Below are 288358 nucleotides of genomic sequence, written 5' to 3'. Positions count from 1 at the left end.
TCTATACTACAGGGCTCTTTTTCTTTATTAAAAACGTAAAAAAAATTTAGGAGGCCTTTTGGGGGCACTGGAGGGGAGAGTGGAACAGATAAATGGCATATCCATTCATTTCAATGGGGAAAGTCGATTTGAGATGTAAGTAATTCGAGTTATGAGCATGCTCACAGAACGAATTAAATTTATAGGACAAGGCACAATACTTGTTTTAAAAAATATATAATAAGCCCAGAGTTATTTTTAATGTCACTGACAGTACAGACCCTTTCCAAAAAATTTGAATATCATGGAAAAAAAATTTATTTCCATAATTCCATTCAAAAAGTTCAACTTTCATAGATTATAGATTCAGGCCCCCCAATTTAAACAATTTCAAGTATTTATTTGTTTATTCTTATATAATTTGGGCTTCCAGCCCATAAAACTCACAAAATCAGGAATTCAAAAATTAGACGACTGTGAAGAAATTTACTTCTCAGTTTTTTTAGGAAAAAAAATAAAAAAATAAGAGTACGAAATTAGGGTCACATGAAATCAATCAAAATATGGTACTTTCAAAACGATGTTAATCTTCAATACTTTGTTCGGAATCCCTTTGCTTGAATCACTGCCTGGATGCGCCGTGACATTGAGGCAATCAGCCTGTGGCATTGCCTGGGAGTTATGGAAGGCCAGATTTCCTTGAAGCTTGCTGTCAGTTCTTCTTTGTTTTTGGGTCTGGTGCCCCTTGTTTTCCTCTTGATAATACCCCATCGATTCTCAATGGGGTTTACATCTGGCGAGTTGGGGGCCCAGTCAAGCACTGTGATGGCCTGGGCATCAAACCAGGTTTTGGTGCTGGAAGATGAAATCTTCATCTCCATACAGATCCTCAGCAGAATGAATCATGAAGTCCTCTAAAACATTCTGGTAGACTGTTGTGGTGACCTTGGATTTAAGAAAGCAGAGTTTACCAACACCTGCACTGGACATTGCACCCCAAATCATGACTGACTGTGGATATTTCACACTGGACCTCAAGCAGCTTGGGTTCTGTGTTTCACCAGTCTTCCTCCAAACCCTTGCACCTTGATTCCCCAATGAAAGGGAAACTTTACTTTCACCGGAAAAGAGGACCTTGAACCACTGGCGAACAGTCCTTCTCCTTGGCCCAATTGAGACGCTTCTTACGTTGGCTCAGGCTCAGAAGTGGCTTGACCCGAGGAACCCGACAGTTGTAGCCCATCTCCTGGATGCATCTGAATGTGGTGGTTTTTTTTAAGATGTGACTCCCACCTCATTCCACTCATTCTGTATCTCTGCTAGATTCTTGAATCTTCTGTTTGATAATCCGCTAAAGCCCACGGTCATCTCTTTTGCTGGTGCATCTTCTGCCACATTTTGTCCTTCCAGTACACTTTCCATTGATATGCTTGGATACAGCACCTTTGTGGCTTACCCATCCTATGGAGGGTATCAATGATTGTCTTCTGGCCAGTTGTCATGTCTGCAGTCTTACCCATATTGAACCCAACTGAGACAATTGAACCAAACTGAAGCAATTTAATGACACCTGGGGAAAACTGTGCAGGTGCTTTGAGTTAAGTGGATGATTAGTGTGTGACACTCATTTTAAAACATTTATGGCCTGCAAATTTCAGGCTGATTTCGTCACAGTATTCAAATTTTTAGAATTCCTGATTTCGTGGGATTTATGAGCTGGAAGCCCAAATTATGTAAAATAAACAAATAAATACTTGAAATTGTTGTAATTGTGGTCCCTGAATCTATAATTGATGTACGTTTAATTTTTTAATGGAATTATGGAACTAAATAAAGCTTTCCATCATATAAATTTTTTTTGGAAAGGGTCTGTATACTGAACCCTCCCAAACTCACAAATTCTGATCAATCTGTTTTAACCTGTGATGTGTTTCAGAATAATTTCTTTCTTTTTTGGGAAGATTCCAAATCTCCCTTTCGTCCCACAATCCATCCATTTTAGTCACCTACCCTGCTGTTTTTAATCAGTTTGAGCCAGTCTCAATAGCTGCTTTGAAAAATCTGCGGCATGAGACCCTCAGGCTCTCCATCAAATGTCATCCCTGCCGGACTCCTTAAAAGACATCTAGGATACCATCAACTCAAGCACGCGAGTCATAATTAATAGCAGCCTTGCAAGGGGGGTTGTCCCTACTTGACACAGTTGCCCATGATATCTTCCTCTTTCGCCTGGAAAATTATATGCGGAATTGGTGGTACAGCCTAGTATGGTCAGACTTAGCTGAATGTTTTTATGTGATGTTACTTATCTCTTGATGAATTTCATTCATCATTTGCTTGCCTTTTACATGGAGTGCCCAAAGGTTATATCTGGGGTCTATTTTTTTGGGTGCTGTTACTAGCATCGCATCTAATTTAATTTTATGCAGGTGACGCTCAAATTTACCTCCCTTGACTCCAGCGCTTGTGCTCAACGCTGACTTGACTGCCTAACCCCAGGATCTCAACATGATCATTTATGATATATGACTATTTGACATTTTGGTGCAGATTTGAACAAGAATCATGGAAGTTGACACACATGATTTGCCTTCGCAGGATACATAAAATCAAGTGGCGGGCTGGATATGGCCCGCGGGCCTTGAGTTTGACACCAGTGGTCTAGGGTCTCCGTTGTTATATTTTGCGCTTCATAATGCATCATACATTTTCACAGGGAGACAGGTCAGGTCAGGCAGGCTAGTCTAATACTCGCACTCTTTTACAAAGAAGTCATGCTGTTGTAACACATCCAGAATGTGGCTTGGCATTACCTTACTGAAATAAACAGTTGCGTCCATGAAAAAGAAGTTGCTTGGATGGCAGTATATGTTGCTCCAAAACCTGTATGAACCTTTCAGCATTCATGGTGAATTTACAGATGTGGAAGTTACCCTTGCCATAGGCACTAACACACCACCATACCATCAAAGATGCTGGCCTTTGAACTTTGATAACAATCCTGATGGTCCACAGCACACTTCCACTTTGCGTCAGTCCATCTCCGATGATCTCGGGCCCAGGGAAGCCAGGGGCATTTATGGGTGTTGTTAATATAAGCCTTTGGCTTTTCATGGTAATGTTTTAACTTGCATTTGCAGATATAGCGACAAACTGTGTAAACTAACAATGGTTTTCTGAAGTGTTCCTGAGTCCACATGATAATATCCTTGATGGCAATGATGCCAGTTTTTAATGCATTGCCACCTTTGGGATCGAAGGTCATGGGCATTCAATGTTGGTTTTTGGCTTTGCTGCTGATGTGCAGTGATTTCTCCAGATTCTCTGAATCTTTTGATGATATTATGGACCACATATGATAAAAACCCTAAATGCTTTGCAATTGTACGTTGAAAAACATTCTTAAACTGTTGGACTATTTGCTCACCCAGTTGTTCACAAAGTGGTGAACCTCGGCCCATCATAGCTTGTGAACAACTGAGCCTTTCGGGGAAGCTCCTTTTATACCCAATCATGACACTCACCTGTTTCCAATTAAACTTTTCACCTATGGAATGTTCCAAACAGGTCTTTTTTGAGCATTCAGCAGTCTGTTGTTGCCCCTATCCCAGCTGTTTTGGAATGTGTTACTGGCATCAAATTCAAAATAAGAGAATGTTTGCAAAAAAACAATGTTCATCAGTTTGAACATTAAATAGCTTGTCTTTTTCAGTGTATTCAATTGAATATAGGTCTATATCAATCAATGAAATGGTGTACGGACATCATGGAGCTCAGCATACACTGCAGCCCGCATTTAGATTCACTGTTTTTTAACTCTGAGCCATTCTACTCGCCGCGTGAGTTTGCATCTTTCACCTGTGTTGACATTCCGCCTCAAGCTAACATGAGCGCCGCAATGCTAATACTTGCTGAACAAGTAAACGAAATTGAAAAAAAAACTCTCAGACTCACCCCTCATTATTCTCGGGGACTTTAACAAAGCTAAACTCAACCATGAACTCCCTAAATACAAGCAGCACATCGACTGTCCCGCCAGGGAAAATAACATTTTAGACCACTGCTATACTACGCTAAATAACGCACATCGCTCCATACCTCGAGCAGCCCTTAGCTCGTCTGATCACTGCTTAATTCACTTAATACCAACATACAGGCAAGAACTTCAATGCGCGAAGCCTACGGTGAAAACAGTGAATGAAGCAAAGATAGAACTTCAAAGCTGTCTAGACTGCACAGACTGGAGTATTTGAAAATTCCGCTGGTAACCTGGATGAACATACAGACACTGTCACATCCTATATCAGTTTCTGTGGAGAGGTGTGTGTACCAACAAAGTCGTTTCGCACTTTCAATAACAACAAGCCGTGGTTCACTGCCAAACTTAAGCAAATTCACCAGGCTAAAGAGAACGCATATCGAAGTGGGGACAGGGCCCTGTCTAATCGCACTAGAAACCAGCTGACTAAAGAAATTAACATTGCAAAGAGAAACTATGCGGTAAAGTTAGAAAAACATTTCAGCGCTGACAACTCGAATTCAGTCTGGCACGCATTACAATCGCTAACCAATTACAAGCGACGATCCCCCCCAAGCTGTGAACAACAGTAGCCTTGCGGACGACTTGAACACCTTCTCCTGCAGATTTGAAAAGGACACTTTCACACCCCACACCCACACAGCCACACCACCGACCACAATCACACCTCTGACTTCTGCATTGACCATCCACGAACAGGATGTGAGACGCATCTTCAAAAAACTAAAGATTAACAAAGCAGCAGTCGTCCCCATCCTGCCTCAAAGTCTGCACAGACCAGCTTCACGCAGATATTCATTAGATCTCTGGAACTGTGCGAAGTACCATCCTGTTTCAAACGCTCCACCATCATCCTAGTCCCCATGAAACCTGCAATCTCGGGTCTTAATGACTACAGGCCTGTCGCCTTGACATCTGTGGTCATGAAGTCCTTTGAACGCCTCATGCTGGGCCACGTCAAGAGCGTCACAGGTCCCCTGCTGGACCCCCTGCAGTTTGCCGACCAAGCAAACAGGTCTGCGGATGATGCAGTCAACATGGGACTGCCCTTCATCCTAGAGGACCTCAACGGTGCGGGGACCTACGTGAGGATCCTGTTCGTGGACTTCAGCTCTGTGTTCAACACTATCATGCCAGAACTCCTCTCCTCCAAGCTACTCCAGCTCAGCGTTTCGCCTGCCATCTGCCAGTGGATTTACAGCTTCCTGACTGGCAGGACACAGCAGGTGAGGCTGGGGGAGGCCACCTAAACTACACGCACCATGAGCACCAGGGAGCCCCAAGGTTGTGTCCTGTCTCCGCTGCTCTTCTCCCTCTACACGAACGACTGCACCTCAACGCACCCGGCTGTCAAACTCTTGAAGTTTGCAGACGACACCACAGTCATCTGCCTCATCAAAGACGGTGACGAGTCTGCGTATCAACAGGAAGTGGAGTGGCCAGAGCTGTGGTGTGGCCGACACAACCTGGAGCTGAACTCGCTCAAGACTGTGGAGATGATTGTGGACTTCAGTAGGCATCCTTCGCCACAGCTGCCCCTCACGCCGTCCAAATGCCTTGTGTCAACCGTCGAGACCTTCAAGTTCCTGGAAATTACAGTCTCTCAGGACCTGAAGTGACATCTGTCCTCAAAAAGGCCCAGCACAGGATGTATTTCCTGCGGCTTCTGAGGAAGCACGGTCTGTCACAGGAGCTGTTGAGGCAGTTCTACACAGCAGTCATCGAATCAGTCCCGTGTTCTTCCATCACAGTCTGGTTTGGGGCTGCGACAAAAAAGGACAAACTCTGACGGCAACGAAAAATAAAAACTGCTGAAAAGCTAATCGGTACCCCCGTACCCATCCTTGAGGACTTGCACGCTGCCAGAACTAAGACAAGAGCATGCTAAATGCTCTTGGACCCTCCACATCCTGGTCACCACCTTTTCCAGCTCCTTCTCTCAGGTAGGCGCTACCGAACAATCCAAACTAAGACTAGCAGACATTCCAACAGCTTCTTCCCTCTTGCCATTAACTTCTTAAACAGTTAACTTACAATTCCATTGCAACATTCTGCCAATTTTTTGTCTTGAGTTTGTTGTCACATTTCTGTGGGCCAATTATACATTACTCGTGCAGTCACTGTAGTAGTCTCGCCATGCTGCACTATTTGCATATCTGTTGTTGACCAATACTGGTGACTCATGTGCCTGAGTAGCATCTTCACCATTTGCGCAATCGACTGAGAAGTATCTGCAACATTTGCACAATCGACATTGTCCCAGATTACTACTAGTCACTTTAAACTGCATACACTCCTTGAAGTCTCGGTGCCCTTTGCACAATGGTCGTTGCACCGGACTATTGCTCTATTAGTCATTCAAACTGCTCTAACTGCTAGAGGACTCTGCACCTTTTTGCACAATTGTCAAAAAAAACAAAAAAATTGTACCGGCATTACCAGATTACGAGCAACCTTTTATTGCTCAATGACTGTTTTTCTCAATGTCTGTATGTCTCAAAAGTATTCTGTCAATTGACTGTCTGTCGTCGTACTAGAGCGGCTCCAACTACTGGAGACAAATATCTTGTGTGTTTTTGAGATGCTTGGCAAAATAAAGATTATTCTGATTCTGAAAAGGATTTGCAAATCAGTGTTTTCTGTTTTTCTTTGTTTTATACAACGTCCTGACTTCATTGGAATTGGGGTTTGTACATACTCTCGGCGTTAAAGAAGAAAGCTATTTTTGTGAGTGGCATGCACTAATGGACCTTCTAAGTCTAATAATGTACGACAGCGGCATGTTGGGTAGTGTTCAATAACTGTACACTATAACTGTTCAATAACACTTAAAAAAATAAGTGGTGTGATGAAGATCTGTAAATAAAATTAAATAAATAAAACACACGGTGGATCAACAAGATTGTCATTTTCAAACTGTCTGTTCCTCTAACATCCAGATATTGCAGGCATAAAAATCTCCTTGTCAGCTTTTTGGCTAATTAGATCCGATGATTACAATGCGTGTGAATGTGTTATCCCAGTTGCCATGGCAATAGCCTCCCTCCTGTCCCCCACTAACACAATGCTAACAACTTGTCACCTTTCATACACCCACAGCATGCTGGCAAAGGTGTGACTTACTCTCACCATCGCTATCTTAAATGTAAATGACAAAATACAGAGGGATCCTTGGGGGATTGTAGATGCAGTATATATTACATACACTGAAAAAAAGTATAACTCAGCTGTCATTTTATTTTTTTAAATTAAAATGGTTGTAGAATCGGCACGGTGTTCGTCAGGTTAGAGCGTCTGCCTCACAGTTCTGAGGACCCGGGTTCAAATCCGGCCTTGCCTGTGTGGCGTTTGCATGTTCTCCCCATGCCTGCCTGGGTTTTCTGCGGGCACTCCGGTTTCCTCCCACATCCCCAAAACATGCATGGTAGGTTAATTGACAAGTCTAAATTGCCCGTAGGTGTGAATGTGAGTGGGAATGGTTGTTTGTTTGTATGTGCCCTGCGATTGGCTGGCAACCAGTTCAGGGTGTACCCCGCCTCTCGCCCGAAGATAGGTGGGATAGGCTCTAGCACGCCCGTGACCCTAGTGAGGAGAAGTGGTACAGAAAATGGATGGATGAAATATATTTTGACCAAAGGATTTTCATTGATTGTATGTACTTTGTACATGAATTGCGGACTTGGATGGAAGGAACGACATTGACATTGTTAAGAAAAAGGAATACATTTTGCATGTTGGTAACGTTACGGTTAGTTTAAAGTCATTTATGTTTTAAAAAATGTACAGTATCTGTCCTTTACTGGAGGTAATAATCAGCACTTGAATCTGACACACTACTGTCCCAGCTTTTTTGGAACGTGTTGCAGCCATAAAATTCTAAGTTGCTGATTATTTGCTAAAAACAATAAAGTTTATCAGTTTGAACATTAAATATCTTGACTTTGTAGTGTATTCCATTAAATATAGGTTGAACATGATTTGCAAATCATTGTATTCTGTTTTTATTTATGTTTAACACAGCGTCCCAACTTCATTGGAATTGGTTTTGTAGTAAGATGCCATAAAATGTAAATAACAATGGTAAAACGCTCTGCCTTGAGTTAAGCTTGGATGCGTGTGTGCATGTGTATGAGCACAGAAACTTGCTGCCATGTTTCTTAACTAAACTAAGTAAGCGCTAATGTGTTGGCTAACACTCGTAGTGTTTGTTCCAACATTCGAACATGGTTTACATGAAATACAAACTTTCAGGTTAAACTTTCAGGATACTCGAAACAAATATTTTTTTTATTGAAACAAATCTAAAATATTAAATAAGATGGATTACTACATTATTTTTGTAAGTTATACAGTGTTTTAGTTTTTTCTGTGTCGTTGTCCAACTTTTAAACCAGATATAAGGTCTCAACTTCAATTTGGGGTCAAATTCTGGAGACGTGTTCTATTGTCTCACTTTGCTACTATTTTAGTGGTAAAAACTGGCAGTGCTATGTATCTTGGGAAGTAACACAGACTTGGCGGGAGGGGTGTCACCAGGAAGGTTTAAGAAACTGTCAGTCAATGTCACTCTCTGCTATTTGGATTCCAATTACACCTGTCAGCTCTGAGTCTTCATGTGTCTCTGTCTGTCTGCATCTACAAAAGCTCTCTCTCCCTCACACACACACGCACGCACGCACTCACACACACACACACACACACACACAAGAGTTTTCAGCAATACTATGCAGTCATTCTTTTCTTTTCATTATATGCAGACCTCTCCACGTCAATCAGTATTAGGGCTTGTCAATTCTCGACTTTTCTTACTCTTAATATTCACTAATGCTTTAAACCTGTTCCTTATATATTAACTGACATTCTGATGACAGAGACATTACATTTTGAATTATGAAAAAAAGAGAAGGCGTGGTTTCTGGTGGCTACTACACTGACTCAAGTGGTGCAAATTTCTGATCGTTGGTGCAGAGTATTTGGCTAATATCACTAGATTGCAGAACAAGTAGTAAGTGTCATGGTATTTATTTATTTAATCTTAGACTTCAGTTGAAACACAATTTAACAAAGAACATAAATCCGAGCCAAGATGCACAGAGCACTGTTTAAGGCAGTGTGTGAGAAACATAAAGTGACTGCAGTACAAATCATAATTCCAATGAAGTTGTGTAAAATGTAAATCAAAACAATAAAATCCATTCCATCCATTTACTGAGCCGCTTCTCCTCACTAGGGTCGCGGCGTGCTGGAGCCTATCCCAGCTGTCATCGGGCAGGAGGCGGGGTACACCCTGAACTGGTTGCCAGCCAATCGCAGGGCACATACAAACAAACAACCATTCATACTCACATTCACACTTACGGGAAATTTAGAGTCTCCAATTAATACATGTTTTTGGGATGTGGGAGGAAACCGCAGTGCCCGGAGAAAACCCACGCAGGCACGGGGAGAACATGCAAACTCCACACAGGCGGGGCCAGGGATTGAACCCGGGTCCTCAGAACTGTGAGGCTGACGCTCTAACCAGTCGGCCACCGTGCCGCCCAAAACAATAAAATGATTTGCAAATTCAAATGTATCCACTATACAAAGAAAATGAATTTAATGATTTAACTACAAAACTTTATTGTGTTTTTGCAAATATTTTCTCATTTTGAATTGGAGGCCTGCAACATGTTCCAACAAAGTCTGGACAGGGGGAATGTTTACCACGTTACATCACATTTCCTTTTAACAACACTCAATATGCATTTGGGAACTGAGGACACTAATTGTTGAAGCTTTGTGGGTGGAATGCTTTCCCATCCTGCTTAATTTACAACTTCAGTAACTCAACAGCCCAGGGTCTCCATTGTCGTATTTTGCGCCACACATTTTGAATGGGAGGTCTGGACTGCTGGCAGGCCAGTCTAGTACTCACACTCTTTTACTACGAAGCCACGCTGTTGTAACACGTGTAGAATGTGGTTTGGCATTGTCTTGCCTTCCCTGAAATAGCCGTTACTTGGATGGCAGCATGTGTTGCTCCAAAACCTGTATGTACCTTTCAGCTGTAATGGTGTGATGACAGATGTGCAAGTTACCCATGTCATGGGCATGAACACAACCCCATACCATCACAGATGCTGGCTTTTGAACTTTGCGCTGATAACAATCCGGATAGTCCTTTTTCTCTTTGACCCGGAGGACATTACATCCATGATTTCTACAAACAATTTTGAAATGAGGACGCAGCACAATTTATCACTTTGTGTCAGTCCATCTCAGATGATCTCTGTATTTATAGATGTAATGACTAACTGTTCACTCACAATAGTTTTCTGAAGTGTTGCTGAGCACACGTGACAATATCCTTTCAACAATGATGCCGGCAGCGCCCCTTGAGAGATCGAAGGTAACGGGCATTCAATGTTGGATTTTGGCCTTGCCGCTTAGGTGCAGAGATTTATCCAGATTCTCTGACTCTTTTGATGATTGTATGGCCCATTGATGATGAAATCCCTAAATTCCTTGCAATTGTACATTGAGAAACGTTCTTAAACTGTTGGACAATTTGCTCACGAAGTTGTTCACAGTGTGATGAACCTCAACTCGTCCTTGCATTTGAATAGCTGAGCGTTTTGGGGATGCTCCTTTTTTACTCAATTATGACACTCACCTGTTTCCAATTATCCTGTGGAATGTTCCAAACAGGTGTCAGGTATTTTGTTGCCCCTGTCTCAACATTTTTGGAACGTGTTGCAGGCATCAAATTCAAAATGACAGAATATTTGCAAAAAACAATCATGCTCACGGCATGATGGACGACTAGTTAGGACATCTGCCTCACAGTTCTGAGGACCTGGGTTCAAATCCGACCTCGCCTGTGTGGAGTTTGCATGTTCTCCCCGTCCCTGCGTGGGTTTTCCACGGGTACTCCGGTTTCCTCACACTTCCCAAAAACATACATGGTAGGTTAACTGAAGACTCTAAATTGCCAGTAGGTGTGAATGTGAGTGCGAATATAGCTGGGATAGGCTCCAGCACGCCTGCGACCCGAGTGAGGATAAGCGGTATGGAAAATGAATAGATGAATAATGCTCATCAGTTTGAACATTAAATATTTTGTCTTTGTAGTGTATACAATTGAATATACAGTGCAACCATAAAGTATTCACATCCCTTCACGTTTTCCACATTTTGCTATGTTACAGACCTATTCTAAAGCTGATTTGAGTCTTGTTTTTAAAAAAAAAAAAAAAATCTACGTAAAATATCCCTTAATGACAAAGTAAAAACATATTTTCAGACATTTGTGTAAATTTATAAAAAATGTAAACATTCAAACATATTGGGTACATAAATGTTCACACCCTTTGCTATGACACTCAAACTTAAGCTAAGGTGCATCTGATTTCCACTGATCATCCTTGAGATGCTTCTACAACTTGAATGGAGTCCACCTGTGGTAAATTCAGTTGATTGAACATCATTTGGACTGGCACACACCTGTCTATATAAGGTCTCATAGTGCATATCAGAGCAGAAACCAAGCAATGAAGTCTAAGGAATTGTCTGCAGACCTCTGAGACTGGATTGTGTCAAGGCAGAAATCTGGGGAATGATACAAAATAATTTCACCAGCACTGAAGTTCCAGAAAGACGCTGTGGTCTCAATTATTCGGAAATGGGAGAAGTTTGGCATCACCAGGACCCTTCCTAGATTTGGCTGTCCGACCAAGCTGCGTAACCGGGGAAGAAGGAGAAGAACCCTACAGGCACTAAGGTGGTATTCCAAAGTTCCCTTGCAGGGATAGGAGAACTATCCAGAAGGTCAAACATTGCTAACAAACTCCACCAATCAGGCCTTTATGGTAGTCACCAGACGGAAGCCACTTCTCACTAAAAGGCATACGGCAGCCCACTTGTAGGTTGCCAAACGGCACCTTAAGGATTCGCAGACCTGCATAAATTCTCTGGTCTGGTGAAACCAAAATATAACTTTTTGGCCTGAATTGCAAGCGTCCTATCTGGAGAAGAAGAGGCACTGCTCATCACCTGGCTAACACCATCCCTACTGTGGAGCATTGTGGTGGCAGCATCATGTTGCGGGGCTGTTTTTTCAGCTGCAGGAACTGGGGGACTAGTCTACATAGAGGGTAAGATGACAGCTGCCAAATATAGAGAAATTCTTTAAGAGAACTTTTTCCAGAGTGCTCTGGAACTCAAAATAGGGCGTCGATTCACCTTCCAACACGACAATGATCCAAAGCACACAGCCAAGATAAAAAAGGAGTGGCTTCATGGGCAGCCTGTCCAGTCCTTGAGTAGCCCAGCCAGAGCCCAGACTTAAATGCATCCAATATCTCTGGAAAGACCTAAAAATGGCAGTCCACCGACGCTGCCCAACCAACCTTACTGACCTTGAGAGGAATGAAAATATATTGCAAATGTTCACATTTGAATGTCATTTACAATTTTTGCCATTTAAAATAGCATCTTCGAGACCATGTTACTGCTGTAAATGGTGTTACTTCCACTAGGATTGAGCAGGGAGGCAGAGAGGTGATGCATGCTGTGAAAACTCCCAAAACTGGGAGTTTTCTGGCTGCAAGAAAAATATGTTGTTTTTTTTCTTGCTGCCCCGGAGTGAGGAAAAAAAAAAGTATGCCAGTAATGTGTTTGGAATATGGGAGGAAGCCGGATCACCCTCAGAAAACCCAAGCAAGCATGGTGAAAATGCAACACAGGAAAGTTGTATCCCAGATTAAAACCCCCCAACCTCAGAACTTTGAGGTGCATGTGCTAGCCACTCGTTCACTGTGTCAACAATTTGCATAGCCTGCAATTAGATAGCGACCAGTCCAGGGTGTATCAGCACACCCGTGACCCTAATAAGCGGTGTAGAAAATGAATGGTTGAAATTCGGCGCTCTTCTCAACTCTCAAAGACGCTTTACAAAGGCACAAAACAAGAAAAAATGTGTGCAGGACAGATAATAACAGTTAGAGGGAAAAAGTAACTGTGTAGAAGAAAGTGCTTCGTGGAAGGAGACATCACACAGAGCAGTACCACAACCAAGGCCAAGAAGGAGCCATTGGCAGAGGTGGATGGTGGATGTGCCAGACAAAGGGGCAGAAGGTGGAGCAGGATTCACCACCACCATGGCAGTTGGGTAGACGTGTGGCGAGCAACTGTTATTTGTGTTAATACATGAAAAAGAGCTCACTGGTGAGGGCGTTAAAGAGGCTATAACACTGCATGTGAAAAGGCTAAGACGTTGCACATTGATTTTCCAGCAAACACACAGGGCTTTATTTTCGTAGATGGCACATCTGCGGGGGACACAAATGCTGGTGAATCCTGACTTTGTGCAAGCGCAAAGCTCGCTGCGGCTTTGCCAATTTGGCCGAGCCGTCTGCGCCAAGCTGGGTGTGTTGGCGCACCGAGGGTGTGCCCTTGATGTTCTTGGCAGAGTGAGATTTTGGTGCCAGAAAACCTACTGGGACCACGTCTAACGTTTGGCGCAGGTGAGCTAACGAGATTTTGGTAAGTTTGATCGCAGCACATGCAGGCAGACAGACACGTGAGCTTCTTGGACACGTGTGGTGGATGACAGACGTATTTCAATGGTGGGCATCCAACCCTCTTAATCATTAAATAAATCAATTAATTGAACACATTATTATTATTATCATCATTATTATATTTTAAAAATAATCCCACGTACTGGCGGGCACCCAGCTATGGGAGTCGAGGGCGATTAAATAAATAATTATTGGAGGTCAATGAGGTCAGAAGACATATTTAAGCCGTCAGTGGTCTATGCCAGCTCATTCTGTGTTTAATAAAGTTACCCACGAATGTTCAATCCTCCAGTCATGCACGGATCGCTGTGAGGGTCTCGGAACTCGGATGTTTGTGAACCAAAGTTTCTCCACATTTCCTCAGGCGCTCCTCTTTGCATGTGATCTGAAGCCAAATCACGCCAAGACACATTGTTAAACCGTCATTTGATTATTTTTTTACAATAATTTTTATAGTTTATTTTGCGTTTTATGAAACGTATATTCTCTATTCACTTATTTCAATTTTTCAATTGCTATGTCTGTGCAACGAGACTGTTTAAACATGTTTTCCCTCCTTCAATTAAATAATCGTCTGTACTGTATTATCGCTGTGTATCTGTACCACTGTATATTTGCTCTGTCATTATCTTGAGCAAAATACCTCAATATCAAATCATTATGGAGATTATTTTCATAAACCTAATTTTTATTAACAAATTATCTACCTTAAGGCTAACGTCTGCTTATGACCTTACTGCCCTGAATGTTGGAGTTAAGCTTCAACAAACATTATTTTAGGGTTTATTTGTGTAGGGAGTGAAAATCTATCAATATACTCGGTATTGGTCGGTAAATTCATGATACATGACACAGTCCTCATGTTTCATTCACAATCACTGAAATGTCCCAAGGCTGTGCTGCACTCCACTGTACTCCAAATCTGAGGAGTCAGGGACAGATATTTGAGTTGTAGGCTGGTTGGCGAAAAGAGTCATAGCTTGACAGGAAAAGAAGATAGAGTGTAGGAAGATTCTGCGGTAGCTGCAGATACATGGATAGAAATGGAAGGGACAAAATTAGGTGACAAATAAAAGGATGAGTATAAATGAATTTTGTTGGATGTCTTGCTGGATAAATAGATGGGACGGGTGAATGCACATGGAGAGGCCTGTCAGTTAGTCCAAAGGGTCAAAACACATTAATCAGGTCTGGTGACAGTTGGTGAGAGGCTATATTGTGACTTAACCTGTGGGCCCAAGTGAGGAAATAGCCTGAAAGCGGCTGTCTTGAAATTGGTCTCGTGCAGCCTTTCCCAAACCATGTTTGCAACCAAAAACGCTGTAAGCTATTTGACTGCTCTTCTGGCAGGCACAGTTTCTTCACATAGAGCCTTTTGATGATCTGCTCTACCATTAGTTTTTTTTTACATTATACATTATAGCATTATGCCAGTTTGAGTCGCAGTGAGTAATGAAATTAAATGAAAGTTTTTGTGTGAGGATTTGCTTTTTATAGAATGAAGAATAGCTAGAGTTTAAATGAGCAAGTTTTTGTTCCTTGTTTTATTTCCAAATAACACAAAAAATATATATATATATTTTCAACCTTTAAAATGTAAATTATTGACTAGGGGAAATTATGCATTTTATCCCCTGTTTATTTATTTTATATTTTTTTTGCCCAGTTACAAATTAATAAAAGAGCCTTACTTTATTGTCACTGGACGTTTTAACAGAAAGAAACAGATAATAAAAAATTATTTTGCAATTTGTATTTCTTTGAGAAAAACAAGTATTTGATCCCAAAGCAATACGTGACATCCTCCTTGTCATCAAGCACAAAAGCAAAAAGCATAAAAATGTCTTGCAGTTGTCATCAGGTTTGCACATGCACTTTATCTCAGGAAGGATGTTGGTCCATTCCTTAATGTTTTCAGACTAATTTGGGTAATTGGATTTTTTTTTCTTTTTTATTTATTTTTGTTTTTAACATATTTTCTATTAAAGTTCGGAGACTAGCAAGTTAACTCTGAAACTATACTTCTTCGCTTTAAGTTTTAGGTCATTGTCATGCTGAAACACCCTTTAACAACCCCTCCTCAGTGTTCTGACAGAGAGAAGGAGGTTCTCCAAACATGTACAGTAAACATGATGGTGGGGACATTTCTCTGGCTGCGAATACAGTTGAGTTTATGCCAGAGAACTCATCTGACTACACACCTTCTCTGAATTGCTGTTCGTATGTAAGCTTTAAGCAGGTCTCTACACATGTTTTTTGTTTTTAATCTGTGTTGTTCTAGGTGACTGTTGTACTAACTGCCTTGGGTTTATTACCAAGCTCCTGCTGTGTAGTTCTGGACCAATCCCTTCCCTTCCTCATAAACACCTTTACCCTACTTGACAAGATCATGCAAGAAGTTTCAGACAAAGGGCGATCAATGGTGATTTTTTTATTATTCCACTGTAAAACAGTCTTACCAAAAGTGAGTTTATCCGCATTAAACTTCTTAATGATTGCCTTGTAGTCCTTCCCAGTCTTGTGCACTGAATCTATGACTGGATGTGGACAGGTTTAGTTTTATACATAACCAGTAAATAATTGACAGGATTCCTGTTGATTTGTTGGGTATCAAATATTAATTTGTCACAGTCAAATCAAATTAATTTAGAACCTTTATATATTTTAGTCTTTTTTTGGGTTGATATCTCTGTTAAAATCATGTGTGTGGGAGAGGCGGGAGTATGGATGGCCTTTCTGAACCCACCACTCTTGCTAGTATTGTAGAACTGCATGGCATAAAACACCTAGCAGAGGATATCACAGAAACGGCAAGGTCAGCACAGGGCGACGTGCTATTTGAAGTCTCATAAAACATCTAACTTCATCACATAAAAACTGTGCTGCAAGCAGGGATGAAAGAGGGTGTCGCGGTCCTGATGTGAGTGTGAACACTGTTAAGCACAAACATTGCTCCATCTGTGGCTAATAATGTTTAACACATTGGAGGCCTCTCTGCTGCTGCTTCTGCTACTCCATAAATCATGTACATCTGGTTCACTGATCACCCGCTGATGGACACCGGTGGTAGAGAAACACATGCGCAGTGACAGATTCAAAAGGCATAGACAATATGAACACTCAGAAGTCAAACATGTACTCATTTATCATGTTGGCATGTTTTTCTCTTTACACGTGTGCAACTCACTCCTGGCTATAGATGCCCGTTTCCAAGGATTCCGAGGAGTGACGTAAGCTGTAATCGCTATCTCTACTGCCCAAGCGATGTCCAAACTCTATGCTGTAAACACTCTCCACTCTTGAGTAGCCTATACAAACTACACAATCTTTATCCAAACTCTGAGCTGACCGCAACTCGATAAAAAAACACATTTTGAATGGAGCCTGCATGAGGGGTTTATGTTGCTGTCAAATCTCTGGGCAAACTCTAAAGCGCTTCCCGAATCAGTCACGTGGTACAGCCAGGTAGCAAAGCTTCAGACGTCATCACTCCTCCCCTAAATGAAGCAGGCCTCGATACGCGCTTTGCGGACACGCCCCCTTCATTACTTGACACGCGCCTCAAACACTCGACACAACCCCTTAACATCACTAGTGAAAGGTGTAAACAAGCAGATAAGTTCATCAGGGGCAACCAATTTTAGACTGGCCAAATCAAAGTCACACTCAAACCCTATAGAGCATGCATTTTACTTGCTGAAGCGGAGGAATTGAAAAGGAGTGTGTGTGTGTGTGTGTGTGTGTGTGTGTGTGTGTGTGTGTATGTGTATACACATCCATCCGTTTTCTACACCACTTATCCTCACTAGGGTCACAGGTATGCTGGAGCCTATCCCAGGTAACTGCGGGCTAGAGGTGGGGCACACCCTGAAGCAGTCACCAGCTAATAGCAGGGCACAGATAAAACAAACATCCATTCACATCTAAAGGCAATTTAGAGTCTTCAATTAACCTACCATGCATGGTTTTGGGATGTGGCAGGAATCAGGATGGGATGTGGGAGGCGGATGTCCTAACCAGTCGATTAATTCTGTCTCTGAGCTCTTCAGAGTATATATATATATATATATATATATATATATATATATATATATATATATATATATATATATATATATATATATATATATATATATATAGTGGGTACGGAAAGTATTCAGACACCCTTAAATTTTTCTCTCTTTGTTATAGTGCAGCAATTTGCTAAAATCATTTAAGTAATGTACACACAGTATTCAGACCCTTTGCTCAGTATTTAGTATAAGCACCCTTTTCACTAATACAGCCAAGTTTTTTAGACCTGGATTTGGGGATCCTCTCCAGTTCTGTCAGGTTGGATGCTGAACGTTGGTGGACAGCCATTTTCAGGTCTCTCCAGAGATGCTCAATTGGGTTTAAGTCAGGGCTCTGGGTGGGCCATTCAAGAACAGTCACGGACAGGTTCTGAAGCCACTCCTTCATTATCTGTGTGCTTAGGGTCATTGTCTTGTTGGAAGGTGAACCTTTGGCCCAGTCTGAGGTCCAGAGCACTCCGGAGAAGGTTTTCAGAATCAGAATCAGAATCAGAATCATCTTTATTTGCCAAGTATGTCCAAAACACACAAGGAATTTGTCTCCGGTAGTTGGAGCCGCTCTAGTACAACAAACAGTCAATTTACAGAACACTTTGGGGACATAAAGACATTGACAAAAAACAATTGTGCAAAAAGATGCAGAGTCCTCTAGCACTTAGAGCAGTTCGAACGACTAATATTGCAATAGTCCGGTGCAATGACCATTGTGCAAAGGGCGCTGAGACTTCAAGGAGTGTATGCGGTTTAAAGTGACGAGTAGTGCGATCATCTGGGACAATGTCGGTTGTGCAAATGTTACAGATACTCCTCAATCAGTGTGCAAATGGAGCAAATGCTACTCTGGCATGAGTGGCCAGTATATGCAAATAGTGCAGCATGGCGAGACAACTACAGTGAGTGCACAAGTAATACATAATTGGCCCCACAGAAATGTGACAACGAACTCAAGTCAAAAAATTGCCAGCTTGTTGTAATGGAATTATAGGTTAGGTGTTTAAGAAGTTGATCGCAAGAGGGAAGAAGCTGTTGGAATGTCTACTAGTTCTAGTTTGCGTTGATCGGTAGCGCCTACCTGAGGGAAGGAGCTGGAAGAGCTGGTGACCGGGGTGCAGACGGTCCGAGAGGATTTTGCACGCCCTTGTCTTAGTTCTGGCAGCGTGCAAGTCCTCAATGGTGGGTAGGGGGGTACCGACAATCCTTTCAGCAGTTTTGATTGTCCGTTGCAGTCGGAGTTTGTCCTTTTTTGTAGCAGCACCAAACCAGACTGTGATGGAAGAACACAGGACCGATTCGATGACCGCTGTGTAGAACTGTCTCAGCAGCTCCGGTGGCAGGCCGTGCTTTCTCAGAAGCCGCAGGAAGTACATCCTCTGCTGGGCCTTTTTGAGGACGGAGTTGATGTTGTTCGCCCACTTCAGGTCCTGAGAGATTGTAATTCCCAGGAACTTGAAGGTCTCGACGGTTGACACAAGGCAGCTGGACAACGTGAGGGGCAGCTGTGGCGAAGGATGCCTCCTGAAGTCCACGATCATCTCTACCGTCTTGAGCGTGTTCAGCTCCAGGTTGTGTCGCCCGCACCACAGCTCCAGCCGCTCCGCTTCCTGTCGATATGCAGACTCGTCACCGTCCTTGATGAGGCCGATGACAGTGGTGTCATCTGCAAACTTCAGGAGCTTGACAGTCGGGTTCGCTGAGGTGCAGTCGTTCGTGTAGAGAGAGAAGAGCAGCGGAGAGAGGACACAACCTTGGGGCGCCCCAGTGCTGATGCTGCGTGTGGATGAGGTGGCCTCCCCCAGCCTGACCTGCTGTGTCCTGCCCGTCAGAAAGCTGTAAATCCACTGGCAGATGGCAGGTGAGACGCTGAGCTGGAGAAGCTTGGTTGAAAGGAGTTCAGGGATGATGGTGTTGAACGCTGAGCTGAAGTCCACGAACAGGATCCTCGCGTAGGTCCCTGCACTGTCGAGGTGTTCTAGGATGAAGTGCAGTCCCATGTTGACTGCATCATCCGCAGACCTGTTCGCTTGGTAGGCAAACTGCAGGGGGTCCAGCAGGGGACCTGTGACACTCTTGAGGTGGTCCAGCACGAGACGTTCAAAGGACTTCATGACCACAGATGTCAAAGCGACAGGCCTGTAGTCATTCAGACTAGATATTGCAGGTTTCTTGGGGACTGCAATGATGGTGGAGCGTTTGAAGCAGGATGGAACTTCGCACATTTCCAAAGATCTGTTAAAGATCTGAGTGAAGACTGGAGCGAGCTGGTCCGCGCAGACTTTGAGGCAGGATGGGGACACATGGTCCGGTCCTGTTGCTTTGTTAATCTTCTGTTGTTTGAAGATGCGTCTCACATCCTGTTCATGGATGGTTAACGCAGAAGTCAGAGGTGTGGTTGTGGTCGCGGGTGCGGCCGGGTGGGTGTGTGGAGTGAAACTGTCCTTTTCAAATCTGCAATAGAAGGTATTCAAGTCGTTGGCTAGTGTGCTATTGTTCTCAGCTTGGGGGGATCGTCGCTTGTAATTAGTCAGCGATTGGAATGCACGCCAGACTGATTTCGAGTCGTTCGCGCTAAACTGTTTTTCCAACTTTGCTGCATAGATCCCCTTTGCAATGTTAATTTCTTTAGTAAGCTGGTTTCTAGCTCGATTATACAGGGCCCTGTCCCCGCTCTGATATGCATCTTCCTTAGCTTGGCGAAGCTGCTTAAGTTTAGCAGTGAACCACGGCTTGTTGTTGTTGAATGTCCGAAATGATTTTGTTGGTACACAAACCTCTTCACAGAAACTGATATAGGATGTGACAGTGTCCGTATATTCATCCAGGCTGCCAGCTGAATTTTCAAAGACACTCCAGTCTGTGCAGTCTAAACAGCTTTGAAGTTCCATCTTTGCTTCATTGGTCCACTTTTTGACTGTTTTCACTGTAGGCTTCGCACATTTAAGTTCTTGCTTGTACGTCGGTATTAAGTGAATTAAGCAGTGATCAGACGAGCCCAGGGCTGCACGAGGTATAGCACGGTATGCGTTTTTTACCGTAGTGTAGCAGTGGTCTAAAGTATTATTTTCCCTGGTAGGACAGTCGATGTGCTGCTTGTATTTAGGGAGTTCGTGGTTGAGTTTAGCTTTGTTAAAGTCCCCGAGAATAATGAGGGGTGAGTCAGGGTGTTTTTTTTCGATTTCGTTGACTTGTTCGGCGAGCGTTAGCAATGCGGCGCTCGTGTTAGCTTGCGGTGTGATATAGACTCCAGCCAGTATAAACGATGCAAACTCACGTGGCGAGTAAAATGGTTTACAGTTCAGAAACAGCGACTCCAAATGCAGGCTGCAGTGTGTGCTGAGCACCGTGACGTCCGTACACCATTTTTCGTTTATATGGAGGCATATCCCGCCGCCCTTTGTTTTTCCCGATGATTCCATGTCGCGGTCCGCTCGATGAATGTTGAAGCCGGGAAGCGTGACGGCGCCATCGGGTACAGCGTCGCAAAGCCAGGTCTCCGTGAAGCACATGGCCGCGGAACGTCCGAAGTCTTTACTGGTCTTTAACAGAAGATGAAGCTCGTCCATTTTGTTGGGTAGGGAGCGTACATTCGCGAGGTGGATCGACGGGAACGCCAATCTGTGTCCTCTCTTGCGGAGTTTCACCTGAATGCCGGCTCGTTTTCCTCTGTGGCGCCGCTTCCGCATCCATGCGCCGAAAACCGCGGACGCCGCTCCGGTGAGTAACTCGGGGAAAAAACTGAGCGGATTTTCGAAAGTTGGTGACAGAAAGTCCGGAGTAGCCTCCTTGATGGTTAGCAGGTCTCCCCTTGTGTAAGTGAGTCGTGTAAGGTCTCCAAAGACGGACGAAAAACACAAAAACAAAGACAATACTAGAGAGCGCGTTACCGAGGCGGCCACACTGGTAGGCGCCATCTTGGTTGGTTTTCGTCCAGGATATCCCTGGACTTGGCCGCATTCATCTTTCCTTCGATTGCAACCAGTCGTCCTGTCCCTGCAACTGAAAAATACCCCCACAACTTGATGCTGCCACCACCATGCTTCACTGTTGGGACTGTATTGGACAGGTGATAAGCAGTGCTTGGTTTTCTCCACACATACCGCTTAGATTTAAGGCCCAAAAGTTCTATCGTGGTCTCATCAGACCAGAGAATCTTATTTCTCACCATCTTGGAGTCCTTCAGGTGTTTTTTTACCAAACTCCATGCGGGCTTTCAAGTGTCTTGCACTGAGGAGAGGCTTCCATCGGGCCACTCTGCCATAAAGCCCCCACTGGTGAAGGGCTGCAGTGATGGTTGACTTTCTCAAACCTTCTCCCATCTCCCGACTGCATCTCTGGAGCTCGGCCACAGTGATCTTTGGGTTCTTCTTTACCTCTCTCACCAAGGCTCTTCTCCCCCAATTGCTCGCTTTGGCCGGACGGACAGCTCTAGGAAGGTTTATGGTCGTGGCAAACGTCATCCATTTAAGGATTATGGAGGCCACTGTGCTCTTAGGAACGTAAAGTGCAGCAGAATTATTTTTGTAACCTTGGCCAGATCTGCTCCTTGTCACAATTCTGTCTCTGAGCTCTTCAGGCAGTTCCTTTGACCTCATGATTCTCATTTGCGTTGGCATGCATTGTGAGCTGTAAGGTCTTATATAGACAGGTGTGTGGCTTTCCTAATCAAGTCCAATCATTATAATGAAACACAGTTGGACTCCAATGAAGGTGTAGAACCATCTCAAGGATGATCAGAAGAAATGGACACCACCTGAGTTAAATATATGTGTGTCACAGCAAAGGGTCTGAATGCTCATGACTGTGTGATATATCAGTTTTTCTTTTTTAATTAATCTGCAAACATTTCAACAATGCATTTTTTTCTGTCAATATGCGGTGCTCTGTGTACATTAATGAGGACAAAAATGAACTTAAATGATTTTAGCAAATGGCTGCACTATAACAAAGAGTGAAAAATTTAAGGTGGTCTAAATACTTTCCGTACCTGTATATATATATATATATATATATATATATATATATACCCTGAACTGGTTGCCAGCCAATCGCTGGGCACATGTGAACAAACAACCATTCGCGCACACATTCACACCTCAGGGCAATATAGAGTCTTCAGTTAACCTACGACGCATGTTTTTGGGATGTGGGAGGAAACCGGAGTGCCCGGAGAAAACCCACACAAGCACGGGGGAGAACATGCAAACTCCACACAGACGGGGCCAGGGATTGAACCCCGGTCCTCAGAACTGTGAGGGCGATGCGCTAAACAGTCATCCACCGTCTCTCTCTCTCTCTCTCTCTCACTCTCTACCTCTGTGTGTGTGTGTGTATATATATATATATATATATATATATATATATATATAAAGAGATGCTTATATATATATATAAAAAGAAATGCTTTCATAACAGGAAAAATTTGGCATGAATGCACTTTGCTCACGACAAACAATACCTCCTACTCACCAGGTGCTACATTTGCAGATTTTTTTCCCCCCATATTTTTACACTTATTTATTTATTATACAAAGGGGTACATATCCTGTTGTCCTCCTTGCATAATATTTTTTTTTCTATTCCCTGTGTCCAGTATTGCTGCTGAAATTATGCATATTTCCCAGGTGTGGGAGTAATATAGGTTACCCATAGTTCATCTTAATAACAGTATATGTGTTCCAAATGATTACGCATGTTGGTTTTTTTCGTTTACACAAATCGTTCCACCAGCTCACAGTCTGGACTCCAGACAAAGTTTAAAGTGCTCACTTTTCATTGTAAATATTAATTACATTGTAAAAAAAAAAATGTAAGTCCTTCAGTGAGTCAGTCCTTACCCTCTATGACCTCGATGGATTTATGACCGTGCACTTCGATATGATTAACCCACCATGCATTGCACGTTTAACACGGCAGTTAAACTGTATTCTTAATGTGTAAATAAAAAATCAAATACACATTTTACGAAGGAAATGACAAAAATAGAGTGACGACATTGAAATCGTGCATTTCTTTGCACTTCTGTGGTCCTGCATCGTTACTGTGGATTGTGTAATAAACAATCACTTTCCAATCGCTTTCTCCCATTTGCTGTCAATACGATCGGGGTCTTGGTTAAATGCTTCTGCACAGATGAACTGCTCTTTTTGCAAATCCCCAGCTACAAAGTAATGCTTTGTGAGAGACATTGAATGATGCCACAGTAACTATTGTTGGTGTGAAGAAGTAACTGTAGTCTAATTACTTTCCTGAGGAAAGTAACGCGTTACTTTGGTCGTTACTCAAAATGGCTTTTTTTTTTTTTTTTTTGGGATTAACGTCTTTCCGACATCACTCTGTGTGTGTGTGTGTAAATAACCCGTTTGACTTAATATTTATTATTGTTTCAGCTTTAAGTTAAATATAACATTGCTAAAAGAGTTATTTGCGACTGTTTTATCACGTCAAGTTTTAAGTTTTAACTTGACTTCCTGTTTTAAGCATGTATTATTTTGAAGGGTACGCACCAGAACTCAGCATTTTGGCACGAAAAATAACTTCACACGACACCACAAGAAAAAGAGACAAAAAAAGTAAAGTGTTAATGCCTTTACCTACCCACCGATGAGACACAAGGTTACTGTTTGTGACACTGTGAGACAACGTTTTTGTGAATTTTGTCCCAATTCATTGTGATGTAAGGTTGCAAGTTTGACCTTTGGTGAAGTTTTAGCTCAACGTTAAGTTTGCAATGCGACTCTTTCTACTTTCTTTCCAGTATGGTAAAATAATGTATGTTTTATTTTTGTGTCTGTCATCAGCTCCTACATTGGTTCGAAGACTAAAATAAACGCTAAAAAACATCAGTGCAAGAGTGTAACTCACCGTTTAACTTGCTTAAATGTTGGCATAGACATTGACTGTACTTTTGAATTTTATTTTTTTTTAATTTATTTTAATTCGTAATCCAAATGAAAACCCAAAAATAGCCCCTTTAAAATCTTGTTTTGGGATGACTTGAATTGATAGCAGCTCTGTTTCGTCTACGGAGACAAAAGACACATTATGTGAAGGGCCTTGTCATAACTACGACCCCCACTTGTGATGAACACCATAATCACCACCATGTGATGACCAAGTGAGTCATTCCTGACCCCCTGACAGCTTCCTAACTGCCTTGATTGATGATATTGTTTTTAAAAAGTGAAAATAGTTTAAGGCTTCTACTAGGCACTTTGTGAGGTCCTCTCTCCAAAAGAAGTTGCATTCCTGTGGGAATAAAGGACGGTATTATGGAGCCTAATCCACTTAAGTAAAAGAACTGCAGTTCTTTATAAAGTTTCAGGTATTAGGTCGGCACATTTCCATAGAACTCTATGTGAGGGTAACCAAATGTCTCGTCATAACTAAACATTCAACATAGTGACTACCTAAAGTCTTGGCATTTTTTTCTTGCACCATCATTCAGTGCACACATATTGTCTTTTTTAGAAAGTCCACCCATACTTTAGAAATTGCTAAATTTGTTTGCTGTAAAATCCAGATTACACTGAACAACAGGAGTGTCACGTGCTTGAAACACCACCAGTGAGTTTCCATACTAAGTCGCCATATTGGCACAAGTAACAGCGGTAAAAATGAAACACCAGCCTATTAAATACTCACGTTGCAATCACAGATAATGAGATCTCCACTGTGACACAGTAAAACTGTTCCGGCATAAAGGGGATACACATTATCCATATACACATTAGGGGATACACATTATCCATTCTGCTTGACCTAACAGCCAAACAGGACAAAAAAACAAACAAGCAAACAAACAAATAAAAACAGATAATGAGATCCAAATTGATGGCAAACCATTCTGAAATTTAATTACTGAAACATCATACACAGCCAAACTTGTTCCACAAAATGTAGAATACTTTCATATTTATAGTCAATCAAATCAACAAATCTATTCAACAATTAATGACATTTGACATCCTTCTCATTTGATACCAGAGAGTCTACAATGGAACATTTATTTTTTTCAGTCAGGTTGTATTATCCATTAAAAGTTAAAACTGAGTGGTGTATTATTTTAACATTGTACCAATTAAAGCATAGTTAGGGCTCAAGTCTGCAGTATACACTAGGCCCGTTTGTACCACTGGATTATAATTATGGAGATAATTATATTTATACGTGATAGTATTTGCACATGGGAGTGTAAACAAACTGACAAAAAAATGCACCATTTTCCCTGGTATCATAGCTAACTAACCTGAAATTCAAAATTGCATACCTTTTGAACAGCAGTTCTGACCAGGTTATTGTGATACTCATAAAAAGTAGTAATAAATACAAATCAAATAAAAGGTGATTGTATGTGAACATTTATGACACCATAAATGCTTGGAGTTTCACTACAGTCTCACTGTTCCCTCAATCTGATAAAAAAGATGATGATTCGGCCGCTAATTTTGGCTGTTCAATACTATGCTAGTTTGAAGCTTGCTGATGTGTAAGAATATGAAATATTTCTATTTTTTACAATTAAAATTACGGCATTACAGGCCACATCAGTGCTGGTTTCCAGTGGTGGTCCGGGGCCCATGCCCCTCCCTGGGTCCTGGGGGGTCGATGGCGTCCCCCTGGTTGAGTCCCCTGCAGGACAGGTTTAAAAAATTTGTTTTAAAAAATAAAATAAAAAATTAGCTGGGTAGAGGGACGTGGAATGTCACCTCACTGGCAGGGAAGGAACCCAAGCTGGTGTGTGAGGTAGAGAAGTTCCGACTAGATATAGTTGGACTCGCCTCAACACACAGCTTCGGCTCTGGTACCAGTCCTCTCGAGAGGGGGACATCCCTGAACCCGTTGGTGGACACCAACGGTGAGGGATGCCGTCAAGCTGAAGAAGGAGTCCTATCGGACCTTTTTGGCCTGTGGGACTCCTGAAGCAGCTGATGGGTACCCGCTGGCCAAGTGGAATGCAGCTGTGGTGGTCGCTGAAGCAAAAACTCCGGTATGGGAGGAGTTCGGTGAGGCCATGGACAAAGTCTTCCGGACGGCTTCGAAGAAATTTTGGTCCACCATCTGGCATTTCAGGAAGGGGAAGCAGTGCACCATAAACACTGTGTATAGTGGGGTTGGGGCGCTGCTGACCTCGACTCAGGACTTTGTGAGCCGGTGGGGAAATACTTCAAAGACCTCCTCAATTCCTTCCCACGAGGAAGCAGAGTCTGGGTTCTCTGAGGCGGGCTCTCCTATCTCTGGGATTGAGGTGGTTAAAAAGCTCCTCGGTGGAATGTGGCCATTCGCCCAGAGTTCCTCAAGGCTGTGGATGTTGTGGGGCTGTCCTGGTTGACACGCCTCTGCAACATCGCATGGACATCGGGGACAGAGCCTCTGGATTCTGGAGCAGTTCGCAGCTGAGTGGGAAGCAGCTGGGATGAGAATCAGCACCTCCAAATCTGAGACCATGATCCTCAGTCGGAGAAGGGCGGCGTGCCCTCTCCAGGTCGGGGATGAGATCCTGCCCCAAGTGAAGGAGTTCAAGTATCTTGGGGTGTTGTTCACGAGTGAGGGAAGAATGGAACGGGAGATCGACAGGCGAATTGGTGCGGCGTCTACAGTGATGTGGACTTTGTATCGATCCGTTGTGGTAAAGATGGAGCTAAGCTGAAAGGCGAAGCTCTCGATTTACCGGTCGATCTACGTTCCTACCCTCACCTATGGTCACGAGCTGTGGATCGTGACCAAAAGAACAAGATCCCGGATACAAGTGGCCGAAATGAGTTTCCTCCTCAGGGTGTCCGGGCTCTCCCTTAGAGATAGGGTGAGAAGCTCGGTCATCTAGGCGGATCTCAGAGTAGAGCCGCTGCTCCTCCACATCGAGAGGAGCCAGATAAGGTGGCTAGGGCATCTGATTTGTATGCCTCCTGGACGCCTCCCTGGTGAGGTGTTGCAGGCACGTCCCCAGTACACGACCCAGGACACGCTGGAGAGACTACGTCCTTCGGCTGGCCTGGGAACGCCTTGGGATCCCCTCGGAGGAGCTGGATGGATTGGCTGGGGAGAGGAAAGTCTGGGCGTCCCTGCTGGAGCTACTGCCCCCGCGACCCGACCTCGGTTAAGCGGTTGAAAATGGATGGATGGATGGATGAAAAAGAAAATTACCGCATTGTACAACATGCAGCACAAAGTGAAAAAGTAAACTTTTTATTGCTTTTAGTGGCTTTATCGTCACAGTAATGTAATACTCATTCATACTGCAATTTATGCTTGTTCCAGTATTATTAGTGAAAGAATAAATACACCATGCATTTCAGCATTCATAGATTTTTGCGCAGTCACATACTGAGACATAAAAAATTTTTTTCAATGTCTGTATGTTGCAGCCAAAGCTTCTGTTCACTGACATAAGATCATGTCATAAGACGAAACATTAGGTACTGACAGAAAGCTACGAGTGCAAGGTGAGGGGTGACTAAACGCCACCTAAAGATTAAAAAAGAAACATCTCAGCCATCTCAAGACACGTTTCTGAGCCTATATGATGTAACCAAGAAATGCTAAATAGGTACGGAAGTCTGTTCTATGTCAGGTTGCTTCATGTCTAGACTCCGTCTTCCCACTGGGGAGGGACAAGCAGGCTATAATTTCTGGCAACCCCACTGATAGATGAGACATGTGCATGCATACTGCGGCACACACTTCCTCCCTTTCATCTGATCACTCATGGATTCCCTTTTTCCTGCTTTTACACTAATTCCTCTCAGGCTTCCTCTCCTTCAATTTAATCTCTCATTACATGTCCCTGCATCTTTCTCCATCCCTTCCCATTTTTATTCCCTCCCTCATTGCATCTCCTTTTTTCTTTCATTCATTTTGCTTCTCTTTCACAGTAATGCATCTCCTACTAATTTCTTTCCCATTCACCATCCCGCCCTCCCTCCCCCCCACACATAGATTTTACTTATTCTCTGTGCCTCTGTCCTTATCAGAGTACAGGATGAATGGTGGAAGGCAAGGACGTGAGGCTGAGACGCAAACCTAATGCCTCGTGTGTGGGAACCTCATTGTTGCTGGCCACTCAAAGCGAGTATGGGGGGAGAGTGAATGTATCACTCTCTCATATGTTCGATAGAGCAGAACCTCTCATCTTTCTGTCTTATGAGTGCATTGCTACCAACCACTCTGAGGGGGACAGGGTCGTAGCAGGATGTGATGGATTACCTGACAAAAGGAAAATAGAAAGGATATACACCATCTGATATTGGAAGAAACAGAGTGGATGGTTGGCATGAGACACGGTATGTACATAATGAGTTAAAAATGGTCAAGTTTATCAATCATTAATCATTGATCACATGTATCTGGAAAGTAGCTGTTGTCGCTGTTAATAACTTGGATATGGCATTATCAATACAGCATTCCATTTTCCTACCGCTTATCTATTTCAGAACCACAGGTGACAGCTGCTGACTTTGGGCGAGAGGCGGCGCACACTCAGGATGTTGCCAGTCTTTACAATTTGGATTCTTCAATCAACAATTGCCTATTATTATCCATCCATCCATTTACTGAGCCGCTTATCCTCACAAGGGGGGCGGGAGTGCTGGAGCCTATCCTAGCTATCATCGGGCAGGAGGCGGGGTACACCCTGAACTGGTTGCCAGCCAATCGCAGGGCACATAAAATCAAGCAACCATTCGCACCTACGGGCTATTTAGAGTCTTCAATTAACCTACCACGCATGTTTTGGGGATGTGGGAGGAAACCGGAGTGCCCGGAGAAAACCCACCCAGGTACGGGGAGAACATGCAAACTCCACACAGGCGGGGCCGGGGATTGAACCCAGGTCTTCAGAGCTGTGAGGCAGACCTCTCTAACCAGGCGTCCACCGTGCCGCCGCCTATTATTAATATTATTATTAGGATTATTATTCGTAGTAGTGTTTAATACCTATTTCACAATGTGATTCAAAAGATTAAAATACTATAAATCCTCCTGACAACGGTGAGTTTAGACACTATACTGTATGTAAAGAATTATTTCAAGTAATATTAATCGAGAATATTATCCATCCATCCATCCATTTTCTGAGCCGCTTCTCCTCAGTAGGGTCGCGGGCGTGCTGGAGCCTATCCCAGCTGTCATCGGGCAGGAAGCGGGGTACACCCTGAACTGGTTGCCAGCCAATCGCAGGGGACATACAAACAAACAACCATTCACACTCACATTCACACCCACGGGCAATTTAGAGTCTCCAATTTATGCATGTTTTTGGGATGTGGGAGGAAACCGGAGTGCCCGGAGAAAACCCACGCAGGCACGGGGAGAACATGCAAACTCCACACAGGCGGGGACGGGGATTGAACCCGGGTCCTCAGAACTGTGAGGCTGACGCTCTAACCAGTCTCCACCGTGCCGCACGGGAATATTATTCGTGGTAAAATTATTTTATGTAAACAAATGTAATATGAATATGTAGTAGAATGTTTATGATGTTTATATGATATTTAAGATGAACTATATATGATATTAAAGTTTAGCGATACATACAGTATTAGTCAGGATTATGGTTGGTTAATTTAAAAGGACTTCCACCTGGTTGCAAAGCAAAGTAAAGCAAATTCATTTACATAGTGCATTTCATACACAAGGTAAGTCAATGTCCCTTGTAGGTTGCAGACATCAACATAATTTCAGTTGTCTGAGCAAGGCTGTTTATTATTTCAGATCTCTTTTGAACTCCTTGTATTGAGTGGGGAGACATACAGGCAGGCGAGTAAGCAACAGCAGGGGTTTTCCATTTGCAGTCACCTGTTTTTTCCTATTAGGTCCTTCCTGGCGTATTTGGTCAAGCAGTGGTGACTGTATAATATAACTGTATATATAACTGTATATGACTGCAGTACAAAACCTTCATTCCCTCCCAACATCATAGATCAGTTCAGCCACATTTCCATCAAGCAGTACAGTTGCTCTAAACTATGTTTCCAGTGGTGTGTAAAAGGTTGGGCAATAGCTGCATCTCTGATCTACACACAGTAAATACTGTAGTTCGGGTTGGCATCGAGAACCGAGAACCGACTGGAACCGGGACTAACATTTTGGTTCTCCCCGAATTGTTAAAATTTAAAAAATTCGGTGCTAAAATTCGACGTGTCCCGTGTGGAGGAAGCCACCGAACACACGAAAATGTAGCAGTAGGACGCGTGTGCACGCAGCATGTGGCGTTGAGCAACAATGGACATACGACACCGATCCAGAGTGTGGCTGAAGTTCGTAAAAAAAAAAAACTGACAAGTCAGCTCAGCGCAACACATGCAATGCCATAATATCGTGCAGAGGGTGCACGTCGAATATGAGAAAGCTCCACAACGTGGACTAGATCTAACTCAGCGTCAGGTCTTTGACTGCTACAACGACCGTCCTCCACCACTGCTCCTTCCTCCGACCCTCAGCCTGATGGCGGAACCTGGAAAGTATCCATCCATCCATTTTCTGAACCGCTTCTCCTCATTAGGGTCGTGAGCGTGCTGGAGCCTATCACACCTATCATGGGGCAGGAGACGGGGTACACCCTGAACTGGTTGCCAGCCAATCGCAGACCTGGTAAGTAATCTGGCAAAATACTTCTTACGTCAGCATTGAGGCAGCGCAGTTAAATTAGACCTAAAACAGTGCTTCAATTCAAATGCACAGTTAACATTTAGCATAGCCTACAGCATACATGTATATTTTCATAGACTGCTAAGATTAGCTATACATTTTCCTTGCATCCCCCTCCAGTGTTGCTTTTCTATTTGTTATATTGTTTTCTTTCTATAGACCAAGTAACATAAAATTAACACTGGTCAGGCAACTGCCCAGACTTCGTAAAGTGCCACTACTCCTTTCATGATACAGTAGCAGCTAAGGAAAAGATGCAAGATGCAGCAAGTCGAAGAGTGTCATCGAGAGGTGACCGCATATATTGTGAAACATTTACATCAATTTTCAGATGTGGAATCATCAATATTTAGGTCAGTAAAGCAATAATGAGCGAGCGAAGCAGATTAATAGTTGACCCTGAGTTATAGGGAAGGTGACAAAGCTTGCTTATGTTTGCAGGGAATTGGTGAAAACCCTCAAACCCAAATACACACCACCTACCAGGGACGACTTGGCAAATAAATTGATACCATTCTGGTATAAGATAGAGAAGTCCAATTTAATTCCAGAACTCACTGACATCGGCTGTGTTGCACTCACATGTGAGGGCTGGTGTAGCGTCACACAGGACCATTACCTGAGTGTCGCAGCACACTATATAGTGGAGGGCAAAATCCAGCAAAATGTGCTGAAAACAAAAGCGGTGTATAAAGCTCAAATGGGTTGTGTTGTCGCAGAATAAATTAGTGACGTTTGTCAGAGTTTTGCATTTCTGACAAAATTGTCACTATCACTGTTGATAATGCTGCCAATATGGATGTGGCCATTAAGCACCTGCAGTTTGTAAAAATGTGCTGTTTGGCCCATACACCACCAAGTCTATATTCAATTAGTGCAGTGACTCAGTGGGTGGCCAAGATCCGAACTACTGTTGTGTGGGTGAAGAGATGTTTAATGGCAAAAGTGGTTCTCCAAGAGAAGCAAGAACTACTCAGTAAGAAACATGAAATTCACTTTATTTAACTATTGTGCATTTTAAAATACATTAACTAATGACTTTGTCTTTGTGATCATATTATGATTTGGGTTCTGGAGAGAGAGAGAAAAAAGTAGCCTCCAACAGTATTTCACTACTTATTTGAAACACTGTTATTTTTTGTCTCATTTCATGAATATCATCTGCTAAATTATGTTATGGCAAAATGACAAAATATAGTCTATACACTCTTTTATTGCATTATCCAGTAGTTTATTTACTTCAATAGTCATTTGTGCAGTAGTCCTTTGCTCTTGTGTGGCCTTTCCAAATGTACTTAGTAGCTTAATTGTTTAATGTAACGTGGTAACTAGGACAGCATGCGACAGCAATACAATGACGTAAATCAGCTGAGTTGTGTTGGAAAACTAATTTTCATTTTCACTTAGGAGTGCACTTCCCTTCTCTCATCCTGTCTTCAACCTCCCTCTTCTCTCAAGGACTTCCTTTCTTCTTACATCATCTCCCTTCCATTTTTTCTTTGGTTTAATAAGCCATTGTTCTTCCATATGTGTCTCCGAGACGCTTTGTCTTTCCATATTTGTCTCAGAGACGCGGCCACCTGTAACCGTTCTTGACTCGCTCTCTCTTTGCAAAGATATTATTAAAACCGATACTTGCTCATTCTGGATGTGAGAACGCGATGGCATTCTCTTTACCTAATGCTGGACAGATTCACAGAGCAGTACCTTGCAATCCAAACAGCCAGCTTGGATCAGCAGCTGAGAAAAAATATGGAAAGGGACTGGTAGAGATGTATAGATGAGATGGATAAGATATATATGGTGTATGCATAATAAAATTCCAGAGAGGACTGCCATTATGGTAGACTGTAGTAAATGTAGGGAATTCTTGTTTTGTTAAGGATTCTCTACACTTCTCTAGGATTCTCTACACATCCACTCTGTGTGTGACTTCAGAAAAGAGCCCCACATGTGAACAGATACTACCCATTTCTCCAGAAGCTCGAGTTACATCTAACTTTGAGAGAGAACGCACAGTGTTTGTAAGAAAAAATATCCCAGCACTACTGAGGCTGGAACCTTGAAAGAAATTGATGAAGAACAGAAATATTTGTATTCCTGTGGCTTGATCAAACATTTTAAGAATGTGTTTTGCAGAATGATGAGATAAGGAACTTTCTCCAAGTGTCCACTGGGTCGGATTCGCGTTTTAAAAAGAAAATAGATGACAGCGTGTGTGACCAAATCTAGAAAAAGCTGATAGGTCATGTGAATTGTCATTCATGCACAATTGCCCTTTTCAGCGATTAGAATATGAGATCTAAATGCTAGTTATGTTCTTTCTAGTCAGAGGAAGACTGTGGAGATGGTGGGGTAATCATGAGGAAAAGCCTGAGAATAAGGAAGTGGAAAATGATGATGAGAGTGGAAGTGTATTAGCTGAAACTACATGGGTTCTTAATCTTACTAATGATCATGCATTTAAAGGATATTTTCCTTTTTTCATGAAAATAATAATGAACCTCTCAACCAACTCCCTGTAAACGGCCTAAAAAGACTCCATTGGAAGAGCTTTTCGCTGAGGAAGAGGCACAAAACATGTCACAGCAGAGATCCAAATTGTCCCTAAAGAAACAGGTGGAGAGAGAGCTGCATTTATACCAGGAAATTCCACTGGCCACAATATCAGAGGACCCTGCTGCATGGTGATGGAACCAACAGACGACATATCCTTTGCTGTCACATCTCGCTTTGTCATATTTATGTGTTCAAGCTTCATCAATACCAAGTGAGCATGTGTTCTGTCCAGCACGTTCAAGCATACTGCCTGAAAAGACATATATGATCATTTTTCTAAACAAAATTTGTTGTTGAGTTCATACTATACCTGCTGTTAATCTGGACTGAGTTGCACAAGCCCTGCAGTGCGAGTTCAGTAGCATGCTTTAAGTACTTACCGCATTATTGTACTGTATTTTCCCCCCCAAAAATAAAGCTCCTTTGTGAAAGATTCAAGTTCATAGGTTTGATATTATATGATGGTTAAAATGTGTAAGAAATTCATAGTGAAGTTTAAAAACAGTAAAAAGTTCATACAATTAAAATGCATAGAGAAGTTCAGACGATTTGATCCAAAAACCAACTATAGTTCGGTCCCTCATTTAAACCTTGTACACCTTTTTGACCCTGTCCCCTAAAAGAATCGGAATCGAGAATCGTTTGGAACCAGAATCGAAAGGAAGAACTGGAATCGGAAGCTGAATCGTCCAAATTCAGACGATACCCAACCCTAACTGTAGTGTGACATTATAAGAGTGGGACTGTCATGAGTTGATCCGGACGGGAGCAAGCGGAGGCTGAGAGGCTGTGATGAAAAGTTTTTATTGAACAAAGGGGTATGGATATGGTCCTTGAGATATACTGGCGGGCTGTTGAGGCATGGAACGTGTGGCAGGCGGTGGCGAGGACAGGTGGCTGGCTTGACATCATGGATGCAAGGAACACGGAGGGAACACTAAGGACAAGGAGAGACACAGAGGTCAGAGAGGACACGAGGAATTGAGTAAGCTTACGTGGAGGCTGAGGAGCCGTGGTACCACAAGAGACCGTTAATACTCAGGTGATGATGAGGGCTGATAGATGACAGGTGCGCGGCCGAGATGGTGCTGATTACTGTGAAGAGAGAGAGGGGCGCAAAGCGCCACCAGGCTCCAACAAAAAGGACTGCAGGGCACCGCTCATGACACGCACCTGCAAATGAACAGCAATAAAATATGGAAATATAAAAAAGATTTCAGTAGTTCCATTCAAAAAGTGAAATACATTAATTTTATTTGGTAGATTCATTAAAGCAAAGCAAAACAAAGCAAATTTATTTATATAGCGCATTTCATACACAAGGTAAGTCAATGTGCTTTACAAGATTAAAAGCATTTAAAAATAAAGAAAAAAAACAGCTTACAAACATTTAAAACAAAGAGAAAAAAAATAATAAATACAATTAAAACAGCGTACAGTGCAAGAAAAATAATTTAAAAGTGGAAATGCTCTAAAAAGCATGGGAAAAAAGAAAAGTTTTAATTCTTCATCTTTTTCTTCTTCTTCTTCAAGCATTCCATTCATGTATTCAGGACCTAAATCATTTAGTGATTTATAGACAAGGAGCAAAACTTTAAAATCTATTCTAAAGCTGCGTAAAAACTTTAGAATTGAAGTAATATGCGCTGATCTCTTTGTTCTGGTCAGAACCCGAGCTCCAGCATTCTGAATGAGCTGCAGCTGTTTAATGCTCTTTATAGGGAGTCCAGTCAGAAGACCATTACAATAGTTAAGTCTACTGAAGATAAAAGTATGGATGAGCTTCTCGTGGTCTGCTTGACATATGCAAGCCTTCACTATGGACATGTTCTTCAGATGGTAAAAGGCAGTTTTAGTAATTGATTTGATATGACTGTTGAAAGGCAGGTCGGAATCTACTACAACACCAAGGTTTCGGACTTGGTCTTTGGTTTTTAAAGCGAGTGACTCCAGGTATTTACTAACAGCAATCCTCTTTTCTTTATTGCCAAAAACAATTCTCAGTTTTGTTGTGGTTTAATTGAAGACAATTTTGGCTCATCCAGATATTTATCTGTTTTAGACAGTGACACAACACCTCAATTAAACTATAGTCATCTGGAGACACTGCTTGATATACCGTATTTTCACGACCATAAGGCCTACTTAAAAGTCTTAAATTTTCTCCAAAATGGACGGGGTGCCTTATAATGCGGCGCGCCTTATGTGTGCACCGAGTTCCAAAATCTGTAAATGTTGTTTGACTTCGATGAGCGCTCCGCTTGACCGACTGGGAGCATTTCCTGCCTACAGGCTGCTTATATAGAGGGAAAGCGGACGTGACTGAGGACAGCATGTGGACGTAAAGGAGGAAGGGTGCGCGTGACAGAGGACGCTAAAGTCACGCCCCCAGTACGTATATAGCGCCGGTATGTGCATTGTGCAATACAACATCGGTTTGGCTAAGGAACTCTGAAAATGGCTCCTACGAAGAGACACGCTTACGAAGCACAGTTTAAGCTGCAAGCTATCAGTTACACGGAGGAACATGGTAATCGAGCAGCCAGGAGACAATTCAAGATCAATGAATCCATGGTTCGCAAGTGGAGGAAGCAGGAAAACGAGCTTCGCCAAGTCAAGAAGATGAAGCTGAGTTTCCGCGGTAACAAGGCAAGGTGGCCCAAGTTGGAATACCAACTCGAGCAATGGATTAATGATCAAAGAACAGCCGGGAGAAGCGTCTCTACAGTCACGATTCAACTGGGTGCAATAACTCGGAGCTTGCCATCATTCCGGGAGGCTTGACGAAGGAACTCTGACCACTGGACATCGGTGTAAACAGGGCGTTCAAAGTGAAGTTGCGAGCGGTGTGGGAGCGATGGATGACAGATGGCGAACACAGCTTTACTAAGACAAGGAGACAATGTCGGGCAAGTTACGCCGCAATTTATGAATGGATCTATAGCAGAGAGTTCTTTAGATTTGTTTCCATGTTTTTGTCAACGTGAATGTTAAAGTCTCCCAGTTATGACCAAATAGTTGTAGTCAGGACAAATAACTGACAGCAATTCTGAAAAGCTCTCCATGAATTTTCTTTTGTATCTTGGAGTTTGTATATGCCCTGCGATTGGCTGGCAACCAGTTCAGGGTGTATCCCGCCTCCTGCCCGATGATAGCTGGGATAGGCTCCAGCACTTGTGAGGATAAGTGGCTCAGAAAATGGATGGATGGAAGAAAAACAAGCTTATCAGCAAGAACAAATTAAGAAAAAATGCAAACAGAAGCGAAGCAAGCAGAGGGAGCAAAAAAGCGTCCGCACTGTACGAGAGCGAGAGAGAAACACTCTTAATTGTAATGATTATGGCTTATGACTGATTAAAAGCCATTTTCAATAGCTCCTATAATTACATTGTTGTGATATATTATGAATGATTGTTGCAACCTAATCATGAAATTATTTAAAACTCCAGCAAAGGCTTCCTGAGTCTTTAAATTGTCTTTATCAATAGGGTTAAGCCATTGACAGTCACCCAGGGGTGTCATACACATTTTTGTTGCAGGCCACATAGTAGTTTTGGTTTCCCTCACAGGGCTGTTATGACTGTGAAACCACATAAATGTATAATTATATTTTTACAAATGCACAACTAATTGATGGATAACTAGTTTTGAAATCAGAAGCTAATAAAAACTGTTGAACTATTATCCATTGTATTTGAAAAGGGGGACTGGTAACAAAAAAGGCTTGCATCTGTCAATGTTATTAATGTTTAAGACAATTTGCAATTGTTATTTTAGTAAGAAACATGAAGTTGACGCACATGATTTGCTTTTGCAGGCCTTGAGTTTTATATCTGTGCTCTATAAGGAAGTCAAAATACAAATTTTCTTTGCTAAAGAAGCTGGCTGCTCTCAGAGTTCTGTATCCAAGAATAAAAAGATGAGTGTAGGGGAAAAGTGTGGTACAAAAAGATGCATCAGCAACACGTATAAGAGCAACCTTGAGACGACTGTAAAGCAAAACCCATTCAAGAATTTGAGAGAATTTCACAAGGAGTAGACTGAGGTTGAGGTCATTTTTGCTATAATAGTCCAAGTTAAACATCCATCCATCCATCCATTTTCTGAGCTGCTTCTCCTCACTAGGGTCGCGGGCGTGCTGGAGCCTATCCCAGCTGTCATCGGGCAGGAGGCGGGGTACACCCTGAACTGGTTGCCGGCCAATCGCAGGGCACATACAAACAAACATTCGCACTCACATTCACACCTACGGGCAATTTAGAGTCCCCAATTAATGCATGTTTTTGGGATGTGGGAGGAAACCGGAGTGCCCGGAGAAAACGCACACAGGCACGGGGAGAACATACAAACTCCACACAGGCGGGACCGGGGATTGAACCCCGCTCCTCAGAACTGTGAGGCTGACGCGCTAACCAGTCGGCCACCGTGCCGCCCAAGTTAAACATATAAAACAAAAATCTTTAATTATTTCACTGTGTGTAGTGAATCGATATGTTTCACTTTTCACAATATTCTAATTTACAGCAATTTGAGCTGCACCTTTATGGACTACATGTATAAAACAGCACAAAAGGTAAGAAAATTTGAATTTGGAAAGTTTTTATTCGGCCATAAGTCTAAAATGATGCCACATATCTAAGAACATGAATGTGTATGAATGTGTATGTGAATGGGTGAATGTGAGGCTTTGTAAAGAACTGTGAGGGTGTAGGTAAAGCGCTATATAAGTGGACTCCACCCAGAAGGGTAGGTCCTGGGTGGACAACCTCACCTTCTGACCGAGATAATAGATGGGAGCCTCAGTGCAGTGGCAGATGGCAGTTGTTGCATACCGTTTAGTAGAGCAAAGAAGGGTGGTGCAGTGTTAGGCCCAGGTCTGACGGAAGCAACAGGCGAAGGCCTGGGTGGACAGGCAGAAGACCTTCTTTAGATTGGGGAACAGAGGAGGCTGGAACATGTAGGCACAATGGAAAAGTGTTATCCCATTGTCGGAGCTAGTCAGCAAGTCGTATTCAACCCCTAGAAGCTGTCAGGATCAGGACAAGGGGTTCTTGGAGACCAGGCAGCGTAGAGCCATCTCCATCTTCTGGTTCTTCCTCTCGGTCTGGCCATTAGATTGGGGCTGGAACCCGGATGAGAGACTGACTGTGGCCCGAATTAGACCACAGAACCCCCTCTGGAATTAGGGACATGAACTGGTGTTCCCGGTCACAGACTGCCTCAGAGGGAAGACCATGAAGGCGAAAGACAAATTCAGGTGTCAATTTTGCAGAGGGAAGCTTAGGCAGTGGCACTTAGTGAGCCATCTTGATGGATGGGTCAACAATGTTGACTATTGTTGTGTTGCCATGGCAATATAACTGTAACAAAGTCCAAAGAGCTGTGAGACCAAGGACGTGTGAAACAGATAGAGGCTGCAGGAAATCAGCAAGGGCCTGGTGCAATGCATTGTGTTGGTTATAATTCCCGGGTGGCCTCTCCAAGGGTGGCCTGGATCCTTCGGTTACACATGAGCTTAGAGGCATGACCCCACTGTAGCACATCCAACCTTAGAGCAAGAAGGACGAATCAGGCGATCAGGGGGCAGGCACTGGGTTCAGTCTGACCCTCCTCTTTCAGGCAGGATGGGATTGGGCTTGGGACAAAGACTTCCTCCCCATGGAACCGGCGAGACAAGACATCATGTTTGACGTAGCAGGACCAAAGACATTCGGAAAGGGAGAAAACACGGTACAAGGACAATGGTTGTCAGTCGGGGACCTCGTAACCATGTGCCGCTTCTCCATTACAAGTTCCAGAACGGTCTGGACCCGCTCTGCCCAGGCTTCGCTTGGCCTGGTCTGGCCTCCGTTGTTTTTACATTACAACAGGCACCAATCAAAAGTGGGAGGGATTGGAGGTGGATCAAGAAGAAGGTGACGCTGTCGTTTCTTGCTGCATCTTCTATCTCGCTGTATTTCATCTTCTGCTAATATGGACAAAAATACACGCACCTCCTCAGTCCACCACATAACAAAAGCTACTTGAAGCCTGCCAAACACTGCGCAATGTGGTCGAACCCGACTGGACCGGACCATCGTGTAAAGTTGCCAACGCACCCCCGCACATGAGCGATTCACAAGTGGATGCCCAGCGAGCCTGTTTAGGCGTTAGATGCTGTGTATTCAGTATCTTTTACTTTATCACATTCCTTAAACCATAAAAAGATTGATTAATCGTTAAGGAGCAGGTTTCTGAAGAGAGAGGGTGTTGGTGAGAATAAAAGCGAATGTGTGGATATTTGAATGGAGGCTCGCTGGCTCCATTCATTTGAACGTACGCTGCGTTTACGTTTGCGTACATTCTGGTCACAAGTTTTGCTTTTTCATCCACAGGTACATTACACATTATGAATATACTGTAGTTACTGTAAGTATTGAAGTAAAACACAATATTTGAAGCTATATATACTATCTATATGGCTTGATATGGCGCCGCGGCGCAGCTCGCTAAACCCGTAAAATGTGTTTTCCCTGTGAGGGAACGCTTATCTGCGGCGACTGTAAGATGGCGATTAAAAATTTTAATCGCGGCAAAACCAGTGGCATGCTGATCGGCCACTCATTAAAACAGTCGCCAAATCACGCACACTATGCGATAGTTCAGTGGGGTTCGGCGTGTCTCTCGGTGTGCGGCAGCCTTTACAGACGCCATGTGAAAATGACAAGTCACCACGCTGAAAGACGACATCTGTCGCCCATTCACATGACAGTTAAGTCACGGCCCTTCTTGGCCAGTGTTTTGGAAGCAGGTTGGAGGAGGTTCTAAAAAGCGGTGCCGATGTCACTGCTCGGCCTTGAATAAGTGTAATGGAGAAGCAAGCAGACGGGGCGGAGAGAGGCTGGTTGGGCTAGAACTGGTACAATTGAAAAGGGGCTGCAATTGCAGTTTCTGTATTTTTTTACAGGAGCAGGTGATTGTTCTACTGCCCATCCCAAGTAGCAGGTATTCCTAGGCAGTCTCCCATGCAAGTACAAACCAGGACCAACCCTGCTCAGTTTCTGAGATTGGATGAGATCTGGCAGCATGTGGGGATTGGGCCGTCACCTGTACCAAAAGCTTATAGTTACCAACCAGATGATAATTTGTTGGAGTAAGCAGTGTCCACAATAATCAGCTACAAAAACTCTCTGAGCCACAGTGATTTTTGTTTTTGTTTGCCTTGTCACACTCTCACTTGCGCAAACACATGTACACACAGATACACACATTAACATTCACTCATGGGACCAATTAGTCAAGTTAAAACATCTTCATTTTTCATGTGAGTGTTCAGTGATCAGCATAATTGGAATTATTAAGACAATTTGACTTGGCAATGTTCTCCTCAGTTGATTCGAGGAGGAAACCACAAAACAAGGGAATCATTAACTGTGTCAATTACAGTTGAAACATGAGAAAAATTATTTGATGTATTGTAGTGTGTTTTGCCATCTTCTCATTCTCAAAGACCACAGAGCTAAACTGAAACAAAAACATTCTAATGGTGTTTTACAGTGCCGTAATCTGCATATGTTCTGTCACATTGCTCAAAGGAATGTGAATAACCTGAATGACATCCTGAATATCCATTTTTCCTTTAGTGGTGTGGTGATACTGTGCAGCCATGAGGCTTCCAAATATGTACACTCAATTAAACTCTTTCCCAACCACAACTGAAGGCTGTTTAACCAGACAAGTCTGTAATGAACCCACTGGACACAAAATGCGTAGTACAACCCCAAATCCAATAAAGTTGGGACGTTGTGTTAAACATAAATAAAAACAGAATACAATGATGTGTGGCCCCTGAGACATCTATTCCCAAGTCTTAACCTCTGGAATAGATGTCTCAGGGGCCGACCCCCTAGGACAGATTATTATTAATTGGGTACGACCGACAAATTTGCTGATTTACTAGTATCAGAAAATGCGGATCCGGTGGTTTTTAGAACCGCTAAAGCGACGGGATATGACCTAAACAATGACTTGGTCCAGGGGGTGCTACAGGGGGCTAAGGGACGAGCGGCAGGAATAAATACAGGTAATTTTGGCTGAAATAAATTACTAGGTACGCAGTCAAAGTCTATCAAAAGGACTGTCTTGTCTGTGCTACTATGAATAATCTCAATTGGATTGTTAACGCTGTGATCCAGGAAAGTTTTACGGGTGCTACTAAATTCGAGTCCACCTTTGCCTACCAGCTGATGACTAATGGTAATCTGGAGGGTGAGTGCCAGCGCTGGGACCACGCGTATTCTCTGACTAAGGTAAAAGGCGCTCCCCTCTATGATGTTGAAATGGTCCCGTCCCTACCTTGCATCTCCCAAAATAAGGTTTTAGGCCCCAATACCAAACTTTCCCGATCTATTGGCCACCTGGATCCACAGTTTTGTAATTTCACACTTTTTATTGACGATTATGATGCGGGCCAATTGAGGAAGATGAGGTCTGATTTGTGGTGGATGTGTGGTGATGGACTGTTTTGGGACTTCCTGCCCAGTGGATGGACAGGCACTTTGCATTGGTTTCTATGATAACCCCCACAGTGATCAAGCCTCTCTCTGAGCAGGAAATCAATCCATAGCCCATTCCATAGCCTGCTGAAGAGGATGTTTGGTAAATGGAAATGGAAAGGTCTCATGCTGACTTTGGTAACTACCATCGTGGTTGTCATTGCTGTGCTTGCTTTGTGTGGATGTATTATTCCTTGTCTCAGGAGTCTAGTCCTCAGGATTGTTCTCAATGCCTTTCAGGGGAAGGACCCCCATGGCCAATATCAGCTGCTGCCCCTGAAAGAGGACGCGGAGACCATGGGCACGCTCGCTTCGTTGAACGACTTTTTATGTATTTAGTTTAGGCTTTATTGAGTGTTATAGTGAACTAGGCTGCATATTTAGGGGGTGTTGATCTCTGAATACCAGAGATCAATAGGGGGATTAATGAGGTATAGGGTTTTATTGCGTAACTGGTCTGGGTGTGAACATGGGTGTTTATTGCAGGGAGGATAAAATGTAAATCAGATAAGGGTGTGGGGGTGTGATGCAGGAAAGGTACCAGCAGGGTGCATGTTGATCCTGTGGGGAATTTTTTTTGGAGACAACAATGGCTGCGGGGAGTTGCTGTAAACATGAGAAGCAAGAATGTGGAGACGATTTCTGGAGCCAGTGGCAAATGACCATCATTCTGCAGAGCAATGATGACGTCAATAGGCGCTGGACCAATCAGACGACAACGATGCCATACTTCCTCTTTGAAACATTGTATATGTCTGGGGCAGGAATAGATAGTTTTTGTTTGGACTACGCTATCTGCTAAGGTTAAGATAGGGGTAGCTGCGGACCCAGAGCTCTAAAGTATGTATAGACTCCTCTGTCAGGAATAAATTGGTTGGTTTTTAACACGTCGTTATAATCGGAGTTCTTTAACGAAAACGAACACATTTACTGCTTCCTAATGGGCAGGACACAGCAGGTGAGGCTGGGGGACACCACCTCACCTACATGCACCACCAGCCCCAAGGTTGTGTCCTCTCTCCGCTGCTCTTCTCTCTCTACACGAACTACTGCACCTCAACACACCTGGCTATCAAACTCCTGAAGTTTGCAGACGACACCACAGTCATCGGCCTCATCAAAGACAATGACGAGCCTGCGTATCGACAGGAAGTGGAGCGGCTGGAGCTGTGGTGCGGCTGACACAACTTGGAGCTGAACACGTTCAAGACTGTAGAGATGATTGTGGACTTCAGGAGGCATCCTTCACCACAGCTGCCCCTCACGCTGTCCAACTGCCGTGTGTAAACCGTCAAGACCTTCAAGTTCCTGGGAATTACAGTTCCGGGCACGTCTTACAGTGAGGAGGCCCCAGGGACAAGTCGGGATATGCTTGAGGGACTGTCTCCCCGCTGGCCTGGGAACACCTCAGGACCCTGGTGGGGGAGCTGGACGAAGTGGTTGGGGGAGAGAAAAGTCTCGACTTTCCTGCTTAAGTTGCTTAAGATGCTGAATCCGCAGCCCGACTCTGGATAAGGGGAAAGAAATGGATAATTGGTTAGATTATTATTTTCAATAAACAGCCATATCTTCCATCTATCCGTTTTCTATAGCACTTGTCCTCAAGTGAGAGCTGCAGCACACCCTGGACTGTTTGCAAGCCAATTTCAGAGCCCATTACGTCACTTGCCCAAAAAAAACTTAGTGCAGGCACGAGCTAGACTGGCAGGGCAACAAGAAATTGTAGGTCGGAAACTACACTTGTTGAAATGAGTAGAGCTATCTGTGTTAGAAAAAAATGTCTTTGCACTCAGAATACCACCTTTTATTTCATGGTATTTACATCTAGATGTGTTAAACAACTCAAGACAGACCACCTTTTGTTTGAAGCCACCCACTTTTCAAGTGCGCAAAAGTATTGGACCATGTGACTGATGGGTGTTTCTAGTTGCTCAGGTTTTGCGTTTTAGATTGATTGCTTAAACATTAGACCGTGTTTGTGTTCGGCTTTGGGTTTCACCACTGAAAACTCCACTTGCTACTAAGCAAACATGAAGACCATGGGAGAAAAGCAAACCATTTTAAAGCTGAGAGAAGAGGGAAAATCGATCAGAGCTAATGCAATAAACATTGGGCATAGACAATTCAACCATTTGGAATGTCCTGAAAAAGAAAGAATGTACTGGTGTACTGAGCAACAGACATCGAACAGGTTGGCCAAGGGTATCAACAGCAGTTGATGACAGAAACATTGTGAGAGCTGTGAAACACCCAAAGACAACAGTCAGTGACATCACTGCCAACCTCCACAGAGTGAACATATCACAATCCACTGTTCGAAGAAGACTTTGAGAGAAGAAATATGCAGGCCATACCACAAGATGCGAATCAGTCATCAGCAAAAAATAATCGGAAAGCCAGATTGGATTTTACAAAGAAGTCGAGGAATGAGCAACAAAAGTTTTGGAACAAAATTTTATGAATTGATGAGACTAAGATTAACCTCTACCAAAGTGATGGAAAGGCCAAAGTATAGAGATAGATGGGATCTGCTTATGATCCAAAACACACAAGCTCAACTGTGAAGCATAGTGGAGGTAATGTCACGGCTTGGTCTTTTATACCTGCTCCTGGAACGGGCTCACTAGTCTTTATTGATGATGCAACTCATGGTAGCAGCAGAATGAGTTCTGTAGTCTACAAAACCATTTTGTCTGGCAATTTACAGAAAAATGCATGATGCAACCAACTTCAACACTATTACTTAGCTAGCCAAATACAGTACCTCATTAAATGGTTACATCAAAATGTTGAACAACAACCTTGGGAACAAGTCTCAAACTCCACAATTGTATTAAGAATTCAATTATTGCTGCCACTTTATCATCTTGGTTGAAAAGTCTAGAAACCACACAGTCTCAGTTACCACCAAATCATTCCTCCCCAATCTGGCACAATCTCGTTTTTGAGATTAATAAAATACCCCTTTAATGCAGCACATGGGGCGGCACGGTGGGCGACTGGTTAGAGCGTCAGCCCCACAGTTCTGAGGACCGGGGTTCAATCCCCAGCCCCGCCCCTGTGGAGTTTGCATGTTCTCCCCGTGCCTGCGTGTTTTTTTCCGGGCACTCCGGTTTCCTCCCACATCCCAAAAACATGCATTAATTGGAGACTCTAAATTCTCCGTAGGTGTGACTGTGAGTGCGAATGGTTGTTTGTTTGTATGTGCCCTGCGATTGGCTTGCAACCAGTTCAGGGTTTACCCCGCCTCCTGCCCGATGATAGCTGGGATAGGCTCCAGCACGCCCGCGACCCTAGTGAGGAGAAGCGGCTCAGAAAATGGATAGATGCAGCACCCGGGAACAAAGTGGAATTGCCCACCTACATCATTTAGAACTAGAACGTACTTTAGAACTACCCGTTTTTGTTCAGAAAATAGTAGAATTACTCTCACAAAACAAAAAAACTCCTTCCAAAAGTATACAAATTAATCTCAAGTACAAATTCAATTCACTTACCAATCACAAAATGTGAAAAAAACCTCTCAGTGTCTACTGACAGATTAATGGGCACAAATCTGTAGAAACATATTCTCAATGACAAAAAAAAACAAAAAAAAACAGTAATTTACAGCTCATCCAGTCCAAAGTTCTTCATAGATCACACCTTACGCAATATAGTATGCATAAAATGGGCTATTTAAAATCAAACCACTCATTGTACTGAAAATGCTCCAGACATTTATTTGCATGCTCTTTGTCATTGTAGAACGTACAGCGCTTTTGGTCACTAGTTACACAGAAACTTTCCTCAGTTTTGAACTGTAGGATTCCGATTTCTCCTAATCATTGTCTGCTGGGTGATTTAAAAGGTATAGATCTTGCAAATAAATACGCTCAACCAATATTGGAAAAAAATTAAATAAATAAAAACAATGCTGTTAAACTGGAAAAATAAACAAGCAATCAACATAACAAATGGCAAAATCTTGTCATAGAGTGTATAACATTAGAAAATATCTCTGTCAAACATAATAAGTAAATGGATAACTTTAAGAAAAGTTGGTCATTAAAATGGTGAACGTTGAAGCTTGATTCTGTTTGCCTGGGAAAGAATGTCATCCAGAAATGTAATGTACTGTAACGTGTAATGTAAATGCAATGTAATGTGACCAAATCATATCTTCTCATTTTAGACCCCTGTCCACGTCATAGGGTCACTTGCATGCACTTTGAAACCCTATCCTTCAGAATCTGCGAGGTGGGCCTCTGGGGATGCTGGGCCTGTTTCCCCCTCCTCCACTTGGGTCTGGTTGTGTCTGTGTTGCCCTCCTGGGGGTTGCCGGTCCCAGAGCTACTCTCCATCCCTGTTGCCGGGGAGGTGCCCATTGGCCCCTCTCTGGGGTCTCAACCGTGGTGGGGGCTTGGGGGCCGTGCTGCTGCGTCTCAGTCCTGTGTCCTCCTCTTCCCTCTACCCGGGGTGCTCCGTCGTGGTCGTCACCCCTCTCTCCCTCGGGCTGTGTGGGGCCCCTGGCTGACTTTGGTCTCATGGTATGTCACCGCCTCCTGCCTCTGTGGGGCCCGCCTTCTGTGCCCTGTTCTGGTCACTGGGCTATGGTCGGTTTTGGGAGGGGGACCGTAATTAGCTGTAGGGTGAGGAGTGGCTTCCCCCCTTTTCTCGGTGGTCTGCCAGCCGGTCAGACCCACAGGTGTCTTAACTCTTACTTCACACACACTGCACATTTTTAGTTCTCAGACTGTACATATGCCGCACATTGGGCACACTGACATCTTATTCAGGGGCCCCTGGGGGACTGGCACTAGGCATGGTGGGGTGGGCGCCGGCCCGGGTTCTGGCACATTTGTGCTGGTTCCAGCACAAAGGCATACAGATCCACCATTCTACAAGGCCATGCAGCTAAATAGGACAGGTTTAAAAAAAAAAAAAGAAAAAGAAAAATGCCCCCAAAAAAAGATTGATCATGCAACAAGACAATGACCCACAACACACTGCCAACACAACAAAGGACTGCATCAGGGGGGAAAAGTGGAAGGTCTTATACTGACCAAGTCAATCACCGGACCAGAATCCAATAGAGAATGCATTTTACCTCCTGAAGTCTTAAGGGGGAAACCCCAGAAATAAAACAAGAACTGAAACAGGCTGCAGTAAAGGCCTGAAAAAGCATTTCAGATGAAAAATGCAAGTCTGATGAAGTCAATGGGTCACAGGCTTGATGCAGTTATTGCAAGTAAGGGTTATGCCACAAAATATTAAATGTTATTCACTTTAAGTTAATTGAATAATGTATGTTCCAATACTTTTGCTCACTTGAAAAGTGGGTGGCTTCAAACAAAATGTGCTCTGTCCTGAGTTTTTTAACACATCTAGATGTAAATGCAATGAAACAAAAGCTGGAATTCTGAACGTTTGACTCACATTCATCTTTTGATTTGAAACCGAAACGTCTTCAGTATACAACAAAAAACAAAACAAAGGAATTGACCTTGCCGTTCCAAGACTTTTGGAGGGGACCTACGACAACACAAAACTATAATAGGCAGGCAGGCAGGCACTTCCTTGCAGCTGCAAACCTGGTTGTATTCGAACTGTCTCTTGCGTGGATTTTTTTTTTTTTTATTGTTAAATTGTATCTCACATTACTCTCAAAGTGCTTGTCCTGTCTTGTCTATTAAGGTTCACAGGAAAAATTTCTGTGACACTGTGTCTTCAGTTTTTAATGGGATACTGACCAGGACAACATTATCATCGTGACAACCTGTACACAAAAAAAAAAAATACAATAATCTGTGTCGTTGAAAACATTTTGTCCAAAATATTTATTTGGAGTGATTCAAGTTATGTATATCGAGAATAATTATGTATGATAATTGCTATTGGTTATTTGAGAGGCTGCTGAGCTTTCTGAGCAATCAAACAATCAACTGTGCACTACAAAAAAAATTAGGCGTCTGCCTTCATAATTGTTCTAATGTTATGCTTTGACAATAAAATCAGCTTTTAAATCAAAGCCAGGGGATGCAACTGAAGAAGCACATGGCAATGTATATTTTAAGAAAGAAATGCTCTTTTAAACTGATTTTATTAACACACACACACAAACACACACGCACACATGCGCATACTGACATACACAAACACACACATGAAGATGCCAGGAACATGTCGGATGTGCGAAAGAGCAGCATCTCTTTAGCTCAGACAACATGCAGAGAACACAGTGGAGGAAAACATGATGTTGATCATATTGAGCCAGCCACACTATGGGATGCAATGATGATGATGATGATGATGATGATGAATGATTACTACCTGACTGAGTACCTGGGCGAAAACACAACCTTCCTCTTCGCTTCTCAATATTGCTTCACAGGTTTTAGGATCAGAGGTTTACAGGTGCTGAGCTCCAAGCCAATTTCAATTTCAAGATCAATTTGAAAGTTTTTTTTTTTTTTTGTACATTTTAACACAATTTAATTCCCACATGCCACATATCGTGATTTCAGATAGGTACATACATCGTGTCACTGGAAGGCAGCATATTGTTTTGTACAGGTAGAGCGCTTAGAGCCAAGTCAGTGAGAGCTGGGAGGGATTTGGTGGAACAAACCATCCATTCATCCATCCGTCCATCCATTTTCTTTACCGCTTCTCCTTACTAGGGGCACGGGCTGCTGGAGCCTATCCCAGTTTCCTTCGGGCGGGAGGCGGGGTACACCCTGAACAGGTCATCATCCAATTGCAAGGCAATTAGAAACAAACACCCAGTCACGCTCACAGTCACATCTACGGGAAATTTAGAGTCTTCAATCAACCTACCACGCATGTTTTTGGGAAACCGGAGTTCCCGGAGAAAACCCATCTAGGCGCGGGGTGAACACGCAAACTCCACACAGGCGGGGCTGGGATTTGAACCCCAGTCCCCAGAACTGCGAGGCGTATGTGCTAACCAGTCGATCACCGTGCCGGCTGGAACAAACCATTATTGAGGTAATGGGAGTTGCATTTTACACTTTTATAGGTTATTTAGAAAAGACATACAGTTTGAAAATGTTGTTTTGATCTCACAAATTTTAGGGGTTGGTGGGATTCACTTTACGGGTGCTTGAGCAACCCCAAACTGGGTTAGAAAAGCATACGCTGCTTCACTCTTTCTGTCAGGCACAATTCACTGTGTCCCTCCTGTGCTCCCTCTGGTTAATGTTCAGTCACCATCTCCGAATGATGGGCAATGTTGTACTGTCTCCAAGGAATGTAATCCCGTAATCCCTCAATGGCAATTTAGATTTACATATGTAAAGATGATCAGGACGGGAAACACGTGTTGCCTGTTGCTTGAGGCACTGCTGCTACACAACAAGAAGGTGGCATAAACTGAGCCGGGATCTTTCTGAGTGGAGCTTGGAGCTTCTGTGTGTGTGTGCATGCCTGCGTATCTGTGTGTGTGTGCGTGCATGCATGTGCATGCGTTCTTTCATGGTACTTGGGTGTGAATGATTGTCTACTAAGTGACCTTGTTCTTATCTCAGGCAAATATGATTAGTTGATCAAATATGCTCTTAAAGCTCTTCTAGTGTTGTTGAGACAGTAGTAAGTGACCAGATCAGATTTGTTGCACCCATACATCAGTGCTCTGTACTGACATGTCTTCATGGGATCTATAAGGACATGGGTATCTGTACATATCCTGTCAATGCCATATACAAAAACAAAAGCATGTGTAGTGAAAACAAAAATATGACATCCACCAATGACAAAAGAGCTTTAAAGGGGACATATTGTGTGTTGACCTTTTAAGTGTTTGTATACAAATTGTTGGGTCTCTGAAGTGCCTGTCCACCCATCAAGTGTGAAATTCATCCGTCCATCCATTTTTTTTACCGCTTCTCCTCACAAGGGTCGCGGGCTCCTGGAGCCTATCCCAGCTATCTTCGGGCAGAAGGCGGGGTACACCACCCTGAAGCGGTCGCCAGCCAGTCGCAGGGCACACAGAAACAAACAACCATTCGCACTCACATTCACACCTACGGACAATTTAGAGTCCTCAATTAACCAACCAAGCACGTTTTTGAGGACGCGGGAGGAAACCGGAGTGCCCAGAGAAAACCTACCCAGGCATGGGGAGAACATGCAAACTCCACGCGGGGGGGGGGATTTGAACCCTGCTCCCCAGAACTGTGAGGCGGATGTGATAACCAGTCGACCATCGTACCAAGTGTGAAATTAAAAAGCCAAATACATTTATTTTCTACCATTTACAATGTGATTGTGTGTCGTGAGCAAGCCGTTCTGCACCGCATACACAGGTCTGCACAATAATTGAGTTTTATTTAGTTTTTGGTGTGAGTAATATGGTTTTGTGTTTGTAAACAATTTCTTTGTCGTAAAAATGCTTCTTGGAAAGTGTTTTTATTTTTTCCTTGTAAAAGTGCCCCATTGTGAGGAACATGTGTTTGTGATACGAGCAGCAGAGCACTTTGCAAAAATCCCTGGCCAGAGAATCTGGAATAGACTGCATGCAGCCAATCTCAGGAGTCATGGTAGCTTGACAGCCCTTCACCATCCGGGCTGTTTGCGCAGATGTCAGCAATTTGGCACTGGAACCAGAACACGTGAACAAGTTATGTTCAGTCCAGATTCTACCAAGGACGTCTTTTGTGGTTTTGCTCGCCCGGTTGACAGGGAGTTGGCTTCGCTGGGGCTCCGTGCGGTGTGGCTGGGGGTGCGTCGGGCGCTGCACGTTTTGGGGGCCTCCTATGCGCGGTATGGTTTGGTCATTGATTTTGGCAGAGTTGGGGCGCGGTCCGGTGCCCGTGCCCCTTCCCTTGGGATTGGTTGTCTCCCTGGTTGGGTCCCCTACTGGACGGGCTCGGTGACTCAAAAGATTGTGCATCATCGAGAGTGAGTACTGTGTCTAATAAGTTCGATAGAAACACTATAGACTTTAATGACTAGTGCTGGAATCACTTATAACAGCACAGGTTATACTAACATATCAACTCACAGGTTCTTACAAATGCACTTTTTACTAAAGAAAATAACAAAAATAGTGTGGCGATAGTGAAATCGTGCATTTCTTTGCACTTTTATGGTACTGTACTGTGCATCATAGAATCAACAATCACCTCCCAATGGCTTTCTTCTGTTTTTTGTTTTTGTTTTTTTAAAAGTAGTGGTCTGTGTGAACGGTTAAATGTTGAATGGTTGGACTGCATTTTGTTTGAATCACCAGCCACAAATTAATACTTGGTGACTCAAGGCTGCATCATACAGTGTGAATATTGCAAAACAAGCTCTTCCCATGCAATTCAGAGACAGAAACACATCCTGGGACTTGATGAAAGTTGACTATAGGAACCTATTTAAATGTTTTTATTATTCTCTTGAAAACCACACATGCCTCACGACCAACAGAATAGGATAAATAAACTACTTTTGCTTGGTGTCATATATCTCTTAGGTGTCTGGACTAAGGTTTTTGTGCAGAATGAAGTTGGATGTGTCATAAGTAGAATCAAAACTCATGGCTTTGTCTCACTTTGCTCAATATTGCATCATCGGTAGATTCTTTCACTTTAGGACTGTTTAGGCAAAGATGTCAAAAGTATTGCTATCCGGTATTTAAGTAAATGTACTGATACTTGTGCAAAAAACAACTGGTAAAAGTACTGAAGCCACGTACTTACTTAAGTAAAAGTACAAAAGTATACACTTAGAAATGTACTTAAGTTAAAAAGTAAAAAGTAACTTTACGTTTTTCAACCGAATTAGATACATATAGTGAGATTCCTGTATCTCTCCAGATGACTGGCATGCTTTCTCTGGAGGCAGCAATGGACAACACAAAAATAAAAACAGCTAGGCTTACATGAAAAGACGAGCATTTCTTTGTAACATAAATAGTTAAAAATCAAAAAGCTAGATTTGTGTCAATTTACCAACACATTTATCTGGCCACTAGCCAAACGGGAGGGGTGAGCGTTGGGTTAACTGATACTAGTGAAAAAAAAATGGGCAAATTATGGCTGTTTGCTTTTTTTTTTTTTTTTTTTTTTTTTTTTTGCGGTTTTGTTTTGTCTGTGGGCAAATGAATGTCTAGGAAATATTATGTTTATGCTCAAACGTGACATAATTTACTGCCAGCGAGCCAGACTTCAGCAAGCTAGCTTTCGAAAAAACTAACACAGTTTATTCAATGGAGGTACTGAAAAAAGAGCCCAAAAATATTCTTACGTATGCAAGGTTATTCCCCAATTCGGAATTCCCTTGTTGTGATTGTTCGACGTGTGTGCAGCACAATGTGCAGGGATCCTCGTTATTTTTGGTTTCCGACCGTGTCGTCCGTCCACAAACATGGAATACGCCGATACTTTGCCTCCATTAGCTTAGTCGCCATAGGCACAGGGCTCAAAGTGGAGAGTCGTACTGTATCTACGATGTCCATGATCAATGCGCTTGACTCGCTTACTTCTGGCTTTTCAGCGTTCTGCTTTTAACGTCACATTGTCGCTAACTTTAGAACATATATGTCAAACTCAGGCCCGGGGGCCAAATTTGGCCCACGATGTCATTATATTTGGCCTGCAAGACCATATTAAATGTGTATTAGAGCTGGCCCGCCGGTAAAGAGCACATGCGCCACTAATATTACAAATCCCAGAATGCTTTGCTAGTGTGTTGACCCATCAGTCTAGACTGCCGAGCGCCCCTTCCCTTTCTGTTGCAGTCGTTAGCAACTATGCTATCAGTCTCCTCGGGCAAATTTACACTTCCCCTTCTCAAAAATGGCTAAACGAACGATGGAAAACATCGATGGATGCCTTTTTAAAGGCCAACAGTTGTTGGCCTTTAAAAAAAAGAAGAAAAGAAAAGGTAGTTGGAGATAGATAAAGTGAAGCTAGGGAGACAGAAGAATTCATGTTACCGATTTAAATACAAAACAACAAACAAATGCCACTGATGTCTTTTATCGCAAATTTGATTTATCGTGTTTATAATATTAAAGTTTGTTTATTCCAGATTCAGTGTTTAAGCAAAATTTAAGTTTGTGGTCATATGATAAACTTTAACACTACAGTTTCTGCAGAAAAGGGAAACATGCACATCGCCGTGATTTTAATTAAATATTGACGCACGCGACGTCCCAATTTTTTTTTTTTTGGCCCACCGTGAATTTGAGTTTGACACCACTGCTTTAGAAGTTTTTAAAAGTAACAAGCCATTTTTTAAAAGTAAAGCGTATAAAGATATCCATCCATCCATCCATCCATTTTCAACACCACTTATCCTGGTTAGGGTCGCAGGGCGCTGGAGCCTATCCCAGCTGACTACGGGCGAAAGGCGGACTACACCCTGAACTGGTCGCCAGTCAGTCGCAGGGCACATATAGACACAGACAACCATTCACACTCACGTTCACATCGTCACTGAGTGGGAACTGAACCCACACTGCCCGCACCAAAGTCAGGCGACTGTCCCACTACACCATCAGTGAAGTAAAGCTATGTACTTGTGTTTAATAAGTAAGGCGTAAAAGTTAAAAGTCACCAGAAAAATAAATACTCAAATACAGATACCTAAAAAATCTACTTAAGTGCAGTACAACCTCTGTGCAGATCTTACTGTTATGTAATGATTCATTATCCCCCTAGAGAATAGCCTGGTTATTAGCAGTGAATATAAAAATAAAAACAGTCTCCCAGAAACACAACAATAAGTGAGGGTCACAGTAATTGCTGTTATTTGTTATTTTGCAGGTGGCACGGTGCGCGACTGGTTAGAGCGTCTGCCTCACAGTTCTGAGGACCGTGGTTCAATCACCGGCCCCGCCTGTGTGGAGTTTGCCTGTTCTCCCCGTGCCTGCGTGGGTTTTCTCCAGGCACTCCGGTTTCCTCCCACATCCCAAAAACATGCATGCGAGGTTAATTGAAGACTCTAAATTGCCCGTAGGTGTGAATGTGAGTGCGAATGGTTGCTTGTTTCTATGTGCCCTGCGATTGGCTGGCAACCGGTTCAGGGTGTACCCCGCCTCCTGCCCGATGATAGCTGGGATAGGCTCCAGCACTCCCGCGACCCTTGTGAGGATAAGCGGCTCAGAAAATGGATGGATGGATGGTTGCTATTTTGCAGTTTGAAGCAGACACAGCGGGCATTCTGTACTTGACTGCTTCTCCATTGGAGTTTACACTGATGTATGTGATCTTGTTCACATGGATGGACAAATGAACTTCAACCAGACCTGTCATAATGTCTGATCTGTGGAAGTACAGATCGTGAACTATGACAATGAACTCCAAATATGATTGCACACTGGCCATAAATATAGATGACAGGATTAATAAAAGATGAACTCCTAATCAAATTCTTCATTGCAAATGCAAATAGGTTTGAATGAGGAATAAGGGTAAAGTGTGGTGTAATTGTTATCAGGTTGCTCACGTGAGCTCATGAATATTAAATCACTTCTGTGACTCAGTCCCACACGTGGAGTTGATGAACCTTAGATATGAATGGGTTTGATGAGTTTTCATTCATGTGTAAAGCCTTTGGAAAAGAAAAGTACGTGCTGCTAAAAGGACATTTTGAAAGGACTGACACACTGAACATCTAGTGTCCTAAGAAGATATATTGTGGAAGGTTGACTTTTTAATTGTTTGTATGGTGTGTCTGGAGTGGCAGCCATCACATCAAGTGTGAAATTACAGACCCAATAAATCATGTTCGTTACCTATTTTCAAAAATGTGTCTTGAAACGAGTGTATTGGTTAAATAAAAATGTAATTAATTTAGGAGAAAAGAATAAGCTGGAAGTGACGCATGCGTTACTTCCAGTTTAGCATAATTTTAAGTTTAATCGTTAAAATCAAACTATTTTATCAAGTAACGGGGAACCATGTCACTTTTCACTTTTTTTGTATAAAATTAAGGGAAAGTGACGAGAAACCTTTTTATCAGTCTCGTAATGTGAAGGTTTCTACAATTTATGAAATTTTGAGTTCTAGATGACAGAGACTTACTTAAACTCAGAACACACAAAATATAACCACGAGTGGAATTTTATAGGATATTTCACACATTCAGTGCCACTGACTGCTTTAGTAGTCAAATATCCATGTTAACTGGGAGGGCTGGCATTGACTGAGTTAATGACATCTACAAGGGATCTAACGGGAAACACACAAATGGGGGTCTGACTAAAGAAAGAAAATAACATTAATAATGGTAAAAAGAAAATAGGTGTACGACAAGGGAAATAGAACATCGTGCGTTGGACTAAAATGGAAAACGCGAGCGTTTAACGCGTCCATTCCGGACAAGCGAGAGAGACAGAAGACAAAGTTGAGATTTTGTCTGTCAAATTCGTAGAATTCACGGTTGGCCGGGAGCCAAACAGCAACTGTTCGGGAGGCTTAGCAGTGGGGCTCCACGGAGGCTCGGGAGCCGGATCGCCATCTCCAAGCGGTTACCGAGCCATGTGCCCGAATAAAGAAAGGGCAAGGGGGGAGAGGTGGCCGAGGCCAGCCCGTGGCTGGCTTGATGCCACCAAGCCAAAGGAACAAAAAAAACCACAAGAGAGCAAAAACACACGAGCGCCAGGGTTAAGTACCCCAGGGGCGTGTCGAAGAGGGACGGAGAAGACCACACCCATCAGCTTGAAGCTTGTCTACAAATTTGATAAAATGGCTTTAAAACCATATATTAATATAAAATAACCTCAACTTGGTACTCTCTTTACTCAGAGGTCAAGCATATAAGACTGACTGTTTGTACTTTAGTTTTGGCAAATCAACTGCTTAAGGTTCAAATCACATTTCATGCGGATGGGAGCCAAATCAATTCTCAAAATCTCACAATTGCACTTGTAAAGTTGACACAGTGACACAGACATCAAGGCATACATTTGGAAAATTTCTGTAGAGTATGTGACATATCAAAACAGACATTTATCCTTGGTTAAACATCAAATGAGAGTCCCCCTGGTTTGACTTTGCAGTTCCTCTTGATATCAGTAAGTGTCGCCTTGTCCCAGCAATTGTTCCTATTCACAGACAGGTGGTCCGGTGGAAACATCTGGCCTTTGATGCTTTGGAATTTTGAGGGTAGATGTTAATTAGTTTAGGGCCCACGAGGAGTCTCCTTGGGGGCAGTCTCACAGCAGGGCGGCTTCGAAGGATGCAGTTTATCCAGGTGAGGGGAAGGTTCTGGCATCTGGGTCAGAGTCACTACAGAGCCTTTCTGAATTTTGCCAAATTGTGACCTCACAAGTAGGCTAATTTAAATAACTAGCAGACATTCCAACAGCTTCTTCCCTCTTGCAATCAACTTCTTAAACACCTAACCTACAATTCCATTGCAACATGCTGGCAATTTTTTTTGTCTTGAGTTGTGGTCATATTTCTGTCGGGCCAATTATACATTACTCGTGCACTCACTGTAGTAGTCTCGCCATGCTGCACTATTTGCATATCTGTTGTTGACCAATACTGGCCACTCATGCCAGAGTAGCATCTCCTCCATTTGCACACTGACTGAGGAGTATCTGCAACATTTTCACAATCAACATTGTCCCAGATTATGGTCACTACTAGTCACTTTAAACCGCATACACTCCTTGAAGTCTCGGTGCCCTTTGCACAATGGTCATTGCATCGGACTATTGCAATATTAGTCATTCGAACTGCTCTAAGTGCTATAGGACTCTGCATCTTTTTGCACAATTTTGCACAAAAAAACCCAAAACAAAACAAAAAAAAAATGTACAGATAACTAGATAAACATGTATAGATAACTAGCAACCCTTTATTGTTCAGTGACTTTTGAGACATAAAGACATTGACAAAAAAAACAGTGTTCTCTGTCAATTGACTGTCTGTTGTCGCACGAGAGCGGCTCCAATTACCGGAGACAAATTCCTTGTGTGTTTTTTGGACATACTTGGCAAATAAAGATGATTCTGATTCTGATTCTGATTCTGGTAATACCAACTCACAAACCACCCATGAACTGACAGCTGTGACCTGGTATTTTCCAGCAGGAGCCCCTGACAACACGGAAGCACTACCATGTCAAAGCCAAAAGGTAAGCAGTGCTGCAGTGCTAGCGCATATTAGTGTTAGCTAACAATATTACCAGCGTTAGCTTCTGTCTTAACGTTTTTTTTAAATGATTTCATCATTGTAACTTTTAAAACACAAGAAAAAAAACTCTCCTGTCTGCAAAAAAAAAAAAACAACACAAATAACACAGGGCTTTGAATGTGTGCCACTCAAGATAATGACCATGATAATGTCTTTCCTTTGTCATGAACTGTGTTATTATTTTTTTGTTTTTTTGTTTTAGGTTTGACTCTAGGACAGATTAATTATATTTTGTTAGGGATTGTTTTGGTCTCAGTTTAGTTTTGTTATCTGGAGTTTTGTGTTCCTGTGTCTCCTGTTTGTGCCTGTTTGCTCATCATGTTTTTTTCTTCAAGAATGGGAACTCGAATTTCTTTATTTCTTTATTTAACTTCCTACATTATCGCTACCCGCTCCTCTGTTTAGAGCGGCTAAAATAAGCATTTAACACGTCACTATTTTTCTCATTAAATATATTTCCAAAGGTGATATTGACATGAAAATTTCACCAGATGTTGTGAACAACCCAAGTAATCCATACATACAAACAAAGTAGAACAAATAGACTCAGAGATTAAGTCCTGCGTAATAATGTGAAATGACACAGGGAAAAAGTATTGACCAGACCAACTGGTATTTATTTAATATTGAGTACAAAAGCCTTTGTTTGCAATGATAGCTTCAATACGCCTTCTGTATGGGAAAAGTAGTCGCATGCATTGCACTGGTGTGATTTTGGCCCATTGCCCCACACAAGCAGTCTTCAAATCTTGAAGGTTCCATGGCCTTCTTTTTTGGACCTTGAGTTTCAGTTCTTCCCATTGATTTTCGATTGGATTCAAGTCAGGTGATTGGCCCGGGCCATTCTAGCAGCTTTATTTTTTTTCTTTGAAACCAATTGAGAGTTTTCTTGGCAGTATGTTTTGGATCATTATCCTGATGAAATGTTACCCCTTGTTTCATTTTCATCCTCCTCATAGACGGCAGCAGATTTTTGTCAAGAATGTCGGTACATTTGCACATTCATCCTTCTTCAATAATGTGAAGTTTACCAGTACCATTTGCACCTTTGGAAGTATACTTAGTGAGAATAATGGCTACTTGTTCAATGTTTATTTCAGCCGCTGTATATGTTAGAGCCTCCCACTGGATATCCCATCGAGGAGAGGAGGAGAATGACAGAGGAGCAATGCAGGAGGAAGGACAGAATTGTGTAGAAATGAGACAATCATTCCTCGATTACGTAATTTCATGGAGACAGCAACTAAAGATGATGTCACTTCATCGTGCGTCACAAAACAAATCAACTGTCTTCGTGGCTGAATTATTACTATGACCACATACAATATGTCCATTTTATGCTTTATGTTTCAAGTGGGATTAAATTAAAATCAGTTATGATCAACACTTTTACTCTTCACAACTTGCAAAAGCAGAGACGATCGTAAGTGGTCTTCCTCAGCACATCTCTTGCTCGCAGCAGATATTTGGAGTGCTTTGTAAATATTTATACAGTGTTGATATATTACTATAGTATAGTACTATGTTGAATCATAAAAAAACAGTGTAGAACCAACAAAAAATTTTTTTCTATGTGGCCAAATGCATTTGACAAAATGACAGCCTAATTATGGTACTATATACCTTAGTAATAGGTGGTTGGTTAGGCATAGTAACCATGAGCGAGTGTAATTAAGTCATTTTGGTTTCAAGTACAGCCCAACATAGAACAGACACTCACCAAATTATAGATATTCAAACAAATAATCAAGGAATGACAAAAATAGATGATTACCGTAATATTTCACAAATTCTGCCAGGGTATGTAAACTTATGAGCACAACTGTATATTTATGCAGTCATACGTACCCCTGTCATATTGGAATGAAAGTGTACACCTTTCTCATAACCTCTAGGTGGCGATGGCATATTGGAATGAAAGTGTACAGCTTTTCCATAACCTCTAGATGGCGGGATACATTTATAAAATGTGAAGTTTTTTTCCCATTTCCTCCTGTACCTATGTATAATGTGCACTATTGACTTTTGAAAATTTTTAAGGGAAACATTTTTTTACGATCTAGCTGTTACATGCTAAAAGACTGACGCGAAGGATACATCATTGATCTCTTGATTTTATCTAGCTTGTGGAGCCTTCTCCATGCACTTCAATGCGTATTTATGACAACTGTGATGCTCCTTAATATGGCGGCATGAAAACAACTTCCGGGTAACTGTCAAAGCATTGAGGAGCAAGGAGCTAGCAATGTAGCAATTACAAATACTTGTAAAATCTACGCATGGTCTTGTTAGTTTTGCTCCACTTGTAACAATCAATCAGTTCTCCAAAGCCACTCATCTTGTCTAGTTGTGCCTCGTTGTAACATCAGTCTGTTCATGCAGTATTTAGTTCCTGGTTTCCATTCATTCTGTCTCTGGCCATTGTCATATGTTGCGTGTAGGTTGTAGGTTCTGTCATTTGTGGTGGTGAGTCTGCCCCTCATTTCACATCTTCCGTAATTAAATGAAACAACTGAACACACTTTGACCACACAAAAAAAAATGTTGGTGTACTGTATAAAAATATAAGCAGAATTATGAATTAATCCTTTTTTTCTATTTATTTGAGACATGTATGTAAGGACCAGAAAAATATCAGCAATTTATTCACTTCGCCAGGCTTATAGCAAATGACATTTAATATGAAAATCATGATCTTGAAGGTGTTGATGACAACAGTTTTAAACATTACACCAATTAAAAAAAATTCACACCCCTCTATGAAAGACATTACTGTGCAGTGAAAGTTTGGACAGCTTTACTCAAATTCTTCGTGTCATCAACAGATTTTGGATGTGATAATGAGCATGAACACTGTAATCCCACCAATTAAGTGATTTAGATGGTCTGTGTGAGCTTGATAATTGGGCGTTTGATGGATTCTTACACCAAATTGTCAGCATGCTTGAGCTTGTGAGACATGCTCACACTTCAGTCACCCCAGGCCCCATTTTTTGCTGTTTTAATTTGCTTGTTTGTCTGTTTGTTTGTATTTTTGCAAGGGGACACAGAAATTGAAAATAAATCAACTATAATAATTTCAGGGTGCAGTAAGTACCTTGATATTGTTGGCTCTTTTAACCTATGGTTGACTGCTTTGCGCTCCTTAAGCCATTTCAATCGCCTCGCACACTGAGCAATGCAGCCTTTAATGCTACTGAAAGGGACAATCACGATCAAATTGCAGTCGGCGACTCACACACACAAACCTGCCGATTGAGCCTGGCACACATACAAGCACGCTGCAGCGGAAAGACTGTTACTCTGGTGTAATCAGAATCATCTTTATTTTTTATTTTTTTTTATTTTTAGTATTTCCCCAAAACACATGAGGAATTTGTCTCCGGTAGTTGGAGCCGCTCGAGTATGACAACAGACAGTCAATTGACAGAGAACACAAGAAAAACAGTCAATGAGCAATAAAGGGTTGCTAGTTATCTGGTAATGATTTCATTTTTGATCCCTGTAATTACAAGTGACAGAAGGTTGGTCAAAGAAATATGGCACAAAAAAATTAGAACTACAAACTTAATGAGGATAAAATGTGAATCTATCAAACCATTGTCTCCAGTTATCTCTGAGAGACTAGCCCTTTTCAATATCAGGTCACTGGGTAATAAATCAATGTTGATTAATGACATCATTACAACCTATGATATGGACTTTTTGTTACTAAATGAAACATGGTTAACAGAAAGTAGCTGTAATACCATTTTAAATGAGGCAACACCAGCAAATTTCTATTTTATGAACAAGTGTCAAAGAGGGGAAAAAGGCAGTGGCATTGCTGTTATTTTTAAGTCATTTTTTCAGTGTAAAGAAATTATACTCGGTGATTTTAGCAATTTTCTCAGTTTTTCAGTTCAAGGTGACCCAAAGGTTATTCTTTTATTAATTTATAGGCCTCGAAGAAAAAACTGAAAATTTATGGAGGACTTTTCAGAACTGCTGCTATTTTGTCTAACGCAAGACTTTAACATTCATGTTGACAATAACATGGAAAGAAAATCTAAAGAACTCTGCTGTACTAGACACATTTGACCTCTCTCAACATATTAAGAGTCCAACCCACACTCAAGGTCACATCTTAGACCTGGTCATCTCTAAGGATGTTGAAATTATATCAATTGACATAAAGGATATGGCTATTTCTGACCATTTTTGAATCAGATAGCTCCAGAACACCTAAAAGCAGCTAAATGCAATGAATTTGCTTGTTATTTTAGTGTAAAATACAATCCATCAGGTTAAATATTAGCACAAATCAGCAAAATGATAAAATGATACTACATCTGAAGCCACCCAGGAAAAATTCAATTACCATGTCAGAATTTGATACAGTTGACCAAAAAACTGTCGAGAAAATGGTTCAGCAGCTGAAACCATCAATGAGGTGTCTTGACTCAACACCGTCTGACTTTTTTAAAGCTATTGCGAAGTCTGTGCTATCTGATTTGCAGCAAATAATCAATTGCTCACTTCAGTCAGGCGATTTTCCTTAAGATCTTAAAGTAGCTGTCATTAAGCCTCTGCTAAAAAAATAGAACACTGGACACTTCCATGTTAGCAAGCTATAGACCCATCTCAAATCTCCCTTTCATAGCCAAGATTGTTGAGAAAGTTATTTTTAATCAACTCAACAATTTCTTGAACTTAAATGGACTTTTTGACAAATTTCAATCAGGTTTCCGAACTCATCACAGTACAGAACCTGCTCTTATCAAAGTGCTGAATGTTATAAGGTTGAATACTGACTCGGGAAAGGTGTCAATTCTGTTCTTGTTGGACATCAGTGCAGCCTTTGATACGGTAGATCATAATATACTGCTGAACAGGTTGGAAACGTTGGTAGGACTAAATGGAACAGTCCTTAAATGGTTCAGGTCCTACCTGTAGGAAAGGAGTTATTTTGTAACCATTGGAAGTGTTCAATCTAATTGAATGGCAATGACCTATGGGGTCCCTCAAGGGTCAGTTCTTGGACCCCTCCTGTTCAGCCTGTATATGCTACAATTGGGACAAATTCTTCAGAACTTTAATTTTGACTATTATAGCTATGCAGATGACAATCAGTTATATCTATCAGTGTCTCCAGATGACTACAGTTCAATTGAGGTGTTGTGTCACTGTCTAAAACAGATAAATATCTGGACAACATTCAATAAACATTTGGGACGTTTCTTCAATTAATCCACAACAAAACTGAGATAATTGTTTTGGGCAATAAAGAAAAGAGGATTGCTGTTAGTAAATACCTGGAGTCACTCGCTTTAAAAACCAAAGACCAAGTCCGAAACCTTGGTGTTCTGATGGATTCCGACCTGACTTTCAACAGTCATATCAAATCAATGACTAAAACTGCCTTCTATTATCTGAAGAACATATACAAAATAAAGGCTTGGATGTGTCAAGGAGACCAGGAGCAGCTCATCAAGAGCATTAAACAGCTGCAGCTTATTCAGAATGCTACAGCTCGGGTTCTGACCAGAACAAAGAGGTCAGCGCATATTACTCCAATTCTAAAGAATTTACACTGGCTTCCAGTCAGCTTTAGAATAGATTTGAAAGTTCTGCTACTGGTCTATAAATCATTAAACGCCCTGAATATATGAATGAAATGCTAATAGAACATAAATCCAGTAGGGTTCTGAGATCGACAGACTCAGGTCAAATAGTCCAAAGCAAACATGGTGAAGCAGCATTTAGCTATTATGCTGCACACAAATGGAATAAGTTGCCAACAGAAGTGACGTCAGCCCCAAGTGTAAATGTTTTAAAGTCCGGTTTAAAAACTCTTCTTTTTCCCATGCTTTTTAGAGCATTTCCACTTTTAAATGATATTTCTTGCACTGTACACTGTTATAATTGTATTTTTTTCTCTTTGTTTTAAATGTTTATAAGATATTTTTTTCTTTTTTTCTTTTGAAATGCGCTATATAAATAAAATTGCTTTGCTTTGCTTACTGTTCAAAGGTATTAGTCAGAAGAAGGGTATACAGAAAAAGAATGAAGAGAATAAGAAGGTGTCAGTGTCATATCAAAACACGGGTGGAATTGATGACACAGAGGGTAATTTTTACTTAGTTCATATTGATGAATGTAGTAAAAATGGATTGCATAAGTCAAAGTCAAAAGCGCACTTTTTTCATTCAGGGCAAAAGGGCAGGTACTTGAACACCACTTGGGGCCTATGAGTGCACTAACCTGCTTTTGGTATTACATGCCCCTGGATTGTTTTTTTTGGACACATCAGATGGATTCTGCTGTTGCTGTTTGACAGTGGAAATATTATGTTGCTGTTAATTGTTATAATGTTACAAAGCAGGGGTCCCCAACCTTTCTGAAGCTGAGAGCTACTTCTTGGGTCCTGATTAATGCGAAGTGCTACCAGTTTGATACAGACTGCTGAAATAACAAATGTGCTGAAATTTGGTCATGGTTATGAATATGCTATTAAATGTTATTATTACTGCAATTTTTAATAAATATCCATCCCATAGGAATAGCCACAGAATCAGTATATAAAACTCCCCTCTTGCACAGAAAAACTGTACTGACATCAAAGGTATACAGATTCTCCATTCTGTATGACCAAGCAGCCAAACAAGACATGCTAAAAAAAACCAAAAAAACAAAACAAATGTGGTTTGTCTGCCCCAGCTGCTCTTCATGTTCCTAGTGGCTGTATCTTTTGAATTAACTTTTTATTTTATTTTGCATTCATTCTTTTGTTTTTTCCCCTGTACTCCTGACTGCTTCTCTTCATTGACTCCTGCCTCATCCACCCTGTGATTTAACTGCAGTGCCATTGACACTTCCATTGGGCACCATTTAGATCTAAATCCAGACGAAATAGCAGAAAGAAGCGGTGACAATTATTCGGTAGGATATGGTAGAATGTAATCTGTGGTAGGAACTCTTTTTCTAAATATTGAAACAAATGTCTCTGCTCTTTAGTGGAGCTCAATTCATCCTAATTCATCCATCCATCCATTTTCTGTCCCGCTTATCCTCACTAGGGTCACGGGCGTGCTGGAGCCTTCCCAGCTATCGTTGGGCGAGAGGCAGGGTACGCCCTGAACTGGTCGCCAGCCAATCGCAGGGCACATATAAACAAACAACCATTTGTACTCACATTCACACCCACGAACAATTTAGAGTCTTCAATTAACCTACCATGCATGTTTTTGGGATCGGGAGGAAACTGGAGTGCCCGGAGAAATCCCACGTAGGCACGGGGAGAACATGCAAACTCCACACAAGCAGGGCCGGGAATTTGAACCCCGGTCTTCAGAACTCTAAAGCAGATGTGCTAACCAGTTCCCCACCGTGCCGCCTTGTCCTAAATCACTTAATCAAAATCCTTCAGTTTTCTGCTGATTGTTAGAAGGGATTCAATGAATTAGAGACTTTTTAAATAGAAAATGTGCCAGTTTACGAGAGATTTAGTACAAAATATTTTTTTTCCTGTTCTTGTTCTTTGTATACGAGACAATGCAAAATAATAATGTATCAGTATTGTTCACCACCAAAATCCTTTCAGACAGTCAATCATAATCCTGTATACCTTTGCAAAAGACAAAACAAAATATAATACCCATTATATTTCCATCACATGTATAGTGTATGCTAATCCCCACCTTTGCAGAGACTGGTTTGCGTGCTGGCAAGGAACCAAATACTCCCACACACACCCACGCAATCACACACACACACACACACACACACACACACACACACACACACACACACACCTCTTAATAAACTGTCTCTGCTCTCTCATCGGTTCTGTTACCTTGCATATATTCTAAGATAATTCAGGTGTCATAAGTGGAGAAAATCACCTCCTATTTTTATACCAATTATCACATCTGTCTTTTAGTTTTATGCAATAAAGTATTTAGGCTTAAATGTTAGTCTTCACAGACACTTTCAAACATAAGGCTCATCTCCAGTGCACTGTAATCTGGTGTGTTAATTGACAAGGATGCACTGCAGTCCAAGAGCCTATTTACACCGAGTGTTTTGAAATAACACTGCATAAATACAGGTCAAAAATTTGAATTTTCATAAAATGCCTGGCCGGCACGGTGGACGACTGGTTAGCACATCTACCTCACAGTTCTGGGGACTGGGGTTTGAATCCCAGCCCCACCTGTGTGGTGTTTGCATGTTCTCCCCGTGCCTGGGTGGGTTTTCTCCAGGCACTCCGGTTTCCTCCCACATCCCAAAAACAGGCGTGGTCCGTAGGTGTGAATGTGAGAGCGACTGGTTCTTTGTTTCTATGTGCCCTGCGATTGGCTGGCGACCGGTCCAGCGTGTACCCTGCCTCCCGCCCGAAGATAGGTGGGATAGGCTCCAGCAGCCCACAACCCTAGTGAGGATAAGCGGTTAAGAAAATGGATGGATGGATAAAATGCCTGTGTTGTCATTCCCGGAGGATGTCTGCATGCAAGTATATGATAGGACCATTGTTTAATGCAGCACAACATAACACGCTCGATAATGCTTCTCTACAGATGTGTACATTTACTGTGTCTAGCAAAGACACATTAATTCCATAGCTCAAATTCTTAATCTAAATACACAGTAGAACATAAGTAGAACATTGAGAAAAGCTTGCATGATATGGACAGGGTTGTTACGTTGGAGTTCGGTGCTGGGTAGTGCAGACAAAATGCAGATGGACCGAAGCACAGGAAAGCAGGCAAGGCAGTGCAGAATGGCAGGGGAATAAAAAAAAATATATTTTCAAAAAGGAAAACAACAGTACTGCACAGCAGGATAAAAAATAACACTTTAAAGTCCAAGTCCAAAAAACAGATACTATGCGCACGAAGAACAAGGGAGAGACACTCACCAACACAGACGATGTGACATATGACAAGCAACAACGACCAGAGACAGTGCACAGAATGCAAACAGACAAGACACCAGTGAATGGAAAGAACTGATTGGCTTATACAAGTGGAGTAAGCATTAGGAACTCGTCGAGGCCTTTCAGGAGGATGGCCAGAACACTGGGCTTCACAGAGCTGCCAAGGCCCTTCAGGGGGACGGCCAGTACACGGCGCCCAATGGAACTGCCAGAACCAGGAGGTCTTGGCCAATGAAAAGATATGGATGGTGGCCTCAAGAATTGCACCCTGGAGCAGGGTTGTATGGCAACCTCAGAACGTGCCGTGTGCAACCGCAGAGCTAGAACTGGGCCTGGGGCTGACGCAGAATTGGATCTGTGGCTGTATTAGCTTGATCAGCCATGGAGATTCAAGGTCACTAGAAACAACATACACTGGAAAAGCTTAGCTAATAGGAACGAGTGACCAGACTTGAGACAGGAAGGTGACTAGGGGACAGGCGTGAGATGAGGTGACGCAGAAACGATCGCGAAATGAAATGATGACGAGATGGAGTGGAGAGAGTGGAACAATGTGATGAAGAGACAGGTGCAGAACTACATGACAAAGAAACAGGTGAGGAACAACGTAATGACAGAGATTGGGTTAACAGAAGGACAATGACCTCGACGTGTACGCTTCCATTGGCCACCACGTGGTGGTCCCGTATAAATGGTCAAAAGAGTAGCCAGACAAACAGTCTGGTCTGGACAAACTAATATCACACAAACTATGTTTTCATGTTTTTACTGAACATGTACACAGCAAAGTGGAAAAATGTGAACCTTTGGATTTAAAAACGTGTTCATTGGCTGATACAAGAGGAGCAGCGCTAGCGAGACCAGATGGAGAAAAAGAAATGACAAGCAGATGGGAAGGTATGAACAGGAGACTCAGGAAAAGACCCCAAACGCCAAAACTAAGACCTGATCATCCATCCATCCATCCATTTTCCATACAGCTTTTCCTCACGAGGGTCGTGGGCGTGCTGGAAGCCTATCCCAGCTCACTCTGGGCAAGAGTCAGGGTAATCTCTGTACTGGTCGCCAGCCAATCACAGGGCACATACTGTATAAACAAACAACCATTAACACTCACATTCACACCTACAGGCAATTTATAGTTTTCTAAAAATAACTGACTTTGGCCAAGAGAAGGTAACCTGAACTGGTCACCAGCCAACCGCAGGGCAGACAAAGAAAGACAAACAACCATTTACATTCACGTTCACACATACGGACAATTTAGAGTTTTCAAAGAATCTACCATGCATTGTTTTTTGGAAGGTAGGAGGAAACGGAGTACCCAGAGAAAATCCACACAGGGAGGGGGGAAGTTGGAAACTCCACACAGGAAGGATCATCTGGTTTAAATACAAGTTTTGGGTGTCCTTAGATGCCACATGAGGGAGCATTTAGTCAGCTACAACTGATGAAATAAGTTAACTAAGACCTTAACATTTGGCATAGCAATCTTAATCGAAAATTCCTGTTGACTCTCTAAATTGTTAATCACAGTGGTAACAACTGAAATATTGACATTTCTTATCATTTTGAGGGATTATTTTCTATTCATTGGTTGACTGGCAATTATGGTCCCATTAAGGCAGATAGTCTACTCTCGTAAATAATTTTTAAAATAACTTGTAGATCAGTTCACTTCCATCCATCCGTTTTCTGTATCGCTTAGCCTCACTGGGGTCGCGGGCTGCTGGAGCTTATCCCAGCTATCTTCGGGTGGGAGGCGGGGCACATCCTGAACCGGTCGCCAGCCAATCGCACGGCACAAACAAAAACAAACAACCATTCGCACTCACATTCACACCTACGGGCAGTTTAGAGTCCTCAATCAACCTACCACACATGTCTTTGGGTTGTGGGAGGAAACCGGAGTGCCCGGAGAATACCCACCCAGCTACGGGGAGAACATGCAAACTCCACAGAGGCGGGGCCGGGTTTTAAACCCCTGTCCCCAGAATTGTGAGGCAGATGTGTTAACCAGTCGTTCACCGTGCCAGGTATCTGTTCACTTGTTTGTGTAAATAATTCAACTGAATTCTGAATTACTGAATTACAACCCCAATTCCAATGAAGTTGGGACATTGTGTTAAACATAAATTAAAAACAGAATACAATGATTAGCAAATCATGTTCAACCTATATTTGATTGAATACACTACAAAGACAAGATATTTAATGTTCAAACTGATAAACGTTATTGTGTTGAGCAAATAATCATTAACTTCGAATTTTATGGCTGCAACACGTTCCAAAAAAGCTGGGACAGGTGGCAAAAAAGACTGAGAAAGTTGAGGAATGCTCATCAAACACGTTTGGAACATCCCACAGGTGAACAGGCAAATTGGGAACAGGTGGGTGCTATGATTGGGCATAAAAGGCGCTTCCCTGAATTGCTCAGTCATTCACAAGCAAAGATTGGGCAAGATTCACCTCTTTGTGAACAAGTGAGTGAGAAGATAGTCGAACAGTTTAAGGACAATGTTCCTCAACGTACAATAGCAAGGAATTTAGGGATTTCATCATCAACGGTCCATAATATCAGCAAAAGGTTCAGACAATCTGGAGAAATCTAACCAGAAATGGTTAGATTTCAGTAAATGTCAATGTCAGTAAATACAGTTCGCCGCTACATCCGTAAGTGCAAAAGCCATTTATCAACAACACCCAGAAACACCGCCGGCTTCTCTGGGCCAGAGCTCATCTAAGAAGGACTGATGCCAAGTGGAAAAGTGTTCTGTCCACATTTCAAAATGTTTTTGGAAATTGTGGACATCGTGTCCTCCGGGCCAAAGAGGAAAAGAACCATCTGGACTATTATGGATGCAAAGTTCAAAAGCCATCATCTGTGTATGGGGCTGTGTTAGTGCCAATGGCATGGGTAACTTACACATCTGTGAAGGCACCATTAATGCTGAAAGGTACATACAGGTTTTGGAGAAACATATGCTGCCATCCAAGCAACGTCTTTTTCATGGATGCCCCTGCTTATTTCAGCAAGATAATGCCAAACCACATTCTCCATGTGTTACAAGAGCATGGCTTTGTAATAAATGAGTGCGGGTACTAGACCCTGCCTGCAGTCCAGACCTGGCTCCCATTGAAAATGTGTGGCGCATTATGAAGCGTAAAATACAACAACGGTGACCCCGGACTGTTGAACAGCTGAAGCTGTACATCAAGCAAGAATGGGAAAGAATTCCACCTACAAAGCTTTAACAATTAGTTTCCTCAGTTCCCAAACGTTTATTGAATGTTGTTAAAAGAAAAGGTGATGTAACACAGCGGTAAACATGACCCTGTCCCATCTTTTTTGGAACGTATTGCAGCCATAAAATTCTAAGATAATGATTATTTGCTAAAAACAATAGTTTATCAGTTTGAACATGAAATATATTGTCTTTGTATTCAATTAAATATAGGTTGAACATGATTTGCAAATCATTGTATTATGTTTTTATTTGTTTAACACAACGTCCCAACTTCATTGGAATTGGGGTTGTATTACTGAATTAAATTTTAAGGCCTTAAGTCACTTCAACTCAATGTTTGTCTTCCTTGAATGCTCAATAATCATAATTTAATTCAATACAGAAAATTAGTTTTTATAGCAACAGAAAAACAGATTAAGATGAAACAATTTAACAGCAATATCAATGAACACTGTGGCCAAAAGGAGAATGGCTGTGATTCAATTTTAAATAATGGCTAAAAACAATCCCTTTCAGTTGTCACAACAATGTGTTACATTAAGCATGTGGGGATTGCATATTTCTAGCTGTACACTGACAATTTCATATGCACATATGACCAAATTGTTTTTGTCGTGCAAAACCAACCAGCTCGTCAGAGTGCTGCTGTTGCCACTTGGGAATCATGAGCGAAAAAAAAATTCCTCAGCTCTTTTCTAACCAGATTATATCAGTTGTGGAGGAAATGAAACAACCGTGTGAATGCCAACTGTGGTGAGCTCTCAGTCGAGAAGGGGGAGAGTGGTTCGAGGGAAAGGGAAATGGTGCATGAGATGAGAAGACAGTAGGAATACCATGGGACAAGGGATGGAGAATAGGGCCTGAGGTCCCTGAGAGACTCGACAGTTTGTGGAGAAGTGGGATTCATCCAATGAGATCAGTAAGAACCATGATCAATGGACATTGCCAAGGCAGACGGTGGATGCAATTGACCCCAAGAAGGACAGATATGTTTTACCCCACTTGGGAACTTGGGTACACAGTGCCCTTGTCAAGGCAGTCTTGCCCATAACATCCTGTTCAGAGACCAAACGCTTGAGAGAAGGGTTGGTACAGATAGCTCATAATTGACGTGACCAATCGTGATATTTATGTAATATTCATTCAATATTGTTGTCAACAGTAACTAAAAGTATGACTGTAATTTGTACTGGCATCTTCAAATAATTAAAACACAAGGTTTTTTAAAATACTGTGTATGCAACTCATGCTGTTAGTGACTACGAAAATATTTCACTTACAATTGATAAGAGCTAAGTGTTGGTATCTGTCTGTCTGTCTGTCTATGTATTTATCTATTTGAATAAAACATGCTTGTTACAGGGAGCACCAACTAACAAGAAAAAACAAAATGTTACTCAAGACAGAACATGACACTTACAAGTGATCAGCGTAACAGTAACAGTTGCCTCTTCAGCAGGTCCACGCCACGCCACACTCTCCAGGCATTACCAAGCAACCCACGCTTAATTCAGTTGTTACATTACTGTAACAGTTGAATTAAGCATAAATCGATTAGTCATGCCTGGAGAGTGAGGCACAAAGACGACTTTTGTTGTGTTACCGTCTCTGATCCTACCTTAGTGTAGCAACAGTGAAGCCAACACTATACCCCACATATCAAAATAACGATATAGGCATCCATCCATTTTTTTTAACCGCCTATACACACTAGGGTTGCAGAAAAACAACGATATAAACTGTCATGGTCTGTGTTTTGGTTTGGGTTGTGTTTAGTTTTGTTCCATGTTTTCCTGTGTTCCATGTTTGTCGTGTGCTCATTAAGTTGTTGTGTCCACCTGTTCTCGTCTGCTTTGTGTCAACCAATCAGCTCTCTCCAGCCACTCATGTCTTGTCCAGGTGTTCCTCGTTGTCTCGTCTATCTGTTTGTATTTAGTTCCCTGGTTTCTTTCAGTTCTTGTCGGTTCATTGTCGTTGTCACATGTCTCTGCCATGTCATAGTCGTCAGTTGTCTTTATCATTGTGGTATGTTATTGTCAGGTGTCACTCTCCTTTTCTATTCCACGTCTTACTCACAAGTCATAGTTTGTTTCCAGTTTTAGATATTCGAGTGTTTCTTTGTTACTTTGATTTGATTGGTATCTGTTGTGGGACTTTGTTCAGTTTTCCCTTTTCTAAGATTAAATATTATTTTGAGACTCCCGCACTCCTGCCTTGCCTCCCTGCTTCCCTGCAATTGGGTCCACCATGTTCTTACCTTGTGTTACTCGCCCTCGCCCTAACCACGTACGTGACAGAATGAACCGACCAGAACAGGACCCAGCGGGAAGAAGATGGCGTCACCCTGGACACCACCAAACTGCCTCCCACCGTCCTCAGCCTGCCATCCATACCTACCCTCCTCCAGTAAGCCCAATCGTTCAGTCTTTTCTGTCCTTTTCATCGGGTCCCCCCACTTGTCCTAGTTATTCACCATGCCCTACTATTTTACATCCACATGTTTCTTTAGATTCTAATTTTTCTGATTGTGAAGATGGCCCCGATTTAGTTAACCTTCTGTCTGATTCTGACTCTGACACAGACTTAGATTTTTCTGGTTCCTTCCCTAGTTTATCCCGTCCTCGTCAGTTTTTGTCACGTCTCCCCATTTCCAACCCCAGTGAGTCCAAAACCTTTCCCTCGGACCTTTTCTTGGGCACCCGTTTGGCCATCTACCCGGGACCGCCGCGTGGTGGCCAACGGAGGCGCCCAAGTAAAGGTCAAATTTTGCCCCCTCGTTTTTTCCCTGTTCACAAGTCACTTAATTTTTCACCTGTTCCCACACGTTGTTCCACGGCTCCACTTAAGTCACGTCCAGTCAAACCTGCCCCCAAGCCACCATGTTCTGTACCAGCCATTTTTCCTAGTTCACCTTCCCGAGACCTTGTGCACTCTTCCACTCCCGTACCCTCTACTCCCAAACCTCAATGGCGGCAGGCTGAGGAAGCGACTGCAGGCCCCGTTCCTGCTCCTCGGCAGCTGCGGCAGGCTCCCGTTCCTGCTCCTCGGCAGCTGCGGCAGGCTCCCGTTCCTGCTCCTCGGCAGCTGCGGCAGGCTCCCGTTCCTGCTCCTCGGCAGCTGCGGCAGGCTCCCGTTCCTGCTCCTCGGCAGCTGCGGCAGGCTCCCGCTCCTGCTCCTCGGCAGCTGCGCCAGGTTCCCGCTCCGGCGGCGCTCGTCCAGCGGCCGCCACCCGTCCTTGCTCCGGCGGCGCTCGTCCAGCGGCCGCCACCCGTCCCCGCTCCGGCGGCGCTCGTCCAGTGGCCGCCACCCGTCCCCGCTCCGGCGGCGCTCGTCCAGCGGCCGCCACCCGACCCCGCTCCGGCGGCTCTCGTCCAGCGGCCGCCACCCGACCCCGCTCCGGCGGCTCTCGTCCAGCGGCCGCCACCCGACCCCGCTCCGGCGGCTCTCGTCCAGCGGCCGCCACCCGACCCCGCTACGGCGGCGCTCGTCCAGCGGCCGCCACCCGACCCCGCTACGGCGGCGCTCGTCCAGCGGCCGCCACCCGACCCCGCTACGGCGGCGCTCGTCCAGCGGCCGCCACCCGTCCTCGCTCCGGCGGCGCTCGTCCAGCGGCCGCCACCCGTCCTCGCTCCGGCGGCGCTCGTCCAGCGGCCGCCACCCGTCCTCGCTCCGGCGGCGCTCGTCCAGCGGCCGCCACCCGTCCTCGCTCCGGCGGCGCTCGTCCAGCGGCCGCCACCCGTCCTCGCTCCGGCGGCGCTCGTCCAGCGGCCGCCACCCGTCCTCGCTCCGGCGGCGCTCGCCCAGCGGCCGTCACCCGTCCTCGCTCTGGCGGCATTCGTCCAGCGGCCGCCACCCAACCCTATTGCCTGGCCCCTGCATTACCATTGGCTTCGGCACCGTGGCCGTCCACCTGAATGGCCCTGTAAAGACCCTGGTGCTTGGCGTCCTGGACTGACCTCCTGAACCGCTCAGCCAAGCACCTCACCCTGGGTGGCCTGGATGGCCACCAGACTGACCTGAGGGGTGGACTCTGTACCCTCCTCCAGGCCCCCTTCCGCCCACCCTGGGTTGGTGACTTTTTGGTTGTTTGGGGAACGTCTGGGATCCGTTCCTTTAGAGGGGGGGTACTGTCATGGTCTGTGTTTTGGTTTGGGTTGTGTTTAGTTTTGTTCCATGTTTTCCTGTGTTCCATGTTTGTCGTGTGCTCATTAAGTTGTTGTGTCCACCTGTTCTCGTCTGCTTTGTGTCAACCAATCAGCTCTCTCCAGCCACTCATGTCTTGTCCAGGTGTTCCTCGTTGTCTCGTCTATCTGTTTGTATTTAGTTCCCTGGTTTCTTTCAGTTCTTGTCGGTTCATTGTCGTTGTCACATGTCTCTGCCATGTCATAGTCGTCAGTTGTCTTTATCATTGTGGTATGTTATTGTCAGGTGTCACTCTCCTTTTCTATTCCACGTCTTACTCACAAGTCATAGTTTGTTTCCAGTTTTAGATATTCGAGTGTTTCTTTGTTACTTTGATTTGATTGGTATCTGTTGTGGGACTTTGTTCAGTTTTCCCTTTTCTAAGATTAAATATTATTTTGAGACTCCCGCACTCCTGCCTTGCCTCCCTGCTTCCCTGCAATTGGGTCCACCATGTTCTTACCTTGTGTTACTCGCCCTCGCCCTAACCACCTACGTGACAATAAACAGTACTTATATTGTATGGTATCCATCCATTTTCTACACCGCTAATCCAGAGTAGGGTCGCGGGCGTGCTGGAGCCTATCCCAGCTAACTCCGGGCAGGAGGCGGGGTAATCCCTGTACTGGTTGCCAGCCAATCGCAGGGCACATTTAAACAAACAACCATTCACACTCACATTCATACCGACGGACAATTTAGAGTCTTCAATTAACCTACCGGAGTGCCCAGAGAAAACCCACGCAGGCACGGGGAGAACATGCAAACTCCACACAGGCGAGGCCGGATTTGAACCTGGGTCCACAGAACGGTGAGGCGGATGCGCTAACCAATCGGTCACCGTGCCAGGGGGTCGCGGGCGCGCTGGAACCTATCCCAGCTATCATTGGGCAGGAGGCGGGGTACACCCTGAACTGGTTGCCAGCCAATCACAGTGCAATATATATATATATATATATATATATATACATATATATATATAAACAAATCCAGAAATACATAAAATCCAATGTCCCCAAATCTTTGAGCTGTGTATTTCTTTCTAAAACTAACTTTGTTTTTCCTGTTTTTGCCATATTACTCTCTTTTATTTATCATAAAGTGGCATCTCAACCATTTGATTGAGGATCCTATTTTGAAAATGTTAGATCTTTGTCATAACTGCACTAAGGCCAGGGATGTGCGGTTAGGGGAGGCAGGGGAGGCTCTGCCTTCCCTGCATGTGAAGAGTAAAACAAACAAACAGACTACATATAGTTATACAGTTAAACACAGCGTCTGTGTTTTGTAATGATTTAATTTTTAATCCAACAATGTCCTTGATTTCATCATTTAAATAGCTAAATTTGCATATTCTTCATTCATTTTTCATTTTTCTCTCTGGGCCTCAGGACCAATAACTAAAACTTCAGTTTTGTCCTGGATAAACTGTAGAAGGTTCTCTGTCATCCAGGATTTTATATCTTAAATGCTGTTGAAAAGAGCAGCTATTGTAATGGTGTCATCAGGAGACACAGAGATGTAAAGCTGTGTATCATCAAAATAACTATGAAAGGTCACTCTGTGCCTCCTGATAAACACCGCCCATAGGGAGCATATACAAATTAAAACAATAAAGGGGCTAAAACTGATCCCTGAGGCACACTACGCTACTTCATAGACTTTCAAGATGCATGTATCCATCCATCCATCCATTTTATACCACTTATCCGATGTCGGGTCGCGGGGGCAGTAGCTTTAGCAAGGACGCCCAGACTTCCCTCTCCTCAGCCACTTCTTCCAGCTCTTCCGAGGGGATCCCGAGGCGTTCCCAGGCCAGCCGAGATACATTGTCTCTCCAGCGTGTCCTGGGTCGTCCCCAGGGTCTCCTCCCAGTGGGACGTGCCCAGAATACCTCACCAGGGAGGCGTCCGAATAAGATGCTCCAGCATGTATCCAAACTTTCCATTAAAGTTATTTCAGTAAGGTAGGATAAAAACCATTTATGTACAGCGTAAGAGAGGCTGGCCAGATATTTAAATCTATTTAAAAGAATGGTGTGGTCTACAGTATCAAAAGCGGCACTGAGATCCAGCAAAACCAACACCGTTAGTTTCTGGTGGTCAAGGTTTCCTATAAAATCATTTAAAATCTTGACAGTCTCAGTGGTAGTCATTGCTTTTCTCTTGGCGTCATCTTAGTAGGCCAGCCACTCCTGAGAAGGTTCACCACTGTTCCATTTCTTCTCCACGAGAGGATAATGGCTCTCCCTATGATTCGCTGGAATCCTAAAGCTTTAGAAATGGTCTTTTGTAACCCCTCCCAGACTGTTAGACGTCAATTACTTTATTTCTCAACTGTTCTGTCATTTCTTTGGATCGTGTCATTTAGTTGCAGCTTTTTTTAGATCTTTTGTCTGACTTGATTTTGTCAGGACATATTTTTTGTTACTGATTTCCTGATTGAACAGGTCTGGCTTGTGTGTGATCAGTGAAAATTAACTAAAAATTGTGATTAGCTACAATTAATTCATGAGGTAACAAGGGGGGTAATTACTTTTTCTTACAGGGCTAGTTAACTTTTAATAGTTTTTTTCCTTAATAAATGAAATCTCCATTTAAAAAGACCATTTTAAGGTCACCTGGGTTATATTTGTCTGATATTTACATTACATTTCAGTTTGATGATCTTCAACAAAGTGGAGAAACTATGCAAAGGTTTAAGAATTTGAGAACATATACAGTGTGTGTGTATGTGTGTGCCTGCATATATATATATATATATATATATATATATATAAGACAGCACGGTGGATGACTGGTTAGCACATCTGCCTCACAGTTCTGAGGACCAGGGTTCGAATCCCAGCCCTGCCTGTGTGGAGTTTGCATGTTCTCCCCGTGCCTGTGTGGAGTTTCTCCGGGTACTCCAGTTTCCTGGAGTCAATCACTTCTTTTGCGCACCTGACAAGTTCAGCGCGTAACTTGCCCAGGAATGGTGGTTCAGTTTGCCAGATATGAAGCGGGACCATTGGCTGCTGGATTCATGTGATAACAGGTTCCAGTTCTCTCTCCGACGTGTAAACAAAGTTACTTCTGGTGAGAGTGATGGCTCCACATTCAGTTCTGTCAAAACCTGGTTCAGGAGCACCTAACCAATGTGGTGCCAGAACCCAGACCAAAGCTGTGGCCAGCCCAGTGAGAGCTGTACAGAAATGTAGGCTGCCGTGAGATGGCAGGTGTGTGATGCAGTGGTGTCAAATGACATGTTGACAACATGATCAGGGCAGCACCAGTCCTGCAGCGACTTGCATATCAACTGGGCAATGATCACTCCACATTCCTCATTGGTTTTCTTCTCATACACTGGGACACCAAGCGGTTTCAGCCACCCTGCATCTCCAACCACCACTGTAAGACGCTCCTCCAACTAGCACACATTGCTGAGCATCGGTGTTAACTTGCTATTCCAGTATAGGGTGCACAATGGAGGTGGTTTTCACTACTTGTGCTGTTCCTCACTGATTGCCTCCAGCACTTGGTGTATTGCTCGGTCAGCTTTTCCGTAGAATGCAGAGAGATCTGTACAATTACCGCCTGACTCTGCAATCAGGCCATGCGTGAAGGCGGCCTTTGCATTGGTGACATCAGTCAAAACAGTGACAACAGCCAGTGTAAAAAAAAATTTGCATTTTTTTAAATGGAAAATTAATAATAAAGGCATACTTTTGCATAAATGGTTGGTAAGAACAAAGAAAAAGGAAATATAATGGTTTAATTTCAAATTGCATTGCCTTTATTTTGCTAAAATGCTATCACTGTACTTTTGACTGTAACCACCATGATTAACCACTGTAAATAGCCACCTAATCAGTCCTACTATAAATGCTTCATCAGCAATAATTATTGCATCAGCAGCTTTTTTAGGAAAGACTGGCAAGTGTCATAGCACAATTGCCCTACAGTTTGCAGTTGCTGCGGATTGTTGTAAACATTCGAGCCTTGCTGGTGAAAATTCTCTTCAAATCATTATTTACTACCCAAAATTCAAATTTGTGAATACAGTTTTAAGTCAGTTGTGGCTAAGGCTGAAAAATAAATTTTGCCGACAAGGGAACACTGCAACAAGACATGCCATGGATATATGACTAATAGGGCAAGCAGTTGCAAGCTGCATTCCTGTGGAGAGGTTCTTCAGATACTCTTCTACATCATTCCCAAAGATGATTTCATTGTCAGACATTGTAACCTTGACTTTTGCGCCGTGGTGCGTATTATACATGGGTGCGCATTATACATGGACATGACGGTATGTAAAATCAGGCTTCAAAACTTGAATAATAAGGGCCACCTCTCAGCTCTCAGATGCTGTGGGCATGCCGAATGGATGCGCCAAAAGGAATCAAACATACTGAGGGGGTGATAGCGCATACGATGTAAAATCACATTAGGAGGCTCAATTCAATGGTTATTGTGGACTATAATCATAAAAATAAGCACACAAGTCAACTTACCCTCGTTGTTGGTGAGATAATGTCACAGCTGAACTACAGCACCTGATGACAGCGGGAAGATAGGAGGAAGCCCAGGTAGTTAGACAGTTGGCGCTGCCTGATTCACTACTATCAAGAAGCCATGTTGTTTCTGGTGAAAGTTTGCAAAACTATCAGTCGTAAAATGCACACTACAGAGTGGGTGATGATCAGCTCGCATCTGCGTGTCTTCAAAAGGTCCATCCATCACTTTTTAATTTCCTCATTTATGGGAGCTTATATAAGGTCACCGAGCTTTTCTGTAAATTGAGGCATCCAGCAAAGATGCATTTTGGGGAGTAGCCATCATTAGTTTGCTAACTGCACGCTGGAGTGGTATGGAAGCTAAGCACAGCTAACTCACAACTAAGCAGCATAGTGAGACGAAACGTCACTTTGTCCTTATATAGTTGGGGAGACAACTCACGCTAGAAAGTATAAGCCCCAGCCCCATGAAGTCACAGTGTTTTAGACCCGCCCACAAAATCAGGAAAATTCAAACGGTGAAAAAAAAGCTTAAGCTATATCTCAACAATTCATCACTATAGTCTTTGTATTTGTTTTCAGCGCATCGTCCAACATATTTATTGTATTTAGAAACAAAACACGGATTTCTGCTTGGTTCCTCTTTAATTACTCTTGTTTTTATTAACATATTTGGTATTGAAGTAATGCAAAATAAATTGAAAGTAATCAAGTTGAATTACTTTCATATTATGGTACTTGGAGTACTTTACGAACTACATTTTCAAAGAGGTAACTAGTAACCGTATCGGAATACATTTTTAAAATAACCCTCCTAACCTAACCTTGAATACAGTATAGTGGATGGATGGATGGATGGATGGATGGATAGATAGATAGTCGTAGTCGAAACATATGTCAAGCACAAAATAATTGATAAATAAAAGTAGCAAGCGGCAATTAGATAATATAACGGAGTAAAAGTATCATTTCTTCTTAACATAAATGCTCGAGTAAAATAAAAAGTACAAAAAATTAAAAGTAAGTACAATTTACCCAAAATGCTACTTGAGTAAATGCAACGGAGTAAATGTAGCGCTTTACTACCCACCTCTGATTTCAAATCTATTGAGAGTTGAAACACCTCTGTGGTTATAATGGTAAAAGGCCACCATATAATTAGTTGAGAGGAAGTAGCTGTTGTTTTTCTTTGTCTAAATGTAATAAAAAATTTTTTTTTTTTTTAAAAGTACAGCAATGCTGAAACAATTTAAATGAGGTGGCTTAATGAGGGATTTAGTATTTTTCTTTCCTCAACACACACACAGACAATCTACTCGGAAATGAGCTTAGCCTCACACCCTCATTTAGGCTGAGACAAGGTGATAATTAAAGTCACAGCCATGGCTCTGCTTGCATCTGTTGTGTGTGAGTGCGTGTCTGTATGTACTCATGCGTGTGTGCTTCTGCGTGCATGCAAGTGTGGTGCTTTGTGAGATAAATGTGTCATCCATCTGTTGTGTGTGGACAGAAAGCACCAGCACACTGTAAAAAAAAACCACATTAACAAATTATAGAAACACTGCAACATTTATAAACCCCATATTGATTAAACCTTGCATTATATGTCAGAATGTAACTCAATTGGCAGTCAACTTTTTAATTGAATAGTTTATTGGTCGGTGAATATGCACTCATACTGTTTCCAGCAGTGCGATGTGTATATGGATTTTAAAAACCTAAAATACACACAGAGTTGTGGCTGTTGATAATAAAATATCTTAGATAAAAGATATAAATAAAACAGTGCACAACATTGTACTTAAACAAACAAACATTTGGCAAAGAGGTCTAAACACTCATTAATGTCTTAACGGGCAATATAATACCAAGTTTCCAGTTGGTTAAGAAAAAGTGCCGAGGAGCAACAGAAATAAACAAGTAGATCAAAGCAACCTGTTTTGATTCAAGATTTCTACTTTTCATGTATTACCCTGTAGTACCATTATTCTGCAGTACCATTATTGGAGCCTGGAGGGCGCTTTTCGCCCTCTCGCTCTCTCTCTCCACTCTCCTCTCTCTTTCAGCACCAGTCTCCAATCAGCCCTCGTCACCACCTACATATCAAACCTGCCTGTTCCCGGAAATCCTCGCCAAAGTGTTGCAGTTACTTCCAGCGGTACCATGGCCCATTTACCTCACGTAAGCCACTCTATTCCTCGTTCCCTTTGTGACTCCTGTGTCTTTCCTTGTTCTCAGTGTTTTTCCCCTTGTTCCTGATCCACGTAATCCTGCCGCCAAGCCAGCCACCTGTCCACGCCACTGCCTGCCAACGCACCCAGGACCACCTCCATTACCTTCATAAATAAACTGTTCATCACAATCTATCTGCCTCCGTCTGCTCTTGGGTCCAGCTCCTCTCCATCCGTGACAGAATACCTTGGCCACAAATGGACCCAGCAACCTTGGAGGCGATTCAACATGCACTCACCCTCCAAGGCGCCTACATAGGGTAACAAGAAAAAACCCTTCACGAAATCATGGAATCTGTACACTCCCTCACGCAACAAGTCTCCCTTCTGTCTTCTAAAATGCAATCCGACCTTCCTCCCTTAAGTACCCCTCGGAGCCCGCAGCCTCCGAGCCACCGCGCTTCCCGTACAAAGAACCTAATGTCCCTCTGCCCGAGCCCTACTCTGGGGACCTAGGTGCATGTAGCCAGTTTATTCTTAATTGCTCACTTGTTTTCAACCTCCAACCGTACATTTATCCCACCGAACCATCAAAGGTTGCATCTGTCACTACACTTCTCCACGGCAAAGCAGCCAAATGGTCCATCACGCTATGGCACAAACCCTTCCCCGGTACTCCAGTCATTCAATTCATTTTCCGCTGAACTCCATAAATTCACACAGTTCAGGGCAAAGAAGTCACCCATCGCCTCCTCACGCTCACTCAGGGCGCTAAATCCGTGGCGGAATATTCATTGAGTTCCGGATAGTTGCAGGTGATTGCGGGTGCAGATGACGCTGCGCTTTGGGGGATTTCTTCAAACGGCCTATCTGAACAACTTAAGGATGAGCTCGCGGTCTGGGACGAGCCCTCCTGTCTCGAAGATGTCATCGCCCTTTACATCCGTCTAAACAACAGAGAACAAAATAAAGGCGGTCCGCTCGCGCTAAAACTCTCCCAATCCGAGGACCACGGCGTCAGCTTCTCACCCGCCTCCTGCACCTGTTGCACCCAATGAGCCCATGCAAATTGGTAAAACACGTTTAGATCCACATGAACGTCAGCGTTGTGTCGTCCAGCAGCTGTGGATTTACTGCATTCAATCCGGTCACTTTATTTCTTCGACCAAAAGACCAGGCTCACCGCGAACCAAGAGCGTCATGGTGAGCCAAACCTCCATTCCCTTTACCTCTCCCTCCCGTATGACCGTTCCTGTTTGCGTCATAGTTTCTACTCATTTTCTCCCGCTCCCCCGAAGAACATCGTCTCCATGTACGCCAAGTCCTTCAGCACCTCCTCGAGAACCGTCTATATGTAAAACCGGAAAAATGTGAATTCCACCTATCCTCAGTACATTTCCTCAGCTACATCATCGCAAAAAGATAACTACAACCGATAACAAAATCCAAGCCATCATCGAATGGCTCATCCCCGCGACCCGCAAAGAACTGCAACGTTTCCTTGGATTTGCCAATTTCTACCGCCGATACAGCCGTAATTAGAGCAAGGTCGCTATTCCCCTCAACAGTCTCACATCCACCAGCTCCCTCTTTCAGTGAATCCCGGCAGCCTCACAAGCATTCAATAAACTCAAATCCCTGTTCACCACTGATCTCATTCTGCGCCACCCTGGCCCTTCCCTCCAGTTTGTGGTGGAGGTTGACGCCTCGGATGCCGGAGCTGGAGCAGTCCTCTCGTAGCGAGACCTCATGACACATACATTACACCCCTGTGCTTTTTTCCCTCCGTCGCCTATCTCCAGCGGAAAGGCATTATGACGTTGGAAACTACGAGGTGCTGGCAATATTATGGGCCCTGGAAGAATGGAGGCACTGGCTGGAGGGGACCAAAACAACCATTTCTCATTTTGAGTGACCACAAAAACCTCGCTTACCTCGATACCGCTAAATGTCTCAACCCCCGACAAGCACGCTGGGCACTGTTCCTCAGCAGATTCAATTTCAGTCTCTGCTTCCATCCCGGTTCCCGTAACACCAAGGCAGATGCCCTCTCCCGTATTCACTCACCACCCTCCAGCACAGCAGAACCCGAATACATCCTTCTGGCCTCCTGTTTCGTTGGAGCAGCCACATGGGAGATCGAGCAGGTGGTCAAGGAGCCCCAAAAGAACCAACCCGATCCCAAGACCAGGCCTCCTGACCGCTTGTTCGTCCCGGATTAAGCACGTTTGGAAGTCTCACAATATATAAATTAACTTGTCACCCTGGCATCACCCGTACTACCCAGTTCATTCAACAGCACTTCTGGTGGCCCAGCCTAATCAAAGACACCAGAGAGTTCGTTCAAGCCTGCGACTGCGCTCGAGGGAAGTCTTCTCACCGACCTCCAGCTGGCCTGCTGCACTCTTTGCCAGTTCCCAGCCGTCCTTGGTGTGACATCGCCCTGGACTTGGTTACTGGCCTGCCCCACTCTGAAGGTAACACAGTTATTCTCACAATCATCGATCGTTTTTCCAAGTTTGTCCATTATGTGACCCTTCCCAAACTCCCATCCATCAACTATTTCATGCACGAGACGACGACTTCGACTTCTACATTGGGCGCTGTTCGCTCAAATCCAATTTAAGCGGGAGTGACGTTTAAGTCTAATTCACCAATCAAACGACACAAGAAAGTCACATGACCTCACACGACTTCTTCTATTGGGCTTCCCGAGCATAGGTATTAGCACTAGATAAACCAGCCCGTCTGATCGTCGTACTGTCGTGTCTTTTGTATTTTCACATTGAGGTGCTGTGGGTCGTGGTTCTGGTTGTGGTCCCAGCGGAACAGCAAAGCACACGTAACATCGGCGACAAGAGTTGATCCGCTAGTACATCCATCCATCCATTTTCTGAGCCGCTTCTCCTCACGAGGGTCGCGGGCGTGCTGGAGACTATCCCAGCTATCATCGGGCAGGAGGCGGGGTACCCCCTGAACAGGTTGCCAGCCAATCGCAGGGCACATAGGAACAAACAACCATTCGCACGCACATTCACACCTACGGGCAATTTAGAGACTTCAATTAATGCATGTTTTTGGGATGTGGGAGGAAACCGGAGTGCTCGGAGAAAACCCACACAAGCACGGGGAGAACATGCAAACTCCACACAGACGGGGCCGGGGATTGAACCCGGGTCCTCAGCGCTGTGAGGCTGACGCTCTAACCAGTCGGCCCACCGTGCCCCCTCCGCTAGTACATCTTGTATTAATTAGGAAACGCGCCTACAATTATCTCATTAGTTTACGGATGTTAATGCTAAATGTATTAAGTGACGGAGTAAGTAGTATGTTACAACACAGATCTCCCTCCCTCACAGTGTGAAGCAGTGCTTTGCTTGTCCACATATACGTACAGTAGATATCCAACTCCTATGTCATGTAATTGACGTCACATACTGTTTTTATGCTGTTATTCTGTTGTTTTTGCTATGTTCTCTCCCTCCCCCTCTCTCTTGCTTTGTCCTCTCAATAACAAAGAAGGGAGTATAACAAACAAAAATTTCTGAATTAAAAGGCTGATCCATCATACGAAGCAGCAAAGGGACACGTAAAAAAAGAGAAAGAATAATACTAACAATTACAGGAGTGTTTAAAAGTGTTTAATTGTTTCCTGCAGAGTACTACTGAATAATATTGACTGGTTGACATGATTACATTTCAACTGATAATGGTAAAATGTTGCAGTTAATAAAGGTTTTATTGTGGTGACAGTTCAAAATGTGAAACAAAATGATTCCAAAAATATGCAGTACTTGAAAATGTTTTCAAAACTGACAAAATCTTGGTTATACTACTGTCAGGGCACAGATTGTGGTCATACTTCCAGGTACTGATGTAATTTTTCACAGGAAAAGGAGAAATCAAGGGGAATGCTGTAAATTTAGGCAAGGCAATTTGCACACACTTCCGGCGTAAAATCACATTGCTCTTCTACAAACACAAATCACATCTCTTTTTTTCCCCAGATATATTGAGTTTTAAGTTATCGGATTCCTCTGTGCTTGCAGAATTGCATTGTAGAACTGGGGAAGTTCTCAACAGTAGGTCGCATGTCTCACCGCCAACCTTTAACTATAAAACTGTGTGCATATATTTCTCATAAGGCTCTGCAGTCCTATTTGTATTCCATCTTCTGCTTCAAGAAGCGAGTGTGCCCACCTTTCTGCAAAGCTTATCACATTTTAATGAGACTGATATTTCCTTCAATTTCAATCCAAGATCTCAAACTCATCCATCATATTGACTGAATCATTTGACATTTTATTTTGCATGGAGGCCAATAAAAGGGGACACACATGCTCACTCACATTCTCATTCTCATTCACTCGGTCTCACTCGCTCTTTCTCTCCCCCCTCTCTCAGCATCACTTAATTTGCACCAAAGTATGGGATGGGAATGTCTCTTCACCTCCAAATTTTATTCGATTACTATTCAGTGGGCTTACACTGTAACTGGAGTTGAGTAACAATTGATTATTAATGCATCTGAATTTTTTTTTTGTGTATTTACTACTTTTAAAACAGTATTTGTAATTACATATACAGGGAGTAATCAGTTTAATATATATATATATATTTGTCCTGTTCGGCTGTTCGGTCAAGCAGAATGGAGGATCTGTATCCCTTTTATGCCGGAACAGTTTTATTGTGTCACAGTGGAGTTTTTAACCTGCCGCTGTGGTTTCTCAGTACAACGCCACTTCCAATGAAGTTGTGACGTTGTGGTAAACATAAATAAAAACAGAATACAATGATTTGCAAATTATGTTCGACCTATATTTAATTGAATACACTACAAAGACAAGATATTCATGTTCAAACTGATCAACTTTATTGTTTTTAGCAAATAATCATAAACTTTGAATTTTATGGCTGCAACACATTCCAAAAAAGCTAGGACAGGGTCATGTTTACCACACCTTTTCTTTGAACAACATTCAATAAACGTTTGGGAACTGAGGACACTAATTGTTGAAGCTTTGTTGGGGGAATTCTTTCCCATTCTTGCTTGATGTACAACTTCAGCTGTTCAACAGTCCGGGGTCGCCGTTGTCGTATTTTATGCTTCATAATGCGCCACACATTTTCAATGGGAGACAGGTCTGGACTGCAGGCAGGCCAGTCTAGTACCCGCACTCTTTTACTACGAAGCCACGGTCCTAGCAACACATGCAGAATGTGGTTTGGCATTGTCTTGCTGAAATAAGCAGGGGCGTGCATGAAAAAGACGTTGCTTGGATGGCAGCATGTTTCTCCAAAACCTGTATGTACTTTTCAGCATTAATGGTGCCTTCGCAGATGTGTAAGTTACCCATGCCATTGGCACTAACACAGCCCCATACCATCACAGATGCTGGATTTTGAACTTTCCGTCCATAACAGTCCGGATGGCTCTTTCCCTCTTTGTCCACAATTTCCAAAAACAATTTGAAATGTGGACTCGTGGGATCACAGAACACCTTTCCACTTTGTATCAGTCCATCTTAGATGAGCTCGGCCCCAGGGAATACGGCAGCGTTTCTGGGCGTTGTTGATAAATGGCTTTTGCTTTGCATAGTAGAGTTTTAAGTTGCACTTACGGATGAAGCGCCAAACTGTATTTAGTGACATTGGTTTTCTGAAGTGTTCCTGAGCCCATGTGGTGATGTCCTTTACACATTGATGTCAGTTTCTGATGCAGTGCTGCCTGAGGGATCGAAGGTCACGGGCATTGTTGGTTTTCGGCCTTGCCGCTTCCGTGCAGTGATTTTTCCAGATTCTCTGAAACTTTTGATGATATTATAGACCGTAGATGAGGAAATCCCTAACTTCCTTGCAATTGTACGTTGAGGAAGCATTGTCCTTAAACTGTTCGAGTATTTTCTCACGCACTTGTTCACAAAGATGTGAACCTCGCCCCATCTTTGCTTGGGAATGATTGAGCAACTCAGGGAAGCTCCTTTTCTACCCAATCATGGCACCCACCTGTTCCCAATTAGCCTGTTCACCTGTGGGATGTTCCAAACAGGTGATTGATGAGCATTCCTCAACATTCTCAGTCTGTTTTGCCACCTGTCCCAGCTTTTTTGGAACATGTTGCAGCCATAAAATTCTAAGTTAATGATTATTTGCTAAAAACAATGAAGTTTATCAGTTTGAACATTAAATATCTTGACTTTGTAGTGTATTAAATTAAATATAGGTGGAACATGATTTGCAAATCATTGTATTCTGTTTTTATTTGTTCTTAACACGACGTCCCAACTTCATTGGAATTAGGGTTTTAAAATAATCTTATTTCTATAAATGTCATCCGATTTTTTTAAAAGATATTTTCCCCCTTGCAATTACACCACAGACCACTATGGGTCCACAGACCCCTGTTTGAGAAACACTGGATTAGAGTACCGATGAATAGATGAGAGTATAATTTGCCAACAACTGTTCCTCAGCATTGGAATAAGCAAAAAGTGCTAGTGTGTTTCAATTGTACATATTAAACTTATTGTCAAAAACAGTTAGTTGTGTTACGAATTAAGTTTACAATGGTAAATATGAGGCTCCATCTCAGTCATCACAGAGAAATCATCAGTCACATATATTACAAAGGTGCTCACATTGTAGAAATTTGACAGTTTTGTGATGTGACATCACTGACGTGAGGCTGTCACTTTCCTCAGACCCACAACCATAGACAGACCAAACTTGAGATAAATGTCATGTTTTCCAGTTTAGCTGCTTTGGGGTTTGCATCACTTGATACTGTTGACAGACCTACATTTTGTGGAGGAGGATCTGCAGGAACTCCTGGCTTCAACCTTTAATTATTTAGAGGCAAATTCTCCCGTGCATGTGTCTTATGTTTACAAGCCTGGCTTGAGCACATTCCAGCTACGCGGATTCTCCCATCCAGACTCTGGCAAGCCCCACGTGAATAACTGGGACATGTGTGTGGAGCCACCTAAGAGGCATGACTTATCGATGTCTGAGGCTGACTGTAAATCATGGATCATGGTGTTTTCCTGAGACTTGTTAATGCCATAGTTGTCAGGATTCAGGTTGCAAGTTGGACCCAGATGCAGAGAGGACAGGGAGGTGAGTTTGTGAATAAAGGTTTATTGCAGGTTGGAAGCGAACAAAGGAACTCCGAGAGAACTAAATCCGAGATTGGCAGGATTCCAACGAGGACCGGTCTGGCAGGGTAGGAGTCTGTGTTGTCGGTGGGCCGCAAGAGGTGAGCACTGGAGCAAGGGCAGATGGCAGACTGGGGAAAAAGAAAAAGAATTAGGTAGAGGTAACTCACTCGGTCTTCAGGAAGCAAAAAGATAGGCAAGGTGGCTAGGCTACGAACTTGACGTAGAGCGTTGATAGTCTGGTGAGGAGTTGGAGTCTTAAGAGCAGTCAGGTTTAATTAGGATGACAAGGTGCAGCTGCTTGACTCCAACACGTCAACCCTGCATGGCACTCATGACACACACACACACACACACACACAAACACAAACACACACACACACACACACACACACACACACACGGGCTGGACTCAGGGTGCTGAAACAGCAGCCCTGACAATAGTAATCCATTTGGAAAATATATCAGACTTTAAATATGAAAATAACTTCCGTAGCGGATGTGTCATTGCCACTGAAACGTGCACACTGCTCTGCCAAACACACCATACACTTTGAAGGAGAGTATGTGTTTTTTTATTTTTATTTTGTTTGAAATAAATTCATCCATCCATCCCTCGATCCATTCATTTTCTGAGCCACTTATCCTCACAAGGGTCGCGGGCGTGCCGGCCTATCCCAGCTATCATCGGGCAGGAGACGGGGTACACCCTGAACTGGGCTCCAGCCAATCGCAGGGCACACATAAACAAACATTCACACCTACGGGAAATTTAGAGACTTCAATTAACCTAGCATGCATGTTTTGGGCATGTGGGAGGAAACCGGAGTGCCCGGAGAAAACCCACGCAGGCACGGGGAGAACATGCAAACTCCACACAGGCGGGGCCAGGGATTGAACCCCGGTCCTCAGAACTGTGAGGCAGACGCTCTATCAAGTCGCTCACCGTGCCGCCCGAAATAAATTCAATAAAAGTAATTTAATTGTGAATATGACTGAACGCATGTTTGGAGGTCCATAAATAAAATAAGTAGAAAATAAGACCACTGGCTCTGATATTTATGGCCAACATATGAGACATAATAAGGCGACGTTTGACCATCGTCGTAATATGGTAGGGACACATTATGGCCGTTGGGCAGTCGGTGAGCATAGGTAAGTGTTATTGGCCAAGTTTGTTCCACAGCGTCAACACAAGTCAGCCAGCAGTTACCTGAATCAAAACGTTCAATACGATGTTTAACCTTCATGTGGAGCTATACTTATTAAAGCCTCTGGAGTGCGGAAGAGGAAAAGTGCTTAAGTCCACGGGAGAATGTGTGCATGCTGTGCGCAGTGCCAAATTTGATAAGAGAACACCAATATTTAGGGTTGCTTCACCATACCCGGCATTAGGGTCCGCAAATTACGTTTGAGTAGATGGGAGAGTGCTCAGCCAGAAAAGCACGAAGCCGCATGCCTTTTCTGACTTAAGCAAACATGCAACAGGAAATACGGCCCTAAGGGAGTACCAGTTGAGAGCAAGCTCTCTTTTCCAATGGCGCCCTGATTACGAACAAATCATTAAAACGACATATATGCAAGGTGTGAAGATAAAATATAGAACAATTACAATTCTAAAAAGTACAGTACAGAAGCTGTACATTCAGAATGCATGGAGTCCATCCATCCATCCCATTTCCATACCGCTTATCCTCACTAGGGTCGCAGGCGTGCTGGAGCCGATCCAAGCTGACTCTGGGCCAGAGGCTGGGTACACCCTTAACTGGTCGCCAGCCCATCGCAGGGCACATATAGACAATCATTCATACTCACATGCACACAGGCGATGCTGGATTTGAACCCGGGTCCACACAACTGTGAGGCAGATGTGCTAACCAGTCGTCTACCATGCCACCTATCCATCCATCCATCCATCCAACAATTCATTTTTAATACCACCGCTTGAGCCTATCCCAGCTTCTACCCTCGTGCAAAATGTAGACTACACCTTGGACCGGTTACCAGTCAATCACAGGGCATAAACAGACATGGACAACCTTTCACAGTCACATTCGCACGGGGACTGGGGAGGAACTGAACAAACGCTGCCTACACCAAAGTCAGGAGAATAAACCATTATCCCATCAGCAACTTGCATGGAATTGGGGATAAAATATTTTCAATGAAATAGGGAATTAAGGCATTCGGAGCTGTGACAAAGGACCATCCCATTTGAATGGTGCAAAATAAAAGCTTTTTTTTCCAACCTCAGTCATAGCATTTGGAATATTATTAGCCAATGGATTATAAGCATGCATAGAGTAAGTAAATAGCACTGTACATATTTGTTAAATAAGGAGGTAGAGTATGCACAAAGGCCTTATAAATAAACAGTAAACAATGTTGTTCTCTTCACAGAGCCAAGGAGTTCCAGCCAACATTCTGGTACAGTTGGCAGTGATGGGTCATAAACCCATCACCAGTAATAAATCCAATCGCAGCGTGATAAACCGTTTCAAGTAGTCTTAATGTAGAGGGGGAGGATGCATATAAATTACATAGTCAAAAGCTGATAAAAATGTAGCTTGTACTGTCTGTTTCCTACAGCACTGTGGAACACACGATTTATTTCTGTAAGACTGCCAATAAAAGTTTGGTTTGTTTAAAGGTTGGCATCAATTCAGACGCCCAGATTGGTATAAGAGGAATCCCTTTCCAAAGGAGTCCCATCAACAGTAGTTATTGTATTACTCTTATTGAAATCAACTTGAATCAAAAGATGCCTGCGTGCATGTATGTGTGTTTGATAAGCATATATTTTGATGTTTGTATTTAATATCAATTTAAGTTGAGCAAGTGTGCTTTATTCCCCAAATTTCACGAAATTTCAAAATAAAGCCCGAAATTGAAAATTGTTACTAATTTTGCGATAACCTCCTTATTTCTCAACAGATTTGCACCGTTTCAACTTCTACATGTTCAGCTCATTCCACTTCATTCAATATCATTCCACATTATTCAACATCATTCTACATCATTCAATAAGATTCAATAACATTCCACATTATTCAACATCATTCTACATCATTCAATAAGATTCAATAACATTCCACATTATTTCGACCAGCATTTCAGCATTCACACGCAATTTCTCCAGGAATTGCACTTTCTAGTTAATTAATTTAATTAATACATTTAACATGAACATCCGTAAACTAATGAGATAATTGTAGGCGCGTTTCCTAATTAATACAAGATGTACTAGCGGATCAACTCTTGTCGCCGATGTTATGTGTGCTTCGTGGTTCCACTGGGACCACAACCAGGCCCACGACCCGCAGCACCTCAACGCGAAAATACAAAAGACCAGTGCAACAAATTCGACACTGGCTGATCTGATGAGAAAAAATGTTGCTTAAACATAAGAGTAGCAAGAGAGGATGTCCGCTGCAGATGTATTGTTGCCAAATATTGTACTCAAGTAAGAGTAATGTTACTTGACAATAATGTGACTCAAGTAAAAGTAAAAAGTTGTCCTCCAAAAAAATACTTTGAAATTAATATTTCAGTACTGAGTAAATAGTGAGTAACTTCATATTTGTATTTATTTTTTTAGCACAGCATGAACATCATCCATCCAGCCATCCATTTTCTGTACAGCTTATCCTCACTAGAGTCGCGTGCTGCTGGAGCCTATCCCAGCTATCATCGGGAAGGAGGCGGGGTACACGCTGAACCGGTCGCCAGCCAATCGCAGGGCACATATCAACAAACAACCATTCACACTCACATTCACACCTATGGACAATTTAGAGTCTTCAATTAACCTACCATGCATTTTTGGGGGATGTAGGAGGAAACCGGAGTACCCGGAGAAAACCCACGCAGCCACGGGGAGAACACGCAAACTCCACACAGGCAGGGCCGGGATTTTTAACCGCGGTTCTCAGAACTGTGAGGCAGATGTGCTAACCAGTTGTCCACCGTGCCGCCTCATCCTAATTCACTTAATCATAATCCTTCAGTTTTCTGCTGATTCTTAGAAGGGATTGAATGGATTCGAGACTTTTTAAATAACAAGAAATGTGGCAGTTCACGAGAGAGATTTAGTGCAAAATGTTTTTTTTGTATGAGACAATGCAAAATGATAATGTATCAGAATTGTTCACCACCAAAATCCTTTCAGACAGTCAATCATAATCCTGTATGAAGGATTAAAGGGTGTAGCGTATATGGGTTCAATAAAAACGTAACTAATTTAGGAGAAAACAATAAGCCGGAAGTTTCAGCAATATAAATCAAGCTATTTTATCTCATAAAGGGGAACCATGTCACTTTTTAGATGTATAAATTCAGGACAAAGTGACGACAAACCTTTAATGAGTCTCGTAATTTGAAGGTCTATTGCCAAATCCAAACACACACAAATGATACATGTAGTGAATTTTTATTGAAAATTTAATGAGATCTAACATCAGAATCTAAAGGGAAACAATGCAGAAAAAACAAAACAAAGGACAGACGAACATTGGAAAAAGGAGACTGACTTGTGATGTGAGGTTAGGAATGAGCATGGGATGACAATGCATATAGCTGGGGGTTCCTGTTCTCGTTAGTTTAAACCCAAATATGCACCAATCTGTACTTTTAGTAGGCCACAAATTGGATTTACGTTGCGTGGAACAGAACTTAGGCAGGGTGGGCGATCTCCCGAATGTTTGGCCGGTCCGGTCCGCACAGGGTTAGAGGTGGTTTTGGTGGAAAAGGAGGAAAAAAAAAAAAAAAGAAGAAGAGCAGGAAAAACAAAACGTTCCCAGGCAGGGTGGCCGGAGCCCGTATGTCGCTGTTCGCAAGATGTTAGGAGCAGAAGTGTGCTGGCCGCTTCCTTCCCAACAGAGTTTGCCCAGGAACCCAAAAGAGTAACTGGGAGCGCTGACAGGATGCCCTGTGGCGGGAAAGGGTCCGATGTGTCCTCACCACCTCGTGGTGCGAGGTGGGGCGTCCTGGCTGAAACAGTCTTCGGCAAGTCAGCACACAAAGGGGGCTCCGGCCCCTTAAGGCGGCCAAAAAGGGGGTGGTTCCCCGCCTTTTCCCGCGCCCGGGGCCAACAGGGAAGATGGACCGCCTCTTAATGTTACCTTTCCATTATAGGATTATTTTGTGGTTTAAAGCAAGTGGGATAAAATATTAATTATTGAATTTAAGATAACGAGACCATTTTCCAGCCTTGCATTGTCATGCGAACATCCTGTTTAATCCCTGTAACGAATGTTTCAATTGTATGTGGTTGTTGAGAACACTCTAATATTTGTAATGTGGTATTTGTGTTGTGTGGCGTGAAACATCTCATCCGGTTCAGTTGACAAACAGATTTGACATCAGACGTTCAAATTTGCAGAAATACAATCATTAGTGGCACGATTGCGATGGTACCACTGGTGGCGTTCATGCAAAGTTCTTAAGATATTATATAACATTCAAATCCAGTGAAGATTGTGATTAGTTAATCTGGGGTTGCAGGAGTTTTACACTACCTGTGGGTGTCGCTAGTGCTCCATCTATTGTCCCAGACAGAAGGAACAAATGTCACTGAAAACAGCGGGAAAAAGGAGTCTTTGTTGGTGAGACTCTCCAGGCTAGCTGGGTGTAGAAGTTCATTAATTTAGCATCCGGGTGAGAAACAAGATGTGTCTGTCAGTTTTCATGAGCTACTTGGGACTGGCTGGTAATTCATTTAGCATCCGTGTGCGAAGTTTAAACCACCCGTGCTTCTTCTTTGATAAACAGACAAGGTTTTCCTTAGATGTCCTGTGTATGCAGACTGACTCAGCGGGCAGCCAAGGCAGGTATGCGGAACCAGCACGAAACTGGGGGTGCTGGGTGTCATTGTTACTGGCATGTCTGTTACAAGGGCAACACAATCACCCTCAAAAGGAAAGGAAGTGCCCCAAATTGAACAGCAAGTGGCCCAAAATTTCCATATAAAAGCTTTTTTCACAAATGTGGCTTTCCAACTCTCAATAGTCAGCAGGCCCATTCAAAATCTTTGTGGGATTGTGTGTTCTTCTTCTTCTTCTTCTGTGGTGGTGTGTTTCAGAGAAGTGTGAGGGAGAGTTGGAAGAAATACTTTGTATATTTATGTAAATACATGTTTTCTCACAGTGTGATTATTGTATCTTCACGGTGTAGGCTTTTGTGTATTAATAGAGGTTAGTCTTTTTTTCGTAAGATTTTGTCCGTGCCTCGTGGCGAGGATGGCCGTATCGTCAACATGGATCACTGTTTCGGGCGTCCCTCCTTTTATTTCGAACGAGGCGCTGGAACGGGAGCTGAAGCGTTTTGGTAAGTTTGTTAGCGGATTTCGTAATGTTGGGTTAAGATGTAAGGATGAAAAACTGAAGCATGTTCAGTCATTTAGACGACAGGTTTTCATGTTTTTAGACTCTCAGATGCAGACGTTGCATGTTTCTTTCAGTGTAAGGCATGAGGAAGGAATGTATATAGTGTATGCAAGCATCAAATGTTTTGAGTGTGGAGATGTTGGTCATAAACGGGTGTTGTGCCCGCATAACAATGCTACAGTGAGACCAGCTGCTGTTGATAGCCCCGAGGATCACGCCCAGGCAGGTCCGGTTGTGGATGGGGTCGTTGACGTTGAGAAGCGGACGGCTGAGCCTGACTCCGTTGGAGTGGGCCCTATGAGTGTGAATGCCGTCTCGACCGCGGAGGTACCCCTTGCTGAAAGCCGTGGATCGGTGGCGGCGAAGGTAGAGGGACAACGTGCTATTATTGAGAATGATGAAAGTAAGAATGACATCCAAATTATAGAGCAGAATAGTATTGTTGATCGGATGAAAATGGCATAGGCTAGTGATGTGAGACAGCAGCTGAAGGCTGATATAGTAGACCAGGTTCAGCATGGTGATGGTAGCCAGGCTATGAGGCTGGAGACTGATGGTGACTCTGATGGTGCTTCAATTTCTGACAGTGTTTCCCAGAGTAAGGATTTATACCCTTTGAAAGAATTAGATGAGTTTTTGGAGGATACATTCGGTAAAACGGTTGATGTACAAGAATATTTTCCAGATGTTAGAAAGTTTGTGAAGACTGTGAGTACCCTACAAAAGGTGGTAGGAACAGAATTGCTTGATGACAAGAAGAGATATCACCTGAGGAAGCATGTGACTGCTGCTAGGAACATTTTAAGTGGTAAAAGACAGAAAAAATTGAGAGTTGATTATTAAATTAGAAATGTAACTACAACACTGGGTGTTTTCTCTGCTGTTGTCTTTTGGCTGGTTATTTTTTTCTCTCTTTTTATTAATATGAATTCTTTACGGGTTGCATCCTTAAATATTAACGGGGGTAGAAATGCACAGAAGAGGGCGCTAGTGTTAGAAATCCTAAAACAAAAAAGAATAGATATCGCTATGTTGCAAGAAACACACAGTGATAATTTAAATGAAACGGACTGGGGGCTATGCTGGGGCAGTCAGTACGTTCTCAGTCATGCCTCTAATCTTAGTGCGGGGGTCGGTATATTATTTAGTCCCACTCTTAGTGTTAATGTTTTAGCGATCACAGAAATAGTTGCAGGGAGGATTGTAATGGTTAAAGCAGAAATCCAAAACATTATGTTTAAATTTGTGAATATATATGCACCAAATTGCGGGCGGGACGGTTTGAGTTTATTTCAATTACAAAAGAAAAATTTGGACAACTGTGATAAAGTAGAATTTGTTTCAGTTGGGGGGGACTGGAACTGTTGCACCGATCCCGCTTTAGATAGAATAGGACAGGAGCGCCATACTCAGTCATCCTGTTTCTTGTCAAAGATGACCAAAGGTTACTGCAGCCAAATTAGACAGATTTTATATGTCTGTGGCTTTTAACACCAGGGCAATTAATTGTCAAATTTCCCCAGTTGGGTTTACAGATCATCATTTGATATTATTGGAACTAATTTTGTCCCACATGGACAAGCCGAAATCATTCTGGCATTTTAATGTCAAATTTTTACATGATTTTGTTTTTTGTGAACATTTTAAATTGTTTTGGAGTAATTGGAGAGCCAAGAAAGAGTTTTTTCCCTCCTTAATTCAGTGGTGGGAGGTAGGAAAAAGTCAAGTGAAAGTGTTTTGCCAACAGTACGCATCCTTCTCAAGTATTAATACTAGGAAGGCTATAGAGAAACTAGAAGAGGACATTGAGGTTTTGGAGAGTGTGGCTGCTGAAAATACAGAGCAGTTAAATACAAAAAGACAGCAGTTGACTTGTTTTCTTCAAGAGAAGGCTAAAGGAGATCTGGTCCGGTCACGTTTTACCAAACTGAGGGACATCGATGCACCCACCTCCTTCTTTTTTAACCTGGAGAGATCTTTTGGACAGCGGAAACAAATGGTGTGCCTTCAGCGGCCTGATGGGACGCTGACTTCAGATTCTGCAGAAATGAGAAGGCTAGTGGTGTCTTTCTACTCCAACCTGTTTGAGGCAGAAAGGTGCGATGGAAAGGCTACAGAGACACTACTTCTGGGTGTCCCTCAGCTGGGATCTCATGTACAAGATGTCCTGGGTTCTGACATTAGTCTGAAGGAATTGACGACTACGGTGACCCAGTTGATGTCTGGTAAGGCTCCAGGTTTGGATGGAATACCAGCAGATTTCTATAAACACTTCTGGAATATAATTGGGATTGACTTGTTGGAGGTTTTCAAGGACTCCTTTGGGAGAGGGACTCTTCCAGCTTCCTGTTGGCGTGCAGTGATCTCTCTTCTGCCAAAAAAGGGGGATTGAACTTTGCTCAAGAATTGGAGACCTGTTGCCTTACTATGTACTGACTATAAAATTTTATCCAAGGTTTTGGCAAATAGACTAAAAGTTTATATGGACATTGTAATTGGTGAAGACCAGTCGTACTGCATCCCTGGCAGATCTTTGTTGGACAATTTATTTTTAATGAGAGATATTTTTGATGTGTGCAAGGCATACGGTGTTGATGTAGGCATTATTTCTATTGATCAGGAAAAAGCATTTGATCGGATGGATTTTTCTTTCTTATTTTCCACATTGCGCGCATTTGGAGTTGGGGAGGATTTTGTATCATGGGTGAGACTCCTGTATGAGAGTGCATGTTGTGCAGTTAAGGTTGGGGGAGGACTGAGCAGACCAGTCGTGGTCGGGAGAGGGATTAGACAAGGCTGTCCTATTTCGGGACTATTGTATAGTTTTGCTATTGAGCCTCTCCTATTGAGATTTAGGAAAACTTTGAAAGGTCTATGTCTGCCAGAGATGACTTATAGCCTTCCCATAGTCGTGTCAACCTATGCTGATGACATTACTGTAATGGTCCAGGGACATGGGGACATAGAGGCATTGAAAGAAAGTCTAACGCTGTATGAAAAGGCTTCCTCAGCTAAGGTAAATTGGGAAAAGAGTGAGGCATGCTGGGTTGGTAATCCAACACAGGCGACTGCGTATGGTCTCCCTGGTGGCCTTACATGGGGAAATAGTGGGTTGAGAATTCTGGGGATTTATTTGGGTGACGACAAGATGGTTGCTAAAAATTGGGAGGGAGTGCTGGGAAAAGTGCAAGCTAAGTTGTCTAGATGGAAATGGTTGCTACCTCAGCTGTCCTACAGGGGAAGAACTCTGATTGTAAACAATCTCGTCGCCTCTCTTTTGTGGCACAGACTTCAGGTGTTAGCACCCCCACCAGGACTGATTAAACAGCTACAGAAGATGTTGGTAGACCTTTTCTGGTCTGGTCATCACTGGATGAGAGCGTCAGTCCTATATCTCCCTGTGACGGAAGGGGGACAGGGCCTTATAGACATTGCCTCCAGGATGGCTGTTTTTCGTTTACAGACGGCACAGAGGCTGTTGTACAAAGACTCAATCTGCTGGCCAGCAGTCGCTCGTCTGCTGCTCCGGAGGGCCGGATGGCTAGGTTATGACAAACATCTGTTTCTGCTGTCCTCTAGCTACGGTTTGGATGGACTGTCACCTTTTTACAGCTCTGTCCTTGATGCTTGGCAGACTTTGGACTTTACTCGAGCCTCTGCAGAGCCTGGATTGTGGTTGTTTGAAGAGCCACTATTCAATAACAGTTTTCTACCTTTGAGTGCCTTTTTGTCTGACACAATGAGAAGCGCTTTCAGGGAGGCAGGGATTGTGAAAATGGGACACCTAATGAGGACATCCCCAGAGACACTGGCTGAGAAGACTGGTGTTCACTCCAACCGGGTTCTACAGGGTCCGGTGAAGGAGGTGTGGCAGTCCCTTTCAGAAAAACACCAGGACTTTATACGGAACAGTGATTTATCTCACCAGTGGAGTGAGGGGGCTGAGTACGTTTTTCCTCCTCTTGGCGTGATTCCTGCTGGTGGGGAATGGAGGGAGCAGTGTGGAATCGTACTGTCCCCAAAAACTCCAAAACTTGGGAACTTCAGCTCCTGTAGTGGAAAGCGGCTGTATGAGAGTTGTGTAAAGGTGCTGAACAATGGATCGCTCACTGGAGTCAGAGAGTCAAGGTGGACAGAGGTGTTTGGTTCGGAATTTTCCCCAAAAGGAAGCTGGTGGGTCTTGTATAAACCTCCTGTTGAAAAACGGATGGGTGACATCCAATGGAGAATTATACATGGAATAATAGCTACGAACAGATACACAGCTCACTTTGACCCTGGCACTGGGGAAGGTTGTCCATTTTGTTTACACCCAGAGACATTGGACCACTTCGTGCTTCTATGTCCCCGGTTGGCTGTTTTCTTTAAAATGTTAAAGGAGTGGGTGGAGGGGTTGGGAGAGGTTTTCTCTTTCCATCTTTTTATTTTTGGACCAACTTATTCCAGAAAAAGAAAGAAAACTGTGGTGTTAATGAATTTTATGTTTGCAAGTGCTAAATTGGCTATATGGAAAAGTAGGAAAAACAAGATTGTTGGAGCTAGTTGGATTGATCCGCTTTATTGTTTGAGAGGGTTGGTGGCAGCCCGTTTAAGGGTGGAGCACACCTTTTATATGGTTACCAATAATCTGGATGATTTTGTGGATGGGTGGGCTATTGGGAATGTTTTGTGTTCAGTAGATGAAAATGGATCATCATGTTTTTAAAGTAAATGCATATTGGGATCTTTTTTGTCAAAAGGTGTGCTAAATAGCATTTCTTGAAAAGTAAAAAAAAAGTCTTCTTCATCTTCTTCTCATTATTATTATTATTATTATTCAATATTCAATTATATATATTTGTAGGACCACCTTTTTGAAGAGTTATATAAGATGTTTCCCATAGGTTAGGTTAGTGTTAAAAGAGTCAAATTAAAAATATGCTGCAGGACATCAACAACAATTAGTGTAGCAAGGACTAAAAGCAGTGGGTTTAAATTGTCAGCAGGATCTAAATTACAGAAAGCATTGAACACCTCACCTGTAGTAAAGGGCCAAAAGGAAAGACAATGGTGTTCCATGTTTGTTGACATAAATGTAGAATTGCTGGTTAGTACATTCTTGGCCTTGGTTCTGAAAGGTATCATAATGTCACATAGTAGGGTGTCACTATTTTTTATGAATAGAGGGGATTTGTTTGAAGCTAGTATTTTTCCCAAAATTATTAGGCACTAATCTTATACATTTTGGCAATGAACGTTGTGTCCTACTCACAACCGTAGATCCGTGGGTCTTTGGGAATGGTCTGTCATCAGGCTTTCGTTGGGAGAATATGATCGTCTCGCTTCCTGCCTGTCCAGGGAACCGCTAGTAATTTCAGAGAGAATCACACTAGGCTGGAAGCGTATCTGGTACTTTTTAGCAGCAACTGCTCTGATCGCCTAGCGGTGACCCACGTAGGCTGGGAAGACAAGTCTCCATCCCAGGCTCGCGTTGGCCGTGCCGTGTGTTCGAACAAAGAAAACGGGAGGGGTGCCAACCGGGCCAGAGTCACTACATCTCCCCCCTTCGTCAGCTTGATCTAGCTTGATGGCGGATCTAGACGAAGTCTCTTTGGAAGATGACAGAGGTTGGCATGAACACACAACAATGCAGTTAACAAAGTACAACATTAGTGACTGAAATGTTTCATATTTCATATCCATATTGAGTTCCATATGATTCCTAGACTGCGTCATAAATGGCTTTATATCTAATTTAGTCCGCGTTTGGAAGGTGAGAGAGGTAAAGAAGAACCCAAAGAGGCTGTGGCTGAGCTCTCAAGATGCAGTCGGGAGATGGGCAAAAGTTCTAGAAAGTCAACCATCACTGCAGCCCTCCACCAGTCGGGGCTTTATGACAGACCGGCCAGACGGAAGCCTCTCCTCAGTGCAAGGAACATGAAAGCCCCGCATGGAGTTTGCTATAAAAAAAAAAAAAAAAAAAATTAATTAAAAAAAATTGGGAGGATCCCTCCCACACCCCCCACCCAATCAGAACCCGAGCGGTGTTATTATTGGACTGTGCTCATCACGGATTGTCTATAATGAACACAATGTTCAAGCATAAGGGTGTCCACACGTGCACTTGGCACCAGGACACCCAAGGCTGCAGTTCAATGATCGACTTTGTGGTCGTGTCATCGGACTTGCAGCTGCATGTCTTGGACACTCGGGTGAAGAGAGGGGTAGAGCTGTCAACTGATCACTACCCGGTGGCGTATTGGCTCCAATGATGGCTGATGAAACCGTTGATGGACACCAGCGGTGAAGGATGCCGTCAAGCTGAAGAAGTCCTATCGAGCCTTTTTGGCCTGTGGGACTCCTGAGGCAGCTGATGGGTACCGGATGGCCGAGCGGAATGCAGCTTTGGTGGTCGCTCACGCAAAAACTGAAATTCTGGTCCACCATCCACCGTCTCAGGAGGGGGAAGCAGTACACCATCAAGAGTGTTTATAGTGGGGATGGGGTGCTGCTGACCTCGACTCGAGATGTGAGTAGGTGGGGAGAATACTTCGAAGACCTGCTCAAGTCCACGGACACGCCTTCCCATGAGGAAGCAGAATCTAGTAACTCTGAAGCGGGATCTCCTGTCTCTGGTGTTGAGGTCACCTAGGTGGTTAAAAAGCTCCTCGGTGGTAAGGCCCCTGGGTGGTAAGGCCCTCCCCCCAGAGTTCCTTAGGCTCTAGATGTTGTGGGGGTCTCCTGGTTGACATGACTCTGCAACATTGCGTGGACATCGGGGAGAGTGCCTCTGGATTGGCAGACTGGGGTGGTGGTCCCCCTTTTTAAGAAGGGAGAGTGGAGGGTGTGTTCCAACTATAGTGGGATCACACTACTCAGCCTCCCTGGTAAGGGGTGCTGGAGAGGAGGGTCCATTGGGAAGTCGAATCTCAGATTCAGGAGTAGCAGTGTGGTTTTCATCCTGGCCGTAGAACAGTGGACCAGCTCTACACCCTCGGCAGGGTCCTTGAGGGAGCATGGGAGTTCGCTCAAGTCTATATGTTTTTGTGGACTTGGAGAAGGTGTTCAACCGTGTTCCTCAGGGAGTCCTGTGGGAGGTGCTTTGGGAGTATGGGATAGCAAACCCACTGATATGGTCTGTTCGATCCCTGTACGACCGGTGTCAGAGTTTGGTTTGCATTGCCGGCAATGCAAACCAAGTCGGATTAATTTCTGGTGAGGGTTGGACTCTGCCAAGGCTGCCCTTTGTCACCAATTCTGTTCATAACTTTTATGGACAGAATTTCTTGGTGCAGCCGAGGCATAGCGGGGGTCCAGTTTGGGGGCCTCAGTATTGCATCTCTGCTTTTTTTCAGACGATGTGGTTCTGTTGGCTTCATCAAACCGTGATGTCCAACTCTCACTGGAGCGGTTTGCAGCCGAGTGTGAAGCAGCTGGGATGAGAATCAGCACCTCCATATTTGAGACCATGGTCCTCAGTCGGAAAAGGGTGGCGTGGCTCTCTAGGTTGGGCATGAGATCCTGCCCCAAGTGGAGGAGTTCCAGTATCTTGGGGTCTTCTTCACAAGTGAGGGAAGAATGGAACAGGAGATCGACAGGCGGATCGGTGCAGCGTCTGCAGTGGAGATAGACTGGGGTAGGAAGGGGGTAGAGGGTAGGAAGATAGACTGGTCGGTCTATCTTCCTACCCTCACCTATGGTCACAAGCTGTGGGTCATGGCCGAAAGAACACCACCGGAAAGAAGTGGCCGAAATGAGTTTCCTCCGCAGGGGCTTTCCCTTAGAGATAGGGTGAGAAGCTCGGTCATCCGGGAGGGGCTCAAAGAAGAGCCGCTGCTCCTCCGCATTGAGAGGAGCCAGATGAGGTGGCTCGGTCATCTGATTAGGATGCATCCTGGGCGTTTCCCTGGTGAGGTGTTCCGGGCACGTCCCACAGGGAGAAGACCCCGGGGACAACCCAGGACACGCTGGAGAGACTATGTCTCCCAGCTGGCCTGGGAACGCCTCGGGATCCCCTCGGAAGAGCTGGATGATTCCATGCTAAAGCTACTGCCCCTGCGACCCGACCTTGGATAAGCGGAAAAAAATGGATGGATTGATGAAAATATTGGCAACCACCTCTCTGCACAGACGCATTAGCCTTGTGCCAAACAATACCCCTATACGAAGATTACAGCAATTTTAGGAGAAAACTAATTGTTTTTTCTGTACTTTACTCTTAATTTCTTAAAGGGTGCATGTTTATCAGCAAAGGAGTTAAAGGTTTCAATTCATATCTGCATTAGTATCTGGGGTAGCATTTATAGAATGGATATAACTCAGGGAGAAGTCGTGTGAAACGCCATGATGCACAAAATTCTTAAAAATCCTTATGGTAATAAAACGAGGCTTGCTTACTATTTGTGATACAAGCGATTGGACGGTGGTCGCTAAAAGCAAGGTGGAGAACTGATGATTTAAAGTGATGTGGCTTGTTGGTTAAAATCAGGTCCAATTAGGTGGCCATTTCAAGTATAGCTGGATCAAGCCTGGTTGGAACAGAAATAGTTTTATGTCCATACACAGGTCTTTGAGACCATCAGAGACATTGGTTAAGCCAATCAAGATTCAAATTGCTCAATAGTAGTATGTCAGAAATTTAATTTAAACTGCTGAAGAAGGAAAATATACTCCCACAACAAGCAGTTTTTCACAATTACCACTGTTACCGAATGAAAAACTTAATGCCATACATTTAAAATTCATTGGGATAGTCACAGAGCAAATAACATTCAAAGAGAACCTTTCTATAACAAAAATCTATCAGTCCCAAAAACATTGTATCCATTAAGAGCAATGTTATAATCACACACGTCATCTGTTAGCCACCTTTCAGAAAATACAAAAATGTCACCCTTCATTTGTAGAGCCCACATATTAACATAATACAAATTTTAAATCACGTCAAAATGGTTATACCAATCACACAAGACATAAATAAAATACAATCACATGCATTACATAAACACAAGCGTCGATTACATGATTACTCCATGCTATCACTAGATCCAATTGAACTTAATTCCTGTCTTTTATATTTGAGAGACACCGAAGGAATACAAGGGAGAACACAGCAGTACCATGACAAGAACAGCCAACATTTAGCTATGGATGCAGAACTTTTTGATCAATTGGCCGCAGTCCGTGAGCATGGGCTCCCACCATTCCTTCTCTCCGTTTCTCAGCACAGGAGCGCCACAAAGGCTGCGTCCTAATTCCCTTCCTGTATGTTTTTGCAGCCATTCTGACATTGTGTGGATGTTGTTGTATCCCATGCATTCGGGCTTTAATCAGTAGATTAATCACCACAGCAATTACCCCCATGGATAACCGTATGGAGCAGATGTATCCTTTGCTGGTTGTTGATAATGACGATGATGACGATGATGATGATGATGATGTTGCTTTACCTGATTTGTTTCCTGATTCAGGATGATTACGATGTTTAAACTACAACATTCATGTATGACAAGTTTACTCTGAGTGTAAATGTATTTGTTTCATAAAAAATATTCTACAGTTTATAATTGAAATGAAGTGACTGTAAGATGATATGTGAATTTGTGCAGATACATGATAAACAGGAGGGAAATGTTAAATAAATTGTAGAAGTTATGATTTATTTGCTTAGCTTGCATTAGTATTATGGACGATTTTGATGGTTGCTTGCTGACCGTGGTGGAAAGGAAGATGTCTCGCCTTCTGGAAGATGACTCAGCGGGAATCGTCAGAGAAGGGCGCCTTGACCAAGGACGTGGCCGGTGTTGGTCTCATGTCTTCACCTTGAAACCCTCCCCTTAGTATGTTATGTCTTGTAACTTACATACCTCCCTATTTCAAATAAATACAGGAGCAGTGGGGGAGATTGTTTAGAGCGTGATGGGAGACTGGATCTGCGCAATATCCCATACGTCCTCCTCATGAGCAAAAGAAACCAGCGTCTTCATTCCTTTTTGTGTCTATTTTTATAGGTGCTGGGCGAGATAGATCCAACAACTATACACACAACCGCAAACCCATCCACCACACCAATTTTGTCATGGAAATTGTGGTGTCATAACAGTAGTGGGCCTGCTCATTGAACATGACGACACATCTTACACGGATGATGATCAGAGGCTGACTGTCTGCAGGCGCACCGTATAATGTGCAACGCAATGGAGTCTTGAACAGCCCAAAAATTAAGGAAATTGTCATTCATTTCTGAAAGGTAAAAAAAAATACCCTCATAAATGCTTTCATAAACTCCAGACTCAACTACAGTGTGTGATTGGGGAGGTGGGAGTGTATAGTTTGTTCAAATTGATGAGTGCTCCACTTGCGGTGGTCAATCTGGAGCACCCCTAAGAAACTCAGAATTTACGAGAAACACACAATCTACCCTTTTTTCATTTGAATTTGTTTGGAAAAGACTATATGCGTACAACTGTTCTACAGTATATGCTTGTCATACAGATTGCAGTAAAATGAGCTTATACTAATGTAGTTGTATGGACAAGGAGAATATGCCTCGAGATGCTGGCATTCACAGTAGGAAAGGTCAGCTGCCAAAAAAGAAAAAACACTGAAGGACAAATGAGAAGACATTTTTTTTTTACCACCATCACAGATGTGTGCGTTGCGAGTAATAATCTCAACAAACGTTTCGCTGCAGGTCAGACCTTTGCAATGGTCAAGAGGGATTTAGGCTCATTCAGTTCTTGATTTACTACTGTCCTTCGAATCAATATCCGTTACATCACCCATCACCTGTTAAGCTTCAATTGGCAGACTGATCCTTTTAACTTCCCCTCCAAAATATCTCGATGAACTTGGGAATACATTTTTGATAGCAATGCATGCAGGCTTTGAGGCAGCAAGCAGTCCCACCTCCCCCACACTTCACAGTTGGGATGAGGTTTTGACATTGGTGTGCTGTGGCATTTTTCTTCCACATACAATGTGTGTTTCTTTCAAACAACTCAACTTTGGTTTTATTTGTCCACACAAGAGGGTACCAGTAGCGCTGTGAAACATGAAGGCACACTTACGCAAACGTCAAACCTGTAGTAATGTTTCATGGACAGCAGTGATTGATTAGACTTATTTTGAAAATGAAAAATAACAATAATAATCATTAAAAAAAAAACAACAATATAAAATGAAACACTTAACACCAGTTTTCCATATTCAAAAAGGAGTGCATGGAAGAAGTCTAGTTATGAAATCCCACCCCTACTCCATCCATCCATCCATCCATCCATTTTCTGTACCGCTTATCCTCACTAGGGTCACGGGCATCCTGGAGCCTATCCCAGCTATCTTCAGGCGAGAGGCGTGGTACACCCAGACCTGGTCGCCAGCCAATCGCAGGACACACAAACAAACAACCATTCGCACACACATTCACACCGACGGGCAATTTAGACCTACTCCATATTCTTTTAATTTATATATCTTTTCTGATTTCATGTGACTGCTGCTACTACTACTACTAATAATAAAAACAATAATATTAAAAACAATGAACAATAACAGAGTAATAGCATAAGATGTATACCGTAATTATAAATCCACATAGACAAGAGCAACAGTAATTAAAAAAACACAACATACTCAGACAAGTACCAAATATTCCATCGATTTTCTATACCGCTTATCCTCACTAGGGTCATGGGTATGCTGGAGTCTTTCCCAGCTAACTGCGGGCGAGAGGTGGGGTACACCCTTAACTGGTTGCCAACCAATCGCAGGGCACATATAAACAAACAACCATTCGCACTCACACCTATGGCCGATTTTGAGTTTTCAATTAACCTACCGTGCATATTTTTGGAATGTGGGAGGAAACCAGAGTACCCGGAGAAAAGCCACGCAGGCACGGGGAGAACATGCAAACGTCACACAGGCGAGGCAGGATTCGAACCCGGGTCCTCATAACTGTGAGGCAGATGTGCTAACCAGCCGTGCCACCACCAAATAATAGTAAACTTCCATCCATCCATCCATCCATCCATTTTCTGAACCGCTTCTCCTCACTAGGGTCGCGGGACTGCTGGATCCTATCCCAGCTATCATCGGGCAGGAGGCGAGGTACACCCTGAACTGGGTGCCAGCCAATCGCAGGGCACATACAAACAAACAACCATTCGCACTCACATTCACACCTACGGGAAATTTAGAGTCTTCAATTAACCTATCATGCATGTTTTTGGGATGAGGGAGGAAACCGGAGTACCCGGAGAAAATCTGTTTGTTGTTCCTTTATTACATTTCCTGACCAATTCATGCAGAAATCCTGGTCCCCCAAAAAGGTTAACATATCTACTTTTTCTTGCACTTGTATTTATGCTTTTGTGCGTGTGATGATTGCAAATAAGAAAAAAAAAAATCCTCCCTTCAACTCACAACATGTCGAGGAAATAATATTAGTACATAACATGCAGAGCAGCTGGGGCGAAACTCTTGATTCTACACCCCAGTTGACTCTTGTCATGGATGATATTATGAGGTTCAGGATTGGTTCAGTGTGGATATGCCATTGTCTCATTTCCAAATTTGTAAATTATAGGTTTTTGTATTACTTTTGTAACCACAATTCCCAAAATGTGTAAAAGTCTTTTCGATCATTTTGCAAAGGTCCATCCATCCATATACCACTTCCTGTAATTTGAGTCACTGGTGAGCTGGAGCATATCCCAGGTGACTTTGTTTGAGAGGCAGGGTACACACAGGGCAAGTAACATAATATTTGTATTAGCTTGTTATTGTCTGTGTTAATTAGGCTGACGGCGGCACGGTGGATGACTGGTTACCACATCTGCCTCACAGTTCTGAGGACAGGGGTTCAAATCCCGGCCCTGCCTGTGTGGAGTTTGCGTGTTCTCCCCGTGCCTGCGTAGGTTTTCTCCGGGCACTCCGGTTTCCTCCCACATCCCAAAAACATCCATGGTAGGTTAATTGAAGACTCTAAATTGCCCGTCGGTGTGAATGTGACTGCGAATGGTTGTTTGTTTCTATGTGCCCTGCGATTGGCTGGCACCCAGTTCAGGGTGTACCCCACCTCTCGCCCGAAGATAACTGGGATAGGCTCCAAAATGCCGCGACCCTAGTGAGGAGAAGCAGTACAGAAAATGGATGGATGAATTAGGCTGACAAGTTCAAGGGGAATAATGTATATGGCTAAATGATTCAGCACTTCTTTTTCTTAATGCTGATGTATAATGTACTTTGAGTAGAGTCAGTGCACCAAAACATTAGGTTAGCGCTGGATGGAAATTATTCGGATTATTATTTTTTTTAACTGCTCAATGGAGGTGTATTAAAAGGGCATTTGTGTGTGATAATTGAGCAACAATGATTCAGCTTGTCATCGAAGTATTGAAAAGCCAATGCTATTACCAATGCAAAATATAAGCATTCACCAGTGTAGTAAAAGCAAGGCTAGTTTGTATCAGGAACTGACAGAAAGGATTTGGTCTGTCCCAACAATAATGTCCTACAATTATAGGAGAGTTACGAGTGTCGTTTTCTAACTGCATCTGTGCAGTGTGTAAACAGCCGTTTATGTGTCAATGTGCCTGTCTCTCCTTATTTTAGTTGAGAAGCACATTTCTTTGATGTTAGCCACTGAGGGGACAATGTTGCTATAATTGTAAACATATGGATAGAATTCTTGAAAGAACAATCACACAGAAAGTTTAAAGTTGAGTAATGTGTTGTCAACGAGAAATGTTTTTTTTTTTTTCAGTTTTGTCCTCGCATTCCCACTGCTGTGACATCTGCCAGACCCATGTTGAGAGTGGGTACAGTTCGTAACTCATTCGCTGCCAGCCATTTTCAGAAAAGAAAACCCCATACTGCCACCTGTTTTAAAGCATTTTGTCTGACCTTTCAAGACCCACAGAATACGGTGTTCTAAGGCAATGTAAACAAAGAACTACCAAAAGAAAGAGTAGACCCTCTTCTTTCACCAGAAAGTGTTTCTACCTTTTTTCCATTTTTTAGTGACCCTTTTCTGTTCTTTAGTGATCTGCAGTAGTACATACTATAGGTTAGTTTCAGGAAAAACACCTGTTTCTGACCAACAAACGGAGAAACTGAGCTTTTTGTGAAAAGAAATATGTCAAGCCGAACAGTGACTTTAACGCGAATATATTTTTCTTGAGTGACACCTCAAACATGATCAGTGTTTTCTTCTATAAACAAGAACAACACTGAGAAAGGGCTTTTGATGGCAAAATAATAATTTATTTACAGATCTACAACTACAGTATGAAACGTGCCGTGGCCGATGCTGAGGCACCACATGGACTGGGTTGAACGACAGTGGGGTTTTGAATTGAAAATCTTTGAAAATCTCTGGCATGAGACCGATTTGATACATATCTAGATACATGGGTTGTGATTCGGTTAAAAAAAAAAAAAAACTTTATCTTGAACGCAGAACGGTTCAGTACGATTCGATTCGGTGAAGAAATATTGCGATAGTTAACATTTGTTGACATAGATGTTAATTATAAGAACCTTTACTTGACGTAACCCAATTTTAAAAAATTATATTCTTCAATTTTAAAAAATGTGAAAGACCACTTAACCTTGAGCATTGTTGCTTTATGGCACTGGAAAAAACAACAACAAAATATCATATTCTTCCAAATGTCAACTTAATTGTTTAAATACTTTAGACCAGTCGTCCCAAACCACCGGTCCGCGGAAAGAATGACCAATTTATATAATTTCTGTTGTATTGCAATTCGTGTGTCAATGTGTTTTATTTTGAAAATTGACCGGATCTCCTCCGCCGCACCACTTGCGCGTCTCAATTGACACGTCGAGCCTCGAACGCTTCTGTTACCGGTCCTGGCTAACAGCGGGAGAGCTCAAAGAACAAAATCATTTCATCAACTAATTCAGTTCATTACGTTTACTGAAAAGATTTGTTATTTTGAACGGAGCAGTTTATCATCCCCAATCCCAAGGTCTGGCAGAAGGGGCGAACAGAACAATAAAAGAGCAATTAGGCAAAGTAACGCAAGGGACATGACTTAAATGGGTTGATGCTTTGCCTATTGTTCTGTTTGGCATCCGGTCAGCTCCAAACTGGGTGCTCGGCCTCACACCTCATGAGGTGCTAACAGGCCGCAAAATGCCATGCCCGTTTGTGAATAGCCCAACAGGGGATGTTCTCACGTTAAAGGAGCAGCAAGAAGAAATTTCTGAATATGTTTGGTCTAAATTCAGCTGTACAGTTCTTGTCCCAATCTGTGCAGGAATTTCTTTTGCAGGATCCAGACAATACCACGCCCGAGGAGGTGGAGTTTGGTGAGTGGGTCCTGAAAAAACAACTTAAGAGAACTTGAGGTAAGAGAAGATACATCGGCCCATTTCAGGAAGTACAAAGTACCCAGTACAGCCTGGAGGTAAAATTACATAACAATCGAATCAGTAACTGGTGGCAGAAGTCCCAGTGCGTTAAAACAGCACCACCGACAGAACGGCGCGAAATTAGAGAACATATTGCGGGAATAAGAGTTGGCGAAGAGAGCAGAGAAGATCCAATCGCACCCTTCTTCTCGCTCCCATACAGATGTACAGGGTGTCAGACCTGGACATTTCCAAACAGTTGTCCATCACGCTGCCTACCTTCAAGAGGAGGAAAAGGACTGTGGACCCCATGGCTGGGAGTCCTGTATATATCGACGCCATAGGAGTCCCGCGAGGTGTCTCGGATGAGTATAATTTAGTTGACCAAATTGCAGCAGTCTATTTTCTTATGGATGACCCCCAACAAAAACATAGATTGCATAAACTACAAACATTATAATGTTCAAAGGTTAACAAATTTTACACGTGATGGCTTTGAGGCTATGCATGCCCAACTGGCTGCCACCTCGTTAGTGGCCTATCAGAACAGACGGGCACTCGACTCCATATTGGCAGAAAGAGGAGGCTTTTGCTCCATCTTTGGCGAAAGCTGCTGCACATTCATTCCCAATAATACAGTCCCAGACGGGAGCCTCACCAAAACACTTAACGGTCTGTGGGCCTTATCTAATGAACTTAAAGAACAATCAGGAAGAACTGATCCGTTTCATGATCTACTGGAAAGATGGTTTGGCAAATGGAAAGGGATAATTGGTAGTTTGATAATCTCAATTAGCACAATACTTTGGGTTTTTGTGTTTTGCGGTTGTTTTTGTATTCCTTTCATTAGGGCACTGATCATCAGACGCATCGACCGAGTGGTGGATCGTCGAGAGAAGTCCCACCCACCCCCTCATTCCAGATGGCGGCGAGGACGGCCCTCCTGGAGGATCCTGAGGATGTAAAACCTGAGCCCCAACTAGAGCTGGCGACGTTGAACTTGACGCACAAGGACCTGGAACTGGAACTGCATCAGGATACCATCTTTGGACCTGATGTCGTCATGGGACTTTAGTGCAGGGTATACATTACACAATGTCGCTAATGTTAACACATGGTACCGCTGCTGCAGGAAAAGGTTTAATTAGGCTGCTCATTGTATATATGGGGGTCAGAGGATCTCATGGACTTTTAGGGGGAGTTTCGTCCCCATCTTTCTGTTCAAAACACACTGTTAGATTTTACGAATGTCACACACACCAACTCACTGCTCAATGCCGGAGTTCATATAGGACACACATATAGTGCCATGCACACACACTGAGGGGGAACTAGTCTGACACATTCAATATAGCGGATGAACTGTCACATCCCTAGCAATAGGCAACACGTTCAGTAGTAAAGTTATAGAAAGTGGAACAAGCTCTGTCTCTGGGTGCTGCGGTCTCGGGGCGTGACGGAGAATCAGACTGAATTTCCGAATGGACCCCAAAAACTAGGCTGAAGCTATGATTGGTCGGCGACTGCATGACAGTCACGGGAAGCAGTTTTGGCCATAAAACAAGCGGACAAGAACTTTTGTGGCCCAGCGCTGAACCTTCACCAACCTTATTGTTTGACTTTGTATTTTCGAATAAATTGTTAAACTTTTCATCCGACGTAATCATTGAAGTTTTACCTCAACCAGAATAAAAGAACCAGGCAATAGAGGTTTGCACGGCCAGCAGGTTATAACCGGGCCGCGACTTTTCTTTGTTTTCCTTTCCTAACCTTAAACTGCTTAGTGCTGACTGACCTTTTGAACTTTAAGTTGTGATGACGAGCTTACTTCAACGGGCGATTGTTGTGTTAGGTTCAGGACATACCTAACTGTGTTCACGAGAGTACCGATACTGGAACATGTAAATGGACTGTGAGGACTTGAGAAGAAGCATTCATTTGCTGAGGTACAATATAGCCCATGGGAATTGCCGAGATGTACACACCTCTGCCATGATCTACATGTTTACACTCCGCGGCGCACTTTTTGCATGCCCCGTTGTCGACGGCAGGCTCAAGAAAAGGTACATAACGTGATGTTGCATTCAATGTTTACAACTGAAGGGGGAAATGTAGCATCTGTGAACGCTACTTTGCTATTGCTGTGACCACGAAAGTAGCTTAAGTACTGAAAAACTATTTTATGTTGAAATAGTGACGCAACAGAGAAGTGTCGTTAAAGCGCGAGAGCTCTCGCTCTTGCTTTAAGAGAGGAAAACAGAAAAACCTCAGACAACCGATTCCTAGCCTTGCAATAACCTATCCACAACTCTACAACCTATGTATCTAAGGATTCCGGGCGAATTTTGTATGGATTAAAGAGTCTGCTGCCAATGCAGTCGCATCTATTGCTTTTATGAATGGATATCTGGTCACATTGGTTTATCGTTCCCAACTCTATTTTTCGCGCGGCACAGTGGATTCTTTACATGACGCTCATAATCCTCATTATACACTCAATGAACTCTGTCATCTTTTGTCACGATCACGAAACTCCCACTTCCTACTAACTACTGCCACATACTCTGTTTACACCATACAAATGCATACTCTGTTCAAGTGTGAGGTGCCTAAACTTATCCGACTTGCAGGGTTTGGTCATTTTCTCCATGATAATTTTTCGACCTCTTCTCAAAATCTGTGCTGATCTCAAATCCAAACTGCTGCACTTCTCCCATCGACAGGGGTCTGTTTGCCAGAACAGAATTTTATTACTTTAATTATTGTAACTTTCAGGATAGAAGTGTTTCTGTGACTCACCATGACCACATCCAAAGTGAGTATGGCCTGGGCTCGCGCATGTAATGTGACGTCACCACGTAATCACCGTCCGGAGGTTGCACACTAGGTCACGTGGTAATTGCAAACTAATCCTAAAACAGCATATTTCGAACATAATAATTCATATTTTGTTGTAACCTGTTACACGCCCAGTTTCTTATAGCGGTATTTGGAAAATCACACTTTTTGTCTTTCTTTTTTTTTTGCCACCATATGCCACCATATACCACCATATTAGTGTACCTCCAAACTCGGGCCAATTGAAAATGACTGCACTGAAGGCCTGGCAGCGCATCTCCGGGGAGGAAATTTTGAATTTGTTTTTGTCCAAGGGCACCAGACTTCACTTCTCCTCTAGATACATATGAAAATGGTTTTGGTCGTCTGTATAACATGGCTAATTCTGAAATGTGAATTTCCATATTTTCCAAAAAGTCTCTTAATTAAATCAATAAATAAAACGTTTTGTTAAGTCTCCCTCACCAAGGACAGGTTTTATAAAAGTTGACAATTACAGACTTTAAAGGAGCTTGCCTTATTGATTTTCATTATCCGGTTTCATCGCTGTCAGATTTCATTAACACTAATAGCTTCAAAGCTCATTAGCATTGGCTCCAACACTCTGCAATGTGAAGCATATCACTGTGTGTGTGTGTGTGTGTGTGTGTGCGCGCGCGTGCGTGTATACGTCTGCGTGCATGCGGATTTGTGTGTGTGTTGCCCAAACCCCATATTATCTGTGATGCTCTAAACTATGTTAATCGTTGTTGTAATAACAATAAATTCCAGCAAACTGAAGTTTTAACTACGTTTCTTGGCTGCCATCTGAACTAGTACACTGTTTCATCACTGAGAGTTATTTTTTATGTAGGTATGAATGTAAGTTCAAGGCATTTATTATAATTATGATGAGGACTTTTTTTTCATCATTATTGCCATTTTATTGTTATTCTTGTGACCCGGTGTGTGACTGGGTCTTCTACGGAACACCTTATTAGGGAGGCATTCCAACAAGATGCCTGAGCCACCTCATCTGTCTCATTTTAATGCAGAGGAGGAGCCGCTCTACTCTAAGCCCCTCCTGGATGGACGGGTTTCTCACCCTATCTCAAAGGGAGAGCCCAGACACCCTGCCGAAAAAAATTATTTCAGCCACTTGTATGCATGATCTTGTTCTTTCGGTGATGACCCAAAGCTTGTGACCATATGTGAGGATGGGAATGTAGACTAGACTGGTAAATTGAGTGCTTCTTCAACACGACAGACCAATGTAGTTTGTAATGTAGTTTTCACGACTGCAAATACTGCACTGATCTGCCGCTCAATCTCTCTCTCCATTCCTCCATCACTTGTGAACAAGAACCCAAGATACTTAAACTCCATTTGGGGCAGAATCTCTTCCCAGAGTGGGCTGCCACGCTTTTTCTGACAGAGGACCATGGGCTCAAATTTGGAGGTGCTGAGTCTCATCCTAACTGCTTCACACTCAATGTCAATTTCTTTCGTCAGCTGTTTTCTTGTGCGATCAGACAGGACCCTGTCCCCACTTGCATATGCATCCTCTTTAGCCTTGCGAAGTTGCTTAAGCTTGGCAGTGAACCACGGTTTGTTGTTATTGAATGTGCAAAATGACTTTGTTGGTACACACCGTATATTCATCCAAAGACACTCCAGTCTGTGCAGTCTAAACAGTTGGAATTCATGGTTCCCTCAGTGAACTGTAGCTCCCCGGTCCTGGCAGCACTCATGCAGCCTTAGACCATTACACTCCCATGACCATGGTCGACTGTAGGCAAGACAAATTTGTCCTTCACCTTGTTGCCGACACAGACGCTTGACGCAATCTGAACCAAATATATTGATCTTGGTCCCATCAGACCACAGGACATGTTTCCAGTCATTCTTGTCCTTGTTCTACTTGTCTTCAGCAAACCCTTTGTAGGCTTTCTTGTGCATCATCTTGAGAAGAGACTTCTTTCCTGGGACAACAGAAACGCAGACCTATTTTATGCAGTGTGAGGGGTATGGTCTGAGCAATCCCTGCAGCAATGCTGGCAGCACACTTACAGGACATCTGTTTTTCCAAAGACAACTTCTGGATATGGTGCTGATCATGTGCACTCAATTTCTTTCATGGACCATGACGACATGACATTATTAATCTTCAGTGAAGAGGAAGACAGGGGATTCAAATGAAGTAAGAAGTATTTAGACTTCTTGTGACTTCTCAGCAAAATCCGTCAAAAAGAAAAAAGCTTAAATGTCAAGCAGAACACTTTGTCTCAGGAATGATCTTAAATATACAGTAACTATTCAAGTTGAGTGAAATTACAAATGCCTGCACATTCCAGTTCCTCTTTCAGATAAGCAAGAGAATCAGATGTGGGTGGGAGGCTCTGTAAGTGCAATCTTTGAAAGAAAGTGGTTTTGAAATAAATATGTGGAATAAAGTCATATTATTCTTTTGTGAGGTATTGGGAGTTTGACAAAGGTAAAACATAGTAGTACAAGGATGAAGGGACAGAGAGAGAAATATGTAGCGTATATTGGTTTTGGATTAAAAAAAATAATAATAATTAATTTGGGGGAAAAAATACGCCGGAAGCGAACGCCTGCATTTACTTCCGGTTTATTTTGTTTTACATTTAACGTTATAATCAAACTATCTTTGTCTCGTAAAGGAGCACCACGTCCCTTTTTATATCCACAAACTTTAGGAAAAGTGATGAAAACCTCTTATCAATCTCAGTAATTTAGAAGGCTGCTACATGAATGACATACGAGCTCTCGATTACAGCGGTTTTACTGTCAAACTCAAGCACACACAAAGCACGACAGGAAGTGTAATTTTATCGAAAATGTAATAAAATCTAAAGGGGGAAACTACGGGGTAACACTGTACCACAAAAAGAAAATTACAATAGTAACAATAATTTGCAACCAGTTTTATGGCATCAGATGATATAAACCAGCTTTCCTGTGTCTTGGCAAAACAATCTGGTTGGTTGAGGTTCTGGAGGCTGGAATGCAAGTTTATCAGTTCTTGGGGTTGCCATGACAACCGGGCCATAGTCACCATAGATACCAAGAAGAAGAATCACCTTTATTGTCATGAACACGCATCCATGCATGCAAATGAAATTTGTTTCCTGCATTTTACCCATCACAGTGAACACACACACTTGTTAGTGGAACACACTGGAGCAGGGGGGCAGTTGAAGCGCCCGGGGAGCAGTTCGGGATATTAGTGTCTCAAGGACACCACAGCCGTGAGTCCGGGTGATGTTGGCGGATGTGTCTTGAACTTAGGTCCCCCACGGTGGCAGGCGTTGATCCGATGCTGCCAACACGTACAACACACATATGGTGGATATTTTTGTATCACTTTACTGGTGTCATTTTAGTCAACATTTCGAGTTGCGAAACACAATTACAATCAGTTTTATGGCTGGATCATTGTGGGGCAAACGATCAAAATATCCAATCTGTATTTGGTTGTGTGTCAGCCTGTACCCTGCAATGGTCAGATAGTATTATCCCTTTTTTCGTGAAGGGCAAAGTCACACATTATAATAGACTTTACCAAACCAAAGCGCCCAAACCTTCTTAATATAGTAATTAGATTTTTCTCTGTTGCTCAGGTGTTTGTGGAGAGAGAACAACAATTCGGAGCTCAAATAGTCTTAGCACAGGCATAGAGGCCTCATACAGCAGGCTCGCATTTAGAGTGCATCTCAGCATGGAGGATGGACAGAACAGATTATACCTTGAATTTATCCCCTACTGAGAGGCGCCAGAGATGGATTCACTCACTCCGGTCTCTGTCTCAGGGTAGAAGGATAAGTTGACAATGGACATGACTGATCATACACAAACAATTAAATCCCATTTATCTCCATCCATCCATCCATCCATTTTCTGAGCCGCTTCTCCTCAGTAGGGTCGCGGGGGTGCTGGAGCCTATCCCAGCTACCATCGGGCAAGAGGCGGGGTACACCCTGAACTGGTTGCCAGCCAATCGCAGCCCATTTATCTCATCCCACAAAATCTATGCTTAACACTGGGAACGTGCAAATTGTTGCAGTGGAACATGCTCCCTCATCTTCGCCATTATATGTGGGAAGAAGTATACATAATTTAGCAAATCTTATGGTAAATTGTCAGTGTACCAATACTATTGGTTAATTCTAAAAATACCTGCAGACAGATTGAACTTTAGGGTTGGCGATTTTTTTTTTTTCTCTCAACAAAACTAGTAACCAGCATATTGACTTACAAGACCTCAAAGCAAAGCTTTTGGGTCACTGTGTAAGGGTCCCTAATTCAAACTAAACAGGTGGTAACATTTAAAATTCAGGAACTCCGTCTCAGGTTTACTTACAGGTAGGTAGCATTTTTATTGATGCTTTAAGTAATAACTTTTTAGTTTCTTTCTATATTTAAGCACAGTGTAATGTTAACTATGTTAGCGTTAACTGCGGATAATGTGACAGTGGCTTATAATATTATTTCTAATACTTTTTCGGAAAAAAGCCTTAGCCTTAATTTTTGATTAACACGTGGGCCTACCATGCTACTGTATTTTAATCTTGGTCACGATGGTGGTACTTGGAGAGCTATGTATTTTTTTAACGTGATACTTGGTGAAAGAATTTTGAGAACCACTGGTCTAGTGGTTAAGACCTCACAGTTCTGAGGTTATTATGAATTTGAATCCTTGGATCTGGCCCTCCAGTGGGCAGTTTACATGTTCTCCTCAAACATTTGTGTTTTTTTTTTTTTTTCTGAGTAATCAGCTTCCTCCCACACACAAAAGAAAATGTATGTTAGGTTAAATGAAGACGTTAAATTGTCCAGAAAGTGAATGCGTGGTTATTTGTTTACATGTGACCTGTGATTGACTGGCTCCCGAAATCAGATGGGATAAGCTCCAGCTCCCCTGCATTCCTGAGGAGGACTAATGCATTAGAAAATGGATGGACCATGTGCCATCTATTTCCTTACAAAATCGAGACAGAGAGGGTCTCGATTACTGGAACAATGTGAACACAATAAACACATTCAAGTGAGGAATCTCTGAATAAACAATCATAAATGGTGAATTTCCAGTTTTAAACTTTTCGTCCTTGTCTGTGATCTGTCATAAGACCAGCCACACTGTGACTAATTTCAGCTCAAATTACTTGTAATTTAAGGCTCAATGCAGAGTTTAGTTCATTAATTATCCCTTTGTGGCAGCTTTCAGTGGTCCAACTGTAAATGTGAGATAACTGATTTCTCTTGAATTCATCGTTAATGAAATAGTTACATGTTTATACTCTCAATCCTATAAGATGTAAATAATACCAAAAGAGGACATTCATAATACTTTTATTATTTTTTTCACTTTTCACATTTGGCTAACACTCAAGACTCTGGCCAATGAGTGAGAGGGAGAAAAGTGACAAATATAAGTGACAGGGCACCCGAGAAAATAGTATTTTCAATTCACTGCATTGAAGAGGTCGGCCACGAAGTGCTATTTTCCACGATCCCTGGCAGCGCCCCTGACTACGGTCCTTCATATATATATACAGTATACAGAATAGTGGCAAAATGTGTCACAAGGTAGGCAGGAAGATGGACTTTCTTGATCCCAGAGGAAGTTATTTGGAACATTCCAAGGACACCACTATGCACTTTCCATTACAATTCTCCAGTGATATCCTGACCAAGCATTCGCGACTGATCTCACTTACCTAGTAAATAGGAATGATATGAAAAGAAGAGGCGGCACGGTGAGCGAATGATTGGAGCGTCTGCCTCACAGTTCTGAGGATCGGGGTTCAAATCCCGGGCCCGCCCGTGTGGAATTTGCATGTTCTCCCCGTGCTAGCGTGAGTTTTCTCCGGACACTTTCGGTTTCCTCCCACATCCCAAAAACATGCATGCTAGGTTAATTGAGAACTCTAAATTGCCCTTAGGTGTGATTGTGAGTGCGAATGGCTGTTTCTTTGTATGTGCCCTGCGATTGGCTGGCAACCAGTTTAGGGTATGCCCCACCTCCTGCCCGAAGATAGCTGGGATAGGCTCCGGCACGCCCGCGACCCTCATGAGGAGAAGCGGCTCAGAAAATGGATGGATGGATGGATGACAAGAAGAGGAAAATCCCTGCAAAACACATTATGTTCAAGACAAACGGTGATGAAATATGACACATTTTATACACACTGGCAAAAGACTCTCGACATTTGACGACCTAAAAATGTGATTTATATTTGCATCTAATTGCACCCTTACAGTGATGAATATTACTATATTTGCTGTTGAGCTTTTGACTTGATATCAGCTGAGATGTTTGAAAATGCAACAAAACCAAACACACACACACACACACACATAAGCCCAGAGTTACGTGTGCATCAACAAGACATTTGGAGTCAAGGGCTATCTGGGGAACAACAGACTGACCAGACACTTGACCTTTTCCACCACTCGTGTAATGCTGAATGTTTGGATATGCACATTTGCTATTTAAGTGCATACATCAATCAATTTTGTTCTGCTTATCCGAGGTCAGGCCGCGGGCGCAGTAGCTTTAGCAGGGAAGTGCAGACTTCCCTCTCCCCAGCCAGTTCATCCAGCTCTTCCAGGGGGATCCCGAGGCGTTCCCAGGCCAGTTGGGAGACATAGTCTCTCGAGCGTGTCCTGGGTCGTCCCCGGGGTCTCCTCCCGGTGAGACGTGCCCGGAACACCTCATGAGGGAGGTGCCCAGGAGGCATCCGAATCAGATGCCCCAGCCACCTCATCTGGCTCCTCTCATGCGGAGGAGCAGCGGCTCAACTCTGATCCCCTCCTAGATGACCGGTAAATCGAGAGCTTCGCCTTTCAGCTTAGCTCCTTCTTTACCACAACAGACCGATACAAAGTCCGCATTACTGCAGACATTCCAATGATCCGCCTGTCGATCTCTCGTTCCATTCTTCCCTCCAGTCGTGAACAAGACCACAAGATACTTGAACTCCTCCACTTGGGGCTGGATCTCATACCCGACCTGGAGAGGGCACTCCACCCTTTTCTGAGTTAGGACCATGTTCTCAGATTTGGAAGTCTTGATTTTCATCCCAGCCACTTCACAATCGGCTGCGAATCGCTCCAGTGAGAGTTGGAGATCACGGTTTGATGAAGACAACAGAACCACGTCTTCCTCAAAAAGCAGAGATGCAATACTGAGGCCATCAAACCGGACCCCCCTGTACGTCTCGGCTGCGTCTAGAAATTCTGTCCTTAAAAGTTATGAACAGAATCGGTGACAAAGAGCAGCCTTGGCGGAGTCCAACCCTCACCGGAAACGAATCTGACTTACTGTCGGCAATGCAAACCAAACTCTGACACCGGTCGTACAGGGACCGAATACCCCGTAACAGTGGGTTCGGTAACCCATACTCCCGAAGCACCCCCCACAGGACTCCCCGAGGGACACGGTCAAACACCTTCTCCAAACCCACAAAACACATGCAGACTGTTGGGCGAACCCCCATACACCCTCGAGGACCCTGCCGAGGGTGTAGACCTTGTCCAACGTTACACGGCCAGGACAAAACCACACTGCTCCTCCTGAATCTGAGATTCAACTTCCCGACGGACCCTCGTCTCCAGCACCCCTGAATAGACCTTACCAGGGAGGCTGAGGAGTGTGATCCGCCTGTAGTTGAAACACACCCTCCGGACCCCCTTCTTAAAAAGGGAGACCACAACCCCAGTCTGCCAATCCAGGGGCACTGTCCCCGATGTCCACGCGATGTTGCAGAGGTGTTAACCAGGACAGCCCTAAAACATCCAGAGCCTTGAGGAACTCCGGGTGAACCTCATCCACCCCCGGGGCCTGGTGGAATTGAGGAGGTCTTCGAAGTATTCTCCCCACCAGCTCACAAAGTCCGAGTCGAGTTCAGCAGCGCCCCATCCCCACTATACACAGTGTTGATGATGCACTGCTTCCCCCTCCTGAGACGCCGGACGGTGGACCAGAATTTCCTCGAAGCCGTCCGGAAGTCTTTATCCATGGCCTCACCAAACTCCTCCCATGCCCGAGTATTTGCTTCAGCGAACACCAAAGCTGCATTCCGCTTGGCCAGCCGGTACCCATCAGCTGCTTCAGGGGTCCCACAGGCCAAAAAGGCCCGATAAGACTCCTTCTTCAGCTTGACGGCATCTCTCACCGTTGGTGTCCACCAACGGGTTCGGGGATTGCCGCCACGACAGGCACCAACCACCATACGGCCAGTGCTCCGGTCGGCCGCCTCAGCAATGGAGGCGCGGAACACGGTCCACTCGGAGTCGATGTCCCCCGCCTCCCCCGGAACATGAGCAAAGTTCTGTCGGAGGTGGGAGTTGAAACTCCTTCTGACAGGGGATTCCGCCAGACGTTCCCAGCAGACTCTCACAATACGTTTGGGCCTGCCACGTCGGACCGGCATCTTCCCCCACCATCGGAGCCAACTCACCACCAGGTGGTGATCATGTGACAGCTCCACCCCTCTCTTGACCCGAGTGTCCAAGACATGGGGCCGCATGTCCGATGACATGACCACAAAGTCGATCATCGAACTGCGACCTAGGGTGTCCTGGTGCCAAGAGCACGTGTGAACCCCAACGTACAGGCTCCGAGCCGGGGAGTAATAAGTATACCCACACCTGCTCGGCGCCTCTCACCGTGGGCAACTCCAGAGTGGAACAGAGTCCAACCCCTCTCGAGAGGACTGGTACCAGTGCTGTACTTGGAGGCGAGTCCGACTATATCTAGTCGTAACTTCTCGACCTCACACACCAGCTCGGGCTCCTTCCCTGCCAGAGAGGTGACATTCCACGTTCCTAGAGCCAGCTTCTGTCGCCGGGGATCAGGATCGCCAAGGTCCCCGCCTTCGGCCACCGCCCAGCTCGCACTGCACCCGACCCCTATGGCCCCTCCCACAGGTGGTGAGCCCATGGGAAGGGGGAGCCACGTGACCCTTTCGGGCTGTGCCCGGCCGGGCCCCATGGGTGCAGGCCTGGCCACCAGGTGCTCGCCTTCGAGCCCCACCTCCAGGCCTGGCTCCAGAGGGGGGCCCCGGTGACCCGCATCCGGCCAAGGGAAACCTGAGTCCATTTTTTTGTCGTCATCATAAGGGGTCTTTGAGCCGTGCTTTGTCTGGCACCTCACTTAGGACCTGTTTGCCATGCGTGACCCTGCCAGGGGCATAAAGCCCCAGACAACTTAGCTCCTAGGATCATTGGGACACACAACCCCCTCCACCACGATAAGGTGATGGCTCAAGGAGGGGAGTTTGGAATGTAAAATAAAAATTCAAGATATTTTTATGATAAATATGATGATGATATTTGGGATTTTGTGCATTAAGAACATATAAAATTGTTATGAAACCACACCTGTGTAGTCAATTAGGACACCAAGTCAGGTCTGAAGTGGCAAAAAATGCTGACTAATCGCTGAGTTAGTGTGGACCGCTCAAATAAAACACGTGGAAATACCCAATAAGCGGAACTTGTATTTTATATGAAAATAAATATGCAGTGTTGTCGCGTTAAAGTTATTTCTTCTCTCTGACTGTAACTGTGTGGAGTTTCAGATGTCAAGAGATACTAACCCTTTGGCTTGAACGTTATGGAGGCCTTCACCTGTCATGGGTCATTAATTTGATCTTCCACACCATAATAAGGTCAATGTCACCTCAGCCTTTCATAATTCTCTAATTACTCTGTGTCTCGGAGTGGACTCTCATTAGAATGAGCCAGAGAGGTGAGGCTGTGCTTCACAGGATGATGAATGTAGACACTAAGATCTCGGTGTATTTCTTTAACATGCTGGAACATTTAGAGGCTAGAGCCAATGCAGTCGAGCCACTTAAGGTCCACTCCAGTGATTTTCCATGTCGAAGTCAATTTAACTGTGACAGAACGAAGTAACAATTGTAGTATAATGTCTCCTTCTCCTAAAGTCCAAAACAGTTTGTTTTCTAGTTTGACTCAACACAATAGAGATGAAATACTAATGCCATCAGTGTCATCTCAATTTAAAGGATCATAGATAGATAGATAGATAGATAGACAGACAGACAGACAGACAGACAGATAGATAGATAGATAGATAGATAGATAGATAGATAGATAGATAGATAGATAGATAGATAGATAGATAGATAGATAGATAGATAGTATTTTATGCTGATCGGCTTTAATGTCATAATTCACCGATCCGATCAATGACTCCGCAAAAGAAATTTACTCCGCGTCGGCATCGTGTACCGTATATTTGAATCCAAAAGCTTGTTTATTTTTAGCCTTGTCGCTTGTCAGTTTGCCGTAGTAGTGTAAATATCTGACCGCCAATAAAGTTATTTAAAAAAACAAAACAAAACATCAGTGGTGAGGGACAGACAACATGTAATGCGTGGATCAGACTACAAGACAAATTTGGTCTTTCACGATTGCACAATGTCAGACTACTGCAATAAAATCTTGTATTCCGATACCACCGCATCACGATCACTGGGCTTTATCTTGACAACTCAAACGCGACCGGATACACTCGTTACCACTGCCATGACAACAACAATCGATCGCGTTGTGCGTATTATAAGAACTAAATGGGAAAAAACATGTTGGTGGTCACCGGTGCTCGGGGGAGGACTTTAATTCAAGAATTGCTTGAGGTATGTTCACGTACCTTTAATACGATACGCCTCGCAAGCAGGCAACTAAATGTTATGTAGCCTAGCAAGCTAATGCTAACACTAACGGTTGTACCAGAGTTCTGTCGAATTGTGCTCTAAAGTTCCGGTGTGAGTGAAGTAATGTAAATACCATCCACCCATCCATTTTCTGAGTCGCTTCTCCTCACTAGTGTCGCGGGCGTGCTGGAGCCTATCCCAGCTAACATCGGGCAGGAGGCGGGGTACACCCTGAACTGGTTGCCAGCCAATCGCAGGGCACATACAAACAAACAACCATTCGCACTCACATCCACACCTACGGGCAATTTAGAGTCTCCAATTAATGCATGTTTCTGGGATGTGGGAGGAAACTCTAGAAAACCCATGCAGGCGGGGGGCCGCGGATTGAACCCCAGTCCTCAGAACTGTGAGGCTGACGCTCTAACCAGTCGCCCACCGTGCCACCTAATGTAAATACAATAAAGTAATTTAACTAAAGTAAGTTAGCACCCATTATTTCTGTCGTGTTGTCATGTTGGTTTGACCTGACTGATTAGAATACATGACCTGACTAGAGCAATGATTTCCAACCTTTATGGAGCCAAGGCACATATTTTACAATAGAAAAATCTCACGGCACACCAACAAACAAAAATGTCAAAAAAGGTGGATACATTAATTACTGTATGTAGTTTCTGGCATCTAATAGAATAGCATTTATTTGTTCTGTCTGTCACTATGCCTCACTGGCATAAATAAATCAACAAAGATATATTTATTGAAAATATAATTTTTTGAGCAATTATGTAAATGAACAAGTCATTTAAATAGACACATTGCTCCATCTTGTGATCGGATCGGTGATCGTTTTTGTAAACTCGCTGATCGGTCCCAAAAATCCTGATCGTGTAAAGCCGGATGTATTGGATTGGATTGGATTGGATTGGATTGGATTGGATTGGATTGGATTGGATGGATGGATGGATGGGATGGATGGATGGGGAACAGTTTTTGAAAATGTCCAAACGGTTCAGTTTAACAGTTTTCGTTCGGTCCGCATGTGTCTCGTATGGTTAGGCATGAGCATTTTTTTTCTCATTTACTATTGAGGCAAAGTACACAAAGTATACAGTAGTGCCACAACTAATGCCACTAATGCTAGCCAAGATAACTCCCACTTGAGTAGTCAACTAGGCAGGACACATCGGGTGTGTTTGGAAACGTTTTGAGTTTCCGAACGGTCCCGAGTTTGGTACAGCAGCGCCGGGGTACATTTCTGCGGATGTACAACCCAATTCTGACAGGGGATTCCGCCAGATGTTCCCAGCAGACCCTCATAATACGTTTGGGCCTGTCAGGTCGGACCGGCACCAACTCAACACCAGGTGGAGATCAGTTGACAGCTACGTCCCACTCTACGAGTTTCCAAGACATGCGACCGGAAGTCCGATGACAACTACAAAGTCGATAATTGAATTGCGACTTAGGGTGTCCTGGTGCTGTGTGCATGTGTGGACACCCTGATGCTTGAACATGGTGCTGGTTATGGACAGTCCGCGATGAGCACAGAAGTCCAATAACAGAACATCGCTCAGGTTCTGGTCGGGGGGGCTGTGGCCGTATGGTGGTTGGTGCCTGTCGTGGAGGCAATCCCCGAACACCGTCAAGCTGAAGGAGACTTACCGGGCCTTTTTGGCCTGTGGGACTCCTGAGGCAGCTGATGGGTACCGGCTGGTCAACCGGAACGCAGCTTTGGTGGTCGCTGAGGCAAAACACGGCATGAGAGGAGTTTGGTGAGTCCATGGAAAACGACTTCCGGATGGCTTCGAGGAAATTCTGGTCCGCCATCCGGCGTCTCAGGAAGCAGTGCACCATCAATACTGTGTACAGTGGGTATGGGGTGCTGCTGACCTCGACTCGGGACGTTGTGAGTCATTGGGGAGAATACTTCGAAGACCTCCTCAATTCCACCGACATGCATTACCATGAGGAAGCAGAGTCTGTGGTGTCTGAGGCTGGAGCGCCCACCTATCTCTGTGGTTGAGGTCACTGAGGTGGTTAAAAAGCTCCTCGGTGGCAAGGCCCCAGGGGTGGATGAGATTCGCTCGGAGTTCCTAAAGTCTTTGGATGTTGTCGGGTTGTCCTGGTTGACATGCCTCTGCAACATCGCGTGGACATCGGGGACAGTGCCTCTGGATTGGCAGACTGGGGGTGGTGGTCCCCCTTTTTATAAGGGGGACTGGAGGGTGTGTTCCAACTACAGGGGGATCACACTACACAGCCTCCCTAATAAGGTCTATTCAGGGGTGCTGGAGAGGATGGTAAGTCGGGAAGTCGTTTCTCAGATTCAGGAGGAGAAGTGTGGATTTCGTCCTGGCCGTGTAACGTTGGACCAGCTCTACAACCTCGACAAGGTCCTCAAGGGTGCATGGGAGTCTACATGTGTTTTGTGAACTTGGAGAAGGCGTTCGACCCTGTCCCTCGGGGAGTCCTGTGGGGGGTGCTTCTGGAGTATGGGGTACCGAACCCTCTGATACGGGCTGTTCGGTATCTGTACAACTAGTGTCAGAGTTTGGTCTGCATTGCTGGCAGTAAGTCGGATTCATTTCCGGTGAGGGTTGGACTCCGCTAAGGCTGCCCGTTGTCACCGATTCTGCTCTAAAATTATTATATCAGTGGCATAAAAACATTAACAATACTATGGTTTGTCGTGATAGTTTTTGGGAAAATATGACGTCCTAAAAAAAATTGCTATCGTGACAGGCCTAAACACATATATATCGAGAGAGAGCAAGAGCAATGGATAACACAAAAATATTGTCCAAACAGTATAAAAAATAAAGTCACAACTGTAATAAAAATCTAGAGATACAACGGGACCGCGAAGCAAGATATCGCAGAGGATTACTGTATCTGTATTCCGTGATGATAAATTGCAGGGTCTCTTGTTCCTGGATTGGGACGCATTGTTTCCATCACATGTACATTCCGGGACTCACATCGTCTCAAGTGTACAATTATCTATGCATAATTACCTCTGCTTTTTTTGCAGGAGTGTTCAGCATTACAAATCTAATCTACAGTATCTACGTTTTGTGCAGTAACATGCAGAAAAATAAGGGCCACAGTAACTCTTCTACAACATAGTTTTTATTTTCCAAACTGTGAGTAACGAGCTGTGGAGTTGGGAAAAGAACAATAACACATAATTCCACTGATACAACAAAATCACAAATTCATTCATATATTATTTAAGACCACTCAAAATTATTGTTGCATGTCTACATTTATTTGCCTCAGTTTAAGTGTCAATAAAGATACAATATTTAATATGACATTTTTTATCAAACGCTATTTTGAAATACAGTTTCACTCCTGTTTACAATTTATTGTAATTGCAAATGACTATGGACTTCTATGATCTATAACACTTCCATGCATGAATAAAATACTACAACTCGTTAAAGTAGACACACAATCAACCTAAAAAGTTCCCAAAGTCCTCTGCAGTCAAGCAAACAATGAAAAATGGTTTCCATAAGACCAGGGCAAGAGCCACACTACAAACAGTGTGATTAATCTCTGAGAGAAAAGAACGCAGTGCAAGAGCTGTTTGGAATATATGTTCCTCTATTTCTAAATCGGATTTAGTTCGTTATTCAGAAAAGTTTCTTTCCACAGTGGCTGGAATGAGTTGTGATCTGTACCCTCTGGCCCGCACTCACACTACACTGCACTCGTCCATGCCTGCCCGTTTATGTTAGGGAACTACATTCCTGACCAATAAATTTGGAGATTAAATAATTTGTGTTGATGCCAAACTTCTGCTCCACACTTTAGCCCGGTTGTTGGCGATAGGAGCTGGTTTGCCAACCGGCATTAACGTCAAAAGAACAAGGCAATCGAATGCCAAAGAAGAATAAAGCAGGCCAATGTGCGTAAGAGCGGGGAGGTGAATCACCACTGTGATTTGGTAATGTATGAAAAGAGGTTATTTTGCAAATCTACAGGTTTCACATCACTCTTGTGAACAATGAACAATGGCGAAGAGAAATATCATGATCATAAGTCTGACTTGTTTTGGGAGAAAACGGTCGTGGCAAAAAAGCCCGGAAATTCTGTTTTCGCGATTCGTGGCTTTGCAAGTTCACCTGTATGAGACGAATTCAATGAACTGCAAATTCTGCTGTCGATACTCACAACATGCGAGGAACACAAAATTTGCCGATAATACCGGCACTGTCGGACTAACCATTAATTTTACATTTTAAATCGGGGTGGGATGGTTCAGTACCCTCTGCACGGTACAATACGCACGAATGGACCGAGGTTTTTCGGTTTTGGACTCAGGTAATTCACGGTGGGGTGTAACATGGCTTTTATGTTGTCCGGCTTACCACAATTTATTGAAAAATGATAAATTTTTTCTGTACCTCAGTAATATGTTTGTTTGCTACTTCTACTAACAAAGCACAAACCCTCTTGTAAATATGAGATACAAGATACGAAGACAACAGACCGTACTGCAGTCCTCCTCGCCCTTCCATCGCCATACAAATGGCTTGCTGCTTAAAGTCACCATAAAGGGAGGAAAGAAAACGAGATTATTGTGCTGACGTAGTTTCCGTTGCTTAGAGATGTTACTAAAATGTCAATGATTGGGAAGTCTTGTAAGTTTTGAGTTTTAGTTTAAGCATGAGTGGGGTCGAGTGAACGAATATTCATAGCTATGTATTAGACCAAGGGTGTCAAACATACGGCCTGCGGGCCAAACCCGGCCCATCAGGGGGGTCCAATCCGCTCCGTGGGGATGGAGAAGACATGCACTGCTATTTTTCAATAAAAGTAACTTTTGTTGCTAATTTTGTCCACTGGAGGGTGCACTGACACTTAAATGACATTGATCAAGGCCAAACGACGGCAAGTTTCAGGAGCACCCTCATATAAAATGGTGTGCCATGTTCACCCTACAATTTTGTGAAAATAAATACCTCCTGCAGAAATGTTTTAAGACATTGAATATTACAAAATTTCAGTCAAAAGCTTCACTTCGAAAGAGGTTGGTTTGTTGGAACCTTTTTGTTTTGTTTTTTCCATGCACTGCCACAACTTAAATTTGTGTGTATACTTTTACAAAGGATGCATAACTGAATGGTGCACGCTCACTGATTCATAATATCGTTGATATAATTTTTGGTTAACAATTTCAGACTACTTATATGATTTGGAACAAAATGTGGTTCCCGGCGCGACATTGACCAATGAGAGCACGAGTGGATTTATCCCATGAGCTGATTGGATGCGCATCATCGCAGCCTCACCCAGCATCTTCCCTTGTTGTGTCTCGCCAGTCTCGTCCACGCTGTTGACTGTCTCGCATACTGTATCTTAGTGTTGTGTTCGCGATACCTTTTTTTGATCTGTTAAGCGCTTACAATGCCGCCTAAGCTCTGTGCCACTGCGAAAGCTTCCTCCGGGGTGCCCAAGAGGATGAAGAACACGATGACCATCACCAAAAAAAGTGAAACTTTTAGATATGATCAACGAGGGCAGAAGTTATGCATCAGTGGCACGCCATTATGGCCTGAATGAATCTACAGTGCGGTACATCAAGAAAGAGGAAGCAAGCATGCGGAAAACTGCTTCAATAACCTTCAATAAGGAAGCAAAACGTGTGGCAACTCCGCGTAATAAGATAATAGTGAAAATGGAAGCTGCATTGGCCTTGCTGATTGCAGGGAAAAGACAGTGAGTTTGGACACTAATACAAGATGGCGCCTCCCAATGTGGTCGCCTCGGTTACGCGCTCTCTTGTATTGTTTTTGTGTTTTTTGTTCGTCTTTGGAGACATTACACGACTGTTTTTTGACAATGTCTTTCTGTCTCCAAAGTGTTCTCCATCAATTGACCGTCTGTTGTCGTACTCGAGCGGCTCCAACTACCGGAGACAAATTCCTTGCGTGCTTTTGGGACATACTTGGCAAATAAAGATGATTCTGATTCTGATTCTAATATGATCAGGACAAAGGCCAAACCTCTGCCACCAACGCAAGCCTCTTTGCCTCTCTCAGAAGGCAATGTTGATGAATGTTAATTACTGTATAATAAATGTTAATTACTGTGTAAGGTTTTATAATTAAAGATTTAAGTAAATACGTGTACTGCTGTAATCTTTGTCTCAAATATGTAAAGTATAAATACTGTTTACATAGTTTAAACATTCTGGTACTCACATACACGAAAATTCCTCAGGGGTGTAATCCTACTTTGCGTTTTTTCAGCTTTCATGGGGGGTTCTGGTCCTCATTAACCGCTAAAAACGAGGGTTCACTGTAATTGATAAATAAAAGTAACGAGCGACATTTAGATCATTGGAGGAGAAGCGGCTCAGAAAATGGATGGATGGATGGACAAAAGTTTGTAAGCTTGAAGGGACATGTTTTGAAATGAACAAGCAATTCCCCAAGGACATCAACAAAAATCTTGTACCTGTTGATGAAGAACAACCGTGAGAAAGGTCATCATCAGTAACCACTCACTGATGTCTCTCTACCTAAAAATTTAGTCAAATCGGGTACTTCCACCAACATGACGCTTTAACACGTCTTTATTGAAAGACCCAGACTTAGATTCATTTGTGAGGAAAGAATTGGATGACTTCTTGAAATTCAATGCCTCTGCAACCATATCCCCTTCTCTGCTTTGGGAAATTGGGAAATCTGTAATGAGAGGTTGAATCATATCGTAGTCTTCGTACAAGAAAAAACAAGAAATAAAATTAGAAAATTAAAGTGAGGGAAAAATTAGACATCTCACTGAAGAGTGTGCCATAAATCCGACAAATACACTCAAAAACCAACTCCTAAGGCCAAAACATATATTAGACAACATCATAACAAAAAGAACAGAATTTATACAACAATAGTTAAGATACACCAACTTTGAGTACAATAATAAATTGGGCAAATTGTTTGTGAACCAACGTCAACGCAATAAAAAAAAAAAAAAATCATTCATTACAGACATTCAAGATTCAAACGGCAACTGTACACAGTCACCGCTAGAAATACATATTTTTCAATTAGCATAGCATCTTATACAGTATGCATCTTCAAACACCCCAGACCAAAAAGGAATTAAATCTTTTATTAATGATCTTAACATTCCTCAATTAAACACAGACACTAAGGACAGTCTTGACGCCCCCATTAATCATCACACAATTACAATACAGTGCATTAAAAAATCCGCAGTCAGGAAGAGCGCCTGGCCCAGACGCCCATTTTGGTCGAATTCTTTTAACATTTCTGGTCAATACGAGCGTCTCTATTTTTCAGAACAGTCAAGGAGATAAAAGATAAAGGTCAAATTAGTAACCATATGAACACAGCGGCAATCAAACTACTTCTAAAACCGGGGAAAAACCCCACTGCCCCGTCGAATTATCGGCCCTTATCACTGATTAATGTAGATATTAAAATTATGTCGAGAGCCATTGCAGAAAGACTTGAAAGGGTACTCCCGTTTATAATCCACTCTGACGAGACAGGTTTCATTAAAGGTCGAAGTTCCACAAATAATGTCAGCCTTTCAAATTTAATAAGCATGTCACAGCGTAAAAACCTCAAAGCAATCATCATGTCACTTGAGGCAGAGAAAGCTTTGGATAAAGTTAACTTGTCATTCCTATTTGCAGTATTTTGTAAATTTGCCTTTGGAGCCTCAATTATACACTGGATAGCAGCATTATATAACTCGCCAAAAGCGACAGTTACCACGAACATGATAACTAACATCACAAAGTTTTATTCAACAAAGAGGAACCAGACAAGGGTGCCCACTTTCACAAATGCTATTTGCAATATTCATCGAACCACTATCAACAGCGATACGTCAAAGTACTAGTATTAAAGGTACCTGCTGGCCAATGACAGGATATAAAATCAATTTGTATGCGGATGACATTCTTCTTTATTTACATAACCCAAGTCATCTCTTTAAGCCGTCTTCAATTCATAAAGACATTTTCACAATCATCTGTTTCCTCTATCAATTGGACAAAATCGACAATACTCCCAATAACAGCCAATTCCTGGAATCCTCCAGATCAAAACCTAGATTAGCAGATTACCACATTCCGATAGGAAACATTAAGTATTTAGATATTAATATTTTGCCAAAACTCACAGAGCTAACCAGTCTAAATTACATACCAATTCTGGAAAAAGAAGAAAGAATAAGAAAAATAAAATTAGTTAATCAAGAAGGAGGCCTAAATGCTCCCAACTTTAAACACAATTATTTAGCGCACCAACTACAGTACATTATCAAACATATACGCCACAAAGGAGAGCTTCATTCTTTGCTAGAATTGGAACAGATAAACTGCAATGACATCAAAATCTCAAAACTCCCATTTATTTCTACAAGTCTTAAATTCCATAAATGTTTCAAGAACCCAATAATCGCATCCATCTTAACGTCTTGGTGGAAAAGTCTAGAAGCTACAGAATCTCAATTGGCTCCCAGTATGATCTCCCCAATCTGGTACAATCCAGATTTTGAAATTAACAACATATCCCTTTAATTTAGCCACATGGGAACAATATGGAATTGACCACCTACAACAACTATTTAACAATAATATTTGAATGACACATCATGAATTTTCCAAGAATTTCATCCAGCCATCCATCCATTTCCTGAGCCGCTCATCCTCACAAGGGTCGCGGGAGTGCTGGAGCCTATCCCAGCTATCATCGGGCAGGAGGCGGGGTACACCCTGAACTGGTCGCCAGCCAATCGCAGGGCACATATAGACAAACAACCATTCGCACCCACATTCACACTTACGGGCAATGTAGAGTCCTCAATTAACCTACCACGCATGTTTTTGGGATGTGGGAGTGCCTGCGTATCACTCCGTTGAGTGCCACGCAGGCACGGGGAGAACATGCAAACTCCACACAGGCGGGGCCGGGGATTGAGCACCGGTCCTCAGAACTGTGAGGCAGTCGTCCAGCGTGCCGCCCAAGAATTTCAAATAATCTAAAACATCTTTCAATACAATAAATTAAAAAACGATTTAAAAAAAACAATCCCAACACTTCAGAGCGCCCTTCAACTGCCGGAGTTTGTTAAGGAAATAGTGAAGCTTCTCCCACAAAGAAAAAAAAAAACCTCTCAAAAATTCATAAATTAATCTCTATGTCTGCTGACTGTAATTATTGGATGCAGATGGGTAATGTTGAGGATGACAAAAAATACAAATTAACAGCTTATACGTACAATATAAAGTACTTCATAGAACACACTTTACTCAAATACGCCATGCATAAAATGGGCTTCTCTTCATCTAACTTGCACATCTGTGAAGGCACCATTAATACTGAAAGGTACATACAGGTTTTGGAGAAACATGCTCTATGTTGCCATGCAAGCAACGTCTTTTTCAGGGACGCCGCTGTTTATTTCAGCAAGGCAATGCCAAGCCACATTCTGCATGTGTTACAACAGCATGGCTTCGTAGTAAAAGAGTGTGGGTACTAGACTGGCATGCAAGCAGTCCAGAGCTGTCTCCCATTGAAAATGTGTGGCGCATTATGAAGTGCAAAATATAACAACGGAGACCCTGGACTGCTGAGGAACTGAAGTTGTGCATCAAGCAAGAATGGGTAATAAATAAACCTACAAAGATTTAATAATTAGTTTCCTCAGTTCCCTGATCCAACTTTATTGGAATTATAGTTTGTAAGATTTTAAAACATGAAGACGCCGGTCTGATATATAGAATGGTAACTACTGTAGTTCTAGAGTCTCAGAGCAGCATCTAAGAAGGAGCCTATGAGCTTGTGGTGGGCCTTCTGGAGAACTAACAGCATTTGGTCTGCAGACCAGAGCGAATTAAATAGGTTTGGAATGTCTGTGATGTATGAGATGGCTTTGCCAGACCATGAAAAGATTCAAAAGCAAAGAGTATTCGAATGAACACTGGACTGAATAGAAGGTAAGCAAGCACAGAAGGAGAACATGCGCTTGTTTAAGTGTCCCATGAAGTCATTGGCAATACCCCACTCCCCTCCTCTTCATTAGATCACCCTCCTTTATGGATTAGTTTGCTCACTCGTCCTCTTTCTTTTGAGCAGGGTATCCTCTGGGAGGGAAGCCATGAGTTTAATTGCCGCCAGGTGACAAGGAGCAAGGAAAAACAGAATTAACCTTGTCAGCTCAGAGGTATCCCTTAGTTTGTTCCTTATCTCTTGCTTTATCCAATGCATCAATTAAAGTTAAGCCGGTGCAGCCTCTGGTTTGAGGAGGCTCAGGGGCAGGTACACAAAGAGGACAGACAAAGAAGTACAGTAGACTGAGCAATATGTTGGATTTAAGGAGAGAAAAAAGGAGAAACTGACAGTGAGGGCGGATGATGAGGAAGAGAATGAAACAAGACAATGATCCCAAGGAAGATCGACAGACATGCTTGGCAGGTACAATGGAGAGGGGATCAAATGGGATAGAGCCATTTCGGGATTAGAATGAGAGGATAACGTTTGAGGCAGATGCAACAATAGATTTGAAATAACCAGCAATATGGAATGCGAGAAGAGTTTGAAAACGAGACAAATATAATGAAAACAACTTTTAATATAATCATATTTTGGGAAGATACAGAGTACTGAGTAATTTGGAATATTAAAGGAGAAAGGAAGCACAGTTCATAAGGAAGATACAATAACATAAAGAGAATGACATAAACAGTTAGGAAGGAGGTTAGGCCGTTGTATGTTATCAAAACCTTTATTTAACCAGAAAATAAATCCCACACAAAGAGAGAGGTCTTTTTTTTTCAAACGTGATCTGGCCAAGAAGGTGGCGCACAGTTCACATAATAATTGCGTACTATGGCCCCAACCGTGCACACTGGAACATTCAGAAGTTTAGATATGCGCCTGTAACCAATGCCATTGTTATGTTTTGCAACAATTAGTTTGCAATGGGCGGCACGTGGCCGCCTGGTTAGCTCATTTGCCTCACAGTTCTGAGGACTGGGGTTCAAATCCCGGCCCCACCTTTGTGGAGTTTGTACGTTCTCCCCGTGCCTGCAGGGGTTTTCTCCGGGCACTCCGGTTTCCTCCCACATCTCAAAAACATGCATGGTAGGTTGATTGAAGACTCTAAATTGCCCGTAGGTGTGCATGTGAGTGCAAATGGTTGTTTGTTTATATGTGCCCTGCGATTGACTGGCGACCAGTTCAGGATGTGCCCCGCCTCTCGCCCGAAGATAGCTGGGATAGGTCCTTAACTTCGGCAAGCGAGGCCTCTAGTTCTCTAGATGTTGTCATTTGTTACCTTTTGAATGAGTTGTCGCTTTGTTTTTTGTTGTCTGGCCACTCCTGGGAACGTTGCCACTGTTCTGTTTCCTCCATTTGAGGATGATGGTTCTCACTGTGGTTCTGAAGCTTTAGAAATAAATGACTTTGTAACACTTTCCAAACTGATAGATGTCAGTTACTTTATTTCTCATTTGTTCTTGAATGCCTTTGGAGCGTGACGTTTTGCTGCAGCTTTTTAAGATATTTTGGCCTGTCAAGCAGATTGACAAACAGGTTCTATTTAACTGATTTCCTGATTGAACAGGTCGAGAGGTAATCAGCCTTGGGTGAGGTCAATGAAAATGAACAAAAAAATGTGACACAGTTGATTCTTGAGTTAACATTTACTTTTCACACACAGTGCCAGATAGCTTTGAATTGTTTCTTTTCCTTAATAGATAAAATCACAATTTAAAAACACCATTTTATGTTTATGTTACCGTTTTGTGAAGAATTTGAGAAGGGGGCCAATACTTTTTCACAGCACTGTATCTTTGTCTCAATTGTTTTTAAGCACAAAAACCTGGCATTAGAATTGGAGTCTGTAGACTTGTTATATCTAGAGTATATTTTAAGTGGCCCTCAAGGAACAGTTTAATATTTGGCGTAAGTATACTACAACATCTGAACTTTAGTTCAAGTTGATCAGAGGCAGTTCAAAAGAATAGAGGTGTATGCTTACTCGCATTTAACATGCGTTTGAATGTGGTTAATTCTGAACACAGCCATATACCCAGTTAGAAGAGGGTGTGCACACTTGTGCAACCACATTATCTCAGTTGTTGATTTATATTTCTCCTTTCGAAAAAATTCCATTTTGTGTCCAATTGCGTTGTACAGATTGTTGGACAAAATGGTGGAAAACATTTTGAAACTATTTATTTTGGTCTAATTTTGTTATAACACCAACACCTGGCATTTAAATGCCGATGTGTAGCCTTTTTATATCCAATGTACGTTATGAAAACAACTCTTACGAGCCCTTCAGACAGATGGTTAGAATGATTTGTGCATGAGGAGTGATTGTGCAGAGGACTTTTTTTGACTGTGAATAATTTACAGCAACTGCACTGTCAACCTCAATCAAAAAGCTTACAGTGACAAATCAAGTTTTTTTTCAGGCCATCGTATGAGCAGGTATACATTTAAAAAAAAAAAAAAAAAAAAAAGGCAAACTCTTAGTTACACTTGTACTGAGACCCAACAATCAGACAAATCTGTTCTGAAGAGATCCTTCACACTGCCTCTTCGAAATGTTGATTCATCAAACATGGTGATCAGATCTTCATTTTAATCATTAATCAGCTCAACCGTCATGATTCCACAACTTCTTGGACCAGTTGAACATTTTTAAGGACATCCATCCACCCATTTTCTATACTTTATTCTGTTCAGAGTTGCGGTAAACTGAAGCCTGAGTTCAGGAGGAAGGTGGACTCCACCCTGTACTTTTATAAAATGTGAAAAATTCATAACATCTCTCCTTTAAAGTTAAAAGCACCAAAAACTCATTAAGTGCTACAAGAGCTATAGCCCATTTTTTTGTATTAAAATTTTGCTATCATAAACTTGATGAGCAAGTGGCAGGTCCAAGATTCCAAGAAATTAATGACAAAGAAAAATGGGAAACTTTTCTCCCTTAGGTTTCAAAGGCATTTTGGTTTGAAAGATAAAACTTTGTTGTTGTTTTTTCTTGGCACGGCATGAGCATTATTGATGTAATGTAATAAATTGAAGCTGTTTTGCATTACCTAAATTACATTTTCGATGAGGAGCAGGGAACATGTCGAGCTGGAAACTCAATCAACATAAACAGAACCAGATAGGATGATTTGACTGGGGATCAGGGGCGGTTTCTGATATGAGCGATATGGGGGCGGCCCCCATTGACTATTGGCTGGGTCTTGCTCAACTTCGGAGCGTCGCACAGGGCGCATAGTTTTGGCGCAGTAATACACACACACACTGCCTCACATTTCTGAGGACAAATCCGGCCTCGCCCGTGGGGAGTTTGCATGTTCTCCCTGTGCCGTTTCCGGTCCCACATCCCAATAACATGCATGGTAGGTTAATTGAAAACTCTAAATTGTGAATGTGACTTCGAATGGTTGTTTGTTTATATGTGCCCTGCGACTGGCTGGTGACCAGTTCAGGGTGTAGCCCGCCTTTCGCCCAGAGTCAGCTGAGATCGGCTCAAGCTCGCCCGCCACCCTAGTGAGGATAAGCGGTATGGGAAATGGCTGGATGTATATACAGTACAGAACTACAATAATTGAACACCAAAATATTTCTACAGTACTACTACAGAGTAGTAGCGTTTTAGTAGTTTGAAATTAGCTCAGTTTCCCTTGTGTACTTGATTCTTTGTCGGCAGGGCCGGCCCAAGGCAGCGTGGCACCCTAAACCAGATTTTGTATGGCGCCTCCCACCATCAACGATTTACAGACACTTACAAAAAAAAAAACCGAACAGCAATAGTTTTTAACATTTCTTTTAATTTATAACATGCGACAAAATTTGAAAAGAACATTTTCTTCATTTCATTGCTGTATCGTTACTGGCAAACAAATCATGCGATGTAACTTGCTGTTGCAACACCTCATGGGACAAACCAAAAGTAGCAACAACTTGAACACTCTATCTTCTATTTTCCTTCTATTTCTTTTCTTCTCCTGTGTTCTGGACAATTTTCACATGTTCCCAAAGTTTTCTAGGGTCGCATCAATGAACTTGCCCTCAGCAGAGGAGGGAGTGTTTGCTCTTCTCATTTGTAATAAAATTAATTGGTTATTTTTTTTTAATTTGAATCTGTTTTCCATGTTAAAATTTAGTTGTCAAGTTATTGCAAATATGTGCAGCTTCCCCACTTGCAAGAGATTGATTCATCTAGATTTGACTCAATGACCAAGAAACATTTTCCTTTTGTCTCATTTTATTTTAGTTCATCAAGGAGTTTCATTCCTTACATTTGTCTCCAGCAACGAGGTGCTTTAAGTGCATTGGCATCATTCCTTATATTTAGGCTTTTGAGAAATATCTACAAAAATAACGAGAAAATATGTTGAATATTGTGAATAAGTGTAAGTAGTAAGAGAGAAACATAACATGCAAATTTGTATTTTGATAACATCAAGCTCCAGCCTAAGATTCATTTTTCAATCTTCTCCATAACAAATAAGGCTGTCACTGTTGTTTTAACCGTTTAGTTTAACATGAAATAATGAATGTTATTATTGTCCTTTAATAATATTGTCGCAAACTGTTATGTGTGTTTATTGTTGTGTGCTGCTTTTTTGGGCAAGAAGTTTTCTGTTGTGCTTAGCGCTGTTAATTCCCAGGGGCTTTGAGTGCATCGCTCTGCCCATTGTGGGGAAAACTGGAGAAAGAGTAAGAGCCTCGAGGTGAGTTGATTTCAAAGTAATGTTCATAGTTCACCTTGCTCCTCTTCTGTTCTTGTTTGAATTAATTTCATTCTCATTTCATTTTAATACAATTATATTGAAGGTGAATTTGCCTTTGTCCCTGTCCTGTCCTACACGGTCCTGTTCTTCCCCCACAGGGTGTAGCACGACTGCCCCGTACAATACTCGAGTCCAATATGACTTTGTATTATGCATTTAATGATTTGCTTCGGTTATCTTTCTTACAGCTTGTGTCCTGTCTTTTGTTGTTGTATTTTCACTGTCCTCTCCTTTTCTTTCTGTCACTCCCCTTTTAAACCTCATTCTGGCCAACTGAAATTTTCAATAAATATCCATCATAATACAAAAAAACAACAACAACACCAACAAACAAAACCCAGAGACAGTATAGCACAGTAAACGTGTTCCGGCATAAAAGGGATACAGATCCTACATTCTGCTTGACCGAACATCTGAACAGGACAGGTTTAAAATAAATAAATAAATCGCAGGTAAAAGGTGTTGCAACGTCAGAGATTACAGTAAACCAAAATGCACATAAGATTTCACTCACACTAAAAATACATATTTAAGGTTTAAAGTGAGCGAGACAGAACGGCCACCACACTGTCCCCGAGCCATACAAAGTATCAAATATTGAGTTTTACCTCAATACTTCAACTATATTTATAATTTACAATATACCATATAAAAACGTATGCAGACCGCCTCTTAAGAGCCTCTTAAAAAATAACCACAGTCTTGCTTTCCTTCTTGCACACGTCCTCTTTCTGCAGCAAGCCGCTTCTTCCTGAACTATGACTCTGTCATTCTGTAGTTGAATAAATGTTGATAACATTCAATATACTGTATGTGAAGCATCAAACTCCTATACAGGTTCGCCGTTTAGGGCGTCCATATAACCAATCACTCAATGTGCAGGGGTGAGTCGCAAACTGTACATTTTTTATTTTTTTTGCAATAGTCTGGCGCAATCTGTTTTGACCGCACCACGCAGTGTGGCGGGCCTGAGGTTAATTGAAAACTCTAAATTGCCCCTCAGTGTGAATGTGAGTGTGTCTCTCGCCTGAAGACAGCTTGGATAGTCACCATCTCACCCACGACCCCAATGAGAACAAGCTGTAAAGAAAATGGATAGATGGATATCTTCAAATTTAACACCCGTCTTCCTTATGAACCTTTTTTTTAATTATTATTATTGAATGTTTTAAACATTTTGTCTCATAGCACTTCTGGAAAAAAATGCTGTAAACTGTTTTTGATTCAATTATGGTATATTTTAAGATGCTTTGGCAGTATTGATTTTTTTTTCTATACTTAAGATAAGATAACTTTTATTCGTCCTAGACAGAGATAGAGAGGAAGAATGCACATGCAAAATCACAATGTCACCGTTATTCAAAATCCTGTGGCAAAATTTAGGGTGTGGCAGTTTAATCATATTAGATTAGTTTATACATTTGACTCAGCATGAATGAAGGGCTTTGTGGTGAGCAGTGGATTTGGGTAGGCAACCTAGTGGCGTCATTTAACAATTAACAGATGTTGTGTGTAGGACACTGTCTGATAGTATTTGCTTTATTGCAATTTAATGCCATTACTTCATTACTGATGCACAGACTAAGGCGTATTTGTTTATACAGTATCTCAGTTGAATGTGTTCTGTAAATAAATCTCTCACTGTGTAAATAGATCATGACTGAAAACTTATCCTAGTGACATCTTCCATATTTTAACGGTTTTCTTTTTCCAACCCTGATGGTTGCTTGTAGGTTTAGGTCATAATATAGGCCATATTATTTTACCTCATTTTTTTGGTCTGAAATAATGCTAGGCAACAAATCAGGGGGAAAAAATATACTTTGAATGCAGTGAATGTTGACGAAAAAAAAGTTTAAATCAAGCAATTGCCTGGATCACCTTTGCAGCAGAGTAAATGAAATCTCCCATAAGCTCCATGTCACTGGAAAATTTAGGTTTTTAATAAATATGCATTCTACAGTCAAGGAATCTCAAAAAGGACAACACTGGAATTTTTCTTTGGCCCCATTTGTGTTTCTAATTCATTTTATGGGTTGGTAATTTTTAACAAGTTACCGTTATCCACAGTCTTTTGACCATTTTAGCCCTTTTGGTGACATTTTGCTTGCCATTGTTTCAGTGTGAATTTTCTCTTGCAATTATGTACGTTTCGCTAAATAGTTTCAGCCGGGCACTTAAATAAACAAAATTGATGTTAATTTTACACCGACTGATTCCTATTCTTTTGAATAACTTTAATCATATACTTTAAGTATGAAATGTAACAATATTAAATACATCTTATTTTCTGCCTTCCAATTTTACAAACTATCTGGATAAAGCCATACTATGGTCAGCCTTGACTAAAAAAACATTTTAAAAAATAACATGGAGTGCGTATGACAACATTAATTGACTGTAACAGCTGCTCTCTAAATAAGCAAAATATAATACATTATGTCTATACGTCCATACATTCATTCTCATTGGTGAGCTGTCTACATTCATAGCAGATTTATGGGCTTTTAGGAAGGATACACCAAGGACTAGTCAACAGTCCTTCATAGTATTAACAAAGGATCAAATGAACACGGTCAATTGGGAAGCCTAACCTTTCTCACTATTGTTTTTGCAGAATCACAACATAATGTGAAAATAATGTTCATGATGGAGCAAGATCATCTCATTTAAATTTATTTTAGCTTGAGATTGAATCATCAAACCATCAGTGCAAGCTTAGGATAGCATGGATGTTGAAAAAGACAATTTTGATCTATGCATGAACTTTTCCAGTTCCATGAGGACTGAATGAAGATGAATGTGTTTTCGGAAAACAACGATTTAACTAAAGAGTTTAAATTGTCAGTAAATAGGCTAAAAAGAAAACGAACAATAAAACCAGTGCAAATACAAGGAGACAATCGGCCATGTACAGTACAAGTATGACAGTAAACCTCCATGATGACGAGATGGGGGCAGCTGATGACCACCTACGTAGCTCTCTTACTATGCTCTTTATTTTTTAATGAGATGAATTTAGAATATACTGTACAATATATATGTTTTCATTCCCCACATGAATTTATATTAAAGCTTTTACCTTTATCATTTGTGTGAAGACATTCTACTTCAATAAAACCGCGCCGTAGTAGCTTTTAAGTTTCTTTGCTTGAAACCCAGCACAAACACAGAGTAAATCAGTGGAACCCCTCAGCATTCTCAAATCTGTTTAGAATAGGTAGGTAATACCTCGAGCATGGGCGCATTGAATCCATTCTGCGCCACACCGAGAGCAGTGTTGTAATCCGGAGCGATAACAGCAAAGTAATTTAAAAGGGACACAGATGTGATTTAGAATCCCCTATCCTCATACATACAGTATGTAATGTTGTAAGATGGAAGAGATACAGCTAAATCAAAATATTAATGGCTCTGCTCACTGATTGTGCTCATCCTTAACTCAGCAAGTGTGGATGAGGATACATCAATAGCAATATCCACAGGAGGCAAAGAGAAGTATACAGTAATCCATACAGAGATATAAAGGAACCAGGAATTTAAAGAGGAATGGATGAATTTTGTTTCTATAAGAGCTTAAAGTGTGTACTCCACATATTATACATATTCTAATTTCATACTTACAACACCAGTATGGTTGATTATGATCAAATTAAATTAAATTAAATATAAATTCCATTTTACAAAACGCTATTCACAACACAGTATCACATTACAATTGATATTTTAGGGACTCTTGAAAGTTTATTTTGGAAACCCCAATTTGTTTGCGCCATCCATCCATCCATTTTCCGTATCGCTTATCCTCACGAGGGTCACGGGCGCATGCTAGAGCCAATACTAGCTGACTTTGGACGAGAGGCGGAGTAACACCTTGAACTGGTCGCTACCCAATCGCAGGGCACATATAAATAAAAACAAACATTCGCACCTACTGGCAATTTAGATTCCTCACTCAACCTACCACGCATGTTTTTGAGATGGGGGATGAAACCGGTGTACCCGGAGAAAACCCACACAGGCACGGGGAGAACATGCCAACTCCAGAAATAGGAGGCCGGATTTGGAAGAACCTTCTCCAGAGTGCTCAGAACTTCAGACTGGGCCGAAGGTTCGCCTTCAAACAAGACAATGACCCTAAGCACACAGCTAAAATACCGAAGGAGTGGCTTCAGAACAACTCTGTGACTTTTCTTGAATGTCCCAGCCACAGCCCTGACTTAAACCCAATTGAGCATCTCTGGAAAGACCTGAAAATGGCTGCCCACTGTTCACCATCCAACCTGACAGAACTGGAGAGATCTGCAAGGAGGAATGGCAGAGGATTCCCAAATCAAGGTGTGAAAAACTTAATTCACAAAAAGACTCATGGCTGTATTAGCTCAAAAGGGGGCTTCTGCTAAATACTGAGTGAAAGGTCTCAATACTTATGGCTGTGTGATTTTTCAGTTTTACGTTTTTAATAAATCTGCAGGCGGCACGGTGGCCGACTGGCAATGATATAGCCCAGGAAGTGGACAGAGGAGAGGTGGAATTCGCACTTTTCTGGTTTGACATACAGGTGGTTCTCAAGGAGGCGCTGGAGGACTTGGCGGACATGACTGCGGTGTTTTTCGGAGGAGCGGGAGAAAATGAGAATGTTGTCAAAGTAGACAAAAACAAACCAGTTCAGAATGTCGTGGAGGACATCATTAATGAGAGTTTGGAAGACTGTGGGGGCGTTGGTTAATCAGAACGGCATGACCAGGTCATGTCATTGAGTCCTCGGTATTGGATGCAGGGGCGGAGAGCGGCGTCTTTTTTTTCAACGAAGAAAAACCCGGCCCCCACGGGAGACGAAGAAGGCAAAAAGCAGTGTGAATGGCAATGAGAAATCCACCCGTGATAGCCAGGGGGGTCCAGTCTATAGCGGGGTTGTGCTTTTTGAGCCAAGGAATTCCAAGCACTAAAGGGGTTTCAGGGGAAGGTATAACGAATAACGGAATGTCCTCACAGTGGTTTCCTGAGATGAGTAAAGTAAACGGAGCTGTTTGGTGGGTGACATGGGAGATGAGTCGCCCATACAGGGCAGTGACTTTTTTGGGTGATTGGAGTGGTTCGAGAGGGACTTGGAGCTGACGTGCCAATTCCTCATGAATAAAATTATCATCAGTCAATGAGGGCAATAACGGGTGTGTTATGAACGGGACCAAGAATACATGCGGGAACGGTCATATAGGAAGGAGAGCTTGGCAAGTGGTAGTTTGGCTCACCACAGCGCGTGAGCCTGGTCATTTGGGTCTCAAGGGGCATGTGGAAATGAAATGGCCAGATTTGCCGCAATAAATGCAAATGTTGCTGGGTGACACGGTGCTGACGTTCCTGGGGGTCTAACCTGGTGTTGCCAAGTTGCATGGACTCATCTGGCGCAATGGGGGGTGACAAAGAGGCGATCGGAGTTTCAGAAGGGGGGTGAGGTGCAGCTGGCGCAATGCTCATGGGGGATAGAACTTCACGCGCTCTAAGAGTCTTCTCACGTGCTCTTTCCCCCAACCGGTTGTCCAAACGGATGGACAAAGAGATAAGCTCCTCAAGGGATGAGGGCTCATCCCGGGCGGCAAGTTCATCTTTGAGCTGTTCTGAAAGCCCGTTTAAAAAAATATCCCTTAGCGCCGCGTCACACCACCCACATTCACACGCAAGTATTTTAAATTCTATAGACTATGAGGCCCTGAACGGGGTGATCAAAAACTTTACTGAGTTTAGCAGTAAAGGAAGTGAATGATGCAAGAGTTTTGCCATAATGCGGTTGCCCATTTCGCTGCTTTTCCGCGTACAAGGTTAGTTACATATGCCATTTTGGATTATTCAGTGGGGTAATTTAACGGTTGTAGATTGAATAGGGAGCAATTGAGGAGGAATTGACTGCATGCACCTAGTTCCCCGGAGTAGGGCTTGGGAACATGAGGCTCTTTGTACGGGAGGCAGACTGGATCGGAGGCTGCAGGCTCGGAAGGAGTACTTATGGGAGGGTGGTCAGACTGCAATTTGGAAGAAGGTAGCGAAAAAGAGTGTTCAAAGATTCCATAATCTCCTGGTGAGTTTTCTCCTGTTTTCCTATATGGGCGCCTTGGAGGGTGATTGCTTGTCTTAACGCCTCTGGGGTTGCTGGGTCCATGGTGGCAAGAGTATTCTGTCACAATGCGATTTTAACTGGACTCAGAAGCAGGTGGAGGCTGAAGAAGTTTTGTGGAGAATGGTTTATTGAAACGGGAGTCAGAGGTGGATGTGTATATATATCATAATTTAAGATGTACACTTTCATTCCAATATGCCACCGCCATCGAGAGGTAATGAGAAAGGTGTACACTTCCATTCTAATATACCACCCGCCACGTAGAGGTTATGAAAAATTCCGATATGACGGGGGTACGTATGACTGCATAATATGTACAGTTGTACACCCATGGTATACTGGCTCTCTACTTACACTTAAGCTATGCCACTCCTCGCAATATTTCTGATCTCCATGTTCTTTCTCGCCCTCTGCGCTCCTTCCGTGTTACCCGCCTTGCTGACTTCTTCGACTAAGCCGCCAAGCCATCCACCTGCTCACGCCAGCGCCTGCCGCACGTTCCCCGTCTTGACGACATGCCATTGTGCCGCAGAGATCCAATTCCCACTTCCTTTTCAATAAATTATTCACCACAAACTTCTCAGCCTCGGCTTGCTAATGGGTCCAGTGAACACGGATGCCTTGGTATCATGACACAACCATCATTAATTTCTTTATGGTTATGTTTTGTTTGATGATGATGCTTTTCTGAAATGCCTGACAGTTTAATTTGAAGCCCATTAAAATAAAGTTAAATGTGCTTGGCCTGGTCCTTCATGTTTTCTTTAAAGAATTGTACCCATCTTACTAATTCTGCTTGGGTAATCAAACATATGAGCACAACTGTGTGTCTTCTCATTTACTCAATAAAAGAAGGGCTGTGAATTTCAAAACAAGAGGAAGTAAATCAAACGAAACTACAACCCCAATTCCAATAAAGTTGGGACATTGTGTTAAACATAAATAAAACCAGAATACAATGATTTGCAAATCATATTCAACCCAAAATACTTTTGGCAATATAGTGTAAAAATCCGATATAAACTGGCCTGAATGCCACTACTCAGCACTTAAGTTTTCGCTCCAGTTTTTGTCTCAATCTTTGTGAGTGAGAAACAGTACTTCTCTTTTGCCGAAATAATCCTCCGGCCTCATATGTGTAGCACATCAGGATGCTGATAGACTGCACACAGTAAAATATGCCTTTTGTCTACATATAAAAGGTTTAGATATCAGAGTTCAGCAACTTCAGCTCATAAAAAAGTAAAAGCAAAAACATAAGTGATGAATTTATGTTTTAGTTCAGTATGTGTCACTCCCACCCACCTCTGCACATCACTAAATAAATCTGATGAACAGAGATCAGTCAAAAGGAGGAAACTTTCATCAATGGATTTGAGATCTCAAACTTGGGTCACAGGGATATCCCTTTCATAGAGAATGACTTAACCATACAGTGGGAACAGCTGAACATATTTCACATTACAGTGAGAGGTATTCCTGCAAGCAAGTTATGTGAAAACCTGGAGGAAAGTCTGGATTATCCCTTTTGCATTCATCTCACTCATTAGATAGTGGGATGATTTTTATGTATATATATATATATATACACAATATATACACACATACACACATTTTCTGTACCGTTTATCCTCACAAGGGTCTCAGGCATGCTGGAGCCTATCTCAGCCATCTTTTGGCGAGAGGCAGGGTACACCCTGAACTGGTCGCCAGCCAACCTCATATAAACACACAACCATTCGCACTCACATTCACACCTACGGGCAATTTAGACTCGCCAGTTAACCTACCATGCATGTTTTTGGGATGTGGGAGGAAACCGGAGTACCGACACAGGCATGGGGAGAATGCAGGCACGGGGCGATAATGCAAACTCCACACAGGCGAGATCGAATTTAAACCAAAATTGAATTTGTATATGTATATATATATATATATATATATATATATATATATATATATATATATATATATATAGATACAGTGCGTATGGAAAGTATTCAGACCCCCTTAATTGTTTTCGCTCTTTGTTATATTGCGGCCATTTGCTAAAATAATTTAAGTAAATTTTTTTTCTTCACAAATGTACACACAGTATCCCATGTTGACAGAATTTTTTTTTATTGTTGAACTGTTTGCAGATTTATCCATCCATCCATTTTCTGAGCCGCTTCTCCTCACTAGGGTCGCGGGCAAGCTGTAGCCTATCCCAGCTATTATCGGGTACACCCTGAACTGGATGCCAGCAAATCGCAGGGCACATACAAACAAACAACCATTCGCACTCACATTCACACCTACGGGCAATTTAGAGTGGTCAATTAACCTACCATGCATGTTTTTGGGATGTGGGAGGAAACCGGAGTCCCCGGAGAAAACCCACGCACGCACGGGGAGAACAAGCAAAGTCCACACAGGCGGGGCCGGGGATTGATAACTGTGATGCAGACACTCTAACCAGTCGCCTACCATGCCGCCTGCAGATTTATTAAAAATGAAAAACTGAAATATCACACAGCCATAAGTATTCAGACCCTTTGCTCCGTATTTAGTAGAAGCACCCTTTTGAGCTAATACAGCCATGAGTCTTTTTGGGAATGATGTTTTGGGAATCAGGTTTTCAACACCTGGATTTGAGGATCCTCCTTTGGGGATCTCGCTGTAGTTGTCTCGCCATGCTGCACTATTTGCATATACTGGCCACTCATGCCAGAGTAGCATCTGCTCCATTTGCACACTGATTGAGGAGTATCTGTAACATTTGCACAACCAACATTGTCCCAGATGATCGCACTACTCGTCACTTTAAACCCCATACACTCCTTGAAGTCTCAGCGCCCTTTGCACAATGGTCATTGCACCGGACTATTGCAATATTAGTCGTTCGAACTGCTCTAAGTGCTAGAGGACTCTGCATCTTTTTGCACAATTGTTTTTTGTCAATGTCTTTATGTCACCAAAGTGTTCTGTAAATTGACTGTTTGTTGTACTAGAGCGGCTCCAACTACCAGAGACAAATTCCTTGTGTGTTTTGGACATACTTGGCAAATAAAGATGATTCTGCTTCTGATTCTGATTCTGATTCTGATTCATCCTTGCAGATCCTCTCCATTTCTGTCAGGTTGGATGGTGAACGTTGGTGGACAGCCATTTTCAGGTCTCTCCAGAGCTGCTCAATTGGGTTTAAGTCAGGGTTCTGGCTGGGCCATTCAAGAACAGTCACAGAGTTGTTCTGAAGCCACTCCTTCGTTATTTAGCTGTCTGCTTAGGGTCATTGTCTTGTTGGAAGGTGACCCTTCGGCACATTCTGAGGTCCTGAGCACTGTGGAAAAGATTTTCATCCAGGATATCCCTGTACTTGGGCGCATTCATCTTTCCTTTGATTGCAACCAGTCGTCCTGTCCCTGCAGCTGAAAAACACCCCCACAGCATGATGCTGCCACCACCATGCTTCAGTGTTGGGACTGTATTGGACAGGTGATGAGCAGTGCCTGGTTTTCTCCACACATACCGCTTAGAATTAAGGCAAGAAAATTCTATCTTGGATTCACCAGACCAGAGAATCCTATTCCTCACCATCTTGGAGTCCTACCGGTGTTTTTTAGCAAACTCCATGTGGGCTTTCATGTGTCTTACACTGAGGAGAGGCTTCCCTCGGGCCACTGCCAGAAAGCCACGACTGGTGGAGGGCTGCAGTGATGGTTGACTTTCTAGAACTTTCTCCCATCTCCCGACTGCATCTCTGGAGCTCAGCCACAGTAATATTTGGGTTCTTCTTTAACCTCTCTCACCAAGGTTCTTCTCCACTGATTCCTCAGTTTGGCCGGACGGCCAGCTCTAGGCAGGGTACTGGTCGTTCCAAACGTCTTACATTCAAGGATTATGGAGGCCACTGTGCTCTTAGGAACTTTAAGTGCAGCAGAGATTTTTTTGTAAGCTTGGCCAGATCTGTGCCTTGCCACAATTCTGTCTCTGAGAAATTCAGGCAGTTTCTTTGAACTCATGATTATCATTTGCGCTGACATGCACTGTGAGCTGTAAGTTCTTATATATACAGAGGTGTGGCTTTCCTAATCAAGTCCAATCAGTATAATAATTTAGCTATAAAACACAGCTGGACTCCAATGAAGGTGTAGAACCATTTTAAGGATAATGAGAAGAAATGGACAGTTAAATATGAGTGTCACAGCAACGGGTCTGACTACTTATGGCTGTGTGATATTTCAGTTTTTATTTTTTAATAAATCTGCAAAGATTTCAGCAATTTCGTTTTTTTCTGTCAATATGGGGTGCTGTGTGTACATTAATGAGGAAAAAAATGAACTTAAATGATTTTAGCAAATGGCTGCAATGTAACAAAGAGTGGAAATTTTAAGGGGGTCTGAATACTTTCCGTACCCACTGCATATACATATACATGGTGATGTTATTGTTAGATGCTTAGCAGTGCTGTGCAAGTCACTGACATCAAGACAAGAAAGCTCCTTACAATGCACGGAGGGTTCCACGCCAAGTCCATCATCCAGACGCTGTACAGAAAGCTAACTAACTAACCCTCACCCTGAGGCGGTATTAGCTGTAGGGTGGAGAGGAGAGGGGCTGCCCCCCTTTTCTCTGTGGTCTTCCAGCCGGTCAGGTCGCACTGGGCAAGACCCGCAGGAGTCTTGCCTCTTTCTTCACACACTCAGCACATTTTATCTTGAGCGCACACATCATAAACTTTTTAATCTTTCGGAGGATTGTCTGGAATGCCTGAGAAGATGAGGTTGTCACGCATGCTTCTTGATTGACTGTCCAATGTAGTTTCTTTCATGAGTTTATATTCCAGTCTAAGAGTTTGTAGTTCTGCTGATGTTGACATCATGTTTGATCGAAGCGCAGTATTATCTAATCCTAGCTCATTCACTTGTTGCGTGAATTCCAAACTCTTTCTGAGTTTGGTGATCTCCTGGCGAAGCAAATCAAGTGCAATTGACAATTTCTTGTCGAATGAAAAGAGGACACTCGTCTATATCTCTGACAAATCAAGCAAATCTTCGCTTGAGGTGGACTACCGGAGACAAATTCCTTGTGTGTTTTGGACATACTTGGCAAATAAAGATGATTCTGATTCTGATTCTGAAGAATCAGCTTTTTTTCCTCTTCAGCAGCAGCTCGACACGTTGACTCGGATCCTCCATGGCGAGACGAGCTGGTGTTGACATAGCTGCGCGGAAAGCAAGTGGCTCTCTGTAAGTTACCGCTGCTAGCAAAGCTGGCGAAGGAAAAAAGGAAAGAACGAAGCGACCATCCGCCGTTGAAAAAGACTTACATTTGATCTTGTAGTAGCTGTTTTTTTTCAAGACTGTGCAAGGGGCACCGCCATTTTTTTCGTCTTCGGAAATCACGCAATCTCTCGCGTTGTCACAGCATGCTCCCGTCCACCTTAGCTCCAGCTGTCGCTCTGCAATTGACTGCACGCTGTTTTCTAAAGTTATAAGTGAGCGGAAATATCCACGTTTGGGCAGATAGTGCCAGACAAATACTACAATACATGAAATATGATATGATTGTTGGATTGTTTTATGGGGCAGGACAAGACAAGAGGTCGTGAACCCGGCTGTACAGCTGAAGTGTGGAGGGAGTGACTATGTAAATTATAAAAAGTCTACACGACGAGAGTGTGAGTGAGGCAAGCAATTCGCATATTCATGAGTTATTTGTCGTAATAAGTGAGTGGCCCCACACCTAGCGAAAAGTCCCAGGGGTGTGTGCCTGTGGATACATGCAAGTGAATTGACACTGTTTCGCATACACAATGACTGACGGAAGTGTCCTGTAATTGCTGTGCCTGCACCGTGGAGGCTGAGGACCCCACTCAATCAATCGAGAGGCGGTTTTGGGCCCAGGAGTCCACCCGAGAGCAGCCCGGCAGACGGGACACGTCCCACACCGAGGGACCCCGACATCAGCAGTAACTCAATAACTGCCTGATTGATCGAATGGACTCCTAAATTTTTACATTTTTACTCCCTGGAGATGCTTTGCAAGACTTTCACTGCACCCACATGAAGTTGCTGCTTCTTTTTTTTGGTTGCGCAGCCTTTACTTTTCTTCAGTAGGCCTTATTGAGTTGAGATAAGGCAACTGATGTGGCCTTTGAATAATGTATTCAATTTATTTGCTTTCAAACGGTTTTGTGGCATTTCACCAATTGTTGAGTAGAGAGTATAGTTTTATACATCTCAGAGCTAATCTTATTTCTATCATCCTCAATAAACAGCAGTAAGTGCAAAAAAGGAGCCATACGTGCCCACGCTTTAACACTCCATTCGTCGTGTTTGGACCATGCACACTAGCAAATGAAATAGTTTTGTGATACCTCTTGAATAGATTAAAGTTAAGAATCTACATGTTTTTATCTGGAATGTTTTAAATCCATTGCGGTAATGTATAAAGTCAAAATAATGAGAAATACTATACATTTGGACAGTTTTGACTGCCACACAATGGTTTATCCAAGAAATACTACTATAAATATTTTCTTCTGCAAATAACTGACTGGTCTTTGCTCCTGGATAGAGAAACAGAAACAGAAGTCTGATAGACACACAAGGAAATTACTCCAGAGCAGTACTGTGTGTTTTTTGTCCTTATTTAAGCACATTGATTTTGCAATTAAATCACTACACTGCATTCAGTATGACATTCATATTAGAGCAAGATTATGCCGATTCAATTATTATAATAACTAATTTCCAAGTCAATGACTGGCAAAGCAAGCATTATTTGATAAAAGTCATCTGGGATCTAAATAGACTCGGCCAGAGGACAAGACACAGTCATCTGGGTCTCACTCTTATTTTCCCCAAGACAGTCAGTCTTTGTATATGTTTCTCAAGGGTACTCGGGTTCTGTGTTCAAACCCTGGGTATGGGCTCTTGGAGGGTCAGAGGCACCAATCTGACATCATCATTGTTTCACATCATCCAAGCAGTTAAGAGAATAATTTATATGAAACCCAAGGGTGGACTGGCATACGGGGAGACCGTGGATATCCCCGGTAGACCGATGGGCCAGTGAGCCCAAGAAGAAGAAGCAAATGAAAAAGAAAGATAGATAGCCAGCCGGACCAGAGTGAAGATGGACAACAAAAAACAACCTCCAAAATGAAAAGGTGCTGCTGAGCAGTTGAGAGATAAAAAAAAAAAAACGCAATTCCTCGAGGGAGCGGCGGCCTCACAAAAGAAAATAACGGAGTTATTTGGCAGTCATTCGAGTTTGCTGAATTCCTGCTGAATTTGTAAGTTAGGTCGCTCACAGCCAATTAACAGTCAGCATTTTTTGTAGTTGTTTATTATGTCAATAGACACAATGCATAAAAACAGAAATATATAATTTTATAATTTTAAAAATATAATTTTAAAATGTTTTAAAAAATTTGATTGAGTGAAATAAGTATTTAATCCCATACAACTCGAACCGGAATTCAGTCTCCCCGAGATTGCCTGGTGCCCATGTGGTACACAGCTGTGCACAATCAACCAATTTCCAACACTCCTCATCTCAACACATGTGTAAAGCACACCAATCTCTACACCACCATGGGTAAGACTAAATAGCTTCAAGAATATAGCAGGGACAATACTGTAGACCTGCAAAAGGCTGGAATGGGTTACAAAAACATCAGCAAAAGGCTTGGTAAGAAAGGGGACAAATCTTGGCAACATTATTGGAACATGGAAGGTATATATATATATGTATGCGGCAGGCAGGATAAGCGGTGAAGAAAATGGATGGATGGATATGCGGCAGGCTGGATCATTCTTTTTTGTGCACTTGCTAGGCTTGCAAGTTGACGTTTGGAATTGCAGCTTAAACTAGTTGCAGACAGTCTGCAAATGAACCCCACTGCGCACTGTACGACATGGCTGAACCCGACTGGTATGGACCATCGCAATAAAATGACGGTTGCCCACTTTCACCCACATATTGAGCGATTCAGGCCTGCACATCTACCGAGGTGCTCTGACGGAAAACTTCGTCGCTGTATCAGGTTCATATACTATATATTGCACTGCATCACTTATACTAAATGATAAAAACATAGCATGATTTTCAAGGAAGAAGGGGGTTGCCTCAAAGAGCGGAAACTGGTGAGAATAAATGCGAGAGTCTGGATATTTTGATGGGCTGCCTCACCCCCATTCACTGACTGACTGACTGCACACTACGTACATTATTCGCATGAATTTTGGCGACAGAGACTGCACACGTCACGATTTCACCCACAAGTATGATATGAAAGTATGCAGTAAATATAGTTTATTGTTGTTAAAAAATAATAGAAACTTTGTATACATTATAGAATGTATATACTAGTGGCCGGATGGCTCTCGCTAGCTTAAAACCCGGAAAGGTCTTTTTTTTGTGTGAAAGCTCATGCACATTTTTGATTGGGTGTTGCATCTGGAATGTTGCAATGCCGTGCACCAATTAAAAATGTTGAATGGCTCCAAAAAAAATTGCCGATCATCGGGCACTCATAAAAATGAGTTGCCAACTCCGCATACTGCATGACAGTTCAGTGGGGTCCGGTCATGTGGTTTTGTGTGCGGTTGGCTTAAGGTACACCAAAACACCCCTGTCAGAACACGTTCCAATACGTTCGCTCACATGAAAAATGGGTGGGCTCAAAATCAAGATGTCTGATCCGAACTAAATACATAACATACATAAATGCATAACAGCTGAAAGAAACATTGAGCTTGTATCATGTTCATCTTTGGTCAAATCCACGTTTTCAATCTTCAGAAAAATACAGGAGCTGGCCTAACTCTTTCTTTACTTTTGAGGGAGGTTTACAATTTTATAAAAATCCAGATGCAATTTAAGTATGTACCCCTGCTTTCCAGAATCAAGTGAATGTGTTAGGTATAATCCATATATTTTTGGCGTAGAGCCTCTATCTGTATGTTCTGCAGATGTGAAGACAGAATATTTTAGCTTCAGGTCAAAATGTCGGCACCATGTCAATCGGAAGTAAGGAGAAGAAAAGGCCGTTGAATTATTGAAAGCACAGGGAACAAGAATAAAGCGACAAGAATAAAGGAACCCCTGAGATAAATGCCACCTCGACCTCTCTCCCTTGGGATTTATGTCAGTCAGCCATCCGACAATCACCAGGATGAACACAAGCTATATACAGATACTCAAAAATAGATGATCAAATATGTGGCAACAATGAGAAAATAAGGTTCAATCTTTAAATGTCAGGAACCTTCAAAGGTTACACAATGCCCTTTACCTTACACATTCTTTGAGTGGAAGTATTGGTGAGACTTTATAAATTTAAAACGGAACAACCAATGGAAAAAAATGAGCAAACATAAAATGCCTGGAAAGATTAAATTGGTGTGAGTGCCTTGAAGAACAATTATACAAAAGAATGTGGCTTTGCAACCATTCCATTAACTTAGAATTGTATGAAGCATATAAACTGCTTGGTGATCACAAACAGAGCCAATTTTAAGATTGATACCTTCAGGATATTTAATGACTTCAACTGCTGAAAGACTTCAGTACAGTGCACGGCAGGAGAAAGCATAAACAGAAATGGACACGGTCTCTTCTCATGTTCACCCCTCTCCCTCAGTTGTTGTTCCCCAAATCCCCCATTTGCTTTTAAGTCTTGTTTTGGCTAAACTTCACAGGCTACAGTGGTGTTGAGGACCAAGTGGGGGGTTTGGTGGAGACCACAGCAGGACCCTGTGGCCTGAGTGAGCCTCCCGCAGTCTTGCGCTTCCTCATTCTTGAAGGAGGGCTGCTTCCTCACTTCCTCTCTCCTCCCAGTGAATTTCCTGTGCATAATTGTACACAGCTGTTTCACTGGCAATAAATAGGGCCATGGGGACAACACTTTTGTACCCTAATTTTGGAATGATGGTCAAATGGAGACAATTGGTAGCAGGCTACAGAAATTAGCATTCTTGGACTTTAGCGAACATTAAACTTTAAATAGCTCCAAAGTTCTCTTAGTTTTGGGGTCTGAGAGATACATTTTCTTAGTGAGGGATGAGAAACTATGCAAGTAGTAGAACAGAGACCAGAGCATCAGAGGCTTTATGCTTGGACGACAGATGCTTTTTTTCATTTTTGACGCTTGAAAAGACTGCAGCTCTCTTATTATATATGCCTTTGAGATATGCCTGTTATCTGTACCGGTAGGCCTATATGCGCAATGTCCTTCCTCAGACCCAGCCAAACGGGTCTAAGCACTTCCTCCTGTTTCGGGTGAACGGCGAAGCAACTGTAGGAACTTTAAGAGTCTACAGTGTCGTTAGCACAAGATGTCAACACAGAGCCACCAAAGATGACACTATTCTGTGTTTAGGCTTCGTTTGTGTTTACGTATCATATCATATTTGTATCAACAAACATTTTGTCCAAATACACCAGCCATAAAGAAAAATACATTATAGCAAGTTAGGTTTCAAACAATCATGTAATCAAACCACAGTCATGCTCATTGGCGTAGGATACACATTACCTTTAGTTGTATATGAGTACAAATACTTTGTTAATGTACTTCAGTAGAATTTTCACATATCTGTACTATATACTAAGTTATTTATATTTCCGGCAACTTTCACTTTTCCCCCACTACATTTCCTCAATAAATTGTACAGTTTTACTTCGATGTTTTGCCTAACCATCTTCGTGACTCACATTACAAAATAAATCACAAGAAATTGTTTGTTGATGAAATACCCGAACCGAAGTGGAAGAATAGTTCTGCCTGTCCAGCACGAGGCATTAATTAAACCTGTATGGAGTACAGACAAATGAAAGCACCTGCAGCTGAATTAGCTGTTCACGCATCTCCAGCAGTAGATGATGACCAAAATGACTACAATGGTGAACGGCATTGTGACGATCACGTTACACACCTGTGGACGCATTTACAGGGATGCAAATGAATATGAAATACGAGACACTTCATTGCCTCTTATGCCTACCTAAAGTGACCAAAACTATTTTAAAATATTGCCCAAAATGGAGTTGACCTATTTCCATACAAAAAGGAGCATGGAATGTAAATATGTTTTATTTCTTTTTTGTGGCATCCAGTTGAGTCGGCTTTAAGACATAAGTCAGCAGTGCAACTAAAATAAGCCTGTTACCATGCACTATTAGGATTTTCTCCTCTTACATTTATGCACTTCTTTTCAGCCTGTTTTCCACAGTCATGCAGTATCTGTTATTTAACGTCACTTGTGCCATGGCAAAATATACAATTGTGATGTATAATTAAGACACTTTGCCAATCTTGGCCTCCATATTGACCCATTCTCCAGGTAGTAATCCTAAAAGTGGTTATGTGGACCAAGTTACTGTATTAAAGTGATTTTTCAGGGCAACGGGTAGAGTAAGAATGTGGCGTAGTAATCTTTATTTTTTAAAACTTTTTTTTAATCTTTGACACAAGATATAAGCAGTAAAAAAAAAAACATACAAAACATAAATCACCACTTAATGAGCAATTCACACATTTTATAACCTCCTGCCCAAAGCATACCACAAATCCCAAACTAAACCTTTACCCAACGCACCACTCAAAATCGTCATCCATATTTCATTAAATGTTTCTATCTAAAGTATATTCATCCAGCAGCACAGCTAACATTCTTTGAAACATGCACAACAAAATAAGTGAAGAATTAACACGAGTGGAATACCTGTTGAAGTCTCGAGGGGATGCTGAATTAAACAGTAAGACAATAAACATTTGGGACATAGTCATAATAAATTGTTCTGCGGAATTCCACCAGCGCAGATGGCAGTCATTATTTACTTAGGGCCATATTTTTTTCATGTGCATAAAAGGGAAAAGGCATGCCGTTGCATGCTTGTCTTGCTGCGCATATTCTCCTGTTCAGTTAAGTCTGTCATTTCTTACCTTCATGCCAGATACGCACTCTGGGTGGAGCAACTCTAAAATGCTGTTGTTCCCTGTCAAATTTGGCCTTGCACGTACTCTCCCATCGAATTCAGCACTTTTCCTCTTTCACACTTCAGAGGCTGTAGTAAGTCGAGCGCCCAGGAAAGGTTAAACAAAATTGCACTTTGGTTGCAAAGGCGACGACGACCCAGGACACAGTGGAGAGACAATGTCTCCCGGCTGGCCTGGGAACGCCTCGGGATCCCCCCGGAAGACCTGGATGAAGTCTGGGTGTCCTTGCTAAAGCTACTGCCCCTGCGACCCGACCTCGGATAAGCGGGAGAAAATGGATGGATGGATGGATGGAATAAATTCCATATCATGACAGTGTGATTGTTCAGAGTACAAGCAGCAGAGTACTAAAGCATTCTGATACAAATAATATATTTTTTATAACGATAATAATAATAATATATCCATCCATCCATTTTCTGAGCCGCTTCTCCTCACTAGGGTCGCGGGCGTGCTGGAGCCTATCCCAGCTGTCATCGGGCAGGAGACGGGGTACACCCTGAACTGGTTGATAATAATATATATATATATTTAATTATGTATTGTATTACAAGGCGGCACGGTGGCCGACTGGTTAGAGCGTCAGCCTCACAGTTCTGAGGCCCCGGGTTCAATCCCCGGCCCCGACTGTGTGGAGTTTGCATGTTCTCCCCGTGCCTGCGTGGGTTTTCTCCGGGCACTCCGGTTTCCTCCCACATCCCCAAAAAAACATTGATAAATTGGAGACTCTAAATTGCCCGTAGGTGAGACTGTGAGTGCGAATGGTTGTCTGTTTGTATGTGCCCTGCGATTGGCTGGCAACCAGTTCAGGGTGTACCCCGCCTCCTGCCCGATGACAGCTGGGATAGGCTCCAGCACGCCCGCAACCCGTCTGAGGCCAAAGCGTTACAGAAAATGGATGGATGTCCATTTGTTTTTATGCTGATCCATCCAAATATGTCTAAGTGAAACCTTTGCGTAGCGCCAAAAAGGTTGGGGACCACGTATCTAGCGCGAGCACAGTACTAGACATACCAATATTCACTGATAGACCTCCAAACATGCATTGAGTCATAAGCGAATTATTCTAATGAAATTATTCTTATTGGCTTTATGTATTTATTTTTTATTAATTTAGTTCCAAAAATGCATGTTAGGTTAATCGAAGACTCAAAATTGTTCGTAGATGTGAAAGTTTGTTTGTGTAGAAGTATGTGCCCTGCGATTGGCTGGTGACCAGTTTAGGGTGATTTTTTTTTTTTTTAAAACATGCTCTCCTACAAATTCAAAATTGGTATCATCTTTATTTACCAAGTATGTAAAAAACACACAAGGAATTTGCCTCCGGTATTTGGAGCCCCTCTTGTACGACAACAGACAGCCATTTGATAGAAAATACTTTTGAGACATAAACCTTTCGCTTTTGTTAGCTTTCTGTTATCATCTCTTATGTTAACGGGTCGGTTTTGACCCATGTATTAAATCAGCTATAAAATACACTAACAACAATAAGCTATCATCCAATTTGTTTCTCATCTCTTGGTTACCTTGTTAGGCTTCCTTACCCATGAAAATGTCGGTTTTAATACTTTTGGTGTGGACCTCTGGGCCTTTTATTTTTTGTCAGTATACCCCTCGATTTCAATCTTTAAAAGAAAATGGTCAAATCAACCTCAAGAGAATCATATTAATAAATAAAAGGTTGTTGTGTAACCTGACTATTACTGAGGGGTATAGAACACATCTCTTAAATTAATTTGTTTGATTAATTTTTTGTCATTTTAATATTAATAACTAAAGTAACATCTATGGTGTTACAGATCAATTTCGACCCATATATATTTACATCAAGCAAAGGCAAAAAAGTGTTTTATTCAGCAATGGAACCTTAATATAAACTGAAAAAAAATGAAAAGGAGAACAGGTCATGACACAAAATATAGATTTGTTTTGTCAAATAAACACCAACCAATCAAGCAAATCAAACGAATAGAAATCAATTACTCGTTCCAAAACTAATACAACGTTAAATCAGAGTAAAAGCTTTTGTGTGCAAGAACATGCTTGTTTATGTGTAATCTTTGAGTAAAGTGGAGCCCTGCCATTCACCTGCAACATTTCAGCAGGCAACTCAGGTTTATTTTTCTTCACTGTCCCCACCATGGTTAGTTTCCTCTTGAGATGTTCTTGTCCGAGGTCATAGCTGGTAAAAAAAAAAAAAATTGTCACAATTGATATTGTGAGCCTGCAGTCCAGTGGTCATATCGAGGTCCTTGGTTTTTCTCAGGGATGCCACTCGCAGTTTTGCCTGTGTCAATCTGTAGAGTTCAGGCAGAGTTGTTTTTTGCAGGCTGCACAGATTTTTTATGCCTTATTTCCCTGGTTTACTGGGTATGTATTGTCGGAAGGGGCATTTTCCTTGGAAAGGGACAAGACGTTCATCCACTGTCACCTCTGGCCCTGAGTTGAACATCAGCGGAAGGAGCTGCACCCATCTCTCCCAGACATCCCTGATGGGAGCAACCTTGTCAGATCTCACGCTGGTCTCTCTGTTGTCAAATCTGAGGACTCTTGATATCATTTGAAATGTCTGAAGTGACATTGTTGCCCGGAAAATATTTCTGCCTGCCGCTGCGTTCCATAGACTATCAGTGGCCCCATTGCACAATCTGTACACTCCAGCAAGAAGAAGAACACCAATGAAAGCATACAGGTATTCCTCATCAATGTCTTTCCACATGTCACCATGGACTTTTTTTTCCTTCAAGGGTCGTCATAGTAATGATGATTCTTTTTAGTGACAAAGGCATAATTAGCTCAAAACATGTCTTGATGTCACTGACACTGTTCACAGCAAACCTTATGATTCCAGGGGTCATCTGGATGACATTTGCAGCAGCTGCCCTGCCATGTACATCATGAGGTACTGAGCTGCAAATGATCTTAGCATTTTTGGACTTGAATCTTTCAGCAGGAGCATCTTAAACATCAGCGACATCTTCATCCCACTCATCAGATGTGTTTGTGTCTTCTGGATGATACTTCACATTGTCTTCCTCCTGCTCATCTGAATCGCTATGCTGCTCTGTGTCCTCTCCCTCATTTTCACTCGGAATTTGATGCAGAACTTGGCTAACTATAAATCTCATAATTTTTGCATGCTGCATATTGTAAATGTGCCCTCTGCAAGTCAAATGACCACTCAAATGAGGGAATTCACCTCACATGTATGGACATGCCTGTCTGTGTTTGTGCAAGGTATACTGGAAAACCACACAAAATGAGAATCTCCTAAAGCTCACATGATTAGGATAGGAGCTGGCTGTCAGCTGACAGTGCACTTATGATTTCCGTTTTGACTCTAATCATTGATTTTTAATCATGTTATTATAACTGGGTCGAAACCTACCCGAACAACACAAAGGTCATCATTTCAACCAGAGTATTTTATAATTTAGTGAAAAGATTTTGTTTTTGTTTTATTCTGTTGAAATAGAGGTTCCTGATAAAGTCAAAAAGCCCTGATGCAATAAACAAATGTATGTGATTATTTTATGCATTTAAAGTTTAAAACGGTTTGGTGCTGACCCTAACACAAGAGGAAGGTAAAAACATAAAAACACAGCACGGAGATCAACCTAAGGTTACCGGAAATGTGGTAATGTCAATATAATAGATTTTTTTCTTTGACTATTGTGCAAATGATGCAGAGTCCTCTAGCAATTTAGAGCAGTTTGAAATGACTGATAGAGCAATAATATTGTACAGTGACTATTGTGCAAATGGCTCAGAGACTTCAAGAAATTTATGCAGTTTAAAGTGACTAGGAGTGCGATAATCTGGAACAGTGTCAGTTGTGCCAATGGTGCAGATATTTCACAAGCACATGAGAGGCCTGTGTTGGTCAACAACAGATTTGCAAATAGTGCAGCGTGGCGAGACTACTACAGTGAGTGCACAAATAATGTATAATTTGCCCGACAGAGATGTGTTAACAATCTCAAGACAAAATTGGCAGCATGTTACCATGGAATTGTAAGTTAACTGTGTAAGAAGTGAATGGCAAGAGGGAAGAAGCTGTTGGATTGTCTGCTAGTTTTAGTTTGCATTGATCGATAGCACCTACCTGAGAGAAGGAGCTGGAATAGGTGGTGACCAGGATGTGAAGGGTCCAGGAGGATTTTGCATGCTTTCGTCTTAGTTCTGGCAGCATGCGAGTCCTCAATGGTGGGTAGGGGTGTACCAACAATCTTTTCAACAGTTTTGATTGTCCGTTGCAGTCGGAGTTTGTCCGTTTTTGTGTTAGCACCAAACCAGTGGAAAGGCCACAGCAGCGGCCCCCTTCCTCAGAAGCCGCAGGAAGTATGTCCTCTGCTGGGGCTTTTTGAGGATGGAGTTGATGTTGGTCTTCCACTTCAGATCCTGAGAGACTGTAATTCCTAGGACCTTGAAGGTCTCGACGGTTGACACTGGGCAGTTGGACAGCGTGTGGGGCAGCTGCAGCGAAGGATGCCTGCTGAAGTCCACAATCATCTCTACAGTCTTGCGCGGGTTCAGCTCCAGCTTGGAGGAGAGGAGTTCAGAGTTAATGGTGTTGAACGCAGAACTGAAGTCCACGAACAGGATCCTCGCTTCGGTCTCCGCGCTGTCGAGGTGTTCTCGGATGAAGTGCAGTGCAATGTTGACTGCATCACCCACAGACATGTTTGCTTGGTAGGCAAACTGGAGGGGGGTCCAGCAGGGGTCCCGTGATGCTCTTGAGGTGGTCCAGCACGCGGCGTTCAAAGGACTTAATGACGAACATGAATTTGATCTAATTGTTCACAGGAGTAACGCATACGGATATGTTAACAGATATGAAAATTTGGGCTGCGGGGGCAAGAGGGGGCACAGCTCCCTGAAATAAATGCCGTGCTCCCGAAAATCAAATCCGCACAATCGTGCATGCTTCCTCAAATCTCCTCTGCTTTGTGCTGTGTGTCGGCTGTCAGATTCGATCTACAGAACTGTGCAGTGCCAGTGAGACTGTAGATTCAGCCACAGTCATTTATTGTTCAAGGAAATATGTTAATCTTTATCATTTAAGTACGTTAAATATTTATTGTATGCATTTGTATAATGTTATTGTTTGAGGAGTCTAATTTACGTGATTTGCGCATATGTGACTTTTATAGTGAACCTGCTGCTGTTTGGCGATCAAGTTAGAATCCGCCACCAGACGTGGTGCAATTCTGAGTTTCAAAGTAAGAGCTACAATGGGAAGTGCTGTGTTTGCTGCTTGACTATTGCTCACTTAACATTGTTTCGATACATAAGAATACATCCATCCATCCATCCATCCATCCATTTTCTGAGCCAGGATAAGCGGCTCAGAAAATATGGCGGCTCACTAGGGTCGCGGGCATGCTGGAGCCTATCCCAACTGTCATCGGGCAGGAGGCGGGGTACACCCTGAACTGGTTGCCAGCCAATCGCAGGGCACATACAAACAGACAACTATTCGCACTCACAGTCATGCCTACGGGCAATTTAGAGTCTCCAATTTTGGGATGTGGGAGGAAACCGGAGTGCCCGGAGAAAACCCACGCAGGCACGGGGAGAACATGCAAACTCCACACAGTCGGGGCCGGGGATTAAACCCGGGTCCTCAGAACTGTGAGGCTGACGCTCTAACCAGTCGGCCACCGTGCCATATACACATACAATACAATAGAAAACAATAGAATAGAATGCCTTTTATTGTCATTATACAAAGATTTGGTTTATAGAGTGTACTTATTGAACATATTGTATGTGTGCTTGCGTATTCGTCCCTTTTTTGCTCTTCTCTCTTAGAAAACCATACCCACACAACACAACAAAACATATATAGTATGTATGCAAAACAGGAATTGTATTCAAGGAAAAAACGTAAAGGAAGTCACAATTGTTTTATTTGCAAGCATTGTCATGAGTGCCCTATTAAGGTTTATTCTATTAGATTTGGGTACCTTAAGCATTTTTTAGTTCAGTGTTCATATAGTAGTTATTCGAGCGGGTTGGTTCATGTGATTTGTGGAAGGGTGGTAATGTCACAGTGGCTGGGGGAGAGATGCCCGCTGTACACACATATTGTGTGTACAGCAGAGGTGTGTGTACAGCAGAGGTGTCAAACTCATTTTTGTCACGGGCCACATCGCAGTTATGACTTCCCTCGGAGGGCCGCGACGACGGTGGACCCATATAAATGAAAGATTAAAATCATATACTGTAATTACAGTATACACAACACATTGATGAATAACCAGTTTTGAAATCAGAAAGCCTATAAAAACATGTTTTTCAACTATTATATTTCTTTTCAAAGGGGGATTGGTAATTCAAAAAATGCTTGTAAATATCTCAATGGTATTACACCAGAACACAATTAACGATTTTGATTACCTTTCACGGGCCACATAAAACTATGTTCACCAGTTTGACACCTGTGATGTACAGGATTATAAATTTGTTCCGCTGTGTGTTTTAATGACATATGAGCCGCGAAACACAAGTACACACAAGCATAAGTGCCCTGTTAACAATAGTCAGTACCATTGTGTTATTAGAGTGTTTTACACAACATTAAGTAGTGAAAGATGGCGTGTAGCAATCGCTAAATTAGCGGCCTAATAAATTATAATGATGAATAATAAAATAAAATGCCCGACGCACAAATACGCTGTTTACGTTACCCCCTAATGTTTCTGCCTGCACCCTCAAGTATGTATTATGTATGTATGTCAAAATGTAAATATTGTTAGTTACATCTGTTAAAAAAATGTGACAAAAAATGGGAAGTTCCTTTCCCATTTACAGGCAATTTGATGATATAAAACAAGAAATTGAAAGATTAAACAAAAAAAGTTAGCTTTCTTAGTCTTTCTTAGTCATGAAGGGGAATTTACAGAAAAACCCATGTATTATCTTAATTGAAAGAAATATGATCCCATGGGTGGCACAGTGGATGACTGGTTAGCACATCTGCCTCACAGTTCTAAGGACCTGGGTTCAAATCCCGGCCTTGCCTGTGTGGAGTTTGCATTTTCGCCCCATGCCTGCGTTCTCCCCGTGCCCATGTGGGTTTTCTCTGGGTACTCAGGTTTCCTCCCACATCCCAAAAACATGCGTGGTAGGTTGATTGAAGACTCTAAATTGCCCGTAGGTGTGAATGTGAGTGCGAATGGTTGTTTGTTTATATGTGCCCTGCAGTTGGCTGGTGACCAGTTTAGGGTGTACCCCGCTTCTCGCCCGAAGATAGCTCGGATAGGCTACAGCACGCCCGTGACCCCAGTGAGGAAAAGCGGTACAGAAGATGGATGGATGATCCCACAAGCTTATACTTTCAACACAAGTACCATCATACTCCTTCATTCAGGTCACAGCTTCTCTGAATTGAAATTTCTCTCTTTCCTCCTAACTTCAATGAGTGAAATTTCAGCCCCTGTGGCACAGAGAAGTTGAAAGAGGAAGTGGCCGAGCTGCTCCACTACTCACAACCTGTTCCCACACAAAACTGTAAGGCTTTTCCAGAGTCTGTCAGGTTGTTAGAAATCATTACAGCTTTTATCTGAGTCACAGAGCAATTTTTCTTCCTGTGAAAAGAATGGAAACTTGCCTTGCCGAAAGAGCAAATACCTAGTCTCACAAGCATTTTGTTGACTGAAGATAACAACCACCATATTAATGTGTTGGAAAGGCTGTGCTTCCATTCATCCATCCATTTTTTATACTGCTTGTTCTAATCGAGGTTGTTCGTGAGCTGGAGCCTATCTCAGCTGACTTTGGGCGAGAGGTGTGGTACCCCGAGAATTAGAGATGTCAGAAGAACTGGTATTCAGTACTGAAGTAAAAGTACTGATATTTGTGCAAATAAAATAACTAAAATAAATGTACTGAAGCCACTCGTTTACTTAAGAAAAGGTACAAAAGTACACACTTATAAATGTACTTGAGTAAAAAAGTAAATTGACATTTTTCAACCTAATAATAAAATAAATCTCCATGCCAATCATCTCTCCACAAAAAACTAAAATAAAAGCAGATGAAAGACTTAAAAGAAAAGACGAGCATGTATTTGTACTATTGAAATAAAGTTATATACACTACAACGTACATTTCCCAAATAGTTAAAAAAAAAAAAAGCTACATTTATTTCAAACATTTATTTGCCCACTGTCAAATGGGGGGGGGATTTGGTGGATTGATTGAAACAACTACTCGAAAATGAGCAAATTATGGCTAATTTCAGTTTGGTTTTTTTTACAGTTTTGTTTTGGCAGTGGGCAAATAAATATATTAGAAATATTATGTTAATGTTTAAAAGTGACATAACTTAATGCCAGCGGGCCATAATTCAACCAGCTATCTTTCTAAAAAGCTATCCATCCATCCGCTTATCCGAGGTCGGGTCGTGAGGGCAGTAGCTTTAGCAGGGAAGCCCAGACTTCCCTCTCCCCAGCCACTTCCTCCAGCTCATCCGAGGCATTCCCAGGCCAGCCTAATACTTAGGCGAGGATTTCCCGGAACAGGCAGGCTTATATACACCAGTGGTGATGAGCCTGATTGAAGACAGGTGCTGAAAACAGAGAGGGGATGGGAGGGGACGAGAGAGAGGACACAAAGCGCCCTCCAGGCTCCAATAATGGAACTGCAGGGCAGTATATGACAGTACCCCGTACTGTCATATACTCTCTCAACGGACACCTCCCGGTGTCCTGCCAGTCTTCCCGAGTGAGCCGCGTAGAAGTCGTCCAAAAGAGTAGGATCGAGGATGAGCTTCCCGGAAATACAAGAACTACAGCCCGTACCCTTCACAGTTGACAAGGTACTGGAACCCCCTACCCCTAGGCCTCACGTCGAGGATGCGCGACACCGTGAAGGCCGGATGGTCGTCAATACCCAGGCGGAAGGAGGGGGAGCGGCCGGAGGGATCAGGGCGCAGGTGGAGACAGGCTTCAGCAAAGAGACGTGGAATGTGGGATAAATTTTCAGTGTGTGTGGAAGCTTCAATTGGACAGAAGTGGGATTGATGATCTTTGTAATGGGGAAGGGACCAATGAAATGCAGAGTGAGTTTCCGGGACTGTGCCTGAAGCGGGAGGTCATGAGAAGAAAGCCAGACAGATTGGCCCACCTTGTATTCGGGCGTCGGGGAGCGATGACGGTCTGTGAGCTGTTTTTTTTTGCGTGCGGCGGACTGGGTCAACGCCGCTCTGACGTCTTTCCACACTGCCTGGATTCTCCAGATATGATCCTTGATGGCGGAGACTGCCACTGCCTGCTCCTGTTCTTTGAATAATGGGGGTTAGTAACCATAGCAAGCTATGGATGGGAACATACCGATAGCGGAAATGGTGAGGGACTTGTGGGTGTACTCAATCTATGGGAGGAATGAGCTCCAGGAGGAGTGGTTGCCTGCGGCAACACAACGGAGCAGGCTTGGACGAACACCCGGGTGTCTTGAACAAGGCTGGGCCAACAGAAATGCTGCTGGATGAACTGAATGGTGCGGGTGATGCCAGGATGACAGGTGAGTTTGGAGTTGTGAGCCCACTGAAAAACGTCAGAGCGTCTCGGAATCGGGTACGAACAGGCGGTTTGGAGGCCCGGTCTTGAGGTCCGGGTGAGTCTTTTGGGTGTCCTGAAACACCTGTTCGATCTGCCAAGTAGCTGCTCCAACGAAGCACGAGGAAGGAAGGATGGGTTCCGGTTCGTCAGTGCTGGAGGGGGGTGAGTAAAGTTGAGACAGGGCATCTTGTTTGCTGTTTTTGGAGCCAGGACGGAAGGAGAGACTGAAATTAAAACCTGCTCAGAAGAGAGCCCAGCGATCATCTTGAGGTCTGTCCAAATGATGAATGGTAGTTCAGTCCCCTCCAGCCAGTGCGTCCACTCTTCCAAGGCCCATACAATGGCCAGTAGGTCGAAGGAGAGGTGTTTTTCAATTTTTCTGGTTTAACATACAGGTGGTTTTCAAGGAGGAGTTGGAGGACTTGGCGTACATGACGGTGATGTTCTTCAAGGGAGCAGGAGAAAATGAGAATGTCATTCAAATAGACAAAAACAAACCGGATCAGCATATCATGGAGGACGTTGTTAATGAAGGTCTGGAAGACATCGGGGGCATTAGTCATTCCAAACAGCATGACCTGGTATTCGAATCTTCCGAGAGGGGTGTTGAAAGCGGTTTTCCATTCACCCCCCTCTCAGATACGGATGAGGTGGTAGGCGTCCTGTAGATCCAACTTGGTGAATATCCGGGCATCGCAGAGGGGTTCAAAAGAGGGGTCGATGAGGGGAAGCGGAGATTTATTTTTGACGGTGATGTCATTGAAACCGCAGTAGTCGATACATGGGCAGAGAGTGGTGTCTTTCTTTTCAACAAAAAAGAAGCCGACTGGAGAAGAGTAAGGTCGTATGAGTCTGGAAGCCAGAGAGTCATGGATATAGTCCTCCATTGCCCCTGTCTAGAAGGCTGGAAGGAAGAGGGGCCCCCAGCAGCAGATTAATTGCACAGTCATACGGGCAGTGGGTCTGTCCAAATGATTAAGTTCTCATCGGCACCGGAATCTATTTGGGCATAATGGGGGTGTTCTGAGCAGAAACTATAATACAAGCGGGAATGGTCATGCGAGAGGGAGAGCTTGAGGGAATGGAGGCTTGGCTCACCACAATGCTCTTTGGTCGCGCTGAGCCTGGTCTTTTGATTGGAGGGGGCATGAGGAAATAAAGTGACCGGATTGACCTCAGTACATACACAGCCACTGGATGACTTGACAGTGATGCTCCTGTGGGTCTAGACGAGTTTTACCAATTTGCATGGGCTCTGTGGTAGCTACGGGGAGTGACGGAAATGCGGGAGACGGTGCGGGAGGCGGGTGAGAAGCCGGCGGAGGGGTGCTCTGAGTGGGAGGATTCTTACATACACGGACCCTCCTCTCTCGTACTGCTCGCTCGCATCGGTTATCAAGGCGGAAAGGGCGATGAGATCCTCGAGAGAGGAGGGCTCGTCCCGGACCGCGAGCTCATCCTTGAGTTGGTCGAAGAGGCCATTTGATCCCCCCAAGCGCCGCGTCAGTCCCACCCGCATTCACCCGCCAATATCCGGAACTCAATGGAATATGCCGCTGCGGATTTAGCGCCCTGCGTGAGCGTGAGGAGGCGACAGGTGGCTTCTTTGCCCAGAAACTGGGTGATCAAATACTTTGCGGAGTTCGACGTGAAAAGCATCGAATGAATGAAGTCATCGAATGAATGATGCCATAATTAAGTGGACCATTTTGCTGCTTTGCCGCGGAGGAGTTTTGTGACATATGCTACTTTGGAAAGTTCGGTGGGATAACTGTACAGTTGGAGATTGAATACGAGTGAGCAATTAAGAATAAACTGGCTACATGCACCTAGGTCCCCAGAGTAGGGCTCGGGCGGAGGGACATTAGGTTCTTTGTACGGGAAGCGGGGTGGCTGCGGGCTCGGGAGGAATACTTACAGGGGGTTGAATGGATTGCATCTGTTGGGAAAGGAGGGAGACATGTTGCGAAAGGGAGTGGAGCGTTTCGGTGATTTCTTGCAGGTTTTTGTCCCTGTTGTCCAATGTGGGCACCTTGGAGGGTTAGTGCATTCTTCAGAGCCTCCGGAGTTCCTGGGTCCATAGTGGCCGAAGTATTCTGTCACGTGTGGGGAGTAGCTGGACCAAAGAGCAGGGGGAGGCAGATGTAAAATGATGAACAGTTTATTGAGGAATGGTTATGGAGGTGGTCCTGGATATGTTGGCAGCCGGCGTCATGGACAGGTGGCAGCCAGTGGACAGTATAGGCGGGTGGCTTGGTGACAGGAATGACATGGGTCAGGAACACAGGGGAGCACTGGGAGCGAGGAGACACAAGAGTTAACAAGGGAAGCGAGGAACAGTATAGTTTACTTGCCATAAGGTGGTCCGTGGTAGCGCTAGGAGAGGCTGCAATACTTAGGCAGGCATTTCCGGGAACAGGCAGGTTTATATACACCAGTGGTGATGAGGCTGATTGAAGACAGGTGCTGATAACAGAGAGGGGAGGGGGGAGAGAGAGGACACAAAGCGCCCTCCCTGCTCCAATAATGGAATTGCAGGGCAGTATATGACAGGACTCCGAATATTACAACAACTACATTCATTGTAATAGTGCAATGGTGAGTTGTATATTAAAATCATTTGTTTTTATTTGATTTGATGCCGGTCTGTCAAAATATGTCTACGGTAAAGACTTTGTGTTGCAAAAAAGTTGAGGACCGATGTTTTTGGAGAATGGAAGGCACACCCTCTTTTTTAAATTAACTCTGAAACATGCATTCAGTCCTAAGCACAGTATTCTTATTGAATTATTTTTATTGGGTTTATTTCATACAGAAAAAAAAAAGTATACCGTCCTTTAAAGTGTAAGTCGATTACACATCCACTGAGAGAGGTATTTCCAAATATAATGTGCATGATCTCGCTTCCCCACCATTTAAATAAGATTCCCAGTTCTCAGGAAAGATCCACGTTTCCATGATTTGAAGCGAGCCTCAGCTGTCAATGAATCACACCTCTTTGGCATGTCCGCGTTTATTCCCAGTTTACACAAATTGGTTTTGTCATAAATCTGGATGGGGGATTACGCGTGCAGTATCTGAAAAGTGAAGAAAAGAACAGGTGTGTAAAATAAATAACTTAATTAATTAATTTTTAAAAATAAAAAATCATTAAAAAAGGACTTACAGGTAAATGGGAGAACATAGCCTTTGAAGCCATCTAGGAACATGTTTGAAAAAGATGAATCACTCCTTGCAATTGTATATGAGTGTTGGATTTAGCTTGCCCAACATTATAAAAAATAGACACAAAAGGAATGAAGACGCTGGTTTCTTTTTCTCATGAGGAGGGCGCATGGGAGATTGTTCAGATTACAGCCTCTCAACACGCTCTAAACAATCTCTCCCGTCGCTCCTGCATTTATTTGAAAATAGGGAGGTTTCTAAGTTTACAAGACATAACGTACTAAGCTACAAGACACAACACACTAAGGGTAGGGTTTCAAGGTGAAAACATGGCACCAACACCTGCCACGTCCCGGCCACGTCCTTCTCTCAGATGATTCCTGCTGAGTCATCTTCTTGAAGGCGAGACATCTTTCTTTCTAAAAATTGTCCATAATACTAATGCAAGCTAAGCAAATAAATGATAACTTCTACAATATATCCAACAATGAGCATCATAAACAAACTGCGAGAGAAAAAAAGAAAAAAATCAGCTAAAGCCAATAATCCACCAATAAGTGCCACCGCTAAAAACGAATGTAATAGACCAGGGGTGTCAAACTCATTTTCGTTCGCGGGGCACATTCACCACAATTTGATCTCAAGTGGGCTGCACCAGAGTAGTAATAGTACAAAATCTATAAATAACGACAATTAAATTTTGGGGGTAAAAATAATTACAAGTACGTTGGGAAAATATTTACATTCATGGATCTTGTTGCAAATCTTGTTTAAAATCATATGACCAATATGAAATTTGTTAACAAAAATAAATGCTATTTATTGACCATAGTGGTTCTACAGTATATACTATATGTATATATAATGTATGTATGTTTTATAAAACAACTTATGATTTAGAATCTTTTTTTATATTTACATACATTGGACATCCAAGATGGTCCTTCTATATCAATGAAAAATGGTGTACTGTCGTCACGGAGCTCAGCACAGATTGCAGCCCGCATTTAAAGTCGCTGTTTTTGAACTGTAAGCCATTCTACTAGTTTGCAGCTTTCATTCTCGTCGGTGTTTACATTCCGCCTCAAGCTAACACAAATACCGCACTGACAACGCTCGCTGAACAAGTAAACAAAATTTAAATAAAAACACCGAGACTCACCCCTCATTATTCTCGGGGACTTTAACAAAGCTAAACTCAACCACGAACTCCTTGAATACAAGCAGCACATGACTGTCCTACCAGGGAAAATAACATTTTAGACCACTGCGATACTACGCTAAATAACGCATACCGTGCTATATCTCGCGCATCTCTGGGCTTGTCTGATCACTGCTTAAATCACTTAATACCAACATACAGATATGAATTTAAATGCGCGAAGCCAGTTAGAAAGTGGACCAATGAAGCAAAGATAGAACTTCAATGCTTTCTAGACTGCACAGACTGGAGTGTCTTTGAAAATTCAGCTGGCAGCCCGGATTAATATGCGGACACTGTCACACCCTATATCAGTTTCTATGAAGAAGTGTGTGTACCGACAAAGTCATTTCGTACATTTGATAACAAAAAACCGTGGTTCACTGCCAAACTTAAGCAACTTCGCCAGGCTTAAGAGAAAGTGGGGATAGGGCCCTGTATAATCACGCTAGAAACCAGCTGACTAAAGAAATTAACATTGCAAAGAGAAACTGTGCAGTAAAGTTACAAAAACAGTTTACCTCTAATGACTCTAAATCAGTCTGGCATGCATTACAATCGCCAACCAATTACAAGCGAGCAACCCCCCAAGATGAGAACAATAAAAGATTTGAAAAGGACACTTTTCTGCCAGAACTAAGACAAGAGCATCCAAAATCCTCGTGGAGCCTCCACATCCTGGTCACCACCACTTCCAGCACCTTCCCTCAGTTAGGCACTACCGAACAATGCAAATTAAAACAAACAGACATTCCAACAACTTCTTCCCTCTTGCCACAAACTTCTTAAACAGTTAACTTACAATTCCATTGCAACATGCTGCCAATTTTTTGTCTCGTGTTTGTTGTCACATTTCTGTCAGGCCAATAATACATTACTCGTGCACTCACTGTAGTAGTCTTGCCACGCTGCACTATTTGCATATCTGTTGTTGACCAATACTGGCCACTCATGTGCCTGAGTAGCATCTGCAACATTTGCATTGCACCGGACTATTGGTCATTGCACCGGACTATTGTTCTATTAGTCATTTCAAACTGCTCTAATTGCTAGAGGACTCTGCATCTTTTTGCACAATTGTCAAAAAAATTAAAAATTAAAATTAAATTTTTTTACCGGAATTACCAGATTACTGGCAACCTTTTATTGCTCATTGACTGTTTTTTTTTTTTTTTTTTTTTAAATGTATTTGTGTCACACCATACAAACTAGAGTTGGAACTTCTCAGAATGACGATATAGTTATCGCCCTGCCCTGTAAATTTATATATGAAAATACACACATTGTGGCAGTACATGAAAACATAAAAAGGTTCAACCAAACCAACCTCTTTTTAACTGAAGCTGTTTACTTTGCAATAGTCAGTCTTTTAAAATATTTCTGAAGTAGCAGTATTCATTTTCACAGAACTGTATTCCTCACAGTGGAAAGTTGGCACAGCATTTTATATGAAGTAGGCTTACTTTGCTCATGAAATACTGAATCTTTTAGGCTTCTGTGAATAGACGATGCAAGAAATGTCCTCATTATTGTTTGTAGTGTAAATGTACAGTCTTCACATAAGGCAGATTGACAGAGTGAAATGAAAAAAAGACAATAAAGACAAAATAAATATATTAGCTACGTCATACACAATATGTACATACTGTACATATTCACAGTAAGTGCAAAGTAAAAACTTAAATGTAGCTACTAATATAATTGTCACCCAAGGAGCTTGCCATAAAAAGATGAAAACACAAAAAAATGTATCTATATGAGGTTCACATTCGTCTGCACAAACAATGAGCAAGCCCTCTCCAACTATTAGCATGCATCAAATTAGCTTGTAGCCTACATCTCACTAAATAAGTCACTTTCATATTTTCCCTGACAGGGGTCACCACAACTGCAAGTCACTCACATAATTTGTTAGGCACCGTTTTTACACCGGACTGATGCAACCCACCCATTTTTAACCTGGCTTTAATAAACTCATGTCCCTAGTAGCTTCACTAACTTGTTTTTAACTGCACATTTGCACATGAAATTACTGAACAAACAATATATATGATAAATATAGGCATTGCTTCTGCAGGAGTACACAAAGTATCGTACTGCAGATGGACTGAAAGCTCGCTGGTCTGTTTCTCTCTTACCTGCTTGCACACGAGTCACATGTCACCCAGCTCACAACACTTCTGGTTCAATGGTGCTTGTGTCAAAATGAAAGCACAAGTTTCAAAATAAAAGTCTGAATGTATGAATGAACTAGAACTTGCCTGACAAACAGAACCCCACCCCCCTCAGGCCAGATTAGATCGCCTGATGGCCCGGTTCTGGCCCTTTGACACCACTGTCTTATATGTCTTATCTTTTATTAACTCAGTAACATTTTTATTCAGTCTCTGTGTCCACGTGTTTGTGGACCTATTGAGGACCCTGCTCTAGACTGTTGAAATTTGCTTGAAGCAGCGCTCAGGCATGTGATGGTGTGTGCCAACATTGTTATACTGTACTGCATGAGATGTGCAGTAATCAAAAGAAAGACAAAAGAATAAACTTTGTGACAGTCTCAGTTTAAATACATGTGATAGCTTTTGGAAATATTTTCCAGTATTATTAGTACATGTGGCACATATTGTAACAGCAGCCAAACTTAAGTGCAATATTATGTTTCAACAGGAAAAGAGCTTCAGGTGACAAGAGAATAAGTGTATGGCCAGATTCGACGAGGAACGCACACATTTTAGGGTTGCTCCACCCAGAGTGCTTGTCTGGCATAAATGAGGGTGCGAAAATAATGGCCTTGAGTCGATGGGAAAATGTGCGCAGCAAGAAAGCATACAGCTGCGTGTATCTTTTCCTTCTTACACAAATGGAAGATATGGCCCTTTGTGTATTTCTTGTGTTTTTACTCTGTCGAAATGAGATCGGGACTTGAGTCATTGTGTCATGTTCAGTTTAAATATAAAATGTATTCGTTACGGGATGCAAGCGCACGATGGAAAAAGGACTGTCATGAGATGAAAAAAGTACATGGAATAAATTAGCTTTTAAAATGAAGTAAACTTAAGTTTCTAAAACATACCTTACCAAAATGTCACACTTAAACTCGGCCTAAAAATGAATCATATTTAGATATACCTGTACATACTGTACATTTTGCCTGATCACATAAAAAGAAATATCTCAACAACAAAAAAAAGAAAACATGGCATTCACTTGGGCAATCAAATAAAATTTTACTGTATTTGAATAGCACTTTTCACACAGAAAATGCAGCCCAAAGTGCTTCACAGAAATAAAAACAGACAAAAGGATGAACACAAAAACCCGTCCTTCCCATCCCAACAGATAAATGCAGACAGACCCATATAAACAGACAACCAAACACACACATGCGCACACACACACACACACACACAGTATCAATTGACTAACAGTATAGTGATAGTATAGAGACATGGCAAGGAACTGAGTATCCCGGCTAGGGAAAATAACTTCCATCCACACCGTGAGGTGCCATAGCTGACAACCACAGAGGACGCCACCACAGAAAACACCACGACCGGGATAGACTGGGTCGGACTCCCCATGTTGGTGCGGAGACCCCAGCCCTCCCGTTACCCGGGCGGTTGCAGGATGACATCCTCGCAGGCAGACCGGACACACCTTCCAGCGTGGAGGCTCCCATGAGGAGACACTGGAGTAAAACTTAGAAATACGGAAAAAAAATTGAAATAAAAAACTATAAAAGAGGACACAAAGTAAAGAACAATAAGAGATACGATGAGATACAAGTAAAGTAAAATAAGTAATGAATAAATGGGTAAAATAAGTGCAATCCATCCATCCATTCTGAATACCGCTTTTCCTGTTCAGAGTCACAGGGTGCTGGAGCCTATCCCAGCTGACTTCAGTCAAAAGGCGGACAACACCCTGAACTGGTCACCAGTCAGTCGCATGGCACATATAGACAGGGACAACCGTCTGCACTCACATACACACCATCACTGAGTGGGAACTGAACCCACGCTGTCTGTGCCGAAGTCAGCGGCCAGACCAGATACCAGCACAGATGTGCCAGGACTTGGCCCGGCGTCCGCCCCATCATGACTTGTGCCAGTCCCCTAGGGGACCCTGAATGAGATATGAATGTGCCCAATGTACGAAGTATGTACAGTGTGAGTACTAAAAATGTGCAGAGTGTGTGACGTAAGAGACTAGACTCCTGTAGGTCCAGCCTGACCAAACCAGCTGGAAGACTACGTAGAAAAAGGGGGTTGCCCTCCCCATCCTATAGCTAATCCCCTTCCCCCCAAACCGACCATTGGCCAGCGACCACAACACGGCCTAGGAGGCGGGCCTGTCCAAGGCAGGAGGCATTGAGACCCTATCAGAATCAGAATCATCTTTATTTGCCAAGTATGTCAAAAAAACACAAGGAATTTGTCTCCGGTAGTGGTAGCCGGTCTCGTATGACAACAGACAGTCAATTGACAGAGAACACTTTTGAGACATAACGACACTGAGCAAGTCACTGAGGAATGAAAGGTTACCAGTCATGTGGAAGTGCCGGTATAATTTATTTTATTTTATTTTATTATTTTTACAATTGTGCAAAAAGATGCAGAGTCGCATTAGAGCAGTTTGAAAAATAGAACAATATTCCAGTGCAATGATCATTGTGCAAAGGGCGCAATGACTTCAAGAAATTGAAAGTTTAAAGTGACTAGTCGTGCGATAATCTGGGACAAAGTCGATTGTGTAAATGTTGGAGATGCTACTAAGGCACATGAGTGGCCAGTATTGGTAAACAACAGATATGCAAATAGTGCAGAGTGGCGAGACTACTACAGTGAGTGCACGAGTAATTTATAATTGGCCCCACAGAAATGTGACAACAAACTCAAGACAAAAATTTGACAGAATGTTGCAATGGAATTGTAAGTTAACTGTTTAAGAAGTTAATGGCAAGAGGGAAGAAGCTGTTGGAATGTCTGCTTGTTTTTGTTTGCATTGTTCGGTAGTGCCTACCCGAGTGAAGGCGCTGGAAGAGGTGGTGACCAGGTTGTTCTGGCAGCATGTCCTCAAGGATGGGTAGGGGGGTGCCGACAATCTTTTCAGCAGTTTTGATTGTTAGTTGCAGTCGGAGTTTGTCCTTTTTTGTAGCAGCACCAAACCATACTAATGATGGAAGAACACAGGACTGATTCGATGACCGCTGTGTCGAACTGCCTCAATAGCTCCAGTGGCAGTCTGTGCTTCCTCAGAAGCCGCAGGAAGTACATCCTCTGCTGGGCCTTTTTGATGATGGAGTTGATGTTGACTCTCATTGAGAGACTGTAATTCCCAGGAACTTGAAGGTCTCGACGGTTGACACAGGGCAGTTGGACAGCGTGAGGGGCAGCTCTGGCGAAGGATGCCTCCTGAAGTCCATGATCATCTCTACAGTCTTGAGCGTGTTCAGCTCCAGGTTGTGTCGGCCGCACCACAGCTCGAGCTGGTCCACTTCCTGTTGATACGCATAAGCCCCAAGTAAGCCGGGGACCCGACACAGCCCGAGGGAGACAGGGGAGACGACCACAGCGGAGCACCCTGGGGAGAGGAAAGAGGAGGACACAGCCTGGGGCACAGTAGCACGGCCCCCAAGCCCACACCTGGAGTCCAGGACAATACCTCCAGAGTGGGGCTCGCGGGCTCCTCCACGGCACTCAGGGACGCAGAGCAGCCCGAGGACTGGCACCTCCCAGCAACATGGGCACAACCAAAGAGGTGAATCTTGAGCCTTCCTTAAAAAAACATCAACAGTCTCTGCGTTGCTGATGCCCTCTGGCTGGCTGTTCCAGAGGCGTGGGCCATAATGGTTGTAGAGTGAATGTGTTCTTTTTGGGAAGACCAGAGAGCAGGGCATTGCAGTAGTCTAAACGACATCATATAAAAGCATGCATCAGCAAATCTGTGTTAGCCTTAAAGAGAAATGGGCGGACTCTGGGTATAAATTTAAGACGGTAGAAACCTATCTTGGTTACTTTCTTGGTATGTGGAATAAAAGTAAGCTCAGAATAAAAAATGACACCCAGCTTTTTAACACATTAGAGTTGAAAATCTTGTAGTTTTGGTGATACTCTCTCCTGCCTTAAAGTTTACTCAAACAACATCCATCCATCCATTTTCTACCGCTTATCCGAGGTAGGGTCACGGGGTCAGTAGCTTTAGCAGGGACGCCCAGGCTTCCCTCTACCCAGCCACTTCATCCAGCTCTTCCGGGGGTATCCCGAGTTGTTCCCAGGCCAGCCGAGAGACATAGTCTCTCCAGCGTGTCCTGGGTCGTCCCCGGTGTGTCCTCCTGGTGGAACATGCCCGGAACACCTCACCAGGGAGGCGTCTGGAAGGCGTCTCATGCAAAGGAGAGGCTATAGAACTGAAATTTCTGATTAATTTTCTGTAGAAGTTTGCGAACCCGAATAACCTTAATACATCTTTGCGTGACGTGGGAGTAGGCCAATTAATTACTGCATCGACTTTGCAAGGGTCCATTTTGACTTCACCTTGAGCCAGGACAAAACCCAGAAAAGAAACCGACGCCTTGTGGAACTCACATTTCTCAGCCTTAACATATAGTTGATTCTGCAGTAACTGCTGCAAAACAGAGCGGACATGAATAATGTGAGTCTCCTCATCCGGGGAGAAAATCAAAATGTCATCCAAATAAACAAAAACATAAACATTCAGCATGTCACACAGGACATCATTGACAAGGTTCTGGAAAACAGCTGGAGCGTTAGTAAGCCCAAAAGGCATTACCAAATATTCATAATGTCCTGTTGGTGTGTTGAATGCTGTTTTCCATTCATCCCCCTCCCTTATCCTGACTAGATGATATGCATTTCTTAAGTCCAGTTTGGTGAAAACCTTGGCTCCCTCCAGAAACTCAAAGGCGGTGGAGATGAGAGGATGAGGGTACCTGTTTTTTACCGTGATCTCGTTGAGACCCCGGTAATCGATACAGGGTCGCAGGATCTTGTCTTTCTTGTCCACAAAGAAAAATCCTGCTCCCGCAGGGGATGAAGATGGGCGAATGATCCCGGCTGCCAGCGATTCCTCCTACGTACACCTTCATGGCCTTGTGTTCCGGCCCTGAAAGAGAGAACAACCTCCCTCGTGGGGGTGTGGTTCCAGGCAGAAACTCAACAGCACAGTCATAAGGTCTGTGGGGTGGAAGGGATTTGGCCTTGGACTTGGAAAAAATGTCTTTAATATCCTGGTAACAGGTGGGCACTTGAGATAAATCAGGATCCCCAGATGGGGTCTGTGGATTGTCCTTAGAAACATGACCCTGAACATCACATGGCGGCTTGAAACAGTTCCGGGCGCAATTGCTGCCCCATGACATAACCTGCCCAGAGGACCAGTTAATGTGGGGGTTATGTAATTTCAACCATGGGTTCCCTAAGATAAGGTCATGATTCATGGCGTCAAAAACTAATGCGTTCCGAGTGAGAATCGGGAAATGTCAATGTGAGTGTTTGGGTGCGGTGAGTGATCTTGCCCATAAAACTGCCGTCTGCAGCATAGGTGTTGCGGTGGCGTTTTATTTCAAAGGTTCTAAGGTGCTTATGTCTAAAGAGGATGAAGTTGAGTAAGTTTGCGTCAGAACCAGAGTCAATTAATACAGGTGTGTGACTTTCTTGATCAGGAGAGCATAGTGTCACTTTAGGAAGAACCCGTGTAGGGTCTTCCTTCATGAAATTCAGACTCACCTCTCCCGTGCCCTTGCTACCGGCACCGGCAACTTTGACGTGACAGTTGCTCACGGAATGACTCAACTGACCGCAGTAGAAGCACCGCCCTTCCCTCAGCCGGCGTTGACGTTCCTCAGGGGAGAGACGGAACCTGCCCAGTTGCATGGGTTCCTCCATGGGGACGTTAGCCAGTGGGTTGAGACCGGAACCAGGGGATCTGCCTTGGTTTGGCTGGTCACCGAGGCTCGTCCTAAAAGTGCGTGGTGACGCAGCCTTCCGCCGATCTCCATCCAGCTTGCGATCCAAAAGCCTCTTGTCGATTTTTACGGCGAGAGCGATGAGTGTCCAAGTCGGTCGGCAGGTCTAGCAGGACTAAATGATCCTTGACGGCGGGGGATAGTCCTTGAAAAAAGGCATCGAGTAGCTGAGAGTCATTATTCCAATGACTCTCAGCTGCTAAAATGCGAAACTCAATCGCGTAATCTGACACCCTGCGCTCCCACCCTGACAAGGGAGCGAGCTGCCTCACGATCAGGAGTGGAAAATTTTAAAATTTGCTCCATAGTCTTTACGAAAAAAGCCCATGAATGACACGCGGCGGAATTGCGGCTCCATTCAGCAGTAGCCCACGCCTCCGCACGACCAGTCAGGTGGGAAATGACGAAAGCGATCTTTGCCCGCTTGGTGGGGAAGGCAGCTGCCTGCAGCTCAAAGTGGAGTTTGCACTGCGTGATGAACGGCTTAATGTTCCCAGAATTTCCAGAGAACCTCTCCGGTCGAGAGAGCTGTGGGCAGACAGCAGCCGAGGTGGCAGATGGCTGCATGTTGACTGTTTCACATGGAAATACCGTGGCGGTATTGGGTGTGGTGCCAACTGGTTCCTTCTCTTGAATAATTTTCATAAGAAGTTCAAACTGTGAGGCCACCGGTCTCATCATATTGTCCTGATGCCTTGACAATCCCTTTAGATGAAGGCGGAGGGCAGCAATCTGCTCATCCTGCTTCGAGAGGCATTGACCCTGCGCTTGAAGGGCTTTGCGCACGGATCTGAGTCTATGTTATGGCCAGTTCGTTCTGTCATGAACGGAACAGAGGATAGGATCCAAAAATGCACGACTCCAAAACAAATGGACAGTTTCCAAAAAGAGAGGTTTAATAGACGGGCATAGGTCGGTACACAGGCAGGCAATCCAAGAAAGGCAACAGTATCGAAAAACATGAGGCAAAGAGGCAAGGTTGATAATCGGAACAGGGTCAAGTCTTACTGTTAGTCTGTGACAAGGAATGCTGGAACGTGACGACAAGGTACAACGAACTGGCAACGAGAGGGAATGAGACACGAGGTTAAATACAATAGGTAATTAGGGTGAACAAGGCACAGGTGGTGAAGATGCTCACAGGAGTAGGTGTGTGTGAAACAGGGAGGGGAAGACAAAACCCGGAACACACACACATGACAGTTTGTTACTCCTTGAAGTCTCAGCGTCCTTTGCACAATGGTCATTGCACCGGACTATTGTGAGATTAGTCATTCCAACTGCTCTAAGTGCTCGAGGACTCTGTATCTTTTTGCACAATTGTAAAAAAAAAAAAATTGCACCAGCATTACCAAATAACTAGCAACCCTTAATTGCTCAGTGATTGTTTTTCTCAGTGTTTTCATGTCTCAAGTGTTGTTGTTGTTGTACTAGAGCGGCTCCAACTACCAGAGACAAATTCCTTGTGTGTTTTTTGGAAATACTTGGCAAATAAAGATGATTCTGATTCTGATTCTGATGTGACACATACTTGATTGCTTGAAGCTGTTGAGGCAGTGGGGAGGGATGCATTTGTTGTCCACTGCATGTGACACATGCATGAATCAGATTCACTGGCAAGTGTAAGAAGTGTAGCAAATCAAGTGCTGCCCACGCTAGTTCAACTTCAATTGGTGTTTTGAACAAGTTCCACAAGTAGAAGCCACACATACCAAAATGTTAGAGATGAATTAAATAATTGTCCAAGTGTGTATGTCATGTGAACAGTTGTTTGTTTATATGTGCCCTGCGGTTGGCTGACGACCAATCCAAGGTGTACACCGCCTCTTGCCCAAAGTAACTGAGATTGGCTAAAGCTCACCTGCTTCTCCTAGTGAGGAAAAGGAGCATAGAAAATGGATTGGATAGATATGACCTTTAAATCATGTCCGTGCATTCTGTCTGATTAACAATCACTGACAATCAAAACTGAGTAGATAATCGTTATTTTGTCTTGCTGCGATTGGCTCAGGGTATACCACGCCTCTCGCTCAGAGTCAGCTGAGATAGGCGCCATGGCGCACGCCCATGACCCTCCTGAGGATAAGCAGGTACGGAAAATGGATGGATGGATTTTATCTCACTCTCATTAGTGGTCATATTGTTGTGGCTAGTGGGTATATTAACAAGCAAGGCAAAGAGCACAAAAGGACATTACTGACCCAATCTCAGTGAAAGGGCCTTATTCATGTGTGCCACGGAGTGTGATGTTTGTCCATTAGTAATCACATCAATCCCATCTTGACAATCATTACAGCACTAAATGTTCATTAAACAGAGCATTAACCTTTTAACTTTTTCAGCAAGTCTCACAATTAGCTGCATGGTCATTAAAGTTAATCTGACTTGCTTTACTGCATTTACAAATAAACAGGTTACAGTAATTCATTTAAGGATCGCTACTCTCACATTTGTAGGCACAATCACTTCTATTTTTTTATACAAAAAATACAAACATCTTTTTTGTATCTGACACATCTCTTCTTTATCTAATACACAAGTTCTGATTGAATATTGAAGGTTAGCAAATTAGAATAAAGAGATAAAAAATTTGGTTGTGGGACGGTGTAGATTAAGATTAAGTATATACAAATTGAGTCTCCAGTCCAGAATTTTCTGTTGAACAGTTCAATGAGCATTCCAGTGACATTCAAAAGCAAAACAATGCAAATTCATTTATATCGCACATTTCGTAAACAAGGTAACTCAATGTGCTTTACATGATTAAAAGCATTTAAAAACAAAGAAAAAAACAGCTTATAAACATTTAAAACAAAGAGAAAAACAAAAATACAATTAAAACAGTTTGCAGATCATTTAAAGATCATTTAAAAGACGAAATGCTCTAAAAAGCATGAGGGAAAAAAGAAGTTTTTTAACCTGGACTTAAAGATTCACACTTGGAAGACATCACAAACCTAAAGAGATCATTAAAAAAAACTTTTTTTTATACAGACATACAGTCCTATATACTAAATATAGTGGGAAATATTTCAAGTCTATCCAACCGTCCATTTCCTATACCGCTTGTCCTCATTAGGGTTGCAACTGTGGGTCGCCAGTCAATTGCAGGGTACATACGATATAAACTAACAACAATTCACATTCACATCTACAGAGAACTTAGAGCATTGGTTCTCAACTGTTGTCAAAATATGGGTCATATTTTCCTATTGTCACTGAGTCTCAACCCACTTTTACAGAGGTTATTAAAAATAATGAACGTGTACGTTAAAAGTATGTTTCGGAGCACCATATGAAGAAACTTAGGGTGAACATGACAACTGCACATACAAAAATGTATATCTTGGCACTCATTTCTTCTTTTTAGGAAAGTGCAATATCAATAATTTGTCTTCTATTTCAGAATTGAAAGATGCAGACCATAAATTTGACAGTCTGAATTGTTATGCTATAAAAACACCAATGGCATTTTTTTAAGAGAGAGGTTGTTTAAATGCCACTGGAAGTTACGTTTACACCCGAAGTAATAGCGTTTCTGACGCATGCCTATCAAAATGATGTTATTTTCCAAATAAATGGTTCGAATTGGGATGTCATATCAGTCTTCTCCTACGGTAGCGTTGTAACCCAAATGTGTACGCAAGTCGGAACGGTCATACGCTCAGCCATAGATATTAAACAAGCCAATAAAAAACAGTAACTATGATGCTAACTGAGCATGCTTTCTTATACCACATGAAAGCATATTCTTACAGAGTCTGTAACCTCGAAATGTCATAGGTTGGTACCATCCTGAATCAAGAACCCCCTGTCATTTTTAACAACCTGTGACCCATCCAAAAGGGCTTCGCGACCCGCTTTTGGGTCCAGCCCCACCAGGTGAGAATCACTGATTTAGAGTGTATAACCTAAGAAGCATGGTTTTGGAAGATGGCGGTATACCCAAATCCCCAGAGAAAACCCAAGCAAGCTCAGGGGATTGTGGCGTAACAATTTGGCAAATTCAAATAATGCCTCTATCGCAACAAGTTTTTCCACCCAATGACTTGGCAGCTTTACTAGGCAAACGAACTTGATCGTGTCAAAGCCAAAAATGTAAGCAGAGCTCCAGTGTTAACCACAGAGTGACATTAGCTAGCAGTCCTTAAGACCTCCGGCTGCCATCTGAACCTTCTTTGGCAGGGCATGTGCTGTGGGCACCATTTGTCTTGCGCCACTGGAGAATGGCCGGAACATGGCCTTGCGCCCCCGGGGAGAGGGAACTGAGATAATGTGCTGCACAAGTGTGTGCACCCTCTTTTGTACTGGGGACGTGGCTACTGTGTTCAGAATTGTTCAATCACATTCAAACTCATGATATATGGGAGTCAGCACACACCTGCCACTATTTAAAGTATCTCTGATTAACCAGATAATGAAGTACAGATGTTCTAATAGGCTTTATCTGACATTTTTGTAGTCCAATCTGACAATACAAGCAATGGTCCACGGAGGGCTTCCACAGAATGTTCAAAGGTGTCAATTGGGAGAAGAGTATAAAAGAATTTCCAAGGGATTAACCTTCCTGCGAGCCAGCGATGCCATGTCACTGTTAATCTTGATTGCACATATGTGACCTTTTACAAGCTTCACTTCCCTTGGTCCCAAGTGATCTATTCAAGTTAATTGGATGTTAATTTGAGAGACTATTGACCGTGCTCCATAGAAAACAGTGAACAGTGGATTGATGTAGGATTTCATATCTTTGTACATGCTGAGTGCTGACAGAGATAATTGCCACGGAAGCTCATTCAATCGTTAATTGTCATTATTTAGTTATGAAGCCAGACGGGTATTGTCCTCTTCAGTTTTCATGTTGCTGAAAAAAAACACTTCAATTCAGACAAACGCCAATTCCAATAAAGTTGGGGATGTTGTGTAAAACACAAATAAAAACAAAATCCAATGATCTGCAAATTCAATTGAATACACTTCAAAGAGAAGATAATTGTTCAAACTGATAAAAAATATTGTCCATCCATTTACTTTTACTTATCCAAGGTCTGGTCACGGAGGCAACAGCTTTAGCAAGGAAGCCCAGACTTCTCTTTACCCAGCCACTTCATCCAGCTCTTCTGGGGGGATCCCAAGGTGTTCCCAGGGGAGACGAGAGACATAGTCTCTAATGTGTGAAACTCATTTCGGCCGCTTGTATCCGTGATCTTGTTCGTTCGGTCATGTCCTTCAGCTTGTAACCATAGGTGAGGGTAGGAACATTCACCTTTCGCCTTAGCTCCTGCACCATGACAGACGGATCCAGTGTCTGCATCACTCCACTGAACCACCTGTTGAGACCCCAAGATACTTGAACTCCTCGCTCTTGGGGCAGGATCTCCTTCCTGGCCGGGAGAGGGCACTCGACTGTTTTCCAACTGAGGACCGTGGCCTCAGATTTGGAGATGGTGATTCTCATCCAAAACGCTTCACACTCAGCTGCAAACTGCTCCTGCAGGAGTTGATCGTGGCTTGATGAAGCCAACAGAACCACATCATCTGAAAAAATCAGTGATGCAATACTGAGCACATCAAACTAGACTTCTTTGAAGCCTTCAATGCAGCAAGTGAGAAATGAGTCCAACCCTCACTGGAAACTGACTTACTACTGGCCAAACTCTAACACCGGCCATACGGTGACCACCCTCCACAGGACTCCCTGAGGGACATGGTCAAACACCTTCTCCAAGTCCACCAAGCACATGTGGACTGGTTGGGCAAACTCCCATGCACCCTTCACAACCCTGCTCAGCGGGCAAGATGAGAACCAGCCTGCTCCTGCTGAATCAGAGATTTGACTTCCTGTAGTTTGAAAACACCCGCTGGTCCCCCTCCTAAAAAAAGGGGGACAACTATCCAGGTTTGCTAATCCAGAGGCACTGTCCCCTATGTCCATGTGATGTTGCAGAGGCGTGACGGGGGACAGCCCCACAACAACCAAAACTTTTAGGATCTCATCCATCCCTGGGTCCCTGCCACCAAGCAGCTTTTCAACCACCTCAGGGACTTCAACCTCAGTGTTCCTACACTCTCCTTTCTTATAGGAAGGCACGTCGGTAGAATTGAGGTCATTGAAATATTCTCCCCACCACCTCATAATGTCCCAAGTCAACGTGAGCAATGTTGATGGTGCACTGCTTTTCCCTCCACAGACGCCAGATGTTGGACCATAATTTTGTCAAAGCCATCTGAAATTTGTTCTCCATTACCTCATCAAACTCATCCCACGCCCGAGTTTCTGCCTCAGTGACCACTGAAGCTGCATTTCGCTCAGTCCTGCTGATACCCATCAGCTACCTCCGGAGTCTCACAGGCCAAAAAGGCTCGATAGGAGTCCTTCAGCTTGATGTCATCCCTTACTGCTGGTGTCCACCAATGGTTTCGGGGATTGCCGCCACAACCGGCACTGTCCACCTAATGGCCACAGCTCTGGTCAGCTCCCTCAACAATGGAGACATGGAACATGGCCTACTCTGACTCAGTGTCTACCATCTCCTGGACGTGGTCGATATTCTGCTGGAAGTTGGAGTTGAATCACCTTCTGACAGTGGACTCTGCCATTTATTCCCAACAGACCTTCACAAATACATTTAGGTCAGCCAGGTTGAACCTGAATCTTCTCCTACTATTGGAGCCAACACACCACTAGGTGGTGATCGGTTGTCAGCTTCGCCCCTCTCTTCAGAGGGGTGTCCAAGAGATACGGCTGGAGTCCAATGACACAACCCCGAAGTCGATCATCAAACTGAGGCTTAAGGTGTCCTGGTGCAAAGTGCATGTATGGACACCCTAATGTCTTAACACTGCTCATTATGAACAATCCTTGATGAGCACAGAAATCTAATAACAACACACCACTCTGGTTGGGGGGTCTTCCTCCCTATCACTGCCTTCCATATCTCACTGTCATTGCCCATGTGAGCATTGAAGTCTACCAGAAGAAGGATGGAGTGCTCTCCAATACCCATTCCATGGATTCCAAAAAGGGTGGGTACTCTGCACAAACAATAGTTCAGGACCCGTCCCCTCACCCAATGGTGGAGCGAGGCTACCCTTTCCTTCCCTACAATGTACAGGCACCAAGCCGTGGGGCAATAAGTATTCCTACACCTGCTATACGCCTCTCGTCGGTGGTACCGCCAGAGTGAAAGAGAGTCCAACCCCTCCCAAGACTGGTAACAGAGCTAAACCTGTGTGTTGAGGCAAGCTCAACAATATCTAGTCAGAACCTCTCACCGGCTCAGGTTCCGTCACTGCCAGAGTGTTGACATTCTGCGTCCCGAGAGCCAGCTTCTGTAGCCAGGGAGTGGACCGACAAGAACCACGCTTTGGGCCACCACACAGTTCTCTATGCACCCAAACCCCTTGGCCCCTCACATAGGTGACGAGCCAATGGAAAGGGGGACCCACGTTACCCATTTGGGCTGTGCCTGGCTAGGCCCCATGGGTGCCCGAGCCCTACCTTCAGGCCTGGTTCCAAAGGGGAGCCCCGCTTACCTGCGGTCAGGTGTCGAGGGAAAACATTTTCCAGAATTGGTGCTCTTCATAGGGGATCTCTGACTTGTGCTTTATGTGGTCTCTCAAGGACCTGTTTGCCCTGGGTGACCCTGCCAGGGGCATACAGCCCCCCAAAAACTTTGCTCCTAGGATCAGTGGGACACACAAACCCGTCCACCATGATAAGGTGATGGCTCAGTGCAATTCAGAAAATGAGATCCATTTGCTCGGGCAGGACAGTCCGATTGTGGTGATGATGAGGGTTTCACTCTCAGTTGGAATAACTCTGTGCTGGCTTGTTGTGTTTATGTGCCCTGCGATTGACTTGCCACCCACCTCTCATCGGAAGTCAGCTGATATATGCTTCAGTTTCCTGTAATATAGAAGATGTATGGATTGCATATTGTAGCTCATTTGCTCAACTACTTTGGGTAGTATTTTGAATGTCATTGTTCAGGACCTGACATGCCGGAAAGACAAAGTGTCAGCTCGCTCAGCAAATGTTGCTATTTATGTATTATTCTTCTATATCATGCATCATGCAAACATGCTTTTTCTAATATCATACTGTATTGCGAAAACATTTGTCCCATAAATTCTTGTTTGCCCATCTGTTTGTTGCAGACTATTTCCTGATTCATGTAAGATGACTAATAGATGTGCCTCACTATTATGTTTCTGGTAAGTGGAAAATGTCATTGATACTATAATAAAAACAAATTCCCTCATCTGCACCTTTTCTCAGATCCTCACTAAAATTTTACTGATTCTTTCTTGGCCCATGCATCACCCCTCCAAAGACATCAATTTTGTATTTTGTGCGTTATAGACTGTTGACATTACAGACAGAATCTTTAACAACATTGACCTGAGACATGCTAAAATTATTTGATAAACTGTCAAATTTAAATTTAGCACACATGCAACAACAAGTAAGCTTGGCACATTGGTACCCTATCTGGTAGTATAACACTAAAGTAATTAACAATCTTTCCCTGACTATGTTATGTGTCATGGATTAAAACATTCTTTATGGCAATTCATGTGCGGTTGTCTCTACTCTGTGCACTTGTGTTGCAGCTATTAAAGGGAAGTGCCACGTCACATGTCACACCAAGATAGATTCATCACCAGCAAGCATGCTAGAGCTGTGACATGTTGTACACAAACTGCATGTTTCTTACAAGGAGTTTATTGGTTCAAATTTGACTCTTATTAGTGTTGCCCTTTGTCTGTTTTAAACAGTTCGTTTGCTTTCGATTACACCGATTTCACACATCATTTGCATCATGACCATTAACCAAGTAATCAGGACTGTTTACTCTATGCACTTCTTTATGCTCCAATGTAGGAATGATGGTTTCGATAGCTTACGAAGTTTTGGCCATTGTTCTAAAACTATCAGCCTCTGTAGCACCAGTGCCATGTGGTAAAACAGCAAACATAAAGCCCTGCTGTATCTGTTGATTTGGAAAATTTATGTTTCATATATATCACATATTAGTTGTATTAGTTTTCTATCACTTTTGCATTATTTTATTGTTCCATAGCTCTTGGCACAGTACTTCTGTGTGTCTTTGCAAATGTGCTCAGGCGTGTTTTGACTACTCAATGTTTTTTTTTCTTCCTTTCTCATCCTCTGCATGCACCCATTCCCATAAAGATAAGTTTGACTGCAGCTGGACAAAGCTAATTATGTGAGAATGTTGTGGGAATGAGAGGGGTTTATTTCTTCTTTTTTATTCTTCCTTGTCTCTCACTTCTGTATAACAAAGGTGATTCTTTGCTTGTGCTTCAGTCAGGGGTAACCAATCTTGACGACTTGTACCTTTTCCTCTTTGCAAAGATTTATTTCTTGTTATAAAAACCCACAAAGACAAGACTGCTTCCTTATTTATTCTGTGAGAAAAAGATTTGCCAAAAGACAGTTGTAATATTTACCATTTTATTATGTAAAAAGATTAAGGGCTTTTGACAAAGTATCATCGAATATATGATTTAAAAAAGGTGCCTGTGAGTTGGTTGATATTGTTGTTTTTTAAAATACGACTGATAACTGAACAACAACCATCATTTATTTCTTTATGGTTATGTTTTGTTTAATGATAACGCTTTTCTGAAATGCTTGACCGTTTAATTTGAATCCCATTAAATTAAAATTAAATGTGTTTCGCTTGGTCCTTCATTTTTCTTTAAAGAATTGCACCCAGCTTACAAATTCTGCCTGGGTAATCAAACATATGAGCACAACTGTGTGTTTTCTTATTTACTAAATAAAAGTAGGGCTGTGAATTTCAAAGTAAGAGCAAGTCAATAAAAAGAAAGTATTATGTGTTCAAATAAAGTGCTTAACTTCAGAATAATTATTTGAAAAAACTAACAAAATACAGATAATACTTCATGTTTTGATCATGTGGGTAGAAGCAACATCATGGATTGTATAAGTGCATTATACATAGGTGGAAGGGTTTTCCCGAATTTTAAGGTCAACGTTGGGGGTGCGCATTATACATGGGTGCACATAATACACGGGAAATTACGGTAAGTGAATTTAGATAATTTCATGGCACACTAATGTGCCACGGCACACTGGTTGGGAATCACTGTGTTGGAGACTTCAATCTTCCTCCTCTCTCTCATCTACTGACAGCGTCACACAACGTGCAAAAAGAGAGAATAAAACTGTTCCGCCTGTATGCTAAATGCAAGAGTAAAGCTTGTATATTTGAATTAGAAAATAATATTTTATCTTTTTAATTTTTTTATTAGTTTATTGTGTTTTATGTACAGCTGCGGTTGTTAAAGTGCTCTAAAAATAATGTTGAGTTGAGTTGATTTGAGAATACAACATAGCAAATTAACATGAGGGATTCCACCAATTTGCTTTCTATGTTTACAGAGAACATGAAAACAGTCTTTATGCTGACCTGGCCTGTGTTTTTTTATGTTTGTGAACAGTAAGTTGGCCAGTGGCGGGCCACGCATTTGGCATTCAGTAGAGACATGCCAGACTTAAGCCACCTCTTAACAAAACAAAATCACGTTGCAATCAGGGGTGATTCTAGGTCGAGTACTTTGGGTGGGCTGAGCGTTTGACCTAATTTTGGACAGTACCCTTCTGAAATTTGATCAAACGTTTTAGACCTTGAAAAAGATCATTCAGTGGACAACCCAAAATAGGGCTAGCCTTGCCACTAATAATAATAATGACAATATTAATAATGATGATGATTATTATATCTGTTTATTCAATACATTATAAAAGTCTAGTTTATTGTAATAAAAGCACAGAGTTGTAACAGTATGAGTACAATATGAGTATTTCATCTCAGAGGAAAGGAATATTAAATCGTTTTGGCTAGTTTCTAGCTCTATTAAAGAAGAAATAAGTTGTTTATAAGGTCACCTTTTGATTTGAGAAACAGACAACACTGTTGAAAATGTAGTACATAGAGTATAACAACGTAAAAAAAAGAAATGAAGACAAACTCATTATCATGCAATAATATATATATTTTAGTCTCTCACCTGCTCCTGGCTGACTTTTAAAATAAATAGCCTATGCCCATCTGTTGAAAAGCAGACATTTGCGAGCAGTGTTTCGTAAGGTGTCCTGTCATAAACTAGCATTTAACTAGATTTAGCATATGTAGTTGTGGCAATGAAAGCGACCTCATAGCGCCAGTGTTTTTTATTTAAACTGAAAAAAGCACCCACACTACAAAAACTAAAAAAAAGATCATCACCTTGTTTTTAGACGAATTTCACTTGTTTCAAGCTATTTTTAAGACAAAAAGTTTGATGGGAGAGTCAGTCTTTTTTTTTTTTTTTTTTAAATACTCCAGACCTGATGCGTCTAATTTTAATTAGTCTTGACTAGAAATAAAATATTCTTTGTAATACTTTGGAGTTTTTGCAGGGCATGTAAACATTTTCTGCCCCAAAACAAACAAACACACAAAACACCACGTATGAACACACCCTTATCCTTATCCTTCACTAAATGTGCTGCCATGTGATTTGTGATTCGCCAGCATTGTCACTCACTTCGGCAAATGACCAATGAGCAGCCACTATCAGGCAGCACCGCGCAGGCGGCAGAGGCACGAGCTGCATTTACTCTTGAACTGAACGTACTATTGAACTGAATGTACTGAAGGGAACTGAATGTACTGATGAATTGAAAGTGAACTTATTGTACAGTTAGCGATGTGTGATTTGTTCGTTGAACTTCTTCATTCGTGATCCGCTAAGAAGTAATGTATTAGTACGTATGCAGTGAACTATTCTGCCATGATTGATTCATGCGGAGGTTCACTGCGAACTAGTGATTTGTTCGCGCAAGGAACCACATATTAAGCAGTGACCGTACTCATGATTGATTTTAACCGTTCGTCTTGATGTCCTCACGGGGATAGCTTTCACTGACTGCTGTTTCTTCGAGCTAACGGCTAATGTTGATTCAGTCAAGCACATGAAAACAAACACACTCACGGGGCAGGGATCGGACAGTGTCTCCATAATCTTAACAGACTACACATAAAGTCATTGAGAGGACCAACATGCGAGTTAGGTGCGCCAAGCTGAAGCGGCAGTAGCAGGGTTTTTAAGGGTGGAGATTTATTTGAAAAGATTAACCAAAAAAAATTTAAATAAACATATTTTTAAACATCCAAATAAAAACAAGTCACAAAAAGGGCCTAAAAGAGAGTTTAAATGTGAAGGAAGCCATGAATCAAAATCGTTTCCAGTATATGGCAAGCAGTGGCATGCATGTGGGAAAAACAACTACTTCTCAATATGCTGAAAAGCAGAAATATTTAAAGGGAAAAAAAAGGTGCATACAGTTCAAGAGGAACCTGAGGAGTTATTTGTGCATGTGCATCTTGAGGAGGATAAAGATGAAGATGAATGGATAGTGCCACTGACAGTTAACAGACTATAATTCCATTCAAACTCGACACAGGAGCCTCAGTGAACCTCATGTCTTTGGATGAGTATAAAAAACTTGCAGTGAAGAACAAAATATTCCGAGTGAAAACAAAAGTGAGTGGATACACTGGAGAAAAGGTGTCAGTCAAAGGAGGCTGCATCGCAACATTCTAACACAGCAGGATATGAGTGTCAAGGCAATATTGGGATGACAAGCATGCAAACAGCTAAACCCTGTGAAAAAACCTTTTGTAGTCTCATCGCAACATGCTAATGATCGCGACTCATGAAGGAATATAATGATTGTTTTGAAGGACTTGTATGTCTATCAGGGGAGAACAAAATACAAGTGGACGATAATGTGACTCCAGTCATTCACTCATGCAGCAAAATACCATTCAAGTTGAAAGGAAAACTCAGGGAGGAGTTAAACAGAATGGAGAAACAAGGAGTGATAAAGAAAATAGATGAACCTACACCTTGGGTCAGCTTGCTTGTCGCCGTGGAAAAGCCCAACACAAAACTGAGAACGTGATTGGACCCAAGAGATCGCAACAAAACAATCAAGAGGGATCATTTTAAAGTGCCAACAAGGGAAGAGATCATGGCAGAGTTTGCTGGAGTTCAGTGGTTCAGTAAACTGGATGCATCGTCAGGGTTTTGGCAGATGAAACTAGATGAAGAGAGCTCAAAACTTTGTACTTTCAACATGCCAGAGGGAAGGTACAGATTGTTAAGGCTCCCATATGGGAATCCTGTCAGCGCATGAAGTGTACCACAAGGAAATACACATGATCTTTGAACACATCTCCGGAGTACAAACCATGATGGATGACATCATAGTGTGGGGAGCCACCAGCGAAGAACATGATGCATGACTAAGACAGGTGCTCAACCTGACACAGCAAGTAAACGTAAAGTTGAACAAAGACAGGTGTCTGTTTGGAGTCATTGAAATTTGTGGCAGACGTAATCTCTGAGGCAGGGATTAGTCCAGACCCGAAGAAAACGGCACCCATTGAGAACATGGAACAACCCAAAAATAAAGATGATGTCAAGCGGTTTCTGGGTATGGTTACTTACCTTGCAAAGTTCAAAACCACAGCTGTCAACAACTTCAGCGCCACTCAGATGCCTCTTACAAGAAGAAAAAAAAAGACGACATGGTCAAATGAGAGGGGAAGACTGCTTCAAAAATATGAAGCGCATACTCATCGAGTAGCTCGTGCTGAAGTTCTACGACCCCGAAAAGAGCACTCGAATATCATCTGACGCATCACAGTATGGATTACGGGCGGTATTGTTACCGCTCCATGACAAAGAATGGAAACCTGACACCTATGCATCCAGATCATTGACGTCAGCTGAGACAAGATATGCTCAAATAGAGAAGGACCTCCGAGCCAGCAGCTACAGATCTGAAAGATTCCACCAGTATGTGTATGGTCAAGCGTTTGAGGTGGAAACGGATCATAAGCCTCTATGTTAATTATGTCAAGTGCCACTCAATGACTGTCCAATGAGGATACAACGTATGATGATACAACTGCAAAAACATGACGTGTAAATGATCTACACACACCATTCACATGTTCGCCGCAGATACACTTTCATGTGCAGTTGATACAAATGAAAGCACAGACGAAACCAAAGATGCTAAAATCCCGGTGTATGTGGATATGATAGTGTCATCACTTCCTGTCTCTGAGGGGAGAACAGAAAAGATCAGAAAAGAGACAGACACAGACCAGAACATGAGAACACTAAAAGAAACAATACTAAGAGGATGGCCTGATCAAAAACAAGCATGTCCGACCGCAACACAAGACTACTGTATATGTAAAACAGAACTAACTGTACTGGATGATATAATATTCAAAGCGAACAAGTTTGTCACTCCACCAACAATGAGGAAAGAAATGTTGTAAAAGATACATGAAGGACATCTGGGAGAAGAAAAATGCAAACAGAGGGCACGAGAAGTCATGTATTGGCCACGAATGAATCCAGACATCAGCCACACGACAGCATCTTGTGAAATATGTTTCACATACAGGCCCAAACAGCAGGCAGATGCCACACCCTATGCCCAAATACACATATTCCAAAGTTGGAGTTGACTTGGGAAAATGGGAAAAATCACATTGTAATTAGGGACTGCTACTCTAATTATCCCAATGTAGCAACATTACAGTCCACATGGAGCAAAGCCGTCATAGCTTTCCTGAAGACTGTATTCGCAAGACAGTCCCAGATGAACTGTTTTCCAAAAAATGGGTCACATTTTTCATGCAGCGAGTTTGCATAGTTTGCATACAGCGAGTTTGCATAGTTTGCTAAAGAGTGGATTTTTGACAACAACACGTCAAGCCCAAAATATCCAAGGTCGAATGGGCTTGCAGAGAGCTCAGTTAAGATCATTAATGGACTAATGAAAGGTCTCATGAAGGAAAAGAGAATTTATATAAGAATTTATTGAGCTAAAGGAGCACACCATTGTAAAATGGCATGTCACCAGCTCAGATGCTGATGGGACTTCATCTTCATACACACCTGCCAATGCATTATTACCTGTTAAAACCGAAGGAAGCAGTCAAGGTGACACAAGCAAAAAAAAAACAGAAAGAGAAACAGAAGAAATGGCATGGCACTTGCCGCACCTGCAACACTTGCCGCACCTGCAACTAGGGGACAGAGTTCGCCTTCTGGACTACTCGACTGGAACATGGACGAAGTCAGGACTTGTAGAGCAAGAAGTCGCACCCCAGTCTTACATCATCAAAATGGATCATGAAACAGCTTTGAGGAGAAATCGTGTGGACATCTGTCTACAAACCCATAGTCCCTCACAGCCACCAGAGGTCATGAACGCCAGAACAGGTAATGATGGCTGCCCCATAAAACAACCTGAGACAAACTCCGACTGCAACGGACAATCAAAACTGCTGAAAGGATTGTCGGTTCCCTCCTACGCACCCTTGAGGACTTCCACGCTGCCAGAACTAAGACAAGAGCGTGCAAAATCCTCTCGGACCCTTCACATCCCAGTCACTGGCTCCTTGCCTCAGGTAGGCGCTACCGATCAATGCAAACTAGAACTACCAGACATTCCAACAGCTTCTTCCCTCTTGCAATCAACTTCTTAAACACCTAACCTACAATTCCATTACAACATGCTGCCAATTTTTTTTACTAGAGTTTGTTGTCACATTTCTGTGGGGCCAATTATGTATTACTCGTGCACTCACTGTAGTAGTCTCGCCACCCTGCACTATTTGCATATCTGTTGACCAATACTGGCCACTCATGCCAGAGTAGCATCTGCTCCATTTGCACACTGATTTAGGAGTATCTGCAACATTTGCATAATCAACATTGTCCCAGATTATCGCACTACTCGCTTGAAGTCTTGGCGCCCTTTGCACAACGGTCATTGCACCGGACTATTACAATATTAGTCTTTCGAACTGCTCTAAGTGCTAGAGGACTCTGCATCTTTTTGCACAATTGTCAAAAAAATAAAGTAAAATAAATGTACCGGCATTACCAGATAACTCGCAACCAGTTATTGCTCAGTGACTGTTTTTTGTCAATGTCTTTATGTCTCAAAAGTGTTCTTTGTCAACTGTCTGTTGTCGTTTTAGAGCGGCTCCAACTACCGAAGACAAATCGCTTGTGTGTTTTTTGGACATATTTGGCAAATAAAGATGATTCTGATTCTGAGAGACTGATAGAAACCTGCTGAAGGAGTATGGACTCAAGGGGGATGAAAAATAAATACATAAATAAAAGGGGGAATGCAAAATAAGTGATTGTATATTACTATATGGCAGTCCAATTTAGGTTTGATTTAGAATGTTTTATGTTGAAAAAAAAGTTTTGAAACTTACAATTATGTTACTGTCGGGGACAGTGCCTCTGGATTGGCAGACTGGGGTGGTGGTCCCCCTTTTTAAGAAGGGGGACCGGAAGGTGTGTTCCAACTACAGGGGGATCACACTGCTCAGCCTCCCTGGTAAGGTCTATTCAGGGGTGCTGGAGAGGATGGTCCGTCGGGAAGTCGAATCTCAGATTCAGGAGGAGCAGCGTGGTTTTCGTCCTGGCCGTGGAACAGTGGACCAGCTCTACACCCTTGGCAGGCTCCTCGAGGGTGCATGGGAGTTCGCCCAACCAGTCTACATGTGTTTTGTGGACTTGGAGAAGGCGTTCGACCGTGTCCCTCGGGGGGTCCTGTAGGGGGTGCTTTGGGAGTATGAGGTACCAAACCCCCTGATACGGGTTGTTCGAACCCTGTATGACCGGAGTCAGAGTTTGGTCCACATATCCAGCAGTAAGTCGAACTCGTTTCCAGTCAGGGTTGTACTCCGCCAAGGCTGCCCTTTGTCACCGATTCTGTTCATAACTTTTATGGACAGAATTTCTAGGCGCAGACGAGGCGTTAGAGGGGGTCCGGTTTGGTGGCTTCAGTATTGCATCTCTGCTTTTTGCAGATGATGTGGTTCTGTTGGCTTCATCAAGCCGTGACCTCCAACTCTCACTGGAGCAGTTTGCAGCCGAGTGTGAGCGGCTGGGATGAGAATCAGCACCTCCAAATCTGAGACCATGGTCCTCAGTCGGAAAAGGGTGGCGTGCCCTCTCTAGGTCGGGGATGAGATCCTGCCCCAAGTGGAGGAGTTCAAGTATCTGGGGGTCTTGTTCACGAGTGAGGGAAGAATGGAACGGGAAATCGACAGGCGGATCGGTGCAGCGTCTGCAGTGATGCGGACTTTGTATCGATCCGTTGAGGTTAAGAAGGAGCTAAGTCGGAAGGCGAAACTCTCGATTTACCGGTCGATCTACATTCCTACCCTCACCTATGGTCACGAGCTGTGGGTCGTGACCGAAAGAACAAGATCCCGGATACAAGCGGCCGAAATGAGTTTCCTCCGCAGGGTGTCCGAGCTCTCCCTTAGAGATAGGGTGAGAAGCTCGGTCATCTGGGAGGATCTCAGAGTAGAGCCGCTGCTCCTTCACATCGAGAGGGGCAATATGAGGTGGCTGGGGCATCTGATTCGGATGCCTCCCTGGTGAGGTGTTCCGGGCACGTCCCACCGGGAGGAGACCCCGGGGATGACTCAGGACACGCTGGAGAGACTACATCCTTCGGCTGGCCTGGGAATGCCTCGGGATCCCCCCGGAAGAGATGGTTGAATTGGCTGGGGAGAGGGAAGTCTGGGCATCCCTGCTAAAGCTACTGTCCCCGCGACCCGACCTCAAATAAGCGGTACAAAATGGATGGATGGATGGACGAATAAGTTAAGGTAAATTAATACAAATGTTGATTTGTTTTGTTGAAGGAGTAATTGTATATTTAGTAATTTAAAAAGGAAATGTTTTTTTTAAACGGAAGGGAAATGTGTTGATTAGCATTAAGCACTACATTACCCAAAAAGCTTACAGACAGAAAACCAGAAGCTGTGGGTCTACAAGTAAGCATAGAGTCGAGAGATCGCAGGGCACATATAAACAAACAACCATTCACACCCACATTGATGCAGGAGGAAACCGGAGTACCCGGGAAAAACTGATTCACAACAGTGGGATATTTTTCTTTCAGTGGAGCTCAGCTACGCCAAAAAAAGAACTGCAGCGTACTGTCACTCATTCTGAATTTCCGGCGAATGACCAAGTGTCAGGCAGCGCCGCTCAGGCGGGGGAGGGACTGAATTGAACTGAATGTACTGATGAATTGAAAGTGAACTGAATGCACTGTCAGCCACGCATGATTCATTCAGTGGAGTTGTACGCAATCTGCTCAGGAGAGACGTACTAGTATGTATGCAATGAACTGTCCTGTCATGAGTGACTCAGGTGGAAGGTCACTGTGAACTAGTACAGTCAGTGATTCGTTCGCGCAAAGAACAACATATTATGCAGTGAACCTACTCATGAGTGATCTTAACCATTCATCCTTACGGGATAGTTTTCATTAGCATCCATTTCTCCAAGCTAACGGAAAATGTTGAGTCAGTCAAGCACATGAAAACAAGCACACTTATTTAAAATAAATGTAAAGTAATAATAAATGTATATATGTTCACATAACATCATCCTCTCTGTGTCCCTAATGTGATTATTAAAGCTTTTTTTAAATAACAATAAAGCGGCATGGTGTATGACTGGTTAGCACATCTGTCTTACAGTTCTGAGGACCCGGGTTCAAATCCGGCCTCGGCTGTGTGGAGTTTGCATGTTCTTCCCGTGCCTGCATGGGTTTTCTCTGGGTACTTTGGTTTCCTCCCACATCCCAAAAACATGCATGGTAGGTTAATTGAATTGTTAAATTGTCAGTAGGTGTGAATGTGAGTGCGAATGGTTGTTTGTTTCTATGTGTGCCATTTGATTGGTTGGTGACCAGTTCGGGGTGTACCGCGCCTCTTGCCCAAAGACTGTTGGGATAGGCTCCAGCACGCCCACGACCCGAATGAGGATAAGCGGTACAGAAAATGGATGGATGGATAATAATCATAATAACACAAACTTATATAGCGCTTCTCAAGATACTCAGAGACGCTTTACACTAATCAGATGACAATAACAGTGAGATGGGAGAGCAGGAAGCCCGGGTGCTGGTGTCAGTGAGGCTGTCCACCGCAGTGCAATGCAGACAAGTCTCGCCGGCCTATGGGAGCCTGTGTGGTTGTATAAGGGACGATGGAAAGGATATGTGCGGTAGCTGACCTCTCCGCACTGATGTTCACGACTCACGAACGAAGCCAGTTATTTGAGAGCTTCCTTAGCGAGAGATCGGTAGGTGATAACTTAGCCTGAGTTATTTTTATTTTTTTAATCTCCCCGCCTTTCCTAGTTTACAATACGTGACAACAAGAACAACGCATAGTCCTTCAGTGCATGTGTTGAGTGAACGTGAACCTCAGGTCTGAATCATGAACTGAATGAGGAAGCACGAGTGATTCTGTGAAAAAGAACTGAACTGATTCGGTAAATAAATCTTTTTAACGAATTGATTCTAGTAATTTAGTACACTCAAAAGAACTGCCGTGCCCATCACTAAAATAGCCCATGTAATGAAGAACGAGTCTCATGATATTTGACAAATTCTGTTTTTTACAGGTTGCGAAGCAACGACATACAGTATAGTACAGTGATTTCCAACTTGTATGGCGCCAAGGCACATATTTACAATTGAAAAATCTCACGGCACACCAACAAACAAAAATGTCAAAAAATGTGGTTACATTAATTACTGTATGTACTTCCTGCCATCTAATAGAAGACCATTTTGGATGCCATAATTCACACCACGTTTGGAGGAGATGTGGCACTGCACATCACCCTAAAAACACCATACCAACAGTGAAATTCGGAAGGGGGAACAGGATGGTGTGGGGCTGCTTCTCAGCAAATGGTACTGGTAAACTTCACATTATTGAAGGAAGGATGAATGGGCAAATGTACCGAGACATTCTAGACAAAAATCTGCTGCCATCTACGAGGGTGATGAAAATGAAACGAAGGTGGACATTTCAACAGGATAATGATCCAAAATTATACTGCCAAGGAAGCTCTCAATTGGTTTCAAAGAAGAAAAATAAAGCTGCTAGAATCGCCCAGCCCTGACTTGAATCCAATCGAAAATGTATGGTAAGAACTGAAACTCAAGGTCCATAAAAGAAGCCCACGCAACCTTCAAGATTTGAAGACTGCTTGTGTGGATGAATGGGCCAAAATCACACCACAGCAATGCATGTGACTAGTTTCTCCATACAGGAGGAGTCTTGAAGCTGTCATTGCAGACAGAGACTTTTGTATAAAGCATTAATTAAATACCAGTTAGCGTGTTTAATACTTTCCCCCTGTGTCATTCCACATTATGCGCCTGTGTATGTGTTCACTGTGATGGGTAAAATGCAGAGAACAAATTTAATGTGCATGCATGCATGTTCATGACAATAAAAGGTGATTCTTCTAAAAAAAAAAATATTACACACAACTTAATTTCTGAGCTTATTTGTTCTACTTTCTTTGTATGTATGAATTACTTGGGTTGTTCCAAACATCAGGTGCAATTTTCATGTTAATAGCACCTTTGGAAATATATGTAGTGAGAAAAATGGTGACGTGTTAATCCTTATTTCAGCCATTGTATATATACGACCACTTACTAATAAATACTACCAATAACCAGAGGTGGGTAGTGACGCGCTACATTTACTCCGTTACATTTACTCAAGTAACATTTTCCATAAACTGTACTTGTCAGAGTACTTTAAATGCAGCATACTTTTTACTTTTACTTGAGTATTTATGTGAAAAAGGATCAATACTTTTACTCCGTTACAATGATCGACATGCCGTTCGCGACATTTATTTATTCATTCTTGCGTGTGCGCGTCTATTATTAGACTCCATCTTTGACTTTCGCATACGGTGCCCTTTGCGCCAATCCAACGGGATCACTAATGTCATTTGACTCCTATTCACCAATCAGACGACACAAGGCAGTCACATGACCGCGCACGTAGCCTTCACGAGCCAATCAAATGACTCATTTAGGGGGATGGGGGAGGAACAGCCACGCGACTGTGTTTATTTTACAGACTCCAAAAAACAACAGCTTTATCATGCAGCTCTGAAATTGTGACTGCTCAAATGTTTATATTTCAGCCCACTTCTAACTTGAGAAAATACCTTGCGGTAAGTTGCAGATGTTTCTATTGTTGTTTTGGAAGTGGATATGGCAAAATTAGCACTATCCCTATGGTGTCGCACACACAATAACTAAATCTGTTCAGCAAACAGCTTCTTCATGAAGTCATTTAAGCGAATAAAGCAAATAATGTTTCTATAGGGCCCAATGTATGTTGTTGGTTTTTGGCCAGTTAAAAATGTATATGGTGGCAGGTGTATGTCGACTCCCAAATATTATTATTTTTTTATTTTATTTGATGTTCATGGTCTCATTTAAAAAAAAAATAATAATAATCAGAAGTTACTCACAAATTAGTGTTTACTTGAGTAGTTTTTTTTCAGTGAGCACTTTCGTACTCTTACTGAACTAAATATTTGGATGATTACTTTTTACTTGAGTCATATTATTCCAAAGTAATGGTACTCTTCCTTGGGTACAATATTTGGCTCCTCTACCACCTACCACCTCTACCAATAAATGTAGCAGTCTAATGACTGCCAACAGGAAATAGCCATGTTTGATTATACTACTGACTTTTAAACCCAAAATGCGTTTTCATTGACTATTACCAAAATGCTCGAAACCTTTTCTTAAATCGAATGGCTTTTAATTTCTATTGTGTTGTATTCAGCTTAGAAAACAAACCTCCGGCCTCTTTTACAGGGTCTTCAGTTTGGCAAGCTTACATGATCAATTAATAGCACAATTGTGATGAATTAACGACAAAGAAAAAAATATCCTGGCAGGAAGTCTAAAGGCGGACTGTAATTGCTGCTTTCAAGTGCCAAAAATACTATTTAAATGCCATGCTCCACACAGTGATTGGCTCCCCTCCCCTCCTACCATTTGCCCTCTTTTTTTTTATTTTTTATTGCTTTCTCCATGATTCAAAACAGGAGGAGGCCTTTTCACAAGCTTGGAATAGTTTGCATGGCAGAATAGCAAGCTAATTAAAGCTCCTCTAGTGATAGATGACAGTGAGGGTACGAAATGTGGGCATGAGGACACTATGACACACCAATAGCATCACAACCATCTGCCCAATTTAGATGGCTTAATTGGAAGAGCGATGGGGATGATTTGGGACTCAGCCTAATGGCTGGGTTGACCCAGTGTAGATGGCAAATTCTATTTTGTTCAGAATTGCAGACCATGAATCAGACCCACCCTTTGTTTTAGTCCTCTGGGTGTGATTGGATTGTTGAGGTCAACAGGAGTCAATTATTTGCCTTAGGCAAGCACCTTGGTATTTCTTCAATGAAGGATAAGTTTTAAGTTGTAGCTTGATTCATTGTTTAAAAATCAAATACCAAGTAGATCAGTTGGTGACCTTGTGTGGATGCCATTATGGGTTTCTTTCTTTTTCAAAGAACATTCAATTTAAACAAAACAACAGCGCCTGACAAATGATCATCTTGAGTATGTAAGTCTGGATTACTTCAAGTTGTAAAATACTGTTGTTCAGAGAGAGTCCTCTATTAAACATAAACCCGGTAGTGTTAAATTTGTATTTAACGCTAGTGGGTTATCATAAAACATGTTCGACACAAGAATCAAATTAAACAAAATCACTTTTCATATTTGTTGCAGGGGTGATAAACGTTTGTCAGCATTTTTCCACACGAAAACAGCCATGCCAGATTCTTTAAGCGCCACATTGTTTATTACAATTACTCCTAAACTAATGCATGTTCCACACATTTCACCTAAAATATCATTTTATCCTGGATGAAGCTACTGCATAGTTGCTGAGCCCACAAGTCTCCCGTGCCACTGTCCAACCTCTTAAAAGCTATTTGTCTGGCCCCTCATATTTTTCCCATTTACATTACATATTTCTGGTCGGTGATGCCTGGATGAGATGAATATATCTTTTGAATCCCATTAGCATCACTGCAAGAGAGATCTTGTCGAAAGATATGCATCATTGTGACTTGGGGACCAACACAGCATTTGGCCTAACAGGCATGTTTGCTTTGTTTTTGTTTCATCTTTTCATGCTCTGGTGGATGAAGGGAAGAGCTGGATTTAAAAAAAAAAAAAAAAAAAACCTTGATCACTCACCTTCTGTAGATAAAATCCACCTCATACATGTTTTCAGTAATGCTATTAATGCCTTCAGGGCCAGGCACCGTACACAGGCAATGGAAAATTGATTAATTGTTATACTCCCCAGGACTGCCCTGCTCTCATTTCTATGTGAAATAAAAAGTATCTGAAGAAGAATCATTTGGTAAATCCCTGGTTTGGTTTGTGAGGCAACAAGTTACAAAAGACCACAGAGCACAGATATTTATAAAGCCTTTGGGTCATAGCGGTTAGGTTGAAATTGTGTTAATATATGAATTAACCATTAACCAATCACGTTACTGTTAATGCTTCTCTTTTATGGAGTAAGGAAACACAGGAGAAGAAAAGCCGAAAGGCCATTTCTTTATTATGAGAGTGATTTCCAATGTCACATCTCAACTGCAGCAGTAATCTTGTTGCGGCTGGTATTCATTAGTGAATGTTTGGCTTCAGAACCACGTCAGTACCCATAACTATTGTTACAGTGTATCATGTGGCCTGTGTAAATACCTTTAATTAAAGTATGGTGTATGCTTAGCACTACTTGCAAACACAAAGTGGCAGCCAAGGTCTGTTTTATAGTAACCGCTGGCCCACCATAACATTCCCTCCTAATGCAGCCGTCATATGCACTTGCCACAAGATCTAAGAGCAAAGCAATGCAACGGGGCATTGTGAAAAGGCATCTGCATATAGTAATGCAAAGGGCTGTTCGTTTTCCTGTGCTCAGAGGGAACAATGGCAGCCACCCACTGACAACAGACAACAGTCCTCCATCTTCCTCTTCAGTTGAATATATATGCAGACATCCTACAGAAATTTGACACTTTTTGTCAGACAGCAATGCAACATTCCTATGTGACTCTAAAAGGACAGCAAACAATGCGAACAGATAGCAAAGTGCTTGTTGCAGAGGGTGAAATGCATTGCAGATGATTGGAACAGATTACAACTGGGAAGCAGTTATTTAGAGTGCATTGTTGCAATTTGGCCTGATAAGTGGACAAAGGGTTTTAGGGGTGTGGCATCTGCAATTAGATTTATGGGTTGCTGTATTGGCTCTGCTACCGCAGGATGGAAGATAGAACCATTATCTCGAAATGAATGCCCCATTACACATTTATGTCTGAATACGGAGCTCTACCAAGATACTTGGTGGGTTGATGTTACTATATACAAGTGTAATGATGAGATAGAAAATGTGTCCAAGTTGTTGTTGTTGTTTTTTTAACCTGTCCTGTACAGCTGCATGACCATGCAGAATGGTGGATCTGTATGCCTTTTTATGCCAGAACAGTTTTTCTCTGCAACAGGGGGAGTTTGAAATACTCCCTCTGCTTATTGTTTTTGTTTTGTAATTTTCCTGATGTTTACTGAAAATCCAGCCTGACAGAAAAGGGTTTTAGGGTACTGACAGAGGGACAGAACGGGCAAGGCGAATAGGGGTGCGAACCACAGCAGAACAATAGTTAGTCTAGATATTCGACCACAAGTAACGTTACAACAGTCAAATCATGGTCTTTTTTGTGGATGGGGGGGAGACACACCCGGTGAGGACATACGACAACTAACCAGTAGAACAAAATGAGAGAGGACAGAAAAGTGCAGGACAGGACAGGATGTGGGAAATGAATAAGGCAGTGCTCCTGATGAGTTGCGTGGTGGGATGGTTTTTATAGTGTCTAAACACCTGTAAGAATCTGTGAGTTGATTTGATTAATTTCACCGCTGTTATTATTAGTGGTCCCAGCACAAGCAATTAAAGCCTATAGCATGTCTATGGAACTTATTAGTGAATGAACACCAAATCACATGCATGTTAGTCAACTGGTGTACGGAGTTGCTGAGCCGGCACATTGAGGAAGGGTTGAGCCGGCAAATCAAGGAAGGGTAGGCCTGGCCCCCTCCACCCGCAAGGGGGGCAAAGCCAGCGAGCCCATCCCGCAGGAGACCCAGCCAGGGGGACGCCACCCACTCCCCAGGACCCAGGGCGGTCCCCATGCTCAACCGAAGCACCCGACCAGTCCCAAAGGGAGGGGCATGGCCCACCGCCCCCCATGCCCAATACCCCCACACCCCTACACCCCACACGCAGCTCGCCCCACTGCCGCCTCCGCCCCCACAGACCATGGGGGCCCCAGCCACCAACAGGGTCCAACGGTCCCAGCCCGCCATAAGCGAACCCATGTTTAGCGCCCGTCGCGAACAATGATGGGGCACAGGCCCCAGGAGTCAAGCCAAGAGAAATGTGAATACCCACCACCCACCCTATTAGTATGGTTACCAGATCCCGACGTGTAACCATTACCCCTGTAATGTGATCATGTGTGCTGGGGTGTCGTGCAATAAAATTGGGACACTGATGGGGTGAGGCGAGACAATCACAGGGCAATGATGACCCGCAACCGTGTCGTAGTTTTTATCACAACTTTGAAATTTGTCTACATAGCAAGTAGACGGGTTACAATTAACATTTCCCAAATGTATAGTTTCAAACAACGCTAAAAATTTTCTAGGTGAGTAGGATAATTTTTCAAATCCATATAATATTTTGCAGTGTTTCCCACATATACATTTATTTATGGCTGGTCGTCACAAATAAATTTAAATTTGGGCCACCACTAATAGATTTTTGCGCTTACACTCCGGTACAGTAGGTGGCGGTATACATCACCAACGGCCAAAAACTAAGAAGGATATATGTAGCTTGTTCCACCAGAGAAGAAGATGTTCAAGAGAAAGCAACGCGAGGGAGACGACACGACTGTACGACAGTAACGTTAACCGTAAAGACCTATTAGACCTATTCTATAAATGTGGCCAAACAAGTCCAGTCCATTTTGTGGGGATCAATAATTTTTTTAGAGGGGCTGTAAATTGGTTTTAGGGGGACTAGGATAATGAACTTTTGCCATGAACATATATTACCAAAAATTGGGGGGGCTTGAGAATCCCCCCTAAAATAGGCCAAGCAACGCCACCACATACAGCTAAGAAAGGCCCAGGAAGGAGGGCTTTTGTTGAGTTTGCAGCAAAGTCTGCAGAAACAACCACTTGCAACGGCATATCACTACAGAGTACCACGACGAGAGTATGAGACACCAAACATCTCTCACCCTCCCTTTTAAACGATGAATAGGGTAAGAGCATAATTTTCACAAGTGCAGATCAATTTCTTGCTGCTGAACACCACATCGCTGATTCAGCCACTGGATCAAGGCGTTATTTGCGCTTTTAAGGCGCTTTATATGCGAATGCATTGACTAAAAAAAATGACATCTCGCTAAAGGCGCACTGGGGTGAATACACTATTGCGTTGTGTCTCCAAAATGTTCAAAAGGCAAAACAGGAGATGAAGAGTGACACTTCAAATGCCAGCTGGAGGAAATTGTGGCCAGAAGTTGTCCACTACTGTAAGGGGTTGTCTCCTGAAGGCGTTCATCATTCAGCTGTTGATAAGGCTGTGAAGCTGGCAAAATGACAAATGGTGTAAAAAAGGATATAAATGAGCTGATTAACCACTCAGCCTTGGACAGATGAAGAGCTAATCGAGATGACGAAGTCAGCAGGTGAGGATGAGGAAGAAGAGGTTGGAGAAGAAGAAGGCTTAAGCCTTTATCTGCTTGCAACCATGGTCAGAATCGCCAGAGAAGTGTTTCAAGAATGAGACCCCCACATGCTTTGTTTGTTGCAGTTTGCCAACGATATTGATGGGAAGTATGGCAGTTTATAAAAACCTTCTTGCACAGGTGTAGAAGCAGCGCCAGCAACTTCCCTTAGGCATGTTACCAGATAACTAGCAACCCTTTATTGCTCAGTGACTGTTTTTTTGTCAATATCTTTATGTCTCCAAAGTGTTCTCTGTCAATTGACTGTCTGTTGTCGTACTAGAGCGGCTCCAACTACCGGAGACAAATTGTGTTTTTTGGACATACTTGGCAAATAAAGATGATTCTGATAAAGGGTTGCCTTCAGAAGTAATGCTCTTCTTCGCTGAGCAGTACAGTATCATCATCATCACCTTCAACATCAACGGTGAGTACCTTTACAGAATTTTATATTGGTAATATTATGTATGTTTAAAGGTATGGAAAGTGTTCATAAAGGTGTAGTAGAGGTTAGTTAAGAGTGTGTGGAAGATTAATAAGAGTCTGGGGGGTACATACAACTTTAAAATATATATAAATAGGAAAATAAATATTTGGTTGCAACTTCACAGATTTTGTTTGATTTTGATTTTGTTTTACGATGTAGATTTGCCATTTGTGTGTAACGTATTTCCTTACAGGCGATTTGTACTGTTTGTCAAACGTTTACTGCATTTCTTGAATGCTGGCTTTTCAACTGTATTAAAGAGCGGTATTTATTTTGCAATGTAGCTAACTCCACTTTCTGTTGGTGCACACCATTTTGCAGTGTTCCGTTTGTATTTACAAATGTACATTGTCAACCAAAATGCCTCATGAGGCAGTGACTGTTAATTGTGGGGCTGAAAACAAATTTGGCATACTGTGGGCTCATCTTGCTCATGCGGTTTGAAGCCGAAATATTCCCTACACCGTGGTGTGTTGCATTTGGCTTTTCAATCATTTTTTTTCGTTGCGTCGTTCCTCATGTGCGGATGCATCTGTTAGCGGCTTCGCCATTATTTGGGCACAGTGCTGCAGTGACATCAGACGCTACATCCAATAGAAGATACGGTGGCCGAGTGATTTCAGAGTGAAAAGAGCGTGATATTTTGGCAGTGTTGTAGGCTACAGTGAAGAAAGCATGTAGAAACTTGAAGAAGCCCGAAGTACACCTTGAAGTGGCCTCCAATCAGCTGTACCTCAAGGAAGAGACTGAAACCCCCGAGATCCTGCCGTGCCTTTATTAGTCAGATGGACCCCTACTTTTTCTTGCTGCTGCTCGCTGTCTCCTCCTGCTCTTCCCGCTGCTGCTGCTGCTCCACCTCCTTCCCTCCTCCTCCTGCTTAGTAAACATAAAGCCGCGCTTTTTTATTGTAATGATGACAAATCCATATTGCCGAGTTGTAGCCTACTTCACGTTTAAATAAGCAGTAAATGCCACCGGGGATCTTCTTGTTCGGTTGCTTAGCAACCAGGGACAAATATGGCAAGCTTGTTGGGCCGCCGTCCACCCCACGCCCTACCACGCTGTGAACACCATACAAAATGAGTGCGGCATTTTAAAGCCCCATAAAATGGAAGGGGGAATTCCTATCTACAAGAATCCAAAAGTGCTGTTTAATAACTCCATCTTTGTCGTGCCATTATAGCCTGTGCGCCATATGTTTTTATAGCAACTAACTTGATTGTTGAGGTCATGCATGTACCTTTTGAACACCGTTTAAATGCCTTCACCTGACGTTTCCCCCTTTAATAGTAAACAAAACAATACAAAATCTTCTGTATTAGTTAATTCTTTAATAACCCTCCATCCATCCATTTTCTATTACTTATTCATAGATCATTTTACACTTGAGACTATTTGAGTCCCAAGATGCACAAAAACTGGAAAAAATGAGTCCCAGCCCTGGAACAATGAGTCCCTGCACCTTATCGTCATGGAGTACAGATACAGTAATCCTCCGCTATATGACGGTTGTTGCTTCGCGGTCCTGCTATATTGCAGATTTTTATTTTTAAATTTGTACAATATTTTTGTGTTATCCGTTGTGCTCTTGTTCTCTCTCAACGTATTATGTTTCAGCCTGCCATAATAGCAAATGTTTTGAGGACGATAGATTTTCCCAAAAACTATCATGATAAACCATGGTATCGATATTTTTTTATGCCACTGATATGATATTATAAAGCATAATAATTCAAGTTCTTTTTTAAGAACAATTAACTTTCAATTCCAAAGAACATTGAACATTGGCATTGCAATGTAGAGCAATAAATCAACTATCAGAGATACATACAAAAAACATAAATTAAATTAGACTATAGCTCTGTTTGCAAAAACTGTACTTAAACAAATATAAAACATTTGGCACATAGGTATAGCGTCATCAACCAACTAAAGAGACCCCCCCAAAAAAGTTTCTAAAGCCAGCCAAATTTGAATGAATCAAAAATAAATAAATAAACAAATAAAACACTATGTATTCGAAAGCATTTGGGCTTTGTCACTGTTTTTAAGTCAAATGCCAAACATTTTAATTTCACTGTTAATTTTTAGACTTTATTTGTATTTATTGTATGACTGTTGTCATGTTATGCACTGTATAATTTCTGCTGCCTCTTGGCTTTTGAAAAAGAGATTGTATCTCTCAATAAGCTTTTACTTGGTTAACTCAAGGATGAAATATAAAATAAGGTCCTGCCCTCAAGCTGCTGTACTGTGATGTGAGACCTTCACCTGTCAATCCAATGACGCTGAAGTCAACTACTGCCTGAATATTTTGATGTGTGCTGCTGTGCTTATGGTTTATAAACCGTTAACTTTCCCATGTGTGCGTGTGTGATATGTGGGGAACACACAGGCACACAACTCAGAGCGCTGACGATCTAACGATGTCGCCGCAGTGGAGTGAGCTCTATAACTCCAGCCCTTAGCTTGCTAGCTCATTAGCTCGCAGGTAGTGAATGTAATAAACAGTTAACTTTCCCTTTGTCCCAACTGTGTGTATCTACGGCACAAACGCCATTCTGCCAGCGACTTGCTGCGTTGTGAGCGGCGCGGCAGGTGTTACCACAACAATGAACATTTAATCGACTCCGGAAAAAACTCCCGTGTCCATTGTATGGAACGATAACCTGTCCCACTCTGCTCCTGATTGGCTACCACCAATGATTCATATTTTTGATTCGCTGTGTGTGGAAGCTAGTCACCAACACACACACACACACTGTCACATCCTCTATCAGTTTCTGTGAAGAGGTGTGTGTACCAACAAAGTTATTTTGCACGTTCAAGAAGAATAAGCCGTGGTTCACTGCCAAACTTAAGCAACTTTGCCAGGCTAAAGAGGACGCATATTCAAGTGAGGCTAGAGCTTCGTGTAATTGCACTAGAAACCAGCTGACTAAAGAAATTAACATTGCAAAGAGAAATTATGCAGTAAAGTTAGAAAAACAGTTTACCACTAACGACTCTGAATCAGTCTGGCATGCATTACAATCGCTATGTCATGAGCCATCTTCTGTTGGAGCCTTGGTGGTGCTTTGCGTCATCTCTCTCTCTCTCTCTCTCTCTCTCTCTCTCTCTCTCTCTCTCTCTCTCTCTGTCTCCCCTCCCCTCCCCTCTCTCTTTCCAGCACCTTCGTCGGCTGCGCACCTGTCACCAATCAGCCCTCGTTACCACCTACATTTAAGCCTGCCTGATCCTGATACCTTGCCAGAGGATTGAAGCGTCCAAACGGTACAACGGCTCCCCAGTCTCAAAGTAAGCCTACTTAATTCCTTGTCATCATTCTGAACTTCGTTCTTCCTTGTCCTCAGTGTATCCTCCATGTCCTTCCCCAAGTGGATCTCTGCCACCTCACCGTCAAGCCAGCCACCCGTGCTCGTCACTGCCTGCCACGTATTCTCTGCCTCAACAACCTGCCAGCGCATCTCAAGGAACATCTACATTTCTCTTTTCAATAAACTGTTCATCACAAGCTTTCAGCCTCTGTCTTCTCTTGGATCCAGTCTCCATCCAATTCATGACAGAATACTCTGGCCAAAAATGGACCCAGCAAACCCGGAGGCGCTGAAACACGCTATCACCCTCCAAGGCGCCCACATAAGGCGACAAGATAAAACTCTTCAGGAAATCATGGAATCTTTACACTCCCTTAAGCAACAAGTATCCCTCCTGTCTTCGAAAATGCAATCCAACCTTCTTCCCGTAAGTACTCCTTCCGAGCCTGCAGCTTCCCAGCCACTCCACCTCCCGTACAAAGAACCTCATGTGCCTCCGCCCAAGCCCTATTCTGAGGACCGAGGTACATGGAGCCAGTTTTTACCTAATTGCTCACTAGTTTGCAACCTTCAACCGTACAGTTATCCCACTGAACAATCCAAGGTCACATTTGTCACGAACCTCCTCCACGGCAAAGCAGTCTAATGGTCCACCACGTTATGGCACAACTCCTCTCCGGTACTCCAGTCAGTCGATTATTTTTCTGCCGAACTAAAAAAGGTATCACCCCATTCAGGGCAGAGAAGCCACCCGCCGCCTCCTTATGCTCTCTCAGGGCGCTAGTGCCGTAGCTGCATATGCGATTGAATTTAGGATACTTGCGGGTGAATGTGATTGGTATGACGCTGCGCTTAGGGTGATTTTTCTAAACGGACTTTCTGAGCAACTCAAACATGTGCTCGCTGCCTGGGACGAGCCCTCCTCTCTCCAGGATCTTATAGCACTCGCCATCCGCAAAGATAACAGACCGCGAGAGAGAGCACAGGAGAGGGGAGTCCGAGCACATAAGATCACTCCCACCGTGAGCACCGCGCTGTCAGCATCTCACCGGCCTTCTTGCACCACCTACTGCCCCTTCGTCACCCCCTACACCTAATGAGCCCATTCAAATTGGTAACACCCGAATAGACACCAGGAACGTCAGCGTGGTGTCATCCAGGGGCTGTGCATTTATTACGGTAAATCAGGTAATTTCATCATCACTTGCGATGAAAAGAGCCGCCACGAGCCGAGAGCGCCATGGTGAACCAAACCACTATTTCTTCTGGCTCTCCGTGCAGATGATAATTGTATTCACAAAGGTATAGCACATCAGCTCCAACTCCCTCTATTGTTCTATTAGTCATTTCAAACTGCTCTAATTGCTAGAAGACTCTCCAGATTTTTGCACAGTTTAAAAAAAAAAAAAAAAACAATTGTACTGGCATTACCATATTACTGGAAACCTTTTATTGCTCAGTGGACTGTGTTTTGAATGTCTTTATGTCTCAGAAGTATTCTCTGTCAATTGACTGTATGTTGTCGTACTCGAGTGGCTCCAACACCCGGAGACAAATTCCTTGGCAAGTAAAGATGATTCTGATTCTGATCACATATTCAGCCTGCTTTTAATTACTTAACAATATCCAGGTATCCAGCTGTCTGATAGAGAAAAAGCATAAAATATTCAGTGGTTCATCAGAATCATTTGGTCGATGCAAATGACTGGACAATGAGTTAAGGCCTTTTCACACTGCACTTGCTCAGTGTGAAAAGCCCCTGCGTCAAACCACAACCACGATAGCAATGGGGGTGCGGCCATCCCATATTTGGAAGTGGAGCTTTCCCCGCTGAGTGGAATGCAACTCTGCGTCCTCCATTTCCGCTTTGCCATATACAGTACAAGTCCACCAAAATAGCACCCAGAAATCACTCCGCCAGCTCCGCTCCCAACGGAGGAGCTTTTTAACATCACCAAGTCAACGCTCCAGAATTTTTCTATCCGATGACGCGACACTGAGCATCAGATGCCCTCTGTATTGATGCTCGGTTTCACGTCAAAACGCACTGATGCCTCCTGAGCACACACAATGAATTGGAAAGTCGACAGCATCAGACGCCTTGCCAAGTGCAGTGTGAAAGAGCCTTTAGTGATTCATGGAAACAGAAAGGGTAAAAAATTAGCTAAGGGAAATGGGAGCGTTGATACTTGTCTTAGGCTCTGTAATTATTTTTAACTGGTCTGACGCCAGAGCAGACACAGAACAAAACTAGCAGTACAGTGCACCCCCACTATTCGCATGGAATAGGGCCAAAGCCGATCGCAAATAGAGAATTTCAGCGAATAATTGAACCGCCCCTAAAATTATTGTAATCGCCTAAATAATGTTTACACAGTAAACTATGATCCCAAAACACAATTAGCATTTCTAAAGCTTACACAAAGCGATGATAAACACACTGTGAGGCAGTCTACCCATATAAACCCATATAAATGTACAGTATGATTTCATATTATTACATATGCACCAAACTGATTTTTAATAAGAAGCCAGTAAAAAAAAAATGTTTGTTCAACTATTATTCAATTCATTTCAAAAGGGGGGTTGGTAGCAAAAAAATGCTGGCAATAGCTTTATGTTATTAAAAGAAAAGTGGCGGGCTGGATCTGACGTCCAGGCCTTGAGTTTTGACACTTGTACTTTAGATTATCTTTTATACTGTTCATTATTCACTGAGATAATAACTTTTCACTGTGGAAAAAAAATTCTTCTGGACACTGTGCAAAATATCATAATTTAAATACTATACACTGTTTAGATTATTTATATGCTTATCTCTTAAATTGTACTCTTTGTTCAAATATGACATTGACTTTCAATGTGCAACATTATACATGTATATTATGCATATCAACAGTTTCATACACCCCTTCCTATGGGCTCACCACTTGTGGGAGGGGCCAAGGGGGTCGGGTGCTCTGTGAGTGGAGGAGGGGATCTTGGCGGTCCAATGCCCAGCGACAGAAGCTGGCTCTAGGTAAGTAGAACGTTCCGTGAATGGCAAGGAAGCATGAGCCGGTGTGCAAGGTCAAGAAATTCTGACAAGACATAGTTGGGCTCGCCTCAACACACAGCTTGGGGTCCGGTACCAGTTTTCTTGAGAGGCATGGGCAACTCTCTTCCACTCTGGAGTTGCCCAAGGTGAGAGATGTCGCGCAGGCATGGGCATACTTATTGCCCCAGGCTTCGGTGTCTGTACATTGGGGTTCACCCGCCACCCTTTTTTGGGGTGGGACTCCCCCAATCCTCCTCATAAGTAGGGGGTGCTTTCTGGCGCTCCAGGATTTTAATCCATGATGACGTCGTGTGGTAAAAATAGTAACCTTTGTGTTTGTGGTCCTAGCTGTCATCAAGTTATTGATCCCCCCATGTAGTTTTGGGCTGATCCCTCACCATTCTCAAGATCAATGATACGCGAGGTGAGATCTTGCATGGAGCCCCAGGTCAAGGGAGACTTTCAGTCATCTTGGACAATCCCAATTCCAATGACCTTGGGACGTTGTGTTAAAAATAAATAAAAACAGAATACAATGCTTTGAAAATCATGTTCAACCTATATTTAAATGAATACACTACAAAGACAAGATATTTAATGTTTAAACTGATAAACTTTATTGTTCTTAGCAAATAATCATTAACTTAATTTTATGGCTGCAACATGTTCCAAAAAAGCTGGGATAGGTGGCAAAAAAAAGACTGAGAAAGTTGAGGAATGCTCATCAAACACCTGTTTGGAACATTCCACAGGTGAACAGGTTAATTGGGAGCAGGTGGGTGCCATGATTCCCTGAATTGCTCAGTCATTCACAAGCAAAGATGGGGCGAGGTTCACCTCTTTGTGAACAAGTGCGTGAGAAAATAGTCGAACAGTTAAAGGACAATGTTCCTCAACGCACAATTGCAAGGAATTTAGGGATTTCATCATCTACGGTCCATAATATGATCAAAAGGATAAAAAAATCTGGAGAAATCACTGCATACAAGCAGCAAGGCCGAAAACCAACATTGAATACCTGTGACCTTCAATCCCTCAGGCGGCACGGCATTAAAAACCAACATCAATGTGTAAAGGACATTACCACATGGGTTCAGGAACACGTCAGAAAACCAACGTCAGTAAATACATTAACTTGAAACGCCACTATGCAAGACAAAAGCCATTTATCAACAACACTCAGAAATGCCCCGAGCTCATCTAAGATGGACTGAAAATGGAGTGGAAAAGTGTTGTGGTCCGACGACTACAGATTTCAAATTGTTTTTGGAAATTGTGGACGTCATGACCACCGGCCCAAAGAGGAAAAGAACCATCCGGACTGGTATGGACGCAAAGTTCAAAAGCCAGCATCTGTGATGGCATGGGGCTGTGTTAGTGCCAATGGCATGGGTAACTTACACATCTGTGAAGGCACCATTAATGCTCAAAGGTACATACAGGTTTTGGAGAAACATATGCTGCCATCCAAGCAACATCTTTTTCATGGACGGCCCTGCTTATTTCAGCAAGACAATGCCAAACTGACATTCTGCACGTTACAAGAGTATAGCTTCGTAATAAAAGAGTGCGGGTACTAGACTGGCCTGCCTGCAGTCCAGACCTGTCTCCCATTGAAAATTTGTGGCGCATTATGAAGCATAAAATACGACAACGGAGACCCCGAACTGTTGAACAGCTGAAGCTGTACATCAAGCAAGAATGGGAAAGAATTCCACCAACAAAGCTTCAACAATAAGTGTCTTCATTTCCCAAACATTTATTGAATGAATGTAGTTAAAAGAAAGGGTGATGTAACACAGTGGTAAACCTGACCCTGTCCCAGCTTTTTTGGAACATGTTGAAGCCATAAAATTCTAAGTTAATGATTATTTGCTAAAAACAATACATTTTATCAGTTTGAACATGAAATATCTTGTCTTTGTAGTGTATTCAATTAAATATAGGTCGAACATGATTTGCAAATCATTGTATTCTGTTTTTATTTGTGTTTAACGCAACGTCCCAACTTCATTGGAATTGGGGTTGTATTTCCTTCATCTTTTAATAATTAGGCCAAGAGTTGATCTCTTCTCACCAAGCTGCTTGTCTGTTGTAGAGGAGCTCATCCCAGCCTTGTGCAGGCCTACAGTTTTGTCCCTGATGTCCTTAGACAGCTCCCTGGTCCTGGCCACGATGGAGAAGTTGGAGTCTGACTCTTTGAGGGTATAGGTGTATTTTATTCAGATATGGAGTTAAAACAGGTGCCATTAATACAGGTAATCTGTGGAGGATAAAAAAGCTTCTTAAAGATGAAGTAACAGGTCTGTGAGAACCAAAATTCTTGCTGGTTGGTAGGTGTCCAAATATTTATTTTTCAGAATATGCAAATAAATTAAAACTCATACAATGTGATTTGCTGGATTGTTTCACATTCTGTCTCTCACAGTTCTCTCTCTCACAGTTGAAGTGTGCCTATGAAAAAAAATCCAGACCTCTCTCATCTTTTTAATTTCGACAACTTGCACAATTGGTAGTGGTCTAAATACTCCACCCCCACTGTATGCACTCTATATATGTACAGTATGTATGTATGTATGTATGTATGTATGTATCCATCCATCCATCCATCCATCCATCCATCCAGCCCTCCCTACCTTACTTTTATGGAGCTGGAGAATGGCCAGTTTGCCAGGAGAAAAGCCAGTTTGTCACTTTGGAGGTGCCCTTAAGCAAGTCACATGCCACTCTGGCACACTTGGCCCAAGAGTAAAGAGAGAATTTTGCCTGAGGAATAAATAATGCATAATAAATAATATAAATCTCAAGAGACACTAAACCATTTAACAATAGCATGATTCAGCCCTCCAGAGTGCTCAACAGCTTCCTTATACAGGCAGTGAGGCTGATGAACAGCTAAGGTGAACTTGTACGTTTCCTGGAAGAAAAATCATTCTTCACACACACCACAACACACGATAATCAGTAAGGATAAGATTTAGACATGTTTGATCAGAAGTGTGGAATCAAGGTCAAAATCGGCCTGATTATCGGTATAAACAGTATGTACTGGGCTTAAAATAACTATTTCATGAACACGTATTACCCACATTGTTCCTCTGTCTGTTTCTCTCTCTCTCTCTCTCTCTCTCTCTCTCTCTCTCTCTTTAATCAGACAGTATTGTGTGATAAACATGATGTATTCCTTACTTTTAAACCTCTGACAAAGTTATCCACATTCCTGTAAATGAATGGCAGAAAAAATCAGCATGCAGCAGTATTTATCTTTTTCCCATGTAAATCATTTCAACAGTCAGATATGAGTTAGTTTTTTTATTTGTGGGCACCATGCAGTAATTAAAAAAAAACTAAATAAGATAAAATTCCATAATACATGTATTATTTGCTATTGATAAATAACGTGCTTTCTAATTTGCTTTCAGATTTGTCTAAACTAGTTTATTGATAAAATTATTGGGAGAGGACGGTATTCATGGTCCTTTTTAATTTTAATCAGAGAAATACAAATACTGTTTTAAGTCACAAAAACAAATATAAATATATATATATAAAATATATATATAGCTAAAATTCCCTCCCAAGTTGTAGCCTTTTTTTGCAAGACCTTCCTATCAGTTATGGTGATGATGGTCAGGAGCAAGGCATTAGATGGAGGAAGGAACCAGCTGTGAATAGCAGGAAGGGACTCTGCAGTTAGAAAGATATGCTGGGCTCAATAAACTGGCAGCACAGACCCTGGGAAAGCTCCCTACATACAGCACAGTACCACACATAAACAATACAGCTGAACAATGATAACAAGCCTCCCAAAAAGCAGGAGTTGCAAGGTCCACACAACATACACAAATGCAGGGAGTCTGTTCACTCTCAGCCTATCCCGCTCCTCTATCTCAGTGTGTGCATTTTTCAAACACCAGGTTAGATAAAACTCACCGTACATTTTTTAAGTTTGACTTATGATTCAACAGTGCCCCCACTGGAAAAATGGGAACAATTCGGCTCAAACGTGACTTGAAAAGTGATCATACTATGTACAGTACTGGACTTCTACATGAGCACACAAATGATCACACAGTAAAGACGTTTAACTGGACTGTTTTGATACATTTAATGGTCCACAGCTATTTCTATTTCACAAGCATGCAGCACTAAAAAATACTGACAGTACACACATGCATGGCATGCTTACACTCACACGCCCCATGCCATCAGACTTTAGAACATAAAAACTCCTGTTAAACCCCGATCACAATTCCCCACACAGATCTATGTAAATGCAATTGCCCTGAGAACAAAAGGGGTACACAATCCCTCTATAGCCAGGTCATTTAGGATTAAAGTCAAAGCATAACCCCTTCCAGCCTCTCTCAGTTTACAAGACACTGCATTGTTTTCATAACCTTTGTGCTCTCCTACTTGAGTTTATCGTATATTTTTTGTCCCTCTCTTTTATAACTCCCTGGATAGCTTCAAAATGTAGTAACACATACTCATCCAACAAAACTCCTTAGCCTTCTTGAGTCTATTTGGTGCTGCGATAACATCCAGACATTGACCTATGCTGTCGTTCTGCCTATCATTCTAAACAGGGTGGAAATCTGGATTGGGTTAAATTTTGTGCTGACAGATTTACAAGAGGGCAACCTCCTCTTGAACCTGGTCTGTGCTTTATATACGAGAGCTTTTTCAAAGGATTTTTTTTTTTTCATTTAAAATCCCAGCAATAGTTCACCTCTTTGGAACAAATCAATTTAGAGCTGGTCAAACACTACAAAGTTAGTTTTATTAAATTTATTTAAATTACAGTAATGCCTCACAATATCGTTGTTCACGTATTGCGTATTGAGTCCATCGCAGTTTTTTTAAATTTATCAATATACAGACCCTTTCCAAAAAAATTTAACACAATGGAAAAGATTATTTATTTCCATAATTCCATTCACTTTCATAAATTATAGATTCAGGGCCCACAATATAAACAATTTAAAGTATTTATTTGTTTATTTTTTTACATAATTTGTGCTTCCCAAAACCCACAAAATCAGGAATTCAAAAAATTTGAAAACTGTGAAGAAATAATTTACTTCTCAGTTTTTGTAGAAAAGAAAAAAAGAAAGACATTAGGGTCTCATAAAATCAATCAACTTTCAAAACGATATGTTAATCTTTAATACTAGGTTGGGAATCCCTTTGCTTTAATCACTGCCTCGTTGCCCCGCAGCATTGAGGCAATCAGCCTGTGGCATTGCCTGAGAGTTATGGAAGGCCAGATTTCCTTGATGCCTGCTTTGTTTGTGGGTCTGGCGCCCCTCATTTCCCTCTTGATAATACTCCATCGATTCTCAATGGGGTTTAGATCTGGTGAGTTTGCTGGCCAGTCAAGTACTGTGATGCATGGGCATCAAACCAGGTTTTGATGCTTCTGGCAGTATAGGCAGGGTCCAGGAAAATGAAATCTGCATCTCCACACAGATCCTCAGCAGAAGGAATCATGAAGTCCTCTAACACATTCTGGTTGACTGTTGCGGTGACTTTAGATTTAAGAAAGCAGAGTTTGCCAAACACCTGCACTGGACATTGCACCACAAATCATGTGGATATTTCACACTGGACCTCACACAGCTTGGGTTCTGTTCTTCACCAGTCTTCCTCCAAACCCTTGGACATTGATTCCCGAATGAAAAGCACACTTTACTTTAATCGGAAAAGAGGACCTTGGACCACTGACCAACAGTCCAGTCCTTCTCCTTGGTCCAGTTGAGACGCTTCCTAAGTTGCCGCAGGCTCGACCTGAGGAATGTGGTCTGAATGTGCTGGGTTTTGATAATCCGTTGAAGCCCACGGTCATGTCTTTTGCTGGTGCATCTTCTCATGCCACATTTTGTCCTTCCACTAGACTTTCCATTGATATGCTTGGACACAGCACTCTGTGAACCGACGGCCTCCTTAGCTATGAACTTTTGTGACTTACCTATCCTATGGAGTGTATCAATGATGGTCTTCTGGCCAGTTGTCAAGTCTGCAGTCTTCCCCATATTGAACCCAACTGAGACAATTGAATCAAACTGAAGCAATTTAATGACACCTGGGGAAACCTGTGCAGGTGCTTTGAGTTTAGTAGATGATTCGTGTGTGACACTCAGTTGAAAACTTTTATGGCCTGCAAAATTTGGGCTGATTCCTTCACCGTATTAATTTTTTTTAATTTCCTGATTTTGTGGGTTTTATGAGCTGAAAGCCCAAATTATGTAAAAAATATACAAATAAATACTTTAAATTGTTTAAATGAAATTAAATTGTGGGCCCTGCATCTATACTCGATTAAAGTTTGACTTTTTGAATAGAATTATGGAATTAAATTAACTTTTCCATGATATTAACATTTTTTGGAAAGGGTCTGTAGTGCAGTTACTCACCTTCACCTCTCTGGTACAGTTAGCATTATTGACTGTGACTATAATGTGGCGGTAATGACTCATTGGGACAAAGGGGCTCTTTCATTTTGCAGCAAAAAAAACTCACCCATCCATCTGTTTTCCGTGCCGCTTATCCCAATAGGGTCACGGGCCTGCTGGAACCTTTGCCAACTGACACTGGGCGAGAGGCGGGGTACACCCTGAACTGGTTGCCAGCTATTTCAACAAGAAATACACAAATTCAGCAGTTTTTATGATGAAATGATGGACATTATTGGATTAAAAAAGAAAATCAATATAAAGCAGACACCAGAGAAGTAAAATGGAAAATCATTTTATGTAATCATCCATCCATCCATTTTCTGAGCCGCTCATTCTCACAAGGGTCGTTATTATTATAATAATTATATATATATATTTTAATCTCATGCAGGTGAGGCTCTTCCTACCATGACTGCATCTCCCTGCTAATGAGGATGAGAGGTATAGAAAATGGTTGAACAGATCAAAATAAAGTGGAAACTCTAAGGTCAAATCTGTGTAGTCGTACAATTTCATTTTCTTTAAAAAACAAACAAACAAACAAACAACCCTCAAAACGTGAATTTTAAGCCATAATTTTTGTGACATCTCTTCTCATGAGATTTATTCTAAAATGCTACCACAGAAGGGTACCAGTGATGTCATATAAATACCACTTTTATAACTGGAAATTTAACTTTTTGCGAAGCGTGAAAGCACAAGACGAGTTTTTCCTGGCAGTTTTGAACAGTTGGGGGCCACTGGAAACCTTTTGCAATTGCCTGTGTTTGGCGAATGGTAAATCCACCTTTATGATTTTTAAAACAACAAACAAAGCAGTCACATGACCGCGCACATAGCCCCATACCCTCTCCAGGTCGGGGATGAGATCCTGCGTCAAGTGGAGGAGTTCAGGTCTCTTGTGGTCTTGTTCACGAGTGAGAGAAGAATGAAACGAAAGGCGGTGCAGCGTCTGCAGTAATGCAGACTTTGTATCAGTCCGTTGTGGTGAAGAAGGAGCTACGCCAACATGCCAAGCTCTCAATTTACCGGTCGATCAGCGTTCCTACCCTCAGCTATGGTCACGAGCTGTGGGTTATGACCGAAAGAACAAGATCCTGGTTACAAGCGGCTGAAATGGGTTTCCTCCACAGTGTGTCCGGGCTCTCCCTTAGAGAGAGAGTGAGAAGCTCGGTCGTCCGGAAGGGGCTCAGAGTAGAGCGACTGCTCCTCCACATTGAGAGGAGGCAGATGAGGTGGCTCGGGTATCTGATTAGGATGCCTCCTGGACGCCTCCCTGGTGAGGTGTTCCAGGCATGTCCCACCAGGAGGAGACCCTGTGGATGACCCAGGACACGCTGGAGAGACTATGTGTCCCGGCTGGCCTGGGAACGCAACTGGATCCCCCCAGAAATGCTGGATGAAGTGGCTGGGAGAGGGAAGTCTGGGCGTCCCTGCCCCTGCGACCTGACCTCGGATAAGCAGTAGAAAATGGATGGATGGATGGGTTATATTGAAGCCATTTGCTAAAACCATTTTTCATTTTTTCCCCCCTCATTAATGTACACACAGCACCCCATATTGACAGAAAAAAATAATTTTTTGAAATGTTTGCACATTTAATAAAAAAAAAAAACTGAAATATCACACAGCCATAAGTATTCAGACCCTTTGCTCAGTATTTAGCACCCTTCTGAGCTAATACAGCCATGTTTTTCACACCTGGATTTGAGGATTCTCTTTCATTCCTCCTTGCAGATCCTCTCCAGTTCTGTCAGCTTGAATGGTGAACGTTGGTGGACAGCAATTTTCAGGACTCTCCTGAGATGCTCAATTGGGTTCAAGTCATGGCTCTGGCTGGACCATTCCAGAACAGTTACGGAGTTGTTCTGAAGCCACTCCTTTGTTATTTTAGCTGTGTGGTTCGGGTCATTGTCTTGTTGGAAGGTGACTCTTCAGCTCAGTCTGAGGTCCTGAGCAATCTGGAGAAGTGTTTCTTCCAGGATATCCCTGTACTTGGCTGCATTTAACTTTCCTTCGATTGAAACCTGTCGTCCTGTCCCTGCAGCTGAAAAACACCCCCACAGCATGATGCTGCCACCACCATGCTTCAGTGTTGGGACTGTATTGAAAGGTGATGAGCAGTGCCTGGTTTTCTTGACACATACCGCTTAGAATTAAAGCCAAAAAGTTCTATCTTGGTCTCATCAGACCAGAGAATCTTACTTCTCACCATCTTGGAGTCTTTCAAGTGTTTTTTAGCAAACTTCATGCAGGCTTCCATGTGTCTTGCACTGAGGAGAGTCTTCCGTCAGGCCACTCTGCCATAAACACCCGACTGGTGGAGGGTTGATGTGATGGTTGACTTTCTAGAACTTTCTCCAATCTCCAGACTGCATCACTGGAGCTCAGCCACAGTGATCTTTGGGTTATTCTTTACCTCTCTCACCAAGGCTCTTCTCCCCTGATTGCTCAGTTTGGCCGGATGGCCAGGTCTAAGAAGGGTTCTGGTCATCCCAAACGTCTTCCATTTAAGCATTATGGAGGCCAGTGTGCTCTTAGGATCCTTAAGTGCAACAGAATTTTTTTTTTGTAACCTTGGCCAAATCTGTGTCTTGCCACAATTCTGTCTCTGAGCTCTTCAAGGCAGTTCCTTTGAACTCATGATTCTCATTTGCTCTGACATGCACTGTGAGCTGTAAGGTCTTATATAGACAGGTGTGGGGCTTTCTTAATCAAGTCCAATCAGTATAATCAAACAAAGCTGGACTCCAATGAAGTTGTTGAACCATCTCAAGGATGATCAGAAGAAATGAACAGCACCCGATGGGTATATAAATATATGCATGTCACAGCAAAGGGTCTACTGCAGCCCTATGGGGGGCACAAGCCAGTGCAAACTCTACGCCCGTCCCAAACCCGTATAAATACAGAGGGTGTTATGTATAATATTATTAGCAGCTATGCCCCACTGGTAGGATTTGACCAAGAGGTGAAAGAGAAATTCTGGAACGAGCTCGACGAAGTAGTTCTGAGCTTCCCAGACAGAGAGAGAGTCGTGATTGGTGAAGATTGTAATGGACATGTTGGTGAAGGAAACAGGGCTGATGAAGAAGTGATGAGTAAGTACGGCATTCAGGAAAGGGACAGATGGTGGTAGACTTTGCAAAAAGGATGGAAATGAACAATTTCTTCCAGAAGAGGCAGGAACATAGGGTGACCTACAAGAGCAGAGGGAGAAGCACGCTGGTGGATTACATTTTGTGCAGACGATGTAATCTGAAGTTACCGACTGCAAGGTAGCGGTAGGGGAGAATCTGGTCGACAGCATAGGATGGTGGTGTGTAGGATGACTCTGGTGGTGGGGAGGAAGATTAAGAAGACAAAGGTAGACCAGAGAACCATGTGGTGGAAGCTGAGAAAGGAAGAGTGTTGTGTGGCTTTTCGGGAAGAGCTGAGACAGGCCCTCGGTGGACAGGAAGAGCTTCCAGAAGACTGGACCACAACAGCCAAGGTCATTAGAGAGACAGGCAAGAGGGGATGATTAAAAAGTGGAGGGGATGGATCGATGTCATTTGCAATCTGAGTGGGTACCAGTACATTCTGCGCTCTTGTCGGCAGCACGTCCTTGCCCAACAACGACTTGCCCACGTGATGCTCGCTTTCAGCCATGGAGAGGGGGTTCGGCTGTTTCAACCGTTCATAATAACGAGACCACGTTTTCTCTTCAGAATAGGACAGCAGGTGGATGAGATTGACTAAAGCATATATATATATATATATATATATATATATATATATATATATATGATAGTAAGTATGTAGCAAATTCATAGAAATGTGATAGCAAAATACCTGGTCCTCAATAATTTGACTGCTTTGTTTTAACCAGGTGTGCGTGCTTCGTTCCGTTGACGTGATCGACCGAGCGCGTTCTCCCTCCAGATCCATACTTCACGTCCTGATGACAGAAGATGCAGTATGCCTTCCAAGGTTCTTTAATCGTTGAAAGTTTTTCGGGAAAGTATTCATTTCCGACTTTTAATTCCATTTAGAGCCAATTCCACGGATTCTTGATCCCGTTATCGTTATCAAGCTTCTTTACAATGAATAAAGTCCTCCTTCTGTACTATGTCCCTCTGTGAGACCTACATACCGCAAACATATTAATGTAAAAACTTGATCGCAAACAATAATTTTCAATGTGTAGAAAGATCACACCGATAAAATATAAATGGCAGAATATTTGCACCTTGTCTGCCATAATATGGTCTTCAATGCTGTAAATATCACGGTCACGATTACAGACCGTCAATGTCGACAGAGTACTACGTTATCACCACCACCCCCAGAATTCTTTATTTATTTATTTTTGCAAATTTACACGATTACATAAATTATTTATCTACGAGGAAAATCCGTGGAATTCCGCAAATCCGCTGACTTTTCAGTCCTGCTCAGTGGATTGTGAAGTGAAGCTCTGACAGGCGTAGTACGCCATAGAAGTTGCAACGCGATTGCACTCCTCTCAACGCTGCAGGCACGCGGGCCAGACAGGCAGTCATTGTATTTCTTGAGATTTACATATATGGTCACATGGGTTACTCGTCCAATCCGGTCCTCTCAAATGAGGAAGTGAAGCGCTCTAGTAGCCTGGGTAAGCGGCTTAAGCGTGTTCAGCTTCAGGTTGTCGGCCGCACCAAAGCTCCAGCTGCTCCACTCCCTGTCGATACGCAGACTCGTTACCGTCTATGATGAGGCCGATAGTGTCGTGCGTGGAGGTACAGTCGAGAGGAGAGCAGCGGAGAGAATCCAATCTGTGCGTACGCATGAATCCAAGCACACAATGTAGAATTGAGCGCGCATGTTGGAGTTGCCGACTCCTCCCTGTCCACGCCCACATTTAAATATGCAAATCATATTTAAATTAACCCTGCACCTGGGATCCCAATCTCTGCGAGATCAGAAAAAAAGAAAATGAGCAAGGTAATGAAGAAAAAAAAAATCTGAATGTGAAGTTGAGACGCTGCTCAATGAAGTGGTGTGCAAAAAAAAATCCTCTTTGGAACGCTGTCCTCTGGCGTTAACAACCAGTCAAAAGACTAACTATCATAGCTTGAAAAATGACATTTTGGGCATTTCTTTCTTGCAAACCCAATAAAAAGACATGAAAGAATATAAAAACTAAATTTTAAAAAACCATGGAAGGGGACCTTTAACCTTTGACCTTTGTTTTTATTTTATTTTTTATCTTTTTTATCTAAAAGTGCCAGACATGACATGCCATACATGTCATACATATTTTGTGAGCGACAGACAGCGGCGAAGAGAGTATGCATTTTCACATTATATCCAAAAATGTGTGTTATTAGTATAATATTCTTTTATGGGCTCAGTGATAATATTTGCAATGATGTATTATTATTATTATTATTATTATTATTATTATTATTATTACCAGGCCAATAATGTAACAACCAGACAATAACATAAAGAGTTATTACATTATTGGTGAAACGTTATAGGTTGAGGACCTTTATTACGTTATTGGCCAGTAATTACGATATGGGCCGATTACAGTTTTCAAAGGGCACATTTATTACATCATGGGCCGTTATTACATTATGGGCTTCTACACAGCCGAGCGATAACTTATGACCTGCATCTATGAGAGCAGAGACTACTATTTGAAGAAGTGATACTCCATGTCAAAGGAAGAAATTAGCAATAATTAGCAATAGCAATACTGTACATATGCATGTTGCGTAATCACATGCTGGTTTCATAGAATCAGTCTCCATAGAACAAACGTCATGTGGTGAGAGAAGGAAAATTCAATGAAGAACAGTGCCTATTATGACGTATTTAAGTGTCAGCAAGGGCCCCAACACTCTGGCAGGTGATGACAAATCACTCACACATAAATTCCTTCCTCAACCTCTTCCGCTGGATGAAATAAGGAAGCCATTAAAGGGCAAACAGCATTTAACCTGAAGGAAAACTCAAATCAGACACACAAGTGATGCGTGGGTATAATCACACATACATACAAAATATTTGCGCTGTACATTAATTTAGCCACCACAACACCCATGAAAAGAAAAAAGCACATTTATTTCCTCACCAGGTGCGCCCACCATGTGCCTCATTTTGGACAGGACTGACCAGCATGCACTCAAGAACAATGACCATTTAAGGTCTCTTTTCGGGCGGCTTAGCCGTAATTTCTCACTGTACCTACATACTATTATTAGCAATCGAATAACTGATAATAATGGAAAACAAAAAGCATCTGGGAATGTGCGGGAGCTTTGTCTAGAAATGATACTTTTTCGTTAACAACATGTTGCTTCACACAGACGTTCCTGACAGATGAGTCAAACAGAAGAAGAAGAAGAAGAAGAAGAAGAAGATAGCTTTTCACTTGTGGAAGGGCTTTATGTGGATGACGGCTTTGGTCGACGGACCTGGGAACTCAAACCCTGAAAACGTGAGGGAAGCCTACCAATAGAATCTGCATGCCTCATCATCAAATCCCATTTTTCAAGGACGTCTCCCTAAGTGGGACAGATTTCCTTGATATAAACTCAAGAAATGTACATTTTCCAAAAATGACAGAAAAGGTATCAATCTGATGCGCAGCTGCACTATATCAGAAGCTGATCTATGATAGGATAATGTGATTTACGACCATCATTCCTTCCTTGGCTGAATGGAGCTGTTTGTGTATGAGAGACTGCAGATGATATCAGGGTCTGTGCATGAAATCATGGCAGACAAGTTATACGCTTTGATTTTATTGCCGTTCGACCTTGAAAGTTATCTGGTGTCCCTTCGTAATATATAAAGCCATAGATTATGGGACAATGTGCTTTCAATAAAGATCAGATCCATTATTGCTTGCAGATTTACAAGCATTTAAAAAAAGTTGTTCATGGAGTGCCTTTTAAAACACCTGAATTAGTTCATGCGGGGTACTAAACCATGTAGTACAGATCCAATATGGTACCGCCATACAGTCAAAGCCATACTGACGGTCAATGAAACCTTGCATTAATTGTTTTGTTTCTAAGATTTGAATCTCACCTCCGGCCTTCCTGTTTCGAGTTTTTATGTTCACATCATGCTCGGATGTATTTCAACTTCCTCCCACATTCCAAAAACGTGCTTGTTTGGTTCATTTAAAACTAAATTGTCCATACAGTAAGTGTGAATGTGAGTGTGAGTTTTTTTGCAGCCTGTGTGCGTGAGGTGCATTCAGGGACACTGCGTAAATGGGACGGAATGTCGTGGGTTGTTTTGTAAAGCAGTACATCATTGTAAAAACCGATGACTAGGAAAATTATTATTTGTATCAGAATGCTTTTAGGTAAAACACTTTGCAATCACGCTGTCATAATACGGAATTTATTATGTTTTGTAACATAAGAATAGATGAGAAAAAATATTTTGTCAATACAGTCAGCCGGTGTTGCAAGGAATGCTACGTTATCAAGGTCCTTTCACAATCGTTCCTGCCATTTTGCGTTGCATATTTTTGTTTGCACATTAAGAACAAAAGTCCTGTTTTTGTTTTAGTTCATCATTTAAAAAAAAGTCTATTCAAGTAACAAGTTTTTTCTTATGTTTTGTAGATTATAGCATGAAAGCTGCAGCTGGCTTTAGCGTGGACTGAATGGGTGGCAACAATGAGGAAATGAAATGCCAGTATTTTGAGGGTCAGCAACATACTGAAAAAAACACCAAAACAAAAAACAAAGATCGATGAACTAGTTTATTTATGGAACGGTGAACTTAGTTAAAAATGTTTAATTATGAATTGAACTACTTCATTTTTGGAACTGTGAACTGAACTTTGAACTGGTTTGCGTAGAAAAGGAACTTTCCAACACTGGTGATTGACTGGTGACCAAACCAGAGTGGACACGGCCTCTCGCCTAACGTCAGCAGGCATAGACTCCAACTCACCAGTGACTTTAATGAGAAAAAGATATATAGAAATTGAATGGAGATTATAGCGAATACGCCCTGACAGAACAAGATGGCAGCATTAACCTCCACAACTGTTCAACTCTGCATTCCTACCTGCTCACCGGGGCAGCTCAGGAAGGAAGGCTTCTCAGGAAGCCTGGTTTATGTCGCCCGGACCTTCAACTAATTAACAGCTCCCGTAGAAACCTGGGTTTCCACTCATCGAAGCCCCTTTTGGTGGGTAGAACTAAGATGCCGACCAAAGGTTTGGCGAAGCCGTTGTTCAAAGTTACTCAAAAGAAAGTTCAAAGAACCATTGGCTCTATGAAATACATGCAAGGCGCTGCCAAGCACTCGATCTGGGGCAATTGATGGAACACAAGTAACACCCGCTGGCGGTGGAAAGTTACTGCAAGCCACGAGCTGTGCCACAGATTTCACCGAATTTAAATGTCTGTTTGATATTTTACAAACTTTGCATGAATGCTCCCAGTATACAGTAAATCAGGACACCAATGTCACTAATGATTGTTTGCCACAAGTCTGCTGCCAAATCTGCTTGTCGACTGAATCAAATGAGATATTTCACCTCACAAGTATTAAGCAGACATGCAAACACCAAAGGCATGAAAAAGGTGACAAAAAAAAACAAACAAACATTGTAGGCGGGTCTAGGGGGATCCCCTGGGCCCCGGAAGAGAAGTTTTTGATTTTAAAATAAATTAAGCAATCTGGAAGAGTACAATAGGGCAAAATAAAAAAAAATTCTTCACCCAGAAAAACATTTATTTACAGCGCTCAGGTACATGGTGATGTACAAATTTAGGATTAAAATTACATTTGCCTAATTTCTTTGCTTTTGGCCTCCAATTTGAGCCAGGCCCATCTCCACCTGCACCAAATGCCTGCTTCAACCTGTGCCACATAAATAGCATCCTCCTCTTTTAGCTCCCATTCTGGAAAAGAATTCATTCAAATCATTGTCTGTTTCACTTCATTTTTCACTATTACCAACTGCAAAAGCTAATCCCAAATGCATCCTCCAGGAAAATATTAAGTACAGTATTTTTCAGTTTTTATTAGCCATTTCTGAAATTGAAGTTAATTCATTCTGTGTTGTAACATAATCCCTAAAATCGCTCCGTTGCTTAATACATTTAACATTTACATCCGTAAAATAATTAGATAATTGTGGGCGCGTTTCCTAATTAATACAAGATGTACTAGCGGATCAGCTCTTGTCACTGATGTTACGTGTGCTTCGCGGTTCCGGTAGGACCGCAACCGGGGCCACGACCCACAAGCACCTCAATACGAAAATACAAAAGACCAGTCCAACAAACACGACACTGGCAGATCTGATGAGCAAAAATGTTGCTTAAATGTAAGAGTAGCAATAGAGGATGTGGGCAGAGGTGGGCAGAGTGGCCAAGTACTGTAATCAAGTAAGACTACTGTTACTTGAAAATAATGTGACTCAAGTAAAAGTAAAAAGTACTGAGTAAATAGTGAGTATCTTCTGCCTGTTTTAACCACACCATGAACATCAATAAAATTAAAATAACAAAATGCAATGTGATTGTGCAAATTCTGATATTACTGCGTGTGTGCGTGTATGTGTGCGTGTGTGTGTGTGTGTGTATGTGCGTGTGTGTGTGCGTGTGTATGTGTGTGTGTGTATGTACAGCCGAAAGTACATCTGCAATTTACTGCAAGGTGTTTTCTCAAGTTATAAGTGGACTGAAATATCCACGTTTGGGCAGACAGTGCCAGACAAATACTACAATACATGAAAGCTGTTGTTTTTATTCATCGAAATGTAAACACAAGTAGCGCGCCGTTGCCTTCATGGTAACCACGACCTTACAAACATGGTCGTCATGTAGGCACGTCGATCAGCCGGGCTGGTTTATCTAGTATTAATACCTGGGAACCCCAATAGAAGACGTGTGAGGTCATGTGACTTTCTTGTGTCGTTTGATTGGTGAACTAGACTTAGACGTCACTAGTGCTTAAACAGCACTCAATGCGGAAGTCGAAGACGAAGTCTCGCGCATGAAATATTTGATAAATAAGCAATAATTGATAAATAAAAGTAGCAACGTTTAGATGTCGCCTGCACCTCCGGCTTATTCTTTTCCTAAATTAATTACGTTTTTATCCAAAACCAATACATGCTACAAAATCATGCTTTCCCTTGCAGCACGTCTCAAAAAATAGTTCTTCAATAACTCGAGATTTATAAACTTACTTACAAAGTTGCATAAAATAGAAAAGAGTTCATACACAGGGGTGCCATTCAAATTCAGTTTTATTATCAATACAGTTTGAAAAATTGCTGCTTACATTAATGATTTCAAATCACTTTACAACTCACAATCTTGCGTTGATATTGTGATCAATATCAACAACAATGACAATGTGATCACAAAGAAGACTAATTCTGGCCATCTGAATGTAATATAAATCAACACAAACAAAATTATACTTCATGTGTGAGATAGAGAAGGCATAGCCATCAGGACTAAGAAAAACATAGCTGGAAGCTGTTTTTGATGTTATCAACATGAACAACCAGTACTACACCGACAAAAATGATTTGACAAATTAATGCTAATCACACAGACACAACTTTGCTCAGTAGACCACAATTAAACTGAGCCGAAGAGATCAGGTGTGAAAATTACCGTATTTCTCGTGTATAATGCGCACCCATGTATAATACGCACCCCCAAAGTTGACCACAAAATTCTGGAAAACCCTTCTACCTATGTATAATATATTTTTACAATGCATGATTTTGGTTCTACCCATATGATTGAAACATTAAGTATGATCAGAAAAGCATTATCATTAAACAAAACATAACCATAAAGCAATTAATTATGGTTGTTGTTCAGTCATCAGTCGTATTTAAAAAAATATATATTTCACAAATTCTGCCTGGGTATGTAAACTTATGAGCACAACTGTAGATATATGGAGTCATATGTAACCCTGTCATATTGGTATGAAAGTGTAGGCTTCACCTTTTTCATAACCTTTAGGTGGCGGTGGCATACTGGAATGTAAGTGTACACCTTTTTCATAAACTCTAGGTGGTGGTGGCATATTGGAAAGAAAGTGTACAGCTTTTTCATAACCTCTAGATGGGTACATACACTTATAAAATATGAAAGTTTTTTTTCCTTTTCCCCTATACCAATGTATAATGTCTTTTGACATTTTTTTTTGGGGGGGGGGGGAAATGCGCTTTATACACAAGAGGTTACGATATAGTTTCTGGAACAATTAAGCAGCAGTAGCTCATCTGTACTGACTTGGGCTTTGGAACTGGACAATTCTGTTCTATTCACCTATTCGCTTTGCCACCAGTATATCCTTTAACACACATCACTGCGACCTTTACAAATTGGTGGACTAGCCCTTCCTTCACACCCGTCGACACTGACACTGGCTTCACTTTATTTACAAACCTGGGCAAGACACCATTTTACCTTTCCTATCTTTCCCAAAGCATTGAGCACACAAGATCAGGTGAGTTCAACAAACTCAAGCCAAGCTCCAGGACAACCTTTGGTCGAAATACCTTTCATTTTGCAGCAGCTAATGATTGGAACACCTTTCAAGCTACCCTCAAACTTACAGCCCTTACGTCACAGACTGCCTTCAAGGAGAAACTTAACGAGCTCATAGCAGACTCCACCTCCCCCTGTTCCTGCTGATTCCCTAGCTTCATACACGCACGCAGGCACACATACGCGCGCACACACACACACCCACACACCCACACACACACAGTTTACCCCCCTTTACCTTCTCATTGTATTATTTTTATCACAATCTGTCCAGACATTAATATAACAATATTTGAGACATGGTTGTGTATTTGTTTATTAGTTGTGTTCTTGACGATGTGTACAAGCTTTTTTGTACATTTGTTATTCGTATCCTAATTTTTGTTTGAGTCTTTTGGACAAGATCAACGTAAATAAGAAATCATTTTTCTTGTTCTATTTGTATACATAAAGACTAAATAAAAAAATAAAAAATAAAAGTCTGATTTTCTGGCTACTGCCAAGCTGTCCTTGGGCAAAACACCCCACTCTCCAACTCAAGAGGTGTGCCACTGTTTGCACACTCCTTTCACACTGAAATCTCTCCTTGCATGCACATGTTTCTGTGTGGGGTGTGCAAAACAAATATATGCAGCAGAGTATGGGTTGAATTTCCCCATGAGGGATCATAATGAGTACAATAAAATAATATAATCATACATGTATATTTATACATCAATTTTTCCCAGCTGACTTTGGGCGAGAGGTCGGCAGTCCATTACAGGGGACATATCGACAAACAACCATTCATACCAATGGAAAATGAGGTACATGTTTTTGGAAGATGGGTGCAGGCATGTGCAGACATTTTCAGGGACAGGTTCTCAAGCCCCCCCCCAAAAAAAGGGCACCCTCGCTAATAATTGAGGTCAGTGTCAGCACCAGAGCATGTCTTATGGGAGGACATTCAGTCCGCGTCGAAGGGGGGCGGAGGGGCACATTTTACAGCTCAAAAAGCATGCGCAATCTGCACGATCAGCACCCGGTGCCCTGTTCCTAAAACTTATTTCTAACAGTGGAGAATTGTTGCATATTACTGTGGAGGAGCCAAATGCTAGGCTAAGTTTGAAAGCAGTCCGCTCACTAATGATCAGATGCATGAATACGCGACTCTGCCAGGAGTGACATGTCTCAATACATAAACACTATTTATACTTCCTCTCTAAGGTCCATGATATTTACTTTGCGCTTTTCACTAGAGTTTCCTGAAGATTATTAGTTGGGGTTACACTAATTTCATGTATTGCAGTGTCGTGATCTGTGTTTTTGTTGACCTTTTGGATTAGATTTTTGGTTGGTTTTTGGTGGTTGATTTGGTCTTGGTTATGATTTTCATAATCTGGAGTTGTGTGTTTCCCTGTCTCCTGTTTGTTACTTTTCTATCAGCTCATGTCATAGTCTCCACCTGGTCTCATCAGACGGCTTCCCTTGTGTCCTTCAATCAGCTCACTCCATCCACTTGTGTCTTGTCCAGGTTTGGCTCATCGTCTCGTTAGTCTTTATGTATTTATTTCAGTAGCAGCATGTTAATACCATAACAATGTCTCTTCCATGCTTGATACATGATGTGCTATTTGACAGATGATATGTTTTCTATAATTTTCTGAGGCAAGTTAACGTAGGTTTCTTCTGTCCAAAAGATCTTATTCCAGAGCATTGGGTGTTTTTGTCAATGATTTTGGTCAAAATCTGATTTGTGCTGTGTTTAAATCCGCCTTATTTACGTTCATGAAGACTTCTCTAAATTGTAGATGATGATATACCAACCTTCCTCCATGATATTCTTGACTTCTGTTTATGTTTTGATTTATTTATTTATCCATCCATCCATTTTCTCCACCGCTTATCCTCACTAGGGTCGCGGGTATGCTGGGGCCTATCCCAGCTAACTGTGAGCAGGAGGCGGGGTACACCCTGAACTGGTCGCCATCCAATCGCAGGGCACATATAAACAAACAACCATTGGTTGTCACATTCCCACCGACGGGCAAATTAGAGTCTTCAATTAATTTACCACGCATGTTTTTGGGATGTGGGAGGAAACCGGAGTACCCACGCAGGCACGGGAGAACATGCAAACGCCACACAGGCGAGGCCGGATTTGAACCTGGTTCCTCAGAACTGTGAGGCAGATGTTCTAACCAGTGAACCACGTGCTGCCTTATTTATGTATTTTTATGAATTATTTATTTTAATTATTTTTATTTTATGTATTTATTTTTTTAATTCACCAAGGATAGTTTTAGTCCACAATCCGTTTTAATTGTCCTGTCAGTTGCGGCAAAAAAAACAAAAACAAAAAAAAACTCGAATGCAAATAAATGTAGTATTTACTGATCTCAACCCAATAGCCCATGCTTGTCACTAAGAGGCAATTGTCAAGGGATGTTGAAGATTTGTTTAATATACATATGGTGGTTTATTAAGGCTAAAATCCTAAGAACTAACCCTATCACTGTACCTCTGGTCCCATATGGAGTAATCATCTTAACCTTACCACAGTACAGACACAGACATAGCACACTCATTTATTGATAGGTATTACTCACCACTTTCAAACAAACTGTACTCAGGACCCTGTCATGTCATAAACACACGTTATCCTCATCAGAATGTGTGATGTAAACCACAGTAATCCTGCATCTCTGGGTTCTTTTGCACCCTTTCAATTTCCTGGTAATTTAATCCTTTCTGTTTTTCCATTCCTCATCATGGCCGGGTGGGAAACACGGCTGTGAGAAAGCATAAGGGAAGGGGTAATAAATTTCCTTTTGATATAAAATGGATTTTGGAAATGATCCACCCATGTGTATGCTGGTGGGTTTAAATTTGTATGAGACATGATGCCATTTAAGATATGAAGATACAGCAACATCACAGGAAGTTGTTACCTTATTAAGAGGATGAAATTATATCAAACAATACATATACAGTGGGTACGGAAAGTTTTCAGACCCCCTTTAACTTTTCACTCTTTTTTATATTGCAGCCATTTGTTAAAATCATTTAAGTTCATTTTCTCCTCATTAATTTATACACAGCACTCCATATTGACATAAAAAAACGTAATTGTTGAATTTTTTTCTGTTTTATTAAAAAAGAAAAACTGAAATATCACACAGCCATTATTATTCAGACCCTTTGCTGTGACACTCATGTATTTAACTTGGGTGCTGTCCATTTCTTCTGATCATCCTTAAAACGGTTTTACACCTTCATTTGGAGTCCAGCTGTGTTTGATTATACTGATTGGACTAGATTAGGAAAGCCACGCCCCTGTCCATACAAGACCTTACAGCTCACAGTGCATGACAGAGCAAATGAGAATCATGAGGTCACAGGAACTGCCAGAAGAGCTCAGAGACAGAATTGTGGCAAGGCACAGATCTGGCCAAGTTTACAAAACTAAATTCTGCTGCACTTAAGATTCCTAAGAGCACAGTGGCCTCCATAATCCTGAAATGGAAGACGCTTGAGACGATCAGAACCCTTCCTAGAGCTGGCCGTTTGGCCAAACTGAGCAACTAGGGGAGAAGAGCCTTGGTGAGAGAGGTAAAGAAGAAACCAAAGATCACTGTGGCTGAGCTCCAGAGACGCAGTCGGGAGATGGGAGAAAGTTCTAGAAAGTCAACCATCACTGTAGCTCTCCACCAGTCGGGGCTTAATGGCAGAGTGGCCCGACGGAAGCCTCTCCTCAGTGCAAGAAACATGAAAGCCCACATGGAGTTTGCTAAAAAAAACACCTGAAGGACTCTGAAAATGTGAGAAATAAGATTCTCTGGTCTGATGAGACCAAGATAGAAATTGTTGGCCTTAATTCTAAGTGGCATGTGTGGGAAAAAAACAGGCACTGCTCATCATCTGTCCAATACAGTCCCAACAATAAGCATGGTGGTGGCAACATCATGCTGTGGGGGTGTTTTTCAGCAGTAGGGACAGGACGACTGGTTGCAATCGAAGAAAAGATGAATGCGCCCAAGTACAGGGATATCCTGGACGAAAATCTTCTCCAGTGTGCTCAGAACCTCAGACTGGGCTGAAGGTTCACCTTCCAACAAGACAATGACCCTAAGCACACAGCTAAAATACCGAAGGAGTGGCTCCAGAACAACTCCATGACTGTTTTTGAATGGCCCAGCCAGAGCCCTGACTTTAACCCAATTGAGCATCTTTGGAAAGACCTGAAAATGGCTGCCCACCAACGTTCACCATCCAACCTGACAGAACTGGAGGAATAGCAGATAATCCCCAAATCCAGGTATGAAAAACTTCATTTCCAAAAAAGACTCATGGCTGTATGAGCTCAAAAGGGTGTTTCTCCTAAATATTGAGCAAAGGGTCTTAATACTTATGGCTGTGTGATATTTAATTTTTTCTTTTTTAATAAATCTGCAAAAATTTCAACAATTCAATTTTTTTTTCTGTTAATATGGGGTGCTGTGTGTACATTGAAAAAATGTATATATATTTTTTTTTAATGATTTTAGCAAATGGCGGCAATATAAATAAACAGTGAACATTTTTAGGGGGTCTGAAAACCTTCCGTACCCACTGTATGTTGTCGTGGACGTGTTCACATTTATAGAGACTCTGGTTTCGGCAGTCAACATTGCTTCTTAGCTGGTCAGTTTCTGCGGCAAAATGGAATAAATAACATTGAACGCCACAAGCTCATCAATAGACAGGGTGACTCTTGGCCTGGGCCTTTCTTTATGGAGTTTTCTTCAAGTACTCCACATTTCACCATACAGGGACGTGCACAGAAAGGCCTTAAATGGTTACCCCTTTTGCCCTGGATGAGAAAAGTGCCCTTTTCCATGCACCCATATATGTGTGTGTGTGTGTGTGTGTGTGTGCGTGTATAATTCATCATCATTTAAAAGCAGAAAAACAATACCTTCTCTGTCATCAATTACCCCCAAAAGAGTTTCGATATTTGACGAGCAGTCCTTGAGAGACTTGTGCCCCTCACTGATCTACGGTGTACATATGCGTAGAGAGACAGGTAAGAAAGAATGTTTGTCAATTTACCTCAAAACTACACAAAAGATTGTTGCACCACTGACAATATTACATGGCTACAGTATCAACGTTTACTAAAAGCACCCAAAAAAGTGCGGGAGGGTTGGGGGAGGAAGGGTTATACTACCATAATGCTTATTTACCTTATAGATCACCTTTCATGAAACGGTTTTGTAGGAATGAAATCCATCCATCCACCCATCCATTTTCTTGACCGCTTATCATCACTGGGATCGCGGGCTGCTGGAGCCTATCCCAGCTATCTACTGGCAGGAGACGGGGTACACCCTGAACCAGTTGCCAGCCAATTGCAGGGCACATTGAAACAAACAACCATTCGCACTCACATTCACACCTACGGGCAATTTAGAGTCTTCAATCAACCTACCACGCATGTTTTGGGGATGTGGGAGGAAACCGGAGTGCCCAGAGAAAACCCACCCAGGCACAGGGAGAACATGCAAACTCCACACAGGCTGGGCGGGGATTTGAACCCCGGTCCCCAGAACTGTGAGGCAGATATCCTAACCAGTCATTCACCGTGCCAGCCTCAGGAAATCCATGATTTGAAATTGTTTTGCTGTTTACTCACGTTTAATTGTCATGTTATGTTAATGAAGAGAGAATGGGAGAACATACAGGCTAGCTCCAGCAGACAGACTTAAGACAGACTGTCAGAAAGGGAGATAATTTAAAGACAGTTTTGCGACTTGAAGAAGTTCACCAATTTTATTTAATTAAAAATATGGATGTGACCACAAACACTTTATGCAGTATAATGACAACAATTTAGCATTGCAGCATCCTGGCCTAAAGTCATATGTATTCACATTAAAACATTTGAGATTTACATTTACAAGTAGTTTTGTAAACTATATTGCTCTATATAGTCCATGGTATAGAGCTGCATTCAAAATAATTATTAATAAATTGGCCTAATAATAGGTCTATTGTTAAGTCTAGTTTATTTGGATCAAAGGGCTTCACAGGACCACAGTTGACAAAGATTGATGACATCTCCTGATCTGTGTGGAGTTTTCATGTTCTCCCGTGCCTGCGTGGGTTTTCTCCGGGTACTCCGGTTTTCTCACCTTTTTTAGTTGAGCGAAAAAATAATCGAATGACAGGCGTACCAATTGGACACTCTAAATTGCCCGTAGGTGTGAATGAGAGTGCGAATGGTTGTTTGTTTCTCTGTGCCCTGCAATTGGCTGCCGACTGGTTCAGGGTGTACCCCGCCTCCCGTCCAAAGATAGCTGGGATAGGCTCCAGCAGCCAGCGACCCTAGTGAGGATAAGCGGTAATGAAAATGGATGGACTGGAGTACTGGGGAGGAGTTGTGCCATAATGAGGTGTATCATTTAGCTGCTTTGCCGTGGAGGAGATTAGTGACAAACGCTGTTCGGTACTGTACGGTTGAAGGTTGAAAACTCGCAAGCAGTTAAGGAGAAACTGGCTACATGCAGCTAGATCCCTGGAGTAGGGTTCAGGTGGAGGGACATAAGGTTCTTTGCATGGAAGGCGGGGTGGCTCAGAGGCTGCGGGCTCGGAAGGAGTACTTACTGAGGGGTGGTCGGATTGCATTTTCTAAGAAAGGAGGGAGACTTGTTGTGTAAGGGAGTGTAAGGATTCCATGATCTCTTGAAGAGATTTCTCCTTTTGCCCTGTGTGGGCGCCTAGGAGGGCAAGTGCATAATTTAGCGCCTCCGGGGTTGCTGGGTCCATGGGTGGCCAGAGTATTCTCTCACGAATGGATTGAGACTGGACCCAAGAGGAGGCATAGGCTGAGAGGTTGAAGCATATCAGCTGGTGGGAAGGACATTGCTTTGTTTAGGTTTTTGAACAGTTTATTGAAAAGAGTAATGGAGATGGTCGTTGAGATGCGCTTGCGGGTTGTTGAGGCAGAGGATACGTGGCAGGCACCGACGAGGACAGCCGGCTGGCTTGGCGGCGTGGTGGCAGAAATTCACTTGGCGAGGGACACAGAGGAAACACTGAGGACAAGGAAAAAGACAGAGGTCAGAACGATGTCGAGTAATTGCGTAGCTTACTTGGAGACTGGGGAAGAAGCTTCAATATAAGCTTCAAGGATTTCCGGGATCAGGCAGGTTTAAATGCAGGTGGTAACAAGGGCTGATTGGTGACAGGTGCACAGCCGAGGAAGTGCTGGAAAGAGTGTGGTGAGGGGAGAGAGAGAGGGCGGGATGGCGCAAAGCACCACCCAGGCTCCAACAATAGTACTGCAGGGCAGCTCATGACACCGCGTCATTTCACATTTGATACATCTGAACTTTGCCGTGAAAAAGAACATATGCCACGTTTTTGTACTTACGCACCATTTGTACATGAGGCCCCTGGTCCCTGGAACCCGGATGTGGAAAAGGGTGGATGGATATTCTTTGACAGTAATTATGAAGTAGTAAATGGGGTACTATCTCTATGTATGCAAACACCCTATGTACGTATCGCACATAGTTCTGCACAAAAATAGAACTAAACAGTAGGTTTACGCCCTCTGTGCAAGGGGTAAATCACAAATTTATTACAAATGAGCTTGTCTGCATACATATCAAGATGTCTGCTGGAGTCCAGAAGCTTGGGGTGGCCAAGCATTTATAGCAATGTCGTATCCTTCGATGCTAGATTCATACTCGCAGTTATTTATACACACTTATACAAACACACTTTTCAGAGGGGAAAATTCCTGCCTAATATCTCCAACAAAAAAGGTTTGTCATTGTTTCTCGACTGTTTGTTGCGTCATATTTTAGGTTTTAGATGGTGAATTTGGTGTTTTGTTTGCTATAAGCTATAATCATCAACATTATATATGTATATTTTTAAAAAACATGACATATTTCACTGAGTGTGTATAGTGCATCTCTATAATATGAGTTTCACAATTTGCATTGAACTTCCTAACTGAAATAGGCTTCAAATCTATTCTAATTTATTGAGATGTACTTGTATACATAAACGCCATAACAATAAATCAATCAATGATGCCAAAATATTTTATATTTCCAGGCGGATCGCCTAACGGCACACTGCATTTTAACTGTGCTAATCTTCCATTTATGGATCAATGTCAAGGTCGAGATCAAGCAGTACTTTTGCTTGACGAGGAGAGCCATAAATGCCTTGCATAGGTTATTACGGAGATAGCTGTACCATGGATGGGGAAATGAAATCGAGCTGCTGATCTACACCTACTGGCTGGCACACACACTGTCATATTGGGTGGTTTCGTGTGTGTTCAGTGTCCCAAACGTTACAGTATATTGCATTATACACAGGGTAGCACAAAAATGTTTGGGCAAAAACCTAAAAAAAGCCATTTCCTTCCCACCAGCTGATATGCTTCAAGCAGCTGGAGCAGGGCCTGGAGGTGGGGCTCAATGGCAAGCGCCTGGTGGCTGGGCCTGTACCCTTGGGGCATAGCTGGGCACAGCCCGAAGAGGCTGTGGGTCCCCCTTCCCATGGGCTTACCACCTGTGGGAGGGAACAAGAGATCAAGATCTTGGATAATATGACAGCGTGAGAACTACAGTAATCCCTCGTTTATTGTCCGGGTTACGTTCCAGACCATCTCCGCAATAGATGGAATCCACACATAGCGACCAAATATTTCTGGTATTACTGTATATATTTGCACGTTTTGTGCATACACCTCATCACCAAAAAAGGATACAATATATGCATGTGAGGTATTTTTTCCCCACTTGAGATCGCCATCCACACATTCTACACGATAGTAATTATGACTGTGGATGTATATATATATGCCTTTTAAAGGCGGGTCCACTCTGTTGAGTGATGTGGAAGTAAACGTAGGAGAACGTACTTTTGACCGGCTAGTTCCTGCGAACACCCATGTACCACAAATGTATGCTTCAGAAGGAACGGAGACCAGTAGAAAGCCAGGGTTTAACAGCTTCAAGAATGTGAATCCAAAATGTCCATCCATCCATCCATTTTCAACACCACTTACCCTGGTTAGGGTTGCGGGGCGCTGGAGCCTATCCCAGCTGACTTTGGGGCGAATGGCGGACTACACCTTGAACTGGTTGCCAGTCAGTCGCAGGGCACATATAGACACGGACAACCATTCGCACTCACATTTGCACCATCACTGATTGGGAACTGAACCCACGCTGCCTGCACCAAAGTGTACCACTGCACCATCAGTGACGTGAATCCAAAATGTGACACATTTAATTTTGCTCATTGCTAAACCTCTGGTTGGAAAACTTCAGCCTCATTAGGTTAGTCAAAGTTAAACTATATCTGTCTGTGTGTGATATGTAGTCGCCTGACTACATACACCATGTGGAACCTGATATTTTTCTGGTACAGGATTCGCTCAATGTCGTTGAATGCTTGTTTGTGTTGTGCTGACATTCTTGTAGAGCCGTAAAGTTGCGTCTCGGTACTTGAGCTTGTGGTTCGTAGCCAGAGGTGTAGCACCACAGTCTGGGCCTCCATACCAAAGCCTCCTGACGGTCCTCCCACTCCACACACACACAAACACGCACGCATGCGCACGAACACACATTCATTAGTTTGTCCTGGAATTTATTTTTGTTTGTGAATTGTGATGTTTAACTTTAAGTGCAAAGTATTTCATATCATGACAAGCCATATTGACGACTCCCCAAGTAAACGACAATAAAATTATTATATTACAGTATATAAGTAAGTATTATAATTTCCTTCCAACAGATTACTTTTAAAAAATAGGCTACTGTACAATAAATGTGCTTGGCTCCACCACTGAAGGCAGCTACTGATTGTGTGGAGCTTAGATGTGTTAATGGGTTCAAAGCACTGTATTACTGTAAAATCAGACGTCTGTAGCCTCACCACTGGCAAGGTAGGGTGGGGGTGGGGAGTAGGTTAATTATTGGTCAAAAACAGCCAGTGTCAGAGTATGAAAAAATGGCTTATTTATATTTTTTATATTTTTGATTTGTTATACTCTATCTTGTTTTGAGTGGTTTTATTAATTTTTTTCTTATTCTCTTTTCCTTTTTGCCAGAAAAAAAACTATTTAAATTGAAATTAATTGAAATACAAACTTAAAAAGGCGGCACGGTGGACGACTGGTTAGAGCGTCAGCCTCACAGTTCTGAGGACCTGGGTTCAATCCCCGGCCCCGCCTGTGTGGAGTTTGCATGTTCTCCCCGTGCCTGTGTGGGTTTTCTCTGGGCACAAACTTAAAAAGTGGAAGGTTGGTTGGGTAGTCATATGTTACCCCTTTTTTTTTTTGCTTACACTTGAAGTTGGGTTAGGAGGACACATAGCGGAAGTAACTAAATGCAGTAATGCCTGTTGGAATGCGGCATCGGGCTATGAGTAGGTATCTTCAAATACAGTAAAAGCACAAGATAAATATCAACAGGTAAAAAGAAATGCATAATTGTTTGTAGGCAAATGACATTGCGGTGTCTTAGAACAGGCTGTACTGTGGAGATATAATAAGACCGGCTCGTTGAAGTTGGCACAATGTTTTTGTGTTATACATTCCTCTTGCTCTCTTTCAATATATTAGGGTTTTAAACCTACCATCATAGCATTTTTTTTTTAGAATGATATATTTTGCTAAAAACCTTCATGTAAATGACAGTATCGATGTTTTTTTTAATGCCACTGATAAAATGATAATAATAAATAATAATAGCATAATAAAGCATAATAAAGAATTGTACACAGCTTACAAATTCTGCCCAGGTAATCACAAATACTGTATGAGCACAACTGCGTAGTGTTCTCTCATTTACTAAATAAAAGTAGAGCTGCATTTCACAATAAGAGCAATTAAATAAGAAGATGAAGTCATACAGCTGCAAATAAAGTGCCTAACTTTCAGAAAAATAAAAAGTTTGAATTTCCCCTTTTCACGTTGCCAAATCTTGACACAACAGTAAAGTCTCGATTTTACATATTTTAACATAACAAGTCTGAACTGAACCGTTTTAGAGGTTGTGTTTTTCCAAAACCTCAGTTTTGTTTCATAATGGCCTTTTACATACGGTGCATACATATGCAATTGTAATAAGAGCTCCTAGTGGGAACTTCCCACTCTGAAGTATAAACAAAAATGTATTTGTTCCAAATGTTCTCTTCCTTTCTTGGTCATTTGCTGATCTTTCTCCATCTTTAACTCAATTTACATGCTCTCTCTCTCTCTCTCTCTCTCTCTCTCTCTCTCTCTCCCTCTCTCTCTCTCTCTCTCTCTCTCTCTCTCTCTTTGTCTCTGTCTGGTCTGCCCGCAGTCAGTGATTTCAGTGATTACCGCCTGCAATGTATATTTGATTAGCTAAAAGGGTGGGGGAACTGGTTGGTACGGTTCAAAGCACTGTATTACTGTAAAATCAGACCTCTGTAGCCTCACCACTGGCAAGGTAGGGTGGGGGTGGGGAGTAGGTTAATTATTGGTCAAAAACAACCATGAAAAAAATGGCTTATTTATATTATTTATATTTTTGATCTTGTTTTGAGTGGTTTTATTAAATTTTTCTTATTCTCTTTTCCTTTTTGCCAGAAAAAAAAGCTATTTGAATTTAAATTAATTGAAATACAAACTTAAAAAGTGGAAGGTTGGTTAGGTAGTAATATGTAACCCTTTTTTTTTTGCTGACACTTGAGTTGCGTTGTGTTTTTTTCTTTTAAGACTTTTCTTCCTGAGTGAAATAAAATATGTACTGGTCAGTACCACTGGTCCCCTATCAGGACGAGAGAACCAAATGTTAGATTTAGCATCGCTGTGAATTAGCTCCGAGCAATTGTGGTGAACAATGCTCCCCAGCTCACCCCAGTAAGTGATGCGCATCAATTATCGGCACCTGTGACACCTCCACCTATTTATAGCCACCGCATAAGAGGGAGGCGCTGTTGAGCCATCAAATACACATATTTGAACATGGAATCACCCATGTACCACAATAACGCCATTACACAGTGCCAGTCTTAATTTGATAAGAACAAACCTATTATTGAACTTTCACTGCAAAATGTATTTTTTTCTCGATATTTATAACATTGGGTTTTATAACTGACATATGTAGGTAAGAGAAAATCAAAATCCCACCTGCTTTCATCAGTACTTCCAACATAAACTTTGGTGGGTCATTGCGGTCCTTGCTCCCTCTAGGGATTTAAATTTTTTGAGAGCTAATTCTAACCCTTTTACAGCCAGTGTCGTATGCAGCGTTTCCCCTACATAGGCTTTAATAGGGCCGGCCACTCAAGTAAAGTGACAGCTGCCCAAGAAGATGAAACTAGATTTTCTCCCCAAAAAAGACGCATGCTTGTACAGTACAGACACACATTATTAGGAATCCCACATATTTTCTAGGCAGGACACACCCACTGCAACATGATTGGCTCCTGTGTTGCAGGACGGGCGGGCTACGTAGATGTAATGAGATTACCATCACAAGCATGTATCATATATTTACACACATCCATCCATCCATTTTCTGAGCCGCTTCTCCTCACTATGGTTAGGTATAGGGCTAGGGTTGGGTCTTAAGGCGCTTTAGGATGGGTTAAGATGAGAATTAGGGTTAGTTATGGTTGGTGAGAAACAGTAACGCCTCCCATCTGAAAGCAGTAGTGCGTGTTCTACAGGGGATACAACATAGTGCAGCAGCGCATGTCGTGGAGCCAACAATATTGGAGCAGTGCATGTCCTACCTAGAAACTATGTGGGAATCTTAATAACCCTATTGACACAGGAAAAGGTCCAGTTTGTCTGTCTGTCTGCCTCACAACTCTGCACCGTGATTAATCATGATTAGGTAGCTATTGTCACTAGTCGCTAATTATTATGAGATTGTGTTGTGATTAGCTTGGCTAGCTAGCTAGCATCAATAATCATTGCATCACTAAGTTACTAATCTTGTCTCCATGGTAATGATCGTCGCTGGCACAAGACTGTAGCGCAGAACGTCCCTGGAGTAAACTAAACTATGTTGTGCACAACCGCGGGAATGCCAGAGCGGAGCTGCCGACATGACAATGTCATAGTCACTGATCATCTGGTCACTAAGTCACCAATCTTGCCCACTCGACATCCATTGCAACCTGGTCATCCTGAAAGGGGGATCCCCACCCCCCCATCTGCGGTTCCTTCTCAAGGTTTCTTTTTTCCGCAAATGAGGTTTTGAATTTTTCAATGCCTGATTGAGGGGTTTAGATTATGGCATGTCATCAAACATTGCCAACTGTGGGCCTGTGCATCCCTTTGAGACTCTTTAGTGATTAAGGGCTATACAAATAAACATGACTTAACTAATCATCGCCTCCATGGCGGCTTTGTTGCCAGATTATTGTGTCTAATAATGCTCCAATAAAACTGTGTGCTAACAAGAATTTTATTCATCGAAGTTGGGTTAGGAGGACACATAGCGGAAGTAACTAACTGCAGTAATGCCTGTTGGAATGCGGCATAGGGCTAGAGTAGGTATCTTCAAATACAATAAAAGCACAGGATAAATATCAACAGGTAAAAAGAAATGCATAATTGTTTGTCGGCAGATGAGGCTCTGGTATGTGTCCGTTTGGCACTGCTTCTGGGTCCGGATGCGGACAGTCGTCCGCCAGTTAGTGACCTCTGTTTTAAACGATGTCCTTTTAGCTCCTTAGCACACTAGCTAGTTAGCTAGTTGCCTTAAAATGTCCTAGTTATTTGCATCTACCGAGCCAAAGCCATTCCGCCAGCAGCTTGCTGCGTCGTGAGCGCCACGTCAGGTGTTACAACAACAATGAAAATGTATCGAGTCTGGAAAAAGTCTCACATCCACTATATTTATGAATCGAAATCCCACCCTACTCTTCCTCGGATTGGCTAGCACCAAGGGAGGACTTGTACCTTTAGTGTACAATGATTCTCTGTAGCACTTCAGCAACACATACACATACGTAGGAAAGCAATGCTTTGCGTCGGTGGACGCAGATTCACTATGCTTTATGCGTCCCTGATCATTTTTGTGTGTCTCAGACATGGGACGCACATCAAATGAGATCCCTGAATATGAACTGAAAATAGGAGAAAATATCATCTCTAACCCGCAAAAAGTTGCCAATATATTTAATGAATTATTTGTCCAGTCTGTTAAAGATCTTACCATGAATTTCCCGCGGACTAACTGTAATTCCAGTAGCACTGTAATTACTGTTGATGATAACTCATTGCAGCTCCAGGAAGTTGACCAATCAAAGGTTTTGAAAACAATCAATTTAAATACCACCTTCTCTCAAGATCTATATCACATGGACACATTTTAAAAATCTATGGGAGTATCTTGATTCATCCTCTCACTTGCCTTATAAATGTCACTCTAAAAATTGGGCTATTCCCTGATGGATGGAAAACTATTTTGGTCAAACCAATTTTTAAATCTGGGAATCCTGATGAGATGAGTAACTATAGACCAATTAGTCTCCTCCAAGTCATGTCGAAAGTATTACAGAAGATAGTCTCTGATCAGCTTCTACACTATTTAGAGACAACATTATTTACATCCTCTACAGTTCGGTTTCAGACATCACTCAACAGAGGAAACTACTTGTTTATTATTAGAAAACATAAAACAGTCTTTGGATAAAGGAAATGTAGTAGGTGGGTTGTTACTGGATTCAAAGAAGGACTTCGATACTGTGAACACTGACATTTTAATTTCTAAATTGTCATTGATGAGTTTTTCTGAATGGTCTTTTTCATGGTTCAACTCATTTGTAATTGTATTAAGTTCCACAATTTAAAGGTTGTTTTTAAATACTGAAATGTGCTAGCTACCCCACCTTTTAGTGCATATATGACTGTGGAGCTGCTGCAGATCCACTCGAGCAACATCAAATGGAAACTGTGTCAATTCGTTTTGAAAATCATCATCTGCTCAATCAGCCTTCTCTGTGAACGGGGTAAAATTCTGGATCTCTCTGTCTGAGCATTTGAAATGTGTCAAAAACTTCACCATTTTTAAGAGAGCTACCAAATCCTGGTTATTTCAACAGCAGAGCTGCTCTCATGTTTGAAATGTGTCTAAAATTGTCACTATCTGTACATTTTACTGTAGCCACTTTTTCTTGTGCTCATTCTCATCAATCAGAGAATCAGCACCTCTTAATTTGAGACAACAGTACTCAGTCGGAAAAGGGTGGAGTGCTCTCTCCTGGTCGGGAATGAGTTCCTGCCCTAAGTGGAGGAGTTCAAGTATCTCGAGGTCTTGTTCACGAGTGAGGGAAGAAAGGAGCGGGAGATCGACAGGTGGATCTCCCGGGAGATCGACAGGTGGATCTCCCGGGAGATCGACAGGTGGAGCTCCCGGGTTCAAATTCGCCCCCCGCCCCTCCCCCCCTTTGTGGAGTTCGTATGTTCATGCCCACATTGGTTTTCTCCGGGTGCTCCGGTTTCCTCCCACATTACAAAAACATGCATGGTAGGATAATTGAAGACTCTAAATTGCCCATGGGTGTGAATGTGAGTACAGATGTTTGTTTGTTTGTATGTGCCCTGCGATTGTCTGGCGACCAGTTCCCCAAAGGTAGCTGCCACAGGCGCTAGCACACCTGCGACCCTAGTGAGGATAAGCGGTTCATAAAATGGATGGATTTATGTATATGTGGATTTGAAATTAATTATTAATTAATAATTAATGTATTCTTTGGGAAACCAGTAAATACAGCGGCTGAAATAAGTATTTAACACGTCACCATTTTGCTCACTAAATATACTTCCAAAGCTGCTATTGACCTGAAAATTTCATCAGAGTAAGTAAGTAATCCATACATACAAAGAAAGTAGAACAAATAAGATCAGAAATTAAGGTGTGTGTGTGTAAAAATGTGAACAGACGCAGGGAAAAAGTATTGAACATGAAGAAAGGTGCCAAAAGGCATGGAAAGCCAAGACAACACCTAAAATCTATCAATAATCAAACAGCAATCCAGCCCCTTGTCAGTGCAAATTAATATCAGCTGGTTCGGTCCTAATTGATGGCCTACAGAAAGGTCTCATTGCCAAGGTGGGAGTCAAGGCACATCTAATGATGGCAACAGCAGGGAGCTGTCTCAAGACCATCGCAAACTAATTGTTCCAAAGCATAAATATGGCATTGGTTACAGGCACTATGTCACGGTTCGTGGTGCAGGAGAGGACCCAAGAGCAGATACAGAAAGGCAGGTCAGAATTTTTAGATAGTTTATTGAGTTCAACGAGTGGCCGGGGGGCTGGAATACTGGCAGGAGGCAATATCTTGCGGTGTGAGATCTGGGTCAGGTGACGATGTCAGCGGACAGGAATGCAGGCGAGGAAGCAGGCGTGGAGATTCCGGACAGGAGTACAGGCATGGAGATTCTGGACAGGAGTACAGGCATGGAAAGATCTGGACAGGACGCAAAATACCTTTTAGGTATCGATACAGATCAGGATACTGCGTACTCAGCAGTAAGTGATCCGAGCGAGAAACGACTGATAGCATGACTGCTTAAATCAATCTGGCGACGAGGTGGAGTTCGGTGGAGTTGCTGATGATGCTGTGTCGCAGCTGGTCCCGGCTCCAATTCGTCTCCGCCCACCTGCACAAACACACACCAAGCACAAAGCGCATTTCAGGGTGCCGAGGCAGCAGCCCTGACAATCTAATCTTCTGAATGTTCCAGTGCGCAGGGTTGTGGCCATAATATGTAAGTGGAAAGCCAATCATACCACCATACATTTTCCTCGATCAAGTGTTCCTCCCAAGATCTCTTACAGAGTAGTGCAAAGAATAATCAGAAGAGTTGTCCAAGAGCCAAGGACCACCTGTGGAGAGCTTCAGAAAGACCTGGAATTAGCAGGTAGTTGTCACAAGGAAAACAGCGAGTAATGCACTCCACCGCCATGGCCTGTATGCATGATCACCACGCAAGACCCCATTGCTGAAAAAAAAAGCATGTCAAAGCTTGTTTAAAGTTTGCTGAACAAAATTTGGACAAGCCAGTTAAGTAATGGGAGAATATAGTCTGGTCGGATGAGAGCAAAATTTAACTGTTTGGATGCCATAATGCACATGACGTTTGGAGGAGAAATGGCACTGCACATCATCCTAAAAACACCAAACCAACAGTGAAGTTCAGAGGTGGGAACCTGATGGTGTGGGGATGCTTTTCAACAAATGGTACTGGTAAACTTCAGATTATTGAAGGAAGGATGAATGGGCAAATGTACCGAGACATTATTGACAAAAATCTGCTGCCATCTCCGAGGATGATGAAAATTAAATGAGGGTGGACATTTCAGCAGGATAATGGTCGAAAACATACTGCCAAGGAAATTCACAATTGGTTTCAAAGGGAAAAAAAATAAAGCTGGTAGAATGGCCCAGCCAATCACATGACTTGAATCCAATCGAAAATCTATGGAACGAACTGAAACTCAAGGTCCATAAAAAAAGCCCACTGAACCTTCAAGATTTGAAGACTGCTTGTGTTTGGGAATGGGCCAAAATCACACCAGAGCAATGCAGGCGACTAGTTTCCCAATACATGAGGCTGTCATTGCAAACAAAGGCTTTTTTACAAAGTATTAAATAAATACCATTTGGCATTTCAATACTTTTTCCTTGTGTCATTTCACATTATTAGACACAACTTAATTTGAGAAGTTGTTTGTTCTACTTTCTTTGTATATATGGATTACTTGGGTTGATCCCAACATCTGGTGAAATTTTCAGGTCAATCGCACCTTTGGAAATGGTGACGTGTTAAATACTTATTTCAGACGCTATACATGTGTGCAAGTGAGAGCTCATTCTAACCCTTTTACAGCCAGTGTCGTATGCAGCTGTTTTCCAAAGTACTTCTTAGAATGAGTGAGTGAGAACAATCTCAAAAACTCAGGAGCACAAAAGAGGGGAAACACCAAAAACATTTAGTTTAGACTGCCTTGATCACTTCCTGCTTTTATGCTGTTGTCATTTTTGTCGTGTATTATCAAACACAATGCCACTTGTCATTGTCCACACAAACCGCAGTGCTATATATAGTGCTATTGCTAATCATCTTGTACATGAACACAGTAACTCTTTCGAAATAACTGTTAAACCATTACAAATACAAATGCATTCACTATAATCACATATGACTCCCTTTATGATACAGCATAATTTTCTTTGACAAACCAACCTGTTCCAAGACTTCCCCTTGGTTGGACCTTTTCATTTCTGTAACATTTAGTTTTAATTATCTTTATTACATGCTTTAAAATTGTACTCGTATGTAGTGGAGCAGTGTTTTTAGAGGCAGTCATACTGACAATTGAACGTGGGAGGCAAAAACTAAGACGTGGCCCGAGCAAATACTGTACATCAACAAAGCAAACACAATACATATAAAACGGCAATTGATCGGTAAACACAAATCACCCATACAATGTATCTGACAATCATTAAAGCCTTCTCATACATTATGCGGGCAATGTGGTGATTCAGTGACCTTTAGTGAATCTTTCTACTTACTATGCTAACATATGGAATTCACAGTGGCAGCAAAGAAACTGAGGGGGATGAAAAATAATTGAAGTGTGATTGCAATCCCTCCAGGGGCTACAGTTTATTAATGTGTCACTTCCAATAAAGCTCTAGGTGTTCAGATTTTGGTTGTCATGGAGATCTCACTCACTCCTGAAATGGAGGCAAAGGTTAGCGTATCGTTGCATAATTGCAAAAAGACAGAGGGCAACCATGTTTCTGCCACTCACAATAGATGCTATATGGTGATGGGTTTAATTCCTATCTAATATTTTTTTTTCTAATATACGATACTTGACCAATGTATTAGACCACAGAGACCAACCACTGTTTTAATGCGGATTCTTTCAGATTTTTATGAGCTCTTTTCCATTTTGAGAAGCAATGGGAATTTAAAACTGAAATCCCCTTTTTATACCCAACTTTGAGCCTGAAGCTCACTGGGCTTCCCTTAGAAGTCAGAAATTAATCAAGACTAACATTTAACAAGTAACATTTTCTTTTTCTGTTGCAGAATGCAAGGGAAAAATTGTTTTAATTAAAATGTTATCATCTCTTTATTAAGATGGCAACTTGTATTTATTTACTTTGAAATGTGTTTTATTCATTGTAATTTGTTTTATAAAAGTGTAAATTTCTAATTGAAGGATAATATTTTAGTATTAAAAACACATGTTCAGTTAAAGACCTCCTACATACTTCTGTATTAACCATTATAGAAACAGCCATCCAGACATCCATTTTCTGCACCACTCTCCTCATTGCATGTTTTTGAAATGTGGATGAGAAAACCGGAATACACCTCAATGACCCAGGCAAGCACAGGAAAAACATGCACCCAACAATTCAAACACAAGGAACTCTTGACTGTGAGGCAGACGTGCAAACCGCAATAGTCCAACGTGCCGCCCTCTAAATATTACAATGTGAAAAGAATACAGGATAACATACTCATGACGTGAAAACCAGCACACACATTTCACTTTTTGCCTCTGTATTGTTTGGACAGTTAGTTCATAATAGCTTCAGCAGAAAAATAAACTATGCTCAGTGGCGCACAAAAATATACAGAATCATTCGTATGACATCTACCTGCCAAAATGCACTGTAGTATAATTAAGCAGGTTATAAATTTCAAGTTAAAATATGTTATTTCATACAGAAGCGTATTGCATTCACTTGGATAAAAAAAAAAATAAACTCCTGATTTTCTGAGTAATTGTTTTGAGGGCTTTGTTTTTCTGATTATTCTTTTCTATTTTTCTGACAATTTTTTTCCCACCTATTTTTCTAACTATTATTTTCTGCTTTTCTGACAAATTTTCTTTCCACCTGTTTTTCTGACTATTTTTTCAGTTTTTCTAACTAATTTGTTAGGTTGTCACGTTATCATTGTGGGATGTAATGCGTAGAATCTGAAAGAAAAGGAAATTCGATACATTTGGAAAATTTGGATGTGCTATTAAAACAACAGAAATAGAAATACAATTCTTCATGAGTTTGTTTCTTTCAGTTTATGCTGGGACATGTCAAACACAGTCACACGTAGTGAAAAAATAATTACAAGAAAAAAAACAAGCATTGTCATACAGTTCTTTCCAGTGTCTATATTTGATTGATAATGTCACACATTTAAAACAGAAGATTGAGAGTGGTTATTAGTTGAAGTGCGATTATTAGTCTCAGGGGAAGTTAAATAGACTTTGACACTTCAATCCAGCAGGATATAAGAAAACTATATTTGACACACATTACATTTTTTTCCCCCATGATATTTTAATTTCTGAGAGCAATGCTTCTACCGGTATTGCTTTTCCATTTATTTTCACTACCATTATTTCATTGATTCATTTCCGTTGTTTCTAATCAGAACATTCCTGTGTGGGTGTTAATGCTGTATGTGGAATTTTGCTCATGTTCTATATTTGGTGTCTGAGCTGTGTGGTTAAACAACTGGGTGAGCTGGCTTAATGTGAGCGCAACTTTGGTGTTGAGTTTGCTTTTGAGGTGAAGTCATTTCCTGGTTCTGCCAGCAGCCCATCCTGATAAGAGCATGCATGACTTTTTCTCTGTTTTTTCTCAAGGAAGTGGCACAATGAGCACAGGCAGTTTCAGTCGTCTCTCAAAGTGGAAAAAAAAAATAGCTTGACATTGTTCATCTCAATCACAGGTCACTTTTAAAACTTTCATTGTGACATGTTTCCTCCATAAGGCACAGTATCTGGTACATCGCCCACTACAAAGTCATCCATGGTGTTTTTAATCTGTCATCGTTGTGTTTATTTTTTGCTGTCTTCAGGTCACATGTTCATGTTGGAATTAAAAATGATCAATTCTAATGTCTTTGCTGGTTTCTCTTTCAATGCAGTGATGATGCTACACTTGCGACAAGGTAAAGAGGGGAAAAAAATATTTGTTACTGTGGGTAACTTTGAGATGCAATAAGTGTTCCTCATATGCCCGATTTAAACTATAACACAATATGGATATAGGTGATGGCAGCTGCAAGAAACAAAGACATCATCAAAACACAATCATACCTCCACCAGATTATGGAAAACAGATTTGTTATATCCTTTCAGTGAGTACATCGGCTTCTTAACTGTCATTTATTGCTGAACAGACCTTTAATGAACACTGGGGTGTCATGGTATATGCTAACATTTAACGTGGCATCAACCATTACATTGGCCCATATCGTTAAAGTATTAGAGAGAAAAAGCCAAAAAAATAAGCAAATAACATATCCGATATTATCTGATGCTTTCTTAGTTCAGTCTTGGGTGCTCAGTCTTCGACACGCAGTTCAGAAAACTTTGTGTGGCTATGAAGGTGGGTTTGTGTGTCTATCTGACATGCTTTTATCATATCAACCCTCGTGGGTCCTGATATCCTCTGGCAGTGGCCTTTTAATTATTCCAATGTTTAGAACAAAACCTTACAGAGAGACTGCATTCAACCACTGTGGCATGCGCCTTCAGAACAGCCTGCCAGAGGTAGGGTTCCCTGTTTCGATTCCGGTTCCAAACGATTCTCGATTCGGATTCTTTTCGGGGGCTGGGTCAAAAAAGTTTGCATGGTTTAAATAAATTGTGTCCAAATTATGAACATCCATTTTCTTAACAGCCCCCAGCATAGACTAAAATGCTAATCTGACTCGGGGTTCTTTATAACCAATATCAATATCAAACCTATTAGCTAAAAGGCAATGTGTGTGGAACTAACCCAATTGACTCAATATTTATTGATTAATATTTTAGCTCAAAGTTAAATGTAGTTTTGTTAAAATCATTATTTAGGACTTTTATCACATCAAATGGTTTATATGTGCGTTTTAACTTGACTTCTTCATTTCATTCATCATTCATTTAAAAGCTTGTAGCTTTTTATTTTGAAGGGTATGCACCGGAACTCAGCACTTTGGCACGAAAAGTAATTTCACAAGGCACCGGTGATTTTTTTTTTTTTTTTTTTTTTTTAATGGATAGAACCAAATGCTATAAAACGTTGATTCCTTTCCTTACCCACCGATGATGCACAAGGTTAGTGTTTGTGATACGGTGAAACATCATTTATGTGAATTTTGCCCCAATTCATTGTGAGGTAAAGTTGCTACAGTGAAGTTTTAACTCAATGTTATGGTTGTTTTTTTCTGTCATCGGCACTTACGTTGGTTTGAAGAATAAAATAAATGCTAAAAACCATCAGTGAAAAAGTGCAAAATTGACCGTTTTGAACTCAAAATAGCCCATTTACTGGAATCGTATAGATCCGATAAGTTTGGGGGGACGGGGCTCGCCGTCGCTGTCGCCATCGCTGTTGTCATAGGCCGTCGGGACCTGCTTTGGAAAAGTCACAGGAGTTGAGACCATAAAAAAAACACTTCCACACTTCTGCTGCTAAGAAGTAATGGTACTTTTACAACGTTAAAATTATCGAAATGTCGCTCGCTACTTTTTTTTTTTTTTATCAATTATTGCTTATTTATCAACTATTTCGTGCGCAAGACTACGACTTTGAATTCCGCTTTGGGCGCTGTTTGCTCCAATCTAATTTAAGCGCTAGTCACGTTTAAGTCTAGTTCATCAATCAAACTACACACGAAAGTCACATTACCTCACACAACGTTTTCAGCTCACATATAACTTGAGAAAACACCATGCAGTTTTTAAATTGTTTGTGCTATTTACTCAGTACTTGAGTAATTATTTCACTGTGTACTTTTTACTCTTACTCAAGTATTTCTTTGGAGGACTACTTTTTTACTTTTACTTGAGTCACATTATTGCCAAGTAACAGTACTCTTACTTGAGTACAATATTTGGCTACTCTACCCGCCTCTGGAGCGGACATCCTCTGTTTAAGTAACATTTTTGCTCATCAGATCAGCCCGTTGAGATGCTGCGAGTCGTGGCTCTGGTTGTGATCCCAGCGGAACCGCGAAGCACACGTAACATTGGCGAAAAATGCTGTATTTAATATTTTCCTGGAGGATGCATTTGGGATTAGCCTTTGAAGTTGGTAATAGTGAAAAATGAAGTGAAACAGACAATGATTTTAGTCAATTATTTTCCAGAATGAGAGTGCTTAAAGAGGAGGATACTATTCATGTGGCACAGCTTGAAGCAGGCATCAGGTGCAGGTGGAGATGGACCTGGCTCAAGTTGGAGGCCTAAACAGAAACATGCATCAATTGGAGACTCTAAATTGCCTGTAGGTGTGACTGTGAGTGCGAATGGTTGTTTGTTTGTATGCCCTGCGATTGGCTGGCAACCATTTCAGAGTGTACCCCGCCTCCTGCCCGATAACAGCTGGGATAGGCTCCAGCACGCCCGTGACCCTAGTGAGGAGAAGTGGCTCAGAAAATGGATGGATGCCTTATTGTACTCTTCGGAGTCTTCCTGATTGCTTAATTCGTTAAAATCAAAACATTTTCTGCGGGGGCCCTGGGGATTCCCCGCAGAACCCACTACAATGTTTATTTTGGTCACCTTTTTCATGCCTTTGTTGTTTGCATGTCTTCTTTACCATGTTAGCTGTCTCAGTGTTGGCATTGACATATTTTATTGTTTCGCTCACCCAATTGACTGAGAGTTGAATGCACTGAAGCTCCACACAGTTAAGGGGGCTCAGAGAGACCAACCTGACTCCAAGACTTCTTGCCCGATTCTGCCCGCTCTCAGGTGCTTCAGTGGGGTCACTGCTCCAAGCTCACCTGTCATCCCAGAGCCCTCCAATTACTCCAAAAACACTTGTGGTGGCCCAGCCTGGCGAAAGACACCCGGGAGGTCGTCCGAGCCTGCTCCATCTGTGCCCGGGGAAAGGCCTCACATCCGCCCCCAGCTGGTCTGCTCAAAATCTGGAATCTGCTCTTCACTGCGTTGCCGCACGCAATCCCGCCTCCTGGAGCACCTTTCTCCCGTCGGTTGAATATGCCTACAAGTCCCTCACCAGCTCCACCACAGGTATGTCTCCTTTCATAGAATGCTATGGTTTCCAATCTCCTCTGTTTAAGAAGCAGGAGCATCCTGTGGCAGTTTCTTCGGTGAGGGAGCACCTGCGGCGGATCCAAGCAATTTGGAAGGATGTCAGGGCAGCTCTCACTCATTCGGCCGAAAGGAGTAAGCGATCTTCATTGGTCTCCTACATCGGGATACAAGGTGGGTCAGATGGTGTGGCTGTCCTCCCGTGACCTCCCTCTCCAAACAGAATCATGTAAACTCACACCATGCTCCATTGGGCCTTTTCCTGTCACGAAACCCATCAACTCCACATCGGTACAGTTAAAGCCTCCCCAGTCTCTCAAGACATGTGACATCCCACATTCATTTCATGTCTCTCTGCTCAAACCTGTCTCTTCCAGCACTAATAACCTCCCCGCCTGCACACCTGGTTCCAATCAGCACTCATCACTGCCTGCACTTAAGCCTGCCAGTTCCAGTGGTCCAACGCCAGAGTATTCTCGCTCCCACGCGGTACACCGGCCGACTCGTTACTTCTGCTCATAAGAAAAGATTCCCTGATTACCCGTGCCTGAACTCACTCTACGTTTTCTTCCACCAGTGCCTTCCTGTGCCTCCAACCACGGAGCCGTTTATCCTCACAAGGGTCACGGGAGTGCTGGAGCCTATCCCAGATATCATCGGGCAGGAGGCGGGGTACACCCTGTACCGGTTATCCAGCCAATCGCAGGGCACACATAAACAAACAACCATTTGCACTCACATTCACACCTACGGGCAATGTAGTCTTCAATTAACCTAGCATGCATGTTTTTGGGATGTGGGAGGAAACCGGAGTGCCCGGAAAAAACCCACGCAGGCACGGGGAGAACATGCAAACTCCACACAGGCGGGGGCGGGATTTGAACCCCGGTCCCCAGAACTGTGAGGCCCCTTTTCAAATCTGCAGTAGAAGGTATTCGAGTCATTGGCTAGTGTGCTATAGTTGTCATCTTGGGGGGATTTAGTCAGCGATTGGAATGCATGCCAGACTGATTTAGAGTCGTTAGCGCTAAACTGTTTTTCCAACTTTGCTGCATAGTTCCTCTTTGCAATGTTAATTTCTTTTGTCAGCAGGTTTCTCGCGGGATTATACAGGGCCCTGTCCCTGCTCTGATATGCGTCCTGCTTAGCTTGGCGAAGCTGCTTAAGTTTGGCAGTGAACCACGGCTTGTTGTTTTTGAAAGTGCGAAATGACTTTGTTGGTACACAAACCTCTTCACAGAAACTGATATAGGATGTGACAGTGTCCGTATATTCATCCAGGTATCTGCTTTGACTGTTGTCCGAGCTTTCGCGAAAGCCGGCATCATTGGTGAACAGCTCCCCGGCAACGAGACTGACTCTGACAATGACGAGAAGGAAGCCGGCATGTTTGATGGAGAACTTGCCCAGCTGTTCATTTCGGATACAGAAGATGAGGACTTTGATGGATTTGTGGATGAGGATTAATCAAAAACTAACGTGAGTACATTGTTAAATACTTCAATAAAGTACAACCGAACTCAGTTTTGCTCCCGTCTTTTTAAAAACATACGCTAGCATGCATGCTAGCGTATGTTTTATTCTAGCGTATGTTTTACCATGCCTGCGCCCAATAATACGGTGCACCTTATGAATGTGTTAAATACAGAAATAGAACCCGTAACTGAGGCTGCGCCTTTTAATACAGTGCGCCTTATGGTCGCAAAAATACGATATATTTTCCATGAACCATGTCTGCCCGATGCATTCAGGGAATTATTTGGAGGGCAAATTGGCAATTACCCGTTGAATTATGTTAATTGCAAAATTGAGTGAGTCATTCGTAGAAAGGGGTATTTTAACTTTCAGCTGTGTATTTTAAACTAAGAGGAACATAAATAGCTTTAATCAAATACACATATATACTTGCTCCCACAAGAAAATTTTGGACAGACATAAACTTTATGAAGTATAAAAATAAAATAATTGTTGAAATAAAATAATTGTTGAAAAAAGATAGATTAACATTTTGGAGCTAAATCATAGCTTCTCATTTGTTCTTTATATTTGAAAGAAATCTCCGTAAATGTTTGTGTGAACACTTTTATCCTTCTAAATAAAATTCAAAAATAAGTTGCCATCAGGCAGCAATACTAATTACTTGTCAGTAAAGCATTTTTTTTTTTTTTTTTACCTTGACACTTGGTATACAATTGCTGTGAGTTATTTATGGTAATAAACCAATTGAAGCAAGCCTCTGCAAGCTACTGATGCCATGGTAACAGAGTACACTGCGGGTGTTGTCTTTCAAGTGAAGTCACAATAACCAATCGACACAAGGCAGCAGCATGCAGAAAACGGGAGAAACAGAGAAAAGGCTTTATTCACTATTGAAATTGACACAGCAGTAGAAAATGAGACAGCATCTGCATTCTTTTTTGTGTATTATTAGAGAGAAGTCCTCCACCCTGGTGGTTTTATTGCCAACATATCACTTCTTCAATACACCATAAGGGGTGGGCTTTCCATTCTGAGTGGGAACTGCAGTTTCATCTTCCAGGTGAGGAATAAGGGCCCTGACCTTGTCAGACGATTGTAACTTGGGTGTGAAAAGTACAAGGCCAAGTCTCATCTCTGCTGGGTCCTGTTCAGAGGTTTTATTTAAAGCTTTTATATTAATGTGCTGTTTGCCAAAATGTTGTGAGGCATACTATTAGAGGCATGGAAGCAAATACAAGGTTGAAACATTCACTGCTGAGTTTATATGCCAAATTTAATCTCTGGGGAGCAACTTGGACAGATTCAAAAGGAAACAACACAGTTTCTGATCATAAATTAACTCAGTTGATAATGGTGGCACAGTGCTTTCAAATGCTCATTTAACAAGCAACTAAATGAATGTCACTGAATGGGAAAGACCTTTCACAAAGATACTGCATTTTGTAGAGACATGGTAACCCAGAAGAATTTCCCAGGGTATACTGTATGAGCCGAGTCTGATGAAGTTAGATTTATTTTGAAATACAATGCTATTAATATAGCACCAATTCACTACAAACGCTATCTCAAGGCACTTTACACTTGGAGCAGGTCCAAAACCACTTTCCTCACACATTAAAGAAAAACGACGGAACCACACGAGCAAGCACTCTGGTGACAGAGGCAAGGAAAAACTCTTAACAGGAAAAATCTTTGAACAGAACCAAGACTCAGTAAATGGCAGCTCATCCCACAGTTGTGCTCACCAACTGCTTGTCCTCCTAGTCTTATCCAAAGCGTATGTTTTATTTATTTGGCATAGATTAATATTAAGAACTTGATCTATGGGACTAGTGTGTACCTGCTGGTTGCACCAAATGTATACTTTGCTGGAGAAGCATGATCCAAATCATTATCTTGAGAGGCATGAAAGCAACATCATCTCTAATTTCTGCCATTTATAAATCAATGCGACCCAATAGCGTGCCCGTTCTCTCAATTTTAGACTTTCTTTTTGACGAAAGTACGTTGATGTGATTCTTCTGTTCGATTTTTGATCAGATTTTGTTTTTCTTTCTGTTTTGCACGATGCAGCAGTTATAATAGCTGTGGCGACAATACATTTGTGATAAATGCCATCTTGAGTTGACACTGCAATGAAATGACAACACAAAGAAGACACATGTATCTCATTTCTCCAACCCGTCGAGTGATTTCCTCGTTTGCTCATACTCGATGGACTTTGTGATGGGAGGACCAAATGTGAACAGCGGATGATGCAAATCAAAAACTGAGACATAACAAAGATGTAGACTGCCATAGTACCGTCTACTAGTTACTGTAGTACAGCGGATATGTCCCGATTATAGCTACAATTGTGCATTTGTGATACAAGCACCAAATTTGGGAAAATTGAGCACCGCACCAACCCCCGCTTCTAATGCATCGACCTCAACTATGAACTGCCTCTGTGGATCCGGATGAACGAGGCTAGGACCTGAGGAAAAAAGTTTCTTTAGCTCACAGAAGGCCATGTCGGCCTTCTCAGACCATTGGAAGGACGTTAGGGTTGATGTGAGCGCAGTGAGGGGTGCTGCCACCCGACTGTAGTTCCAAATGAACCACCGGTAGAAGTTGGCAAAGTCAAGGAATCGCTGCAGGTCCACTCAGTGACTGCAGCTACCTTGGCTGGGTCCATTTGAAGCTGTCCCTCAGCAATGAATTAACCCAAAATGGTGGTCTTTGGAACATGGAACTCACACTTTTCTGCTTTAACAAAGAGCTTGTTCTCAAGGAGTCTCTGAAGTACCTGTCGAACATGTCGTTCGTGATCTGCGACGGAACGGGAGAAAACCAGGATGTCATCCAGGTACACAAAAACACATTTTCTGATCATGTCACGCAGGACGTCATTGACTAGAGCCTGGAAGACAGCAGGGGCATTGGTCAGGCCGAAAGGCATTACGAGGTATCACAACCACTGCAATCAAAGTGTCGAACCTGAATGAACTGTCGCACAGTTTGGCAACTGCTTTCATGAATGGCCGATCGGTGTTCCACTGGGTTGGCCACCAATCGAAGTTTGAATCGCACACTGTCACAACGTCACAGCTTACAGTCCATCAAAATGCATATAAACTACTTATGCTAAAAATACATTTTCGGATTTTAAACGAGAGAGACACCGAATAGCCGCTGCACTCCCCCAAGTCAGATAAATAGAGCATAAAAGCATCAAGTCTTGTGTTTTACAGTAAATATATTCATCATGTATAATGTGCCTGTGGATGAAAAAGTGAAGCCAACACCCTTGCTCTCTTTAGCAACCTGCTTCTTCCTTAACAATTAAGGAATTCATTAATTATCTTTTTAGAGTTTAATCAGTGGTGAGCACTGAGGGCCTTCAGAGCAATCGCTACTGACCTTAACACTATCAAAAGCATTGACCGACAATTACTACTTAATTAAAATTACTATTTAATAAATAATAAAATGTATTATAATACACAATATAAAACATATATAATAAAAATATACAGTGGAATCTTGGGTTACGAGCAACCCGGTTTAGGAACAATTCTTGTTACAAAATTTCATATTTTCATATTATATTTCAATTTTCATAGAAAACTTACCTCTCGTTACATATTATTTAATTATTATTATAATTTATTTTATCTTGGTATGGACGAATGGAAAGATCTGTTGTGTTTCTACTCGCGCTGCAATGACGGTCATTGTCTCCGCTTTGATGTAAACTCAAAACTAGTTGTCTGCTCCGCGGTGTAAAGCGGAAAGCTGTTCTTGGTGGAAGTTCTGTCTCCAAATCCTCGATCATCCAATCAGAAATCTAATAGGGTTTGTGATTGACGTCCTGAAATGATTTTATTTTCATCAAAAATACTATTTAAAGTATGTATGTTATTTATTGCAGCCTTATGGGGGGCACAAGCCAGTGCAAACTGAGGCCGGTCCTAAGCCCGGATAAATGCAGAGGGTTGCGTCAGGAAGGGCATCTGGTTTAAAACTTTGCCAAACAAATATGAGCGTTCATCCAAAGAATTTCATACCGGATCGGGCGTGGACCGGGTTAACAACATCCGCCACCGGCGCTGTCAACCTGCCGGTGGAAATTCAGCTACTGTGGTTCGAAGACGAAGAAGTGGTGGAAAGCGGGTTCTTCGGCAGAAAGAAGAGGAAAGCACAGAGGCAAGACTTGAATGTTAGGACTTTGAATGTTGGGATCATACATATCATACATATTATTACATACATTATTATACATACATATCATACATATTATTATTGCTTGAGTAGTTATAAGACTTTAGCTTGTATTTTTTTACATTTACAGTACTGTATACTGTAAATTATGCAAGGATGTATTGAGTAAAAAAAAAAAAAACTCACAGCAGGTTTAAAATAACAGTGAAACAATATGACCCGACAAACATAGGCTTTCACATATAAGTAGTCTTTGGGCTCTGTTTAGCCTAGTTTTGCTGTATGGCGTTATGGTTGAGTGCAGTGACAAGCCAAAAGAAAAAGAAGAAGACAGTATGAATGTTATTTATTGGCGGCACGGTGGACGACTGGTTAACACATCTGCCTCGCAATTCCGAGGACCGGGGTTCAATCCCCGCCTGTGTGTAGTTTGCATGCGTGCCTGCGTGGGTTTTCTCCGGTCAGTCCGGTTTCTTCCCACATTTCAAAAACATGCATGGTAGGTTCATTGACAACTCTAAATTGGATTTCTAATTCATTCGTTGATTGTGGCACAACAAACCCATCCATCCATCCATTATCTGAGGCGCTTCTCCTCACGAGCTTCGCGGGTGTGCCGGAGCCTATCCCAGCTATCATTGGACAGGAGGCGGGGTAAACCCTGAACTGGTTGCCAGCCAATCGCAGGGCACATACAAACAAACAACCATTCGCACTCACATTCACACCGACGGGCAATTTAGAGTCACTAATTAATGCATGTTTTTGGGATGTGGGAGGAAACCGGAGTGCCCGGAGAAAACCCACGCAGGCACGGGGAGAACATGCAAACTCCACACAGGCGGGGCCGGGGATTGAACCCGGGTCCTCAGAACTGTGAGGCTGACGCTCTAACCAGTCGGCCACTGTGCCGCCTGAATTAGAAATGAAACAGGAAAAAAGATAAAAACACCTGAATCAGAATTTCCCCTTTATTATGGAAAAATGCTCTTTTTCAAAGAGCTGTAGTCTGTTCTTTCCCTCATTAGTTAAAGTTAAAGATCAATACACTGTTATCATGTCTGTTTTATGGTTTATTTTGTTATAAAACGGTAGCGTGTTTGCACTTATTTCTATAGTGTACAATATTTCTTTTTGTCGTGACTGACCCAGTTTGCAGAACCGTCACCATCCCCCTCCCCCCCTCCACCATGATGAACTGCATTCTTCCGAGTGGCCCTGCTGTGAGACTGCCCCAAGGAGACTCCTCATGGACCCTAAACTAATTAACATCTATCCTCAAAGTCTGAACTCCCAAGCATCAAAGGCCGCCATATGTTGCCACCGGCCCACCTGTCTGTGAATAGGAACAATTGCTGGGACAAGGCGACACCCACTGGCGTAGAGAGAAACTGCAAAGTCGAACCAGGGGGGGGGGGACTCTCATTTGATGTTTAACCAAGGATAAATGTTGATATTCCTTGAACTCTGCAGAATTATTCCAAATGTATGCCTTGATGTCTGTCCATTTTGCGTTTGGCGGGCAACCAGTTCAGGGTGTACCCCGCCTCCTGCTGATAGCTGGGATAGGCTCCAGCACTCCTGCGACCCTTGTGAGGATAAGCGGCTCAGAAAATGGATGGATGGATGGACAATGACACATTAGATTCGAGTCTTGTATTGGGCAGTAGTGCTACACACTGTGAAGGAAGGATAGGACAATATAGGACAGGGATGGACAGGACAAGGACAAGAGGGGAAGCATGCAGGACAGAGGTAGTGACCTCGGCTGTACAACTGAAGTGTGGTGGGAGTGGCTATTCTAAACATCTTTAGAAATAGAGTGCAAGTGAGGGGATACCCAGAAAGTTTGCATAGTTATGAGGTATTCATCACAATGAATGAGTTGCCTCACACCAAGCGACTATGTCTCAGAGCTGAGTGTCTGTGTACACATGCAAGTGAATTGACACCGTCTTGCATGCACAATAACCTTCAGAAGTGTTCAGAAGTAATTGCTGTGCCTGCACCGCTGGGGCTTTAGACCCAACCCTACCCAGCCGAGAGGTGGGGTCGGGCTCAGGAGCCCACCTGAAAGCGGCCCAGTGGACAGGACATTCCCCACACCGAATGATCGAGGGTGGTCGACCAAGACACCCCAAACCAAGACACCCCAAAGCCACTGAATATGAAAACACTAAGTATGTGTGTGTGCCCAGATGTGATTAGTTAAAAAATATTTACAGTGATTGCTGTGAGCGTCTAAGTGAGTGATTAAGAGGCATGGCTCCTGCAGGCTGGGCCCTCCCCTCTTCCCACACAGCCTGCTGCAGTGTCACAACAAGAGCAGGCGCCTCTCTCCTATGTTCTCGATGACGGCCTCATGGACAGCAAGCATCCCTGAACGAGATTGAGAGGAGATTGAAGCCGGACGCTTAACAGTGGAGGGGCGGCGGAGGGTGCAGAAGATGCTTCCATTGTGTAAAGAAGTGACATTGGATAGACATTGGACCAGAGACTGTCCGAATGAGAAAAAAAAGGGCTTTTGCACTCATGGTGGTGCTAGATGGTGGGAGACCCAGTTCGTCCAACCTCTGGCTGACTCCCAGCGGCCCCAAAGACAGAGTGGCGCTTAATTTGCGATATACAGACACATGCATTCAACATTGCTGTTTCTTTTTGTTATTTTTTTTTTCGCAATGAAGACGTGCTTGGCAATGATAACACTGCCTTGCTTAGGCTAGTTATTTAATTTACAGTTACCACCAGACATCCATATACACTTATGAAGCTAATGTATGCAACTATGAAGTATAATTGATAGATCCCTTTGAATTAGAAAGATCCCCCCCCTCTCCAAAACTAGTCCAAGTTGACAGAATTAGCACTATATCGGGATCTATCAGTGCTATGTTCTTTTGTTTTGTTGTTGTTGTTTGTTTTGTTTTCATGACAACAAAAGATGAGGGCTAAAGATAAATTGAAAACTAAAGTACCGTAATTTCCTCGATCCAAAGAATGCCATACCGGATTGGTCATGGCCCGGGTTAACAACGTCCGCCACCGGCGCCGTCAACCTGCAGGGCGCCGTTGGAAATTCAGCTACTGTGGGTCGAAGTCGAAGAAGAAGAGGTGGAAAGCGGGTTCTTTGGCAGAAAGAGAAGAGGAAAGCACATAGCCCAGAACTGAATGTGGGGACTTTGAATGTTGGGACTATGACAGGAAAATCTCGGGAGTTGGTTGACATGATGATTTGGAGAAAGGTTGATATATTGTGTGTCCAGGAGACCAGGTGGAAAGGCAGTAAGGCTATAAGTTTAGGGGAAGAGTTTAAATGATTTTACCATGGTGTAGATGGGAAGAGAAATGGAGTCGGGGTTATTTTAAAAGAAGAGTTGGCTCAGAATGTCTTGGAGGTGAAAAGAGTATCAGATCAAGTGATGAGGCTGAAACTTGAAATTGAGGGTGTTATGTGTAATGTGATTAGTGGCTATGCCCCACAGGTAGGATGTGACTGAGAGGTGAAAGAGAAATTCTGGAAGGAGCTAGACGAAGTAGTTCTGAGCATCAGCAAGTTAGGGTGATTAAGGATAGAGATGGAAATATGTTGACTGGTACCAGCAGTGTGCTAGCTAGATGGAAAGAATAATTCGAGGAGTTGATGAATGAGGAAAATGAGAGGGAAGGGAGAGTACAAGAGGCAAGTGTGGTGGACCAGGAAGTGGCAATGATTACTAAGGGGGAAGTTAGAAAGGCATTAAAGAGGATGAAAAATGGAAAGGCAGTTGGTCCTGATGACATTCCTGTGGAGGTATGGAAGCATCTAGGAGAGGTGGCTGTGGAGTTTTTGACCAACTTGTTCAATAGAATTCTAGCATGTGAGAAGATGCCTGAGGAATGGGGAAAAAGTGTGCTGGTGTCCATTTTTAAGAACAAGGGGGATGTGCAGAGCTGTGGGAACTATAGAGGAATAAAGTTGATGAGCCACACAATGAAGTTATGGGAAAGAGTAGTGGAGGCTAGACTCAGGACAGAAGTGAGTATTTGCGAGCAACAGTATGGTTTCTTGCCTAGAAAGAGTACCACAGATGAATTATTTGCCTTGAGGATGTTGATGGAAAAATACAGAGAAGGTCAGAGGGAGCTACATTGTGTCTTTGTAGTTCTAGAGAAAGCGTATGACAGAGTACCCAGAGAGGAACTGTGGTACTGCATGCGGAAGTCTGGAGTGGCAGAGAAGTATGTTAGAATAATACAGGACATGTACGAGGGCAGCAGAACAGCGGTGAGGTGTGCTGTAGGTGTGACAGACGAATTTAAGGTGGAGGTGGGACTGCATCAGGGACCACGCCTGAGCCCCTTCCTGTTTGCAGTGGTGATGGATAGGCTGACAGATGAGGTTAGACTGGAATCCCCGTGGACCATGATGTTTGCAGATGACATTGTGATTTGCAGTGAAAGCAGGGAGCAGGTGGAGGAACAGTTAGAAAGATGGAGGCATGCACTGGAAAGCAGAGGAATGAAGATTAGCCGAAGTAAAACAGAATATATGTGCATGAATGAGAGGAGTGGTGGGGGAAGAATGAGGCTACAGGGAGAAGAGATAGCAAGGGTGGAGAACTTTAAATACTTGGGGTAAACCGTCCAGAGCAATGGGGAGTGTGGTCAGGAAGTGAAGAAACGGGTCCAAGCAGATTGGAACGGGTGGAGGAAGGTGTCAGGTGTGTTATGTGACAGAAGAGTCTCTGCTACGATGAAGGGCAAATAAAAAAATAAATAAAAGAGTGGTGAGGCCAGCCATGATGTACGGATTAGAGACAGTGGCACTGAAAAGACAACAGGAAGCAGAGCTGGAGGTGGTGGAAATGAAGATGTTGAGGTTCGCTCTCGGAGTGACCAGGTTGGATGAAATTAGAAACTGAGCTCATCAGAGGGACAGCCGAGGTTCGATGTTTTGTAGACAAAGTTAGAGAGAGCAGACTTCGATGGTTTGGACAAGTCCAGAGGAGAAATAGAAATAGAGAGTATATTGGTAGAAGGATGATGAGGATGGAGCTGCCAGGCAAGAGAGCGAGAGGAAGACCAAAGAGAAGGTTGATGGATGTCGTGAGGGAAGACATGAGGGCAGTTGGTGTTCGAGAGGAGGATGCAGGAGATAGGCTTACATGGAAAAGCATGACGCGCTGTGGCGACCCCTAAAGGGACAAGCCAAAAGGAAAAGAGGAAGTGCTCAATTTATGGACGAAAATGACTTGGTGTGAGTGACTCTGTGGTCTGCTGATTACTGGTGTGTTGGGGTGTTTATGACTGTGTGTGGTGTTTGAGAGACGAATGCTGGAATATTAGCCAAGTGTTTGATGAAGGAGCGTTTTTTGATTGATTACAGGAAGATCTGTTGTCCGCTCTGGATAGTGTATGTATATGCGTGCGTGTTATTACTAATGTAATGTGTTGTGAGCTGTTGCCGCGGGGGAAAATAAGTTGTGGGAAAATGTTTTTTTTTTTTTTAGGATTGGTGATTAACTAGTGTAACAGTGTGATATTGTAGAACGAGACTTTTGTTTAGTTTTTTTTTAAGTAATGAGAATGAGGCCTCGAGACCTGAATGGGAGTAGCCGACTGATAACAAGACCGATACAATCGGGGGGGAAAAAAGAGAAAAGGAGGCTGCTCAAAATCTTAGGATAGTGTAACTCGATGTTCACACAAAATAATAATATTGATTGAATTAAGTTATTAGATTGGAACAATTATCATTGTGCATTCGATAATCATATTACAATTAGTACATATAGTACATTTAGTACATGATATTTAATCCTTAAAAGGGATGTTTTATGCTGCAAATGGCATTTCATTACAATATTTTGAGAAGATTTTATGATTTTTCTTTTTTTGTGTGTGTTGTGTTGTCTCTTCTCCTAACAAAACGCTGCACATTTCTCTGGCTGAGCAAACCTCAACGCATTTGGAAGGATGTAAGCCTTTTGTTTATTTGTCGGCGGATGACTAATTGGGCATCGTTTTTGTTAAAGAACACAGATTTTTCACAACACGCATACATCCGCCTTACGAATTGAACTTCATGTGCAATGTTCTTTGCCGCTTCCTTGACATTTCCCAAGTCCCAAGTCAAATCCCACCAATTGGGCTCCCAGCAAATATAGGCTTAATCAGGAACTAGTCAAAAATAATAACAGACCTGTTGTACATACATTCCTGATAATCCAGGCGATACAAGCGTGATAGGCAGTGGCATTGAAAATCTCACTGGACTCCATGATGTCATTGCCCGCGAGGAGGTTCTTGATTAGACCTGGTTCACTGGACTCGGATGGCAGGCTTGGCTGTACCGCTTTGCACTTATGATCTGTGTTGCGTTTCTCGTACGATAGTTCACGTTCTGTTGTCTGCTCCCTTTTGGTGGTCCTCTTTAGTCTCTCACATGGTTGGCCCTGCATTTGTCCACTATACACAGGTGACCTGTGATGACGCACTGACAACTTCCCCCGTGACTGACCGGCATTTTCCTAACCTTTCCTCTCAATGACTCATATTCCTCAGTCTAGCGTCATTGCAGGACTGAATTAAAAACCCGCTTAATGAAGGATTTTCTTAGACCTAAGATGTGTATTTCTAGATAATTATGAGGTTGTTTTTGTAAATACATCTTATCCTGTTATATGATTTTAATTTCTCCATGCTATTTTGGTAATCTTTGGTTACTTCAAGATTAGTAATGTTTAGTAATTTTCCTTTTACATGTGATTCATAGTAGATTGTGATATTTAGCAAAAGGGGAGAGCTGAGTTGGAAAATGTATGTTTCATATATACCACATATTACTTCTATTAGTTTCCTACAACCTTCACATGTATTAGTGTTCCATAGCTCTTAGTCAGCACAGTACCTGTGTGTGTCCCGGCCATGTTGTGACTACGAGTTGTTTTTCTCTGCATGTACCCATTCCGATAAAGAAAAGTTCGAGTGCACCTGGACAAAGATAATTGTTTTCTTTCCTTTTCTTCTCTGACTCACTTCTCTATACTGTAACAAAGGCGATTTTTTTATTTTTTTTGCTTGCGCTTCAGTAAGGGGTAACAACTCGTGACGACTTGTACCTTTTCCTCTCATTGCGAAGATTTCTTCTTTTTTTTGTAATAAAAACCCACAAAGACAAGATTGCTTCCTTATTTATTCTGTCAGAAAACGATTTGCCAAACCAAAGCCCTTTTCATGAAATACTTATTTTACAGAGAACTTTGATATTAAACCTGAATTAGTGTCTTTTAGCTTGGCTGCCGTGAGTCAAGCGAGTCGGCGGGGAGTGGAAACGGAACTATTGAAGCGTTCTGTCACTCACTTCTGAATCTTAGGCGAATGGCCAATGAGCAGCCAGCGTGCAGGCGAGGGTGGGACTTCATTAAACGTACTGCCATGTGATTTGCGATTAGCCAGCGTTGTCACTCACTTCGGCGAATGACTAATGAGCAGCCAGCGTCAGGCAGCGTGTGCAGGCGGGGGAAGGACTTAATTGAACTGAGTGATTCATTCAGTGAGCTGGTGTACTGAAGAACTGAAGAGTGATTTGTTTAGGGGAGGGACTTAAGCCAACTGACTGATTCGTTCACTGAACTGGTCTACTGAGGAACTGAAGAGTGATAGGTTCTTTGAACTTATCATTTGCGATCATTTAGACACAAGGCACGTTTTTTTTCTGTTAATTTAATTTTTTTGGACAATTGTGCAAAAAGATGCACAGACCCCTAGCACTTAGAGCAGTTTGAATGACTAATATAGCAATAGTCCGGTGCAATGACCATTGTGCAAAGGGCGTCGAGACTTCAAGGAGTGTATGCAGTTTAGTAGTGCGATAATCTGGGACAATGTTGCTTGTGCAAATGTTGCAGATACTCCTCAGTCAGTGTGCAAGTGGTGCAGATGCTAGTCTGGCATGAATGGCCAGTATTGGTCAACAACAAATAGTGCCGCGTGGCGAGACTACTACAGTGAGTGTACGAGTAATGTATAATTGGCCCGACAGAAATGTGACAACAAACTCAAGACAAAAAAAAATAAAAATGGCAGAATGTTTGAATGGAATTGTAGGTTAGCTGTTTAAGAAGTAGATGGTAAAAGGGAAGAAGCTATTGGAATATCTACTAGTTCTGGTTTGCATTGATGTGGGTGGAGGTAGAGCCAGCTCACTGCGGGGGATGGAGGCTCCCTCTCGTGCCCCGTGGCCTTCCGTGCCCTCCCCCCATTTTTCTTGTTCTCCTTTCCACCTCGCACAGTTCACCGACTTACCCTCCGGCTGGAATGGCAGCTGGCAACAGTGGCGAGTTCTGCTGGCTGGTGGGAGCCTCCATCCATTCACCCATCCATCCATTTTCTCCCGCATATCCGAGGTCAGGTCATGGTGCAGTAGCTTTAGCACGGAAGCCCAGACTTCCTCTCCCATCCACTTCATCCAGCTTTTCTGGGAGACCCCGAGGGATTCCGAGGCCAGCTGGGAGACATAGTCTCTCCAGCGTGTCCTGGATCGTCCCTGGGGTCTCCTCCCGTTGGGACAAGCCCGGAACACCTCAACAGGGAGGTGTCCACGAGGCATCCTAATCAGATGCCCGAGCCACTTCATCCGGCTCCTCTCAATGTGGAGGAGCAGTGGCACTACTCTGAGCCCCTCCTGGATAACCAAGCTTCTTACCCTATTTCTAAGGGAGAGCCCGGACACCCTGCGGAGGAAACTCATTTCGGATCTCTGGAGAGGTCACGCCACCCTTTTGCGACTGGGGACCATGGCTTCAGATTTGGAGGTGCTGATTTTCATCCCCACCGCTTCAGACTCGGCTGCAAACACCTTGATGAAGCCAACAGAACCAAGTCATCTGCAAAAAGCAGAGATGCAACACTGAGACCACTAAACAAGAACCCTCTACAACTCGGATGCACCTAGAAATTCTGTCCATAAAAGTAAAAAATAAATGAATATATGAATAATAAATTAAAGGCGGCACGGTGAACGACTGTTTAGCACATCTGCCTCACAGTTCTGAGGACCGGGGTTCAAGTTCTGGCCCTGCCTGTGTGGAATTTGCATATTCTCCCCATGCCTGCGTGGGTTTTCTCTGGGCACTCCGGTTTCCTCCCACATCCCAAAATCATGCATGCTAGGTTGATTGAAGACTCTAAATTGCCTGTAGGTGTGAATGGTTGTTTGTTTATACGTACTCTGCGATTGGCTGGCGACCAGTTCAGGATGTACCCCACCTCCTGCCCGATGATAGCTGGGATAGGCTCCAGCACTCCTGCAACCCTAGTGAGGATAAGCGGTACAGAAAATGAATGGATGATTAATAAATTTAAAAAAAAAGAAGAAGCGGGTGACAATATGTGTGGATCGATTGAGAGGATGTTTGCAACGATCAGCATACGCCCCATTCACTGACAGAGACTGACTCCGTGCGTTGGTTTCACCACAAGTACATATGAACATATTAAATTAAGTTATAAATATACAGTGTTTTACAATAACAATAATAAATATATATATCCATCCATCCATTTTCTGAGCCGCTTCTCCTCACTAGGGTCGCAGGCGCGCTGGAGCCTATCCCAGCTGTCATCAGGCAGGAGGCGGGGTACACCCTGAACTGGTTGCCAGCCAATCGCAGGGCACATAGAAACAAACAACCATTTACACTCACAGTCACACCTACGGGCAATTTAGAGTCTCCAATTAATGCATGTTTTTGGGATGTGGGAGGAAACCGGAGTGCCCGGAGAAAACCCACGCAGGCATGGGGAGAACATGCAAACTCCACACAGGCGGGGATGGGGATTGAACCCCGCACCTCAGAACTGTGAGGCTGACGTTCTAACCAGTCGGCCACCGTGCCGCCTCTCTCTCTCTCTCTCTCTCTCTCTCTCTCTCTCTCTCTCTCTCTCTCTCTCTCTCTCTCTCTCTCTCTCTCTCTCTCTCTCTCTCTCTCTCTCTCTCTCTCTCTCTATATATATATATATATATATATATATATATGTATATATATATATATATATATATATATATATGTATATATATATATATATATATATATATATATATATTTATTGGACCTTTGATGAAAGTGCAGAACCCATCCCTCACCAGAAATATACACCAGGAAGTGTTGAGTAAAGCTGTATTAAAAATGTACCATGTTGTTCATGTTGTAAGTACAGCAGTTAACTTTATCACAAAATTACAGATCGTGTATTGCATCTTTGGAGCAAAATGAGACTGAACATTGTGACGTAAGAGAGCATTCAGCCTGGCAAAGTGCTGAAATATTTCTCACTTCAGAGGACATGCAGGAGTTCTGCGCAGGGAAGGGAAATGAAAACCGCTCAAATTTAAGATCCACATTGGCTTGCAGACCTTTGTTTTGCTGTAGATGTGACTGCTCAATTGAACAAACTCAATCTCAAACTGCAATATTAGGGCCTTTTTATGCATGCCATGTACAGGGGAGTGATGGCTTTCATGAGAAAGAAGCTGTTTCTCTCAAGCCAAATAAGGGACAATATTCTCACTCACATGCCAACACTGAAGGAAGCCACACAATCATACGATCACTTCCACAAGAACTCACCCATGTTAGAATCACTGCATGTTGAGTTTTCAAGGCAATTTCAAGACTTAGAAACAGTTGAGAGTTAAATGAATATGATTTCATCTCCCTTCACCTGCAATGTGGATAATGCACCTGGTGATGTTCAGATGTTCTGACACATTCTGTCAGAGCAAACAGAGTCCCACTGTTTGAGTTTTACTCCTCACTTAAAGAAAGTAACTTTACGCACATTTTCCTCTTTGATTGAAACCCCAAATCATCCATCCATTTTCCATACCGCTTATCCTCACTTGGGTCGCGGGTGTGCTGGAGCCTGTCACAGCTATCTTCGGGTGAGAGGCGGGGTACACCCTGAAGTGGTAGCCAGCCAATCGCAGGGCACATATAAACAAACAACCATTCACACTCACATTCACACCTACGGGCAATGTAGTCTATTCAGTGAACCTACCACACATGTGTTCGGGCTGTGGGAGGAAATCGGAGTGCCGGGAGAACACGCAAACTCCACACAGGCGGGGCCGGGATTTGAATTCGGGTCCTCAGAACTGTGAGGCAGATGTGCTAACCAGTCGCCCAACGTGCCCGCCCCAAAAATCCTACATTTAAAAATTTATATTTAGAATTTCAGTTTCAGTTTCAGAGAATCTGGAGAAATCTCTGTACGTAAGCAGCAAGGCCGAAAACCAACATTGAATGCCCGTGACCTTCCATTCCCCAGGCATCACTGCATTTGAAACTGGCATCATTGTCGAAAGAATATTGCCACATGGGCTCAGGAACACTTCAGAAAACCTTCACTTAACACGGTTGGTTGCTACATCTACAAATGCAAGTTAAAACTCTACCATGCAAAGCGAAAGCCATATATTAAACGAGCTACGGTGTCTTCATGGTCCATATTTCACCAACAAGTTGTTTTTATGTATTTTTTGCTGATGAAAATGAAACTGTCAGTCATTTCTAATAATAGCAATAATTTCTGGAGCAATTGTTAAATAAATTACTTTTGGAATGCCCCTTTTTCAGGTGCACAATTTTCAGTCATTATTGTATATATATATATATATATATATATATATATATATATATATATATATATATATATATATATATATATATAAAAAGCATCCAGACTTTCATTATAGGGAACAATTACACTGCAGAATACATAGAAGTTTAACAAGGAAATGTCCTCGCACTACGCCATCTACGTGTCAGGCTGTGACAGACAGACGTGTCCAAAATGGGGACAGGCCAAAATCTAGCTGAAAATTAAATATTTATTATTATAATGCCAGAAAATGAGCTCAATAACTACTGAGTTCATTTTGAGGGGATTTTTTTTTTCTGCAGACATCATTTTCAAGTCCAGAGCTATGGAATAAGTGCCAATGTTCTTACAATTGACTTGGCTCATTAACAACAGCCAGAAACACCGCCGGCTCCTCTGGGACCGAACTCATCTGAGATGGACTGATGCAAAGTGGAAAAGTGCGCTGCGGTCTGATGAGTCCAGATTTCAAATTGTTTTTAGAAATCATGGACGTCATGTTCTGGGGGCCAAAGAGGAATAGGAGCCTCCAGATTGTCAGTGCAAAGTTCAAAAGCCAGCATCTATGATGGTATGGGGTGTGTGTTAGCAGCCCCAGCATGGGTAACTTGTACATCTGTCTTTGTAAAGTATTCAGTTGAATATAGGTTGAAAAGGATTTGCAAATTATTGTGTTCTGTTATTATTTACGTATCAAACAACGTATTAACTTCATTGGAATTGGGGTTTGTAATTTTACGACTTGTAGAGACGTGTAGGCATAAGAAGGCGTGATGTTTGATTGACACCAAAGGTGTGTGTTCAGCGCATTCAGCGGACACATAACCCTAGCCCACAGCATGCGAGGGCTTTAGAAAAGCCTGATTTTTCATTATTTTGAAGCCTCATTTTATATATTGCAAATTTTGTTAATCATTCAAATTTGGCAGGGTTGTAAACAACACTTCTCTGTGGTGTGTCAAATTTACAAGACATTTCCTTTTATTTTACAGGGATTTTAATGAGCTATCTATTGACAATCATGAGGACGAGACGACTACAAATACTGCACCAATCGACTCGACATTTTCCCATTCTTGACATGTGTCACAAGCCTGACTCAGTGTCACTTCTGGTATAAATAAAGTATGTTGGGAATTTTAACACTGACATTCAACACACTTGAGAGTGAAGAAGAAGAAAAAAATCACTCCTCTACATCCATGCAGTCTTTCGATTTGGTAAGTCTGTGGTGTGAAAACACTCTCTATTCTGGGTCTGGAATAGCTACTCACCCAGATCTGTGGAGACTGAATATATTAAATTGTAGTTTGTATTCAGGCATGTTTGAAATGCATATATTTCATAGCCCTGAAATCAAATCATTTCTGTACTTACTGAACCCAAAAGGGATTTTCCCCTTTATTTAAGCAGCACACAGGTCGTTGCCTGCAGCAATGAGGAGCAGCAACCTCAATGCAACTTTTACACTTCAGTGAATTGCCAGACTTTTCAAATTTAAGTGTATTTCTTAGACAATTCCTATACCGCCAATGGAAATGGTCTTTCACATACTGTATATTATTCTTACCATTCTACTTACCACGGTACTCAAAGCACATTGAGATTGTCTCTTCATTCATTTACTGATGACATAACAATAGGACTTACTGCATTCATTATAACCAGTTCAGGGTGTACCCCGCCTCCTGCCTGAAGATAGCTGGGATAGGCTCCAGCACTCTCGCGACCCTAGTGAGGATAAGCGGCTCAGAAAATGGATGGATGTGCATTAATTATCTTGCTCAACCTTCACAATGGTAGACAACCACTCTACCACATGATGCCAGCCACCTGAGAGGTGCCATATAATGGGAAAGATTGCAAAATGTTGGTGTTAATGGGTGTGCATGTGAAATGTCACGTTTTAAAATTTCAATTACCATCAGGGATTTCCTAACTTTGTGATCTTTCCTAGTGTGGAACACGCATGAATGCTCAACAAGAACAGCTTTACTCTTGATTAAAAAGGACTGGGGGAAAAGTTTAAAACACAATATATACTCAAATTAAAGGAGTACGGTATTGATTGAGACTTCATTAGTCACATTTTAACCATGTAACAATATTTGTCCCAAAAAGCTTTTTTTTTCTTTTCTTTTTAATTTAAATGGATTTTAGTGCACGGCCGAATCAAATAATCGACACACGTGAATACTTTTAACATTGGGAAAATGCATTAAATTGTATTGCAATACAAAACAGTACAAAAAGAAAATATTCCCTGGTCAAATTTCAAACCAAAACATAAAGTGCCATTTCAGGATACGTTTTTCAAGTAAAGTGTCCTTTTAGGACAGAATTTTCAGAACTGTATTGTCTTTAAATGGTAAAACAACAACAACAATTCAACAGAAGTGCACATTTTTCTATTTCTGGTAAAACAACAATACATTTAAATGTTCATTTGAAAGGCCTTAAAGTCCAAGTATCCTTAGCAAACATCATTTTGTACATAAGGCCATAACATTTTGAACATTGTAGTGCAAAAAATAACAACCCCATTGGCCTCACAATACCTCCATGACTACTTCCTCTCCCTCTCGTTCAGCCAGTTGCTAAGACAAACTAGTCTGTTTACATTAACAGAGTTCAAGACAGCCTCTCCTTTTTTGTAACTTTGTGACCTGCAAGTGAGAACAGCCTCTCACGGAACAGAAGTGGCAGGGCTAATCAGATGGACAGACAGGACAGAATGGGGACAGACAGAGATCTGGATGAGTCCCTGCTCGACTGGCCCACCACTGGAGTGGGCAGTCTGTTTCGCTGATGATGGATTCTGCTCTGTACAAATTCAGGGCCCTGCTACACAGGGCTTCTTCGTCTGTATCAGTCTGAAGAAACTTAAGAGAGGAAGAAGCTCTTTTTCTTTGCTGGCTCCTGTGTGGTGGTATCCTTACACTGTTGCTGCAGTAGGGCCTCAAGGCTGGTCCAAACCTCTGCTCGCTCTCCCCTTGCAAGACATTTTAAATCCTTAAAGCGTGGGTCAAGCACATGAGCCATTCATGGTTTAGTGTAGCTACACATTTGGATAAATCCTTCGTGACGGCGGTCTTGAATTTCACAGTGTAGTTTGAGTCATCATCGGAGACCTCCATGGTGAGGTACAGGTGGTGGAGAGCAGATAAAACCACTGAACATGAGACAGTATGTGTAGTATGTTTCACCTCTAAGGAGTTCTGTCACAAATCTGCAGTAGACAATTCAGGAAATTAATTGTTAATCTACAAAATAACTGTCAAATATAGAGCTTTTTAAAGAAACAATGAATGCCAACCAATTATAAATAAGATATTTCTCACCATTAATGTAACTTCTGGTGGTGCATGGTTTTGCTGATGGCTTTGTAGTCTGGTTGATACGTGGTGAGGTTAAGCTTCATGCAGGCGTTGAGGCTTCTATCTATTCAACCTGAACATAGTTTGGTCTTGATTATTTTCAGATGTGCAAATCACTGTCACATGCATACGCAGAGCCAAACATGGTCAATATGGCAATGTTCACATGCTGCGGTGTGTGGTATGTGACAGGAAGCATGTTCCAAGTTTTTACAGTCAGCTGGTCTGCGGGTTGAAGTTTTTTCATTTATGTCCACTTGTGTTTACTAGCCAGCTATGCTTGCTTTTCCAAATCTTCATTCAGTGACTTGAACTTATTTACCCACGTCTGACCCGAATGACCTCACGAAGCTGCTCGCCAAACATTTGAGCACAAACTGTCTCCTGATATAGAACGCATTGAAAACTTAGGATGGGTCTACATCATGTGCAGAATTATGGCAAGTAAGTATTTTGACCATATCATCACTTTTAGGCATATTTCCTTGCTCCCAGCTGGATAAGCCTGGATGCTGAATGGATTTGAGTCGATGAGCCACACAATGAAGTTATGGGAATGTGTAGTGTAGGCTAGACTCAGGACAGAAGTGAGTGTTTGTGAGCAACAGTATGGTTTCTTGCCTAGGAAGAGTACCACACATGCTTTATTTGCTTTGAGGGTGTTGATGGAGAAGTACAGAGAAGGTCAGAAGGAGCTACATTGTGTCTTTTCAGAGCTAGAGAAAGCCTATGACAGAGTTACCAGAGAGGAACTGTGGTACTGCATGCGGAAGTCTGGAGTGGCAGAGAAGTATGTTAGAATAGTACAGGGCATGTATGAGAGCAGCAGAACAGTGGTGAGGTGCAGTGAAAGCAGGGAGCAGGTGGAGGGACATTTGGAAAGGTGGCGGCATGCATTGGAAAGGAGAGGAATGAAGATTAGCTGAAGTAAAACAGAAGATATGTACATGAATGAGAGGGGTGGAGGGGGAAGAGTGAGGCTACAGGGAGAAAAGATAGCAAGGGTGGAGGACTAAATACTTGGAGTCAACAGTCCAGAGCAATGGTGAGTGTGGTAAGGAAGTGAAGAAATGGGTCCAAGAAGGTTGGAACGGGTGGAGGAATGTGTCACGTGTGTTATGTGACAGAAGAGTCTCTGCTGGGATGAAGGCCAAAATTTATAAGACAGTGGTGAGGCCAGCCATGATGTACGGATTAGAGACAGTGGCACTGAAGAGACAACAGGAAGTAGAGCTGGAGGTTGCAGAAAGAAGATGTTGAGGTTATCTCTAGAAGTGACCAAGTTAGATAGGATTAGAAATGAGCTCATCAAAGGGACAGCCAAGGTTAGACATTTTGGAGACAAAGTTAGAGAGAGCAGACTTCGATGGTTTGGACACATCCAGTGGAGAGAGAGAGTGAGTGTATTGGTAGAAGGGTGATGAGGATTGAGCTGCCAGCCAAGCGAGCTAGAGGAAGACTAAAAAGAAGGTTGACAGACAGTGAGGGAAGACATGAGGGCAGTTGGTGTTAGAGAGGAGAATTCAGGAGATAGGCTTACATGGAAAAGGATGATGCGCTGTGGCGACCCCTAACGGGAGAAGCTGAGAGGAAAAGGAGAAGATGTAATTAAATACTGCAAACATAATTTAGATTTAGAGACATTAAAGGTAGATTTACCCAAAGTCAAATATGCTCTCAAAGAGTCAGACAATGGAATCTTGATGTGTAAAACGGAAACGCACAAACAACGTAATCTACCACCAATGATGGTATACCGACAATCCAGAAGCCTGCTATCAAGGTACTGACATCCATTTTCCAGTCACAGATTTGGACTTTTGAGATGGCATTATGGGTATTGTGCTCTTTAAATATTTTGTTGGAGATACCAAATGTGCACATGCAAATTTGAAGATTGATTTGAAGTTAAGAAAGCAGATTCTAAAGGCCTTTTCACACTGCACTTGGTTTACTTAGTGTTCACTGTGGGACAGGGCTCAACGACGACGGCACTCTGGTGCATGCTTGCCCGTATTTGGAAGTAGTTGCTTAGCGGCCTCAAGCATGAGGGGATTTTCCACCAACCAGCCCAGGAACTTTGAGTTCCTGGTAGCAAAAGGTTCCTGTGGCACATGTGGTTTGTTTCCATTGCACTAATTAGTCAGGGTAGCTTAAACAAATGAGGCTGATGTTGTTGATCCTACTGGATCTAAAAATGCTGGTATTTCAAGCTTTCAAGTTAATGTATTTTATATCTTAATCTAAATTTCAAATATTTTTGATACCTTTAAAATTTAACCTTTTATCCAGGTGACGCAATTGAGAACTGATTCTCATTTGAAATGCCAAGCTGACTGCAGACAGTCTTTTGTCGTAGAGACGTTTATTATATACAAGTATATTTCATCCATCCAGACAGAATCCCGTAAACCTACCTTCATTGGTTCCTTTCTGATCACCAAGATCATCAATCCTACATCAGTTGAATTGCAGCTGCCGCAGTCTCTCAAGATCCAGCCGACATTTAATGTATCTCTGCTAAGACTCGTCTCCACCAGCAACCTTAGCCCTCCGGCCATACCCCCTCTTCCCTCCCGTGTCATCGACAATCATCCTGCCTTTACGGTGTGTCTCATCCTGGACATGAGACCCAGGGGCAGGGGGTTCCAGTTTCTTGTAGACTGGGAAGGGTATGGGCCAGAGGAGCGCTCCTAGATCTCTCGCAAGCTCATTCTCGATTACTCCTTGATGAGGGACTTTTAAGCTGCACACCCTGAGAAGCCTGGGAGGACATCAGGAGGCGTCCATTGAAGAGGGTTTCTGTCACCTACAGTTCCTTTTTTGGAACTTGGGTGGCACGTAGTGCCTCACCTTCCCCTCTCTCGCTCTCTCTGGTCACCACCACCCCCTCACCTGTGTACCTGTTCCTCATCAGCACTCATCACTGCCTGTATTTAAGCCTGTCAGATCCAATAATTCGGCACCAGAGTATTGACGTACACCCGTGGTACACCAGCCAACTCTCATGACAATTCTTGTAAGTTACTCGACTCCACATGATTGTGCTTACACCATTGTGTTCTTCTCCTCCTCCAGTGCTCACCTGCCTCGCCGTCTGTCCCAGCCACGGTGCCAAGCTCTTCCTCCAGCCAGAGCCCCCCCGCTTCCTGCATGTTTCCCTGCTTCGGCCAACCACCCTCACTCCTCGAACATCCAGCCTCCGAGATGTCATTCAATAAACCATTCGCAGTTACTTCCTTCGCTTCCGCCTGCTTTTGGGTCCAATTCAATATCACACAATCACTGATCGGGATTTTTCTTGTCTTCGCATTCAGGCGATTTAATCGCATTCAGGCGATTAAATCTTTCTTCATGCAAGTTCTCCAGCTTCAGAGAACAAAAAACATCCGCTTTTATTGACCTTTTATTCACCATGGACTCTGATGTAATATAATATTTAACTTGTTACCATATCACATTGTAGAGTTTGTATATGTATTTGCTTCTATTTTGCTTCGTTTTACTCTGCTGTCTACAGCCAGGTTGGCATTTGTGAATACCTTACCTGGATAGGTTCAATAAATACACAAATAACACATGACTTCATGGAGAGCTCTTAGTAAATTTTTAAAAACAGCAGTGTGAAGCATTTGGTATCCATAAATGTGTTTGCTTGAAGAGAAAAAAAAAATAGACTGGCCATTGCAAATATTTATTTGTGAACATACAAACCTAGACAAAAAAGCAGGGCTTCATTTCCTTGTCATGCACTATGGCAAACGTGGCATTTTTCCACAGGCTGGAGGAGTTCCTGCCAGGGAATTATGCCCCCCCTCAGCACACAGTTCAGGAAACAGCTCCTTCATTACATCATTTTAGTGGATAAAAGCAAATAATGTTTCTGTAATGCCTGAAGCATTTGTTGTTTTTTCTTCACTTAAAAATTGAAATGGTGGCAGGTGTGTGTGGACTCCCACTGAACATGAGTTTGAATGTGATCTGTTACTTCTGAACACAGCCACATGCCATTTATAAGAGGTAGGGCATCCCTGTGCAACCATATTTATTTTTAAATATTTTATTTAAACTTTATTTAAACAAGTAAAAGACCAGTTAAAACAGAACATCTGTTTTGCTATGGTGACCTGGCAAAGAAGGCAGCAAGTTAAACATCAAGTCCGAGTCAATCACATTCAAGTTTACATCAGTTCTTTATTTTTAACTCCCCTCCCAAAACGATACAAAAATAAACGAGTTTACTTGTACAAATTGTAGGTCACATTAATGGTGGAAAAAAAAGTTTTAAAATTATTTATCTTGGTCAAAATTCTTTCACAACTCAAAAACCTGGCATTTGAAAGGGGTGTGTATACTTTTTATTTCCACTGCAGCCTTTTTCCTGTTTTTTGTAATCTGCCTGGTGAGCCTGCAAATAATATAGTATAAGACAATTTCTTGGAGCTGAATTTGCCTTAATTTGTTATTTTACAAATATTTTATTTCATAAAGATTTTATTTACACGGCAGATCGACTTCCGATCGGTTTCATGCTGGAGGGTCACGAATTGTCATTCTTGTCTAAAGTATCTGAAAGTAATACTGTAGAAAAAAGTACAAGTATCTTAGAAAATAATGCTGGTAGAAGTTAGTCACCTTGTAGAATACTACTTGAGTAAAAGTCTGACAAAAATAACTTAAATTTGAATGAATGAATCTAAGTATCAAAAGTCATTTTCTGACAATAAATGTATTTCGGTATTGGCAGTAAATTTATTTTTAAAAAAGTGAGTGGTTACATTTTTGATTATTTTTGTATTTATTTTTATTTCACATAGTTTATATTTTATACTATATTTTACATAATTAAATGGTGCGCAGTAGTTAAAGATCTGCGTGTTGGCTATTGAGTGATGTTAGCCTGGCCACCGTGCAAAGCTGGCATCAGATGACTTCAAGCTGGAAGCAGCAACACTACAGAGTTTATAAAGCCTGTTTTGGCACAGTTCACCCCATTAAGGACCAGGAATGCATTATACATCCTTATTTTCTTGGTTCTGCTTGACCTGTTTTGATATACAACCGGTCTGAATGGAGAGGGAAATACTGAAACATTTACTGTAGTTGACTAAAATTAGAAAACATATGTTCTGACACTGCTGTAGGCTACATAATAGAAAAACAAGCCGCTTTTTACGGCAAATGATTGACAGGTCATATAGTAAGTAATACTTTTGCATGCAATCAAAGACAAAATGCAGTTCCTGAAGTTTCACAGCCATAAATTACCCAGGCCCTGGTGGATTTCAGCAATAGTCTTGAGAGCCTCATTTATATACTTTGTTGTGGAGCAAATCAGACTAAGTGAGGTTATTGACCCACATGGCCTGAGGATTGTTGTGTGATGTGGCTACAGCACAAATTGCAATGGGATTAATCAACGACTGATAATCTACCCTCGGTTTACTCTGATTAGAGCTGCTTCCAAGGTAACATTTGCTCTTGCGCAAGCAAATGTGAAAGGGTAGCACAGCATTAGGCAAACAGAAAGGCTATCTTGTGTTTACCTGCAGGCGTGTACTTGTTGGGGTACGTTTTCACAAGAGAACATACTTGATCAGTATTGCACTTCGCCACATTTGTTCTAATCTCTCCCTGGGTACCAGCTCGTATGAGTGTCAACCATGTTTTGCAAGAAACAAAATATGTTAAAGGGAGCGTATAGAAAATTGTCTTTGTATACAAATCTTAAATCTGATCTCTTCAGTGCCTGCCCACCATAAAGTGAAAATGTATTCTTCCATCCTTTTTCTGCACCACTTATCCTCACTAGGGTCACAGGCGTGCTGGAGCCTATGCCAGCGATCTTTGGGCGAGAGGCGGGGTACACACTGAACTGGTCGCCAGCCAATTGCAGGGCACATGTAAACAAAAAAACATTCGCACTCACATTCAAACATACAGGCAATTTAGAGTCTTCAATTAACCAACCATGCATGTTTTTTGGATGTGGGAGGAAACCAGAATACCCGGAGAAAGCCCACGCAGGCAAGGGGAGAACATGCAAACGGCACACAGGCAAGGCCGGATTTGAACCCGGGTCCTCAGAACTGTGAGGCAGATGTGCTAAGCAGTCGTCCACCGTGCTGCTTTATGATTCTTATTATTATAAACAAAACGCTTGAATAATTAAATAACATGCATTTTATATTTATTTTTCCTAAACATATATAGGCCTAATACTAAACCTGAACGGTGTTCAATATTAAAGTAAATATAACAAGTACATGTGTGTAGAGTTCAAAAGCAAAGTTAATCAACTTTAACCTACTGTAATTTCTCATGTATAATGCACATCCCCCCCCCCCCAAAAAAATTTTTTCAGAGGTCAATAGTGCGCATGATACATAAGTATAGGGGAGAATTAAACAAACTTTCTTATTTTATTAATTCATTTATTTACTGACCTGTCCGGCTGTATAAGCCTTGCAGAATGATGGATCTGTATGCCTTTGTGCTGGAATAGTTTTGCTGTGAATTTGAAATACTCCCTCTGCTTAGTTTTAATTTTTGTAATTATTCTGGTGTTTATTGAAATGCAGCCATTCAGAAAAGGCTTTTAGGGGACAGACAAAGGGACAGAGTGGACAAGGGGATTAGGGATGAAAACCACAGCAGAACAATAGTGAGAGAGTCAAGATATTTGAACACAAGGAACATTACAACATCATTTATAGATTGGGGTGGGGGGCGGGGGGGGACCCGGTGAGAACATGCAATAACTAACCAAGAGAACCAGATAAGAGAGGACAGAAAAGGGCAGGACAGGACGTGGGAAAATGAGCAAGTGCCACTGTCGAGTGGTGCGGTATGTATATATATATCAGTTTCAAAAGCAGATGGTACTTTGGAAAGGGGTATGTAATGGACATATTTAGAAAATCGATTGTCAACAGTAAAAATTAAAGTGTTACCTTCAGAAGGAGGCAGGCCGGTGATGAAATCTAAAGCGATGTGGGACCATTGGTGGCTCGGGATTGGTAAGGGACGCAGCAGACCAGTTGGAGGCAGATGTGAAGCCTTCCCTCGGGTGAAGACGGAGCAGGCTTGGATGAATTCCCGGGTGTCATTGACCAGGCTGGGCCACCAGAAATAAATTGGATAGTGCGGGTGATGCCAGGATTTCACGTGAACTTGGCGTTATGGGCCCACCGAAGGATGTCGGAGCGTGCGTAAACAGGTATGAAAAGACTGTTCCGAGGTCCGGTCTTGGGGTCAGGGTGTGACCTTTGAGCGCATTTGACTATTTGTTAAATTTTCGAAGAGGGAGCAGCAGGAGGAAGGGAGGATAGTCTCGGGTTCTGCAGGGCTGGTGGGGGGTTAGTGTATGCGGGAGAGGGCGTCAGGTTTTCTGTTGCGAGATCCAGGTCGGAAGGAGAGGCTGAAATTGAATCGGCTTCGGAAGAGGGCCCAGCGAGCTTGTCTGGGATTAAGGCATTCGGCGGAACAGAGGTAGCGAAGTTCTTGTGATCAGTCCAGATGATAAACCGCACTTTAGTCCCCTCCAGCCAGTGCTTCCACTCTTCCAAAGCCCATACGATGGCTAACAGCTCTCGTTTGCCAACGTCGTAATTCCTCTCGGCAGGGGACAGGCGATGGAAAAAAAGGCACAGGGAGGAGGTTTCTGCGATGTGGGGTCCCGGAAAATGACCAGGACTTTATTGAACACCGGAGAGAGATCATGATATTCTTTGGGGGCACGGGAGAGCAGGCAGTGTGAGTGACAGTGAGGACTCCATCTGGTGGCAGTGAGGACTCCATCCGGTGACAGACAAGTGCATCCAGTCTATGGCGGGGTTATGTTTTCTGAGCCAGGGAATTCAGAGGACTAATGGGGTCTCAGGGAGAGATGTTCTCGCAGTGATTTCGAGAAATCAGCAAGGTGAATGTCACTGTTTGGTGGGTGACAGGGGAGATGACTCGGCCATCCAGGGCTGTGACTTTCTTGGGATGGGTTGGAGAGGGAGTTGGAGCTGATGTGCTAATCCTTCATGAATAAAGTTATTGTCTGCACCGGAATCAATAAGAGCCATTATGGGTGTGTGAGTGGATCCTAGAATGCAAGCAGGGATGGTCATACAGGAGGGAGAGCTAGAGGAAATGGTGGTTTGGCTCACCACAACGCTCTCGGAACGTGGCAAGCCTGGTCTTTTGGTTGCAGGGGGCAAGTTGGAATGAAATGACCTGATTGACCGCAATAAATGCACATGAGTGCATGTTTTAGCACCAGGGCTTCTGTGTCCATGGCTGGCCTGAGTATTTTGTCATGAACGGATGTAGACCGGACCCAAGAGCAGACGGAGGCTGAGAGGTTGTGATGAACAGCTTATTGAAAAAGGAAAATGTTGATGGCTTGGCGGCGTGGCGGTAGGAATTCACTTGGCGAGGAACATGGAGGGAACGCTGAGGACAAGGAGGTCAGAAAGGAGACAAGGAATTGCGTAGCTTACGAGGAGACTAGGGAGACGTTGTACTGCTGGAGAAGCTGTAATACTCTGGCAAGGATTTCCGGGATCCGCCAGACTTAAATGCAGTTGGTAACGAGGGCTGACTGGTGACAGGTGCGTGGCCGAGGAATGTGCTGGAAAGAGAGACCTACCCAGGCTCCAACCATACTACTGCAGGATGGCTCATGACACAACTGCCATTTTCCATCCTCTTTCGTGCCTTTCTAACTTACCCCTTATGATTCATTGCTACTTGTCCACCACACCCCTCTTTTACTCTTCCTTCTCTCTCAATTTCCTCATTCAACTCCTCAAAGTATTCTTTCCATCTATTCAGGACACTACTGGCACCAGTCAACACATTTCCATCGCTGTCCTTAACCACCCTAACCTGCTGCACATCCATCGCCATCCCTCTGTCTCTCCTTCTTTTGTGTCCAACCTGGCATGCATGTCATCATATGCCTCTTGTTTGGCCTTTTACCATCTCAACCTTCGCCCTGTCACATTTCCATGTATTTTTGTTTTCTCTCCTCGGTTCTCTCAGTGTCCCACCTCTTCTTAGCTAACCTCTTGTATGATTTCATGTACTTTGAGGTTCAACCACCAAGTCTCCTTCTCCCCTTTCCTACCAGAAGATACACCAAATACTATCCTGCCTGTCTCTCTGATCCCCTTGGCTGTAGTGGTCCAGTCTTCTGGAAGCTCCTCCTGTTAACCGAGAGTCTGTCTCACCTCTTCTCGAAAAGAGACTCTTCTTTCTCAGCTTCCACCACATGGTTCTCTGCTCTGCCTTTGTCGTCCTAATCTTCATCCCCACCCGAGAGTCACCTTACACACCACCATCCTATGCTGTGTAGCCACACTCTCCCCTACCACTACCTTACAGTCAGTAACCTCTTTCATATTACATCGTTTGCAAAAGATGTAATCCACCTTCTACCTTCACTCTAGTCGGTTACCCTGCACCCTGTTCGTGCCTCTTCTGGAAGAAGGTGTTCACTGCAGCCATTTCCATCCTTTTTGCAACATCTACCACCATCTGCCCTCCAAGACATTCTGAGCTACTCTTCCTAAGTGCTTCCTAAAATAACCCCTATTCCATTTCTCTTCCCATCTACCACATGGCAAAATTATTTTAACCATGACCCAAAGCTTCTAGCCTTACTGCCTTTCCACCTGCTCTCCTTGACACAAAATATATCAACCTTTCTCCTAATCATGTCAACCAACTCCCGAGGTTTTCCTGTTATAGTCTCAACATTGAAAGTCGCAACATTCAGTTCTAGGCTCTGTGCTTTCCTCTTCTCTTTCTTGCTAAGAAATTGCTTTCCACCTCTCCTTGGTCTTCCACCCACAGTCACTGAATTTCCACCGACACCCTGCAGGTTAATTGTTAGATATATTTTAGAAGTTATCATTTATTAGCTTCGCTTGCATTAGTATTTTGCATTGCAGCTTGCATTAGTATTATGGACAATTTTTAGAAAGAAAGATGTCTCGCCTTCAAGAAGATGACTCAGCATCATCCGATGGAAGCGCGCCTTGACCAAGGACGTGATCGTATGTGGTCGGGGACGTGGCAGGTGTTGGTCTGGTCCCATGTTTTGTGTTGTGTCCATGCGAAAGGCACAAGATGATAAATCCCAACGATACTGTTGCGAAAGGGGCTAACAAAACAACATGATAATCGGCGAACCAATAACGAGTGTCCCATTTGGACCCTCGACCGTAAGTTTCCCATGATTTATGTTGTGTCTTAGTGCTTAGAAATTTATGTCTTGTAAAACCCTCCTATTTTCAAATAAATGTCGGAGCAACGGGGGAGATTGTTTAGAGCTTGTTGAGAGGCTGTAACCTGAACAATCTCCCATGCGCCCTCCTCATGGGAAAAAGAGACCAGCGTCTTCATTCCTTTTGTGTCTATTCATTATAATGTTGGGTAAGATAAATCCAACATTAATAGCACCTGTGGCAGACATTGTTAACCTGGGCCACGACCGATCTGGTATGGAATTCTTTGGATTAACCTTCATATTTGTTTCACAAAGTTTTAAGACAGATGCCCTTCCTGACGCTTTCCGCAAACCGAGGTGACACAGTGACTCCCCACGGCTTGATAAACAGCATTCTTCGAAGCCGCCCTGCTGTGAGATTCACCCAACAAGACACCTTGTGGACCCTAAAGTAATTAGCAGGTCCCTTCGAAATCTTGGTTTACAGTCATCAAAGAGTCTTTTTCTTCGTTTGAACTGGCAGCGACCCAGGAGGGGACCGATCGACGATGGAATGCAAATACAGCAACAACCAATCAACTTAATAGTCAAACATGCATGCAAGGCGCCACCCACTGGCGCTTGAGGGTACTGCAACATGTGAACTCTCATTTGATGTTTAACCAAGGATAAATGTCTGTTTTTATATTTCACAAACTGCAGAAATATTCCAAATGTATGTCTTGATGTCTGTGTCAACATTACAAGCGCAATTGCGAGAGTTTTGAAAAGTGTTTGTCTTGATTTGACTCCAAGCAGCATGAAATGTGCTTTGAACCATAAGCAATTGATTTACCAAAACCAAAGTATAAACAGACATTCTATGTGGTTGACCTGTGAGTAAAGATACTACCAAGTTGAGGTTATTTTATATCAATATATAATTTTAAACCCATTTTATGAAATTTTGGAGACTAGACTCAAGTTGATGGGTGTGGTCTTGTCTGGTCCTCGGTCATCTTTGGCATGCCCCCGGGGTATTTAACTCTTAACTCCTGACTTCTCTCACTCGCTCATGTTTTTCTCTCCTCAGGCTTCTTGGCTTGGTGGTATCGGCCAGCCCTCTCCCCTGCCCTTTCTTTGTTCGGGCACGCGCCTCAGTAACCGGGGGCCTTGGGGATGGAGATCAGGCTCCCTAGCCTGATGTTAAATGTCAAAACAGACATTTATCCGGAAAGCAGGCGGGGAGAGTTGTATAGATATTTTCCTTATTTTGATCATTATTAGTGTTATTTTCTTTCTTTCGTTAGACCCCCCTTTGTGTGTTTCCCCCTAGATCCCTTGTAGATGTCATTAAATATATTATAAAACTCCACTATTGGTTGTATTTTGTGTGTGTTCTGAGTGTAAGTAAGCCTCTGTCATCTAGAACTCAAAATTTCATAAAATGTAGCAACCTTCAGATTACAAGACTGATAAAGGTTTCTCGTCCCTTTCCCTAAAATGTATACATATAAAAAGTGACGTGGTGCCCCTTTACTCGATAAAATAGTTGATTTTAACTACTAAACTTAAAATTAGGCTAAACCGGAAGTAAGGCAGGCATCGCTTCCAGCTTATTATTTTCTCATAAATTAATTACACACGCGCACACATAGACACACACACACTCGCAGGGTTCTCGTTTGATGTTTGATGTGCGTCCCCGCATCTGAGACACACAAATATTAGCAGGGACGCATAAAGTAAGATCAATCTGCATTTTAGGATGCAGAACTATGGCTTAAAGTACTCCAGCGTGTTGCTGGAAATCTGGCGTATGATAGATAGATATTTTTTGTTATTGGCGGCACGGTGTGCGACTGGTGAGCACATCTGCCTCACAGTTCTGAGTACTGGGGTTCAAATCCTGGCCCCGCCTATGTGGAGTTTGCATCTTCTCCCACTGCCTGCGGGGTTATCTTCAGGTACTCCGGTTTCCTCCCACATCCCAAAAAACAGGCATGGTAGGTTGATTGAAGGGTCTAAATTGCCCTTAGGTGTGAATGCAAATGATTGTTTGTGTGTATGTGCCCTGCGATTGGCTGGCGATCAGTTCAGGGTGAACCCTGCCTCTCGCCCGAAGATAGCTGGGATAGGCTCCAGCAAGGCCGCACCCTAGTGAGGATAAGCGGTACAGAAAATGGATGGATGTTCTTAAAAAGGATGTACTTGAATTATTATGCTCTAATTATATCAGTGGCATAAAAAACATCAACGATACTATCGTTTTTCGTGATAGTTTTTGGGAAAATATATCGTCCTAAAAAATTTGCTATCATGACAGGACTAAACACATAAAATACATTGAGAGAAAGCAAGGGCAATGGATACGACAACAATATTGTATAAACAGTATAAAAAAAAAACTCATTAAAATTTGCAATATGGCGGAACAGTGAAGAAAGAACCATGATATAGCGGAGGATGACTCTATCTGTATTCTGTGAGGATAAGTTGCAAGTAGCAGGGACTCCTCATTGTTCCCGGGTTTATGCACTGTACTATATATATATTTGGCCCCGCCGGTACCGGTTCTATGTTTCGGTTCCGGGCGCTCCTTGGGTCTGGTTCTTTTGGGGAGCTGGGTGGGGGAAGTTTGCGTGTTTTAGATTGGGGGTGTCCGGGTTGTGCCCCTGCCCCCCCCCCTTGGGACTGATCGTCACCAATCTTCTCCGCGGTAAAGCAGCTAAATGGGCAACCGCTCTTTGGCACAACTCTTCCCCGGTACTCACATCATTTCATTCTTTTTCCGGCGAATTAAGGAACATTTTTGGTCACTTGGTCGTTCAGGGCAGAGAAGCCACCCGCCGCCTCCTTACACTCACTCAAGGGCGCTAGTTCCGTTGCCTCATATTCAGTAGAATTTAGAATTCTTGCGGGTGAATGTGGGTGGGATGACGCCGCACTTTGGGGGATTTTTCTAAACGAGCTTTCAGAGCAGCTAAAGAACGAACTCGCTGCCCGAGACGAAACCCTCCTCCCTCGAAGATGATCTCTCATTATCCATCTGCTATTAAAACCGGTTACGGGAAACAGCATGTGAGAGGGGGGTTAGAGTCCATAAAAGTATTTCCAGTGTGGGCACTGTACCGTCAGCACTTCACCCGTCTTCTGCACCTCCAACTTTCCCTTCGTCACCGCCCCGCTGCACCTGATGAGCCCAGACAAGTTGGTAACACGAGACTAGATCCCCAGGAACGTCAGCGTCATTTCACCCAGCGGCTGTGTATTTATTGCGGTCAATCAGGTCACTTCATTTCCACGACCCTTGCGACCAAAAGACCAGGGGCCTCATGTACAAAAAGTGCGTATGCACAAAAACGTGGCATACGTTCTTTTTCACGGCAAAGGTCAGATGTATCAAGAGTGAAATGACCGTGGAAATGTGCGGTGCCTCACAGCAACTGCATGGCTGGCATACGCACGTTTCTGCAGCTTTTGGTGCTTTGGCGACACCTGAAGGTGATGCTGGGAAACTGTTATAATAAACAAATCTGCACAACAGACACTTATTTACAGCAGTGATGAACAATTAACACACCCGCATGCCTGCAATTACACACGTGGATATAAATCATGCGCAAAGTGATGCAGAAAATACCAATAACATCAATGGCTGCTTTAGCTCTACTGGAAGACGTTGCAAACGGTGCAATAAAGAGAGAATGTCAGTTCAAAGACAGAGAGGATTTATTATTGAACGATGACAACTGGCTCATCAGCCGGCTCCCGAGGGCAGTCCTCCTGGAACTGTGCGCAGAGCTGCGGCCGGCTTTGGAGTGCGACACCGCAAGAAGCAATGTGCTGCCTGTGCCGACACAGGTGCTGACCACGCTGGGGTTCCTAGCGACCGAGGTATTCCAGAGGGAGCTGGCAGATAGATCAGGACTG

General features: G+C 42.7%; 1 long non-coding RNA gene across 1 annotated transcript; it reads left to right on the top strand.

Moving 5' to 3' along the window:
• The first annotated feature begins 204594 nt into the window (after positions 1-204594).
• Positions 204595-209954, top strand: LOC133410884 (uncharacterized). The gene is made up of 3 exons (XR_009769589.1): positions 204595-205058; positions 208288-208391; positions 208472-209954. It is a non-coding gene; the product is annotated as an uncharacterized LOC133410884 (long non-coding RNA).
• The last annotated feature ends 78404 nt before the right edge of the window (positions 209955-288358 follow it).

The sequence above is a fragment of the Phycodurus eques genome, chromosome 12, assembly GCF_024500275.1.
Source record: "Phycodurus eques isolate BA_2022a chromosome 12, UOR_Pequ_1.1, whole genome shotgun sequence".
NCBI classification, from domain to species: Eukaryota; Metazoa; Chordata; class Actinopteri; order Syngnathiformes; family Syngnathidae; genus Phycodurus; species Phycodurus eques.
The sequence above is the reverse complement of the archived record's forward strand: the minus strand, read 5'-3'. Positions and strand labels throughout refer to the sequence as shown.